Source organism: Vicia villosa, linkage group LG1, assembly GCF_029867415.1.
Source record: "Vicia villosa cultivar HV-30 ecotype Madison, WI linkage group LG1, Vvil1.0, whole genome shotgun sequence".
Lineage (NCBI taxonomy): Eukaryota > Viridiplantae > Streptophyta > Magnoliopsida > Fabales > Fabaceae > Vicia > Vicia villosa.
Genome location: NC_081180.1, coordinates 25096974 through 25349599, shown reverse-complemented (window position 1 = coordinate 25349599; position 252626 = coordinate 25096974). Strand labels below are relative to the sequence as shown.

At 32.7% G+C, this 252626-nt stretch overlaps 14 protein-coding genes, 2 long non-coding RNA genes and 1 pseudogene across 26 annotated transcripts; 4 read left to right on the top strand and 13 right to left on the bottom strand.

The window, feature by feature from the left end:
* The first annotated feature begins 17606 nt into the window (after positions 1 to 17606).
* On the top strand, positions 17607 to 20921 carry LOC131631763 (uncharacterized). The gene has a single exon (XM_058902528.1). It carries the CDS (start codon positions 17715 to 17717, stop codon positions 20793 to 20795), a length of 3081 nt encoding a protein of 1026 aa, XP_058758511.1. The 5' UTR covers positions 17607 to 17714; the 3' UTR covers positions 20796 to 20921.
* A 9734-nt stretch (positions 20922 to 30655) lies between these two features.
* LOC131631752 (protein ALWAYS EARLY 3) lies at positions 30656 to 50742 on the top strand. Its single transcript, XM_058902520.1, has 21 exons — positions 30656 to 30902; positions 32148 to 32256; positions 32343 to 32493; positions 32611 to 32709; positions 32972 to 33034; positions 34012 to 34089; positions 35034 to 35217; positions 37970 to 38220; positions 38306 to 38684; positions 39671 to 39748; positions 41286 to 41479; positions 41601 to 41651; positions 43983 to 44288; positions 44377 to 44555; positions 45517 to 45799; positions 46595 to 46804; positions 47753 to 47914; positions 48045 to 48188; positions 48299 to 48523; positions 49296 to 49589; positions 50202 to 50742. Exons 3-21 carry the CDS (start codon positions 32362 to 32364, stop codon positions 50364 to 50366), a joined length of 3477 nt encoding a protein of 1158 aa, XP_058758503.1. The 5' UTR covers positions 30656 to 30902; positions 32148 to 32256; positions 32343 to 32361; the 3' UTR covers positions 50367 to 50742.
* A 7331-nt stretch (positions 50743 to 58073) lies between these two features.
* On the bottom strand, positions 58074 to 64776 carry LOC131631742 (sucrose nonfermenting 4-like protein). Of its 2 annotated transcripts, XM_058902512.1 has the most exons (14): positions 64533 to 64773; positions 64114 to 64366; positions 63919 to 64006; positions 63455 to 63634; positions 63126 to 63260; positions 62955 to 63014; positions 62572 to 62661; positions 61959 to 62063; positions 60432 to 60576; positions 60182 to 60355; positions 59822 to 59885; positions 59626 to 59695; positions 58934 to 59048; positions 58074 to 58583 (listed from the first exon to the last, which is right to left on the bottom strand). In XM_058902512.1, the coding sequence occupies exons 2-14, from the start codon at positions 64239 to 64241 to the stop codon at positions 58492 to 58494; spliced, it is 1446 nt and encodes a 481-aa protein (XP_058758495.1). In that variant the 5' UTR covers positions 64242 to 64366; positions 64533 to 64773; the 3' UTR covers positions 58074 to 58491. The 2 variants fall into 2 exon arrangements, with proteins under 2 accessions (XP_058758495.1, XP_058758491.1); XM_058902508.1 differs by lacking the exon at positions 58074 to 58583 and having other exon boundaries at positions 58614 to 59048; positions 64533 to 64776.
* Positions 64777 to 67453: 2677 nt separating this feature from the next.
* Positions 67454 to 69628, bottom strand: LOC131595539 (uncharacterized). Its single transcript, XM_058867930.1, has 6 exons — positions 69415 to 69628; positions 69171 to 69297; positions 68874 to 69117; positions 68526 to 68731; positions 67932 to 68459; positions 67454 to 67808 (listed from the first exon to the last, which is right to left on the bottom strand). The coding sequence occupies exons 1-6, from the start codon at positions 69626 to 69628 to the stop codon at positions 67454 to 67456; spliced, it is 1674 nt and encodes a 557-aa protein (XP_058723913.1).
* Positions 69629 to 81698: 12070 nt separating this feature from the next.
* LOC131603108 (pentatricopeptide repeat-containing protein At4g15720) lies at positions 81699 to 84255 on the bottom strand. Its single transcript, XM_058875369.1, has one exon. It carries the CDS (start codon positions 84188 to 84190, stop codon positions 82361 to 82363), a length of 1830 nt encoding a protein of 609 aa, XP_058731352.1. The 5' UTR covers positions 84191 to 84255; the 3' UTR covers positions 81699 to 82360.
* A 1626-nt stretch (positions 84256 to 85881) lies between these two features.
* Positions 85882 to 90995, bottom strand: LOC131631722 (uncharacterized). Of its 6 annotated transcripts, none has more exons than XR_009292798.1 (10): positions 90778 to 90995; positions 90613 to 90700; positions 89755 to 90495; positions 89091 to 89132; positions 87499 to 87554; positions 87333 to 87409; positions 86977 to 87234; positions 86779 to 86875; positions 86346 to 86512; positions 85882 to 86233 (listed from the first exon to the last, which is right to left on the bottom strand). It is a non-coding gene; the product is annotated as an uncharacterized LOC131631722 (long non-coding RNA). The 6 variants fall into 6 exon arrangements; XR_009292799.1 differs by having other exon boundaries at positions 90613 to 90682; XR_009292801.1 differs by having other exon boundaries at positions 90613 to 90682; positions 90781 to 90995.
* A 6588-nt stretch (positions 90996 to 97583) lies between these two features.
* Positions 97584 to 105659, bottom strand: LOC131631710 (cullin-1-like). The gene is made up of 20 exons (XM_058902477.1): positions 105502 to 105659; positions 105165 to 105338; positions 104931 to 105030; positions 102844 to 103029; positions 102612 to 102659; positions 102330 to 102533; positions 102138 to 102215; positions 101863 to 101952; positions 101687 to 101767; positions 101489 to 101551; positions 101156 to 101191; positions 100991 to 101077; positions 100761 to 100910; positions 100571 to 100626; positions 99447 to 99567; positions 99181 to 99342; positions 98929 to 99072; positions 98572 to 98790; positions 98314 to 98481; positions 97584 to 98223 (listed from the first exon to the last, which is right to left on the bottom strand). Exons 2-20 carry the CDS (start codon positions 105302 to 105304, stop codon positions 98122 to 98124), a joined length of 2235 nt encoding a protein of 744 aa, XP_058758460.1. The 5' UTR covers positions 105305 to 105338; positions 105502 to 105659; the 3' UTR covers positions 97584 to 98121.
* Positions 105660 to 121278: 15619 nt separating this feature from the next.
* On the bottom strand, positions 121279 to 123128 carry LOC131603098 (cullin-1-like). The gene is made up of 5 exons (XM_058875357.1): positions 122823 to 123128; positions 122652 to 122754; positions 122385 to 122570; positions 122241 to 122288; positions 121279 to 122095 (listed from the first exon to the last, which is right to left on the bottom strand). Exons 1-5 carry the CDS (start codon positions 122957 to 122959, stop codon positions 121946 to 121948), a joined length of 624 nt encoding a protein of 207 aa, XP_058731340.1. The 5' UTR covers positions 122960 to 123128; the 3' UTR covers positions 121279 to 121945.
* Positions 123129 to 131313: 8185 nt separating this feature from the next.
* Positions 131314 to 132215, bottom strand: LOC131595460 (cullin-1-like). Its single transcript, XM_058867836.1, has 4 exons — positions 132079 to 132215; positions 131903 to 131990; positions 131586 to 131828; positions 131314 to 131484 (listed from the first exon to the last, which is right to left on the bottom strand). Exons 1-4 carry the CDS (start codon positions 132213 to 132215, stop codon positions 131314 to 131316), a joined length of 639 nt encoding a protein of 212 aa, XP_058723819.1.
* A 32101-nt stretch (positions 132216 to 164316) lies between these two features.
* LOC131603089 (nuclear transcription factor Y subunit B-5-like) lies at positions 164317 to 164974 on the top strand. The gene has a single exon (XM_058875346.1). The coding sequence runs from the start codon at positions 164406 to 164408 to the stop codon at positions 164793 to 164795; it is 390 nt and encodes a 129-aa protein (XP_058731329.1). The 5' UTR covers positions 164317 to 164405; the 3' UTR covers positions 164796 to 164974.
* A 10107-nt stretch (positions 164975 to 175081) lies between these two features.
* On the top strand, positions 175082 to 177853 carry LOC131595376 (cullin-1-like; annotated as a pseudogene).
* A 3560-nt stretch (positions 177854 to 181413) lies between these two features.
* LOC131595301 (uncharacterized) lies at positions 181414 to 182529 on the bottom strand. The gene has a single exon (XM_058867657.1). It carries the CDS (start codon positions 182527 to 182529, stop codon positions 181414 to 181416), a length of 1116 nt encoding a protein of 371 aa, XP_058723640.1.
* A 12129-nt stretch (positions 182530 to 194658) lies between these two features.
* Positions 194659 to 196920, bottom strand: LOC131603082 (uncharacterized). The gene has a single exon (XM_058875335.1). The coding sequence runs from the start codon at positions 196841 to 196843 to the stop codon at positions 195761 to 195763; it is 1083 nt and encodes a 360-aa protein (XP_058731318.1). The 5' UTR covers positions 196844 to 196920; the 3' UTR covers positions 194659 to 195760.
* Positions 196921 to 203448: 6528 nt separating this feature from the next.
* On the bottom strand, positions 203449 to 205909 carry LOC131631690 (transcription termination factor MTERF6, chloroplastic/mitochondrial-like). Of its 4 annotated transcripts, none has more exons than XR_009292787.1 (3): positions 204594 to 205909; positions 204169 to 204209; positions 203449 to 203777 (listed from the first exon to the last, which is right to left on the bottom strand). XR_009292787.1 is itself a non-coding variant. In XM_058902461.1 (2 exons), exon 1 carries the CDS (start codon positions 205762 to 205764, stop codon positions 204637 to 204639), a length of 1128 nt encoding a protein of 375 aa, XP_058758444.1. In that variant the 5' UTR covers positions 205765 to 205909; the 3' UTR covers positions 203449 to 203777; positions 204594 to 204636. The 4 variants fall into 4 exon arrangements, 2 of the variants coding, with proteins under 2 accessions (XP_058758444.1, XP_058758450.1); XR_009292788.1 differs by having other exon boundaries at positions 203449 to 203774; XM_058902461.1 differs by lacking the exon at positions 204169 to 204209.
* Positions 205910 to 207257: 1348 nt separating this feature from the next.
* LOC131631682 (uncharacterized) lies at positions 207258 to 210713 on the bottom strand. 2 transcript variants are annotated; one of them, XR_009292783.1, is made up of 6 exons: positions 210520 to 210713; positions 210024 to 210188; positions 208313 to 209368; positions 208121 to 208226; positions 207779 to 207858; positions 207258 to 207436 (listed from the first exon to the last, which is right to left on the bottom strand). It is a non-coding gene; the product is annotated as an uncharacterized LOC131631682 (long non-coding RNA). The 2 variants fall into 2 exon arrangements; XR_009292782.1 differs by having other exon boundaries at positions 210024 to 210713.
* LOC131595231 (uncharacterized) lies at positions 210713 to 211318 on the bottom strand. Its single transcript, XM_058867552.1, has one exon. The coding sequence runs from the start codon at positions 211316 to 211318 to the stop codon at positions 210713 to 210715; it is 606 nt and encodes a 201-aa protein (XP_058723535.1).
* Positions 211319 to 220149: 8831 nt separating this feature from the next.
* Positions 220150 to 221754, bottom strand: LOC131595152 (uncharacterized). The gene is made up of 2 exons (XM_058867470.1): positions 221125 to 221754; positions 220150 to 220889 (listed from the first exon to the last, which is right to left on the bottom strand). The coding sequence occupies exons 1-2, from the start codon at positions 221638 to 221640 to the stop codon at positions 220485 to 220487; spliced, it is 921 nt and encodes a 306-aa protein (XP_058723453.1). The 5' UTR covers positions 221641 to 221754; the 3' UTR covers positions 220150 to 220484.
* Between the last annotated feature and the right edge of the window lie 30872 nt (positions 221755 to 252626).

Below are 252626 nucleotides of genomic sequence, written 5' to 3'. Positions count from 1 at the left end.
AAACTTCTGTTTCGTATTTTAAATTTTTTTAAGTTTTTAATTTATTATTTTTAAATTTGTATAATTAAAAAATTAACTTTAATTTTGAATCATGAAATTTTCAAAAATTAAATTCAATTGCAAAAATTAAAATAAATGTTTATCATAAATATATATTAATTCAAACCATCTATACTATTATCATTACAAAATAGATTAATATGTAGTATATTTATAGGTGAAATATATTTTTGATCCTTTTAAATATATTAAATTTATTTTTAGTCTTCTAAAATAATTTTTTCAACGTTTGAGTCTCTAAATTTTTTGTTTACATTATTAATCTTTTTAGTTAACTTTTTGTTAGAGGTGGATGACGTGATAGGTCACATGATTTTTGTGTAGATATTTTGGTTAGCATAGGTTTAAAATTCAAATCTACGCCCTAAAAAAATAGAATTTATTAAAAAAAAAAGTGATAGGTCACATGATTTTTTTTAATAAGCAATTTGTATCTAGCAGGTTTCGAATCTGAACCCCTGAGAGCAGGGCCGGTTCTTTGAATTTGAGTGCCTTGGGCGAATCAAAAGAGTGGTGCCCCTATAATTTTTTAACAATAAATACATAAGGATAAAAGAAATAATTGGATAAAAAACACATTTTCATTTGACATTATGCAAAAATAATAGAAATATAGATCTTTGAATCAATGTTTATACTACATCAAAACATAAATCACTATAAAGAGACTTATTATTATTCTTCTTCTTGATCCCGTCTTTTTTTTTTCTATAAAAAAATTGACCAAACCTTTAAAATTATTTAAATATCATCCTCTTAGCATTTTTTCGTTGCAAAATCGTTAATAATTTATTCATAATCAAGGTTCTTCAAAATATTATTTTCAATTGAAATCAACGCAAGACTATTTAATCTATCTTGTGACATAGTAGACCTCAAATTAGATTTTAATAATTTTAATTTAGAAAAGTTTCTTTCAGCAGATGCAACACTGATAGAAATAGTCAATATTACTCTATAATTTATGCGTACATTAGGAAAACAATTAAAAGTATTTAAAGAACTTAATATCATATAGCTTGATTTGCATTCAACTGCTAAAACTTTTCTAATAACTTTCAATTCTTCAAACAAAATTTCACTATCAAGATCATGGTAATCGTCGTGCTTTAAACAAGTTTCAAGATGTTTACAACATGCTTTCAAGTTCCTATCAAATAATGATCTAAGCCTTTCTATACTAAACAAGAATTTAAGAATATTTTCATATGTGCTATACTGCTCAAATCTTCTATCAAGTGAGCCAATTGTTTGATCTACAATATATATGAAATAATGATTTCGAAAAGACTCTTTAGTAGACTCAAGATTCAGTTGGATGGGTTGAGATGAATTTTCATCATAGTGTTGTTTTCTACTAATTTGACGTTTTTGAATAAACACGCATTCAATTTCTATTTCATTCTCAATCTTTTCAGCACTAGCCTTAGCATTTACAAATCCAGATTCTCTATATTTTCTTAAATACTTGATCAAACCTTTTACTAGTTCTATAGCCACATCAATACAAATGTCTTCTTTTTTTTTTTTTTTTGCAAACTTTTTCTAATTTCATTAACTACAGTTAACAATTCAAGCCAAATAATCATAGCTACTAAAAATTCAAAGTTTCCAATTTCGTGAGTTGCTAAAGATTCGACTTCACTCTTACTTTGGGGATCATTATCTTATTCAGCTAGTTGAAGTAGTGCTTCACTCTTAATTTTGGGATCAATAATATAAAATATTTTCTATATCATTGTTTTAATTTTAGTGTCTCAATTAAACTATTTAGTTGCTAAAATTATGGTTATATTATTTAATTTTATTATAGAGAAATTAATTGATTGTATTCTACAATCTACACTATATTTTATTTATGAGAAATTACATTCTTTTATTAACTAATGCCCCTATAATTTTTTTAACTAGTATTTTTATATATATATATATATATATATATATATATATATATATATATATATATATATATATATATATATATATTAGCAAGTATTTTTGTAATAGAAAATTCTCTTTTAATATATATAGGAGTAAGAAAAAAAATTTGGTGCCCCTAATATTATGGGGCCCTGGGCTCCCGCCCCGCGAGCCCGTGCTCAGGGCCACCCCTGCCTGAGAGGAGCACACTCTCAAGACCCAAACGTTTCACCGCTAGACCACACACGCACATGATAGGTCACATGATTGAATTTTTGTGATAAATATTAAATTACATAGATAATGATATTGTGACAAAAATACTAATATGATGGGTTACATGGCAATTTAAATCAATTGTCCTTAATACTAATTTATAACATATATAGAAGATATATTAATTGTTAAATTCGTGCATAAGAAAATGAAAATGAAAATGAAAATGAAAATTTATAAATAAAAAATTCAAATTTTATCACTAAATTCATTGCGAAAGATCTTCCAAAAACTCAAAATATATTATCAAATTCATAACATATAATAAAAATAGTCAGCTGATTTAACACTACACTAGTACATTACACCTATTACTAAATGAAAAGAGTATAATTATATATTCATATGTATTATAAAATAAGTGTATTAATGACTTCCCAAAAAAAATAATAATAAGTGTATTAATGTACTTAAATAATATTTTTAATTACGAATCTTTTATTCAACTACCTAACTAAGAATAAAACATACCACCAAACACGCTAAATTACCCTTAATGAAAAAAATAATTACCCTTACAAAAGCCTTTTATTGTAATTTGCTAAATCAATATTTTATTTCCACCAATCACATTTCTCCATTCCTCCAAATGACACTCTCTTTTCATATTCCTTTTCATTAATATACCTATTAACCATTAGATTTTTCCCTCCAACCTTTCAAAATCCAATAACTTTTTCAAAAAAAAAAAATTCCATTTCCCATACTTCTCTTTCTCTCTCACAAAGGAGAGAACGTGCATATTGGGTTCTCTCCCATTCTTTCTTCTCTCACTCGCTTTCTCTCTTCCTTCAACTATTCAAACCCTAAATCCAATGGTCATTCCCTTTCTTCCTCATCTTCCCTTTCTTCCCAAAATTCCGCTTCTGGTTCTTGTGATTTCGATCTCATGGCTGTTTTATTTCTACTGAGACAATCTTTCTGGTTCTTCGATTCTTCTGGTTCTTGTGATTTCAATTTCGATTTTGATTTCCGCTCTTTATTATTGTTGATGAACCAATCTTTCATTATTAGAGGCGGAGAGGTAGTGTAAAGGTGAGATTGATAAAAGTTTCCGATAAAAAAATGATTCCTTCAACCATGATCGTGAACCGATTCGAATAATGATGCTATTGCTGTTGTGTGTTTGGTTTTGTTTGTCATGCCTATTTTTGTGTAAACATGTAATAGTGTCTTTGTCTTGTGTTTTTCTGGTAATGAAGCTGGTGAAAATCTTAAATGCTCTTCGTTTTTTGATAATGATGTTATTGTTGTTCTGTGTTGCAGATCTATGTCGCGGTTATGTTGCTATTATGTGTTGCCCTTAAGTTGTTGTTGTGTGTTGGGTTTATGGTGGGTCATATTTACCTCGAAGCACAGGTGAATTAACCATGTTTTTCAATCATTTTTGTACTACTATAGTATGCTAAATATATTCAGATGGATCATGTGTGAATTGCAGTCTTTACCATTCCTATTAAGCTAGAAAGTACCGATCTACAAAACTTTACTTTGTTTGAAATCATTTTGCAGAGAGTGTGGGGCTGAGTAGTGCAACCATAGAGTTTCTAAAAGATGTCTTTAAATTGTTAGATAAAGTAAAGTTTTGTAATAGTGTTTTTAACACTGTTAGATATAATATGCATATTGTAGAATGGATCTTAAATGCCCCTGCATCTAACGTTCTCCCGCTTTATTGCAGGTATGTTCTATGTTAGAGCTTATGCGTCGAAGTCGGTGTTAATGCAATTTGCGGTTGATTCACTGTTGTTGTTGTTTGATGTGGTTTAATCACAAAGATCAGATCACTGTTGTTGTTGTTGTTTGATGTGGTTTAATCAAATTAATCACAATTTACTTTAAATCTAAAAACACTGACCGATAAGGATTAATTAAACTTTGTATTGATGATTTGCAATCGTTTGTTGCTCAGAGGATTTATATGCCAATCATGATGTCATGCAAATAGTTGAGGTGTGAATGTTATCAAATCTATATTTTGATATGTAATTTTGTTTATGCTTTTAACAAATATTAGTAATTCCTCATACATTTATAGGTCTTGGACGAGTGTTTACGTGATAAGCACCTGCTTGCTTTACTAGAGAAGTACCACAAATATGACAAGTATGTCTTTACTAGATAAATAACAATATTGACCAGCATAGCCTAAGCAAAAAGAGTTGTGCACATCAAAATTAGAAAGGCTTGAGTTGAAGAGTTGCCAAAAGCTGCAATCATTGCCTAAGCTACCACCAAATGTACATTTTCTAAATGCAAGTGATTGTGGTTCAATGGAACTCTTATCAAATCCACAAGAGATATGGGATCACTTGGCATCATTTGCCTTTGATAAGGTACACTACACTATAACCATGCATCTCTTTCTTTTTATAACACAGTTTGTAGTTCACTTTTTAACATTCTGATTTCGCTGTAACAAAGGTTGCTTTTTCGGTCAGTGATTTGAATGCTATGAGTTTGTTAGTATTCTTGAGCTTCATTTTTTGACAGAATTATATATTTATTAGATCTATACTGGTGTTGGTTTTGGTTGTATTTTGTTTGGGTGACTTTTGTATGCTAAGTGGAAAAGTTTTTATATATGCAGGGTGATCAAATGAAAAACAGGGTGATCAAATGAAAAACATTGTTGTGGTGGATGCTGAGTACATATTTAGTATCCACATTAGGTGTGTTTATTTATGACACTGGTATCCCTTAAATTACTCATTAAAAATTTAGTGTCCATATTAGGTGTGTTCAACAATCTGCTATCCCCGATTTGATTCTAAGGTGCACTCACAGCCTTAGATTATGTTTCAATTAAAGGTATTTTTTCCCTGCATCATGTTATGATTGTGTTTAAAATATCGAAAAAAGCATTCACTTATTTTTGTAATGAATTCTTGCATACAAATAATGATTTTGATTGCAAACCTATGACGCACCTCAGAATCAAAAATGATGTTCCGAAGACGATGATGCAGATCATGAGTGTTGATGGGTTAACAAGAGAAAACATGGCGAGACACTTGTGTTATACCCCAAATTTGCCCCACCCTTCATAATTCCTAAGCATCATTTTTATTTCAAATAAACGCAATGACCTAGCGGGTAGTGAAGGTAGTGTAAGTATGAGAGGACTGAGTTCAAATCCCATGTACGTCAAAACCTTTAGTAAATTTGGGTTGGTGTAATTTGGTTTTGGGATTTGTTTCTACATATAGATCTAACACCCCCCATTTATATCTCACACTCCTTTGTTCTACTTAATTAGATTTAATCACTTATTTATTTTCATTGATTAGTTAATTATTAAATAATATATGTAAAAAACATAAAAACATGTTTATTATGTTATCAGTTTAGTTAACCAAAAAATATAAAAATAGGTTTTTAATTATTTAATTAAAAACAATAACAAATACATGTCTAATTTCTTTAATTAAGAAAGATTATCGATTTTTACATATTTGATTATTCAAATTGTTAGTTAATAAGTTACCACTTGTAAATAAATCATTAAATTACTAAAATCAAAAGAAAAAAAAAACATTTACTCAAATTCACATCTAAAATTAATAAATTAAAATGATAATTAGAAACATTATGAAAATTTTGTTACATATTAATAAATTCAACATTTTTATAAACACGAATTAGAAACGGGTGAATGTAAATTTCATTCGTTTGAATGATCAAAGACTTAGCGTACGCTATGTTAAAACGATCATTCTCTTCCGTGGATTAAATTAACTTCAACAATTTCATGAATAAAATGATGGGTGAAAATCTATTTTATCCCGTCTTCGAATCGGTCGACTCTCTATGTCTCACCGATCAAATATCCAACAAACTTAATTAATTCTCAAGATATAATTATACTAATCCAATTAAAATTCTTAATCAATTATCTAAATATAAAAATACAAAAATAGGGATTGTACACAAAATTGCTTTGTTATAAACTACCAACTACGATAACTGCGAACTACGAACCTATGCTAAAACATATTTCAACATACAAAATAATAATGTACAATCCCATAAAAAACACCAACAAATAACTACGAACTACGTTGACTCTGATCCTCCATTAAGGAGGTACGTAGGCATCTGAGCAACCAGAACGAGTCCCCTTTCTCTAAAATATAATTCGTCTGTAGGTTTAAGATTTTATTCTTTACCCTACTATTTAACCACAAACTATTTACCATAAACCTTACCCAACCCGAGAGACATAAAAAACCTTAAGGAAGGATTAAGGGTGCCTAACATCTTCCTTTAATCCTAATTTCTCGACTTACCTAGAATTTCTTTATTTAGGTTTTCTCCCGTGTTTCCCTTATCCTTATGATAGAATAAATATAGGTGGGGACTCTGTATTTTAGGTTATTAGACTTAAAATTTAAAGTCGGTCGTAACAACTTGCAGAAATATCGTCTTTATCTTAAACGCATTATATGCCTTTTGTTCCTGTACCTGTACCTGGCATTCACATATATTATATGTTTGGTATTCTATGATAATTACTTGGGTGTATATCTGGTGCAACATTTCAATGTCTGTTTCAAGGCAAATGCTAGACAAATGGAGTGTTGAAGAACTAATCCTTGCAACTGGCGCATAAGGAGTCACTCGACTTCAGCACCAACTCAAGCTCCGCAGTGCTTATAGCGGCATTCCTGTATGTTGTTTTGAATCTACCAATTGTATTTCTAAATTTAATCCAATTTCAATATAATAATTACATATTTACATTAATCTATTTTTGCAACTTTCTTTTTCTTATGCTTATGATAGTTAGTTCATCCTTGATATTTTGATATGGAAAACGCCTTGAAATTTTTTTATGGGATAATTCAAAATTTAGAATTGCTTCCAACTGTCATAATGGAAGAGACGATGTATCAGCGTTGCTAGAGTTTGGATCTTCCAGCTTTTCACAAAGTGATTTCTCATTTCACTTTGATACAGGAGTGAAGTCCATGTCAGGGAAGCAATCATCAATGAGTTATTCATTCCCATCTCTGAGCCTGCAAAGTTGTCTCAGAGTTGATCCACAACAATATTCCCAGTTTGATAATAATATTCAGAGAAGGTAAACTCTTATTTTGTTGCTGGTTTCGGGACATAATCTGTGACTGTACTTTAATAGGTTACCAAATCCTTTTGTTGTAAACTATGTTATCCTGCATTGTGCTATCTAACAGCTGTAGTATTATGCATGTATATCCAATGTTATTTTATGGTTCAAGGTAGTAAGTATTATCCACACCTAGATGTGAGTATGTGAAAGCATATGCTTCCGGCCATGCTTTCAAGAAATGACTATATCATATCATTTAAATTTTTTATTATTATTTGCATGGCTCCCAAAAAACATTAAATAATTTGAATTTTAATGTGTTTTAATAGTGTTTCTTCTAATTATTCGGTGTTTTTTTTGATGAAATTAATCGGTGTTTTTTGTAACAGTATAATGTGGCCATTTGATTAGGAGTGTGGGTGTTTATGACCTATTTCAAGACATGTTCTCGCGCTGCTCATTCTTTCATCATGATATCAAATTTCAAATTGCCTCTTGATAATTCAAAATGAACATTATGTTGCAACAAATCTGCAAAGTGTAAACTCTCCCTGTGAACATGCTAGGTAACAACCTGTTGCAAGGTTTAGAGAAAAGTCGGTGCATATCCAAAATAACTATATTTCAGAGATAATTATGTATCATTATCATTAATCTTTTATAATGTTTACTCAGTAATTACAGTACCTTTAGATAGGAACTAATAATTGTATTCTCCATAAGTTATTTCAATCATTTATCAATCTAGTGAGTTTCAGACTCCTATATACTCTGAATTGGTTATTTTCATTCCTTGATGTTTAATGTTAATATATTATATACATTTTGGTAAGAATTATATTGGCTGGTGCAGAGTCCTGATTTAGAATCATGTTTTTAGACATATTAACAAAGTTTCCGGTGACAAAACATACAAGTGCTTTGACACGGTGAGTGTGTAGCTAAGAAGGTAACCAAGTTCCATGTCACGTTACTCTGCAATTTTTTTCTATATCAACATGTTTCCAGTACTTACGGGTTATTTTTAATCCACTAGAGAGAGATACTCTCTCTTCTCTCTAGAATACCTCCTCCCAAACCTTTAGGGTTTGTTGGTGGCTGCCCCCCACCTTTATGGTGGCTCTCATCTACCACTTTTATGGTGGTCTCTCCTCCCTCTATGAAGGGTAATCCCTCTTTCACCCAACCCCACTCTCATACGTCCATCAAATCTACCCCCCTCATCGGATTTTCCCTCTTTCCACTGCAAACCACCACTCAACCATCCTCTTCTCTGTTGAACCGGCCACCTCCTGAGCCACCACCACTACTAGAAGATGAAAATATCCTCAAGGTTGGTCTTAGCATGTCAAAGCCTCCCCTCTCCTCGGTTTATGCTCTATTGGCTACGATTCGCGCACCCCCAAAGCCGTCGTGGTTTTACAACAGGTTGTATTATGTCCCTCTTTTAGATCTAGCTTTTTATGTCCTTGTGTTGTCTATTTTAGGCTTTGGTCATTTGGGTTTTAAGACTGCACTCATGGTGTTTGATAAAAAGCCTCAAAGGATTTTTGTGTTTTGGAGTAACACTATCTCTAGTCAACAACAAAGTTTTGAGCTTTCCATGAAAAGGGACAATTTTGAGAACAAAGGAAGTCGATATGCACATACACAAGTCAAAGAAATCATCCTTAATTGGATTTGGAAAAAGACAATAGATTCTCATTCTTATATTGTCACTAATGGTGCTCTTACAAGAGTTGGTGATTTGATGATATGTTGTTGTTTCTGGTTTGGTTGTATTCCTTTAGCTTTTGATAAATCTATGTGTAATGTCTTAGATACTTCTCAAATATGGATGGGGTTTGTCCTATACCATAAGTCTATTGGTGTTTGTAATGTCTCTTGGCTTTTCTCTTAATGAAATAGCTTTTCCCATAAAAAAAAAAACATGTTTCCAGTACTTATCCTCATGCTCCCATATGACTATGAACTGAATTGTTTGTGGACATTGATGATCGAGTCTATTTGAACTATTTAATTAGTTTTGCATAGGAGATCATTGTTTGACTGTTTTTCAATTCTTATGATTTTTTTTTTGTAGGATGAAAGATATGGCTCCCATATTATTATGCTATGTTCAAAGCCGTTAGAAACCCGTGGGATACGTGTGATGCCCATTTTTGTGTGATTTTGCTTATAGGGTTTGCTCTTATTAATATTGACATATTCTTTTTGGCCAATATTTGTCTGGTCTAAATAATAGGATAAACCCATTAATGTATCTAAACAAACTTGCACATGGTTGTGTTGCCCGAGTTTCCGCCATGTTGGAATTGATGGAGCCATGCTAGAGTGTAAGAGACAAGTAACTGATTTTTCATTGTTATAATTATTGATTCTGAATTTTTATTAATAATTTTGGTAAAATTGTGTTTAGCATGAAATTTTGTGGTTTAAAATATTCATGTTGTTTTCTATGTAGGTTGTTTCTGAGTGGTTGAGACCATGTGAAATTGCTAGGCAAAACCATCCAAGTTGTTGTCCTTGCTTATTTTCTGGACCTCCTAATCCTTTAGATGTTTTTTAGGTTTTGTGCTTTACATGTCTCTTTCTATAATTTGTCAACAAATAACTGTTCATTATGTATGTTTTGATAGGTTTAAATTTTTCCATTTCTCTTAATAATAATATGTATTGATTATGAACGGTTAGGTGATTGGTGGTTTTGAGTGATGATATTGTTCTAATAGAGAGTTCATGCATATCATAGGTGATCATAGTATATAATGAGGAGGGAATCTACACTATCCACTTTTGTGTTTAAGTAAAAGAAGGAAAAAGATTTGAATTCACATTAGTTTCTTATTTTTGATCTCTTTCCCATGCCACATCTGACAATGGTTTCCATTGGCTGGTTTTTATGATGTCTTTTGGAGTTTTAGACACTGATAAATGTCGGTTGGATTGAAATTTTTTAAAGTTTCTAAGTCTTCAAAATTGAGGACAAGTAAAAATTTATGCTTTATTAGACAAATAATGTATATTATAAATTCTCCTTTTAAAAGTAAATATCAACCATAAGATTTATACTTATTACTACAAAATTCATCCAATGTTTGTAGTAATCATGTTAAAATTACACGATTCAGTATTTGATTTGTAAAGTTTGTATCAAACAAAAAGTTTTGGTTTACTCACATAGATAAACTATATTGATCTGTTGAAAGATAAGTAACTATCTTCATTGTATTTTTTATTTTTTTTTATATTTCATTGCATCTCTTAGCAAGTATACTATTGTAGACATTGAGACTTATTATTTCTTTTTGGATATTCAAATAGGGAGTTTTCAAATGATATATATATATATATATATATATATATATATATATATATATATATATATATATATATATATATATATATATATATATATATATATATATATATATATATATATATATATCATCGATAATAATAAAGGTTCCCTAATACACCTATGCAATTGTAAATAGTGGATCGCTATATAATGATTTGGTGAGTTCATTTCTTCAATCTATATGAAGTCTGTTATTGTTTAAGGAAGAAAATCATGAATATGTTATCTATCATATTTAAGGAACAATTATCATGAAAACAAAAGTAGGTGAACTAAGGTATATAAACTATTTTCTTTTAATTTATAGAATGTAGCCGGTTTTGTTTCAATTTCCCTTGGTTAAGGCGTGAGTTTGTATGTTTCAAAACCTGGGTGCCGTAAGACTCACATAAAAATTAAAAATTTAGGAACTACAAGGCTAAAAATGTATGCATAATTATGTGGAAATTGGTTTAAAAACAACAAACAAAAACCCTCACAAATTGGTTTAAAAAACCCCGCAATTCAGACCCATTTTTGTAGTGTATATATGAACAAAAAATCAAATGTATATTTTACATGAATGAGAAACTAACTTAAAAAATAAATAAAATTGGCTTACCATTTCTGAAAATTTTATCACTGAAATTCATTATTTTCACGGGTCACTATCACTACAATATATTTTTTATCCTTTAATTCAATTAAGGATGCTAAAGTTTTAAGTTTTAAGTTATATAGCAAATCCTTAGGTACTAGAGTTAACGTATATGACAATGTTTATAGTTTTTATCATTGAAACTCACTATTTTTACGGGTCACTATCATCACAATACTTTTTTATATTTTAATCAACAAAATATTTATAAATTTATCACTTTGGTGATTTGATAAAATATTTCTATTTAAATATTTTTAGTTATTAATGATTTTATAATAACAATTGTATATTACCAACAACCTAGTCTTATTGAATTACCTAAGATACAAATGACTATTGCATTTCCATGTTCTTTTTTTACATAGCTACTATATATAGATTTGTTCCATCTATATTATGTTTTGTTAATCTTAAATTAAGATTACTTATTCAATTTTTAAACTTCTTTTTTTGCGTTTATAATACATTATTCATCTTAAAATTTAAATTACCCGTGCGGACGCACGAGTCTTCTACTAGTTAACACACAATAACAATAATAGTAACAATTTTTGTATGTTAAAACTGCTTTGGAATTTAAAAAAGAGAACTGACTCTTTGTAAATCAAATGGATTCATGAATACTATTTGAAAAATTCTGATATTATGCAGGTTCACATAAAGGATAGTTACTCGTGGATGATGAAGACCCTGCTCCATACAAGGCAATTGTATCAAGATCTGGATGTCAGTAGAGCTGTTAGTGGGAACAAGCTACAACTGAGAATTCTCTACATAGCTCTGCATGCCACAGATGTGAAGCCTAGATGGAGACACCTGATGTTTGGTAATTTTGCTCGGCCAAAATCAGTGTTCATTTTCTGGTTAGCATGTAATGGAAGATTGGCCACAAAAGAGAGGTTAAAGAGATGTGGGTTGATTCGAGATGATAGGTGTGTTTTCTGTATGCAGTAAGAAACCATAGCCCATTTATTTTTTTGCTGCAACAAACTGAAGACTATATGGGAGCATGTTCTAAGGTGGATTAACATCTCAAATGTGCCAATAGAATGGGATAGAGAGCTAGAGTGGATCACTCAAAATTGTAGAGGCAAAAGTTGGCGAGCGACTCTCCTAAAATATGCGGTTACTGAAACTGTCTATTCAATTTGGAAAACTAGGAATGATAATGTGTTTGAGCATAACAATTATATTGGAGACATTGAGAAAGAGATTATAGATACATTAATCTATAGACTTTGGAATGCTAAGAAATATAGGAAACATATAGCTGAACTTATGTTATAGGTGTTGATCCATAGTTGTTTTGTGTATAGGATTCGTTCTTGTGGATGGATCGTGAGCGATCGTCGTATATATATTATTTTTTGAATTAATCAAAGATCATTGATTCAAAAAAAATAAAAATAATAGTAACAATATAATAATAATAATAATAATAATAATAATAATAATAATAATAATAATAATAATTTGTACAAGCCTAATATTTATTTATTTGAATAATATAAACACCATACAAAGCACTAACCTTGAAAAACTATCTTTCTCTGTATGGTGTCCATCACATAAGTTTATACTATGACAATTTTTTTCTGCATGGAGATATTTTTAAAAAAATTTAAGATGTATTTTTGAATGTAATATAAATATTTTTGTCAAAATTTAATTTGAAAGTGTATTTTCATTATATTTTTTTAAGGTTTTAGCCACAGTATTTTCAAAATCTCTAATTTTTTTGAAATTTCATAAATTTATTTTGAAATTAAAAATTATAAATATATATTTTTAATAATTATATTCAATGAAAGGATTTGGTTAAAAAAATATTAGTTAAAAAATTTGATTACAATATTTTTGGTTTAAAAATTTATTTAAAATTTGTTAAATAGTTTAGGTAATGTTTAGGTGATTTTCTGTTTCATGTTTTAAAATTTTCAAAAATTAAAGTTAATTATTTTTAACTTTTAAAAATTGTTAAATTCAAAACTAGCTTCAATTTTTCCCTATTAAATATTTTCTTAAAAAAATCAAACTTAATTACAAAATAAAAATAAATAATTATCATAAACATTAAAATATCTTAATCCAAACAATTCATATATATTATAATGTTTACAAAATAGATACAAAAATATAGGGTGGCAAAACGAACCAGACGTACCGCAACAGCCCATTTGATCCATTATTTTTGGTAGTCAGACAATGGTTTTTGCCTCGGTACTTAATGTTGGTCCGCTCTGTCTAACCCGCTTAAAAAAGTGGGACGAAGTGGGACAGGGTTGAATTTGCCTGCGAACTTTTTATTAAAACTTTTATTTTTTTTATGAGAATTAAAACAACTTTAATTAAAAAACAACATTCTTCTATTAGAATTATGTTGATTGAATTGTCTTCTAAATTATTATACAAACAAATTCAATGATAAGTGCAAGATTTTTTTAGAACTTTTTAATACATGTGTTGGTTTGAACAACTTACAATAAAAGATCAATTATATGACATGAAAATTTATTAAGTTGTTAATATATTATTAGCTCACATATTTTTTTTAGAAACATATGTAAATTTTAAGAAAATGAAAAATTAAGGATTTAACTATTAAGGAATCCGTCAATATAAAAGTCTATATGATGTAAACAGCAAGAATGCAGGTGTTGATATTTTATGCATTTCAATTATTATCATTGTTTGTCCTTTGTAAATTCTTAATTGAGCTATTTTAGTAGTTAGTTTTTAAATAGGATTATGATGATATGTGTTGTTTATATATATTTATTTTGATACGTTTTTTTATTGTGCTCAAGTCTATATCGTTATGCTTTTCTTGTAATTGGTTTTTATTTTTTAAATTGTTTGAACTTAATGCATGTTGAAGTTCTATTATGAATTGTTAAAAATATATATTTTATCGACTTCTTAAATAATGATTTAAAATTTTGTAAATCGTGTAGTAAATCAAATTGTAAGAATAAAAAATAAAAATTGGTGAGTCACTCCGCTAATCCGCCAACTCGTTAGTAAACGGGGCGAACATGATTTTTGAGCTCAGACGTCTAAGTTGGTCCGTCCTACCTCGCCCCGCTTTTGAACGGGCTTTAACGGGGCAAGCGTAAATAAGACAGACCGCCCGCTTTGTCACCCCTACAAATATATGGTGTATGTATAGGTAATATGTTTTTTATTTTTTAAATATATCAAATTTCATTTTCAATTTTATAAACTTTGATCCTCTGAGAGCTCTCTAATGGTACAACCTCGTTTTTTGATTTCTTGTGGGACTTATTATGCAACGTCAATTTAAGAGCAACTCATTTAATTTTTACACTAATTGTACAACTTTACACAACTCATTTTGAAGCTCACAATTTTATCTTATTTATTAATATTTTATAATAATTAAATTAAAAATTAGTATTTTATAATAATAAATATAAAAATTAATACAGTAAAAATGCAAAAACCAAATAAATTTAATATGAAATTCTTGTTCGTTCGCAAGACAAATGTTAGACACAATATCTGAGACAATGTGTATAACATGCTTATAACAGATTGACAAATAACAGGAAATAAATCATAAAGCAATAGAGAACATACACAATTGTTAATCCACTTCGGCGCAACGTTACCTACGCTGTTAGAACAATATTTAGTTTTGCACTCAATCTTTAGTTTTGATGTTAATAACACATATATTTTATATGATATAATTTTGTACTATAATATTTTCTTGAGTATGCAGATAAATTATTTTGATTGACTATGAAATTCTATCTAAAAGATCATCAGAATCATAGCCGACATATCTCAGAAGAACTATTCATCCATTTTTGAAGTAACGTCATCAATTCTTAAGAATGTTGAATATTCATTAGAAAAGGATTTTCAAGTGTTTCTAAGATAAGCTACTCTTCCAGATCAGAAGTCAATATTTCAAAGCTCAGCTAAGCTTTTGCTTCCAGCTCAGAAATCAAGATGTGTCATTCAGAAAAGTTATTGTGTTCAACTGTGAAGACAAGGTTCTGACTCTGAAGACTCTACTGCTTTGGAAAACTTCACGTCACTTGATCTCTTATATATTCTCACTACTTCAGATCAGAAGTATATCTCTAAGAAGGAAATATCAGAAACTTGTGCTAGAAGAATAATGGTGCAAAAGTACATTACTTTATTTACTACTGCAAGGACGTATGTACGGCCCTAATTTTTGTGTGCTCTTTGTCTCTCACGATCACATTTGAGTCGTTATGTCAGCTAGCAAGGAAAGCGACGTCTTGTCCTTCGCAGTAATATACTTTTTGGGACTATATATAGAGGCACGCACCATTAAAGAAATATAGAGATTTGCTCAAGTATTGAAAAGCTTAAGTTGCTCAAACGATGTGTAGTTGTTGAACCACTGTTCAAACTACATACACAAAACTTCAACGTAAAAAAAAATCAAGAGAAAGAAATCAGAGAGATTATATTATTTTAAACACTTCATTGTGAGAAATATATTTCTAAGAGAATCTCTAGAGCACAAGATTTGTTGCTCATTATTTGTGTTAACATTTGTTCTTAAACTTTTGTTTCATTTGCTTATCTATAAGCATTATTTGTAAACACTTTCTATTGTAAATCTGTTGAGATTTGTTTTCCTCAAGTGACTAGGTTGTTAGTATGAATACTTAAGAGAGCTAAGGTGTCTTTCGAGACTCTTAGAGATTGTTTGTAATCTTTCAAGATTAATGTATTAAGTTATTTTCTAAAGTTTTTATAAAATTTTGAAATTCAGTTTTAGTCCTTACTATTTTTAAAATTTTTGAAAACTATTTAATTATTCTTAAATTTTAAATTTTTGAATATTATTTAATATATGTGTTTAGAATATTATAAAAGATTTCTTTACCAAATTATAAATTCTTTTATAATGAGAAGAATTTAATATGAATTTTTAAAATTTTAAAAGATAATGATAAAAGTAATGCAAATTTCGATTTTGAAATTAAATTTTGAGTTTTTTTTTCCGAAGAATTTTTAATAACATTCTAAACATATATGTAAAATAATCATTCAAAAATACACATCGATTTAACAGTGGAGACTAAAATGACGTGCATAATAATTTTATGGGACCAAAATATCTCATTTTTTTAATAGGGACTAAAAATGAAATTTGAGATAGACCAAAAACATACTTAACCCTTTTATTAATACATAAAATATAAGACAAATATTTGAATCACACAACCAAATTCTCTTTAGTTTTGCAAAATTAATCCCAATAACTTGATTAGTATATTTAAAACAGAATTACAATAATGATAGTTATTTAACTAATTATGTTCAAACTGCATAATAATGGTTATTTAATTAAACTATATTTTATGCTAGGTTTTTTTCTTCTTTTTTATACTTAGTTTAATTTATTTTATGCTGTAAATAAAAATATTATATTTATTTAACTAATTAATTTTATTATTTATTTATATTTGAGAAAAAACGAGTGATGCACTAACACTGTAAAATAATTTTAAACTGTCAACCAATCATAACCATGTATTCAATTACATCATCCTTTTATTCTAATTTTTTAGTAACATTGTAGACTGTTTTTTTATTTTATTGAATAATAATGTAAAACCATTTTATATGTGCATATCCATTAAACCCTTTATATTTTACAAATATTTAACCTAATAATTTATATATATATATATATATATATATATATATATATATATATATATATATATATATATATATATATATATATATATATAGATAAATCTTTATTATATCACTAGCTTTAATGAAATTTAAAATAATTTAAATGAAATTAATCTCACTACTATATCTTATCAATATAAAAAATTTTACACCATCAATCCATCACAATTATTTATAGATAATATTTTAAATATGATTAAAATAATCAAATATATATATTAAAATTTAATGATTATAATTAACTGATAATATAAAATATCTTTCAATTAAAATCAATTTAAATTTACTTTTATGATAATGTAAAATATCTTTCAATTTAAATTTACTTTTATGATTTTATGACATTATTCTTTTAGCAAGTAAACTATAATGCTAAAATCAATTCAAATTCTATTTGAAAAGAATAAATAGATTATGCTGCTAAAATCAAGTCAAATTTTGGATTCTAAGAAGATATATGTAACAATTTTTTTATTAATATACATTCTTAGAGCGCAAGTTAACGCAGTTATAATTAATATTTAATATTCTATTAAAAAAAACTAATTTTGAATATTGGAAAACGACGCCGTATAGAACCGACCTTCTTCTTCAACCTAAGAGGAATTAGGGTTTTTCATAGAAATTGCAGAAACCTTCGTTGTAGCAGTTCACATTACAGAACCAAAAAAATGGAGGAAGGAACTCTTGATAACGACCGGCACCAAATCCGCAACATATGCATCCTTGCACACGTAGACCACGGCAAGACAACGCTGGCGGACCAGCTTATCGCGACGGCGGGCAGTGGCATGGTCCATCCCAAGGTAGCAGGTAAAGTCCGGTTCATGGATTTCCTCGACGAAGAACAGCGTCGAGCCATAACAATGAAGAGTTCCTCTATTTCGCTTCACTACAATCAACACACCGTTAATCTGATCGATTCCCCTGGACACATCGATTTCTGCGGCGAAGTGTCCACCGCTGCGAGGCTCTCTGATGGTGCACTTCTTTTGGTTGATGCTGTTGAAGGTGTTCATATTCAGACTCATGCTGTTCTTCGTCAATGTTGGATCGAACGGCTTTCGCCTTGTCTTGTTCTTAATAAGATTGATAGGTTAATTACTGAGTTGAAGCTTACTCCTTTTGAAGCGTATACGCGTCTTTTGAAAATTGTTCATGAGGTTAATGGGATTGTGAGTGCTTATAATTCGCAGAAGTATTTATCTGATGTGGATTCTCTTCTTGCTGGCGGGACGGCTGCTGGAGGTGAGGTTATGGAGGATTATGATGATGTGGAAGATGTGTTTCAGCCTCAGAAAGGGAATGTTGTGTTTGCTTGTGCTTTGGATGGTTGGGGTTTTGGGATTCACGAGTTTGCTGAGATATATGCTTCAAAGCTTGGTGCTAGTGTGAGTGCTTTGCAGAAGGCTTTGTGGGGTCCGAGATATTTTAATGCGAAGACGAAGATGATTGTTGGGAAGAAAGGGATTGGTGGTGGTGGTAAGGCGAAGCCTATGTTTGTTCAGTTTGTGTTGGAGCCTTTATGGCAGGTTTATCAAGGAGCACTTGGAGGGGATAAAGGGTTGGTTGAGAAGGTTATTAAGTCTTTTAATTTGCAGATTCCGGCGCGAGAATTGCAGAATAGAGATTCTAAAGTTGTGCTTCAAGCTGTTATGAGTCGTTGGCTTCCTCTTTCGGATGCCATTCTGTCTATGGTGGTGAAGTGTATGCCGGATCCTGTGGCAGCACAGGGTTCTCGAATATCGCGACTCATTCCGCAGCGCGAGGTTGGTTTTGATAATGAGATCGATAGGAGGGTTGTGGAGGAGGCCGAGCTTGTGAGGAAGTCGGTGGAGGGGTGTGATTGGAGGGGTGAGGTTCCATGTGTTGCTTTTGTGGCGAAAATGTTTGCTCTTCCTATTAAAATGCTTCCTCCTCCTCAAGTGGGGGAGTTTGTGGGGAGTTATGGTGAGGAAGGTGAGGGTGATTCTGATGAGTGTTTTTTAGCATTTGCTAGGATATTTAGTGGTGTTTTGTCTGTTGGGCAGAGAGTTTTTGTGATTTCAGCATTGTATGATCCTTTGAAAGGGGAGTCAATGCAAAAACATATACAAGAGGCTGAATTGAAATCCATTTATCTGATGATGGGCCAAGGATTGAAAGTGGTCAAATCTGCAAAAGCAGGAGATGTTGTTGCGATCCGAGGACTTGGCCAGTATATTTTGAAAAGTGCTACACTTTCTTCTACTAGGAACTGTTGGCCTTTTTCAAGTATGGCGTTTCAAGTTGCCCCGATTTTGAGGGTTGCAATTGAGCCATCTGACCCTGCAGATATGGGTGCACTGCTCAAAGGCTTGAGGCTTTTGAATCGAGCAGATCCGTTTGTTGAGGTCACGGTTTCTGCTAGAGGAGAGCATGTGCTTGCCGCGGCTGGTGAAGTTCATTTGGAGAGATGCATAAAGGATTTGAAGGATAGGTTTGCAAAAGTAAGCTTGGAAGTCTCTCCGCCTCTTGTGTCCTACAAAGAGACAATTGAAGGGGAGGTATCCAACATGCTGGAAAATTTGAAAGTTCTCAGCAAGAACTTAGATTATGTTGAGAAAACGACACCCAATGGAAGATGTGTTGTACGCGTGCAGGTGATGAAACTTCTACCTTCTCTCACAAAGGTGCTTGATGAAAGCGCTGATTTACTAGGAGATATCCTTGGAATAAAGTCAGGGCAGACGGTTAAAAGTTTGGAAACTCAGAGAACAAATATTCTCGAAAATGAGAATCCAGCGGAAGTGATTAAAAAGCGTATGATGGAAGCAATTGAGAGTGACATTTTGAGTAGGATTGAGAATGATGAAGAGCATGCCGAGAAATGCAGATTGAAGTGGTTAAAGCTTTTGAGGAGGATATGGGCACTTGGACCGAGTTACACTGGCACTAACGTTCTCTTTACTCCTGATATTAAAGCAGAAAGTACTGATAGCTATGTTCTAATACGCGGTTCTTCTCAACTATCCGAAAGGTTGGGTTTTGTGGCTGATTCTGGTAACAGTAACTCGGTTTCAGAGACATCTTCAAATGAGAGCCAAGTGTTGTATATGGATGCTGAGCGTCTTGAGAGTAATGTTATAACCGGGTTCCAACTAGCAACTTCTGCTGGGCCGTTATGTGACGAACCTATGTGGGGTTTGGCATTTGTCATTGAGGCACGGATATCTTCATCTACAGGGCACCATGATGAATCCGAAACACACCAACAATCCGACCAGTATGGCATCTTTGCAGGACAGGTTATTGCAACTGTCAAAGATGCTTGTAGGACAGCTGTGCTAAAGAATAAGCCAAGGCTTGTGGAAGCAATGTACTTTTGTGAATTGAATACTCCTACTGAATATTTGGGTCCCATGTATGGTGTGCTTTCCCGAAGACGGGCTCGAATTTTGAAAGAAGAGATGCAGGAAGGTTCCCCTTTCTTCACTGTGCATGCATATATTCCTGTTTCTGAGAGCTTTGGCTTTACTGATGAGCTCAGAAGCAAAACTTCTGGCGCTGCGAGTGCACTTCTTGTCCTTAGCCATTGGGAAGCACTACTCGAGGATCCTTTCTTTGTACCTAAAACAGAAGAGGAAATCGAAGAGTTTGGAGATGGTTCCAGCGTTCTTCCAAATACAGCAAGAAAGTTGATTGACACGGTCAGACGGCGCAAGGGCCTTCCTGTGGAGGAAAAGGTAGTACAACATGGAACAAAGCAGAGGACACTCGCCCGTAAAGTTTGATATTCTAAATTACTGTATTGGTCGTTAACCGGGAGTGCGAGCGAACATGTAATTTTGGAATGTAACTTATATACTCCATACACAGTATCATTAGGGGAAAAAGAAAATCAGCTTGAATTTATTTTATTTATTATCAAATTATCAATGAAGTTTTGACACATAGAAAGAATCAAGTTTGTGATGATTATCCCGAATTACTTAAACATCCAGATAAATCTAGATTGATTGTTATTATTTTTAAAATGTATAACATCTTAGGTTAGTGCTTATTGTAACACCACTATAAGTTCAAGTAGTGTGATTTGAATATAGAGACAGTATTTTGAAATTAACTTCCCAAAATAGTTTGTTCATTTTTTTTTTACTGGAGCAGTCATTCATGGAGTCAATTTTTTGTTTTTTGTGTTGGTATTGGGAAAGAAGTTAATTACTGTTGTTAGTGTTTAAAGATATCCTTAAGAAGCTTGGTTCAGAGGAGTTACTTCTTGTGTGAGGTTAGTTTGTAGAGCCCTTTAAACATGATGAGCAGTGACTGTTACTCTGAACTTAATTTAATTCTTTTTTCATTACCTATGACGTTTGACGAAACCTTTATTTTAAGCAAACAGAAAAATTGGAGCCATTGTGCTAAGTATATTCAAAAATAAGTACCATCATGACAAATATATAACAGAAAAACTTATATCATTTGTTACTTTTTGTTGGCTGAGTGGTGGAATGCATATCACGGATGATCACACGACATGCACTAGATGGCTCTTACATTTCTGTATTCTTATCTGGGTATTAAATCTTAAGGGTCTGAACCTGAGAGGGTTGGTCCAGCGGAAGGGAGCTCAGGTCTCAAGGATTTGCTCCTTTTGGAGTCTCGAGTTCGATGGTGCCCGGGACTAGGATGAAAGTCCTCTATGTGGATTAGTCGATCTGACTGGTTGGATACCACATATAAAAAAAAACTTAAGGATTTGCATGATGCAATAGCTAGCTCATTTTTCTGAGAATGCATCAGTAAAAGAGTTGTTTTTGTCAATACACTTTGCACTCAGCCCAAAACAAAAAACAAATTATCTGGAGTAGCAGCATATGAGTTTGTTAAAGGTACATAACATATCAAAACCCTTCCAGAGAAATGAATTTTACTCCTTATACTACAAATTTGTTAAAGGTTAAAGTTTTTTTTTTAATACAAAACAGACGAGAATTTTCTTCACTGTCGGTCAAGTTGAGATGTTTTTGATGGAGAAAGATCAGGTATTTGTGATGTTCACTTCTTTTAGAGTGGAGAGTTAAAGACTTTTTTAATACAAAACAGACGAGAATTTTCTTGACTGCCAGCCAAGTTGAAATGTCTTTGATGGAGAAAGATCAGGTATTTGTGATGTTCGCTTCTTTTAGAGTGGAGAGCGATGTGGCTGCTAGAGATATGTCAGTGGTGTGTGAATTTTTTGATATGTTTCCTAAAGATTTCTGTGACTTTCCTCTGGAGTGTGAAGTTGAATTCACATATGTCGATGGGTCCCTACCATATGTCAGCATTAGAGTTGGGCGAGTTGAAGAAATAGTTGGAAGACCTGCTTGAAAAGAAGTTTTTCGACCTAGTGTTTTGTCGCGGGGGGCGCCAGTGTTGTCGGTGTAGAAGAAAGATGGTAGCATGAGGTTGTATGTTGATTATCGATAATCGAGTAAGGTAACTATCAAGAACAAGTATCATCTTCCGAGAATTGACGATCTTGTGGATAAGTTAGTGGGTGCTTGTGTGTTCGGTAAGATTGATTTGAGATCAAGTTATCATCATATTCGAGTGAAGGCTAGAGATAGTCCAAAGATTGCTTTTAGAACCCGATATGGTCACTATGAATATTCAATGATGATGTTCGGTGTGTCTAATGCGCCTGGTATGTTTGTGGAATACATGAATAGGATCTTCCATCCCTACTTGGATTAGTTTGCTGTGTTATTCATAGATGATATTCTTTATTCTAAATCAGATGAAGATCATACATAACACTTGAGAGTTGTGTTACAGAATTTGCAAAAGAAGAAGTTGTATGTCAAGCTATCCAAGTGTGAGTTCTGGTTGAAGGAGGTAAGTTTTCTTGGCCATGTGATTTCTAGTGGCGGTATATCAGTCGATCCGTCAAAGGTGGATACAGTGTTGCAGTGGGAGACTTCTAAGTCTGTCACTGAGATCTGGTTACTATCGCATGTTTATAGAAGGATTTTCTAGGTTAGCTTTGTAGTTGACTCAATTGACTCAAAAAGGTCAAGCATTTATGTGGAGTGTTTAGTGTGTAGAGAGCTTTCAAGAGTTGAAGAAGAGGTTGACGTCTGTTCAAGTTTTGGTTCTACCAGATGCTAGTGAATCTTTTGTGGTATATTGTGATGCTTCAAAGATGGGATTGGGTGGCATGCTTATGGAGAATAATAATGTGGTATCTTATGCTTTAAGATAATTAAGGTTCATGAAAGGAATTATCCTACCTGTGACTTAGGGTTGGCAGTTGTTTTGTTTGTGCTTAAGATTTGCAGGCACTATGTATATGGTGCGAGGTTCGAAGTGTTCAACAACCATAAGAGTTTGAATACTTGCTCAATCATAAAGAGAAGAACATGAGGCAAAGATGGTGGTTTGAGTTCTTGAAAGACTATGACTTCGAGTTGAGTTACCATCTGGGTAAATCCAATTTGGCGGCAAATGCTTTGAGTAGAGAGTCCTTGCATATGTCGACATTGATGGTTAGAGAGATGACTTTGATTTAGCAGTTCCGAGATCTGAGTTTGGTATGCAAAGTGACTCCGTTGAGTATTATGTTGGGTATATTGAATTTGTCTAACAGTATTCTGGACGAGATTAGAAAGGGTCGTAATTTGGGATTGATTGACCAGCTAGTGTTGATCAATCAAGGTAAATAGGAGGATTTTAGATTGGATGAAAATAGTATTATGAGGTACAAAGATATAGTTTGTGTACCAGATTTGTCAAAGTTTAAGAAGAAGATTCTTGAAGAAGGACATAAAAGTGGATTGAGTATTCATCTAGGTGCTACAAAGATGTATCAGGATCTTAAGAAGATGTTTTGGTGGCCAAAAATAAAGAAGGAGGTGGCTGATTTTGTTTATGCTTGCTTGACTTGTTAGAAGTCGAATATCGAGCATCAAAAGGCGTCGGGATTGATGAAACTATTGAGTATTTTCGAGTGGAAATGGGACATCATTTGTATGGACTTTTTGATAGGTGTGTCAAAGACAACGAAAGGAATCAGTTCTATATGGGTTATTGTTGATAGACTGACTAAATTGACTCATTTCATTCTAATAAAGATCAGTTATCCATTGCCGAAGCTAGTAGAGGGTTACATCAGTGAGATTGTGAAGCTGCATGGTATTCCTTTGAGCATTGTATCAAATAAAGATTTGAGGTTCACATCGAGGTTTTGACACAGTTTGCAGGAAGCTTTGGGAACTATGTTGAGGTTGAGTTTGATTTATATCGTCTGCAGATAAACGGTCAGACAGAGAGGACTATCCAATACTTGGAAGACTTGTTGAGAGCTTGTGTTCTATAACAAGGAGGTAATTAAGATATCTACTTGTCATTGATTGGGTTCACCTACAACAAAAATTTTTATTCTAGTATTAGAATGGCAGTATGGAAGGAGGTGTACGACTCATTTGTGTTGGTACGAATCTGGTGAGAGTGTTAGGCTTGGACCTTATATTATCCAACATACTACTGAGAAGATTAAGATGATTCAAGAGAATATGAGAGCTTCACATAGCAGACAAAAGGGTTACCATGACAAGCGAAGAAACGCACTTGAGTTCCAAGAGGGGGATCATGTGTTTTTGAATGTTACTGCGGTAACGGGTGTTCGTCGAGCATTGAAGTCGTGAAATCTTGTGCCTCGTTTCATTTGTCCTTATTAGATTTTGCAGAGAGTAGGAGTAGTGGCCTACAAAGTTGTCTTATCACTATTTCTTTCGAATCTTCACGATATCTTTTACGTATCTTAATTACTGAAACACATTCCTGATCTGTCTCATATGATTCACGTGGACGATGTGCAAGTTAGAGAAAACTTGATTTTTGAGGCATCTCCCTTGAGAGTGGAGGATTGGGAAGTGAAATACTTGAAAGGAAAAGATATTGTGTTGGGGAAGATGGTGTGGGGAGGACCTGCTGGTGGAAGCATGACGTGAGAGTTTGATAGCCATACGAGGGAGTCGTACCCAACTATGTTTCCTCCAGGTAACTTTCGAGGGAGAAAATTCTGTAAGTGGCAGAGAATTCTAACACCTCATTTCTCGTATTTCTATTTTAATCGAGTTAAAATTATTTTTATTAATTAAATAGGTGATTTAATTTTTTATTTTAGTTATAGTATGTGTTATGTGATCTATTGAAATTTATTATAATTTTATTTGAATTAATTAATAGAATAATAATAAAATAATAGAAAACATAAGAAAACTGAGATAGTGAGACTGAATTAAGGATTATTAGGGCAAAGAGGAAATTAACAATATCAGGGCAAAATAAATAGGAATAGAGAGATGAGTCATTCTACTGGTACGTAGGAACTTTTGGAGTTTGGAGAAAATGAGGCTAGTGACACAAATAGGAAGAACAAGATTTGGGAGAGAAAAACTCCATAGCTAGGGATTGAATAATTGCTAGAAATTCATGTAAGGGGGGATATTACTTTACTATGAGTGTATATTGAATGAAGGCTAGAAAGGAATCCTCACCATCTTCTAGGTTTTCTTTCTTCATTGTTGTGTTTGAAAAGTTTGGCTATTAAAGAAAGATAGGAAATTATGAAAGTGATTTGAAATGAAAAGAAATGAGTGGAAGATGAAAAGAAATTAAAAAACGGTTCAAATACACATGACCATTGATTTCATGATTCAAATCATGTTATAAGTGTGATTCAAATCATGGTTTGAAAATTTTCAAAATAATGAGATGTGATTCGAATCACGTTATACATGCAACTCAAATAAAATTTTTACAGTGCCAAATCGCAAAGTTTTCAAACTTTGTGACTCAAATCATGTTATACTGGTGATTCAAATCATGAATCAAATTTTAAAATTTTTTATAAATGAAAAATGACTTTAATTAAATGATTTTTTTAAAATTATCACTAGAATGGAAAATAACTTTGATCCAAACGCCAAAATTAATTTCAATGCAAGAACTAAGTAATGATGGATGAATGAATGAATGAATGAGTAATGCAAATATAAATACCATGAACAGACGAAATAAAATTAGGTCGGTGCATGAGATAATTGAATGGATAAAATATGTAATGCACAAATATAACACATACACATATTTCAAACAAACAATACACTTAGGCAAAAAAATAATTACAAACATGTATACAACAAAAGGAACAAAGAAGAGTTGAAACAATCATACCATTTAGATGATCTAGACTTAACTTGCTTGCACACGAAAACGATTAGTAATCAACAATAAGAATAACATAAGCTGGAATAAGATCAATCATAAACGGATTGGACACAACTCTTCTTGCATGTCTAAAAATCACTATCAGGCTCTCTTTTATAAGGCTTCAGATGAACTTGTACCATGGATGTTCTGACTAACTTTGATTGCATATCTTTGCAATCTCGAACAACTGATTCAACTCTTTGATAATTTTTAGCACTTTAAGAAACACATTTTTACCCTTGAATCTTTGGTAATTATTGAGAACTCAAAGAACATAGCCAAATGTCACAAGTTGACCTCATTATCTTTTTACGATAACCTTAGATGAGTAGGTCACTAAAAGATGCTTTTTCACTTCTTTATTTAATCTCGCAAAAACTTCATGTTGACTTATGATTACATGTACATCTTTAAGTAGGATTAATAAAAAAAAACTTCAAGACATAGTGTCAGGTTTCCGGTTACACTACACATGCCTCAAACTTTTGTCAGTTTAATTTTGGATGAATCAAAACTTGGAGAATATCTTAAATACTATTGATGATTAATGAATATACTAGTAAGGTTTTACTTTAAGTTAATCTAAGCAATGCATCCAATGAATGATCATACATTAGTAAATCAATGTAATGTTAATGGAATTCATTGAATTGTATAAGCTTCCAAAAAAATAAAAAAACTCGTTCAGGATTGAAAATGAATAATATCCTTAACTTTTGGAGTCGTAAGACTTTGATCAATAGCCCTGCTATGAAAAAAATTGTTGGATGAGAATATGGACGCAAACAGGTCTAGAAAGGGGGAGGTGAGTAGACCTATCCCTAAGTAGACAATTTCAAAAATATTTTAGGTCGTATAAAACAAAATCAGACATTTTAAAATATACGGAAGGAAAACACAATATTAAGAGAGCTTAAAAGCATCTCAATGAATTAAAACAACACAATCATTACAAGACATCACTAAACGCATGATTCTTTCTAATGCAAATCAATTATAAGATAACCAAAGCCACTTTGAACAAAGCGATTTAAAAACTCTTTGAGTAGAAATTCATTCAAGACATAATTGGATTCGTGATGATTAAATATGTTTGATGCATCACAGACCTAAGGTTACACATTAAATCGCTATAAGCAAGATTAAACCTAAATAACATACAAATAATGTAATAATGCTATAGCTATAGTAATAAATGCAGAAAATTAATGGAGATAAGGGAAGAATGAAAAGATACATAGAGATATATAGTGGTTCGATGTTTGTCATTGCTTTTCCTACTCCTCTCTTCAATGGTGTTAATACTATTAAGAAATAATCACGATCTTCCACTATTTGATAAGTTTGATACAAGCATTTTGATTACAACAAAATATCACATGATAATTTCCTCTACTGATGCAGACACTCGAACTCCTAACAAACACAAGATCCTCAATGATCTTGATCCAATAACCTTGATATCCACAATAACCCATTATAAATCTTCACATATGGCGATCCACCTTGATACCACCAATTTCTCGTCTGAACGATTGCCATTAGCTAAGTGTTCCATTGGAAAACTCTTAACTTTGAAAAATCTTTACACAACCTCACCAGAGTTAGACAACTCCCAACTTCGTTTTACGAACAGTCTGTATTAGACCTCGCCAAAGTCTTCAATGGATTATAGTGAAACTCTCCTCTTGATGAATAATATATAGTCCAAACCGCATTCAAGAAATGATCTCTGCACCTGTTACAAACAACAAACTTCACACAAGAACATTAGATACCCTAATGTACCACTAGTCTTTCTCAAACTCTCAATCTTTAGAGATGAAGTCCACAATAATGGATAAGGACTATGGTTGAAGATGGTGAACAATGTCAAAAGAATTACACACACACACTCTCTCTCTCTATCTAATTCAAAATAAATCACAAGGAATTAGATATAGGTGAATGAAAAATACACACAAAGGTTCTCTCAAGTTTCTGGATAAAATTGGTCTTGGATCTTGATGGTTATCTCGAGGTTGATCAAGCTTGAATCATTATAAGATTGATCAACTTTCTTTCTCTGGTTTCTCTCAAACAACAAATTACATACACACGATATTTCAAAAAGAAGATATAATCTAACATGGATTAACACTTAAGAAGTTGTTCTTGAAATAAGAGAAATAAATAAGGTGTTAGGAATAGACACACTAGAGAAGAAAAACAAATTAACATTTCTTTGTCTTAGGGTTTCACAAGAGCTTTCATCATGAAAAAGAATCATAATTAGAGTTACTTCTTCATTACTCAAGTCTCAATACACTTCTTTGGATAAAAAACAACTATTTAAATCTAAGGTAAAAAGTTGAATTTTTGAAGTTATGATTCAAGTCAAGTAGAAATCGTGTATCTTTAAAAAACATAATGCATTGTGATTCGAGTTAAATTTAATTTATGATTTAAATCAAATTAGGAAGAGCCTAATTCTAGCAATCATGGAGAGCTATGATTCGAGCCAAGTTCTTCTTATGATTCGAATCAAATCACACAGAGGCAAAATCTAATTTTCACAACTTTGCATGATTCGAGTCATACAATGCACATGATTCGAATCAAATAATTGATCACCTTAATTTAAGTGTTCTAAGTTATGATTGAAACAACACTTGACGAAACGACAAAAAATAATTTGTTAGGTTAAAAAAGAATCATGGACCAACATTCTAATTTATTGAATAATGAGGGTCTGTAGGGTGCAAGTTTAAGTGGTTAAAGTCTCACATTGCCTATGAATGAGCGAAATGTTCTATTTATAAGAGAGGGGACTCATTATCTAACACCTTAAGGTTTTGGGTTGAGATGTGGTGTCTCCTTCTCTTGTGGTCCTAGAGTATTGGTCTCATTGGTGCTCCTGACTCACCCGGACTCCCCAACCGTGGTGTCAGCGCTTGGTTCGGCTTGGTGGGGGAGAGGGAGCTTGATCTGGTGTTGGATCCTGTTGTAGGATGTGGGAGACTCACACTTGTGGGGGAGAATGTTGGGTGCACCTCTCTTGTGGTCTTGAAGCATTGATTCCGTTGGTGTTCCCAACTCTCCCGGACTCCTTAACAGTGGTACTAGAGCATGGTTCGGCTGGGTCAGTGAATAAAAACTAGATCCGATGTTAGATCCTGTTATAGGATATGGGAGATTGACACTTGGGGGGGGGGGGGGGCAATGATGGATTCAAGTTTGAGTGGTTAAAGTCTCACATTGCATATGAGTGAGTGAAATATTGAATTTATAAGAGAGAGGACCCATTTACCTAACACCTTAAGGTTTTGAGTTGAGATGTGGTGTCTCCCTCTCTTGTGGTCCTGGAGCATTGGTCCCGTTGATGCTCCCGACTCCCCCGGACTCCCTAACAAGATCTTAATGGTACAATGCCAAATAGCCGAAGTGAAAATAATACAACTCAAATGTGAGAGAATTACAAACACACAAATACTTAAATAACAAGCAAATTACAAGCACACGAATAGTTAATAACACATACATGCAAATTGACAAAAACATCAAAATAAAGAAAAATAATACCATATGATAACATGACTATAATTTCAAAATACGTTTGAGACATTTGAAATATTTAGTAACTAAATCTTCAACTTACAAAAATTGTCCAAAAGTTGATTCTTAAATTTGGGATTGATTTTCAAAATCGGAGTACATTTAAGAGACACCTTCCCAAAAGCTATTTTGCAATAGCATAAAAGAGATAAATTTCACTTATTTTTTAAGCCATAGCATATACTAATCATGTCATGATCATGAAATTTTCATCATCCCATGTATCATAGTCTACACCCACATTGTTTGTTTGTTTATTGTCTCCATGTATGCAGTTTTTCCTTTCCCTTTAAGATGTACATAGATAGACTGCGATTATCGAAAACAATTAGCACTGTTTTGTCGCATTGTTGTGATATGAGCATGGTAGTTTTTATGGTGTGTTTGGATTGATTGAGATATTTGAGTTTTGGGTGAGGAATATTTGGGTGATTGTTGACACTCAATATAAACAGAAAGTCAAACATCATATATATATATAATGTAACATAAACAACACGGAAACAAAAACCTTAGAAATTATTACGACTGATACAATATAATATAAGACATATACTCTTTATTCCATATATTTGTAAAACAACATTAATTTAAATTTTAAATTTTTTTATCAAATAATTTAGCACTAGAATTTCCTATTTAAAAATAAACAAGTGAAATATCGCAGGTTCGCGCTGTAAAATATATTTAAATTTTAATTCTAAATACATAAAACATGTAAACAACTTTATATTTTGATAAATAATTCCATACCAGTTCAAAAGTAAACACAAACACGAGCTTAATTAGAACCTCAGTCTAAAATTCACCCTAGAACTCATTTATGGTACTATTATTTTAAAGTTTCGCGGTTATGCCCTCAATTTCATTTCATTTCATTTACGCCAGCAAAAACAACAAGACAAGTACGAGTTCTTCTTCACCTTCACCTTCACCTTCCTTCACCATCATCAATCATTCTCTCCAATTCCTCTTCCTCCTCCACCTCTTCACTAGATCCCTACCTCACTCAATTCAACCTCGATTCACAGATTCCCCTTCATCGATCGGTAAGAGAACCTTCTTTCTCAACTCAATTATCTTCTTCACTTTTTTCAATTTTCAAATTCATCAATGGTAAGGGTTTTTCTTCATCTTAGATTCGTAATTTCGGTTCTGCGCTCATCAGATCAAAGGTTTGTTTCGATGAAATATTCCGATTATTTGATTGTTTTTGAATTTTATAACTCGGATAAAGTAAAACGCGTGCGTGTTGTTTTGTTTTGTTTCTTAGGGATAAACTAACTCGATCGTCTTTATGATAAGTTTGATGGATTTTGAGTGAGGTTTTTGAATTTCTTTACCTTACATGCAAGTGATTGTTTCTCAACTGTCAAATTATGCTGTAGCTGTGGTTTTAATTTATTTCCTTTTTTAATAATTGAATTGGAACTCAAGCTTCAGTGTTAGGTTTTCTATTTGTTGGCGGGAAAATCGAGGGATCAGTGAGTGAGAAATTTTAACTAGTTGAGTTTTCATGGGTTTGTATCTGTTTGATTGTATTTTGTTTATAGATGGTAAATTTATTGGAATTAGACACTGTCGAATTTAAGTGCCTTACTCTGTGATCGGGTCGCATTTATGGGTTTTGATTTTGTTGTTAATTAATTGATATGTATGTGATTGCATTTTTAAAATGGTAATTATTGAAATTAGAGAGTTTGATCCACCATCCTTTCGGGATGTTTGGACTGGCTATCCACTATTCAGGTTAAAGGCTGCACTGTTGGAGTTCTTCTGTGCATCTTATATATATTCTGGTTTAGATGGGAATTCGAACTTGGAAGAGTATTGAATAGTAGTTTGATGCAGTTTGGTCGGGCTAAGGCCTTTTGTTCATTGTTGATCATCACTGGTACATGCACTCCCTACACAGGGCAAGAGCAGCTGGTGTTAAGTGCTTGCTCATTGTCTCAAGTGTTGCTTTTGTCTAACTTAGTATTCAGACTCTAATTTCTGTTTCCGTTGTTTAACTGTTGTTTGAACTGCTTGGTGGAGAAAAGTTTCGTTGCTTTTGTTATTGTTGTTGATTGTTATTTAACTTGTAGTTTGTAGCTGTAAATTTTGCGTCACCTTGCCTAGTATTTACAGACAAATGAATAGTGCTCAAAGCCATGATCAAGTTGACATTAATAGCTCAAACGGTGGTGTTATGTTATTGTAGTTGAAACTGTAAAACATGCAATCAAATGCAGATGTATTCTATGTGAATACCCAGTACTTCATTGTAAATATGCTATATTTTTCATTGGCAGATTTGCATCTTCTGGGTTTTGAACCTGTGATTCCTCATTAACATTATTTTAAGAGGGAAAGGAGGCACAATTTCAGCTATTGATCATTTTGTACTTGTGTTTTTTATTGGTGAGTCATTTTGTACACGTGTTAGATTGTCACATCTAGAGTCTAGGACACAATTGAAATTCCTCTTCCTTTTTGGTGATTTTCAGACAATCAAAGAAATCAGTCATGGGCCCTACCAGGAAATCTAGAAGTGTAAATAAGAGGTTCTCTAATATTCGTGAGGCTGCCTCTAGTAAAGATAAAGATGCACCAAATACTGGCAAGAACAGGCAGAAGGCTAGTCCTGGTATTCAAAAGGTGAATTTGTTTCTTAGCTTGTTTGAAACAATTTATTTTTGTATTAATGTATTCAGAATATGGGAAAGAACATTTTCATTTTCCATTTGCTTTTATTCAAATTTCAATGCTATGCAGAAGAGAAAATTGGCCGACATGTTAGGACCACAATGGAGTAAGGAGGAGCTCAAACGTTTCTATGAAGCTTTCCGTGAACATGGGAAAGATTGGAAGAAGGTCAGTTATAGTTTTTTAGTAATAATAAGGTGTTTTTTATTGAATACGGGTTAAAAAACAAGTCTCACCTTCAATTTTTAGTATATATGATTATAATTGAGCCGTGTATCTAGTAAATACTGCTAGAATTTCTATGGAAAGTTGCAGGATCATGATTCTGTCTTGTTTTGTGAATCTACCATCTTTAATGCACTTCTATTTCCTAGTGCAACACTATTACCAAACATGCCATCCTTCAGGAACATTTTCACTATGTATACAGGTTGCTCTTGCAGTACGTAATAGAACCATGGAAATGGTAGAAGCCCTGTACACTATGACCAGGGTAAGTGCAGCACTTGCTTCAACATCTTGATTAATTTACTTATATTTCCAACATGCATACCACATGTGTTCATTGTTTTAACTCTTAAAAGGATTATAACACACATTGTGTTGTCAACTGCGGATCATGGAAAATAGCCATTTGTACAAATATCGCCGCTATTTCACAAATTTTTTAACAACAATGAATACACATATCTTAAACATTCATGTACTAAATAATTTGTACAATAGTTTTACCAACAATGAAAACACATATCTTATTATGAGTTGTCATTTTACTTTTTCCGGAGTTGTTTATTTTACCCTTTCCAGGTTTTATACCCTTCATACTCTCTGTTTTAAACACGTGAGTGCGTTGGTTATTTTTGCTTCTCGGCAAAGGGTTTGTTTCAACTTTCAAGTTTAGGAATCACATTCCCGAGAATTCGTGAGTGGGAAATGAGTATACCCATGTTTGGTACAATGTTGAGAACAAATTTATTTCCAAGTAGGAGAGTGGAAAAGTGGATTTCTTACAACTACCAATTTACCTAGAAATATTAAAATGTGTACGAAACACTTTTTTAAAAAAAATATACCTGGGAATAATATTCCCATCAATTATATTCCTAGGAAAGTTAGACCTGGATCCGGGAGTTATTTTTCATGTCTTGAAACAAATGCTTCCCTGGAGATTTATATGAACGACAACAAAAGGAAATAGAAAGGAGATAATGGAAGTCTAAAAAAATTGCTAAATAATTTTGTAAATTTCTGTTTTAAATATTTTAGCAATTAGTACGGGATTCTTCTCTTCTAGCTTTTGGACCAGAATGAATGACATCTGTGACCAATCATTTCTGTTGTCTAGCCCCCAAAAGAACTACATTTATGTTACATTTTACTAAATTATTAGTTGATGTCATTTGGTTAAGGGATAATCTCAATAGCGTGGTAGATTTTTGTAAAACATACTATTCTTGGTGTTATTTTTAGGCATACTTATCTCTTCCAGAGGGCACTGCTTCTGTTGTTGGACTGATAGCAATGGTGACTGATCATTATAGTATTCTGGTAAGAACAAATTTAAAGTTTTGGTAAGTTTTAGTGAACATTTACATCACTGTTCCTGTTTTAAAAACATTCTTGTGTCAAGTTGGTTTCATTTTTCAGATGCTATATTAAAGATTACCGTCTCCCCCCTCTTCAAATCCTTTTCACAAGTTATTTGGTGAAAATAAGTTGTATTTCAAAAGGAATTTTGCATAAAACTGATAATTTAAACGACATGCCACTTTTTTTACTGAGAGTTTTGCTATTCAGTTTAACTGGCAGGTACATTGTACTTCACTTTTATTTGGCTCAGTTATACTGAAAATCTAAAGAGTCTCTTTTCTATCAATACAAATACATCCACATACATGTCAATGAGTAGAAAGAAAACGACAGTCTTTTCAGTTTACCTGAACTGAAAAGGATAATATAGGTTGTTCCACTACAAAGAACAGTGAATAGCAGAATTTTCTGACCAATAGGTTGAGGGTTTATTTATTTTTATATATGCTTTTTGATTTCCAAAGAATTTATTTTATAAATAATGATATAAACATCAATATGTTATCTGTAGATTGTCAATTGCGACGGATATGGATGCTGGCACTAATTGTCTTTTGTCTGTCTAATTAAATCTGTATTTGGGAAGTAATAATTAGTTTATTGATCTAGATAATAGAACCTCTGCATTCCTACCCTACGCTGCCACTAGAAAATAAAACATTGAAAGAGAAGGCTCACTAGGACAACAATAACAACCAAACTTTTTTCCAATAGGTCGGTCTGCTAGGCTATAAAGAAAAGGCCCCTTTATAAGATAAATTTCACTCAAGTGTTAGAGATGTTAAATTGTATCTAGTTTAAATCAGCATTGATTAATATTTTTTGTATAACTTTCAATAGGGAACACTAGTTTCTGATAAATATTCATAAACAATTAAAGTCTGAGTAATTTTAATTGGTAGGGAGGAAGTGACAGTGGAAAAGAAAGCAACGGAGATGCAGAAATATACAAAAAGTCTAAAAAACGTCCACGGGGAAAGCAAAATGACAATAAAGAAGTAGAAGAACACTTTTCAGATCATTCTCAGCCACATTCTGTTGCATCAGATGATGGTTGCCTGTCATTGTTGAAGAAGAGGCATTCTGGTGAGTTAATATGTTCCATTTGTAGAGAATAATATTGTGATAGATTATTATGTATAAAAGAGCTCATTTTATGACAGAAAATACAATCAAATAACATAAACATAAAGTTAAAATAATAAGAAAAGGAAACAATATATCATATTTCAACACCCCCCTCAAGTAGGCGCATAAATATCAATCATGTCCAACTTGCTGATCAAATTTACAAATGTTGTCCTTGCCAACTTCTTGGTTAAAATATCAACTATCTGTTGATTGGAGGAACCAAACAGTAAGCAGAGAAGAATACTAGAAGGTATCTAATATCTATTGATTGGAGGTATGATCTGCTTGTCCTTGGGTATATCCTTGTTTCTTTTCTTCACTACATGAGTAAAATTTTCAAACCAAGCCCTTGGGAGACTATTTTAGCCCATACTAAAACTTCTTTAGTTTGCACACTTGTAACCCAAATTTTTCTTCGAAGCTTGGAGGAATGTCCATATCACTTCATCTAAATTACCATTAAAAAAGACAACACAAGCCATATCTCTAAGCAATGTGGGACTAAATCCACCCTTTCAAAGCCAACACAATGAAGGTGTTAGGGGCTGCAATGAAGGCAAGCCAAAGTGCCGCAATTAAGGCGACTAGGGGCGAACCGCAATTAAGGCGGAAATTCCAACACAATGCAATCTATTATTTACAACACACTCTCTCAAACTGATAAATGTATATCATTCATTCAAAGCTAGCAAGTAAGTTGGTTGAACCGTTCGGTTGGTCACCTTTTGTTAACACAGCTTATACCCAGAAGAAATGTTGGTGGTAGTTAACAATAAACTATCCAACTTTTCTTTAATGAAATGTAGATAAGAGCAATTCTTGCATGGACACGACCCTAAATCCTCATATTTAGGAACAACCAATAAGAAGTGAGAGAATTTAAATTTGTTTAAAATTTAATGTCGTTTTTAATTGCCAACATGGAGGGTGGTTGTGATAATGGAGGAGAGAGATAATTTTTATTTTATTATTTAATTAATAAAAAAATGTGATTGGTTGTGTGTAAATCCAGGTGGTATGGCTGTGTCCATCTAAGTATTTTCCTGTAGATAAATCTTAATGTGTTTTGTCTTGTCATGTTGAACAAGATTATTTGCAAAATGGCCAATCTGTTGTCACAAAGCAACTTCATAGGAACTTCACGATGTATCTTCAAAACTTTTCACACTTTTCATTCACAATAATTCACAAATTCCTAGTGCCATACCTCTAAACTCTTCTACAACGCTTGATTGAGCCACTGCACTTTGCTTCTTCAAGTAACAAGATTTTCACCCAAGAAAGTACAATAACTAAATGTAGATCTTCGACCACTTACTGAGCTGGCATAATCAACATCAATGTGTGCCTCCATATTTAGTGCGGAATAGTGATTGTTTATCACTAGATGAAAAACTGGTTACATAAGGAGTATAAATAGGACAAGGAATTTGATTTTGTACTATCAAATAATGCTGAAAATAGGAAAATGGATTCCCTATATATTGCCTTTGCAATGAGTTTAGTAAGTCAATTTTTGCATTCACCCCATGAAGAACATCTTAACTCACAATAAGACCCCAGGCAAAGGTCTTTTCTGAAAAAGGACCATACAATAGACCATTGAGGCCTACACAAACAGTGACTGGGCAGGATCTTTCATGGATAAAGGTCTATGTTAGTCATTGCAAGTTGTATGTAGTAGCTTAGTTATATGGAGAAGCCAAAAGTGGAACATCACATAAAGGATCAGAGCTGTAGTAGGATTTAGAGCTATGGATCATAGGACCTGTTGGATGTATGGCTAAAATACTTGAAAATTAGCTATGCCTATAAACATACCAATAAAGTTGGAATAAGTATTGTCCGAATTTCAGTAAATTGGCAAACATTTCATAAAAGGTTGCAATAAGTATTTGTATGACTTTTGTTTCAACTGTACAACAGGTAGCAACTATCTTAACTAAAGATTCCTACCTAATTTTGAACGTATTGTAAGTAAGCTAGGTGTGACAGATACCTATCAATCAGTATGAGGGGGGTGTTGAAGTTTGCTAGAAATTAATGATGAATTTTGTAGACTAGTTAGTTAGAATAAAATCTGAAATAAAAAAATTCAGATTGTGATAAGGAGGCTGCTTCTTATCCCTTATTTTTGTCACTTGGCTTTCAAATTTGTTGGAGATTGTTTATCTCATCTTAACCCATTCTAACTATGTTTCATCTTAACCCATTCTAACTATGTTTCCTGCTGTATATTGCACAGTAATGAATATTAGAATAATTCTTTTCTTATAAAATTTGCTCACACTTTTTGCTCTTACTTTATATGACTTTTAATCTTTGAAGAGTTTTTTTAATTTTTAAAAATAGGGTTAAATATACGTTACCCCTTGCCATATAGGCGAGATTTGGTTTACCCCCCTTTAAAATTTTTGTTTTGGATTACCCCTCTGAAATCTGAAAATTCTATGTTTTTTGCCCCTATGGACACAAATTACCCCCTGTAAAATTTTTTTTTTTTTATTTACCGCCCTGGTTTTTACACGCTTAGGGGTACTAAAAAGTTACAGGGGGGTAATCCAAAAACTCTTTTTATAAGGGGTAAACCGAATCTCGTCTATACGGCAGGGGGGTAACGTATATTTAACCCTTAAAAATATGAAAGAATTTCTCTTGCTTAAGTAAAATCTATTATCATTCTAACTGTTTTGTGATTCCATTTCAGGAATTAGACCTCATGCTGTTCGAAAAAGGACTCCCCGTGTCCCTATTTCGTATTCTATTGGCAAAGATAATGGGGGAAAGTTTTTTTCATCTGCTAGGCAGGACTCCAAACAAATGGCTGATACAAATGATGTCACTCATAAAATTGCATTAGCACTGGCAGAGGCTTCACAACGAGGTGGTTCATCAAAAAATATTGGATCGTCAAACAAGAAAAACATGCCATCACCCAATCTGAAAATTGGGAAGAAGGTAATAAGTTACATTTATAATCTCAATTATTCTTTATTTTATTTCATTAAAACTAGAGCTTATTCTAGGCTGTTATGATTTTCAGCATGTTAAATTAGAAATAGTTGGAGCCAAGTTTGGAAACTCTAACATGGATGAGAGTAGTTCTGAGTTGAGTTTAGGAAGCACAGAAGGTGATAATGTAGAATATTCTCGAAAATTAATTTTTCGGAGCAGTAGAGAAAATACTGGAAGAGAAAGGAATCAGGAAAAGGGAATAAAACACTACAGAAAGAATTTAAAACCCGAGGAAAATATGACCAAGCATTTGAATGACCTGAAGGAGGCCTCCAGTGGAACTGATGGTGGTAAAAACCAGAGTTCCTTCAAGTCCAATTTTGACATAGATTTTCCAAATGCAAAAAGTGCAAGGTCTTCTTACAAGGGTCCCAGAAAGAAAAGTAAAAAACTACTTTTTGAGAAAGGTATTTTGTAATTGCATTTGATTCCCTTCTTCATAAAGTTCATTTTCCTTTTAGCAACAAATTTGCCTCATTTTCCCTTTTATCTGGTGTTTTTGTCATGAAACAAAGCTTACTGTATTTCTCACTGAATGAAGGATCTTCGATTCCAAGACTATATTGCTCTTTTCCATTGATGAGTAATACTGTAAAAGTCGTAGTCTGTATGTTGGAGGGGGACTATCCTCTCTTATAGGCAATACTAGGGAAAGACTTCGTAACCTATTTTAATTAAAGTGAAAGAGAAGTTACAGAACTATGGAAGTGACATAAAAATCAACCTTCTTTGCCAAGGGACTAACGAAACTATCTGATACTAAACTAGATACTGCATGCAAAAGCTCCAACTCTGGCTCTGGCTGACATATGTTCTATTTAAACATGATGTTTTAGTTGTTTTTTCTATTGGTTTGTGGTTACATTTTTTCCGTTTATTTTTCTGCTATATTCTTTCAATCTCCTTTATGACTTTTATTTTGGGAATGCAAACTAAGTTTTGTTTTTCCTCTGTAACCTTACAAGCATTACAGTCCTTTTATCAGCCTAATATTTTATTGGAAAATTTTGCCATGAGTTGGCCAAGAGTTTTTCACTTTGGTGCATTTCAGTTGTTGCATGTTGCACTTGGTGTTGTCCAAGCAGGAAAGGAACACCAATTGGATAATAATTCATAATTGAGTGGGGTGCAATGCAAGATAGATGAATTGAACTATACTTTTGTTGATACAGTATCTAGCTCATTGCTCCGTTTTAGCCTAAATTTATTTGGACAAGAATAGGTTATAGTTTTGATTGAATCTTGTATAGTAGGTGGTAGTGCATCTTTTACTCTTTTCTCTCTACCGCTTTCCTAGGCTTTAAGATTGGGCTGTTGTTCCTTATTAAATTAAATTCTTATTATTGCATTCATCCCCAATTGCTTCTTGTTCTCAGTGTTTTTCTCTTTGTAGATGAAAGTTCGGCTTTCGATGCTCTGAAAACTTTGGCTGATCTATCTTTGTTGATGCCTACAACAAATCCAGACACTGGTAAGGAATTTATGTTTTTGACTTAATAATCTTTGATCAATTTCATTTAAACTAATGATTTTCCCTTTTTCCCATGGATCATTATTAATAAATAAGAAAATTGCAAGAACTACCATCTAACTTGAATGGTTATGTAATTATATGCACTAACCCCATTCATTGTTTGACATAAATGATCACACATCTGACCATTCGTCATCATTAACTCAATAATATCACAGTGGGAGTATATCCCATCATGAAATTTTCTGATTTTTGGGTTTAACGATTGCGCTTGGTATGCCTAAAAACTGTCTACATATTTACAGCTTGAATCTTCCATTTAAGAGACATTGAGCTCTAACTTTTGAAATTTGAAGTTCTAGACATGCATAATAATAATAATAATAATAATAATAATAATAATAATAATAATAATAATAATAATAATAATAATAATAAATAAATAAATAAAATAATAATAACAATAATTAATAATAATAATAATAATAATAATAATAATAATAATATGAATGCTTGGAGAGGAATGTATGTCCTTTTAAGTTTTAAGGATCTCTGTTACACTGTATATTGGTGATAGGATTGCGTTTACTTCTCGCTGTGGGTTCTTGTCATGATTACTTCTTCTACGGGGATGCACTATTCTAAGCATCAGCGTCAAACTATATTCTTAATGCTTAAGCAGGTTGAGGACCAATAATATAACTGACTCTAAATCATTTTCTTTTGTTTCTCATTTAACTTTTTGGTGCCTTTTGTTTCTCATTTAACTTTTTGGTGCCCGAGTTATAAAGGAGGAAATTGTGCTCTAATGTTTACATGTGCTGACTCAAACTCCTTCATAATTAGCTTTCAATAGCTTGGCAAGAAATCAATTCTAAGACCGTCTGGGTATAGGTTCTTTACCTTTTTTCATTCAATAAAGGTCTGTCTAACAGGTTCTTCCAACTTTAAGGTCTATCTCAGCAACTGATTTGCTTACCAAAAATGGAAGGCCAATCTGAGTATTAAAAGGACTTCTTTATACGATCTATAGAAATACTGATGATCTTATCTATCTCCAAAGAAAAATCTTAAATGACTTAATTTTTTGTTTCCTTTTACTTTTTAATGTAACTTGTCTTTATCATCTCATTCTCAATTATTTTACCATCACAATTCAACATAACAATTATCTTTAGCCCAGCCAATATCTTCCCTTTAGTGTGACCTTTCTTCTTTCTTTAATAATTCATCAACTGAGCTTACCTTTTAATTTTCTGGAAAATATTTAACTTCTTAACCTGGTATATTTTTTATTATCGTAATTCTAAATAACTTTTTATATGCTTCACTTAATTGATTGTTTCTTTTTCTTTTGTTCTGTTTTACCATATTATTTTCTTTCATGCATGCTTTTAGATATTCATAAATGGCAGAACATGTTACAAATTTGCTCTTTTTACCCTAAAGAAAATATCTATTTAGTGGACGACAATCCTTTTTCCTTATACTTTATGATTGTGTAATTTTTCATATACTGTCTTCTGTGTCTCAGAATCATCTGTGCAGTTCAATGAAGGAAAGCATAGTATGGTGGATGAGTCTAAAATGGAAACAGATAATGGGAACAGTTCCAGAAAATCCGGCAAGGTTTCTTCTGATAAAGGAGCTGCTGCTCCCAAAGCAGAGGGAGGGTACCAGCTTAATGCAGGAAGCAGAAAAAGAAAACAAAAATCAACTACCTTAAAAGTAAGAACTAGTTATTTTCCAGCATTCGATCGGAAAATTGATGGTTTTTCACTTTCACTACATTTTCTGTCTGGTATTTTGGCATATAGTGCGCGAGTAAAAAACATCTTGTTTGTTGCAGATTGATGAAACACATACTGGTTCTCGTATAAGTGGTTCCCAGAAAATCAAGGTATGAAATTATTTATTACTAGCAGATTAATAGTATATAATTTGACTCATCTTTTCTGAAGAGGTCCCTGCTTGTTCTCTCTCTCTTTTTCTTCCAACTGATTTTTTATTTTAAATAGAACTGGTAACATTGGATGGAAATGCCAGCCAATTTTACTGTTAATATTTGACGAAACTTCTGTCTGGAATTCGATGGTGTTATTAGAACTGGTATTCTAAGTCAATTGTATATACTGAATATGCTAGGATAATATTGATGAACAATAACGAATACACAAGTACTGCAGCAGTTCTGTCTGCCAAAAACTTTATAGGTAGTTTCTGACAGTGCATTTATAGCAGTTACAGAAAAATAAACAAATGGCAGGAAATTGATAGCCTGCCCTCTCCCTAACCAACCAGTTCCTGTTAATAAATTCCACGCCTAATTAAATTAACTACTTTTTATAATTACCCATTTTCTGTTCCACCTGGCCCAATTGTATTAATGGACTTTCTTCTAGGTCCTCACAATAGGAGATCTATTGCTAACATATGGTTGCAAACTTGCATTTAAGACTGAATAAAATACATGGATTTAAATGTCATAAATTCATAATTTAACTTTTATGTTATGAGGACATAAATTGAAATATAAGGATCTAATGTGTGTCATTGCCTTTTAAAATGCACTGTGCTCGTATGTGTTATCAACTTATGTTTGTGGTAAAATACACTAGCGAGTCTCAGTTGATTTGATGACTAGTTGTTTCCTCACTCTATCTTTGATAGTTAGTCAAAGTATGATAATGTTCACAACTATTTCATAAATAATTCTTCGTTAATTTTTTTTTGGTAAAGAACGGACATTTATGTTGTTTGACTTACAATGGTTTGTAGTGGCCTTACTATTCAAAAGACATCTAAGACTCAGTGTTTCAACTTGGTATTCATAAAATTTGTTTTTCTTTTGTTTTTATAGTGGTCGTAAGACATGCATTATGACATTGCTTTTCCTACCTTATGTTGTATATGCTATAAAATCTAAAGAGTGAGATTTATATACTTGTTTATTTTGTTTTGTTTGGGTCTTAGAGATGTAACAAAACCACTATTAAGCCTTCACCTAGCAGCTTAATTTTTTTGGCGAGTTTCACTTTTACACGGGGGCATGGTATATATAAATGGTTGTTTTTATCACATCTCTACTGTTGCTGCTCAAATTCCACAAGTTTAGTATTAAAGATTATTGCAGTATCGGCAGGATTAACAATTATTAAGATAACTAAGTTAATAAGATCCTACATTATTTAGACTGCCGAAAACAATGTTTGATTCAAAGTAACGATCACAACTATTAGGAATGGCAGTAATAACACAATTAAGGGAATTCAATAGAAAGGAGTTACAGAGTCATGATTTCACTTTGTAACTTCGATAACCCCCAATCATAGTTTTGTATGAGTACTTAATCATTTTCCCAATTATCACTCCCTCAACTAATTCTATAATGTTTGGTCACTAACCCCCAATCATAGTTTTGTATGAATATTTAATTATTTTCCCAGTTATGAATCCCTCAACTAATTCTATTAACAATGTTTGGTCACGCATTGAAAATACTCTTTTCCTCAATCAGTTCGTTGTTTGGTCTTTCAAAGAATATGAATTAGAGAAAGTATTAAATCCCAAAAGTTTAAATGATTAAAAGAATACAATCTAGGTTTGGTCTGCAAAATCCATAATTGGATAGCGGGATAACCACTATCTTTACCAGAGTTATCAATCTCAGATAGCGGAGCAGAGTGACCAATCCCAAAAATTGGATAGCGGATAGTGGGATAATTGCTATTTGACTATTATTTAGACTAATTATATGAATAATCTATACATATAAAAGAGGAAGAAGAGGAATAGAGTTATTAAATGATTATTACTTTTAAAAAACAGAGGTAATGAAAAACAGATATAAAAGCAAACCAGATTTAATTATTTTAAGGGTAAATCTGGATTTTCGCGTTCAAAACAGTTCAGACTCGCTCTGGTCAGGAAGCGCCCAGCTTCCATTACCCACTAAACATCAAATAGCGGAGGGCCACCGTTCCAGGCCGCTATCCCGGGATAGCGCTGCTATCGGCCATATCAGTAACTCTGATTTTTACATTATCTATTCTATATTAAATGGTACTGTAGTTGCTTATACACTTGGCTTTTGGAAAAAATTTCTGTGTATTTCACCTTCTATATGAAACTGCCTTGCTTTGCCATAAGGTATGTCTTGTACACTTTGCACTTGGCATTTTCTTGTATATGTTTGTATGCTGACTTAACTTATTCAATATATATATCGTAGGTTACTGATGAGGCGAAGAAGTCCTTGGTTAAAGGCAAACGATCATCTGTCAGTACAGCTCACTCCAGACAATTGAAAATGGTGACATCCCTAGGAAATATGTCTTCAAATATTATTGACAAAGCAGAAAGGGATGGCTCATCTTTTTCCCCTATAAAAGTTTTGCCTACTAACCAAGTCGGTCAAGTAAGCAGAGACCGACCTAGAAGAAAGATGGAAAAACCAAGACCAATGGTACAAAAAGATCACAGAGTGTCTGAAAAATCCATTGCTTCTTACTGGTGGAATAGTATTGAACGCCACAAGGTTATTTTTTTACCAGTTATGCACAGTGGCATATATTGAATTTTTAATCTTATATTAGCAATTATATGACTTTGTTTTGTTATCACAGGGAAAGCTTATTAATTGTCTGTCTTCATATCAAATGCGGCGATGGTGCACCTCTGAATGGTTTTATAGTGCTATTGATTACCCATGGTTTTCAAAGAGAGAGTTCGTAGAGTACTTAGACCATGTTGGACTGGGTCATGTTCCCAGATTGACTCGGATTGAGTGGGGAGTCATTAGAAGGTATTTGATTTTAAATGCTTATGTTACTTCTTCCTATACTACCATCACATTCTATATGAAATCTTTTAAAGATATAAAAGCATTCATGTACCTCCACTTGATGATGGTATAAGCTTTTTGGTTTGAATTTATTGTTGGCATATAGTACTAGAGCCTTTACTACTGAATGGTCATGATTTCAATTTTTGCTTATCCTTAAGATTGAGTGATGAATCAGTCATGTGTCTTCAGCTAACAAGTAACAACTTTGGACCCCTCTGTTTTTAATTTTGGAGTAATTAATTTTGAAAAAAATCATTTAATTTATTTTTATAACAGAGGTTTTAGTAATTAATTTGCATTGGGAATGATAAATTTAAAAGTTACTCGTCCTAAATTATAAGACGTTTTGGACATTTCACATGAATAAAGAAACTTAATTATTACTTTATGAGAAAGACAAATTATGTATAACTTTACATTAATGCCCCTCATAATTAGAAAGGAGAGAGAAACTAAAAGAGTTGAAAGAAAGAATAATAACAAATACTTGAGTGTGTATTAGGAAAAAAATATTAAATGTTGCATTGGAAATATAAAATGACTTATAATTTGGGACAAATTTTTTTTGCAAAGCATCTTATAATTCGGGACAGAGGGAATACTTTGCAAGAGCCATTTTTTTTATCGGTAGGATAGATAAGAGAGTTATTTTTGAAGGCAAGTGTAAATTTCTTCACTTAAAAAGAATTCTTCTGAATAGTAATTTAAAAAAATTTCAGTTCCTCAATGATTTCTACTTACTGCAAACCTACTTTCAATGAACATAAAATATCACTCAGATAACTTCAACTACAGCAAAACTTGATTTTGGTGAATGAAAAATGCCTTAAAACGTTTATTTGGGTGTTATCCAGATAGACACTTAAGCTTTTAAGATTAGTCCTTACCAAAAATAACACACCATACTTCATTTATGCAGTTCTCTTGGTAGACCACGGAGATTTTCAGAGCAATTTTTGATAGAAGAAAAACATAAACTTAATCAGTACCGGGAATCTGTCAGATCACATTATGCTGAAGTTCTTGCTGGTACCAAGGAAGGCCTACCTGCCGATTTGGCCCAGCCATTAATTGTTGGACAGCGAGTTATTGCTATTCATCCAAAGACAAGGGAGATTCATGATGGCAGTATACTGACTGTTGACCATTGTAGATACCGGGTTCAGTTTGCCCAGCATGAACTTGGAGTTGAGTTTGTAATGGTCAGTTTCCTTCTCTTTTGACAATGAGCGGAGCCTTGTGCAATGATCTGCCATTATTATTATTACTATTATTAAAATACCATCATATACCAAGGGGAGGTATTTTATGCATAAAATGGAGGTTATTTTTCCAATATGTGAAATTTGCTGCACACTATGAAGCAAGTTATATCATAATTATGAATCTGATAAGATTGTTGCTGAGATATTGTTTTTATTATTAGTATTCATTAGGGTCTTATTGTATCTAATCATTCCTTTCTTAGTTCATCTTCCCCCTAATTAGTGGGTATTTAATCATTCCTGACTTATACTTTTTGAATTTTTATGACAATTGAGATGGGATACATTGCAATTAGATAAACGATGGTATTTTAGTTTTGGTGAGTTTGCAATGACTAATGCTAACTTTTTGGCTCGTTGTAGTTATTAACGTTTTAATTTAAGACTTTAATGTTAATTTAATAAACTTCAATGCCTCAATAGGCATTGAAAGTTAATAGTGATATCATTTTAGTCCTATTTGTAACAGATCATAGGATATTACTCTTACATGCCATCCTAAGATCTGGTCCTGCTGTCCCTTAAACAATCTAAGCAGAATTTCCATTTTAAGTAGAAGTTATTTGCCGTTATTGGAGATTCAGAATACTGTTTATTTGGTAATTTGGTTTTGAATATCTGCATTGCTCTTCCATCCTACTTTCAATCATGTTTGCCTAACCTTAGATAGAGTGATCAATTGATTGTTTTCTCTAACTAATAGCATAATGTGACACATATTTAATATTGCAGGATATCGACTGCATGCCTTTGCATCCATCTGAAAATATGCCCGTGTCTCTGATAAGACACCATATGTCTCCTGCTAGAATAAATGAGAACCGTAGTGAGCTTACGCATAATGGAAAAATAAGTCACAGAAAGATCTCCGAGCATACAATATTGTTCCCAAGTGAGAACTCAGATGCCATAAAAGGTCGCTGTGTACCACCTGCATTACATGTAAGCAGTACTTTATTAAAGCTTGTGTGTATTTATTTTGATATTGGCATTAGATTCTATTCTGGTGATGATTAGGTTATTACAAATCCTGCTGTGTGTGTTTGGATGACAATTAAACATTTTTAAGGGATTGTAAAAAAAAACATAAATATTTATAGAATTTAAAGTTCTTATTTTAGTTGCTTCAATCAAACTCATTTTGTTTGAATAAAGTAATTGGATTTCTTTAATTATAGATGATTTTGATGACTTATCTATAATTGTATGTGCCATGATGAATAAAAATACTTATCCTGTATTTTTAAACACGGAATATATTCAGTAAAAAAACAATATATACAGTTAAACAAAACCAATAAATAATGATCTATGAAGCACTCCGACATGGACAGCTTACACAATACGGACATGTTGACACAGTTTATATGTAAAAACATAGGACATTGAAGCCGCCACATCTATATATTATATTTTTTTCATAATTAAAAAATATTGATATTCAGTATAGTGTTTTACATTTATATATCCATCTACTAACAGAAAAGATAAACATGTTAATCAAGTTTAATATTTTTAACTTGGCATTGATGATCATTGCTTCGACACATCTTTAATATTTGTAGATGTGTCTAACTAATGTCTAATGTGTATCGAAGTAAAATTAAATAAATTTTGAGACAAGTGTTTGAATTATCCGCCACGTTCATACATGTGTCATATGGGTGTCGGACATCGATCTTAGTAGCGTTGCAGCAAAGAAACAACATATTTTTATACTACTTGTATGAGGTGTCCAACACGTGTTGTATGAATGTGGGACACCGTGACACCTCTACCCGAGCTTCATAAATGTTCAACATTATTAAATAATGAGTACTAGTAGTTTTGCTATTAGGGGATAAATTCAAACTCCACCCATAATGAGTTTTTTCCCCCTTTCTTCCTTAGGGGTTTTCTTCAAGCTGCAAATCACAAGCAAAAGTTGCGGGCGGTGAGATTTGTAATGGCCAATCGGCATCAAGCTCTCAATCTTCCTTTCTTGAACGAGTCCATTCAAAAGAAGCTGATATATTAGCTATTTCAGAACTGACTCGTGCTCTAGAAAAGAAGGTACCGCCTAAAAACATCTTATTTTTTCCACTGTTCCTCTTTTGTTATAACTTATAATTAAAAGAAAATATCAACTGTTAAAACCCCATTTTTGAAGGTGAGTTTTAAACTGTTAATTTTGGACTTCTAGGAACTTGTGTTGTCTGAACTGAAGCACATGAATGACGGGGTATCAGAAAGCCAGAAATGCGGAGACAACTCGGTGAAAGATTCAGAACCTTTTAAAAGGAATTATGCTTCAGTGCTAAAGCAATTAACTGAAGCAAATGAACAGGCATGGATTTTGACCATTAAGCAGAATTTAATCCTTTGTTTTCTATTTTTACTCCTTCCTGTACCAATTCAAGTAATTTACAATTGTACGTGTTGATTTCGCTTCTGCAGGTTTCTTCTGGCTTGTTTTGCTTGAGGCAACGCAATGCATATCAAGCAAGTTCCTCAGTTTTGTCATTGAAGCCCATGGCAAATCTCGATGATCCTGGCGGTCAGGCTAGCTCTTCCAATTGTTCAGCTTGCCACAACCAAGAATCTATATCTCAAAGTCATATAGCTGAAATTGTTGAAAGTTCTAGAAGAAAAGCCCGGACCATGGTTGTTCAAGCTACTCAGGTATAGAATGACTGTTATATTTGTATTTAATTATTAAATGGAACATGTATTCATTACAAACTTAAAGAAAATAAAACCCTTAATTACTTAACATATGTTGTAATACTTGCTCTTCAAACCAAATATGTGAAACTTGTTCTCATCTTGTGGTATAACATGACTTGCATACAATCTCTAGGGGTAGGCCTGGTGGTGAAGGCTTGGGACCTAAGAGTACGCTTCTCTCAAGGTCTCAGGTTCAAATTCCACCGGTGCCAACAATTTTTGAGTTGGATCAGTCCATACAGAGCAAAACCTTGGCTTCAATTGGGCCCTCGCTAATGGACAGTCGGATTGGTTCCTTTGATTAATCTAACCTAGGGCCAGATACCGAGTTTCCAAAAAATGCCGCACTAGATAGTAACAGTTAGACTTAGACCCCATCTATTAAAGATCAAATGCCTCTCCTCTTAAGGAGGATTAATTTGGATTACTGAAAGAGAAGATGTTTAGAAGATGATAAATATATAACTAGAATACAGGGTAAATTTCTTGTTTGGATAAGAGAGATTTGATAGTTTTAAGCAAAAGTATTATGAAAAATAGTCTGCTGATGGACAGCCAGTAAAAGATTCACTTCTATAATTAGATTTTCTTCATGTCTTCCTTGATGACTCAACTAAAAGACATTAGTAGATTGACCTTTCTTCATGGTATTAATTTAAACTTTCTTGGTGATGAAGATATATGGTGATCTACATTTGACTATAATCTTTCATAAAAATCATTGCAGGCAATGTCAGTTTTTACGAAGACAGAAAGTAAGGTCGAAAGAATTGAGGATGCAATAAATTTTATTAATAACCGGCTTTCGGTTGATGACTCTACCGCTTCGGTCACAAGTTCTCTGCCCATAGATTCTATTACTTTGGCTTCTCGGGACCAATTGAATGCTAGCAGCGCATTAAACATTTTGGCAAGGTGTCATGTTCAAGATGATGAACTTAACAGTTCATCTGACCAAAATGAAGTGAAAATTCCCTCAGAACTCATATCTCATTGTCTAGCTACACTGCTCATGATTCAGGTAATTCATATGACCGCTGAATTTTCGGTCTACTGCATTGCTTTTCTATCAATCTCCACTCACTACTTTATGTTCGTAGTTGTTCGTATTCTATGTAGTTCTACTATACCTGATTCTGTGGTAACCTCTAACCATCTTTTACCATTGACACAGACAACGATATCCAGTTCTGTTTGCTTTCTTTTGTTTTCTTTTTTAAATATATGATGTCTTGTATCATGTTCTTTTGGTGATGTCCTTTAGTTTTTTTGCTTAAAATCTTCTACTGGGTATGTTAAATCTCAAACCTCTGTGTTCTCTAGTCTATTTAAATATTTTTCTTGCTACCTCTGTTAATTCACAAACTGTCTTTATTCTTTGAATTAGACAAAGAGAGCTTTATCTAAATTTTCACATACTACAAAAGAAATTCTGAATGTACAGTTAACAGGTTAATTAAATATTGAGAGGTTTGGTAGTTGGAAATACGTACTTCAGCTGAACTTCTCAATATTTAATTAACCTACTAAATTATTTGAACACCCCTTCTAAATCATTTGAAGTTCAATCAGTTTCCCTGTTTAAGAATCTTTTACCTGCATCATGATACATCTCTGTTAAATCAAAATGCAGAAGTGTACCGAACGACAATTTCCCCCAGCTGATGTTGCACAGGTATTAGATTCTGCAGTCTCCAGTTTGCAGCCATTTTGTTCAAAGAATCTTCCAGTATATAGTGAGATACAGAAATGTATGGGCATCATAAGAAATCAGATATTGGCACTCGTACCTACCTAGCTCGGACTCCTTCATCCTTTGTAAATTTCAAATATCTCAGAATGGCGTGAATTCTTAGGGATTCATAAAACATTGGTGGGGGGCTAGTTATAAACTGTATATTACAATTGTAGGCAGATGAAAAGGGAAGACTATACACCACATTGTAATCGCTTTTCAGATGTACATATATTGTATTATTGTTCAACATCATAGTAGGAAAGGGCAATTATGTAGCTTGCCCTATTCAGCAGCACCACCACTATTGTAAGATATAATCACATTAACGATTTAAGTGTTGATTCGAAACTTGTTAGGTGCAGTTGTGTTGTAACCCAATTATGCCAATAAAAGCATTTCAATACAGCTAAAAATCTGAAACTGTTATTTTTTCAAACAGTTGCATCTGTCCCTGAACCCTTTTTTTTTTGTAAGGGTTCGAGGCTTTTAACTCCATGAATTTTTTTTTTCAAGAGGATCAATCTCATCGTCTATTAGCGGGGGCTCCATTTAAAGGTAGAGCAGAGCTCTGTATGGACTGGTCCAACACAAGGATTGTTGGCACCTAGTAGGATTCGAATTCAGTAATTAAATTGTCAATCAATGAAAATCAGCTGCAGCTGAAAATGTTTACTGTATCAAATTGTTAATTGTGATTCATGGCTGCTTCGACATCTCTATTGTAGTTGTCATTGTCTTCCGCCCAAGTATCACACTGGTTCGGTCAAATTTAGTTGATGATTCTCATTGTCTCCATTTTATCGCTCAACAGTTTGGAAAAACTCAGTGAAAAGAATCTTCATTTATGGCGTCAACAAGTGGAACCATACATAAAAGCACTCAACCTCACTAGATTTGTAGATGATGAGTCTCTTCGTACCGGTTCAGTTAATCATGAGTTCCTTATGGCTTCAACGTGATTAAATGCTTGTGTCTTAGCTTCACTCAACTCCTTTTGGAGAGATTTTTTTAATGTTGTCATTGGTTATACATATGCGAATCAATTGTGAGACCGGTTATTCAATTATTTTCAAAAATAAACTTGTGCTAGAGCGCATCTTCTTAGGGTTAAGCATTAGGCAGTTACACTTGAAAACTGATAAATTCAAGGCCATATTCTCAAGGTTCACAAGACTGTTGATGCCCTAAGAACAAGGAACAACTAGGTTTAAGGAACAACTAGGTTTAAGGAACAACTTGTTGTTGGTTTGGCCACTCTAAACTCAACTCACATTACACCACCTCAGACTTCAAATTCTAATGAATGTTGGACTCAAATCACCATTGAACTTGCACCTAGCCAATCCAGAGCAAGATTATCATTCCTTTCTTTGGTAAACAAACTAATCGTGATGGTCGGAGAAGTAGAGGCAGAGGAAGACTACTTCCCAATTCAAATGTGCAGTACCAAGTAAGTTTCAAGTTTTGTCATACTGCCTTGAATTGCTAGCAAAAGTTTAATAAAAAATTTCAAGCACAATCTAACTCTGGCGGATCCTACAATCAACCTTCATTCTATGGCCACTCCAACAACTACGGTGGTTCTCCCAATAATGTGTGGATAAGGCCTCCACTACATTTAAGACACTTTCTAATGTTGGCTAATCCTCTAACATTTGCCTCATGGTTTTTAGATTTAGGGTCCTCCTTCATGTAATCAATGATGTTAGAAATCTACAACAACTTACTTCCTTTTGAAGGTCATGATCGAATTTATATAAAAAATGGACAAAGTTTGCATATTTTTTACCTCAACTTATGCATTCATACACACTCCGCCCACTTAATAGCCTTCTTCGTGGTCCTTCCACAACCAAAAATCTTATAAGTGTAAGATTGGATTCAAATTGAAGTCCAAGCTCATTATGCAAGTATCTACAAAAAGAAACTTTGAAAACTTTGTTTACCAAGCTTTCTTTCAAGGAAAACCGTTGGAGCAATAAGTGTGGTTGTTTTGAGAGTTCTTCAAGCTCTTCGTGTTTTTTTTTTTGTTTTTTTGTGTCACTCATGCATCTTCTGATACATTGAGGTGGATGTGTGTATTCACTTTTAAAGCTTTTAAGTAAGAGAGTTGAGTGTTGTTCTTGATCAAATCTTTTAAGCAAAATCAAGTATTGTTCTTAGTTAGGATGCTTAACTAAGTATTTTATTTATTAGAAATTGTAATCTTTCTACTTGGGTTCCCTTGGTCACGGGCTGTGTGAGTGTTTTTATCACTGCGGTGATTGGATGTTGTATGGAGATTTCTCAGGTCTAGATGTCGACTTCTAGGAAGAAGTAGCGTTGGGTAATGATTAAGCGATAAGTTGTAAACTAGGGTGTTTAGCTTTGAACTAATACTGTTGATAGTGGACTTCCTTCCTGGCTTGGTAGCCCCCATATTAGGTGTTGTTTCCACTGTACTAGGTTAACAATTATTGTGCTCTTTATCTTTCTGCATTAAGTTTTCATTTTGATAATTGGGTTCTAAGTCAACAGATGTTATAACATCTGTCTTGACTTTGTGTGTTATTAGGACATCTGTCTTGACATCTGTTGTAAGTGTTACAATTTCAACGGTCATGCGCTGGGGGAATTATAAATACCCTCTTATTTGATAGGGTTAGGTAACTCAAATATTATCCTCAAACACTCTTATGTATTCCCGCACTCTTACTGACTTTAGCATCAGAGTGCCCTGCAGGTACACCCCCTCCTCCTTGATTTCAGCATTGTAGACGAAGTCTCTGATCCACTTCAGGTTCTGATCAATGGGTAAGATAAAAAAGAAAGGCAATATTCTGGGTACTTCAACTCAATGTGTGATTTCAGTATAAAGTTGTGGATAATTTCATATGTAGGTATGAGTTTCTTGGTAAAACCGTATGAAGTTATGAAAGTTGGATGAAGATCGGGATAAAATTGTAAGAAGGTTGGATGAAGATATGGGTGAAATAAGATTGACAATATGAATTTTTGGGTAGAATTGTATGAAGGTATGAAGATTTTGATGAATTTATGGGTTTGGGACTATGAATATTCTTGGAGGTTTTGAGAGAAGCGGAAGAGCAAACAGAGGAAAGAGATAGAAAAAATGATGAAAAATGAGAAAATTACTGGTAGTTTTCTCTATCTTAAGGTGCATAAAGATAATGTGAAATCTTGATGAATCAATAATATGATCACACGGGTCTGTTGAAGAATGGACCAAAAAGACACTTCTTTAGAGACGGTCTACACGTTGGTTGATGAAAGAATATAGTGAGACACATGCATTGGTCCACTGTAAAATCGCGTTAAATCTCAATAGAAAACAGAAAAAATGGAATATTAAATGAAATTTATTGGATTTTCTCTAGATACTATATTAAAGTAAACTTCTTAACATAAAGAATAATGAATAAAAGAAAAAATTTATTAATATAAAATTAGGAGTTTACATTAAATAACGTGAAGTAAAAAAAAACTACCCCTCGATCCATGCCTCGAGAAGGGGGTGTCATCTAAAATCAATGGATTCATGATAAAACCCTCCATAATGATAATGTGTTTTTGATTTCTTGGAAAAATAAAACAAAAAGTAAACCCCTTAAGTCATATGGTGAAAAACACTTCTGAACCCCAAAATATTTTTCGGAAAAGCATATTCGAACTCACATTTTTTTCCACATTTTTAAGATGTTTCAGATATATTCATCCGAAATCACTTTTTTCAAACGTTTTTTATTTAAACATTGAATTTAAAATGTCAGAGGTATTTTCAGATATGCATATCCGAAAATATCCTTGCTATACATTGTTACGACAATCACTATTTCATTCATTTTCTTTCACTCCATAACCAAAATCCTCTAAAAAACTTCAACCATTTTCAATCCATTTTTCATATCCAAAACAAGTTTCAAGTGGTTGATCATAGCAAAGAGAGCATAAAAAGCTTTAATTTGAGGTAAAGTCTCCTCATTTCATCTCTCATTTCCTTGCATTAGTGTTGATTTGTGGAAGAAGAAAATTGCATCAATTCGGATATGCACTTCCGAAATCCACCAAACTTATTTCGGATGTGCATTCCCGAAAAAAAGTCTGTTACAGAACTGAGTAATATGTTCTAACAGAATTCATGTTTTTTGCACATGTTAGGTATGATGCACCCCGACAACATTCCCAAAGATGGTGTAAAGGTTCCGGAGAAGGTTAATGAAGATGCTAAGCCGAATGAGGTGAAAGACGATGTTAAAACAATTGTCGTTGCGATAGATGTTCAACAATAATTTACAACTGAAATGATTTTCACCTCTCGTCAATATTTGCTTGAATGGATCTGAATTGGAGCTAGAAAACTTGGGCGTTGAAGAAATGGTTGGGTGATAGCAAGGGATATCTTTGTAGGGGATGGGACATAGTGTACCAAATACTCCAAAATAAACATAATGAAATTCATACCATGTTTGGCCGGAGAAAGACTCTTGTAGAACACCGTTTTAAAGACAAAACTCTCTACTCGCATTTGATTTTCAACATATCTCGGGTGGGATTGATGTTTATTTTTCATGAAGCGAAGCGGGCGGATACGACGGGGCTAGTTAGTTAGAAGTGTGGGTGTACAATTAGAAAAACTTGCGGGATTCCATGTGCTCGTCTTATTTATAAAAAAGATGAAGTTGACTTCCCCATATGCATGGATGAAGTATACGTTCATTAGAAAAAAAACAATGATTTGATGACTACGGACTAGCAAAGGAGGGTACATCCAATGTAACCATCACAACTGAGTTGGAAGTGATCATGAATAAATTTTCTAAAGTGGATAACACCATGAAATTGCACATAGAAGAACAATTGAGAAAAATTTCTTTTTCCAGAAACAACCGATTTGAAACCTCCTTCACAACGGCTAAAAACCAAAGGTGCGTCTAAAAAGGTGAAAAGTACCCAAGACGACATGTCAATTAAGCGGACTCCTTACCATGAATTTGTTGATTCTTTATTTTAGAATTCACCTAAACCTAAATCCAAAAGTACTGCTAACAAGAGAGCTCGCATTCTCAAACTGCCTCGTACATTGATGAGATGCCTCAATTTATGCACAAACACATTAAAAATATGGTTGATATGGGGACTGATGGTAACTGTGGATATTGGGTCGTTGTCTGTTTACTCAATAAGGGAGAGGAGAATCACACTCTTGTTCGCCAACCACTTATTTTGAAGTTGACGGCGCATAGGGAACTTTACACCCAACTATGAGAATAAAGCCAACTTTGATAAAATTCACAATGCCCTTGTTCTATCTAATACCAGTAAGGCACCGTTTTCAAAATGGATATTACGGTGTGTGTCGATCTGACGAGATTTGGATTTTCAAAGACATTTTTCCCACTTCATAGTCGTCCACCTATATGGTGGAGTTCGAAGAAATGATAAAGCAAGAGAGAGAAATAAATGGGAGAAGTCGAAAAATTTATCGATTGTAGATTTAAGCGGTGAAAAGATGTTATCAAAATGTTGTGACGTCCTCAACTACTTGTTTATAACAATATGTAACATTAAATTTTTGTTGAACTATTGATGTAATTTCGATTAATTGTGATGAATCTATGCTTTGTTGCTTTGGTTTTAAGGATTTTGTTTCTGCTGTCCCATACATGTTTTCGGATATGCACATTCGAAGTCACCTTTTATTGAGAAAAAAATGTGTCTAAGGTTGAACACATGCGAAGTCACCTTTTTTTAAAAAAAAGTCTTCGGAAGTACACATGCGAAATCACTTTTTTTCCGATAAAAGATGCGTTCGGATGTGCACATCCGAAGTTTGGGGCATTTTAGTATTTTTGCTAGAGATTTTTAAGAAGACATATGGGCGTATAAATGATAAAAACACATTATATGTTAACATATTTGAAAATTATATATGTTTAGAGTGACCAATCTAAATGTGTAAAACGAATTTTAAAAATGAAAGCTCAAGTTAAATCAATGTCTAGATTGATCAATCTAAATGTTAAAATTCATAAAATGCCCTCACCCTTTATATAATCATGAGACCATTTTAAAACTTTCATTTATTTTTTAATATAAGATATTCTACACATTTTTAAGAGTATTAAAATTCTGGTGTTTTGATCACAAATGTCTTAAGAGATATCGAGACAATGATCTCTAAACAACACACAATGATAAGGTATACAAAAAAATAGTGCAGAAACTTAAATGAACATAAGAAATTGTTCACCCAGTTTAGTATATAACAATACCTACTTTATGGCTACCAAGCTAGGGGTGAGTCCACTATGATAGTATCAGTTCGAAGTACAATGCAAACAACCTCTGGTTCACACATAAATAACCTCCAGTTTACACCCCTCTCGCCTAATCACTATTTGTGCTATACTTCTACCTAAGACTCGCCTAGGTATGAGACCCTTCTCAATCCCCGTCAACCGTGATAATCAGTTTCAACAACTTAGAAGACACACTTCAAACACAGTCACTCAATGCTTAAAAGCTTATGAATGATCACAAAACTTACAACTCAATGAAAACGTTCAATTCCTCTATAAAAATGATATTAGAGAGGCTCACAATACACAAGACTGCACAAACCCTAACACAAACTACAATATAAGTTCTACGAAATAATTAGGTTTGTTGCTTGCTATTTAAACAATCTTCTAAACTGGACTTAGGCTTCAAAACCGCAGAAGGGTACTGCTGAAAATCTTCCAAAATTTTCTCCAAAAAGATAGAGCTTCAAATATTAGTTTTCCAAATATGCTCCATATTTAGAAACTAATCATATATCTTAAAAACATAAAAAAAATCCCACTCTAAATCAAGCTCCGCACATTATCTCCATGATAGAATAGTGGATCCAAGAAACCAATAAATTTCTAAAAGCGAGTAGCAAATTCATAGTCTCTCAAGCAATGTAGAGTCGTTTCAGATTCATAGTCTCTCAAGCAATGTAGAGTCGTTTCAGATTCATAGTCTCTCAAACAATGTAGAGTCATTTCAGCGTTTTAATTACATCTAAGATAGAGATTTATCTTAAACATACCACGATGTTCTAATTGCATCTAAGATAGAAATTCATCTAAAACATACCACGATGACACTTTTTCTTCCAGGATAAATTATGCCTTTTGATAAAAAATATACACTTTTTCTCCAGGATAAATTATGCCTTTTAATCAAAAATATTTAAATTAGCTTTTAAACTTGTACCTTTTAACTTGTCACTTTTTTTTTCCATTTTTCCATTTATACTCTTGTTATTTTAACAAAAATATACTTTAACCCTTCAAAGTGTACCACCTGGTATTAAAACGTCAATGCAGTTAGTCACTTTCTATATATCACCAACTTAAAACAAAAATTGCAATCATAATACTTAAAGGATCAACTTCAAATAAAATAAAAGTAAAATAAGAGCCAAAGCTGAAACTTAAATTTAAAGATCTCTAGATTTACTTTCACTTGGGAATATTTAGATTAGCTTTGATTGCATTTTCAATTCAGAATTCAGCTGTCCCATAAATGGTACAGAGTCAACATCGTTTTCTTTCATTTACGTCCATTTACAAGACTCATCTCATTTTTTAGTAAATTCCTAAAATTGCAAGTTTAGCATATGTACTACTTTTTTAGGAGAAAATATCAACAAAAGAGTGAAACATACAAGAAAATATCTACCAATCACCAATTCCACAATGCCAACCAGACACTTCTTAACTTAGAAAACACGTCAAAGGAAATAATAATGATGCTAATAAACAACAAAACAATACAATAGTATTTCAAATAATTGTCCTCCCATAAATTTCCCCCCTAAACTCTGTACCTTAAATAACAATATGTATCTGTATCAGGAGCACAACATATTTGAAGATAAATATGTATGAATGGGGGGAGACAAATAATTTGGGAAAATAAAAATAAAAAAACTCAAATTTACAGGCCCGCCTCTTTCTCTAGCCTAAAATCTTAAAACGAGGCGATGAAGCAAGAGGCCGATCCAATTGTATTTCAATGAAATAACGATCAAATCACCGTGCAGAAGCTCTGAAATCTCTACCCCCTTTAGCAATTGGGCCGATGATGGTTGCGTTATTTGCAGACGGTTGTGATCACTGCAGCACTAACTGACTTGTTCAGTCACCAATCCAAACTAACAAAGGAAATACTTAAATATGTCGGTCAGTGATATGATGCCTTCTACGCGCTTGCTGCCAGCTTCAACAATAACAAGCCGCCGGACACCTGAGTCCAAGTCAAGAGAGCATACAAATTTAAGCATTGCATTCGTGGAAACAATGAAAACAATTATTTTGGACTTTCATTGTTTCCGAAAATTGGACACAATTAATCACTTCACGAGTTTCAATTCTTATTAGTAAGTTAAAATGAAAATAGAAATAAACGATTAAGTAAGATGTTGCTTTCATTCAGCATTTGAAGATAAATGAATAATCAGGGTTACTGATTGCAGAAAATGACGAAATGAATAATAACAAAACCTAACCAAGAATAAATTGACCACCTAACACATAATTGATAATCACCCAAAGAAAACATAAAGCTACTACCATGAAAAAAAGGGAAAATAAAACCTGGTTTTGACAAACGTTCCATCACTTTATGCAAAGAATCAGTTCGCAAACACATCTGACATCTTTGACTTCTCGACTCATTCGGATTAAAAACATCCTGGCCCAACTGCAATGCCTGTACAAACAAAACAAGAGTATATAGCAAGAAACGAGTAAGCTTGGAAGAGGTATGTAAATCCTAATTAACAACAAAATGGGTGGCCCCACTACAAATTAGAGTATATACCAAAACAGTCTTCTTTTCACATGTAACAGAAACAATGCTGTAATCTTGTTTCGTGGTGCAGTCTACATAAGTAATAAAAAAATAATTGTATTTCCTAAACTACTCTTTCTTTTCATTTAGCAATGGGATAGAAACGTTTCAAGAATAAAGGACTTTGCATAACTTCAATAGGCAATGAAAACACTAAACTTAAGCATCATAGTTCTGGATAATACTAGTCTATGTAGCTGAGTAATTTTGTTACTTTTATCCAAGAAAATTTAGTAGGGGGCAGAAAAGCACTAATTCAATATATTAATTCGGTGGTCGTCTTCAAGTGATCAGTGTCATAGGCTGCACAAAACTACACAGCGGTAAAAGATAAACAAACATGTTCCCATTTTAGTTTTGTTTTCTCTAGTTTAATTTCAAAAACATAAATTGTCAATAGAAATGGAAAAAAATGAAAGAGAAAATCCAAACATACTTGATGAACAGTCATTTCCTCGAGATTAATGCGCGTATAAGCTCTGTCCTTTGCCAAAGCTGTTATATCACTACAAAGCAGGGAAAGGAGGAAAAATGAGAAACTTGATGAGCCACTCTAAAGAATGAATTTTGAAGACAATTTAATGTTTGAACTATAGTACTCCCTAAGTATATTGATGATGATAAAAACTAACCTACGGCAATATATATCCAGTAAAGAGTCACTATCATCAACTATCGGTATCGAACTTACTTGATCTGAAAAGAAAAATGTCAAAATGTTATGTCGACATATAATCATATCACGTATGCAAGACAATCTAACTAATATTTCAATGTTAAAATTTGAAACTAATGATTCTTATTCCTCATTTAGTCAACATATTCATCTTTTCTATGCAGTTTAATTGCACCCGAAAACAACACTTCTCAACTTGGGAGGACAACACCCGCTACCATCAGTCTTATAAATCAATCATAAAATAGAATAACCAGTTCTTTATTCTTTCTCTATGTTGATTTTATTTTATAGTAAACATAAAAAAGAATCAAACCTTGAACTAGTAAGTTTAGGGCAGAAGTCAGAGAAGCATTTGGTCTCAACATTGCTAGATGCCGGCGATTTGACTCCCCAATTTTGGGCACCCATGTACCCACAGGAATTGAACAAATAGGAAGTTGAAGTATAGGCAATGAACTAGAACAATTTCTAAAATACCTGCAAATGCCTGAAAATTCTATCTGGTGACCATCAAGCAGATCATAACAGAAAAAAGAAAGTTGTCAGAAAAATAAAACACTTACATCTAAGGATCCCTGAAAGTGAAGCAAGATGCAGTAATTGTGGAAATGAACCATCTTCAGAAGAGGAATCAATAACAGGAACGGTTGAAATTCCATTTTGCAGAATCTTCAGAGCAATATCTTTCAAATTATCATATGGCCCTGCCTGAATAATAAGTTAAATCAACGATCAATCATATAGCCCCTCCTGCTTTATATAATTATTACACTTATTTTACTGAACAGATGCACACCATACTGAGATACAGGGAACAGTGATTATTGGATAAATCTTCACAATCACACACGGCCCAAGCAACAGTAGTTTTGTCAACTTCAAATCCAAGTTCCAACATTAAAATAAGTTGGATGATTGCAAAGTTGTGAAAAAGAATGGTACTTTTGATTGAACAGTAACAACAGTCAAACAATTGGACTACTTTATAAATTAATTAATAAAAGACGAGTATGAAGAGGATTGCAAGAGAATTTAACGTTTTGAAAATTAGCATTGCGACACATGGTATAATGAATTTAACTTCAATAACCGTATTTTTCACATTTGTATGATAAGGAAAATGGCCTCGGTTAAGTAGACATGGAAAGCAGTTTCTTCTCATCGAAAAAGTAGCACATTTGAAGTTTGAAGTTCTAATACATTGAGCTATCAAATTCATGGGATCATATGAATAATTCGTAAATTTAAGGGAACAATAATGCTTGCATTTACATATGCCTGTATTCCCTAACATCTTAGCGAAAGATTACCCAAAGAACTTTTTTAAGAAAGTTCACATTATTTGGAAAAGATAGAATTATATGCATTTATTTTGTGCATACACACAAACCAAAACAATTTTTGCCTAACCAATGTCTCTCCATTTGCTTAAACTTAAAGCTTAATAAGAAAAATAAGGATTCAGTTTCTCTTTTATTTTGGCTTCAACTTTCAACAGCTTCAATGGCCATTATCTAGTTCAAATATCTGTTCTAAGTAAATTATAAAAATAAATTGTTAAGAGAAAAACTGAAGCAATATTTTGAGTGCGAAAGGTGTACATGAAGCTATGGTTAGATAAGTTTATCTCTAAATATTTAAATGTTTTTCCAATCATCATTCCCTTTATTTCAATCCATTACCATCTTCTCTATAGTTTCTCCTATTTCTGCTTTGTCCACTAATTGCATACATGTGCATTCCCAATTTTTTGTAGAAGACACAAGCAAGATCTATCTCAATGATGCAATATGGATTAAGCATCAAGATGATCCTCATAAGTAGACCTCTTCATGTGAATAGATAATATTTCTGCACTCTACTTTTAGCATAGACTCAATTCTATATCTAGCTGGTTTACCCAAAAACTGAAGTTGTCAAAAGATGGGCATCCCCGTTACTTCTGCAATCTATTTATTGTACATCACAAAAAGATGAGCATTCTTTCTCGTTCTTATTAATGTATGCTTTAAAAACAAAAAGATGCTAGTAGAATATATGAAGCATAATCACATGTCAGAGTTTCTCCGGACGCCATATATAATACTTACATGGATGAAACGTCTTGAAAATACAGTCCATTTTCCTTCCTTCCAAGCTGATATGGTATGTGTTTCAAGCTCTTCTTCTGTCAGATTGGACCCGTGATTCCCGAGCTGAGAAAAGAACAATAATAAATTTTATATAACCTTGCAAAAACAAGATGGATCATGTATGAATTATACAATTAGAATTTGCAGTTTATCATTATCGGAAAAATCTTGAAATTGATTCTCAACAACTAACTCCTGAAACCCAGCTCATATAATGCAGGAAAAGTTTTTTTAGGAAACTTGGAATATCAAGGAAGACAGCCAAGGAAATCAAGTTCTGTAGTGGTTATTTACAGATTTATCGGATTCATAATCAATGACAAATAACCATAAATGAAATGCTTATAATGATAAATTGATATTGTAACATCAAAAAACATGCAGTCTTTTTATTAAAAAAAATAAATTGAGTCAATTAGTTATTTGTTTATTCACTATCAGTCTTAGTCTACATCTTGTATTAGTTGTATATTACCTTTGAGCCACTTGGAACTACAAAAGCCATTATGACAAGAGTTTTGCTTTAAAAAACTTTCCAGCAGAAGAAGTAAACAGAAAAATACTTGCATACCTCTCTTAAAATTAAAATAAAATCTAAAACGCTGAGAACTCCAACAAACTGTCCCTTGCTGAAATCCCAAAGAGGAGCCATTGGAATTCCCTGTAAGTTATCCAATTAAAAAAAAATTACATAAGAAAGCAACAAATAAGCAGCCATTAAGCAAGCGAAACAATGCAAATCAAAATGCTGAAGTATCAAAGACATTAACATTGGCGCATAAACGCTTCTTAAAAACTGCCAAGTTCCGTAAAAGGATTCAAAATGCAAGAAATCATATATCCCTTATTTCTCAAGGTTATAAAAGGCAAGGAAATTACATGCAGTAATCGAACATATATTGAGCAGAGTTATTCAGTATTATATAAAAATCTATATGAGCAGAGCAAAGATACCTGCTCATGTAGTATGTGAAATGCTTGCTTCACTGGCAAATCAACATCCAAGGTAACAACCTGTGGCCAGATATCACCACATCAGTAAATTATGATATTCTAGATAGCAAGCAGGTTTGGCAATAGCAAAAGATGGTCCTCAACAAAGGTTCAATGGTAAAAGTTCCAAACCTTGCCTGACTCAGGAAGTAATTCATAAGCTGTTTGCATCGACAAATATGCAGCAATACGTTGGCGTGAGGTCTGTATATCAATCTCCGATATTCTCGGCATCAATTCACTCAATGTACCATCTGTCAATCGGACCTGGATGGTGAAATTTCATATGCAATTAATCAACTGCACAAATTTAGACATGAAAATACAGTAGCACAGTGCAAAGAACACAATTTGCTACATCACATTGTAAGTAACCAAGGTTATGATATATGCTCCAACACCCAAATAACCGATATGTCTGTAATAATAATTACAACAGTCAAGGTATGAATAACTCTTACCACGCGCCGAAAAGTCTCGCTGTCCACATCCATGTTAGACCCAGAAACTATGTCAGGAGGTAAAACAGGTATGAAATTAGGATCAGTAGCCAATAATACAGTGTTAACTATCCCATATTCTCCGGATATATAAGGTTGGTGCTCATCATGCCGCCATTCTCCATCAACAAAAAACTTGTACTGCATTTCAAAAAACCATATAGTAAGTAAATAGCCACCACGAATAAAGATCAAACATTTTCAATAATAAATATTGCTCCGAGTGTTTTAAAATCACTAGTGTGTCATAAACGAGCACTTCAATGTCAAACATAAGCAGTAATATATTACTTCGTGATTAATTTAACATTCAAAAGAATACATCTCAAAACAAAATCTTAAAAAGAATACAATCATACATATATAATAATATTGTTCTGATAGAGCATGAAACTACTACACAATCATAACCAAATATAACTGACCTGATGATAACCAGGGGCCAAGCTATGGATAACTTGAAACACAGTTGGACAACCTTCAACTGGTGACATTTGCAGAAGCTCAGACCACCTTGAGACAAAATTCAAATTTCTTATTAGAAAAAATTATAATAATAAATAACACAATAATAAAACAGAAAAAGTAGAGCTTTTCCACCAAAAAAAGAAAAAATATACCGTGTGAAAGAACCACTGAGATACACACTCCTTCCTCCATAAGGCCACACAAAACGCATGGGAACTAACACCGTCCCTGCCACAACACCACCCACACCCCTACCAGAATCCATACTCGGACTAAACATCCTATTCCAAAATTCAGAAAGCTCCACACAATTCCTTCCTTCCAAGAACTCAACTTTACAGCATCCTCCACCAAGTCCAATCCCCAGAAACCAAATTCAACCAAATGCAGCACCAATTCAATGCACTACAAAACCAAAAATAGAAATTCAAAATTCAAAATTCACCCCAAATCAAAAACAGTTAGTGCCCATTACACACTAACCCTAAATCGACACCACAAATTGCATGCAACAAAGCCAAGAACTAAAAGACACAAAAACCCTAACCCTAAATCGAGAAAAAAATCGTACCGAATCGAGAATCGTACGTCGAGGAATTTAAGAAATTCTGGGGGAAAAGTAGAAACCCTATGGAAAGAGGTTGAGAAAATCGAGGATGAGTGAGCTATGAAAGAATCCAAACATAAAGAAGAAAAAAAGACGAAACTTTGTAATAGATGCTTGAAATTTATTATCACTTGAGGAAAAAAATAAATAAAAATTGATATGAAGAAAAATTGGTAATAAAACAAACAATAAAAGGGTCAATGAATCACTTGAAGTTGTAATGTCAGATTGGTAAAGATGGTCATTTACTTTTGTTTTGGTGGTGATATTAATAATGTTTAGGCATTATTGTCTTTTTCTTAAACATGTTTTATTTATTTTTCTAGAGTGAGTTTTAAAAAATAAAAATTTTTTTTTATTCTTTTACATAACTTTAAAAAAAATTATAGTAGTGTTATTTTAAAATTATTATTGTATCTAAAATAAGTTATTCTAAGACTCTGTTTGGTAAGACATGTTTTCGAGTTTATAGTTTATGTCTTATGTCTTATAAGTTCATATGATAATTTAGACTCGTTTGGTAACGGTCTTTTCATCACGAACTTATAGCTTATTTTACTAATTTATAGCTTATTTTCAGATGTCATTTCAAATAGCTTATGTCTTATAGTTTATTATATTTTCTTCCTTTTTTATCCTTATTGTTTTAATTAAAATCCATTTTTAACCCTTATAACTTATTCTAATTTAAAATAAAATAATTATATATTAAATATCTTTTATGTCATTTTACATTTATAAGTTAATTGAATCATTAATTTTATCAAACACTTCAATGAGCTTATAAGCTATAGTCTCAACCATCCGCTATAAGCTATAAGTCATCAGTCATCAACCATCAGTCATAAGCTATAAGTTATCTGCTAGCTTATCAGTCAACTGGTATTTTTACAAAACAGACCCTAAGGCTCTATTTGGTAACACCAGAAAAAGGGCTTTTAATTTTTAGTTTTTCAGCTTATATTAACAAAAAAAAAAATTGTTTGGTAAATGTCATTTAGCTTTTAGTTTGTAACTTTTTTACTAACATTTAGCTTTTTTCTCAAAAGTTATTTAAGAATGTATAATTATAGCTTTTGCGTTGTATAATTATATTCGTGCCGATTAACAAAAAAATACAATATTTAATATTTTTTAACGATATTAAAATTACATGTCTTGTAATGAATTTAGAGATAGTTTTGCTAATTTTTAAATTTGTGAAACATTAAAAGATTATTACGAGAACGTAATAATATTAGAGTTTTACCGTAAAATAGACAATAAAATTATTTTTATTATTATTTTAGATTAATATAATTGAATTCAAAATCGTGATGAAGTTATTTTATATATCTCATTAAATTTATATATAAATTTTATTATATAAGTTCATTTAAAAATTTATATATAATTATTCGATATATTTCGCTATTATTTTTAATTTTAATATGTATTAATTTTTTTTGCATGCTTTGCTAATGTATTTTTTTTATTTTATAAAAATTAATTTAATTATATAATACAATAATATAACGAGACTATGAATTTCTTAATTAAGAAATTTCTTAATTAAGAATGTCCTTTTATGTTATTTTGTATTTATCAGCTAGTATAACAGCTAATTTATCAAACACTTAAATTAACTTATCAACTATCAGCTACAAGCTACAAGTTATCGGCTACCAGCTACCAGCTAGTTTTACCAAACAGAGCCTAATTCTAAAATCTTCATTTACATGAAATTTCGAAATTATATTTGTTGTTTCCCTATTGTATTACGACGGTATTTTTTTCTTCTACACCCTCCGGTCACTATTATAAGCAAAAAAAATGGTCTAATTCTTGGTCACTATTATAAGCAAAAATCAATTATTACTAAATCATTTAATGCTGTAATTCCTAAGATACCCCTATATTTCATTTTCCAATACTTCATTAAATTTAATAAAGAGGATATTATAGTAAATTTAATCAATGTTTTCTCCAAAATCTAAAAAGTTAACTACACTTAATTGAATTTCTTAATAATCGTGAAAACCATTTTTTTTGCTTATAAATGTGACCGGAGGGTGTATTTCATAAGAAAAAATGGGTGATGTATATAATTAAAAATATAATGATATGACAAATTGATGGTTTTATATTGGATGACAGTGTAAAACTATTTTACATTGTCGCTGCATATTTATTAAACCCAATTCATAAAGAAAATTGGTGATGCACTGACAGTGTAAAATAATTTTACACTGTCAACCAATCACAATCATGCATCCAATTAAATCACTCTTTTATTTTTTAAAAAATTTAATGACATGACAGATTGATGGTTTTTTATTGGATGACAATGCTGTCAGTGTATACCCATTAAACTCATTCCATAAAAGAAAATGGGTGAAGCACGTATGTATAAAATAATTGTATTGTACAACCATGTATACAATCAATCAATCACAATATATATCCAATAAAATCACTCTTTTATTTAATATTATATTGTACAAAAATCTTTTAATTGTTAAATGTTAGTCAAACAAATAGTATTTTAACTTGCGACATAATCTTTTAAAAACCTATATATGGGTTTTTTTTACAAGAACAAACTTAACTGATTTCATTCATCACACAATGCTCAATACAATGAGGTACAATATTAAAGAAACTACGTCTAGACCAAGAATTGGCTGCCTTAGCTAACGTATGGGCAATCGAATTCGCTTGGCGCTTAATGAACTTTACCTCAAAGTTCGGAAACAAATACAACAAATTATGAATAGACTTAATAATACAACTAAATTCCGAATTACCAACACGAGGCGCATGAATAGTCTTAGTAACATATTGACAATCACTTTCAAAAATAACATGGGTAAACTGGAGGGTGATGGCATTTTGGATTGCTTCCTTCAAAGCGATAGCTTCAGCTTCAATAACGGAAAGAAGACCCACATCCCAAGACACACTTGTGGAAATAAACTTTCAAAAATAATGTTTGTTGTACCACACACATTATTGAAACCTGCGTCAACATTACATTTCAAATGGTTAGCCGTAGGAGGAATCCAAACTGTTGATAAATTATTAGCCACACCCGATTTATGCTCATCTTTAGCTAAGAACCAATCGTACCAATTATGGTATGCTTGTAAACTAATCTTTATAGCATCATCCCGTGTATCTTGCCAAACCACATTACTCTTACTCCTCCAAAGAGTCTCGAGCAAAACAGCAAATCTACATGCATCCCTATGGTCCTCACGGCTACAAACATAAAAAATAAGAGACTTAACATCATAGAAAGTATGTAACTAAGGCTTTATAATAGAAGACAAACATGTTGCCCTCCAACTTTGAATGATGGAAACGCATCCGAAAAACACATGCCACTCATCCTCATCCTCTAAATCACACCACAGGCATTGGACATGCCGTTGTTGTACATTAACGCGCGTCGGAAGGCAGTCCCTACAAATCTGCCATAAAAGATGCTTAGCTCTTGATGGCGTGATAATATTCCAAAGATTTTTCCAGCTACCCTCAATGCTATAGGATCGAGTGCTACTTTGCGACCCTTTCCAAAGTTTATACCCCGATTTCACACTATATTCACCATTATGCTCCTCTTGCCAAATCAACTTATCTTCCACCACATCTTCTACTAAAGGAACTCTAAGGATAACTTCAGCCCCTTCGTTATCAAAAATTTGATTTATCTTGCCTACGTTCCATTGCTTAATGTAAGGAAGCAAAAAATCTTTAACATAGAGATCATACGTGCCTTGAACTTGCGGGCCATTAATAAACCACCTTCCTTTCTCTCGGAGCCATGGATCATACATAACCTTAATATTGCTACCGTCTCCAATACTCCACCTACTACCAAGTTTTAGAACATCTTTTGTCTTCCATAAACTACACCAAACAAAACTCAGATTATATCCAATCTTAGAATCAAGAAAGGAGGAACAAGGGAAGTACCTTGCTTTGAAGATTCTAGCCACTAGAGAGTTTGGTTTTGCCAAAATATTCCATCCTTGTTTTGCTACCATAGCCATATTGAAGGCTTTAAAATCCCGAAAACCCATACCTCCTTCACTTTTCGAGCTAGTCATCCTCTCCCAAGCCAACCACCTTATGCCTTTGTTATTGCGACCACCCCCACCAAAATGAATTAAGCATTTTTTCTATATCATTCACCACCCCATCCGGAATCAAGTAGACACTCATAATATAGGTCGGGATTGACTGAAGAACCGACTTAATTATAACCTCTTTCCCAATCTTAGACAAAGATCTACCACTCCAAGAATCGATTCATTTCCAAACCCTATCCTTAATAAAAGAGAACACCGCCTTCTTACTTCTACCAATCATGGAAGGTACCCCCAAATACTTTCCTGTACCCAAAACTCGCCTCACCCCCATCACATTGGCTAAATCATCCTGATCTGGACCACTGATATTGCGACTAAAGAAAACTTCTAATTTAGACAGGTTAATCTCTTGACCTGTCGTCGCTGCATAAATTTTAAGAATCTCCATGAGATTTGTCACCTTCATAAGGTTAGTCCTGCAAAATAAAAAACAATCGTCAGCAAAAAGCAAGTGGGACACACTAGGTGCCCTCCTGCATATCTGTGCTCCATGAATGTCTCCGCTGGCAACTGCGCCTCTAATAAGAGCAGAGAGACCTTCATAAACGAGGATGAAAGTAATGGCGATAAAGGATCTCCTTGTCTCAGTCCTTTTCCTAGAATAATTAGTCCAACTCTATATGAGTTTACAAGAATAGAGTAGTGCATCGAGGTCACTCACATCATAAGCCAATAAGTTCATTTCTCATCAAAGCCTAATCGAAGAAGAACACCCCGAAGAAACCCCCAATCAACTCTATCATAGACTTTACTAATATCAATCTTTAAGGCCAGATGGGCTTTGTTACCGCATGTCTTTCTTTTTAAAGCATGAATAATTTCCGTGGCCACCATAGCATTATCAAGAATGGACCTCCCTTCAACTAAAACCGACTGCTTCTCCAAAACACACTTATTTAAAACAAGTTTCAACCGATTAGCTAGCATTTTGGCAATCAGTTTGTAGACTACTTTACAAAGAAATATGGGTTTAGAAAACAATCTATTGTTACAAGATTTTTCTTTTAATATCCTAAATTAAATGATTTGTTAATTATTTTATTAATTTTTATTTTTATTTTGTTATGCACTCTTTAAATATATGTGTTTATCTTAACCTTATATCATATTTTGGGTTTGGCTAATGCAGTAGGTTGAATGTACTATTTTCGACTATAATGGTATAAGCTTTAATTTAACGGTAACATAAAACATATTTGGGTTTAAATTGTCGAGTAATTAAGTTTCCTTTTTTGTGTTTTTTTCATTAATGTCATTTATTTGATTTTAATTTTTTTAAATATTTTGTTATTTATTACCTTCAAAATAATCATATATAATTTAGGGTTAAATATGTTTTTTGTCCCTATAAATATATGAATTTTGGCTTTTAGTCCCTATAAAAAATATATTTACTTTTAGTCCTATAAAATTACTTTTGCACTCACTTTTGATCCATCTACAGGGACTAAAATTGAGTGCAAAAATAATTTTATATGGACTAAATGTCAACATTTTTTTATAGTGACTAAAAGCCATTTTGGGTAATTTTATAGGGACTAAAAACATATTTAACCCTATAATTTATTATCTACTTAATATAAATCCAAGGTTGTCATGATGACAACCTTGGACACAACCCTAACCCTAAATCCAATGTGTCATCATATTATAAACCTTAATCCAATGTGGCATTATATTAGAAATCTATTAAAATTTTGAGTTTTTATCACTTTTTATTCTTCACACCAAATCATTACATTTATCCAATCTAATACCCTAATTATATTATAATAAATAAATAATTTTTAATAAATTGTCTCACTACCAAAAAAAATTGATATTAAAATATTTGAAGTCAATACTTTAATATGTAAAATTTTATATTATTAGCTCTAAAAGCTTAGTTTATTTTAATAATATATAATATTTGATTTTATTTACTTATATTTGATTAAAAATAACCGATTGACCAATTAGGACTAATACGAGAAAAAAATTATTAGGACAAGATTTTATTAAAAATAATTAGTCAATATTTTTATTGATCATTATTATTCATTTTATAGATATTAACTTCTACATAAAAAAAATTCATAATTTTAGATTTTTTTACTTGGCTAAAATATATTCCATAAATATTTGTCATTTGCAATACTATGAAATTATTATAATAAAGATAAAAGTAAATATGTTTTAATTAGAATACAAAAATTTAATTACTATTAGTTAATAATAGATTTTAATTGGTAAAACGGTTCGTTACAAATTTTTTTGTAACATATGAGTTACAAAATAAGAGTTATTGTCTTTTTAATAATCATTCTTATGTATATAAATACATAACTGGTAAATGAGTTTTACATGTCTGTACTATATATTTTATACTATATATTTTGTTGTAGGTCTTCTCATTCTCTTCAAATAAGGTTGAGACAGTACTTCATTTTCTATTTTGTATTGATATTTTCCTTTCTTTTCATATGTTTTAGCTATTATTTGATTTATATGACAAGTATCTCAACTTATTCTATTGTAGTAATTATATAGACTTCAACTATTTTTTGCTGTTGTATATCTTCATCTTCTTCTACCCAAACAAAGACAAAGTACCTAATTTTTTTAATTTTGTATCGATATTCTTATTTCTTTTTCTTATTTTCGACTACGTGTTAACTATTCTTCAATTTATATGTTATACTTATGATTTAATTTACTCTATTATATCAATTATCTAAATATTATAACTATATGGTTTTGTAATAATTTTCTTATAGGATTTTGTGATGTAGTTTTCTCTACTATTTCTTGCGGACGTAAAGAAGAAAGAAGAATTATTTTGTTGCTACTTTTACAGTCTTATTACTTGAGAATCATGTGAAAAATCATATAAGTATCTGTCTCTAACCATAATATATTGAAGGTCTTCAATTATGTTACAAATGATTCTACCAATATTTAAATATATTATTTTGTTCTGCATTATTTGAATTTCATAGGTAACAGTAGTATTATTATTATTACAATAAATCATATTAATTTTTAATATAAGTAATATTTATATTTTAATTATGACTGTGATTTACTTGCAAGCATGTTGTTGCAATTTATTATCCTTTATTTTCAATACAGTAAATTATATTATTGTTTCAATTGTTGTAACTTCTCAAAATCGTCAAATTTATCTTTTATTATTTCAATTAATTAATTCGAAATTGTAATGTTTATATAATAATGATATTAATATTAACACTATATAATTATATATATATATATATATATATATATATATATATGCCATCTTTATTTTATTTAATATTTAATTAACACTATATTAATAAATAATAATAATAATTACTATTATAAAAATACTACTACTAATAAGAACATATTATTGAACGATCTCTACTAATAACAATATAATAATAATTTATACAAGTTTAAATTATACAAATTTATAGAAATAAATAAATTTAAATTTGATGCTAAGAATAAAATCAAGAATTATATTATACGTCATTGAAATAAATAATTAAGTTTGATTAAATTTTTTAACCTCTCAAATTATTAAAGTCAGTTTTAAAATATCAATCAATTAAAATCAGTTTTAAAATATCAATCAATTAAAATCGGTTAAAAAAGTATTTATACAAAGAATTTAATTTGGTTTCATTGAAACAAATATTTAATTTCGATTAAATTTTTTAACCCCTCAAGTTAATAAAATCGTTTTTAGAATATCAATCGATCAAAATCGGTTTACTTTAATCACCCATTTTTCTATGTATTTTTATATATAAATATATAAATTAAATATTTTTATTGAATTTTTATATTTGTCATCCGATACTAAATATTTTTAATGACAATAACATTTCAATACCTCAAAATTTGTAAAATTATGTACACCATTAATAATATATTTACTTTTATTTAAACTATTTATTTAAATAATGATCACGTCATTTTAAGAGATACTGAAAACATACGAGAAAGTATTGATTTTTAAGTTGCAATTTTAATTTGATAATAAATATTGTAGTGATAATAATAAGCCATTGAAACAAAACTATTGAAATAAAAAATAACAATAAAAAATAAAATAAAATGATAAAATAATAGTAATAGAAAATATCATGATATAGTAAATTAATTGTTATAAATTAACATTAATAATAATAATAATAATAATAATAATAATAATAATTATTATTATTATAATAACCCACTTAATATAATAATAATAATAAAATATTAAATTTTAATAAATATTATAGTTTTCAATTCTAAAATATCCGTGCATCGCACGGACCAACAATCTAGTTAAAGAAATAGATGAATCATGATATCTTACTACCATTATCATCAATGAAAAAGTTTAATAAGTTGAGCTACTGAAATCCCAAAATCCTAATCAAAATTAAAATCTAAAATCAAGACATAAAATCAATAAATAAAATTTTAATATTAATTGATTTCAGTATTATTAGCATTATTATTTTCTAGGTTATATAATCTATTATTTCGTCTTTCTTCTTTTTTTTTTCAAATCTAAAATTAAATGTTTTGTTAATCATTCAAATAATTATTATTTTTAATTTGTTATGTATTTTATAAATATTTCTTTTTAGAATAACCTTACATCATATTTTGTGTTTGATTTATGCAGTAAGTTGAATCCATTGGTTCCGGCTAGAATGTTGCAACCTTCAATCTAATACGCTCATTTGTTTTAGATGGTTTATTTTATATAGAAAATTAAATAGAATAGTTAAATAAAAATTATATAAAAAAATAAATATGAATATAGGAAAGAAGATTGATATGTATATTAGTTCCCAAAATATAATAAAAATAAAATGAAATTTTTTTAAAAGAGATGATAAATCGGTTTTTATAATTCTTTCAATATATAAAAATATTTGAATCAATAATATATATATATATATATATATATATATATATATATATATATATATATTATAAATATTATTTTCTTTTTGGAATTATTGTCAAAAATATTTAAATCAATAGTAAAGTTGTTGCATTATTATTTAATATTTTTATCAGTACCTTTATGTTCTCGTTATTATTTAATATTTTTATCAGTAATTTTATGTTCCACTTATTATTAAATATTCTGATTAGTAACTTCTTGTTCACGTTAATATTCAATATTTTGATCACTAACTTCATGTTTCCGTTAATATTCATTATTTTGGTCAATAATTTAATATTTCGATTAATATTAAATATTTTGATCAGTAATTTCATCTTCCTGTTAATATTCAATATTTTAGCTTCATGTTCCTGTTAATATTCAATAGTTTGAGCAATAACTTCATATTCCCGTTAATATTTAATATTTTTATCACTAACTTTATGTGAAACAATTGTACGGGTACCACTGTATTACGCGCAATTTTTAAAAATATTGGATTCATACATTATTTTAAATATATTTACTTTTATTTTCTTTAATGGTAAGAAATAAAATAATATGCGGGTTCGCACGAATTATGATATGATTACAAGTGCAATCAGACGGTACTGATGTGTTACTCGTGCGTTGGCACGGGTACTGGTGTGGTATACACACATTTGTTTTCAAAATGTTATCAAAATATAAATAAGGAAAGTATATACTCGTGTGTTTGTATGGGTATTGGTGCAGTATTGGTTTGTTACTCATCAGTTCACACGAATTTTGATATGGGTATTGATGCAGTATTGGTTTGCTACTCATCAATTCGCACAAATTTTGATATGAATACACGTGTGTTTGTACGGGTACTAGTGTGTTTATTATATCATTATTTGTGTTTAAGTTGATGTAATCAATTTAATTTATAATATTTTTGTTTTGGTGATCATAAAATAATTTTGAATTGTTTATATTATCATATAATTATAATGTTATTTAACTCATATATTACTTATGTATTTTTTCTAGTATTTTTTTACTTATAAATGTTTGTCTCATTGTTTTCTATATTACTAACATAAATAATGGTAAGAAATAACACATTTTCCCCGTGTTACATTTAGGTAAAAAAAATTTAACTTCAAAAGAATTGAAAAAACTCTTTGATAGTGGTAATATATATATATATATATATATATATATATATATATATATATATATATATATATATATATATATATATATATATATATATATATATATATATATATATATAAATAACGATCTCAATCTTTGGTAGTATAATATTTTGTGTATATTTTTTTTACATAATCTTGTAAGTTGTAACATACAATTTGAATACAAGTTAAAAATTAAAAATTACAATCACATTAAATAAAAAATTAAAAATTGCAATCCACCAATGATTCCTAAGGATAATTATGATATTTAATTTTTTTATATGAAAATGATTTATGTTGTTTCATTTCTAAACTCTTTTTTACCTAAAAAATATTGTTTGATTCTATTTTTTTATACATTTCAAAATTATGTACACATTTTTAATATTTTTTTAATTTTGTTCGACTTTACAGTAAATAAATATCAATAATTTTTTATAAAAATAATTTTATACATTTCACTTTAATATATATATATATATATATATATATATATATATATATATATATATGGATAAACTTAAATTCTTAATTTGACCTAACTATAATATTCCTCCTTAATTATGTGAATTAATATTTACATATTATAATATCTACATTTCAACAAAACTTGCGCAAGCATAAACCAGTAATTCCAAGCATATTCTCCATTGTATATTGACATCAGCCAACATAAATTCTACTTCTACTGTTCAAACTTTAAAGGCAACCAAAGAAGAATCTGACAATAAGTTTGACGCTAACAGAAGAAGGTGGTCGAAGAGAAACCGTCAAATATATGTTTATTTCAAACGAATCGTGTATAAACAATGCTTGCTAGAAAAAAATCCAAAACACAGAGATTAGAAAAGTGACGGAGGAATAAAAAATGACACTGCAAGAAAAGAATTAGGGACAATATTGAAAAGAATAATCAGAGACAATATTGAAATTGATACTAAAAGAATAGAAAATAAGGGTCTGTTTGGTTCAAATGAGGGGGAGGGGAGGCGAGGGATTTTAATGGAGGGAAGGGGAGGGGAGGGAAGGGGAAGAATTTTTATTAATTATATGTATGTTTGGTTCAAACGAGGGGAGGGGAGGGGAGGGGAGGGATTTTGCTTAAAAATATGTTTGGTTCACGAGGGGAGGGGAGGGGTTTTATTAATAGTTTACGTTTTTATCCTTATGATTTTATATAACTCATATGATATTCAAAGGTGAAAATTTCATAAATAATTTTTCGGAAATAATATTTGTAATATTGAGTGATTAAAAATTTATAACTTACGACATAAAGTTAAAAAAATTGAATACACTTGATACGTATTATAACTTTCGGCACAAAATTATCTATATGTTGATAACAACTTTTGAATACATAAAATAACTTTTATATATATATATATATATATATATATATATATATATAGATATATATATATATATATATATATATATATATATATATATATATATATAATAAACAAAATAAATGAATGGTTTAAAATTTTATATAATATACAAATACATAATAAAATTAGAAAAAAATTAATATAAATAATCATAAAAATTAAAAATTGTAGTGATTATAATTTTTATTAAATAAAATAATAATTTAAAGGTAAAAAATAATTATAATAAATTGACATAAGCAATAGAGAAAAAAAGAAAGAAGAAGCACACGAAAGAAAATAATAATTTTGAAATAATAAAATAAAATTGAGGGTATTTTAGTAAATATATTAATTTATTAGTTATCAACAGTCACATTCCCTCCCCTCCCCTCCGAATCCCCCCGATTCGGGGGACGCAAAAAGTGTGATTTGGAGGGATTTTGCTCCCCTCCCCTCCCCTCCTCTCCCCTCCTAAAAATTGAACCAAACACATTTTATTATAAACATTCCCTCCCCTCCCCTCCCCTCCCCTCCATTTACCTCGAACCAAACACACCCTAAGGATTAAAATAAAAAACCAATCATATCCTATGAGTGACACCAATCGGTACTTGAGAATGATACACTACAAATTCAAACAAATGTTAAACACCAAAACAATATAAAATTAATTAATAGGAGAGTGAAAATGTTTGACTTTTCTAATATGATAGATATATTTTGATTTCAATTGTCAAATAATGTGCTTTTCCATTTTTTATGTGTTTTTTAAATATATTAATATCATTTATTTGATTTATAAACTTTTCTATGTATTGTCATTTATTACCTTCAAAATTTGAAGTCATATATAATTTGTTATTATTAATGCAAAAGTTTAATAAGTATAGAAATCCCAAAATCCTAATCAAAATTAAAGTCTAAAATCAAGACATATTATTATTAATTGATAAAATTTATTATTAATTGATTTCAATATTATTAGCACTATTATTAAAAAGTTAAATAGTATTATTAATATTATTAATTTTTTTATTTAAACAAACAAAAAAAAAACCAAATTTACTATTTTTCTAGACTATATAATCATTTTATAAAACATTATTTTTTTATTTTTTTACAATATCAATATATCTCAATGTCAAAAGGACATATTATGTTAAACTTATTATTTAATTTATTATTTTTTTCAATATTAATATATTTCAATGTTAAAAAGACATATTATTTAAAATATATTATTCAATTTATTGTTATATCATTTGTTTTAAATTTTGATATATATATATATATATATATATATATATATATATATATATATATATATATATATATATATATATATATATATATATATATATATATATATATATATATATATATATATATATAATGCAATTTCAAATTGATTTTGATAATTAATAAAATTAAGATATGAAATCAATTAATGAAAATTTATTATTAATTAATTTTGATATTATTAACACTATTATTAACAAAAACTTGCTATATGATATATAGTTTTAAATTGATTTCGATAATTAATGAAATAAAGAAATGAAGACAATTCTAATAAATTTATTATTAATTGATTTTAGAATTATTATTATTATTAGGAAAATTAAATAGTGATATTATATATATATATTGAAAAATTAATTTATTATTAATTGATTTCGATATTATTATCATTATTATTAGTAAAATTAAATAACGATATTAATATTAGAAATATTTTGTGTTTAACCAAAAAAATATCCAATTTAATAATTTTCTGAGCTGCATAATCATTTTTATAAAACATACTTTTTCTTTTTTTAATATCAACATATTTCGATGCTAAAATGATAAATTAGTTAAAATAAATTATTATTATTATTATTATTGAAATAAAGCATATCTTATTATAACCAAAAAATAGATAGATACAAGTCGATCACACAGATCCAGACAAATCCATAAAACTAAGCTAGAAGAACATGAGTACCTAACAACTTATTCGAATTACATCTCTAAATCTCTAAATGATACTATCTTTAATCCTATCAACCAAATTTTACTCTATCTTCTTATGGATGAAAACTATTTCATTTCTCACTTTCCATATCTCATATATGGTTTCGGCACAAGCAATCTTCAAAACTTGTCTTCTCCACTCTTTTTTCCTAGTTTCTTTGATCAACCACTTTTTCTCCTTATTTTACTTAAAAGGGTTTCTATTAATTCCCAACCAATGCAACACATGTTTCTAAATATCATTGAACATATGGTATTCAAAAAAAAATATGATTCAAGCTTTCTACTTTCTCACAAACCCTACACTATAGATCCAACTTATTTATATATATACTGATGTTATAGTGCCATCAATATTTTAAGTCATATTATCACCTTTGTATGCATTCCACGTGATCATTCTCGTTGGATGAGACAAATGATGATTGAGAAAACATTTAGATAACAAATTAACATAATTCACTGTGATGAGTTTAAAAGTAAAGGAATATATCACTTTACTTGCAAGTTACAATTTGTTTCTAACGCTCCATAACCACCAGAATGCAGCGAAAAAGATAGAGTTGTAATTGATGTCATGTCTAATCCAGTCATATAAAATACCCTATTGGAATAATAGTGGGTCCAAGAAGCCAATAAATTTCCAAAAGTGAGTAGTAAATTCATAAATTATCAAGCAATATAGAATCGTCTTAGTATCCTAATTGCATCTAGGACAAAGATTCATCTAGAGCATACCACAATGACACAATATCGATATAGTAGGAATGGGCATATGTAAAATCGTCCAAAGGAAGAATTTCACCTTGTTAAGAGTAGGAATATGCCACACCCACTTCCACGATTTATTGTTTGTTATATTATGAATAAATTCAAGTCTTTTAGTGAGTTATAATCATCCTGAGGAGTATAGATACCATCTAAATTGCTTTTATAGATTAACCGATCAAGAACCCGAGAATTCAAGCAAATGGGAACCGCTTTCAGGCAGTCACAAATAACCAGCAAAATATTAGTATATAATGAATTGAAGTTCTAATTCTCATCCATGTAAACATCATTCACTCTCATTTATAGATCGTGGATATCCATATAGAGAACTTGTTCCGCTAATTTCCCTACCCCATACCAATTGGAAAACGAAAAGGAGAAGAACCTGCATCTAGGACAGATATTCCTCTGGAGGATACCACGATGACACAACATCGACCTCGTAGGAAAGAACTTGTGTAAAACCATCCAAAGGAATAATTCCACCTTCTCACGAGTAGGAATATGCCACACCCACTTCCAAGATTTATTTTTATTGTATTCTTAACAAATTCAACTCTTTTGAGTGAGTTATAACCATCCTGAGTAGTATATATACCATTTAAATTGCCTTTCTAAATTAACCAATCAGGCATCTGAGAATTCAAACAAATGGGAAGCGCTTTCAGGCGGTCACAAACAACTAGAAGAATATTAGTATATAATTAATTGAAGTTCCAATTCTCATCCAAGTAAACATTATTCACTTGCATTCCCGGATCATGGATATCCACATAAAGAACCTACTATGCTAATTTCCCTACTCCAAACCAATTGGAAAACAAGAAAGAGGATTTCTCATTCCTCAATCTAAATTCAAAGTCATCTTTAAGAGCGACAAAAGTTTTCATAATTGCATTTCAAGTAACTGGTCTTGTTTCTTGTTCATATTAAAGAAATTTTCCTCAATGATGTCAGTCGCCACAACTGTTGCTCTCTCTAATGTTGTTCTGATATGTTAAGATCGTCTTCTTTATGTTCAAGTTCTCTTTGTTAGTTTTAATATATTTTGTAACCTTTTTTGTTTCTTCTTCTTCAACAAAATTCCTTCTAGTCTCGGTATAAAAATATTTTTGATGTGTGAAACATGTTAATTTATTTATATTGAAATTTTTTTGTTGTTATTGTTGTGTTTGACAAAAAAACAGTTCAAACCGAACCGATTACATCCATAATAGACAATGGAAAAATGATGAGAAAGAGAATTGTGGGTTATCTTGAAAGAAACTAATTGGTTAGTTTGGAGGAGAACTAAAGGATCGAAAAAAATTAGCACAGAGACACCATAGGCTTGGGAGAAAACCAGACCTATTATTCTAAGAGAACAATTTGAGACCTAAATTCTCAAAAAATCTGAAGGGTAATTTGTCATAACGGATCCAAGGCTCAGTTAAAAAGAAAAAGTCATGCCTGTGAGCTAAGAGCATGGAATTGAGGGCTAATCTTGATGGGACCTTGGTCAGTCCCCTAACATTCTAGAAGAGGCACTTCGTGGAAAGGGCCTTTGAGAACCAACATTGGATTTAGTCACACACCCCTTTGAGGTGCTGGCCTTTTGGTTGTTTTTCTTCTTTTCAGATTTTGAAGGGATTTGATGATATTCAGATTCTAGATTCTATACTTCTTTTATAAAGTCCTATGAGGCTTCTTGATCAGCCAAAGTTGCCTAAGAGTTTGCAAGGAAATATTTGTTGTTCTTGTTGATGGTGTCTTTCTCAAGACCATCCATTTCTCTTCAAATGTGGCATCAACAAACTCAGATTCCTCTAAGCTATTGACTTTTGAATCCAATTTTAAAGGTATGTTTTCAACCTAGAAAGGAGAAGGCACCAATTCCCCCATCTCAATTTCCACTCTATCCACTAGTGCACCAGTTGCAACCCGGCCCTATGTTTTATTCAATTGTGGGAGGAGCTTAAAATTCCCCATCTTGCTGAATTCAGGAATCTCCAAAGATTGTTTTCATCTAGAGTTAGTAAAGCTTGAGGGATGTGCCTAGTTTCTATAGCTGGGTCCACAATTTTTTTCACTAAGACTTGTTGGTTTCCTTTTTTAGAGGTCACCTGGGGTGTTTTAATCAAGCTCTTTTCGTTAGAAAATTTACAAATATCTACAAAATAACCTATTTTGTTACAATAAACAAAAATGAGGCAGGTTCTCATATTTCAATTCAGTGAAGAAAGCATACCCCTGCTTTTCAACCATAAATTTTATCCTAATTTCCTTTGTTATATCAATGTCAACTAAGACTTTAACAAAGTGATCAAAAGACATATCAATCAAAGGCATGGTAGAGGCAGTGTCTGAGAAAATGGGGGTGTCAATGCTACTAGTTAGGACAAAAAGGATTCTAGGTCTCCAATATTCTTGAGTTAAACTGTAAAAAGAAACTCATATATTTGTTGTATTGTGCTGTTGCAAAGTAGGCGTGGAGTTCTTTATCCAAGAAAAGAGCTTGAGAAGCCTAGGTGAGAGATTCCACGCACACGAAGCTAACACTCTTCTGGCATCTTCTAAAGAGGAGAAAACAAATTCATAGAAGCCTTTCCAGTGAGATGATTCCCCATTTGACAAAATCCTTCCAAAGAGTTGAAAGCTTCAAATGAATATTAATCATAGAAAGGGGTTTGGTGCCTTTTGGCCATGGAATCTTGCCGTGAAGGTTGTACTTGAATATTCCACACCTGTTTGAAACTCGTCTTTTGGTATTGTGATGGAGATACGGTCCCCTTTGAAGATAGGTTGCGGAAGTTACGAAGTTGAAATATCACATACATCGTTGAGAGCTTCGACAAAACGATTTTTGGTGAGGTTTGATGGAGAGGTTTTGGGAGGTGGAGGGGCAAGACACACTCGAGGAATCAAAAAAGTTTCCATGAATGTTGGAAGGTGACTGACCAATTGGTCAAGGAGATCCATGGAAAGAGACGATGACCAATCCTAAGTGTTTTCTCCATCTTCATATCCTCCTTTTTCAAGTAAGTGGACTAAATCAAATAATGAAAAGAAGAAGTAATTTTATTGATATTTGGCTATAGAAGGAGGGAATTTTCTTTTAAAAAAATTAAGAATGAAAATTCAAATTAAAGAATGTTGAAACCTATGATTAAAAAATGGTGAAATAATAGTGTTTGGGTACACAAATATTTTTTTGTTTACTTGTTTTTTTATAGATTGTATCAAAAAAGTTAAAATTTATATATTTGATTCCTACTAGTAGTTCGACCCTAGTTTAATTATCTTCCCAATTAGAGTACAATCATATGAAAAGGACTTCATTTTTTATTTTCTTCTCTAATCACCAACTACTGCTCCAACTACTTATCTATTGGTTAGATTACTCTTGAATGAAATTTACATCTGAAGTAGATCTTTACCAAAAATCTCCACATGTGCATGATCCATTTTTGAAATGATGAAATCTGTTCACATCTCTCACAATAAATTCTCTCTCTACAATATCACTAATAAGCTTAAAGGCCTCATGACAATCCCTGCACATTCTCAAGTTCTTCATTATTCTGATAGTGATTCCTTTAGGTGTGTTTAATAATCCAAACGCCAATGCAAGTTTCTCACTGTGTAAACTCACAATTTCCTCTCCGGCTTCCTCTTCAATATCAACAAACACCAGCCCTGTAATCACTCCCACATGCCCCCTCTCTTTCATTCTCCCTTCCAATTCCCTTAGCAAGTTTAGTATCTCCTTCTTTTGACTACACTTAGATATGTCTCCAGCATGGAACAAATAAGTTGATTCCTTTATCTCAACCCAACTGCTTCCAGGCTCCTTGAAAACTCCGGTACGCTTCATTTTGGATCGGAGATTATGAGCATTTTCCCAATCTCCTGCTAATGCGTAAGTGTTGGACAATGTAACATATGCAGCTGCTACTTGTTGGTTGGATTTTATCACATGATTGCTTGCTTCAAGAGCGATGTCTACTCTACCAAGAAGCCTACTAGCTGAAAGAAGTGTCCCCCATAATAAAGCATCATCGTCCTCACTTCCAACTTTAACTGATTTTGCTAACCGATATGCTTCATCGATACGCCCCACTCGACCGAGCATATCTACAGCGCATGTATAATGCCTTGCATCTGGCATCACCCCATGTTTCTCATTCATGGAGTTAAAAAGCTCAAGTCCTTTATCTATAAGCCCTGAGTGGCTGCAAGCATGTAAGACTCCAACAAAAGTGATGTCATTTGGTTTTATTCTTTTATCAATCATTTCCTGAAACAGTCTCAAAGACAATGTTCCAAGTCCATACTTTGCAGCACCCACAATCATTGAAGTATAGGGAACCACGGAAGGATTTGAGATTCTCCTAAAGACTTTGTCACAATAACTAATGCATCCACATTTAGCATACATGTCCACAAGTGCACTAGCAACCACATCATTCGCGTCGTGCTCAAGACGGATGACAACCCCATGAGTAATCTTTCCCGAACCTAGCCTCCCCAAGCTCGCGCAGGCGCTAACCGCGCTGCATAACATGAAATGATTCGGTTTATCCAGTCTGAAATGATTGAATTCCCTGAACAGCTCTAGAGCAAGATGCCCTTGTGCATTCTGAGAATACGTGGTGATCATGGAAGTCCAAGAAACCACATTCCTCACACACATGAAGTCAAAAACCATCCGTGCCTCATCAACACAATTGCATTTCCCGTACATATCAATAAGGGAAGAACACACAACAAGATCAGAACAGTAACCGGAAACCTCAACAAGAGCGTGAATTCTTCTGCCAATCTCAAGGTTGGCAAGGATAGAACATGCATTGATGAGAGTGGAAAAGGTGAATTCGTTTGGCGCAACCAATGTTCCTAGCATTTGATGGAAGAGACATAGTGCAATATTGGGTTGACCCTGGTTGACATAACCAGCCATAAGAAGAGACCAAGAGACAACATTTGGGTGAGGCATTTCATCAAACAGGTTTTGTGCATGGTTGATTCTGAGGAGTTTGAGATAGGAGTTAATGAGATTGTTGGTGGTAAATGTGTCATATAACAAACCAGATTTGATGAAGTTGGAATGAGTAGGGGCTACAGTGGTTAAATGCTTAGAAAATTGGAGCTTTTCAACGTTGAGGCCATTGCCATTGGTACTGATATGGAAAGAGAGTTCGTGAAGGCGAGAAAGAGAAAAGCGAGAAGAAGAGGAGAGGGATTTTACCAAATTGGGCTTCATAAAATGGTTGCATGCGGTGGCTAGACAAGGCTTTGACTCTCCATCTTTATATAAACACAAACAAAAAAAACATCACCATGTTACATCTTGGTATAGTAATTCCGTTTTTAAATATAAGATTATTTTTCCAAAATTTATTTTATTTATTTTTTCAATCAACAATAAACATTATCATAAAATATATAAGTATATAAGAAAAAAAAAGGGTATGCACCGACCGTCTAAAATATTTTTATACTTTTAATCTATCACAGATGTGTATCTCGCTAAATTACATTTTTAATTTTAAAATATTTATATGATACAACTGAATGTTATAATTCTATTAAATGATGATATAAAATTAATTTATGCTAAAAATCACTATCTTTAATCTCAATATATAAATTAATTACTTTAAAAGAACATGTAAAAATAGATGACATTTAGACTGAACCACCATTTAAATGGTTCACCGTAGACCATTTAAATGGTTCACCATAGACCATACATAATAGATGACATCTAGGATGAACCACCATTTAATAAATGTCTTTCTAAAAGATTGATCCAAACGGTTTCCCTCAAAAAGAGTTTTGAGGCGGATGGAAGAGAATAGAAATAAAAAAGAAAAAAAGAAACTTGTGTGTGAAGTTTATTACTTCTATTATTTAGGGTGTCTTTGATTCGAGATAGAGCAAAGAGAGAGGAGAAAATATTTATAATTAATTGTGTTTGGTCCATATTTTAGGAGGGAAGAGGAAGAGGGCAAAATCTCTCCAAATAATAGTTTTTCTGTCCCCGAGAAATTCGGAAGGGAGAGGGGGAAAGTGAATTTTAATATTTAATAAATTAATATATTTATTAAAATATCTCATTCTTATTTTATTATTTTAAAATTATTATTTTCTTTTCTATTCTTTTTTTTCTTTTTTGGATATTTTCTCTAATGTTTCCATCAACTTATTGTAATTATTTTTCACTTTCACTTTTTTTTATTTTTTATTTAATAAAAATTATAATCACTGTAATTTTTTATTTTTTATTATAATTTATTTTATGTATTCAAAAATTATTATCAACGCACAGTTTATTTTGTATATAGAGTTATAATATGAATTAAGTGCATTCAATTTTTTAATGTTATGTGATAAGTTATGACTTTTTAATTAGTCAATTATAAAAATATTATTTTCAAAAAAATATTTATGAAATTTTCACATTCGAATATCGTATCACTTATATAAAATCACAAGATAAAAATGTAAATTATTATTAAAATTTCTTCTTTCCCTCACGAACCAAACATATTTTTAAACGAAATTCCTCCTCTCCTCTCGTTTGAACCAAACATATACTCCTATATAATTAAAAAAAATCTCTCCCCTCCCATTCCATTCCCTCCAGTAAAATACACTACAAGAAAATCGGTAATTAGCTAGGACCAAAACCGTAGCTAATTTGAAGCGAATCTATCAAATTGATTTAGTTGGAGATTAGTTGGGGATTAACTACTATATATGTCGTAGCTTGGATTGAGTGGCTAATTATCTACATAAGTTTTCCTAGCAAAATTCAAGTAAATATTTTACAATTCGCAGCTAAACCACAACTAAACTGTAGCAAATTATCGGTCTAATATTTATGTTTTCAAACTAAATAGCTACAATATCGCAACAAAATTTTCATAGTAAATCTCAAGCTAATTACGATTTTTAGTTTTTTAATCAAAACCAGATAATTATTAATTATTTACAAAAATTATTAATATCCTGCTAACCAACACCGGAAGCATTAAATCGGTTGCTAAGAATATTACTAGTATCGACCAATCCAATAACTCAAAGATAAACCTAAAAAAAACTCATAAGTTACTTCAGAAGCCGATATCGAGATACCTCCATTCTCTCACCCAGGAGTACAACGATGATTTGATTCCTGCGTTTCACCCGCTCTTTGGTAACAACAACGGGACTCAACAAGCCATTCACATTCTCTTCAATAATGACTTGATCTACTACTACATCTGCTTTCTTACTTTTTGGGAACCTCATCCTCTTTGCTCTGTATGATAAGTAAATAAATTCAATCAACTATCAGAAAATCAAGTTCAAGAAACTCAACATAACAATCTCAAAAAAAGAGGGGAAAATAACAATAAGGGAGAGCATCTTACAGTAACAACAATTGAAGGTGGAATTTCTACAAAGAATAGATAATTGTCTTGTCTCAGAGTTTGTTCCTGTGTGATGTTTGGTGGAATTTCTATGAAGAATAGATAGTTGTCTTGTCTCTGAGTTTGTTCCTGTGTGATGTTTGGTTTTAAGCCGTCGTTTTCAGTACCTGAGACAGAGAGAAAAAATATGAGAATGAGATCTTCGTACTCACACGAAATCAAAGCTTCAAATTCTATTTTTAACAAAATAATCTAAGTTCCTTTTTAGCATTACACTGGTCATTGCCAAGGCCCAAAGCAAAAACTAAATTAATACCAATTATATACAATCTACAGGGTAAAGCATTCTTTTGTTTATTATCTAAATTTTCTTACTGGATTATCTAATAACTTTAGATTTTTTCAGATAAAGTAATTAGTAGCTGACTCATACCTTTTCATGAAGTTAGATGGTTGTACCAATTTCACCAGCATTGACCTTGGCAACACTCGGATACTGCAGAATCATAGTACTCAGTTGCTGGAAAAATCTGAAACCTCAAAGATATCTTTGTTATAAGAAGTAAAATTAACACCTAAAAAAGAAGGTGCTAACTGAATTACAATTGAAGATCAGTTCATTTTCACTTACATGGAACATGTCGCAATCTAGTTGCAATAGGGAATTATATGCAATAGAAGAAATATGGATCGTGTGAGAAGCAGGATCACGCGGGTAATAATCATCGGAAGCTCTCACAATAGCAGTCTGCTTAGCACTGTAAAGTCCATCAGTGTTATGATACATACACGCTATGCATCCATTGTCGGAAAAGTTACGCGCATCCACTGCAGGACCTGGCACACTCCAGGGACTGCTTGATGTTGTGTTCTGCAGTGGATGATGTTGCTACAATTAAAAATGAAAATGTTCATATGTAAAGCAAACTAGAAAACATTGATTCAGGATCTAGAGCAAACTAGAAATCATTAATTCAATATCATTACCAAGAAGGCTGACTTTTTCCTGTGCACTGTATCCTCGAAAAATGATTGATGGATATCTCGTCTAATAACAAATCAACCTGCCATGGCCATGTCCACAAAACAAATTAGAAATATAACTTATAGCAGAAGAAATATTTTATATAGCCTATAACACAAGAAATCATACCTTTAAACTTTGAGAAAGCTCTGCACATCCGCCATGCGTGTAATAATTTATAGAACCTATAACACAAGTAATCAGACCTTTAAACTTTGAGCAATTTGAACAGAAAATCAAAACCATGATGGAATTAACATGAAACTTTTGTAAAGATAGCATACATAAGTATTACAAGATATCTACTTTGGATGTTTTTTATGCTAGTTTGTGACCCTTTATGGTGAAAAACCGAATCTGCCTGCCCAGTTTCACCATATAAAACGAATTCCCCACACTCACGGCAATGCTGAATGTTACACCATTTCTTTTCAAGAGGTTGAACCTACACCTGCAGTAGCTAGCTTTGATGACATACAATTGGAGTTATGTTCCTTGTTGACTAAATATTAACATGTTTTTGCGAATCCTTCTGGCTTACCTCTGCCTAGATTTTAAGATCACTCTATTCCCTTATTGCAGAACAGTAACCCCGTTAAGGTGAAGCCTTACAAATATTCCTCTAGTCAAAAGACACATATCGAAAAAATGGTGCAAGAGATGTTAGATGAAGGTACTATTCAGCCAAGTATCAGCCCCGTCTCCTCCCTGGTATTATTGATTCGAAAGAAAGATGGATCGTGGAATTTATGTACCAATTATAGGGACCCTAACGCCATAACCATTAAAGATAGTTTTCCCATTCCAATGGTGGACGAGTTACTAGACGAACTGTTTGGCGCTACTCATTTTCAAAGTTGGATTTATGTTTGGCGCTACTCACTTGGTGTGGGAAGTCTGGATATCATTTTTGATACTGGAAGTTCCTATACTTACTTCAACTCTCAGGCTTACCATGCATTAATTTTTTTGGTCAGTTAAAATCATTTTCACTAATACTTAGAAATACTGTATACAAGTAACTATGGTTTATATAGAAATTAGGATAATGTTAATAAAACATTGGCGGGTTACATTATATGATGACATTTAGTTCAATTTTCTAAATGCAGATGAATAAGGACTTGCATAACAACTATAACTTTTCTACATTTTCTATGTTTGTAGACTGCTTTAGTATAGAAAATAACAGGAACATTTCATGTGTGAATGCTAACATTTTGTTTCTGCCATAACAAGGGAAATGTTTGTCTAGGCATTCTAAACGGCTCTGAAGTAGGATTGGGTGAAGTGAACATAATTGGAGGTATGAGTTTGGTTTCACCGTTACTATATCATTCTGGATAATATTCTATGAAGCACGACACAACACTAATACTAACACATAAATATTTATAATAATTTTAATATTTAAAAATAGAGTAACAAGAAGTAAGGGTAAGAATTAACAATTATCAGTAACAAAATTGAAGTTCTTAATAGTGAATCTAATCCAAAGTGTGTTATAGTTATTTACCTATCACCATCTACTAATATTGTATGATAAGACACAATAATAGACCATCATTTTTTTTTCATTCTGTTAGTAAAATACCCCTGTATTTGTTTTTTCAATAATATTCTCCAATAACCAATGGACAGTCGCGATAAAATGCTTGCATAAAATTTGCTATAAATTTCTCAAGAACGTAGGCAGCATAATTCTCATATGAAGGACAAACCTGGAAGATCACAAAGTGCAGGACCCTTGACTCAATTGTCACCTATAAAATCATAAAATATGAAAGTAATGAATGAAAATAGGTCAATCCACTTGTTAATTCAAGAAATCACTTCTAGCATGCAATTTTCAAGTGTAGTCAATATGGTGCCCACATCTTTAGACTTCTTAATTTATATTTGTGCATGTTGAAAACCAGCTTTTCCTTTATCCACATGTGTGTATCCATAACTTATGAGTCTAAAAACAGTTGCATCAGTTATTTACTTATGTTATTTCAAAGAATTTGATACTTTATCTTCTAATTCTACAATTAGAGGATTAAGCATCCAAAAGTAGCTTTATGTTGCCATTCTGTAGTAAAATTGTAACACTACAGAACCTAACTAAAACACAAAAAACTAAAGCCTCTACAGGTTACCATAATAGAGAAACTTGAAATTGAAAATTTTCACTTTCTATGATACTCTATTTACTAGAAAAATATGATTACTGCAGAGTCAATACATGTAATAATATTTTTATTATTCATATATTTAATCAGATTTATATTGAACCAGATTTATATTTAATCTGTCAAAAGAACCATTTTTTCGGTAAAAGGCAGCAAAAATTACAAATAGAGAGAATATCGTTCAACAAATTGAGTTTAACCTGTGACCGACCTTTCCTCGTAGCCATATGAAGAGTTGTACTACCCTTCTTATCACACTCTTTCAATAAAGTTGGATCAGCTTGTAATATCTCTTCCACCACTGATGTACTCTGTCCTCTGATACCCATATGCATTGCAGTTTGACCTTTTTTTATCTTTGATAAAGACAGTTCTTGCATCACGAGTAGTAAGTGCTTCCACAATTTGATCGACGTCTTACCTAACAACATCGTGTAGTGCAGTTTTCCCATTTTTTCTAACTATAAACATGGAGATGACATCAACATCCAGAATAAAATTTACCAAATCCAAGTGCTCTTGACTTGCAACAGAATATAAAGGGCTGGTGTTTGATAGTCCACCACTGAATTATTAGATCTTCCTTTTACTAGGATGAAACCATCAAATAGTGGCCGCTGAACATCAAATAGCAGAGGGTCACCGCTCCGGACCGATATCCCAGAATAGTGCCGATAGCGGCCACTATCAATAACTCTTTTAAGTTACCAACCCTATACAATGTCCTAAGTCTTTAATACTTCCTAAGTCTATCATAGGAACTTCCTATGTACAAATCAATAATTAGACAGTTCTAGAGAACCATAAAGAAAAATCTTGGTATTTTCACTACACCAGCTCTAGAGGACAATACAAACCTCTCCACCAATGATTGTGAGATTACTTTTGAATTGTCAAAAAACTCTCGAGATTCTCTCACTTGCAATCTTCAAGTCAAATATTCTCTCAAATTCTACATTAAAAAATTACATATTCTATCAGTCAAATATCAAAGAACAGAAATCAAATTTGATCAATCTAACAAAAGAAAACGGACTGAGAAATATATAAATTGGAAATTTCACACCACCTTCATCGACAATGATTCTTCACTTGCTATCATGGAGTTTGCCTCGCGAGACATCGTTGAAACAGGAACCCTAAAAACCAATTACAAACTAGTGATAGAGTTAGGCACTGTTAATTCTTTAGAATAAGCAAAATGGAGAGTGATGATATAGATCGGAGAAAATACAACGATTAGGGAAGATCAGATAGATGTATTGCGAATCAGAGAACTAGAACGAGTGAGATTAAGCGCTTATGAGAAAAAGTGATTCACATAAAAATGGTTTTGGTCAGAAAACGAGAATGAAATTTAGATGTTTTGCGAAAGCTGCAACGATTCTTTAGGTTTTGAAACGGTGGTGCGATGAAGCGCAAGAGAAAAACGGTGGTTTCAGATCAAAACAAGAGGAGAGAGAAAAATAAATTAAAATAATTTTGTTCTTATAAATCATTTTATTTTTATTTCACAAAATTGATTTTGTTTTTAATTTTTTATTCAAAATTTCTTTTTCTTATAAACAAAACAACTGAGCGAATTATAAATTTGTTAAACTTATTCATTTATTTAATTTGCGTAATGTTATATTGAATTATAAAAATAGCAAAGTTGTTAAATTTAGCTATGAAATTATTTTTTGAAGTAGAATCATATGCAATCAGCTAGGAATTGCCTTGAATTAACAGCTCTAGCAAATATTTGGTACTCATTTTAACCAAACATACCCTTATTTTCAAAATCTCAATTCCATTCAGCAGGATATCACGGTATATTGTGTATATTGTTTATGGTTCTCGTTGAAGCTTGATTCATAGATTCAGACCCGACCCATAGGCTAGGCAAGTGAGGCCTTTGCCTAGGGCCTCAAAATATTTTTTTTTAACTTACCGTTGTTGCTCCGTTAATTACTACACTTATATCAATAGTAAGTTGCAAATAAGAAGCTAAAGAGCCACTTTGTATGTACATTGCACCTCAACTCTTGCACAAGCTTTTTAATACAATAATATTACTTATTAATAGTACCAATTTCTCTCTCTTATAATCAATTCACATTAAAAATAGATACAAAACAAATTTGCTGTACGTTCAAGCTCTTATCCTATTGTAATATTACCTTTGTTCATTCAATAATCAATGTATCTGGTATTGTATATTGACTAAATACATTAAATATTCAATGAACATAAAAAGTGAATTGTCTCTTATATAAAAGAAAAGAGGTAGTATTATCAAAAAGATTGTAAAGAAAGAGGAAAAAAAAGAACAACAAAGGCAAGATTAAAGAATATTGTTTAATTTTTATATTTAATAATTTTAGAATAGATGAATGTCAACTCTAAAATTTGCATCACGAAGTTTCAAAATTAACGAAAAAAATTGAATCTTTAGTTGAATCACAAAAAGAATTTTAGATAAATTTATCAAAACATAATATAAATAGTGATTTGTTAATAGAAGAATTTGATAGTATAGACACGGTTAAAAATATACGTGATCTAAGTCCGTGGACAAATAATAGTACTACTTTGAGAGATTTATTAATAGAAAAAGACCCTTAAAGTTATTGATATAAATTTTCCTAAATATAAATCGTTAAAAAATACTAAAAGAAATCAGATTACAATAAATTAATAAATAATTTTTCATCTCAAAAAATTTGTAAAATAAAATCTTAAATAAAAATTATTTTTAATTTAAAAAGTCTCATTTTAAAATCCGCCTCGGGCCTCAATATGTATTGGGCCGGCCCGGGATAGATTAACTCTTTTAATTTGAGAGCTTCCTTCTTGAGAGTACATATACATTATACACAACATAATCTTTTTGAACAGGAACCCTGTTACCACCACTCCACTTTATCACATCAGCATATTTTTCAGCATAAATATCATTTATAAAAATCTGAAAAACTCTATGTTCTTGATATAATAATCAAACTCACAAAAATGTAACCTTACCATATAAGTAAAGCATAATCAACTTCAAAATTCCATGTTACGTTATAATTATTCATTTCATAACTTCTTGCAGATAAGTAAACAGTTCCTGTTGCAGTATAATTTGGAATGGTATTATTTACTCTTGCGGAGCGAAAAAATATCCAAACGTATCGCACGCTCAGAGTACAATTGAGTTGACATCGATATTTATTTGTTTCAAAGGAACGGGAAAACGTCGAGTAAAACCCATTGGAAAAAGGAATGGTCATCGCAATCATATCGGTTTCGAGAATCAGTTATGCGAGAGGAAGGTATTAGCACAATTCCGTTGTACTCAACGATACCCATTTATTTAGTTTATTTGGTCTGATGAGATGTGAATCCCTGTCCTACGTATCCTCAGCTGCCATGAGGAACTCAAGACCACATAGCTCTCACTAGAAAAAACCACGTGTTGGTTGGTTTATTTTAGAGAATGATGTTTTAGATATTTCGAACGCTTGAACCTTTACTTGCTGCTCGTTCGTGGAGGCTGAAGTATTTATTTGTTTCGTGTCGAAATAGCTAAGACACATTCGTTTTTAAAAAAGTTTTCGAGGGGGTCGCACAAGGGAGAAAAATAGTTTAATTGGTTGAATTGATTTTATGCGGTGACAGGTATTCAGATAAGGAGCCCGACGGTAGTATCCAAATACCTGATAAGAGAATGAATTTAAATCCAAAGCACATTTCATCATTCAAAAATTTATTATGAAAAATGTGAGACGAATCAAGATTTAGATTTTATTAGGATGATGAATATCCAAACAGTGCGTCTTACAATGTTTGAAAATTCCGAAAGGAAGTGGTCTAAACCCCAAGCGTCTTATTTTTATTCCAGCTTATTAGAAAAATAACTGAAAAAAAATACGCATAACAATTTTAATTTACACAAGTATTTTAAGTTAAGCAGGAAAAAATGGCTACAATTTATCTCACAAGAACAAATATGTGTCACGGGGCAGTTCATTCTTATCAAATGGAATAATCTGATAATAGAAACGATAACAAAAGTTAATCACGCTAACAATAAATAAATAAAATAAGAATTATAACCCTCATCAAAAAGATAAACACTATCATTCAAAACAAATCATATATTTTAAAATTAATCGGTTAAGTTAATTAAAATTTATTTACAAAAACTAATCAAGGGAGAAGATAATAAAATTTAATTTATAAAAATAACTAAATTAGCCTGCAAAACTATCTATTGAAGAAATAAATTAAGGAAATTTCTCTTTCCACCTAGTGGTGGTCAAAATCACCCATGAAAATTTCAAAATATCATTTGAAGATGCATCTCTGAACGCCCCACAAAAAAGGTGTTTTCGGAGATGCACCTCCGAAAACATCCTTTAAGCATTAGAAAGGTGTTTCGGAGATGCATCTCCGAAATAACCACTGACAATGATTTTTTTTAGAAAATTATCAAAGTTAAATTTTGATACGGATAGTAAAAACGCGAATGGAAAAAAAATGTTAAACAACAATAACCACAAACGATAATAAGCAATATCAAACAATAAGCACAACGATAACAAACGATAATATGTTATTCTGAATATAGTAAAATATTATACATAAATTGTTCCAGAATAAAAAAAACATAGCCTACTGCGTATGCTTAATCCTCACCCTCTGACCTCTCATCTGCCTCCTGTATTCTACCGCAGTCGCTGCCTCGCCAGCCACCCTCTTCATGATGGCCACCGCCTCAAGTCCGCCCCTCTCAACGAAATCCAGAGCCTCCTGCCCAATCACCTGTATCCGATGACAGATCGATAAGACATCAGTGGCATGGTCATCATTGGCATGTCTAGATGGACGTCTAGGAGCATTCGGTGTCATGATAGGGTGTAACATTGTGTAGAACCATGTCATGTATCCCTCTACACAATGCCAACTGCAGGATGTCTCATCATCCGATAGTCATGTGGCACCAAATCATGCTCCCAATCACCAAAGATCTCATCGAGATCACGACAGACAATGGTATCGGGAAGAGCCTGAGATGGAGATCTGAGTATGATTTCGACATAGCTAAATTGTCGCATCCATCTCTCCGGAAAATACCTGACCATAGTGTCAGTCCCACATGCCAGCTACCCAGAGTACAAAGAGATGAAGTCAAATGGGATAACCTCTTTGTGATCCTCGGACGACGTCCATAGGATGTCATTATGATCAGTACGATCAAGATACACCCGAAACGACTACACATCCTGATTCCCTCTATTGGGGAGATACATGGCAACCCTCGACATAAGTTCCGTATAGGCAAGATCAAGAGCATATCCATGAATGCGGTGGAAGTGAGAAATGATCCATCCCTGAAAAATGAATAAGAGTCGTGTAAAAAAATTATTAATAGTAAAGTAAATTTAATAGTGGGAATGAAATGTACCGTCATCTGCGTGAAAGAACCTGGAAGTTTCCTCGTCCTCTAATTAGAGGCTTCATTCAGCTTTTGGTATAGGTATACCAAACAGTCGGTCCCCCAGTTCCACACACCCACTAATCCAAATCCATAAAGTACCAGAGATATGTTACATCCACGTAGTCGGCACTTTTGTCCACAAAAAGGGATGGGTCAAACATGTACATGAAGTAACACCTCAAAGCACACTAACGGTGATACTGAATAAAGAAGTCATCGCCCTCAGACTCTAAATCACCAAATGCAATAAGGTGGTCGTCATAAAGGTCCTTCAAGAACGAGAACTTCACATGTGCCCTATTAGTCGAGGAACACTGTTCGACTGCCATCTCCGGTTGAGCACCCAAATACTCAACCATCCACTTAATGGCAACATCACGAGTGATGCGAGACTAGTTAAGGAGCCTCCCTCGGATAGGAAGGTGTATCAAGCAGGCGACGTCATCTAGAGTGATCATCATCTCTCCAACTGAAAAGTGGAAAGACCACGTCTCCTTGTGCCATCTCTCTACGAATGCCCCTACATTTCGTGGCTAATGGTGTTGTAACCAAAACAACATAGTCATGAAAGTTTGGAGGCAATAATGACATCCTTGAACTAATTCGGAGCAGGATGATGTAGAGTAAATATTTTGTGAGTGTGGTTCACGAATTTTAGTACCGTCCACTCATGTAAAATAAAAATTAATATAAAGATGGAGGTATAATATAAAAGTGTAATCAAAAAGTAAAATTGTAATTAAAAAGTGTAATAAAAAAGTATACCTATCCACTGGAAACATGTCGGGCAACATGATTCGAGTAATATATCAACGGGGAGGTGTCAGAGGGTTCTCCTGGGTAAGCCGGGGTAACATGCACGGGTGTCGGCACACGAACCTCCTTAGGTGTAGGAACACAAACCTCCTCGTGTGTAAGAACATGTACCTCCTCCGGTGCCTCTTGGGATGAGGACGTACGGGATAGACGACTCTTGGGAGCAGAAGTGGATGGTCCCTCCACTTCCTCCAGCGGTACTCGACGGTGTTCGCAACCCTCGCAACCTGCTCAGCTCTCACGTCGAGCGGAAGCAGTTTGGGTTGACCTGCCGAGTCTCACTCTTTCTAGATTGTCAGACATTTTTCCTGGAAAAATAATAATAACAATAACAAGTCAGGTTCGAAAAATTAAAAAAAAAAACAATTCAGTGATTATTTTGGAGATGCATCTCCAAAACTCCTCAGAGGTGTTTTCGTAGATGCTTCTCCAAAACTACCCGCAACCTCCATTTTTGGAGCTTCAACCACAGTCACCCAAAAAAGGCATTTTACATAATTTAAACTTCAAAGAACCAACTTTATACAATACCTACTAATTTTTTAAATGATCATAAATAGTTTTTTATGCACATGCAAATCAAAATAGAATTTTTCAAAAACTTACTCAATGTGTAGAAATTTGTCGAATGGTGTTGCAATGGGTTGTTAGGAGTTGCAATGAATTGAGAAATATTTATGAAAATGGATGGAAACGAAGTTAGAGAGTGTATATTTGGGAGTTGCAATGAATGGAGTTTTTTGTTTGAGGTTTGAACAACACACAGAATAATGAGGGTGCTTCTACGTTAAGTTTGATTATATAGCCTAATTTAGAGATGCATCTCCAAAATACCCAAAATTAAAAAAAAAAATTGGTTTATTCGGAGATGCATCTCCGAAACATCATTGACTTTGAAAAAAAGTGAATTTGGAGACGCATCTTCGACACCTCTAAAATAACAAAATGTGGTGCGTTCGAAGATGGATCTCCGAATTTTAGGAGAAAAAAGGAATTGCGCTAGAGGCCTCTGCTCTGAAAATGTATAGGAATGGAATGAGAAATTCTCATAAACTAAAGTTAGTTAAAGAAAGCCTAATAAGGGGAGCTTGGACTGAAATCCTAGGGGTGCACGAAAGAGAAAAAAAACTGGTAACTGAAGAAAGCGCATAGGCCTTACGGGTTAAAGGCCCAAACCGGACCCATACATTAGAAAACCCCAGTCACACCTTTGGATAAAACCGGTCCCTCCCATAAATGCGTTTCTGGTTAATGGTACTTATGAAAATACATATCCGATATCTAAGAACCTTTAGGTATTTTTACATGGTGCACTAGAAAAGCATAGGGTGTGTTACAAAATCCCCCTTTTAAAATTATTTTAAAGCCCGACCCACGCTAAAATAGGGTTGAAAATTGGACCAAATTGATCAGGCCCATTTTAACAGCTATCGTTCGTAAGGTATTATTTTCCTAGTTTTTATGTAAATTGACTATGTATTCTTTTCCTAGTTTTTATGTAAATTGACTATGTATTGTTATGTACATGTTTTTAACAACATATTCTTACCTATCTTTTTAAAAAGTCTACTTGTGTATCATAGACCGAAAATCTTATGGAATGTCAGATTTATAACCGAGTTTGAATCAAGAATAAAACTGAAGCAAGCTTCAGTCAATTTTCAGATTATTTTTACATGGTTCAAGCAAGCATGCTCAAACACTGCAATGATAATTTCATGAATAATGTGACACATGCCAAAAATATGGATGAAAAATAAAGAATCCTGGATCCAGACAGTCATACCCTCAAATCATATAAAGCATTCACTGGTCAAACACAGTTTACAAATATCAGAAGACACTTGGAATGAAGCAGGTGTCAATGTGAAATATGATCACAGACAATTATGTAAAGCACCATACCTGTAGAATACAAATCCATTCACTTCACCTGATAATTTATAGGCTGATAATAAAAATCTAGTTTCACTGAAGCTACAAATAACACAATACTTTTTTTTTTGTTTGGGGGTGGGAGAGGGATTAACAGATGGTCATGAAATATGGTATGAGATGGAGTTGCAGCTATCAAAAGCAAAAAAAGCTGATGATGGTACCAATGAGCCGGAAAACTCAATGGAATTGATTACAGTACCCAACTTCAGCATACATCCACAACAGCAGTCTACATTTTCAGCTCCTCTAAGGAGAAAACTTCCGAAAAACTCTTTAGGGGGCTATAAAGATCAAGATTGATCATCTTGTTTAAGCTAGTTGCAACAACCACTTCATTTGCCGAATCATATGACTGCTTCAAGCTAAGTACTTGAACATATTTGGATTTTCTTTGTCTCTTTCCAAGTAGTCCCGAGAAATCAAATCTTCAATCCTCTTTTTAATTGCCTTGACATCAGGCTGGAAAAAAACATGCCATATAAAAAAAGTTTAGCATTTGAGTGGAAAAAACACACAAGATTGCATTATAAAAGTGATCGAGTATGAAACCTTAAACATGCGACCCAACTGCTCAACGCACTCCATAACTAAATTTTGGTATCCCAAAACTTTCCGACTCTTCATAATACGCACAATTGAAGCATCAATGGCATATCTTCTGTCTTTGTCAACATCCTCAATTACTTTTTTCTTCTCATCCACAGGAGGTAGAGGAATCTACAGGAATTTTTTTGCAACAGCTCCACTCAAAAATCGGGTAAAGAGAATAAAGAAAATATTAGAATGCTATTTAAAAATAAATTATACCTTGATCCTCCTCATTTTGTCAGTGAACTTTGAATTAAATTCAAAATAATCAGTGGGTGAAATTGTTTTTGTGTTTGGTTCCTTGAGAAGAATCTTATACTTTGCACATGATAAGGAGTGGAGCAGCCTAATGACATCTTCATCCAATAAGTTTAACTGAGTCATTATCTCAGAATAACTCAGTCTATCAGAGGAATTAAAAAGCAGCAATGCCGAAGCCTATTGAAAAATAAGACACCATTGAGTAAGTAGAAAGAAATCCAAACAAAAATTCCCGACATAACAAATTTATAAAATGATCAGGTGAGGGCATAACAAATACATTATCAAAGGGAAGCGGGCGGTAAGTGATATAACCTGGTAGGTTGTGACAACAAGCTCCACAGTTTTTGGGTCAAATTTCCCACTTATGTTGCAGGTGCCCAAGGAGTAAATCCATGTAAGTTTTCTGTGCTTTGTTTTAGTTTGATAAAATTCTTTGAAAACTTCAACACACTTAACCTGAGAGAAAGAGAGGGACGGGTATTAATTATACACAAAAATTTAGGTTTAGTATCCATCACTGAACATCAAATTCTAGATTGGTATATCAAGAGGGGTTCAGCTTACCATTTCTGCAGGAAGGTTGAGATCAAAAGATTTATAACTAGGCCAGAAGCCAGTAGTTAGGACTGTAACTGTCAAGTCTATTCCAGGGTCTGCATTAGGATTATTGTTCAAATACTCCTCAAAGCTAGTTTGATTCTCCTTTGCCAGCGTCAAATCTGTAACCTGGTGGGAGTGAAAAAATATTTTAAATTTTCTTTTCCAGCCAACCAAAAAAAAGCAAAATCTAGTATATTGGCATCCTTTAACAAATACTTGAAAAAACCTACCATTCCTTCCATCTTCGAGGTAAACTGTCCTCCACACTGTTGCTTCAATTTTGTCAAAATACTTCTCTCATGATCATCATTGGCACTCTTGTCAAAAAGAAGCCTTCGAGCAAGCTTCTTCCTGAAAGCAACCAAACAAGAGCCCTGTATTAATTTCTTTTTCGAAACATCTTGTTCTTACATGAATAAAAGGGCAATTTTGATTTTCAGACATAGCCACAGAAAATTGTTCGCCGCTTTCAGGTAAATATTACATAATAAATAGTATCAGGTAGTAATTGTGTAAGCATAAACTCTAATAAACATGTTATGAATCTTCACAAAACATCAGACATTCTAATTATAAATTGATATTTCTTAAATATCATGGTAAAATATTATGATACTGCTACATCTCAAAACTACATAGAATATTTAGGAAACTATATTTTTATCAAGTGGGGAAGACATTTCTCATCATCAGTCTATTATCCAAGGAATTCCAAAACAACACTTCATTAAAATGTCCATCAGATATTCTAATAACATTCTAGATTCATAAAAGTAAATATAATAGTTATGTCACGACATTATCTATTTCATTTATTTTAACTAACCACTCATCTCAGCTATGTCAAGAACCAAGCCCATCTAATAGTTTATGTCAATAGGTGAAGGCTCAAAGTTGGCTCTATATTTCTTAAAATGATAGCTTAAGCAAGTCTGTTTTGGCTTAAAATGTGGAAAGACACCAAGATTCAACTAAAAGAATATAAGTGACAAGAATTGACTCCAAATCAATTGGTCATAAAGGCTCTAAAATACTGTCCTGAACCACTTCTCCAAGAACCAAGTGATTAGGTGAAAGCACAAGGTAATGTGTCTAAAGTTAGGGGAAACAACTTTTGCATGAGACACAATTTAACTCTTAGGCTCTGTTTGGAGGGGAGGAGAAGGAATGGCTTCAAAGAGAGGGGATTTAAAGAAAAAATAGATTAAAATTTTTTTTTTGAGATGGTGTTTTTGTATAAGTGAATGTTTATCATTAATATAAGTACTAAAAATTGAAGATTGAAGACCAGTGAAATTTTCTTGTTTGTCTGGACAAAATATCACCCAAAATTTTGCTTTCTCATTTACATTACCTGTAGAACTCAGCAAACAAGTCTTTATCACTAATATAGGCGAGCAGCTTTACCACCTGCAGATAGAACAAAACAAATACCAGTCAAAACAGCATATATCCGGTTTATAGAAGTAGAAGTGTAAATGTTGTGTACTTGTCAAATCCACATGTGTCAAATTCATAAAACTAAAAGTACAAGTGTTGTGGACCTTTTCAAGAGTTTCTTCAATTGCTTCATCACTCAATTTTTCACTTCCTCCTTTCTTGAGAATGTTATCACAAAAAGTGGCAAGAAGTTCTGCACTAGAGTTTCCAGCAACACCTTTGTTGCAAAAGACCTCAAAAGCCTCTTTAAGAGCCTGTAGGATCAAATCTTTCAGATTTACATGCACATCAATCAAACATAACTGTAATATAAAAACCATTCTCAAGACAAAACCTTGTGGAAAAGAGTGTGATTCTGGAAACAGGAGTTCACATATGCCAGGTACTTGTCATGCAACTCAATCACCTTCCGAACAAAAACCTGAAGAGACAAATTTCAGTTTCCATAGATGAAAAAAATTGTAGTTAAATTAATAAAATGTGAAATTTCAAGAATCACCTGGTCCTGCGTACTAACAATATCCTTTTTATCTGCCTGTAGACATTATCAATTAAAAGGATAAAATAGAAAGGTCAGTAGCAAACATCAACTCACAACTTCAGCAGTACATGTAAGTGACTCAATTAATGCATCAATTTGTCATGAAAGCAATTCTAAAATCATTTCATGTTTACCATGCAATGAAATCTGAATAAAAAAGTCAATATGTACCCGAGTAAAAAAATTGAAAAATATGCATACACTAGTCTTTCCAAAATTATTGCATTTAGAAATTAAATTTTTTCAATCTGAAAAAAGCAAAATTGTAGAATTGCTAATTCAGGCACATACCTTTTTGTTACTAGCTGCATCTTCGGCGTGCTTCACCAATGCCATGCCTTCAGTAGTAACATGCTGGGAAGAGGGAAAAAAGATAAAGTTGTGCAAGCAAGTAAGAAGAAAGCAGAAACAGACATGAACCCGGAATTTTAAATATGTTTACATTATCAAAGGGAGGAAAAGAACAAAGATAAGTTCAATGCCACCAACCTGCTTAAATATGCTAGATACAGGATCCAAGCCACGGGGTATTTTAGAAAATAGCCTGAACATCCTTGACAAGTCTTCACACTAAACATTTGAAGGAAAACATGAGAACATCCCATTCACGGTTAAAATTTATCTTATTCATTACAATTAACAAGTAAAAAGAATTCCATGCATACCTTATCATCTCTAAGTAGAGCATGACATCCAGAGTGTTCTTTCTCAAGGAGCTGACTTGCATACACAGACAACAGCTCATTTTGAACTTTCTAAGAGAAAATTTTCCAGGAGAACAAAGGGAAACAAGGGAAAAGTTCAGAAACAATGAATGCAGTCAAAAGAAGTCCATTATAATATGTAATAGATTTTCAGTAAGTTGCCTAGCAATCTACTCAGCATAGCAGAAGACTGAATAGGTGGAATGTTATACAGTATCAAAAAGTCAAGAAGAAACCTCCAATAATTTTGGCTCACTACTAGAGTGCAAGTAATGAGCAACCCTATCTTTCTCTCGTCTTAAGCACTCCTCAGCCTGTTGTAGAAAACACAGGATCAAATAGAGGACAGAGATACAAATGAAGAAACCAAATTACAGTACGAATAAAAGAGAAACCAAATTACAGTAAGCACAGGTGAGAAACCATACCTTGAGCATATAATCAGGGCAAGAATCTTCTAGGATCCAATTTGAAGCCTTTCGAGAATAATAAGCAGAAGTGTCTTTTAGCATGTCAGCTTCAAAATCAGTTTCATACTGGTCCATTTTCCCCATTCCAATTTCAACAAATATATCTAATACATTCTTTAATAGAGCTCGATCAATTTGCTCTCCCTCACGTTCTTGATCAATCTTTGAATAAAAAAGGATTAGTTAATTGATATGAATTGGTACACAGATAACCTACCATACAAAGAAAGGCAAACATACAAGTGAAATAATTGCATCTCTCATTTTCCCATGTAGTTCCTTGTAAACCTGTAAATAATAAAACTCGTAAATTTATTTGGTAATAAAGCAGTATTAAATGCAACGACAATAATAGGAAAACATCAAGATTTGCAGTAATGCTACAAAGCTTGTCTAGATTTAGATATTATGAACAAAAGTAGCTAGTAAAAAGAATTAACATGACATCATGTAAAGTTCATTGTAACATTACCAAATCACGGAAGCAAGCCAACCCAACTTCATTAAGGGGTGGAAGTGACCTCCGGGCAATAAAGTAGCGGTCCAAATAGTGAAAGAAGCGCGAAAGCCACCTCACCATAATTTTATGGTTTGCCCATCTCTTTACAAGTTCTCGTAACATAAACTCATCATGTTTTTCTCTCAAAGAAGGTAACACCTGAACCCATAAGGGGAGAAAAATTAAATAAAAAGGAAAACAAAAGATGGCATTTATTAGCATAAGGATTCTGAATTAGAACATTTAAAGTGACAGACAGGTAGAGAGAGCTCAAACTGATGAAATGAATTTATCAAAATTCAAAACTTTTAAGAGCTACTAATTCATTAAATTTTTAATTGCATGAATCAGTACCATACACCACATTCGTCCCACTATTGACTAAGTCACATAAAAAACTTGGTACTAGTACTAAATTTGTTGAACAGTTACTATTTTTTTAAGTTTACCCTTCATAGTATCTATTGCTTACTTATTGGTCAAAGAAGAAATATGCAAAACAATTAGGGATATTTTAGTTAAGAAATAATTAATGTAGTTGAAAATTTGAAGGGGTCCTATATAAAGATATAAGGAAGTTTTTGAAAAGGGTCTTACATTCTGAGATAGAGGTATATGTTTAAGAAATGAAATTTGTAGTCTCTATTTGGATAAGGGTAAGATCATGTAAAGGTTTACAATTGTGACCCTTTAACTTCCTCTTCCTTGCCACATTGACCAATCAAACATGAGAACAGAAACTCTACCATTGTATCTGTTCTCTTTTTCCTTCCCACTCGATCCCATGTCTCTAAAGAAATAATTAATGCAGTTGAAAATTTGAAGGGGTACTATATAAAGATATAAGGAAGTTTTTTAAAAGAGTCTTACATTCTGAGATAGAGGTATATGTTTAAGAAATGAATTTTAACAGTGAATTTCTATCATCAAACCCATGTAAATTTGTAGTTTCTATTTGGATAAGGGTAAGATCATGTAAAGGTTTACAATTGTGACCCTTTAACTTCCTCTTCCTTGCCACATTGACCAATCAAACATGAGAACAGAAACTCTACCATTGTATTTGTTCTCTTTATCCTTCCCACTCGATCCCATGTCTCTAAAACTTCCCTAACATAGCATGGTTGTAGAAGGAATTCCTCTTAAACAAGTAATTTATGAATATTGTCAAAAACTCAAAATTAGGAAGTAATATCAGTTCTTTAATTCTGGTTTCATCCAGTGTCTTCTTCATGATGCTTTCATTCATTTCTCTAGGTCTAATGCAAATCATCTCATATTTTGCATAAGCCCGCTACAACACTGCCTCCACTACCTACCGATGAAGCACTAACATACATTAAGACATAACAGTAGCATTGACAATTTGACTCAGACACCAATAGTAATTTGATAAAATGGAATGGAATGGATGTAGCCATGCGTGTCAATGTTACGTTGTCCGAATGTCAAACACTCGGAGACACCTTCAACCCCAAAGAGCCATCGCCCTTGGCTACATACCATTTGTTCTCAAGAACAACATCTTGGCAAATGCCACCTGAATGGTATATTCTTGCCCTCTGCTTATTTCCCTATGCTGTTACTACTAAATATGATTTGTGTCGCGGCACATCCTTCACTTCCAAAATTTGGATGCATGGGAAGTATGTTCCCATAAAAGTATTTGTCACCCAAAAACGCTTTATTCATTACGTGTTTCCCATCCCCTTAACTCTAAACTATGATTAGCTGGTTGCACTTAGGATGAAACATTTCAAAACCAAAGTCCAAATCCAATTGTCGCAAGAGTACAATCAACAACAACAACAACAATAAAGCCTTATCCCACTAACTGGGGTCGGCTACACGGATCAACTTACGTCATAATGTTAATTGTCGCAAGAGCGTTGGACAAAATACAGCAAACGAAAGATGCAGGGTTATGCAAGCTAAGCTAATAACACCATTACAATACTAAAAGCGCAAGACCATATATTACACATCGTAAACAATTTCAAGTTGAATAAATCACTTAACACCCTACAAGAACACAATATCCAAATGACAGTGTTACTCACAGTTGACACGATGTACTCTTCAAAGGCCTCCTTGTACTTGTCATACAGATGTTGAGAATAATCATGGGGAGGCTTCTGAGTGCACATGTTATAGATGGTCCTGCAATACAATCCATACAATAACAAAAACAAACAGTCATCGAATGAAATATAGATAAAATTCGAATTCGAACAGATAAAAATGATAACAAAAACAAGCAAAAATCATATCAGAATCAAGGATAAAAAACATACGTATACAGCATCATGTAATCCTCAGGGCTGAACTGAGGTTCAGGCAAACCTTCAAGAATATTCTTAAGCTTCATGATACCCCTATGCATAAAATCCCATCCTTGTTCTAGGTCGATAGTTTTCCGTTCACTCAACGACATGATAACACGAATCAACAAAACAACAACCAAAAATCTGCAATCAAAGATTTCCGAATTCGATAAATATCAACATCAACGAAAATCAATCAAAACAAAATCTACTCGATTAGATAGAATTAAAACGAAATAGATTCACGAATAATAAATGCGAAAAACGAAAGCAGTAAAAGTTAGGGTTCGATGATTGAGAAGTTAACCTTGGATGAGATGAATCGGAGAGAGAACCCTAAGTTGGAGATGGAGATTGAGATGGAGAAAGAGTGAAAGGGGAAGAACGTTGAGAAGAAGGAGCAAGAAAAAACAACACGAGCATTGATCGGAAAAGAAAAGACAAATGAAAAGTTAACAATAAATATATACACAGTAATGTTGTAACACAGGATAAAAGAATAAGAATTAACTTCATTTACTTTTTCTATGTAATCAATAAAGTTGATATTTACTACCAGTAATTAAGAGGTTTGGAGTAAAAAAAAAAAACTCATTTAAAGGTAAAATTATATAAAATTAAGTTAAAAAAAGAAAATTAAATAAAATATGATAATATTATTATGATATTTTAGGACGAGAAAACTATATATATATATATATATATATATATATATATATATATATATATATATGTGTGTATAAAGTGACATAAATTACTTAATCTAGAATAAATTATGTAATAAAAGAATAAAAAACAAATCAAAATACACTTTTTGGTATAGTCAATAAAAAATAACATAAAAAGTATAAATATATAAAAACAAATATAGAAAAAAGAATGTATTCTTAATATGATAATTTATAAATATTATTTTATTAATAAAAATATAGCTTTATTTTTATGTGTTACATACAATGAATAATAAGTCTAAAAAATTATATTAATAGTTAAAAATACTAATCAAATATTGTGTGATTAATTAATTAATTTTAAATGAGTATTATTATTAAAATTTAATTTTTTGTTATATAATTCTTAATAAAAAAAGAATTTTGGTATAAGCAATAAAAGTATCAATATGTAAAAACAAATATAGAAAAAAGAATATATTCTAAATTTAATAATTTAAAATATTATTTTATTTAAAAAATTAGAGTTTTTTTTAAGTATTATAAATACTATGAACAATAAATTTAAAAAAATGATATCAACAAATAAATTAGAATAATATAAAATTATTTTACATTATTAGTGCATCTCCTATTTTTCTTACATAATATGGTTTGGCTTAAAAATTAAAATTTCATTTCATTGAATCAATTTAAATTTAAACTTTTTAATTAATTTTATTTATGAGATACAAAAAAAGAAATAAATTAGGACAGCATGAAAGTACTTTGCACCGTAAGAACATCTCCTATTTTTTTTTTTTATATAATATCATATTAAACAAAAGTAATAAAATATTATAAATTTAATTGATTCAATTAAATTAAATTTTAATATTTCAATAAACCATGTTAAATTTTAATATTTTAATAAATCATATTATTAATATGGTTTATTGAAATATTAAAATTTAAATTATTTTAATCAATTTAATTTTAAATTTTTTATCACTTTTGTTTATGTGACAGTACATAGGAAAAATAAATTATGACAATTTAATTTTCTACTGTTTCTTTACATTTCATTTGAATAATAAATAAAATCAAATAAAGTTTAAAAATTAAATAAAATATGATATGATAACATTATTTAATATTTTATGCCAGAAAACTATATATATTCATAAAGTGACATAAATTTACTTAAAGTAAAATAAATTACAATAAAAATAATAAAAAACAAATCAACATAAACGTTTTGGTATAGTCAATAAAAAATACCATATATATATATATATATATATATATATATATATATATATATATATATATATATATATTCACGAAATTAATTTCTCTATTTTAAATTTAAACAGTTTTGCTCCTCTAAGTCTTAAATTTAAACCGTTTGTATCTCTCTCATATTTTTTATTTTAAAATTAGTTATGTTTTTATTTTTTTAAATGATAAATTATGTGTGAAACATGACAAATCAAGATATATAAACTTATTGTGGAACTTCATAGATAAAATAAATAATTTAAGAACTAAAAAAATATCATTGATTTTTTATGAAAAAATGTGTAAGGACGAAAACTATTTGAATTTAAAATAAGAGAATTCAAACTATTTGAATTTAAAATATAGAAACTAATTTCATGAATTAGATAAAATCAGATAACTAAAACTATAATTTAACCTTAAAATTATTTTATTATAGTTTTTTTGTATGTATCACATACAATGTATAATTAATCTACAAAATGATACTAATAAATAAATTAGGACAATGTAAAGTTATTTTACAATGTCGGTACGTCTCCTATTTTCTCTATATAATGTGGTTCAATTTAAAAATTAAAATTTAATTTGATTGAAACAATTTAAATTTAAACCTTTTTTTATTAATTTTGTTCATGACATACATGGAAGCATAGTTTTAAAAATTGGACTGGACCGGCCGGTCGGATCGGTTGAACCGGAAACCGGATCAATTGTCGGTCTGATTCATTTGTTGGATCGTCCGTGTCTTTGGACTGGCGAAAACCGGTGTGAACCGTTTTGAACCGCTTAAACTCGAAAAACCAGCGGTTTCCAGAAAACCGCGGTTGGAATGCATTTTTTTTACTTTTAAATTGAAACGACGTCGTTTTAGTTTAAAGTTTTTTTTAAATTAAAATTAAAATACCAAAACCGACGTTAACATTTCAAAATATCAATCCATATTTGTTTTCTAATTTCTTCTTCCTTTCAAAATAGAAAAAACGCAGAAAGGAGAAAAGATAAAGACCTCGCTCTCTCGGTCTCTCTCAAACCATCTTCGTCGCACCACCTTGTATCTCCCGCTGCACTGTTGAAATTCTGAGTTTCTCTCCTTCGCATGTCGCGCTACCATCGTTTCTCTCCTCTGCGACATACCAAAAGCTCATCAGGTTAGGGTTTGTTCAATGTTTCAATAATGTCTAAATGTTAGTTTATGTTCTCTTCTCTCCCAATCCATCAAACTGACGTAACGTAGCCTAGAGATTTATTGCTGAGAGATACTGTTATTGGAAGTTGAAACCCTCTATTATGAATTTGTTGTCGCTACTGTTTTTGTTGTTCTTTCACTGATAAGTTTGTTCAATGTTATAATTAGATGAGTTTCAATGTTTGTTCAATGCTTTTATAAGATGAGTTTCAATATGCACTGCTTTTGTTGTTTCGCTACTGAACTTGTTGTCGGCTGTCACTACTGTTTTTGTTGTTCTGTCAATGTTAGCTTATGAGTTTCAATGTTTTGAACATATCACTTTCAAACCACACTGTATAATTAGTATTAAAATTATTTTGTATGTATTTCTAGAAATAGTTGATTGTGAAACTGTTAAATTCTCTTTGAATTCAATTTAGAAATTGAACTTTTTATGTTACTGCTATTTTATATTGCTAATATAATTAAGAGGTTGAATCAACTTAAATCTATATTATAAAACAAGGCGTGAATCTACATAGCCATTATAAATGTATAGAAAACTACATGTTTTTTTATTTTTTGAATTTGTGAACTTATATTAGCCAATGTGAACTTATATTTTAACTAGAATTCAAATATGAAACCAATTGGGATACTATTAGTATTAGTCACTATGAACTTATATTTTAATTCAAATATGAATTTGACATCTTTGTATTTTGTGCTATTAATGTTTCATCTCATATGTGAGACTCACATCTTTATATTTGGCAATTTGAATTTGAATTTGGCAATTTTGAACTATTTTATAGAAAAATGGCATCTTCATAAACATCATCATCACAACCACCATCACAAGAAGCCTCTTCAGCTCATAGTTTAGTTCAAACTAATGTTAGAGGAAAGATTGATATAGCTTGGGCACATTGTACTAAAACTCCTTATGGAAAATCTCTTATTTATATCTATTGTCACAAAGCTTTTGGTGGAGGTGGAATTCATAGGGTAAATCAACACTTGGCTGGAATAGTAGGAAACATTGAAATTTATGTCAGTGCCTGCTGAAATTCGTTTTCAAATGAAACAACATTTTAATGAGTGGAGCAAGAAAAGAAAAACTTCAGATGTGGCTGAAAGCGATTCATTTACTGAGGAGGGGGTGAATTCGCCGTATTTTCAACCTGCCGTTGATGCTCATTGTTGCATGGGTGTTGGATATAAAGTTCCTATCATGCATGCTCTTCATAGTAATTTGTTAAATAAGTGGGTTGATGACGTGAAGATACAGATAGAGCAATATCGTTCTATTTGGAAGGATGCAGGTTGTACTCTTATGGAAAATGGGTGGACTGATCGTTGTAGGAGAACTCTTATCAACTTTTTAGTTTACTTCCCCAAAGGAATTGTTTTCATAAAGTCTGTTGATGCCTCTGTTGCTTCTAAAATTACAGACACATTGTTTAAGCTTTTCAAGGAAGTAGTGTTGTATGTTGGACCGGAAAATATTGTTCAAATTTTTACAAATAATGCTGTGAATTATGTTGCTGCTGGAAAGGTGTTGGAAAAGGAGTTTCCTAAGTTGTTTTGGTCTCCTTGTGCAGCACACTGTATTAATTTGATGTTGCAAGACATGTGGAAATTGGAGGAAGTAAGTGAGGCAGTGTCACATACTTCAAAAACTACCAAATACATATATAATCATTGTTTTGCATTGTAGTTAATGAGATAACATACAAGTGGAAGAGAAATACTCCGTCCTGCTCCAACCCGCTTTGCTACTAATTTCATTGCATTGCAAAGTATTTTGTCTCATAAAGATGCACTAAGAGCCATGGTAACATTCAAAGAGTGGACAACCACGAATTATTCCAAATATGTCAAGGCAAAGCAATTTGTGGAACAAGTCTTAAACTCAAGCTTTTGGTCTAAATGTGCTGACATAGTGAAAATTACGTAACCTCTTTTACGTGTCTTGCGTATTGTTGATAGTGAAGATAAATCGGCTATGGGATATCTCTACCGAGCTATGTATAAAGCAAGAGAGGAGATTGAGAAGAGGCTTAGAAGAAATAAGTTGAAAGTAGAGTCTTATTTGAAGATCTTGGATAATCGTTGGGATGCACAACTTCGCAAAAATCTTCATGCGGCTGGTTATTGGTTAAATCCATCTTGTAGATTTAATCCAGAATATGAAAAAAAACAAGTCCACCACTCAAGGCCTTTTGGATGTTATTGAAAAGTATGCTTATGATAGCAAGGAATTGCGATCTAAATTAATTGTTGAGATGACTTTATTCAAAAATTGTGAAGGTAGTTTTGGAAGGACAACAACTGTAGAAAACCGAGATGAAGTTTTTCCAGGTAAAATTATATGATTAACTTTATGTATTTTTGTACAATGTCAATATGTATTTTAAAATGTTTTGTAATTTTTTCACATGCATTATTCTAGATCAATGGCAGGACACTAATGGAACCGAAGTGCCTAATTTGCAAAAGCTGACTATTCGAATTTTGAGTCAAACTTGTAGTGTATCTAGTTGTGAGCGAAATTTGAGTGTGTTTGAACACATTCATTCAAAAAAGAGAAATAGGTTGGAGCATCAAAAGCTTAATGACTATTATTAATGATCTTGTTTATGTTCGTTACAACTTACGGCTACAAAATAGTTTAACAAAAGCTTAATGAATATTGGTTTTATGGTTCTATGGTTAAGAATATATGATATTTTTTTGTTTTATTAAGATAATTATATGGTTTTATACTTAAGAATATGTGATATTTCTTTGTTTGTTAAGAATATATATTATTGTTTGATTCCTTAATGATTTATAGGATCAAGAATAAACAAAATTATGATCCTATCAACTTTGAAACACTTGGTGATCATTGTAATTGAGTGTTGGAGGATTCACCACCATTTTTGACCATTAAGGAGGTGGAAGCACCACGCAAATATCTTGCTAGTATGATAATCCAAGCTATTTCAAATGATATTGGTATGGTATTAGTTTTTGTGATTACAATTATGTTATTTTAATTTATTAAAATATGTCAATTTCTAAACTCTTTAAATTGATGTTGTTATAGATGAATTAAATTTGGATGAGCTTGACGTTGAAGGAGATGCACAACTTAATTCCGGAGAAAACAACCAAAGTAATGATATCATTGACGGGGAAGATGTGGCAAATGCGATTGATTTTGCCGCTAATGATTTTGATATTGAAGGAGATCCCAATATTGAAATAATTTTACCTCCTTTGAATTAAATTTGATAGATATTGGAGTATTTTTGTTCTAAAGTACTAAATTAGATTATGTTGCAATTATACTTTGTTTGCAATTAGACTTTGTAATTTGTACTATTTTGTTATGTGTAATACTTATGTTTGAATTTGTGATATGATATTTTCTAAAAATTTAAGTGCTAGTTATATTTTTTTAGAGATTGAATGATCCGATTCGACCGATTTTTTACCTATATAGTTTTATTATAATGACAGGTTTAATTCGATTTTATCCGGTTTAATCTGGTTTAGTCATGCGGTTCGATCAGTGACCCAGTGGTTCGACCGATGAACCGGTGACCCAGTACCCTCATCGGGTTGATGATGGGTCCGATTTTTAAAACATTACATGGAAGAAATAAATTAGGACAATTTTATTTTCTACTACTTCTTTACATTTTATTTGAATATTGAATAAAAGATATAACAAAAAATAAAAGAAAATAAAGTTAAAAATATTAAATAAAATATGAGAATATTATTTGATATTTAAGTACAGGAAAATAATATATATTTAAAAAGTGACATAACTTAAACTAGATTAAATTACAATAAAAAATAAAAAATAAATCAATTTTTTTTTGGTATAACCAAGAAAAAACTAAATATATAAAAAATGTAGAAAAATAATATATTCTCAATTTAATAATTTAACAATATTATTTTGTTAATAAAAGTTATAGTTTATTTTATGTACTACATACAATGAGTAATAAATCTAAAAAATATACCAATAAGTGCCTCTACTATTTTACTATATAATATGGTTTGGTTTACAAATTAAAATTTAATTTGATATAATAAGTTTAAATTTAAATTTTTTTTGTTAGTTTGTTCATGAGATATATTGAAGAAATAAATTAAGACAATTTAATTTTCTACTACTTCTTTACATTTTAATTGAATGTGAAGCAAGACTAAGTATTTTGTTGGAAGTATGATCTTCTTTTATCACTAGATTTTGATTGATTTTTTTATTGGAATTGTGACCTGTTTTAAAACAACTGTGATTGGGACTATTTGTTTATCACTACGGTGATTGGAGGTGGGATGACTATTTCCTAAGTCTAGATGTTGATTTCTAGGCAGAAGTTGCATTGGGTAGGTGTTCCTGTAGAACACTTTTGATTACCTCCTGGAAGAAGATTTCAGCGAGGCCACACAGGAGTTTGTAGTGTTTTACTTTAGGGATTTGAGCAGTACAAGTGATGCAAGCTCAAGATAAAATGCGTCTTGTTTATCCCTCGGCTGGGAGCCCTATTTATAACTGTTGGAGCAGTAACCACCCTCATAAATGAAGGGACCTTGGATTTCCTCCATCATTAGCGAGCTACAGTGACCTCCACCGCCTGGTCATTAATGAGTTGTAAATTCCGTAATGGCGAAATCCTTTTATGTGGATGACGGCTACGGGCGACTTGGGTAGAACGGTTTTGAACCTTGTTCGTGAAAATGTCCGCCGACCTGAAGATTCTATCTTAACCGGTTGGGGACTTTAATCGGGCTGAAAATCCACTTTGGGCTGTAAGCCCTTACCAAGCTGGTATTATTCGGGACTGATCATATCCCTCTACTTTGGTACCCGGCTTGCCTGATCGGCCCAAATATTCCAAATATGTACAGTAGGGATTAGAAGAGAAGTTGTAAATTGTGACTGTTTACACTTTGAACTAATACTACTAATAGTGGATTTTCTTCCTGGCTTTGTAGCCCTCAAATTAGGTGTTGTTACATTGAACTGGGTTAACAATTCCTCTGTTTTATTTACCATTCTGCAAGTGTTTTCTGCGTATATTTTTGTTTGGTAAATATGTGTTCTGTCAATAGATGATGTCAAGACATTTGTCCTGACATTGTTGTTTGAGATGAGACATAGATCTTAACCTGTGATTTGTGATGGTTGCCATTCGGTGGTTTATCTGTTACTAAAAGTTATAGATGAATGCTATTATTCTCTATCAGGAGCATATGCCATAACATTTTTCCTGATGTTGGAAAATCAGTATTAACACGTGTCTACCCTGTACCAGAGAAATTTCACCTTATATCATCAGTGAAAAATGGGAAAATAGTAATTCACAAAGAACATTTCGAAAAAAATCTTGAGTTACCCTTCCTAGAAACTTCTTACAAAACAGAGAAACCAACCAAAATTAAAAACTCCAAACGAAGTGTATCCCTAAACTCCATAGTAACAAATCCCATGGAAGAGAGAAAACTCCCCTTTAAAACAACTCTCATAAAACCAAAACTCTGAATCCTTCATTACGTCCTAACAAGAATACTGCTCCCAAGGAACATAAACAACAACCATGTCATCAAAAGTAACATTACTCCTCTTTGGCTTTTAACACAAAACTTACCAAAAAATTGAATACGTTTTATGTGGTTTAACTTTAACGCATATTTGATCTTTTTTATAACGGTTTGAGATAGATGACTGTCGATCCGAGATTGTTTCCGCTAGCCATAGTTAAAAAATTTCTAAAATAGATTTTTAAATAAGAAAATCTCATTAGTGATCTATTCACCTCGTAGTCTGTCGTCTAACACATCCTCGACTCGATTCGATCCGATTTTTGACTTCCTTGTTATTTTTTATTTTTCGGAAAAAAATTATTTGGGAATTTTCAGTTATCGGTCAAAACAACACAAATCAAACACAAAAAATTATACCAAGATCTAATTATTGAAATTTTGCCCAAAGGGCACAACCACGAAGTATTATATATCCACATCAAAACATTCAACAGGGATTCAAACAAAGGGCACAACCACAAATTATTATATATCCATATCAAAACATTCAACATGGATTCAAACAAAACAACTCAATAATATTAAAGACTTAAAATCAAAAGGGTTAAGGCAAACCCTTAGGCAACAAACATAGAAATAGAAGAAGAAAAAGATAGGAGGGTAAGGACCCCTCATTCTCTGATTGCCTAGCCACCCGTAAGCGGATAGTTTCCCCTTACCTCGAAGTTAAAGATAGGTGAATTCTCGGTCTTTCTAATCAGTCGTTCTCTTATTTCCTAAGCTATGCCTCTTTTTCTCAGTTTTGCATGTAGTGACAAAACTTCCACTCACTTTATTTATTTAACCTAAAAGTACCAATTACTTCTTTCAACCCCAAACTCTTCTCACACCCTCACTAATACTCTATTTTCCATTCGATTTCTATTATTCAAGTAATTAAAAATAATTATAAAATAATTATTTTATTTTAACTCAAATAATATTCTAATTAAATGATTATCTAGTTATTCTAATAAACTCAATTACCTCAATAATTGTATTATTTTACTAATTCTCACCACACCTTCAGCGATTACTCAAAATACATATTTCTCAATTATCTCTAATTATATAATTAATAATTAAATAACAACAATTCCAATAACACATATATCACTCAAGTAATTAAAATAAATTAATATAAATAAAATTAAAAATAAATAACTAAAGTTTGAGTGTTATAACTCTCTCCCACTTAAAAGGATTTTCTCCCTAAAAAATTACTTGAAGGGAAAAGCTCAGGGTAAGATCCATTCATCTCAGTCTCCAGCTCCCACGTCACACTACCTCCAACAGGTCCTCCCCACACAACCTTCGCCATAGAAATTTATTTACCTCTTAGATGCTTCACCTTTCGATTCTCAATCCGCAAGGGTGATACCTCAATAGTCAAGTTATTTCTAACTTGTACATCATCCATTTGAATTACATGAGACGAATCAAGAATATACTTTCGAAGCTAAGACACATGAAAAACATCATGAAGGTTCGAAAGAGACAATGGTAACACAACTCGATAAGCAACAACTCAAACTTTATGGATAATCTGATAAGGACCAATGAAACAAAGAGTAAGCTTCAGAGACTTCAGCGCACAACTAACACCAGTCACATGAGCGACTCCCAGAAACACATGGTCACCTTCTCATAACACAAAAGCCTTCCTCCGCTTATCATTGTAACTTTTTTGCCTGCTCTGCGATGCCTTCATCTTCTCTTGAATCATCTTAACTTTCTCGGTAGTCTGCTGACCAGTCTCTAGGCCAAACACAAAACTTTCTCCAGACTCATACCAACAAAAAAGTGTCCTACACCTCCTACCTTACAAATCCTCAAAAGGTATCATTCCAATTCTAGAATTGAATTTGTTATTATAAGTAAACTTAATCAACGACAAGTAATTGTCTTAAGCTCCTCCTTGCTCTAAGACACAAGATCTTAACAAGTCTTCCATATCATTAGAATTAGTTGATGATCTTAAAAAAACAAATTATTTTGATATTTCCATGTCAACCAAAATGTTGAATGCCTAATCATGATGAGGCTACCACAAGCAGTGCTCTCCTCTTAGCGAAGTAAATAACTTAGAAAAGACTTGTAATCCATAGAAATCACCAAATAACACCCACACCACTTAAAGATCTTATAACACACATATGCCACTATTGATAGTATATTTGAGTACTTTTTAATTATCATTTCCATAGAGATTGATGAGATATTACCGTCGTTCTACAGTTTATAGTGTCGTGAGCTAGAGTTACTTTGGGTTTGGTTGTCTCAAAGTTCATTCACAAGTTTTAGTAGCAAAGATTAAAATTAGAAAAGTTTAAAGTTTTTAAAGAAGTATCAAGACTTGATTTCATCAACCTAAATTGTATGTCTTCCTATAATCATGCATATGAACTCGTTAATAATCAATAATACCACGTATCATTCGTTTATACCGTCCGTGTCCGAAACGGTATAACAAGTTTTATCGTATTGTTCAACCAACAATTTCTCAACCGATTGAACAACACAAATAATATTTATAAACCGATACAAAGTGAATATCAACCACTAATTCCATGTCTAGACTTAATGTTTGATAGATGATAAAGTTAGGTCAAGATATAAATATTGTATTTCACAAACATTTAAACCATAGAAATCTAAGAATAAGCAAACTATATCATCTATATTGATACATAACTTGTTCATACACAATATTCATAAGAACAACATACACAATGAAAGGAAGATTACATCTTGTCTTGATACCAAGGTGATTTAGCAATCCATTGACATGGTAGCTTGCACAAGAAGGAAGAGATGAAGATGATCAAGCATCAACGATAATTTATCGACGATTGATGCTCCGGATCTTCGATTATATAATGCTACAGTAGGATATTGCTCTGTTTCTCTCTCAAAAGTGGATAACATCACAAAATATCTGATTTGTTCTATTTATAGAGCAGCAAAATATCATAGAGCGCGCGTCGTACCCTCTAGCGCGCTATGCGCGCCTTCGTTAAATGATCAAACCGCCCTAAAGCATGCTACACGCCCTCCTTTCCGCGCCAAGCGCGCTACACTCTGTCAAGAGGCTAAGAAAATGTCCTAGGCCGCGCTACGCGCGCTATAGTGCGCGACGCGCCCTTGAAGCTTTAATAAACTTTATCTTTGGTTCTTGAAATCCATCTCTTCTATCAAGCTCCAAATCCTCGAAAAGGAAAATCCTGAAATAAAATTACCTAAAAAGAAGATTAGAAGGTGTTCCGGGCTCGGGATATTTATAAGGACGAGACCTATAGCAAATAAAGGGCATTTGGCCGAGCACTGAACTCTACCCGGCAAGGTTTAAGTCAGCCGAGAACTGCGTGTAGGCAAAATTAGGTACTTAACCGGAAGCCGGGACGTTACCAGCCATTATGAACGGTTACAGACGTTACATGCCATTATGGGTGGTTACATACATTACAAGTAGGGGTGCTCGCGATGCGGTTTGAGCGGTTTTGACGAAAAAAATCATCCGAACCGCAAGAGAAAAAATAGTGCGGTTTGGTTTGGTTCGGTTGGATTTTAAAAAAAATCTGAACCAAACCAAACCAAACTAATGCGGTTTGGTTCGGTTCGGTTGGTTCGGTTTTTTACAAATATTTTATTGAGCCATACATACACATATAGATGATAACATAATTTTGTATTTATACATTCATACACTATCAAATAACAACAAAACTCGTCATATTTTGACAACAATTTTCCATTTAATATGTAAAAATTAAATTAGACAAAAGTGGAATATTAAACATAAAATAATAGCATAAAACAATATAAAAATTATTATAACGAAACAAAAAAATAGAAGAGACGAAAGATTAGTGAAAGTGAAAAAGAAAAAAAGTGTTGAGAGATTAGAGAAGAAGATATGCAATAAAAACGAAACTGAAATACGGAACATTTACATAAAAATGAGAAGGTGAAAAAGAAAGAATATAAGAGAGTAGAGATTATAGAAGAAGAGGGAAGATGTATGTGGCAAAGAAGGTGCGATAATGTTATTAGAGATTTTAGAAGATCGGGACTGAAATTATATGTGTAAGGATGAGAAAATTGTTCGTAATCATAATGCTAATGTATAATAAGTTTAAGTTTGGGTTGGATGTGAGTTAGTAAAATTTAGGTTGTAACATAGTGTGGTTTGATTCGGTTTGGTTCGGTTTACAAAATACAAACCGCAAACCGAACCGAACCGTGCGGTTTTGTAAAAACTGACCCGAACTAATCCAAACCAAATGCGGTTTTTTGCAGTTTCGGTTTGGTTTGGTTTGGTTTGCGATTTTCTATTGGGTTGTTTTGGTTTTGATCACCCCTAATTACAAGTGGTTAATTGTCGGTTACAAGACATTAAGATTCAGTTACAGATCTTAATGAAGCTTGACTGCACTATAAAAGGGGGACAGAGGCTAAAGGCATGGATCATCCCGATCACCCTCTCATCCTCTCAAGACCTCTCTCTGCTCCCACAAGAGGGATAAATAAGATACCTCTCTTGGAATAATACGTGATTCTAACGTACTTCCAAATCCCCAAAGATAGTCACCAAATCATCCTCCCCCTAAGTTTCTCTTACCTCTGAGGGCAAGCTCCTTAAATTTGGTTTTTTATGTAAGAACATTGACGCCGTCTATGAGAATCCGGTAAAACTTTCTCGGACCACACAATGATCCAAAAACAACTACTGTTTCTGTGTGAGATTTACATCGAATCTATGCCTTAAACATTCAATAACCATCCATAGATGTGGTGAACCACGGGGCTTCAAGCCCATATCGACCACTCTATCAATTTAAAAGAAAACAAGCTTTTCCTTGCGCCGAAATATACAATTCAAATGTCACTACCGACACACCTAAAGAGGGAAACCGCAGGAGAAGTATCACGTTGCAAATGTGGCAGCGTCTATATTTCCGAGTTCGCTTGGGTGATCTCGATTATCTTCCTTCTGTCCTTGTTGGTCCAAAAGGTCCAATATGGTGAAATCGGTCCCCGATTGTATATCGGGATCAAGAGAATTGCAATGCGACATCAGAGTGAAACTCCAGCTGCCCTCTGCAGGTCTCGGCAAGCAGGAATCGATAACAAAATATCCAACTTAGAGTCACGTCACTGTGCCGTCGTGGCCCTCGGATGATGAATTAATTGCATGTTCTATTGATCGAGCATGCCCGGATGATGTTTGTTTCTAACACCGACGGTTGTGATTAACATTTTCGATTGATGAGTTAATTGGTGCGATGATCATAGCTCTTCGGATTTCTAATGAGCACGTGAAATGTTTCGTTATCAGCTAAAGCAATATTGAAAAACGGTCTCCCACAATTATTACAATTGAAAGCACGGTTTCATCAAGCAAAGTCGCCTGCAAAGGTCAGATGGAAAACAATCTGTCATGCAGTGTCGGCGGAGTCAGCATTTAGAAGCATTGTCGGTTATAAACTATTATGTTGGATGAATAACGAGGAAACAATGACGGTTAAGTTCCGTGTGCCTTCTTAACGAAGGAACCAGCTCGATATTCACTCCGGCCGTTCGGGAACTCCATCCGCGCTACAAGTTTTCAATCTCTTGATAATCTATTTTGCCTTTCCTCCCATAAATTGTGTATACATTAGATAATATTCAGTGGAAATACACATAGACTTCTATAAGGATTGTTTTTGTGTTTCTACTGCTATGTTAATTTTCTTGTATTAGCCAACTGTTAAGGGCAATTTGCAACGGTAGTAAAAACACAGGGACGACAGTATCACACCTCTGCGCAATCACAGATTAAAGGCAGAACATTAGCAAGACGCGCAACAATCTTTGCAAGATAGAACCATTTCGTCAGACGGCCTCAATGAAAGTATCTTGTACTCAAAGGAAACGGCAGCATTTCGTCGGAAGGCGCCTATACTCTTGGTTTTAAGGGCAGCGAATGCTCTACGGGATAAGCTCGAAGACAGCAAATCCTCTGAGAATAACTCCATGCTATCGGCGACAACAAAGTCTCCGAATTGATATCGCAAATCATCGGGCAGTCGCTGCAAAATGGAAAGATAAGTAATCTCTACTAGTTTTACTAACTAATCACGGCAGACTGTTGTCATTTGATTAAACACATATTTGATGCTTGTTTTGATGCTATTATGTTATACTAAAAGAATGCATCATATTAATCTTATCTTTGCTCTTCGGAACTGACAGAGTTTAGTAGCGAATCCTGCACGACAAATATGTGACTAAGCTGGACGAATCACTGCAAAATGTTTGCTGTTGCGATGTATCAAGCATAGCGGGGGCTGTAAAAGGTCACCAGTCACTCTCAGCAGAAACTCTCAGAAGGGTCGTCAGAGGTTATGCCGTTACGAATTGGATACCACCTAAAGTATCCAAGTTTTGAAGGCTAAGCAATCAACATCCGTAGCAATAGATATAGTTTCGAGCCATTGTCTAACAAAAGTATACTGCAATAAGCTGCATCTTTTCTTAAATGTTATTACTACTATGTTATGCTATCTTTGGTCGCTGAAGTCGGGCTATCAATGACACCGGAGGAACCAATTTGTTTCTGGAATGAACCGACATATTGTCCTCGTGGACACCGACACCGGGAGTTCCGATTGAAAACTGACTTGCAAAACAATTCCCAGAATGGAGCTCGTATCGCACCGCGAACTTAGATAAGTATCCTCATTTTTGCTAATTTGTGTTGAAAGGTACTTATTTACATTAAAGTAATTTCATGGCCTTCTCGATAAAAGCTGGGATACTTATTTGCTGCTAAATTCCTTTCTAAAATTGAAAAGGAGTTCATATGCATAAGGTTATACTTCATATACATATGTGTAATCTGTTAAAAACAATATGTATATATGTTAAAGACACTAATATTGACCAAGTCCAATTCGGATAATTGGTTGCACTATGATCATGACATATACCGGCTTATCGGCCACCTCGTCACGACATAATTACTTGCACTGCGATCATGAAGCTTAAGTTGGGTAACAGTATTTACAAATACTTGTTATGCGTATATAATTACTTATTGACTCATCACCAACCAGGCCCAGAAAAATTGGGTCCACTTTAAGCCATATAAGACTAGTCTGAGCAAAAGTGACCCCAAAACCCGATGCAAGCTTAAAATTCCACAAGACGGCCTTAACACACCAAAGATTCCCAACTAAGGCATCCTCCAAGATAAGTTTGTCATTCACATAATGAAGATGAGAGGCCACCAAATTCAAGGAGCCCCCACCCTAAAACAAGAGAAAAGATCCAACTCAAAACCCCAAAAAATAACCCACTAAGGTCTTTCGCCACTTAGAGGAAAAGAAAAGGAGCCATAGAGTCGCATTGGTTCATCCCCATTTGGATGCTAATTTCTTGAGTCGGGTACCCATTAATCAAAATTCGAAGGTTTCTGGATACACACAGACCCGCATCCAAGCTTTCCACTTAACATTAATCCAAAATTTAATAAGTATATAATTCAGGAAACTTCAATTCACTGAATCATACGCTTTTTCAAAATCCCCAGTTAAAATGAGACATGTTTTCTTGAACTTTTTATTGCCAAATCTACAAAATCATTCACTATCATTACACCGTCAACTAATAACTTACCTTTAAGGAAAAATGATTCATTATAAAAAACATGTTTATCCATAACCATAGCTAGTCCTGACTCCAACACTTGAGCAACTAGCTTATAAAGAGAACCCACCAAGAGTGCACCCTTATCAGCTTTTCATTCCAAACAACAAACAACTTGAATTTGTGATTTCTCAAAACCACTTAAAAATATGTTTTTATAGATGTAGCAGCAATTTAGGAGATTAATTTACTATTGAAAAAGTATGTAAAAATATTTTCAATCAAACATAGTTACAATTTCTTTTATACTTTCAAATCGAAAGATTCAATTCTCCACTTAGTATCAAGCTATACAATTGAAAATAAAGTAGCAATCATATGTTATATACTTTCAATTTGATCTAATTTGAAGCTTCCACATGCATTTAGAATGTTGCATTGACTTTCATCCTCATTGTTTCTGCAAATTCTTTTGGTTCCTCTATATTTGTATTTTCTCCAATCTCTAAATAGACCGCCAATACATTATTGATCAATGTTTCATCAATTGTCTCTCCGACAAGTTTCAGATCAATCTAGTTACCAAGAAAAGAAAATAAAAAATTCATTACAGAGAAAATTCCAATTAATATTGGATTGTTTACAAGTACTTTTAGAAAAAATTTAGTATTCTTCTACAAATAAATAAGTAACTTAGGAATGGAAAACAGAAGAGAATACCATTGCTAATATTGCATCCATTACTTGTTGATTAATTCTCTCACATACCTGAGATAAATAAAATATAGTGAACACATAGTTAAAAAAAAGAAAGTAAAATAAAAATTAGGGTAACATTTGAAAGCTAGGAATATGATTACCAACCAAGTGATAGAAGGATAAGAAACCAGTTTCTTGAAGAGAAGGAACAACAAGTTTTGGGAGATAGTATTTCTCAAGATAGATAAAAAACTTTGAGAGCCGAATGGTCATAGTTTTATGATTTGACCATCTTCTAAGCAATTCTCTTAATAAGAGTTGGTCTTTCTTTCCTTCCAAAGATGGCATAACCTAGTGATAACAAAATCAAATTATTTTTAATCATGTCAATTGTTAATACTCACAGGTTGTTTAAGAGTAATATATACTCACAGTTGAGTTGATGTATTCAGGAAACACTTGCTTGTACTTTTCGTAAACTAGTTCGGAATATATATCGTCATAAGACTTTAGAGCGCATATATTGTAGACGGTTCTGCAGAAATATGGAATCAAAAGAATTGAACCTAAAACGAAAACATGCAAAAAGGAATTGAAACGTACGTGTATAGCATTATGTTATCCTCAGAAGTGAGGTGAGTATCAGGCAAGCCTTCTAGATTGTCCTGGAGTTTCTTGATGCGCTTCTGCATAAAACTCCATCGTTCTTCAAAGTCGAATACTTGCTCAAAGTTTGACATGTTGGTGAATTGAAGAAAAATACCTAAATCTGCATTCAAATGTGAAACCTATACCTAACTTTGGTTATCATTAGGGTTTTTATAGGAGATTATATCAAATTTATTTTACAGATAAATCCCTAAAACTTAGCATATAATCCAGGGTGTGGCCACTCAAAAAGATATAAAAGTCAGCTATTGGACTTTATACAAGCAAATCTATTTCATTCATTCCATTAAATATCAATAAATATCATATCTAATAAAAATAGAATATCTTTTATGACTTAATATCTTATTTGATTTTTTTTTAATAGTAGATTGGTAGAAACAAATTTGAAAAAAATTATAATTAGCGCTATTTAGAATTTTAATTTAAAAACTACAGTTACAAATAAAAGTTTTTTTATTTTGTTTTGAAAAGAACAAAATAAAATATATAATAACAACCAAAACCAATATTTTGAAATTCGGACCGGTCATTATTCCGGTCAAATTATTATCTCATTGGATACTCATGGGATTAGTGAAATTATTAGCTCATTGGATACTGATGGGATTAGTGAATCAGAAGTTGGATTGCATGACTTTTAATTTAGTTTATACAAATTAAAAAAAATTCAAGAAATAACTTTTTTTACATAAATTTCATTACTATAAAATTTGTCTAGAAGGCTACAAACACAACCTCCATGGAAGAATAATTTGGACCAAAGATTCCTCCACCCTCAATATTGCTTGTTTGCTCTCTAAGCTCAACTCTCTTTGGAGCTTCCTTGGAAAACGAGGCGTTACTTCATTGGCAAAAGTTTTTTTGAGTTTTTTTTCTAGCCTTAAAGATATCTATAGCGTAAGATGTCTGAGCTCCTGGAATCTAAACCCTGGTGTTCTTAAGCTATTCCCTTGGACTAGAGAATTTATACCTCCAATGTCCATCATATGTCAGCTGAAGTATAAGTCAAAATTCATGGTCTCTCCCATAAGTACTAGAGACCAAAGATAATCTTTGTTTTTGTAAGCAGCTTAGGCATTCCAATATGCATAGATTGTAAATCCAACAAACCAGTTTTTGACAGGGCCTTCGATCTTTATGTGAGAGTTTTTGTAGACATAGATTTGACAAAATAATTGAGTTTCAAAATCCTAATTGAGAGAATAAGTTTTTTTTCTTTCAATGGTATTAATAAACCTGATGCCAATTGCAAAAGAAAACCATCACCTTGAAAAAACAAAAACCAATATCAAAAGAGAACAAAGCGAAACCTCTGTTCCTATGGTGGAGAAATTGAAAAAACCTTTCCTAGAAGTTATTGATGTAAGTATAAGAGTGCGTCTAAGAGGGGGTGAATTAGGACTTTGAAGATTTATCTGGTTCTAGAAATATGTTGTTCTTATTTTTCTGGTTTGGTGCAAGAGTTTAGAAATGTATTACTTTTTTTTCTGGTTATGATTTGTGAAAGCGGTAAATGCGGAAAAATAAAGAACACAATGATGTATACTGGTTCCCCTCACAGTCCGAGAGTACTCCATTCCCCTTTCAACATGAAAGAGATTTTACTATAGTTTGTGACTTGTACAATACCCACACAAACACCAAGAACAATCCTCTTGGACCAAGAACAATCCTCTTGGATTTTTCACTAAGACCACTTATGAGAACAATCCTCTCAAAGTGCCTAACTTGTTTCCAACAATCCTGGACAACAAGATTTCAACCACCAAGAACAATCCTCTTGGATTTACTAACTTGATTATGAGAACAATCCTCTCACTAATAAAAAACCCTTGCTTCCAACAATCCTGAATAGCAAGTCAATAATAACCAAATATACTTGAGTAGTAATGTTGATGAACATATATCAATCTATAAGATTGATCTTCCCTTCCAAACAAGCAATTATCAATGATAGTATAATGCTCAATATTTATGACTTATGATATGAATTTTTCTGGACTTAGTATGAAACTCTAATGCAGAAAAACTCAATGTAAAAGTTTGAATATCAATGAGCACTTTGTATGAAAATTGAGAGAGTAAGTGTATATAATTGCAAAAGGAAGATGCGAGATTCAAATATGAAAACATAGTGTTTATATAGTGCCTTAACACCCTTTTGAAAGTGTGTAAAACAATGAAACAATGCAACAATTAAGAGATGTTAAAACAAATCCGTTCAGATTTTCCAACAGCTATTTTTACCTCTGCCAGGCGTGGAAACCGGTTTCTGAAAACAGGGAAACCAGTTACTGGTGAAACGTTGCAACTGATATTCAAAAACTGCGTTCAGGAAACTGGTTTCTGCAGGAAAAATTTGAATTTCTAGAAACATAATATAAACTGACATGAAGGGGAAACCAGTTTCTGGAAACCAGTTTCTGCTACTGAACACAGAATTTCCAGAAATGAAATTTTATGCAGGACCTTGATATGAATTATATTTTCTTAGCCTCTAAAGATTTCTAAACACGTGTAAACACATGAAAACTATATGGAATATGATATGCATAAGAGAATAGACTTTGAGCACTAACATTATCAATATAATTGCATACTTGTACCTCAATCCATCAATGATCCATGCTAGTCTTCAAAGTAAAAGTCTTGAATATTTTATTGCTAGCTTTCAATATGATGAGTCTTACACTTGAGGCTTTTTCCATACTTTTTGACATGATCTTTTGATTTGCACTTTGTCTTCATCAAAACACATCTAAAATAACGACACCTAATACACAAGAATACATAATAACAAAAATCATAGTCACCCACCCGTAAGCCTAATAATAAACCAAACAAAAAAAAAAGAACGTTGTGGTATCGCGATGGTTTATCTACAATTCCTTCATAAATAATTTCAATTCAATAGTCGTAAAAAGGAGTCCAATCACAATTTAAAAATAAAAAAAATCGATTTGAAATAAAATACTAAAAGAGGGATTAACATGGCTTGATTAAATTTTGTAAGGAATTAAATATAGACCTTTTTTTTCTTAGGGACTAGTTTGGACTATTCCTTTTATGTAAGAGATTTAATAGGAGTTTTTTCTTCTTCTCAGGGACTAATCTGACCTCTACAGTTTTTGTGAGGGACTAAAACGAAACTTCACTCTTATTATTATTATTATTATTATTATTATTATTATTATTATTATTATTATTATTATTATTAGTTTTGATTAATTAAAATACACTGTCAGTGTAAAACAACTTTACACCATCATCCAATTATAATTAATGATTTTGATACATAAGTATGGAATTAAAAATATAAATAAAAAATTATAATTAAATCATTTAAATAACTATTTTTCTATAATTCTCTCTTCCCATGCATGGATGGCAACATGTCGGGTGCGTGTTTCACACTACCCAAACATGCATTCGAAATCGACACCCGAACCCAAACCCAAATGTTATTTGGGTGGCAAATAACACCCACGCCCACACCCGTTGGGTTCGGGATTTTTCACCCAAACCTGAACCCGCAGCAAAATACATAACATACATTTTTCCTACAACTTTCCACAATATTATATATATATATATATATATATATATATATATATATATATATATATATATATATATATATATATATATATATATATATATATATATATATATAAATAAATATAAGCGAGTGTGATTTCGGGTTTCGGGGTGCGAATTTCACACTATCCAAACCCAAAATATCGGGTGACACTCGAACTCGAACCCCAACCCAGTCAACTCGGATTTTTATCCGTTGTTCGTGTGTCGGTCTACTTGCCATCCCTATTCTCATGTGTTAAAATGCTTCATTCTAATTGGATGATGGTGTAAAGTTGTTTTTATACTGACATTATATTCTAATTAATCTCTATTATTAATATTATTATTATTATTATTTAATTTGATATATTTTTTAATAATAAATAGTTAATAATAATTTTGACAAAATTATTAGTCAGATCATTTGTATCACATGAGCGAATTGTATTATTTAGAAAGACCCTCATTCTACTATCTAATTCTTTTTCAGATATCATTTACATAACTCTTCGAGCGCGTTTAATCTACTAAAAAATAAGGAGTTGTGCTGTATTTGATTTAAGATATTTATGGGACATGACAAAAATCAGGAATAGAGTCGAAACAAAAACTAAAATTAGACAACTTTTTGTCCATAGTACAAAATACATAAAATACAAAAATATATTTTTATCTTGAGAAATGCTATTTTAACATCGATTTACTATACCGTATCAAAATTACACCGTGCCCAGTGCAGGTGCAGTCTGTGCTACCGCACTGGCCCCCAAGTCTTGAAGGGCCCAATAATTTTTTTAATTATCAATTTAATATATTTTTTGCCTTTTTTTTTTTTGACAACAAGAAACTAAACCATTTCATTAATAATAATATTGTAAATACAAGTAGGTACATCGTTAAAAACATGAAAACTAGCAAGAGATGGAGCCGCCTTAGCGAAAGGATGAGCAACTTCATTAGCTTGTCTTCTAATGAACTTGCCTGCTTTTTTGAATAGATATAAAATTATAATTTGTTCTCAAAATCTATTTTACACTTGTACTTTAAAAACATAGGTAAAATCGTGATTTGTTTTCAGAATCTATGATTTAAACCGATTATTTTAAAAAAATTGATATAAATTGATATATTTTTAGGCCTATTTTTTAAATTTAAACAGGGCCCCAGATTGTTTGGGCCGACCCTGACCGTACCTATACAACTACGCTGCACTGCACACATATTTAAGTGAGAAAAAAAACAAAAAAATACGGATAAGTATGTATTTATTGTATTTTATACGGTGTACCTGTACAACTTAATGTCATAGGAGGATTTTTGTTTTATTTTCTATTAAAAATACCCTCTTTCTCTCCTGTTAATATATACAAAAATATCTTTTATTTTTTATTAAAAATATATTTTCTCTCATATTAATATTTGTGAAAATATTTTTTTTATTAAAAATATATTCTCCATCTCTCTCATATTTTATATTTATAAAAATATCCTTTTATTTTCTATTAACAAAAGGATTCCCTCTCTCATGTTAATATTTATGAAAATACTCTTTTATTTTTTATTAAAAATACTCTCTCTCTCTCATGTCAAAATTTATGAAAATACTCTTTTATTTTCTATTAAAAGTATATTCTCTCTCATATTAATATCTTTGAAAATACCTTTAATTTTCTATTTAATATATATTCTCTCTCATTAATATTTACAAAAATACTACTTTTTTATTTTCTATTAAATATATATTCTCACTCACTCTCATATTAATATTTAAAAAATACCCTTTTATTTTTTATAAAATTTATATTCTCGTAATATTTACGAAAATACATTTTTATTTTCTATTAAAAATATATTTTTTCTCTCATATTAATATTTACGACAATATCCTTTTAATTTTTATTAAAAAATATATTTTACCTCCCTCTTTTTTCCTCTCTCTCATAATAATATTTACAAAAATACCCTTTTATTTCTATTAAAAATATTCTCTCTCTCCTTCTCTATTATTAATATTTACATGTGAGCTACATCGTACTACATACTCTCACTAGACGATACCTACTCCAATTCATATATGACGCAAGATGATTAAAAAAATGATTTTCATCCAAATCTCCAAACCATATTTAACACAGTACGATCTTTTATCGAACCTTCAACATAACGAAACGTTGGCTCTTGTTAAACCTCCAACATAATCAAACCTTGGTTCTTATCGAACCTTTAACATAATGGAACATTGATTCTTGTTGACTCTCCAACATAATCAAACACCGGTCTTTATCGAACCTTCAACATAATTGCCACATTAGGCTTCAATTATTCTTTATCAACACGGGACTTACGTCCTAAGGGTATTCACACAATCATTTATAGTTCCAAGTAATCAAAAATCTCAAGTACTGTCTTTCTATTTAGGACATGATTAATGGTTTTTACACCGTTATTTACCGTTGATTTTAGTTATCATTTCTTTATTTTGTCGACCGTTTTACTTCATTCTTCTACATTTTATGCTTCAGTTGTGTATTTTACTGTTTGGAGGCTCAGAGGAATAAATCGAGACAAATCAGTGCAAAAAAGTACAAAACGCTGAGTTTTGAAGAAATTGAAAAATCATGCTACAGGAGGCCTGACACGGGCCGTGTCAGGATGAAGCTTGGCCAATAAAATGCAAAAGAGAGGAAAGTCAGGGGCTGACACCGTGGCCCGTGTCAGCAAGTATGAGATCTGGAAATTTTCAGCATGTTTTTCATCATGACGTGCGTGTAGTATTTTGATCATAACTTGAGCTTTGTAGCTCAAAATGATGTGGGATTGGCAGCAAAATTTCGCTAACGAAAAGGGCTATAACTTTGATGAAGACAACAAAGCCAGATTCTGAATTTAGGGGGTGACACGGGACTTACGTCCTAAGGATATTCACACAATCATTTATAGTTCCAAGTAATCAAAAATCTCAAGTGTCTTTCTATTTAGGACCGCCTCTTCTTAATTTTATCTTAGTGTCTTTCTATTTAAGATTCTCCCTAAATATGGGAACCCCTCTCAACTTTCCACAAATCACTAATCCCAAATAATCAGCATCAATAAACACACTGGTGAATGAATTACAACTCAAGTAAACAAACCAATTATTATGTCTTATGATATAAATGAAGCAATAGCATGGTGTATAAGAAACAATAAACAAAAGACTCAACAAAAACCCTAGGTTTATGCTTTCTTGGGAACTTTGTGCTTTCTCACCTTGACTCAAGAACCTTATCACACATATGAGTCAATAGAAGTTTGAGTGTCACCGACCTCCTTCTGGTGAATTCTTGTTCTTGCTGCTCTGTAAATATTGGTGTCGTTTTTCGCAGGTCTTTAGTTGGAGAGATCTAGCTTGTGCTCCTTCTTGTGCTCTAGCATTGGGTTTCTTGTTCTTTTGTCATTGTTGTATTGATGTTCCTGTTCTTGTTGTTTTGGTAAACTCTTCTTTTTGTCAATTGTTTCGGTTTTGTTTTTGTTTTGTTAGTCGTTTGATATCTCTTATGCCATCGACCAACCTTTAGTTCTGTACTCTTGGCCTATACACTACACCCTGATAAGCTTTTGATTCCAAATAAAAGCAAGTTGAACTTGTAATTTATCACTAACTAAATAATATGTTTTTAGGGTCGGCCCTGTGGGTGTGCAACAAGTGCCACCGCATAGGGCCTCACTTACTTTGGGGCCTCATAATGGGATCTGGGCTTATATAAATTATTGTAATTTATTAGTTTACATTCCTGTATGACAACAAAATTGATCATTGGTTCAGTGGAAGAATGTGAAATTAAAAGTGTAAAGGCACTTGACCAGTCTCAGATTCAACTCTCATGCCCTGCATTAGAATTTTTATTTTTGGCAATTTAAATATTTTTATTCTACAACAAAGTTAATCTTATAAATACTTCAAGCCTGATGCCATTTCAAAATTACAAATAACCTACATGTTTATAGATTCGTGATCCTATCATTTTTTAGAAATAAAATGTAGTTTATTTTAATTGTTTAAATATTATTTTATATTATTTTAAATTTTAAAATATCATTAAAATTTAATATTATTTTAAATAAAATTTTATAGAAATAATTACTTTTGAAATATATCATTTTAAAGAATATTTAATGATACGTATTTAAATAATTAGATGTTAAAATTATTCTTTTATTATAAAAAATAATTGAAAAAACTTCTAATTTTTTTAAAGAAATTATCATAAAATCATTTTTTTAAATCTATAACAAACATAGTCTTAGTCTAACTTTTTTTAAATAATTTTTTTGAATAATAACCTTTTAACAAATGATATTATAAATATTTTTAGATATTTCATATGGTCAACTCAATTTTTAAAATATAATGTAGTGATGTATTTGATTTAATCTATTATTTTTCATAAAAGAATATATTATTTTTAATATATATATATATATATATATATATATATATATATATATATATATATATATATATATATACAGATTTTTAATATGTTAAAAATTTAAAAATATATTATTATTTATATAAAAATATATATTTTTAAAATCAGAACAGGACCTCTAAAATGTTCGGGCCAGCCCTGTATGTTTTATATATGTTTAGTATATGTTCGTGTAGGGTAGAGTTAGTATCAATTTGTGAGATTAATTTTCTACTAAAAAAACATATGTAAATATATCCGGTAAAACAAAAATACAATTATTTTTATACTTTCAAATTAAAGGATTCAATTGTATAGTTAGTATCTAGTATAAAAAGTGAAAATAAAATAGGAATCATTTTATACTTTCAATTTGCATATAGCAAAACTTGTTATCTAATCTTAAGCTTCGACATATATGTTTCATTAGCTTTCATCATCATTGTTTCTGCAAATTGTTTCGGTTCTTCTTTATTTGCTCTTTCTCCAATCTCTAAATAGAATTCCAATATGTTCTTGACCAACGTTTCATCAATAGTCTCTCCAACAAGTTTCCGATCAATCTGAATACCAAGAAAAGAGAATAAAAAACTCATCACATGGAAAATCAAAACAAATAAATTGATTATAAATAACATATAGAATGAAAAACAGAAGAGAATACCATTGCTAATGTTGCTTCCATTACTTGTCTATTCAAAGGATTCTCATGACAAACCAAGTTATAGAAGGATAAGAAGCCAGTTTGTTGAAGAGAAGGAACATTACGACGACCTGAGAGATAAAATGATTCAAGAGACAGAAAAAACTTTGAGAGACGAATGGTCATAGTTTTATGGTTTGACCATCTTCTAAGCAATTCTCTTAACAACACTTCATCTTCCTTTTCTTGCAAAGACGGCAAAACCTAGTGATAACAAAATCATTACTACCTTGTGAATACACTCATACAAGATATGTTAATTTAGCAATGTTTCTCACCGTTGATGAGATGTACTCATGAATCACTTTCTTGTACTTTTCATACACGTGATAGCCACCCTTTGCCACGCACATATTGTAGATATTTCTGCATTACGATATAAGAAATATGGAATCAAAAGAATTAAACCTAAAACGAAAAACAAGCAAAAAAAAATAATGGAATTGAAACGTACGTGTATAGCATTATGTTATCCTCGGAAGTAAGGTGAGTATCATGCAAGCCTTCTAGATTATCCTGGAGCTTCTTGATGCGCTTCTGCACATAACTCCATCGTTCTTCAAAGTCGAATACTGGCTCAAAGTATGACATGTTGGTGAATCAAAGAAAAATACCTAAATCTGCATTCAAATGTTTATGGATACTAATAGAAAGATAGAACATGCAAGACTATGTGAAACCTATACCTAACTTTGGTTATCATTAGGGTTTTATAGGAGATTATATCTAATCTATTTTATAGATAAATCCCTAAAACTTAGCATATAAAATCTATTTCATTCATTCCTTTAAATATCCATAAATATCATATCTAATATAAATAGAATATCTTTAATGACTTATTATCTTATTTGATTTTTTTCATATATATAATAGATAGGTAGAAACAATTTTGACAAAATTATAATAATTAGGGCTACTTTGAATTTTAAAAACTACGGTTACGAATAAAAAGTTTTTTTATTTTTTTTTGAAAAGAACAAAATAAAATTTTAAATATATATAATAACAAACAAAACCAATGTTTTAAAACTCGGACCGATCAACAATCGGTCAAATTTATTCATGCAAATAAGTTGAATAGTAATTTTAAATACAATTCTAACTTTTAAATATAATAATTTAATGATGCTCATAAATTGATAAAAATTAAAAAAGTAATAAACTAATATAGAATTATAAACAAATACTATGCTATAAATAATTAAAAATAAAGGATAGATAGAAAAATAAAAATTGATAAATAAAGGTTAGTAAAAATAATGTGACTTTTACTTAAAAAATAATAATGAGATTTATACTAAAAATAATTTAAAAATATTATTTTATCTTCATTTGGTAACATAAACATTTTTTTTTTAAAAATAATGAGATTCATACTGAAAATAATGTGAAAATTTAATTCAATTTTTCTTTGTTAACTTGAATTTTTTTCAAAACTTTTGTTAATTCAATTATAGTATTATCATATTGTATATTATTATTATTATTATTATTATTATTATTATTATTATTATTATTATTATTATTATTATTATTATTATTATTATTATTATTATTATTATTATTATTATTATTATTATTATATTGTGTGATTAAAAATAAATAAATTTAATGAAAATGCATTAGAGAAAAATATTAATGTAATTATAAAATATACACTTCTTTTCTCTTTGACACAATTAAACATAAAAAAATTTATGGTGTAGTTGGTAAAACTTCAATTCTAATAGTCTTAAAAGATTATACGTTCGATTCTTCAAATTTGAGAAAATTTTATTTTTTGTAACTTTTAAAAAATAAATATAAAAAGATCAACCCGTGGATCAAGAAACTCATTGATTCATTGGTCTCACCAGTGAACCGGTCAGGTCACGCCCATTTTTATCGGGTCAATTGCAACTATGATCCAATGACTTTACTGGACCGCTCTACCAAAACAAGTTAGTCGAACACAAGATGTATCGGAGATGACATGTTAGAATACAAAATTACAACACAAAAAATTTAAAAATTAAAAAGCACAAAGGGGTCTACAAAACAGTTGATAAACAAATTAAAGGATTTAGTCTCCATAATTTGTAATCAAAATTGACAATAACATATTTTAACTGTTACCACCAAAAAAAATTGAAGCTATACCCTTTCAAATAACGCTTGTAAATACTCCGCTTTATTTGAAAAAAATAAATTCATGTTTCGCTCTTTTCAAATAACTCAAATCAAAGAGTCAAATAGTGTTAAGTGCCAACCAAATATTTTTTAAAACCCCCCTAGCCCACTAAAGTGTAAGAGCTAATCTAATAAATTTTCTTGAGATGTCGTTGAGAAACCTAATAAATTAAAAATAATAGGCCACCGTCTACCAAAAAAGTCACAGTTTACAAACAAATGATCTATGTCTTCATCCAAGCCACAATTTGCCACACATCTTTGTTCATTCATACCAAGAATCTGCAACTTAGCCACATTGTCCTTCGTCGAAATACAATTCAGTAACAACCTCTAAGCAAAAATTGAAATCTTAAGCAACACAATCTTCAACTATTATTTAGGAGTTATGCTTATTATTATTGTCGTCAACTTCAGACAAATTTTATAAGCATTGCTGACCGTGTAGCAAAAAGAGAGATGTAAATTCCATACCCAACAGTCATATGCGTCCACCTTCAAAACAACTAAGGTTAACTGCTCAAAAAACTCTCCCACTAACTCTTCCTCCCACTCAATACGCCACCTCCACACCTCACCATTCCCCCCACCAACTCGTTCATTTATACTATAATCACCATCTTATTCTCTTCTAAATCAAATGGCCTATTAAATCTTACCTTCAAAGAAATATCATCAAGCCAAGGATATTTCCAAAATAGAGTAGAAGACTCATCTCATATTTTCCGACCAATGTTATCAAGTAACCACCCTCCATCGACCAACCTGACACCCTCCTTTATGTTTTTCAAATTCCTCCACCAAACAGATCCACCACATCTCCAATACATAATCGCCCTCTTCATCACCATACCAAGCACACAATAACCTATACCATAGACTTCATGTCTCATCCAGTATTCTCCAACACCATTTACCAAGTAAGATTAAGTTAAATTCCTTCAACCTCCTAACCCTCAAGCCTCCATTTTATTTTTTCAAACAAATAATATCTCATTTAATCCAGTAAATTATTTTCACATCTTCACTCCCCCTTCTCAGAAAAATGCATTAAAAATATATTCAAGAAAAGATATGATACTCGACGACACCTTGAAGAAGAAATTACTTAATAAGAATCAAATGACCCCCCATAGAGAGAAAGCGAATCTTCCACCCTGAAAGCCTTCTTTTGATACGCTCGATCAGAGGATACAAAACTTAAGCTTCCTAGAATCACCACCAATAGGTAACCTGAATACAAAAAAGGTAAGTGATCGTGCTTATAGCTTATAACCAGCCCTGCCTCATATAACCAAGATTCAGCGGCATTACTCCAAACAACATACTTTATGAAAGTTAGCTTTTAATCCCTATATAGCTTCAAAAAGAATCAACAATGCCTTTATACCTCAGACATTAACCCAAATTTTAACCCCCACCAGTAAAGTATCATCAGCAAATTGTAATTGAGAAACATAGCAATACTCTGTGCCCCCACCCAATAACCTCTATACTCACCTTTTTCCACTAAAGCATTCATCAAAACATATAACCTTTCAGGTACTATCAAGAAAAGAAAAGAGGAAAACAGATCACCTTGAAAAAGACCTATTTCTAACTTAAACTCATTAGTTGGGCTACCATTTATAAGTACATAAGCAATTGTCGTAGAAATACATTCTAAAATCCATTTCTGCCATAGAGTCGGAAAATTATTTTACATATAACATCAACCAAATATAGTCAGTCCACCGAGTCATAGGCTTTTTAAAAATCAACCTTAAATAATAATAATAATTCTTTTTTCAAACTATGCACATCATTTTAATATTTGCTCCCTCCTTCGTAGTGGTTGATTTAAAAGAAAGCTCTTATATCCCAGATCGTTCAACCGCTATTGACTAAAAATGAGTATGACAATTATCAAAACAACATTCCTCACACCATTGACACCTTCTGCCTGAACACCATTTACAGAAACTGAGATGATAGCATTCGACCTTCTTCTTGAAGACATAATACCGTGAAAGAATGTTAAATTTGCATCTCCCTCCTCTAGCCAAAGTAATGTAGACTTTTGCCAATGGATACTTGAATGCAATTTGGATATAGAAAGTATTTCTACTAATAAATAATGCAATTATCCCAACTCGTCCTATTATAAATCTTGCTCATCTCTTTTAACACCCAAAAAAGAAATACGATATTTTACCGCTTTGAATTTCACCTTCTATAATCTGAATATGATATTGATGCCATAATTTCAAACTGCCCTTTGTCCACTTAAATTTCTCTTTTAGCATAAAACTACCCCATCCATCCACCTGAAAAGATAGCTATTGTTCCTTCACAAACTCCTTGTAGCTTGGTAAATCTGCCTAGTCTTGTAACATTTGCGCTGTCCTAGGACCCAAGTTCTCTTCATCAATATTCATCAGAACCGAGAAATGATTAAAAATAGTGCGAGGAAGAGCCACTTGAATTTAATTCATCCTTAAAGAAACCCAAGCACCCAATGATAAAAAAAAACTATTTAGTTGACTAATAGAAAGACAATCCCCAGATACCACATAAATCTTCTCCCACACGTTGGTAGATCAACCAATGAACTCATTAAAATGATTAAAATCCTCTACTCGGTCAATAATTACCCTATCCATTCTTTCATCAATTGATCGAATAACACTAAAAATTCCATTCACATACTAAGAATTTCCCTCATCATTATGAATCAGAACACCCAAACGATTTCATAAAGATAACTGACATCCGCTATCATATGGAGCATAAACATTGGAAATATCAAACTCATGAAATAACTTTATAAAGCACCCTTTGATAATAAAAAAATTATGAAACTCATTGAAACTTTTACATCTAACTCATTAGAATCCCATAACGTCAATAGTCCTCTAGAAGCCCATATAGAGGGCTGGAAGGAATAGCCTACCTCAGAGGACCCCTCATAGATACCTACAAACAAATTCGTTAATCACTTCCATTTTTGTTTCCTGAATGCATACAACCAATGGAAACATCTCTCTAACCAACCTTTGTACCTCTCTCCTTTTCTGCCACCCACCTAACCCTCTCACACTAAAAGAAAAAAACTTCATTATTACCACCAAACTTCCTCACCATAGCCACAAAACACCCTATATTAAATTCCATCTCCAACCCTAAGAACTATCCCCCTTCCCTCCCTCACCTTCACCCTCCTTAATCCTATCACCTCCCCCCTTGACAATGCACTGGAAATGTTTATCCAATCACCATCAATCATTAACCTGATAGATTTTCCAACCTCACAAACATCATCAAAAACCTCCTGAGGTTTACCATGTAATGCCATCTAGTTTCTCCAATCCACGTTAGAACTTGAAGCCTTTGAACCCAGTGACAAAGAAACCCCTCATTTTGCTTAGAAGAATATCTTGAAGAATTACTAGAAGTCCTACCTATCTTTAGTTGACAACCTTGCCACTCTTTTTAAATCAAGTACAAACGATACAAATTTCCCTTCTCTTGTTTACTGTGAATAGTTCCATATTTCTTACCATCAGAATTTACTTCCTACAATGCTTCTTTTATTTTAATAAATTCATAACTCCAAGGTCCTTACCATTCATTTGTATCTTTTAAATTAAAATCTTCCTTAGACTGATTATCATCATCCTTTCGCATTTCATTTTCACGTGATAACCATTCTGCACGGAGTTGATTCACAAGATTATCAACCAAGGACACGTCTTCGAACTCACGTCCTAATTCAGTACCACGAGTCCTAATTCAGTACCACGTGATAACCATTTTGTCTCATTTCAACGGTGCCACCATAAAATCGTGTAACCCAGAGTCTGAAATAGTTTGTTGAATAATCGAAATGCTAACACAATCCGAATCTTAGCCATCAGAACATTACAGGCCTAGTCAATGTCTTCAAGAACAACCTCATAACTTCTATCCACCATTACCACCTCTTCGCCCCTCTAACTTCTTACCTTTCCCCTCCCCTAACTCTGCATACGAAACCACCATACCATTCCCCTTTGAAATAAAGATCAGGTCCTCCTTCCTCCCCTTTTGCACCTTACTTACCACACCATCACTGGTCACCACTTTGTGTTTTTCCTTTTCCTCTTCACTCTTAACAACCTCCTCCTTCACCCTCTCTAACTCCTTCATCCTCCAAATCCCAAGCTCGACCTCCCTCCTCCCATTCTCCATCGAATATTTTCTTTCCTCATATCTCAACAATTTTTCTCCCTCACCCACTGTCATACCCCAAAATTTGCCCATCATATTCCAATATTCCCATGGCCTCTCATATGCTTCAAAGTAGCCTCATGCCAAGTTTCAAACTCTGACTCATAAGATTGCTCAGTCAACTTCTCAAAAGATCAACACTCGGCCAGTTTGACCTAAAAGTCAACCATGGTCAACATACAGTCAAAAGTCCTGATTTTTGGTCAACATAAATATTTTGAAGTCACATTCATCATTTGATCAAGGGTTGATCATGATTCATTAAGGAAAGCTTCAAATTCATCAAAAGACCAAGTTTCTAAAATAGGGTTTCTAGGAGAAAGTCAACCCAACTTTGACTGATCATATCTTTCTTATAATTTATCAGAAATTCCCCAACAAAAGCTCATTCTCAAAGAAATTCAATTCTCTACAACTTTGATGTTGGGCCCAAGGTCAAGAAATGCTTCCGCATAGGAGATATAAGCCAAAACATCATAGGTCTTTTTGAAAGTCAACAAAAAGTCATTTTTTCTCAAAGAGTGGTACATGAACATGGTAGAATCAATTGAGATGAATCCAAAAGGAGCTTTTAGAGGACTCTTTGAGCTTTCCAGAAAGTCTTAGAACACCTTCATATGACCATTATTGAGAGAGTTATGGATTGCTAAAGTTGGGCAATTTTGAGAGAATGCTTGAAAGGCAAAGTGGTGAATTTTGTTGTTTTGGACTCATGGGCCTAAAATTTGGTTTTGAATCATGACCCTAAGCATATTCACGACCTCCAAGACCAATCACATGTTCTCCTTTTATTTATTTTTATTATTTTTGGATTTAATTAGTTTAAATTCAATTTAAATTGAAATAAATATTGAAAAAAATCAATGATTTTGTGCTAAGCTTATTTTGTGATCAAATATTAAGAATATATGTAGGGTATTTAATTGAAAATTCGTGGCCAAATAATTGGAGCAAATTTTGGGCAAGATTTGCTTCAAATTTAGTAACTTTCAATCAAGCTCCAAATCAAAGATTCAATTGACAAATCAGAGATATTTGGATCAATTCTCTTGCCCTAATTTGTTTCACTATAAAGCCACAATAAAACCTGATCACGAGCAAGGATTGGCAGCCTCATGAGTTCGTGCCACACTTCAAATTTCCAAGAAAAAAATCAATTTCGATTTTGGGGTTAGGGATCAATCCAATGTGTTTTGGAGATTGAAACATGTTCCTGAAGCATCATTGATCGTCCCCCAATACTTATGCAAGCCTGAAGCATCATGAAACTCTGTCACTAAGTCACGATTTGCACTTATAATCTCAAGTTCGATTTCGTTCATTCTTACATTATAAATGAGATTTGAATATATATTCATGTTTGTGATGATGTTTGCAAAGTTTCTGGACGGTTTAATTTGAGTTTAAGCGCAGGAGCTATGATCCACCATTGTTAGGTCAAAGAAGCTTTGATTTGGGGCTTTAAAGTGCAGACAAAATTAGTCGAAATCAAGGATACTGTTGAGTTCAGGAGATGATTTATGATCGAATCGTGTCTTCGAATTCAATTTATTTGTCGTTTTTGTTGAGTTGAATTTTTGCAGGACACGGCTACAAAGCAAATCGTAGCAAAGTAGCAGGCAGTTCGTAGCAAAAGGAAAAGACTAGGTTCATAAGTGGAGAAGATGAATGTGTGGCAGCTTCCAATTGGCTGGTTTTAAATCATTGGCTATCGCCCGCGTTTTTTTGTCATTTAACCTTTTTTCTTATAAAACGTATTATGATTTCGTTAATTACCAAAAAGCGCAGGTTGCACAATTGGCCAGAAAGTAGAGCGCGTATCCTTCAGAACATGGGTTCGAACCCAGCGTGTGGCAAATATATTTTTGCTAATTGTTTATTTCAGTTGCCAACAGATCCCATGTGCCCAGTCAACATAGACTCGCCATACGTCTTCACACATCAACCAATAGATCCACAACGACCAGAATATGAAGGTCCAGGATGCGCCTCCCTACCATGCACCTCCAGGCTGCGCCACACTCAAGCGAAGCTATGTTTTTTTCTAATTTTTTTATATTTTTAATTACATAGCTTTTTATTTATTTGTTTTTTCTCTTTGTTTATTAAATATTTTTCTAAAAACTTTCTTAATATTTACTAAAATTATTATTTTTAATATTTTCTCTTTTGTTTACCAATAATTATTTAATTGTTCATATTTAATCGAACCTTCGATTTTCTTTAACCTTTAATGATTATTAAAATATTAAAATCATTTATCTGGCATATTTTGTTCAATTAGGGTTTGTAGATTTTCAGCCAATTAGGGTTTGTTGAACCATAATGCACTAACCTTTCTCTTCTTAATTTTTCAGGGTTATCAAGAATTCGATGAAGGCTCGAGGCATTGGCATTAATTTGCCTCTTATCTTTTTACCGTTATTCTTATTTTTCTGTTTTTTTTTTGTTTCCCCTTTCCCCGCAGGTGTTTATTGTAATAGCGTAGGACCTTTTAATTTCTGCCTTTAATTTCGTTTATATTAACTGTGTGGTTAGTAATCTTAGGGAGTGTAAGCCTTTAATGAACTTAGAACCACTAAACCTTAAAACATAATTATCTGAATTGAATCACGTGATTGTGCACCCACACACCTTTAGGGTAACCCCTCTCGTTGCCTTGTTGCCTGTTGCCTTACTAATTATGCCTTTAAAATAGTCAAGTCCCTCGATTCCGAGGATACCTAAAGCAAAGGTTGCCTAAATCATTTAAATCATCATATGAGATCTAGTCCCTCGAAGTTGCCTCGGTAAAACATGATGATTGTCCCAATTGCTAAGGTATCCTCGCATGTTGCCTTAAATGACTATTATATCCTTCCCTTAGACTACCTACCCTCTTTATGGTAGGCACAGTCTTGTAGCGAACGATAACTTCGATGACCCTTCAATATCCAATTGAAAGACTTCCTGCCCTCTCATGGTATGGATAGACCCTTTCGCCCGAAAGACTTAAAGAACAAAAAAGACGATCTTAGGGTAGGTAGTTCTTAATTGCTTGCTCCATTCAAATCAAAATCAAATGCTTTTCACACCTCCTTTTCAAATTACTTTCAAAAAGGCTACGCTTATTTTACAAGCTAAAGTCCTTATTCAAATCTTTTCTAAACACACACGACACTTCAAACTTTTCAAACAATTCAAACAAACAAGTGAGCTAAGCAATTAGGAGCCCATGGGTAACCATGGATACAAATGATGCCTTAAACCTTCCCTTTGTATAACCAACCCCCCGAACTCAAAGCCTTTTCAAATGTCTTTCCTGTTCTTTTTGCCTTTCCAATTGGATAAAATAAAAGTCGGTGGCGACTCTTGCTATCCGCAACATTTTAAAAAGTCAGTTCACCGTATTACACCCACCACTAAGTTTCTCCTATTAAACTTCTCAAACCTATCACAGGGAGCCACATTCGCAAAATTTCTATAATCTCCAAATTAAAAATTATTTAAAGCTTTGCTCAATTTTTTCATATATCTCGCATTAGCAAACCGAGCAAACCCAAACGATTTTCCCCTTGCATTTCTCTTTCGAGAAACAAAAAAAACTAGATAAAATTCCACATACCTCTAGTTCCCTTCGTAATTCGACATACTAAACATGATATGGAATATTGAAAAAATAGAAAGAAGCCATTGTTACCCGAGGTTGGATTTCAAAGATCGTAATGAAAAGCTTCTATCCATCCTATCTGCCAATATTGAAGATGGATCTCTGTATACTCTGTCATAGTTCTCTGACCCCTGATATCGGTGATTCATTTTCCCGAATCATTAGCATGGAAAGAAGAGAAGAGCGTAAAAGGATTTATTTTCCTCTATCATTTTTCTATTTCAGAGTATTCATGAGCTTTCTGACATTCCTCCCCTTTTCAATGATTGAAAGAGTATTGTTGACAAGTTGGTGATCATAAAATCTCAGATGCATAAAGCTTATGAATTCAAGATTAAGAAGCTTATAAAGATATTCCAGCCTAGGTTTTCTTCAGTTGTGGTTCTATAGGACCCTGAGATCAGCTTTCTCTTTCTTTTGATTAGGATTGTTGAAACTATTATAATCCTTCCATTATCAATAAAATGAGGTTTTTCAGCTGTGTTCAAAATGTGTTATTCATTGATGTTTGCAAATTGTTATAATTTCTTAAGTTCCTTGAGACTTGAAAAATAAAATAAAAAATCATTTGTATTGCATATCATGCATCATTCTGCATTAGTCTTGTTTTCTGAGAGTTTTTCTAGAGTCTTATTTCCTTTCTCCCGGTCTCATTCAGTACCACACTCGTGCTAAGAAGAGACAGGAAGTATTAAGCTAGAGATCTGTGAACTACACAAATAGGTGATTATTTTAAAGGCTGGTATCGAGCATCTGATTGCTCTGGTTGAGGCTTTAGTTCTCCAAGTCAATTCTCCTTTGAAGGAAGAAAGGATGCAAAAGGGTGCTCCTGGGCACAATTTGGAAGGTTGCTTTGCTTGGAAAGTTGAAGTTCACAAGTTGGTTAGAAACAGTGTCTTGTCATTGGAAGACGTTGGTCCTAATGTTCAAGCCATCTTTTGCCAAAGCATGAATGAAGCTCTATTGATGGTAGCCCTGAAGTTTGAAAGATGTTTCCTTCAACACAAGTCCAGATGGAGAGAGTCTTCTCAATTTTTAGTATTCTTACTGATTTGCATTTGTAATATTTCTTGTTTTTCAATGCACTATTTGCATGTAGAAACCCGGTTTTTTTTAATGCTAATGATAATACAATGAATATGTTTGTCTTGAAGAAATCCATTCGTTTCAATCATGTTTATTTGTTTTATGCATTGTGATACCAATTTCTTTTTCCAAACTCTCGCCTAGGTAGAGATTGGAGGGAGGATGATGACCTGAAAACGCAAAATTTCTGATTATATGATTTTGAATAAAACCCTGTTGATGATGTACAGGTATTGTTTCAAATTCCCAAACACAGAAGATATAAGGAAGTTAATCCCTTGTTAACCCCTTTGAGCCTTGAAGTAGGAGTTTCTTTTCTAAATTGAAAAAACCCTAATTTTTAACCTGGGGCAGGGTAGTCTTCAGTTAATTTGACCAAGTGTTCAGCTTTCAAAAAATGATTGTGCATCCAAGGGTCGAGCACGTCATATCCACATCAAAGGATGGATCATGTGAAACCACAATGGTTATTCCCCGCGTATCAAAAGGCATGAAAATGTGAAACCACAATGGTTATCCTTCATCCGCCAAGGAGTGAGGCAGTCACAATCCTCTCAACAATTCAAGACAAAGTTGATGTCACACGATTTGTTCAAATCAAAAGAAAAGAAAGAGAAAGAAAGAAAAGAAAGCTCACTAAGTCAAAAACTTGAAAACAAGTGACTTAGGCAAAATTTAGAGCATCCCGCTGGACGACCAGTTTAAAAGAATCAGTCCAGGCAAAAGTTAGGGAAAATAAAAGAAAAGTGAAAAATGAAAAGAAAGGACTACAAAACAAAAGTCCTCAACAAAGAACAAATCCGTGTGAATGCAAACACGATGACAAAGTGGTGACTGGTACTCCAAGAAAGCTTCATTGGATCCTTAATAACGCAAAATCCTTTTTGAGAGATGAAAACTCATGTTGAGTTGACTGAACATAGGACTGGAGAACGTCACGAAGTTTGGGTGGGCTAAATGAACTTTGAGCCAAAAAATCTTTTTTTCTGAAAACCATAAACCAGACCATGATACAACCCTTAAAAGTCCTAATTGAAGCATGATTTATTTTGAAAGCATACTTAAACAAGATAGCGTTTCTGACTCCCACTAGTTATGCTGAAAATTTGTGCTGGTATCATATGCATACAAAAATCAATGTCACACCCAACCAGTGATTCATTCACGAGGTTTTGTGACATCTTTTTAATTAAACTTCAAGACTTACATAATTGTTGCATTTTAATTATCCTTCTCAGAATAAACATTTTTCTGCTTGTAAACATTTGTTTGACATCCAGGAAGTTTACATCTGATCATCAGTAGAAAAATAAAACATTGCCAGGGGCATATTGTTCTCCCAGTATAATGCTTTTGCAAGTTTGATTACCATCATCGGGAAAAGTTTGAAGACTCTGTCGAGCAAAAGAATGTGCCAAGTTTAGTTAATTTGGGGCAGTTACGTCGAGATTCGAAAAATCTCTCCAAAAATCTGTTGATCTGAGGCAGATTATTCCAATTCTTTATGATGCCAAGGATCTCTATGAATCCTCTTGAAGCAAGTTCTTCTCATAGACTATGCAGTCTGGGGCAAGTTGTGAACCAAAAGTTACCTTGATCAGATCAGCAACTTGAAGTATAAAGGTCATGGCCTTGATCAGTCCTGAGTATGTCACTCTCTACTAAGAAGTTTTGAGATAGCAGTTGACTGTTGGGTTTTCTTTCTCACCTTGTGTTGAGTTTTGAACAAAAATCCCCCGCAGGTTAACTCTTTTGCTATGACAATAACTTCTTATTTCTCCTGCATGTTCAGAATGATGATTTTCTCCAAGGAAATTTTCTCTGATCCCCCATAATAGAGCTTGTAAGGATGTGTTGTTCCATCCATTTTGGTAGAAATTGATGATATGGTACCCCTCTCAGAGGTTAATAATTCCCAAAGAGTTTGCTTGGTGTGTATCTCCAACAAGTTTTTCATCTTCCCTCGGAGTGGAGTTCATGTTGTTATCCCTTCAGTGGATTTGTGGATGTTGAAGTTTGACTTTGGACCTCCTCCTCAGTCAATAGCTTTCTCTTGAACCCTGTAGCAGGACTTTTTTCCTCCAACGACCTTTGTTTATCTCCAATTGAATCCTCAACAATATTCCCAACATGGGTCTTTAGAAGGATTTCCTTTGATATCTCCAGTTTTTTGATATTCGTCGAGTGTCCGTTTATACCGTGATTTCTTGTCACCTTCCAATATTTTTGTGTTTGTTTTGTCAACATATGCATGACATTCATTTTTTTCCTCAGTAGAGAAGATGTTCATAATTGATGTTCCTATTAGATGATGAAGGATTTGCTTCTCATCAGTGTAGTTACTACACTCCCTTGGAATTTGTGCTTGAAAGCAAGGGCAAGTTCTGAATTTGAGCAATTTGTATTGTCCCCATCATGTTTTGGTTGACAATAAGTGGAAGCCTTTTTATTTGAGCAAGTTTGTGTGTCTCCAAATATCAATCTTATCTTCACAACAGATGGCATTCCCTTTAGCGGAGACAGTTTGCCTTCAGTTCCTTTTCTCAAACAGAAAACTTGATTAAAGAAGAAGCGGATCCCTATTCTTAGCGGAAGCTTGTTATTCTCAGCAGCTTACCGTCAACTATTGCGGCGGTAATTCAATTTTATTCTACCTTTAACCATTGAGTTGGTAGCTTATCGTCAACTATTGGGGCGGTAATTCAATTTTCTTCTACCTTCAACCATTAAGTTGGTAGCTTATCGTCAACTATTGAGGCGATAATTTAATTTTCTTCTACCTTCAATTTTTGAGTTGGTAGCTTATCATCAACTATTAAGGCGGTAATTCCTGCATCTTCAAGTGAAAAGTTGATGTTCAGATGAAGTTTTCCTGTACCTTCAAGTGAAAAGTTGGTATTCAGGATCTTATTATTTTGCTTCCTGCATCCTCAAGTGAAATGTTGATGTTTAGATGAATACATTTCTCTACCTTCAGTGAAAGTCGGTAGCTCACCTTCAGTGAAAGTTGGTGTATCTTTTGTTTTTCTACCTTCAGTGCAACGTGGGTAGCTCACCTTCAGTGAAACATTGGTGTATTTTTATATCTTCACCGTCAGTGGAACGTCGGTGTATCTCTTTTCTACCTTCAGTGGAACGTTGGTAACTCACTTTCAATGGAACGTTGGTGTATTTTGTTATATCTTCACCGTCAGTGGAACGTCAGTGTATCTCATTTCTACCTTCAGTGGAACGTTGGTAACTCACCTTCAGTGGAACGTTGGTGTATTCTGTTATATCTTCACCGTCAGTGGAACGTCGGTGTATCTCTTTTCTATCTTCAGTGGAACGTTGGTGTATTTTGTTATATCTTCACCGTCAGTAGAACGTCGGTGTATCTCTTTTCTACCTTCAGTGGAACGTTGGTAGCTCACCTTCAGTGGAACGTTGGTGTATTTTGTTATATCTTCACCGTCAGTGGAACGTCAATGTATCTCTTTTCTACCTTCAGTGAAACGCTGGTAGCTCACCTTCAGTGAAAGATGGTGTATTTTTTTCATCTCCAGTGAAAGATGTTGCTTTGACCTTTCTGGTGCGAAATATTTTACCCAGTGAAGTTTCTTTTCCCAGCAAAATCCCGTTCCCCCAGTGGAGTCTATCCTTTCTTCTCCCTAGTGTTGTCCTGTTTCCCTCTCGTGGAAATCATATGCATTCATAATCATAATCATTGCATGGCATCACAGGGTCAAAAATTGTGTGTTTTGTATTTAAGTCTCTTCAATCACGTCGAGACGAAGATTTCAATCTTCATATCTCCGGATAGAAGAAACTTAAATAAGGACATCTGTCATACCCCAATTTTTGACCCGCTTTTTACGTGTCCATTCGCATTTCATCTGATAAAATAAAAAAATATGTATGCGTTCATTTTGCGCTGTCATACCCCAAAATTTGCCCTATTGCTATTATATTTTATTAACAGGGACGTAGTACAAATTCTACAAGGGGTGTATATCAAACTAGTGGGCTTGACATCTTGATTGGCAAGCCCATTTCAAAAGAGTAACAATTCTCTAAATTGTCCAATTCAAAAGATAGGAGTATACATTAAGTAAAAGTGTGTATTTAATTGGGCTTATTATTCATAAGAATATGAGGCCCAATTTTAGAATTCAAAATTATTTTTAAAATTGGGTTTTATAAACTTCCTCGGTTTATCTACAATATTTTGGATTTTTGTAATTATTTGTTTCTATCAAAAGTATAATAGTTTACTCTTAAACTATTTATATTTTAATAAATAGAAAATATTTGTCTATGCTTCGAATTTTCTTTTTTGGGATTTTTAACCTAAATTTCCCATTTTAAATAGGACCTTTTTTCCCACTTTCACGTACATTTTGGGGACCTTTTTTCCCACTTTCACGTACATTTTTCTAAAACGCATTTTTTCAATTTTTTTCTACGTTTTTTTTACGAGGGTTTGTCTTAGGGTTGTCTGGAACAACCCTAACCCGCCGTTGTCGATTAACTGACAACGGCCGACAAATCCTTTCCTTTTTTTAAACTCAAATCCCTCAACTCAAACTCAAACCTTTTGGCCGATGATAACCTATGAGGCCTCCCTTTTTTGGAAACCTTTTTTTCAAAAAATTTGGCCACTTTTGGCCAATGATGATACCTGAGGCCTCCCTTTTTTTTTAAAATATTTTTTCTTAGTTTAATATATGTTTTAGCTAATGATTTTGCATGGCCAATGATTTCTATGAGGCCCCCTTTAAAAATGTTTTTTTGGTCAAGCCAATGATGAATATCTGAAGCATTTCTACTGAATTTTAATTCTTTATAGAAAAACACTTTACGATGTTTCTTTTAAAATCTCTTGGCCAATGATGATGCATTGAGGCCGTATTTTTGATATGCTTGGCCATTGGATTTTGGCCATTGTTGTCTCGATCTAACAATGACCCTATCTTATTTTTGCGACCATTATTGTCTCGATCTGACAATGGTCTATCTTTTTTGGCCTTTAGTCATGGTTGTCTCGATCCAACAATGACTATATTAAAACCTTTAGGGTTTTATCCTTTTGGCCACTTTTTTTATTTATTGTCAAATCTTTTTTGTTATAAAATCTAAACCTAAAGATTAAATGGATCCCTTGAATACAAGGGAGGAAAAGGGTGCCTAACACCTTCCCTTTCCCTAAATTACCTACTTACCCATATCTCTTATATTTTTGTAAGGGTTTCTCACTTGCCCAAATAAAGTGGGTGGCGACTCTCATTTAAACGTAAATTTTAAGTCAGGTTGCTACATGCGCGCTTTATTAGAGTTTCTGATTTAATAGTATTTTTCCATTGATTTTTATTAACACTTCTAGATTTATAATTTTAATTCTTAATTCATTTTAGATTTAATTTGAATTTTGAATTAAAATTAATAAATCATTTTTTAATCATATTATTTTGTTATTTGTTTTCTTTTTCTTTTATTTTAATAGGTGCAATATTAAAAGGGAGGTTCATTTTGGGTCCAATTAATTCAAGGTTGTAGGCCCATTAGTCCAATTGATACAAGTCTAAGCCATGTTTGATTATTATGTGATAATTGAGCCTTTTTTGTATAAGGCATGAGCATTATTGGAATACACACACGTGAAAGTAAGGAGTAATGTGCATCAATTCAAGATTGAGTCATGTTTTTCTCCTCCCTCCACCTCAGCTTCAAGTCACATTTTCCTCCTTCTCATTCCCAGCATGCGTTCACCACCCTTCTACACGCTTGAGCCCCATTTTCCGCATGTATCAGATTCAAAATTCGCCTATAAAACCGACGCCTTGCATCAGTATCGAAAAAAAGGGTATCGTTATGCTGCAGAAATGTAGTTTCATCTTCCTTCGATTTCTTCATGCTCCTTCAAGCTCAAGAGACGTTCAATTCATGAATCCTCTCTGAACTTTAATTGAAGCTAAAACAAACACATTTCTCAGATCACACTTGAAAGGAGGAGAAAAAATGTAATGAAACTCTGCTCAATTTTCTCAACTTCACCTTCAAATCATCATAACCAAACCACCATCAGCTTCAATAAAGCTCTTCAACTTACCTGCAATTTCTACACCACAAACTCTCCTCTGTTTTTCTTTAAACCTTCATCAAACCTTTAACCCACCATAAACCTTCAATCACACTATCACCGATTTCACTTCATCACTAAACCTTCAAATTTGCAGAGGTTACAAACAACACAACCTTCAAAACTCATACAAAATTCAACTAAAAAAAAGAATACACCAAAGCCTTCATCATCGCTTCCTTAAAACCACCAAAGGAATCACCGACACGATTTGGCAAAATCTCCTTCATAACCTTCACCACATCGCATTTCACCTTCTTCAAAAAACCTCTATCACCAATTCAATTCCGCTCGCAACATTCATACAACCTGCAAGCAAATCGCAAATAGCGAACCGGAAACCGAATCTGCGCAACAACATCAACACAAAGCTTCCTTCAATCGAAATCGCAACCGACACAACAAACATCTTCACACTTCAATCGGAACAACACCGAGCCATCACCGATTCAACCTTCTTCACTTCGAACCTGGCTTCCGCAATGTTAACGAACCGAAACACACACACAGAGAGTTGAAGAAGAGGAATACGGTCAATTCCTGGATGGAGAAAAGAGGACCGAGCAAAAATTTCAAACTTCGGAGATGCATATCTGATGTAAATTTTTTTAGATTTTCTAGATTTCGGAGATGCATTTCCGAAAAAAATCTCAAAAATTAGAATTTTAATTAATTCGGACATCTCAAAAAAATCCGCAAAAATATTTTTCTTCAAATATGCATATCCGAAAAAATCCTAAAAAATAAAAATTTTAAGATATTAATTAATTCACATATCATAAATTTGATATAATTTATCAGTTATAAATAATAATTATTATATATTTTTATTCTGATTCATATTTTAAAATTTAAAAATAATTTCAATTACAAAAAAATTAAAATAATTCTAATTATTAAAATGTAGTTATAAATAATTTCAATTCATGTTTCTACGGTTAATAATAATAATAATGAAATAGATCAAAGTAAGAATAATGATAATAATAATAATAATAATAATAATAATAATAATAATGATAAAAAAATCATTTTTCATAATTAATTATGATAAAAAATATCATTTTTCATTTAATTAAAAAAACTAAAAGAAGATTTTGTCTTAATTTTATTTAGTGAATAAATTTTATATTTAATTTTATATAATTCAAAATTTACTTATGAAATTAGAATGTTTTTAATTTATATAAGTTAGTAAATAATTTTTAACTTTAAAATTGTTTAGGAAATTTTGTTTATAAAATGATTTTTAATAACTATAAAATTGTTTTTGAAAATTAATTTATAAAATGATTTATCATAATAAAAATAAAAAATAAATATTTTTATTATTATTATTAATTTTTTATATATAAATAAAATGTTAATTTAAATATTTATTAGGTTAATATTATTATTACATCTTGATTATAATGATATATATTTAATACTAGTAATATATTTTAATTAATACAATTAATTATACTATTAATTGTATTGATTCACCTTGATTTTAATTTTTTAATAATTATTGAATTTTTTCGGAAATGCATATCCGAAACATTCCAAGACTAAAAATTGGAATATTTCGGATATGCATCTCCGAAGACACCCCCTTTCCAAAAAAAAAAGGTGATTTCGGAAATGCATCTCCAAAAACATTTTTTTTTTTGGTGTTTTCGGAAGTGTATTTCCGAAATCACTTTTTTTTTTTGGTGTTTTCGGAAGTGCACTTCCGAAATCAACTTTTTTTTCAGAAAAAAAAAGTGATTTCGGATATGCATTTCCGAAATATAGGGGCATTCTGGAAATTTCGCCGCGGGTGACCAAGAAGGTTAGGGGGTCAATAAAGAAATTCTTTTATTTTTAGGTTTTATCATTTTAAGTGATCTTGGGCCAAACTGAAGAGCCCATGTCTGGTTTTCTATGTACACCTGCTGTGATCCAATGCACCCCCTCTGGCTGTTTGTGATGGTAATTTGGACCTACACCTTTTGAATCCTTCAGCATCTTTTGATGTCGACTCTCACTCCCTTTTTATTTCTTTTGATTGATTTCTTTTTTTTTTTTTTTAATATTTGTCTTAACCCTTTTTTATATATTCAAACAAAAAGAAAAAATATATCAGTATTAGTTTTTTTTTTATTATTATGATACCAAAAATACTAAAAAATAGTTTTAATTTTCTTTTTGATTTAATACTTGATGATCCATTTGGTGAGAGTTTGTGATGATTTTTTTTCCAATATATCTCTCTTCTTCTACTCCATTCTTTTTTCTTGGAATCACAAGTTTAGAGGCCTAATTTCTCTCTAATGTCAATGGACTTAGGGCGTCGATAAGATGAGAATCCAAATCCGCAATATTAAGTGATTGAACTTAGAGATGGAAGGAGCTTTTGAACGTGGTTCCATATTTCACTTCTTTTTATTTTGGTCGATGAAAATCTTCAACATCATGTGAATTCTTTTGGATTCTTGATGAAGACGAGACCGCTACCTATTTTCTTTTCGTGTGGTATTGCTTTCGGAGAGTGATCTATATATCGCTTCTCTAGCATGCATTAGCACATAAATTGTTAACCGGCCTCGTTGTAGGGTGATTTCTACTTAAATCACTTGACGATCTGCTTAACATAGCGCAACATTTCGTGTCCCGAATAAAAAGATCAAATATGGAAGAGAATTGTATGTGGTTGGTTTAAGACTTATGGATGTTTATCGTGTAGTCGCTATGATTTTATCAAGCTTCTGATAGACTTTCATTAAATTTAAATATGAGATCACCATTCACTCATCATCGATCTTCATTACTAACTTTGATGATATACTTGACAAGTTTCAAGATGGTCATCTTTAACATTCAACAATTGACTTTAATTTCCGTATGCTATCCTATTGTTTCTTTATTTTTCGCTTTTATGCTTTATTTTATCATTCATCATGTTTATGTTTCCGCTATTTTCTCTTTGTCCATTTGGACGTTTTGTTTATGTTTCCGCTATTTTCTTTTTGTCCATTTGGACCATACTCTATTTTTGTGCTAAAACCTTAACAAACAACTCAAATCATACAAAACACCTAAGGTTATGGACTTCTTGGACTTAGTACCTCTGGACCCTATTATTTTGTTGTTATTTTGTCTGCTATTTTGTCTGGCATTGGATTGTTGTGTGTTGTTGTGTGCAGGTTTTCCCTCGAAAGTCCTTGATGGTTAATTCCAAGGCATCGTGATAAGGATTTCGCCCACATACAGTCGTTACTCTACCCAATTTTCGTCAAAATTTTAATGTGCTTAATGCAAAGTGGTGCTAAAGACAATAAGTTCATCTGGATCCCCAAGTGGTAATTCGTCGGTTTAGTGTTGGTATTCCAAAGGATGGGAAATCTACCTTGACTCTTAATGTCAAGTGTTGGCTTCTTTTTGGTTAGATTGTTCTTTCCTTAGCTTTTATTTTATGCTCTAGGATAGTCCCTTCATCTCTTTCCCCCCTTCTTAGATTTTCAAAATCTTCTCCTTTTTTAAAAAAATCTTCTTATGTTTGCAATCTCTTTAAAACCTTTTTATTTAAAAAATATCTTTTGCCCTTAGTGGCCTTTTCTAGCAAAGCTTAGACACGATTAATTGTTATAGTGAATTGCGATACCCCACGATTTTGAAATTGATTGATATAATGAGATCTTTTCCACGTGAGAGAGATAGAGGCATACTCGTTGATTTTCATCCGAGTTGGAGCCCTTCTTTCATTTGTGATGCAAAGAACTCATTTGTTCTCATGCTCAAGATCAATGGCTGAGTATTCTCTCCGACGATGATAAAGTGTTTATTCCTTTTAAAACATCTTCCCTTTTAAGCGGAACTACATTAGCTCTGACTTCTCCATTGCACTGAGGAGGTATGTAGGCACAAGATGTAATGTCTTGCCGAGCTTATTTTAAAAAATCAAACAAACCTTTCTTTCACACACAATATCTTTTAATAAACACAAATTTTTAAAAAGGTTCCTGTGGAGTACCACAGATATGAGGGGTGCTTAAAATCTTCCCCTTGTATAATCAACACCCGTACCTAAGATCTCTTTTTGTTTTAAAAACAAACTTTGGGTTTTTTTTCTCGTTCTTTTCCCTTTTCCTTTGGAAATAATAAAGCGCGGTGGTGACTTTCACTAAAATAACGAGTCAAGTCAATAAATGGGTCGATCTCAGATTTTTCCCTCTACACATACTCAAACTATATTAAAATTATGCATATAATTCTCAAACTTCACTTACCTAGTATACAATGATCACATAGTTTGTTTTGTTTTCTACTATCTAGAATTATTGTCTTGTATAAATTATTATCACTGAGTAGTTTTTTATACTCTATGAGTAATATAATGCAAAGGAATGAGTATTTTTTATATTCAATTTAATGTAAAAGAAAATCTCTCTCGTTATTTACCAAGACTATCCTTTCTGTTATTTAAAATGAAACATTTGCAACCGAAAACGCGAAAGTAAGAAATATTTGGCTTCTTACCTTTAAGTAACTCATAGAGTGTCTTCTCTAGTATTGGTCGAATGACCACCCTATTTAAGACATGGCATGCAGTAATAATCGCATCCTCCCAAAATTATTTAGGCAAGTTCATTTCGTTTATCATGGTTCGAGACAATTCTTCTAAAATATAGTTTTTTATGCTCAACAACACCATTTTGTTGTGGAGTTCTCGGATAAAAAAAGTTATGAGCAATCCCGTTTTTGTTACAAAAGTTCCGAAATTGACGGTTTTCAAATTCACCACCATGATCACTACGAAGTGAGATAACTTTCAAATAAAAAAGATTTTTGAAAAGCTTAGAAAAATTAACGAAAGCCTCAAAAGTTTCATCCTTATGGGTTAAAAATAATGTCCAAGTGAATCTAGAGTAGTTATCCACAATTAAAAACCAGTAATAGTTATATTGAAACAAGTCTAGATGGAGCAACTCAAGAGGTTTTTATGTTGAAACAACCTTTTTCGAGTTAAATGGCACTCTCATTTGGCAAGCATCGTATAGTTTGTATTTTGAAAATTTAATTTTTGGATGACCAATCACTAGATTCTTGAATGTTATTTTATTGATTAAGTTAAAATGCATGTGGCTTAAATGCCTATTTCATAAGCGAGAATCTTCACTCTTGGTAACTAAGCATTTAGCTCCATCGATACATCATCCAAATCAAGCATATAAATATTAGCAATCCTAAAATCTTTAGAGACAAGGTCCTTACTTGCCTTATGCTCAATTAAGCAACTTAAAGTATCAAAAACCATGGAGTGCCCTTTGTCTCATAATTTGCTAATGCTAAGTAAGTTATGTTTAATTTGCATGCCTTCTATGGTGATTGTGGATGGATTTTCCACAATCCATTCTCATAAAATTTCATCGCTTATGTTGTCACCATATGTGACGTGACCTCTTTATTTCTCATCGAACTTGATGAACATAGAATCTTCTCATGTCATATGTCTTCAATATTCACTATCTAGAATCCATAACCTTTTCACGGAGACAAGACTTTCTTGTAGAAAATCAAATAGGCAATTTAAGTATCCAACTAATGGGTCCTTTCGGGTTAGTTAAAAAGAACTTAGGTGTTCATGTCATTTTACCACTAAGAACTTGAACATTCCTAATATGAAAGAGGCCTAATGTGATCCTTATCACCACAATAATGGCGAATAGCTCTAAATGTAAAACTTTTTTTATTTATTCTCGTAATATGAGGATTTTTCTTAGAAATAGTCCCTTTATCACTTGAAGAATTAGAATTAGTAGAAGATAGTGAAATAGCATGAGTTTGTTGTCCTTTAAATTTTTCAATTTCACATTTTAAATTTGGACAGTAACACACTATACTTTTTCTACCTTTTCAACCAAAGTATTAGAAACATTAAAATGCTCATCAACTAGAGATGTAAGTGTTTCCTTTAAGGAAAAGTATTGTTAAGATCATTAATCCCCTTTCCAGGTTTCAAAATCATTTCCTTTTGGAGAGAAATTTTCTTAAAATCGTTTATCGAGTCCGCATACATCATTAAAAGCTTTCAACATTTCTCTATATGAAAATTAATCATCATGATTAGAATTATATACCAGTGAGCCTTCACCTTTCTTTCGTTCCATTAAACATAAGTTAGCACATTCATCATCTGAACTTGAGCAATAATCTAAGGAGAAACTCTCATCCTTTTTTTCTCACGCGATATAAGCTCTACGACCTTTAGCGCTTTTTCCTACTGTCTTGTAGAATTTCTTAGCCTTCTTTTAATGATGCTTATTGAGACTTGGACAAATAGTTCTATAATGTCCCGATAAAAAATTTGTGGATCCGCCTCTAAACACCTTATTAAATAGATGTGATATTTTAACATATTTCTTCACACCCATAACTGAATATTTGGAGAATAGTCTTACAAAACATGAAATTGCTTTGCTATAATACTCTCTCAAATTTTATTTATAAAAAAAAATTATTTAATAAATAATATATTTAAACGATATATAAACCACACACCACAGAGTAATATTTTTTTTAACATTTGAGTGAAAGTTAATTTAATCTTACAAATTAATTTGCAAATTAAGAACTATCCAATTATAAACAAATGTTGAGGTTATATATTATTTAATGAAAAACTCTTAATATAGTGGAAACAAATCTTTGTCTAGATTTTCTGTTTTTTTAACTTTGCCCTGTCTCTTGGTGGATTAAAGGAATGCATGGAGAGACACAAAATCAGTTGACTCCAAGTAAAGCAATGCCTTTTGACATTTAGCAATGCTCCAATATTAACCTTTGCTTTTTTGATGAATAACAAGAGCTATATCTCACAGCCAGTGAATTGAAAGTGCACATTGACATTTTTACAAACCAATCCTTAAATTAAACAAATTAATAATTTGCAAGTAGTTGTGTCTTAAGTGAACCACGTGTGACACATACAATTTCTTGTACCCTACATTGTTTTTCTTTGGTTGCATTAAAAAATTAAAAATGAGAGTGGAGAACACACTTGTTAGAATTGGAGTGATGACACATGTGTAAGCCATCTTTCTATGTATTTACTTGTTGGTTCAATTTAAAAAGTTTGCAAACTTCTAGGTTTACTTCCATTTTTAATATCATTTTGGGATTGGATATACTTTGATTAGTTGATTCCACTAAGATTCTTTGTCTTAATCATAAGCATGGCGGTAAAGTGAGAAGAAAACAATTATGGCATGGTTAATGCTGGCCAAATTTAGAATAATAATCAAATGTTAACCTAACCAAGAAATCTTGGTGTTTGTAAGTGATATTTGATCAAGTAGAGGTAGGAAGGGGTGTTCATTGGATAACTTCGACCATTCATAGTTATATAAAATTTGTTGAAAATAATTAAGCAATTATTAAAATAATTCAAACTCAGATTGAAATTAAAAATAATAATGCGTTCAAATTGGAGGTGAAAGTAGGCAATATATGATTTTTTAACTAGTGATTATTAAAAATAATAATGCAAATTTGAATTTTCACTATTGATTATTTATAATCGATGAGAAAAAAAAGTAAGTTGAAAATATTGAGAAAAATATGAGAAAGTCTCACATTTATTAGAGTTTGACTCATCCTTACAAAATCGGTTGATAAGGTGAGGAGTGTCACTCTATATAAATATATTTTTAACACACCCCCTCATGCCGAGTACTCTTTTGGGCTTGGTGCGTGGATATTAACGGTGGACAACCCAAGGTCCGATCGATAGACTCTGATATCATATTAGAGTTTGACCTAACCCATCCTTACAAAATTGGTTGGTCTGGTGAGGAGTATCACTCTATATAAACTATTTTCAAGCTCTATGTCTAGCCAATGTGGGACTTGGAATATTTCTAACAATATTGATTATTTTATATGTTAGAGAATCCATACACCTATCACGTTAAAGTTTTTTGGTGAATATGTGACGTGTTTATCACAAGGTGCTTTGCTCATAACGAAATGCCCCAATAAAAAAATTCTTTCATGTTGACCCCCAAATTGATGATCCAACAATGGTATTATGAGCCGTTGGTTCGAGTGAAGGAAAATCCTTCTACCCGTCCCATGTGGGAAGGATTTTCGATACAAGTGAGTCGGTCAATAGCGGTACAAGTGTATGTGAATGAAATAGTTTCCACTATTGAAGAAACACAAGGATTATAAAAGTGGAGATTGAACATTTTATAACTCGGAGAACTCACACGTCTATCACATAAATGTTTTAAGAGAATTTAAAATGATTGGATAAAATTTATTATTTGGATAAAAAATAAGGAGAAATGTTAAAATAATGTAAATTTCTGAAGTATTTTATTAAAATTAAATTTAAGAAATTTCAAATGACAACAAAAAGTAAAGAATTTGAATTTACTCGTTCTGAATGTTAAATTATTTATTAATTTTTTAAATTTTGTAAAATAATTACAAATAAATCTTTAATAAATTTTAAACTTTATCCATTTAAATTTTTAAAAACCGTAAATTAATCCTTTTTTTTTCCATATTTTAAATTAAACCTAACATTTTTAAAATTTCTAAAAATAACCAAATTGTTTTAAATAAATTTCTTATTAAAAATATCAACTAAGTCTAGTCTAACATAATGGAGTAAATATAATTTTATAAAAGAAAAAAATAGACAAACAAATTGTAGATTTTTTATTGGTCAAGCTATTCTCATTCATAGGCAAAACATATCACATTGAATATGTAATGTTACGAAACTGATTACATTAGTCTTTTAATGAAAAATGTCACACACGAAAAACAAATTATTTCTTGACATGTCAATTTATGTTTGCGTCTACTACCCATGCGTTAAAATTTTGGAAGGAAATGTGATGGGCTGATGGCTCACTCACATAAGGTTATGGAGCTTTTGTTTCTTTGTTATTTACGATTTTTTTCAAACTCTTAGATAAATAATATGAGATTCATAGTTTAGATCGGTGAGGGAGTGAGAATTGGATCCAATGTTGAATTTTACTATTATAAAATATGGGGCTCACACTTAAGAGCATCTCCAATGATGAACTCATTTTTGGGTTCTTTGTGGGACCTATTAAGCCACGTCAGCTTGAAGCAACTCAACTAATTTTTCGCTCCAATGGTGCAATTCTTAAGAACCCATATTGAGTCCCACAATTTTACTTTTCGTATTAATATTTTATTCATATTAAATTTTATAGTAATTAAAATAATAATTTTAATTATTTAAATTAAAATTGATATAAAATAAATAAAATTCAAATTAAACTTATAATTTAAAATGATAATTAATATTAATCTCAAATACATGACATATAATTAAAAATAATAAAAATAAATAACATTACATAATAAATTATACTTAAATTTCATCATCTACATGTCCAAAACGTTCCCAAATATACTCGACTAAATCTCCTTGAAGTTGACGATGAACTTGTTTTTCTCGAATACTTGCTCTTCTTTATAGTCTTGTTGCAAGATTCTGATGAGGACCGCTAAAACGATGAAATTGTGAGAGAAATTTGAAATTGAAGAGAAAATAAAAGTGTTGGTAAAATTTGTGTTAGTAATTTTTTTCAAAAAACTAAATTTATAACAAAAAAAATAACTTTAAAAAAAAAAATAGCCGTTGTTGAACGGCTCTTTTTAATATTATGACATTATAATATTAAAAGAACTGTTGCATTATTATAGCATGATGACCACGCTGGCAATGGTTTTGAATGGCTACAGTGGAAAAGCAAATGTCCACGCTGGCAAACCAAAGCGAAAATCCACCGCTGGAGGTGGTCTAAGATGAAAATTGTTGGATGCGAATATGAGTGATTAAGTCTCACATTACATATAAATGAGTGAAGCGTTTGATTTATAATAGAATTGGCAAAAAATATCAAGATTTATAATAGAATTGACAAAAAATATCAATACATATTTTCAGTGGAGATGTGACGTCTCTTTTTCTCATGGTCTTGAAGAATTGAGCTTATTGTTGCTTTTGTCTTCTACAAATTCTTCAACAAATAGTATCAAAGTCATGATTAGGTTCGATGGAACATTGGAAATGCAATTCTAGTATGCATAGATAAAGGTTATTGATATGAGTGACTCACTAGTGATGGAGCAGAAGTTTGATCTTGTGTTAGATCCCGCTATAGAATGTGAGAGACTCACTAGTGAGAAAAATTGTTGAGTGTAAACGTGAACGTTTAGATCTCAAATCGCCATAAATGAAAAAATGTTATTTGTTGAAAGAGATGATTCATATATTTAATATTTCAAAATTTAAGGTGGAGACAAATCGTGTCGGTCTATTATGATTTTGATATATCTTGTTAATCTTATTTGTTACTTCTGACTTAACATTTATGACATGTTACATATTTAACCGACCTAATTATTTTTATGATAATACTTTTTAAAATGCAAACATTGTAAAAAATGTTAAGAAAAATCAACTAAAAATATGAAATGGTCTATTTTTTACTTGAAATTATTAGAAGCTTTTGGGTTGATTTAAGATAACATTTTGCTTTTGGTGTTTAGTTGGAGGCAGCCGCTTGGAAATATATTTTGAGAATTGTTTGTCTCATTTTGTTAATGGCTCTCTTGCTATCCTTCTAGCCAATTAAATCAACATAATAAAATCCTCCACTATAATCACAATATTACTTCATATACATTCAAAATAACAAGACTTAATTGAATACTTTTCTGACTTACATTTTCAAACACATAACAATGCTACCTATACATTCCTTTTGCCTTTTTGTCTCTCTTATCCACTCATTCACACCTCCTCTATCTATTCTTTTAACTCCTTTCTTAATTACTTTTTAATTCATCTTTTTTCTTTCTTTCTATAAACACTTCTTTTTTTATTCACCATGCCCCTTATGCTAAATTTTTAGGTCTTTTCTTTTTAAACTTCCTTTATCTTTTATAGACCCAAATTTTTTTTCTTCTTTTCTTCAAGTTATACAAGTCTTATCTTTGATCAATTTCAATGAGTCAAATCCAGCAAGCGTGACTCATTAGGTAATCAAATTAGTGGGAGGACTATAGCTGTTAAAATGGCTAGTTCATATGGGTCGGCCCGTCAGATCCAAAAAATCATAGAGCTTGGGCCTTAAAATTAGAACTCATATTTTTCAAGGCCCTTTTAGCCTAATCCTGAAAAGCCCGCTACCCATTAGGGCTATCCCGCATGGACCGTGGGTAGCCCATTATTAAAAATATATTATTTATATTATCTTACTTCAAAATAGCATATTGATTTTTCTCACTTCACTAAATTTTATCTCTATTTTATTAAATCTTTCTCTTTTAAATATTATACATTAATATAAACAATATTTTTTCATCGTATTATATTAGTTTTTCTCTTATAATAAATATTCAAGTATTGTTTTATACAATTTAGACATATATTGTAGTTAGAAACACATTATAGTATTTATAAGAGATAATATTTTACTTAAAAATGTATTAGGTTAAAAATAACATAATTTTTAATTTTATTTATAATAAATATTATGGAGTTTTTATTTGAATTTTTTAAATAAAAAAGTCCATTTAAGGTCGGGTAGCCCGAAGCCCATCTAAGGCCGGGCTCGGATAGTAAATCTCGAGCCCATATTACACAGGACCTTTTTAGTCCAACCCTAAAAAGTCCAGAACCCGTCAGGACCGGCCTGTTTAGGGCCGGGTACTTCATATTGACAGCTCTAGGGAGGACCACCTTTCAATTATATTTTCAATTATACATGTTATAATAACACATTTTTGAAGAAGAGTAAGAAATATTTTTTAAGATTAAATTTTTTTTTTGACAAATACCACATAAGATTCATACATACAATTATAAGAACTCGAGTTCAAACACAAATGAAATGAAGGTGCACATTCTAATAATATTAACATTATTATTTGTATTGTTGTATAAAAAAAAACATTATTATTTGTATTAGATCTTACAAAATAAAAAAATTTAACTGTGATTGAACATATCACAACTAAAAGTTTGAATGTAGATTGCCTGCAGTCAGAAAAGCACGCATTTACGTGTAGTTGTACGTTTGATCAAGATCGGATGGTTCTGATTTAAAACTGAAAACTTTAGAGAAATTAAATCTGTTTTGTTTAAATCGTACGATCAAGATCAAACAGTCCAAAATATTTTGACGGTGTGAAAGCGACAAATTTTTAACTGCGGATCCTATTTCTAAAAGTTTATGTTTTTTACTTCAAAAAGGAGGAAGACTTAGCAGATTTTCTATTCCAATCTTCTGTTACTGCTAGTGTTTGGAGATCGGTAGAGGATTGGATTCATATAATTATGCCCAAGGGTCATGTGGGAGAGTAAGGATCCACTCCATTTCCTAAAAAGAAATGGAGGGTCCATTACTATAGTTTTGTGTACATAAAATTAAAGAAATAATAAATATATGTTACATGTCTTAAAAATACGAGTAATATATACATAAAACTATAGTAATGAAAAAGAAATAGAGAATAAGAAATGGAGTGGATTTTATTCGTATGTGGGATGGCATATCTTCTCACAATATAGAAAAATCTTGAAAGGAAAAGAAGAGTGTGTTATGGCTAGAAATATATTGGTGTATTTGGATAAAGAAGAACAACTTTATATTTAATGGTGAGTTTGGAGAGTGGAAAGAGTGTTGTTTAATATTAAATTAATAATACATTAATTGTGACATCTACACCGTATAATAATACGATTTTGTTTTTCTAAAATATTTGATTATTAAGTCTTAAATCAAATGTTTGTAGTAATTTTTACTAATGGTGTAAAGCTCCCTTAGATCGGCTTAAAAGAAGGCGTTCTTATGATGTAATGGGCAAGAGTATTCATTATACTCTATTAATTAAATTTTCTTATCAAAGAGAAAAAAAATATTTATATTTGTCCCAATTAGAGTAGGTGGTGGTGACCACGGCTATCATAATCTTATCTTAATATATATATATATATATATATATATATATATATATATATATATATATATATATATATATATATATTGTCATGATGACAACCTTAATTGTTGGGAACAACTTGAGGGGGTCAACCCCTTTTCTAATCAATGTGAGACTTCTTCCTCACATTTGATTCTTAACACTCTCCCTCAAGTGTGAGTTGTATCCGTTGACTTTCTTCAACTACAAGTCAGTCGGTCCCTTTCTCGAACCAAAGACTATGATACCATTGTTGGAAACAACTCGAGGAGGTCAACGAGAGAGAGCATTTTACGCTCGGGACACACTTTGTGAGAGACACACCACACACTCATCCAAAACCTTAAGGTTATAGGTGAGTGGGTTCTCTCACTTATAAAGTGTTCATTCTTCCCTTTTTTAATTAATGTGTGAATTCTTCCTCACACTTGTTCTCAACACTAATCACATGATCTTTTATAAATAATTTTTTTTAAAATTATGTATACATGTCATAATAAGAATGTTAAATATGTTTGTATTCTTTTTAAATATATCAAAATTCATTTTTAGTTCTTTGAAAATTTTATTTAAAACAATCATTATATTTTTCATCCACACTTTTAATTATTTTTATTAATGTCTGTTAATAGAAGCTGACGTCGCACACAACATAAAAGATTTTTTATAGCTAAACGTACAAATGAAATTTTTTTATGACTAGGCATACAAATGACAATGTCATGTAAGTGTGACAAATACACTAACACGCCATGTTGCATATCAATTTGTTACAACTTTATATTATTAATATTAATTAATTATATAGAGACAATGTTGTTAAATCTGTCGCTAAGGTAAAATCATCCATAAACGACTAAAAACAAATTTTAGTATATTTAGGGGCTTAAAACATATTTACGCCATAAAATTATATATTTGTATGATCTTTTAGTTAGGGAATTGTTAGACAGATCATAATTAAATTTTTGTTTATTTCTACAAATCATGTAGATTATATTAATGATGTCTTTTATAACAACCATTTTAATGATTTTATATTGCAGTAACCAAAATGTATTCAAATTTCACATAGAAAATTTCACAGAGAATGCACTTTGATTTATATCGAGTGGTCTAAAAATTTGAAAATTTTTTTTTTTAACGCCTTAAATTTTGAACCATTAAAAAACCATCAATAAATCTCAGTGACTTTTTTCTTCTTCTCATATTGTAATGATATTTGTTTTTCTAAATTGTAAAGTGTCCCTATGATAATAAGATACACTTATTGTAGACAAATATTACTTTAAACATGCTGGTGTAATGTTATTGGTGGTGTCACTTAGGTGGATGTTGATATATAATTCTAACTTTAACAACACGTACCATCATTTTAGTTACTTGCATCTTTAGACCTTTCCAAAGGATGTTGATCATATTTCTTATCCATACTCATTTCAACTGCCTCAAGAGCCATCTCAGCATCCATTACCATTCAAATTAATACAAATTAAGATTAGCTACTTAACAATGATTTTGTCTAAAATTTGCAACAAAATTAGTGACTCTATAATCCAATTAACTCAGACCCCACTTTTCCATAGCCGACCGGCTTTGGTTACCATCATTTACATGTCACATTGAATACGACACATACAACTCACTTCATTATAGTAATTTTACTATAATAATATTATTTTGTATAAAATTTATTTGATTTGAAGAAACCGCCGTTGTTCGATTCAGAATTAGAAATAATTGATAAAATAATGAATTGATATTTTGTTGCGATAGATTTATGTTTCTGATATGATAGAGAAGAGACTGACCTATAAAATTAACACTCTAATGCTGAAGTAAATAAAAAAAAATGATGAGTAAGATGAAAGTGAGAATATATTTAAATACATGAATAGAAGTGTTTTTCTCTTAATATAGAAAGAACGATTAAAATTGTCCGCCTAAGATGAAATACATTGTGCAGATAGTCGTTTGATCTAATCGGATGGGGTTCGGCATATCTGAAGAACAAAATTGCCTATTCTTAAAGGAAAAAGGGATTACATTAGGATCGTTTTTGAAAGTGTGCAAAGCGGTTGACATCACACGACCTCACACATTTTAATGATTAACCTATCGCAACGAGGTCTCCATACACTTATTTTACAATTAGTGTACGGTTAAATAGATTCATTGTGAAAAATTTACAACTCAACTAAAAGTAACTTCAACTTCTTAGGGAGTGTCTTTAAATTTTGATTTTGTTTTGGACCTTGCAAATTATTAGAAGTATATATATATATATATATATATATATATATATATATATATATATATATATATATATATATATATATATATATATATATATATATATATATATATATATATAAAAATATGTGACTAGGCGCACTTGTTGCACAGGTATATATATTGACACATCTATACATACATATATGAGGATTCTGTCTGACTTTGATGAATTGATTCTTCAATACTTTCAATCAAATTTATTCCAGAGAGTGAAATGGTGGACAACAACATCAACATTGGAGGAAGTTCTTTTGATAACGAAAACAGTGGCATTAAGGAACAAGATCGGTTGTTACCAATAGCAAATGTAGGGAGGATAATGAAGCAGATATTACCACAGAATGCAAAAATCTCAAAGGAATCAAAAGAAACAATGCAAGAGTGTGTTTCGGAGTTCATAAGCTTTGTGACAAGTGAAGCATCAGAGAAATGCAGGAAGGAAAGAAGAAAGACAGTGAATGGTGATGATATCTGTTGGGCTTTAGCTACACTTGGCTTTGATGATTATGCTGAACCAATGAGAAGGTATTTGCATAGATATAGAGAATTAGAGGTTGATAGAACACCAAATGCTAATAATATTGTTCAAGATAGAGGAAATTAATTCAACTGTGGTAGAAATTACTTGTTGTGATTCAAGAACTAAAAATTAGTTGTTTTGTTTGTTGTTAATTACTAGATCTTAATCTTAATTATATGTACTTTGGGTTTATGTAATCAACATGCTTGAGTTGATTTGTTAAATTTGAGATCCCTTAATGACTTTTTTTCTTCTTCTTATATATGAAATCAAAATGCTAAACCAGTTTGATTAGCTTCATCTTATTGATAAGCATCACGGAATACTATTTAATTGAGAAATTAACCTATTATCTCACACTTATTCATGACACCCTCCAAAAGTATATAAAAAGATCAAAATAACCTTGTTCAAAATTTTTATCAAAAAATTTGAAATCTCCTAGGTGATATCGGAAATTTCAAGCACCTATCAGAAATTTTTATCAAATAATGGGATTTTTGTCGAAAGATTTAAAATTTCTAAGAGATTTTACCTAAAATTTCCAGTAGATTTTACCAGAAATTTTTTAAAGATTTTAGCAGCAATTTCAAAATTTTCTAGATTTTATCAAAAATTTCAAAATTTAGAATATTTTATCATAAATTTTAAAATTTTCCGAAACTAATTGCGATTTATTGAAATTTTCAAATGAACTATAGAAAACTTCATTTGAAAAAAATTATTCTCATTTCACCAAGAACATTTCTAGGATAATAAAAAATGATAAATGTCAAGTTTAATTTAAAGGATGACAAATAAATTTCTCTAGTTAATCTGAATCGTCTTAATTTTTTTAAAAATTATGTATAGATTTGTGATAATTAACTCTGATAAAATAAATAAAAATTATGTTTAACTTCGATTTAACTATGACAAATTATAATATTATTAAACTAGAATTTAATTCTAACAAATTTTAGATTCTTTTCGGTAACTTGTCTTCAATGTTGACTCTGTAATTAAGTTAGAGATGAGAGCATATTTAAGCACATTAAGAACTATATTCATTCAAATATGTCTATTGTCAACGCATAACTCCAAAATAATGGAGCCAAAATAAATGAAGCTTACAATACAGGCTCTACAGATTCATTGTACTAACTAGATCATAAAGATTGAGTCATTCACTCACCAAATTGGATTATGAAAGCATGTAATATTATTATTTTTAGTGTGATGACATGGTTGATGACAAGAGCAATTGGTCTTGCCATGTGTCTGATAGCCAAGTGGTTGCCTTAGAATGCACGCAACAAATTTGGAGTAACACGTGTCAATGTGCCTGCGGAGTATACAATAAGTTAAGTCAACTAATACATGGATTAAGCACTAATCTTTCTTTTATTGGAATTCATTTAGCACTAATCTAGTCAATCAATATGTATTGCATTCCAATCAGGACCACAACACACCATGCGGATGCACAATCAACTTTGTGACCTCATCATAATTATAAAAGTTAAGATTGTCTATTAAAGCATATTTCTATAAAACTAGTAGAAGACCCGTGCATCCGCACAGGTAATTCAAATTTTAAGATGAATAATGTATTACAAACGAAAAAAAAAAGTTTAAAAATTCGAATAAAAAATATTAATTTAAGATTAACAAAACATAATACAGATGAAATAAATCTATATATAGTAGCTATGTTAAAAAAAGAACATGAAAATGCAATAGTCATTCATATCTTAGGTAATTCGATAAGGCTAGGTTGTTGGTGATATACAATTGTTATTATAAAATCACTAATAACTTGAAATATTTAAAAATAAATATTTATCGAATCACCAACAGAATAAATTTAATACGATTAATACGATTAATACAGAAATATGTTACGATCGAAAGTAGAATTATATTTGAATTATGATATTGGATTTTTAATACGGTGTTGCAAGTTTTCGATACTATGAAATACGGGAGTAGACTTAAAAGGTTAATACTCTAATGCCAAAGTTAACTAAGTCTAAAAAGAACTAGAATGAAACATGAAAAGTGTGTACCTTAAGTCATATACATATATATATATATATATATATATATATATATATATATATATATATATATATATATATATATATATATATATATATATATATATATATATATATATATATATATATATATATATATATATATTTGTGTTAAACAGCTATTAAATTTCTTTTAGAATAATAAGTAAACCTTTTTAAATGAACTTTTGGTTGAACCAGAACAGTTTTCCCTAAACTTTTCATGAAGTGTCGACCGATGACTAGTCTTTAAATTCGTGAAGGCCGCAAAGCATTGGGATGGCCACCAATAGCCGTGGAGAGCTCTAGATTTTGTCGCGAAGGGTGTAGGAGACAAGTGCATTAAATGATGGTTTTGTCATCCTGTCACTTAGTATGATCTGATACACGTGACTTCCCTTTTTACAGGCTAGGGTATATGAGTGCACTCAAGTGATATTTTCAATGCACAAGTCTGACTGTTGTTTTCCATCTACCCATCACCTTGTGATTTGGATCGTCGATTGGTTCGACTCACTTTCCTATATTAAAAGGCGACTTTGTTTCAAATGAACTTTTCATTCTCATGCCTCTTTAGAACTTATTGTTATCTTGTAACCTCGTTTCTCTTGCAAATGTCGACAACCTTCAGTCTTATCTCCCCATTGTAATTTTAGGGTTCATATCTTTGAGCCACTATGTCTTTCGAGTTTTCTTTGATATTTCTACGCTTTCGATTTTTCCCATCTTTCTTTAGGTGTGTTTCCTTATCCACATAATGTATCTTTCATTTCCTTGTAGTGACAAAAATGGGGATTGTTCCTGCAAATGCGTTGAATGACTCTAATGATGGAGATTCTTCTTCTTCGTCCTCTACACCTCGAATTAGCTTCTAACATCAACATCAAACTTGTAAGTCTTTCTCTTAGATTTATAATCCATATTAGAACATGTCAAACAACATTTCGTAGCTCTAGTAATGATCTGCACAGTGAGAAGGTATCAAAATACAACTTATTCCGAAAATAACCTACATAAATAAAATAAAAGCAAATTTAAACTTAGCTTTAAAAACACGCTAAATACAACGTAAATAATACGAGAAGTCATAAATTGTTGTAGCACAAAGTAAAAAAATGGTGTATTAAAATACACTGATCAAATTTCCCCATACTTGAACTTTTTCACCCGAGCAAAACTTTGAGGATCACATAGGGGTAAGCAAATATTCTCATTCTAAGCTTCAAGAAATATGGAGTTAATGAATAACTTCATGTGACAATCAAAGAAAATAAGAGAACGATTTACAAAATAATACATCATAAGTAGTGAGATCCTTACTGGATATAAATTCTCTCAACTGTCAAGTGTTTATGTTATTTGTTTACATTCAAAGCACTTCATGATAGTTAGCACTATCATAATAAGCTTGAAAGGATCCTAACATCCACACTTGCAGTACATGCACACGAAGATCAAAAGAACTTTATTCGGGTTAAAAAGTGGCCAAGGTAAGAATGAGATAAATTCTAAGGGGTGCTAGTATAAATCTATAGAAACAAAAGAGAATTGAAAGGAACTGCGTGATTTAAACAAATCATCGTTTTAATCACTTTCCAACAATTTCCTTGCAGCCAATTTCTCTTCATTTTTCTCAATTGTCTTTTCTTTTTTTTTACAAAAGGAATATGATAGTAATATGAATTTTCTTCCTTCTTATCTTTCTTTTTTTTATTTTTTTCTTTTCTTTTTTTTCTTTCAGTCAACTTTTAAAATATCACAAATACACTAATTCAACTCTACACAACTCTAAATAAGACTCCTTCATCCCCTTAAATAGCATCATAATATTGATTTCACTTTTAGGAGCTGTAATGAATTATAAATAAAAAATGGGATAAATAGACTCAAAGGGGGTTTCAAACAAAGAGTGATAATTTCAAGGTTGACTTTTTTGGCTAAGTGGCTAAAATTATAAATATAAATTGTATTTAGCATATTAGTGTGCACAAGTAAACAAATTTTTTCAACAAGAGTCAAATCAAATTCTAGAGTGACTAACAAACATGACCGAAGTCACACAAACATCCCTCCCCCACACTTAAAACACACATAGTCCTCAATGAAACAAACGAGTATAAAATAAGAGAGAGAGAGAGAGAGAGAGAGAGAGAGAGAGAGAGAGAGAGAGAGAGAGAGAGACAGAGAGACCGAGACAGAGACAGAGACAGAGACAGAGAAAGGAAAGAACATATCTGAGGAGTCAAGGCGGATGGATGACTAGGTAAGTAGTCTTTTTCAATGAGAGCTCTTCTATAGTTTCCTATTTCAATATGGGGCTCTCATGGAATAGCTTAAGGCGGTGTCCATTAACTTTGAAATTTTTATTAGTACCTTCACTCTTCATTCCTGGATCAAAGAACATTCTTCTATAGGTAAAAGTGTTGAATGGAAAAGTGAAAGTGGTATTCCTTTTGTCCTCAGGTACAATATAAATCTCAATTAAGAGGTTAACTAATTTTTTCCCCATTCTCATCCTCAATTAGTATATGATGCATACACATTGATGAGCTAATACATGGAATGTCATCCAAGGTCTATCTAATTTTATTCTTGTGTTTCCTCAATACTTGTAACAACTTTTGTTCCTGTTCAGATTCAAGTTTAGATGAAATTAGTATATACATGTAACTTTTCTTCCAATGCTACAGATGTATATTTTAGATTTGCATGGAGATAGTTAAATTTTAAAGTTGATGATTACTTAATGGATGGCAAAATTTTGGCAATAGGAACTACATTTATATCAGCAACATCAACTTTGTCAGTAGAAATATCAGAAGAAATATCAACCTGTAAAGCAACTTCAATTTTAGCTCAAGTTGAAAATAAGTGAGTATCACTACAAACATCACAAGTATAAGTGTCATCAAAATTAGACAAAGAAGTAAAATCAATAAAAAGTGAATCAGGTGCAACAAGTTTTCTTGAGGTTCTATTTTGATCAGCCATAATATGATTATTAAATTCAAAAAGAGAATCAAATCAATACAAAATAAAATAAAATCACTATCAAACATGACTAATAAAAACACTAATAAAATCTAAATATAAATCAAATCAACACATAATCAAATAAAATCACTATTAAATATAAATAATAAAATCACTAATAAAATCTAAAAATTATGAAAGTATGACTGAAAATCAAATAAAATTAAATAAATAATTTAGAAATTTTTTTGGTTTTGTTTTAAATACAGAAATTGAAAATAAATCAAATAAAATAGAGAAAAAAGGAATTTGCGATTTTTAGGGTCGAAATCTCTTAGAAGTCTTTTCTAAAAGAGTATTATTTTTAGATGTTTTTTTCATTTTTTGGAAAAAAAATCGGAGCAATTTAAAACAGTAGCTTACAAAATCATCTGACACTAGAATACTTACCACTATACTACAACCCTGAAAATCAACAAACAATTAAAAAGACAAAATAAAAAAAATAAGAAGACTTTAAACTTGGATTCTAAAATTAGTTAATATTATCAAATAGTCACCAGCAACGACGCCAATTTGATTCGCTGTCGCACACGGGTCAAAAATGAGTAAATAAAATGTAGTACAAGAAAGTGAAACTAGAGTACATCGCAAGGACTCTAAGTTAATTTAACCAAAGAAAAGTAACGAAATAGAGGGGTTAGGTTTTTCGGACAATTGAAAGTAAAGAAAACGATTACAATTAACGAATTAATCTACTAGTTTAATCATTTTCGACTTATCATCGATTATTATATCACAATCTCCCTAAAAGGATTCAATTCCTATTTGATTATAATCTCGATTAGACAAGCATAATCAATATTATGTGAATTATATTCCTATTTACCGCATTAAGCATGATAGGTGAATATCAGACGAAGATAACGAATAAGCTAAGTTAACACGCGAAGTTAAGGAACACACATAAATCAAATTTAATCAATCCTATCATATGAAATTCGAATTTAGCAAACAAGGTACATAAAACAGAATTTAAAGAATCGATTAAAAATTGGATAATATAATAACCTCAAAATCTTGATAAAATTCTGAAACATATATTAACTTTGGAGTTTAGTCAGCTATGTAATCCTAATGTTGTCTCTATTTTGTAAAAGAACTTTCCAACTTTCCCCAATGTTAAGTTTAGCTTAAATAATAAATAAAATTATGCTTTAAGAGAACCAGCTGGAAAAAAACATAAGTTGGCCCAAAACTAACAAATTCATTTTTATTAAGTCAGAAACGAAAAAATTGATAATTTGAATCATCCACACTCTGAATTGGCTTTTAACATCAACGTCAAACTTGTAGTTTTTCTCTTAGATTACCAATGCATGTTAGAACGCGCAAAACGACATCCTGTAGCTCAAGTTTTGATCTACAGAGTGAGAAGGTATCAAAATACAGCTTATTCCAAAAATAACCAACATAAATAAAATAAAAGCAAATTTAAACTTAACTTTAAAAACACACTAAAAGCAATGTAAATAATATGATAAGTCGTAAATTATTGTGGCACAAAGTAAAAGATGGTTTACTAAAATACGCTGATTAGGGACCTTGTGTATCCTATGTGGGGACCGGGTTGAGTCAGACTCTTATTTGTTTGTGACATATTGTAGTTTGATTTCTAGTGTCTGGTATATAGTTTTTAGGTGGTTAGAGGTACAATTGTTTCTTCCTTGGGACCTTAGGTTTGTTTTTGAATTTTTCCTTTCTTTAGGTCCTAAGGCTTATTGACTTTGTTTAGAGGTAAGTTTATTATGAGTTGGCATATTGTGTGTGGACTATTTGGTCTATTCGCAATAATAAGCTTTTTACCAGTTCATCAATAAATATGAAAGAGATGGAGGATAAGAGTATTTTTTTGGCATAGAGTTGGTTTCTTAACATATCCTCTTTGAACTCTTTTTCCTTTTTCGATTGGCTTCAGAACTTTATCTTGTACCTAAATCAATAGTGATAGTGGCGGAGGCAAAAAATTTAGGGAGCCTGGTCAAAAAATTCGCACCCTATTTCTACTAATTTTGCCCTTGGTTTTGTCTAAAAAAATTTGCCCTTGATTTTGTCCAAAAATTTGACACCCTATTTTTATTAATTTTGTCTTTAATTTTGTTTAAAAATTACTAATTTTGCCCCTGATGTTGTCTAAAAATCGACTATTAGGTGGGGAATATACAACGAAATGAGGGGTTGAGCCCGGGCGTGTGCCCGGGTTCGCTGGGCTGTAGCTCCTCCCATGATAGTGAATCGATATTTTTGACCGGATACCCAAGTCTCAGTGGCTCATTGGTGTTTCTTGAGGTTTTGGTATACTGCTAGTAAGTTTGGTGTCTGAGCTCTAACTTGGTCCTTGTTGAGTGTTGTCTCGTTGTGTGAGTAGTTGTTGGACTTCATTTTCCTTGTTATTAACTTTTGTTGATTAGTGGTAGTTTATAGTTGTTCCTTCTCTTTCTTGTTTTGGTTTCTCTAGTCCTCGGTTGACTATTGTTTTGTTAGCTTGACATTTTTTATACCTGTTGCCTCATTGTATACTCTTTTGTGAGCTTTCGCTATTTTTTATTAATATATTATTTCACCATTAAAAAAAATCTCTTTAAAACTCACTAATGTGACAAAAATTATTTCATTAATAAAAATTTTGTCAAAAAAGTGTCTAACTATTTATTATCAAAAAAGTATCGAATGAAATAATACATAATTAAAGATATCATAATTATAGGAAATAGATTTAATTGTATAAAGTCCACTTGCTTACTTTTAAATCTTTTCGATGTTAATTAATATGCTAATTTATTGGGATTTAGATGTAAAAGAGATTGATATACTCTCCAATAAAACCCTAACCATAACCAAATTTAGGTATCTTTTTATTCTATTACTATTTTTCAAGAGAGCCTTCTCTTCACAAAGGTTCTATTTCTATGATTCTCAATTCAATTTTACTGTGAATTTCTTTCGATCAATATCTATCTCATTTGAATGCAGATTGCAGATTTAGGTATTTTTCTTCAATACGCCAACATGCAAAACTTTCAGCCAGTCAACTTTGAAGAAGGATGGAGTTTTGTGCACAAGGGCATCAAGAAGCTCCAGGACAATCTAGAAGGCTTGCCTGATACTCACCTCACTTCTGAGGATTACATAATGCTATACACGTACGTTTCAATTCCTTTTTTATTGTTTTTGTATTAGGTTTAACTTTTGGATTCTATATTTCTTAAATTGTAATGCAGAAACATCTACAATATGCGCACGGCAAAGCCTGATGGCTATCACGAAGAACTGTAAGAAAAGTATAAGCAAGTGATTCATGAGTACATTGCATCAATAGTGAGAAACATTGCTAAATTAACATCTTGTATCAGTGTATTCTCAATAGGATTAAAACTAATAGGCAGTGTGATTTTGTTGTCACTAGGTTTTGCCGTCTTTGCAAGAAAAGAAAGATGAAGTGTTGTTAAGAGAATTGCTTAGAAGATGGTCAAATCATAAAACTAAGAACATTCGTCTCTCAAAAAAATTTATGTATCTTGAAACATTAGCGAAACATTTTGCAGCTCCGCTTAGCGGACAAGCAATTTTGCAGAAAAATGATAGCAAACACAGAACTGCGAAAACCATATCCCTCTAACCAAAATCACTTTCAGTCATCAATAAACAACAATTATAACCAGTATTTATCATCCTTTAACAACATTCATCATCAAAATCATGTTTAAACTCACAAATCCTTAGAAACTAGCATAAACCCTAACATTTCTAGATTTTCATGAAATTGAAAAATGAAGAAATTACATAACAAACACATTACCCAATCATGTAACCTATATTAACTTGAATTCTAACTCTTACCTCTTGATTCAATCCACCCTCTTGAAGAAATCTACAATTCTCTCCTTTTTGTTCTTCTCTTAGCCTCTTTTCTCCTCTTTCTATCTTTCTCTCTTTTCTTCTAATTAGGTTATTACCTCACAAACTCTCTACTAACTCTAATTGATATTGGGCTTAACCCACCAACTATTCTTTCTAACTTAATTAGGCTCATTTAGCTAATTCACTATTATTCTACCAATTCCTCAAATAGCTAAATTAACATAATAGCACATAATTAAATAAATTATCACACTAAATAATAATTAAATAAAACAAACAATTACTAAAACACCAAATAACCTTTATTTATAAATTTTTATTTTTTTATCTAAATTTTTAATTATTTATATTCTATATTAGTTTATGGTATTATTATATTATACAATTACTTATTATTTTTTTATTAAAGTATGAGCATCATTAAATTATTATATTTAGAAAAAAATTTAAATAACAAGGTTTAAAAAAAATTTACCAAAAAAACAAGTTTTTTAGAAAATTTACCAAAGTGTCTAGGTTTTGCAAGACCCCCTGGAGTATGCGCCAAATGAATTGGCGCATTAGTAATAAAAGTAGGTGTATGCGCCAAATGGTTTGGCGCCAATGTACAAGTTTCTCTCTCTTTTTTTTTTTTTTTACATTTTTCTAGCACTTATACGCCAAATGAATTGGCTAATTCAAAAAAATTTGTACTAATGCGCCAAATGGTTTGGCGCATACTCTAGGGAGTCCTGCAAAACCTAGACACTTTGGTAAATTTTTTAAAAAACTTGTTTTTTTGGTAATTTTTTTTTTAAACATTGTTATTTAAATTTTTCATTCTTATATTTAAAAGTTAAAATTTTAGTTAAGATTGCTATTCAACTTATTTGCATGAATAAATTTATAGAATTTTCTTTTGTAAATTTTATAGTAATGAAATTTATATAAAAAAAATTTATTTCTTAAATTTTTTTTAATTTGTATAAACTGAATTAGAAGTCATGTAATCCGATCAGTATCCAATGAACTAATAATTTGACCGGATTGATGACCGGTCCGAGTTTTAAAATATTGGTTTTGGTTGTTATTATATATTTTATTTTGTTCTTTTTAAAAAAATTTAAAAAACTTTTTATTTGTAACTGTAGTTTTTAAAATTCAAAGTAGCGCTAATTATAAGTTTTTTCAAAATTGTTTCTACCAATCTATTATACAAAAAAAATCAAATAAGATAATAAGTCCTTAAAGATATTCGATTTTTATTAGATGTAATATTTATCGATATTTAAAGGAATGAATGAAATAGATTTTATATGCTAAGTTTTAGGGATTTATCTGTAAAATAGATTTGTCCTATAAAACCCTAATGATAACCAAAGTTAGGTATAGGTTTCACATTTGAATGCAGATTTAGGTATTTTTCTTCAATTCACCAACATGTCATACTTTGAGCCAGTATTCGACTTTGAAGAAGGATGGAGTTTTGTGCAGAAGCGCATCAACAAGCTCCATGCTAATCTAGAAGGCTTGCATGATACTCACCTCACTTCTGAGGATAACATGATGCTATACACGTACGTTTCAATTTTTTTTTGCTTGTTTTTCGTTTTAGGTTTAATTCTCTTGATTCCATATTTCTTATATCGTAATGCAGAATCATCTTCAATATGAGCGCTCTAGAGCATCCTCAAGAACAAATGTATGAAAAGTACAAGCAAGTGCATTCATGAGTACATCGCATCGACGGTTTTGCCGTCTTTGGAAGGAAAGAAAGATGAAGTGTTGTTAAGAGAATTGCTTAGAAGATGGTCAAATCATAAAACTATGACCATTCGTCTCTCATGGATGTTTAGCTATCTTGATAAATACTGTATCCCAAGACTTAGTCTTCCTTCTCTCAAAGAAACTAGCTTCTTATTCTTCTATGACTTGGTTGGTCATGAGATCCTTGTTACACTAAAGCTTTTTTTTTTTCTTCTTCTTCTGAGTTTAATTTAGAGAATTTCTTCACCCACCTCCCAACCTTCTTGGCCACCTCCGGTGAATTTACCACAATACCCCTTGTTTCGAAAGTTCATTTCCGAAACTGTACTTTTTTTTTTGAAAAAGGTGTTTTCAGAAATGAACTTCCGAAAACGTGTTTTTTTTAATATAAAATATTGATTTCGGAGATGCATCTCCGAAATAAAGTCACTTTTCAGAAAATGTGGTGTTTCGGAAGTTCATCTCCGAGCGCACCCCCCTTGGAGGAATTCGGAAATGCACTTCCGAAAATAGGTCTGGACAGAAGAAAATGAACAATTCGCTTTATTTAATCGGGTGAAAATTACAACGATAATATTACATAAAATTAAAGTTACATATTGTTAAACACGGGTAGGTGGGGATGAGACAGTGGTGGGGAGAAAAAAAGGCTTCCAAATTTCAAAAGGTTTATTTATTATTTTAATAAAAATACGTACAACTGAAAGTAACAAATGACGGAGGAGGTGTAACCGGAGCCGAAACATATGACGGAGGAGGTGGATGTCCGGAGGAAGAAGACCCGGAGGTACGTCCACCGCGAGACAAAGGAGCCAATCAATGTAAGCTATAATTTATCATTATCATCCGGGGACGTCATTACAAAAAATTGGAAAAAAAATCTTATTATTTTTAATCTTGATTTTTTAGAAATGACCTCCCCAGATGATAATCATAAACTATAGCTTACATTGATTGGCTACTTTGTCTCGTGGTGGACGTATCTCCAGTTCTACTTCCTCCAGACATCCACCTCATCCGTCATATGTTCCGACCCCGGTTACCACTTCCAAAAACTAACATGATAAATCCAATACAAATACACTGTGCGATACAATCCGAAATCAGAACAAAACAAAAACATGTTATTCTGCCCGACGAGCGTTACAAAATACACATCAAACAAAAAAAAACACGTTATTCTTCCCGACGAGCGAACTCCTCCGAATGAAGATAATTATACCAATCCTCATCTCACTCAGTCTCAGAACCATCAGCGTTGATCACGACTCTCACGCCTGAAGACTGAGCTTGAGCATCCGGGCCCCCTGGGAACGAGAAGTAGAGCCGGTCGAAACCTTCTTCTTCTCCTTCACCTCCTTCACCTCCTTCACCTCTTTCACCTCTTTCTTTGAAGAATCCTTTCTTCCCTTTGCGCCCTCTCTAGAAGACATGTTCCTGTAAACAATTGAAATCGATTAATATGCGAGACAAAATAAAAAACAAAAAAATTTGAACTTCTGATATATTTCGGAAGTTCATTTCCGAAAACTGGGATGGAGGTGTTTTCGGAAATGAACTTCCGAAACACCCCTGCGATGCAATTTCCTGCAACTTCCATGGCAGACCCCTAAATCAACCTTCAAACCAAATCAAAATGCTTCTAAACAACCTAAATACTACTAACAACCTAGCCATATATCATTTATGCAATTAAAACCCTATATAACATGCATTTGAATAATAGATCTAAAAATTTCAAAACTTACAAAGTGTTAGGATTGAGGGCTTTTGAATGTTGTTTAGCAGTGTGATTGGAGCCTTGATGCAGCTTTGGAATTCTGTTTGCAAAAATTTTCGCCTCTGCCACTTTTTGTTTTGATTTAGGGTAAATGATTGGGGGAGGGGGAGTGTTTTGATAAATCTGCAGAAATCGCAGTATTTCGGAAGTGAACTTCCGAAATAATTGTTTCGGAAATGAACTTCCGAAGTAAGTCAATTTTTTTAAAAAAACACGCTTTCGGAAATGAACTTCCGAAGCAGGGGTAGTTTTGGTTTTTCGCAGGAGGTGACCACCCATAGGGAGGTGGGTAAAGAAATTTTCTTAATTTATTCTCTTTTTTCTCTTTTATTTATCTCAGGTATATGATCATTTGAATAATCAAGTAAAGGATGCAATATTAGCTATGGTATTCTCTCTTGTTTTCAATTTATATGTTAGTTATAATTTATTTATTTGTTTATAACCATAAAGCACTCATGTGGACATGGATAAATATTGACCTAATTTTTGGATCTTTATTTTTTGGTATCCAGATTGATCAGAAAATTTTGGGAGAGACGGTTGATGAAACATTGGTGAATAACACATTGAAGTTCTATTCGGAGATTGGAGAAATTAACGAAAAAATTGAACCAAAAGAATTTGTAGAAACAATGATGAAGAAAATAAGTGCAACATTCTAAATGTGAGGCATCAAATTGGATAACAAGTTTTGCTTAAGTGAGGAATTGAATCTTTTAACTTGAAAGTATAAAAATGATTGTTAGTTAGGCTTTGGCGGTTTGGAGGGGAGGGGGAGAATTTCGAAAACGAATTTTCAAAAAAATATAAAAAAAAATATTTGATATTTTTTAAAAAATGATTTTATATAGAATGATAAAAGAGTATATATCATTACTACATTTTTTTTTATTTTTCGAATACTATAACAATATAAAAGATATCATGATATCGCGCCTGATGAGCTGGAATATGAAGATTCAATATGTACTCAACAGATGCAGAATATTCTATGGAATATTATGCAATTCTATGTGGCGCAGGTTTAAAGGACAAGAGAATCAAGTCAGAATATTGAAAATTATGCAGTTTCTAATTATGGAGATAATTTAGAAAACTTATGATTGAAAACCTTTCTTTTAGCAGAAGTTTTCTGCTGATTTGTAACAGCAAATAAGGCTGTGATTGAAGGCCCAAGTCCAGTTGGGAATAAGTTATAAATAGGAAGCTTTGTAACCTAGTTTAGTAAGTAAGTCGGGTATTGGAAAGATGTAATCATTAGAGTTTGTCAAGGTAGATCACCCGGGATGTGGGATGGCTGCCATGTTCTTCTCAAAACCTGTAGGTAAGAGAAATATTGTTCTCACTCGAAACTTGTAGGTAAGAGTTGAGTGATTTGTTTCTTGATCGAAGCTTTTAAGCAAGATCAAGTTTTTGTCTTGAAGTGTGTCTTCAGTTTCTTAGTTGATGTTATCACTGGTTGTGATTGAAGGGATTTGAGGAGGGTCTCATACCTATGTGAGTCTTAGGTAAAAGTATAGCACGGGTAGTATTAAGTGATTAGATTGCAAACTGGTTGTTTGCTGAGGGTCTATGAATTGATTATATTTAGTGGACTTGTCCCTGGTTTGGTAGCCCCCATAGTAGGATTGTGAATCTGAACTAGGTAAATAATTCATTGTGTTATTTATTTTCTGCACTGGTTTATTAATTTGGTATAAGATGTCGTAACATTTGATACGACATCATGGATTACTTCCAAAGCTTGTGCGTTTATTGAACCACCCCATATCAAAATCTGTTTGTGATAATTGTGTTATCATTATGCATAAATGGTTCCAGTATTCTTATGATCTTTTAGCATACTAGTGTTAACCAAAATTGAAGATCATCCTATCCTACCATTGCAGCTTTTATAACAGACTAGATGTCTCGACATCATATACGACATCTGGGTTCTGTCATACCAGAATTTGAGTTTATATACAATTTTATCTTAGACAAACACAACAAACATATGGTTTACATGGTCATTAAAATATTACAACTTTCAAGTTCATCTTATTTTCCTAATGTCCATTTTTTTCCGTAAATCATAAGATTGTGTTAATGCATGTTCAGATGTTTATCGCATTTTATTTTATCTTTCAATTTTGATTCACATAAAATTTGCACCAAAATTTAGATTTTGTATCTTTTGATTACATCTAAAAATTGTAAGGTAAAATTAAACATTTGATTCTTTCAATTTTAGATACTTTAAAATTTTGAATTGTTTTTGTAGATTCTAGAATTATTTATTTAAAAAGTTATTAGTGTATACGTGAATATGTCATGACAATTTTATTTTGGTATACAAATAATTTAATATTCAGCATGATTATAGTTTTTGAGTTTATTGGCAAACATCATCAAAAATGAATATAACCTACATTTGTGGGTGTGTTTTGTATATTTAGTACAGAACAAGAGACAAATGTCAAACAATAACCAACATAATCAAGTTATTTCAATAATGGTGATATCATAACTCGATACTCAACTTCTATAGAAAAACAATAGACAATATCTTGTTTCTTATTCTTTCAAGAAATATGCAAAATCATGCGGTTGACTTACATTCAACTATGACAAACTCTTAAGAATTGATTTATTGGTGAAGGTTTGGGTCTTAAGAGTGTTCTCTTCTCAATGTCTCAAGTTTGAATCCTATTAGATGTTAACAATCTCAATAACAATCGTTTTATTGGATTACTTTAGACCTGTTTCAGCTTTTCATAAGTTTTAGACTTGTCATATAGCCTTTTAAAAAACCCAGCTTTTTGTACTCTTCATGCTTTAATCGAATGCTCAACACAATGTTTCAATGACAAACACAATCTGTTGTGAAAAACATACATCCATTGACTATTTGACATATTTTCTTTACCTTTGTACTCACTAAGATGAAAATCTCATTAAAATGATACTTTTAGATTTACAGACTACTGTTCTTAAAAACATATTTCAAATGTCTGGGAAAAATAAATATCATAAGAAATAATCTTAACTGAAAATTGGTTAGCAATAGCATGATAGTTTTTCAGAGTTTTGCCTGACATCAAAGGACTATAGTATTTCAAGAAAATAACACAACAATACACAAGTTAGTCAAGTCACAATAACACTCAAAGAAGGCTTCGTCAACTTTAACAAAAGAGATGAATCCTTCTTAAGCATTTCACAAACCTTTCCAATACAACAAATCAAAAGAGCAAACGCTGTCCTTAAGCCGGCGTCTTTTTTCCTCAGACCTTTCAATTCAAGAAACTGCAGAACCAAATTCCCTCATAATAAGCTTCTTTTCGCGACTTGGTAGAAAAATTCTTGGAGCACTGACAAGGTCTAAAGAATCAAAACCTAAGCAGTCAACCCAAAAACTCATGACTACGTTGATTTTATGAGTGAACGACGGACAGCATACAATAAGGCAGCTTCACAAATGCATAAATAATTTGATCATCAGACCTACCCCATTTCTTTAAGGTTTCAACATTCCCAGTCCACCTAGTTTTGTTCACACTTTTCTTGGCCATCAATGCAACTCCAAAAGTTGAAGTTGAAGAATTGAAACCCAAAACCCAATTGCTTCAGTTCCAGTGTTCAAGAAGTGGGAAGAGCAATATATCATAGGCCAAGTACAAAACAACAGAGTAATGGCTTTGTTCACAAGGATGGTCTCCTAGTAGGGTGTCTCAGTATCTTGGGAAAGCATAATTTTCACAATGGATAATCCAAATTAAACTTAATAGTACTGTTAAAAAGTTCTTACAAATATGATACGCACAACCATTTGAATTGTCTTAATGTAGACATGAGGACTAGCATTTCAAGAGAATGAGTAAATATGATACGAAAAAATGAGTCAGCAAAATTTGCTACATAATTGGTCAAAATCACACACAAGCGTTGTCCCTGTTATTTTTGCAAACGTAACGCTCATTTTTTTCACATCAAAACATTTCACAAACTTCTAGTTGAAGCTAGATTATCAATGTGAGAAGAGTCACCGGATCTACATATAGTATTCTTAAAACATATGTAAAAATTCAGCAGGAAAAAGGAAATCTCATAAGGAACAACGTTTGATGAAAACTAGCTAGCATGATTGTAAATAAAAAATTGTGAGGCATCATTGCAGGGCAAATATTTCAACAGAGTAATACCAGTTAGTTAAATCAAACCAAAACTTGATCGAGATGTTTCACACCAGCAGAAGGCTGTTCGTACCATCTGCAAGATTCAGTTTCTCCTCATAAAGCTTTATGAGATCAGAAGAATGCTCCTCGAAACCTTTCACAAACTTCTCCACAAACAACTTCTCAGATACAACAAACGGCGTATACACACCCGCATCCTTTCGTCGCAAGCCATTCGAGATAAGAAACTGCACAACAGAAGCTCTAGGAATAATCCTCTTCTCAAGACTGCATTGAAGAATCCCAGGAGCTCTAGCAAGTTCCAAAGAATCCAAACCTAAGCGATGAACCCAAAAATCCATAATCGCATTGATCTTGCGAGGCGATACCAGCATACAGAAAGGATGCTTCTTAAACGTTTCAATAATCAGTTCATCAGACCAACCCCATTTCTTAAAGGTTTCAACTTTCTCATCCCACTTCGCTTTCGTAACACTTCTCTTCGCAAGAAACGCCTTACTAAAAGCCGAAGTCGACCCATCGAAACCGAGTTCTTTCAGTTCTTCAACAGTGTTCAACAAATCAAAAGAGCAAATTATACTAGGCCACCAATGAAACAACCTAGCAATATTTGAGTGAGAAACTCCATTATCAAGCAAGACTTTAACATTTTCTGCCACACCACTTTGACAGAGAAAACAAAAACGCTTAACACAAGCAATGGTTTTTTTGTCAGATTGAAGAAACCCTTTTGCACATTCATAAGCAGGAACTATATGATTCTCTAAGCTTCTTCTAAGGAGTCTAGGGCTTGCATTAACGATACGAATGATATCAGAGGAAGAAGCGCCCTTGGAGAGTAAAAATTGAAACTTTGGTAAAAGTACCTTGTTGGGGTCGCATGAGAGTAGCCAGGGTTCACGTCTGATGATGTCGCGGAGTTGTGAGATGGAGAAGCCGTGGGTAGTGAAGAAGGCGAGAATTGAATCGGGTTTTTGGGAGTTGGTGAGAGTGAGAGTTTGGGAAGCTTTGGAGGCGGTTTCTGGGGAGAAGCCGCAGTTGTTGATGAGGTAGGAGACGGTGAAGGATTGTGGGTTTGTGGTGGAAGTGGAGAAGAATTTGAAAATGGTTTTTGATGAGGTAAGAGTAGTGGTGGTGGTGGTGAAGAATTTCAGCATCATAGATTAACTCAAGTTCAGAATGAAGAAGAGAGCGTTTTGGGAATTGAGCATGAGGGTTCTAGGGAAGAGGGGACGGAGGAGGGAAACAAACTCATTTGACACATCAACATGTGGTTTTTTTTTTTAATTTAAAATTATATTGGATTGAAATTTTAAAACAATGTTTTGATTAGGGGTGTTCGCGGTGCGGTTTGGTTCGGTTTTGAGCATAAAAGTTATCCTAACCGCGAGATAAAAATGCATGCGGTTCGGTTTGGTTCGGTTATTTTTTAAAAAGTCATCCAAACCAAACCAAACCAAACCAATGCGCTTAGGATCGGTTCGGTGGGCTGCGGTTTACACCATAAAATAAAAATGTACTGAAATAAAAAAAGGAAAATAATTCATTCTTCCATACATATATTACAGTACCATTAAAAAGAAGTTTTTCATACTAATTACACCAAAATAATTCATTCATCCATACATGTATTTTACACCAAAATTACTACCATATAAGTGTATCATGTATTTTGCAGTACCATACTATGTATTTTACATATACTACATACTAAATTACTAATATAACTTCAGTTTACATACTATATATACAAGTATCAGATAACTTCAATTCTAAATATTAATACAACATTACAACTTCATGACTAAATATTATCAGTACTACATATACACCAAATGTTTCTCTAGAATGAGTGAGAGAGAAATCAGAGAAGGAAGTTGACATGTTGAATAGGAAGGAAGAATGAAGGAATAGTGAGTCACATGACGTGAGTGTACAATATTGCAATTGGATTGGAAATATAATAAATTAATTATAGAAATTCAAAAGTTTAGTTAAATATGCGGTTCGGTTCGGTTTGGTTCGGTTTTGTGAAATGAAAACCGCAAACCGAACCGAACCATGCGGTTCGGCGCAAAAATCATCCAAAACTATCCAAACCAAATGCGGTTTTTGCGATTTTCGGTTTGGATTGGTTCGGTTTGCGGTTTTCCTTTTAGATTGGTTCGGATACGATCACCCCTAGTTTTGATAAAAATAATTTCAAAATTTTGAAGACTTTAATCTTGTATTCGGGATTCATTCATAACTTTAAAAAGAAAATTGGATCTCTCAACTTTTCATAATATTGTAACATTGAACTTTAATAATTGATTTAGTGACACAAAAACATGTAATGTTCGTTTTCTTCATAAACAAGGTGGAATCTGGATTTTATACCCACCATCACCTCTACCACCATTTTCATAAACTCGTGCAAGGTGCCCACCCACACCAACTTCACCCATCAAGATTGTTTTTAATTTGTTATTTTTAATGTTTGTTTGAATTCGGGATAGAGTTTAGAGAAAACGATTATTTCAATTTTTAAAAAAAATTGATTTCGATGAATTTTGCGAATTTTTTTTTTGAATAACCATTTTTTAAAAAAAAATTTCAGAAATAACCAAGATTTCAAAAAAATTACACAAATGTCACTTTTTTTTTAAAAAACACACGTTGTCGCCAGGGGGGGTGGCGACAACACCTGGCCCATAACGTCGTCGCCAGGCCCATTGGCGCCTACATGCAATGTTTAGGTGTTGTCGCCACCCCCCCTGGCGACAACACCCCCCCTTATTTTTTTTTTCTTTTTTTTTTTGTATTTTTTTTTCTTTAACACTAATTTCTCTTAATTTTTTTCAGTATTTTTTTTTAATATCTAACATTTTTTAATATTATTTTTTAGTTTTTTTTTGAGTTTTGTTTTAACAACAATTTTTCAATAATTTTTTTATGTTGTTTTTTTTATCCATGTTGTTAAAATTATTTTTGGAATATAAATGTTAATTAACTTATATCCATGTTGTTTTTTTTATCCATGTTGTGGAAGTAGTTAATGAATTAGAAGTAAAATAATTAATTAATAACTTATATTTTTGTGGTTAATATAGTTGTGAAGTTGGTTAGTAAAATAATGTTATATTTATATTATAAAATAAATTATAAGATTAACTATTTTTTTAAAAAAATAATATTATTTTTAAAAATATTAAATACATTAAAATATAAGCTGGACATTCGTTAAAATAATTATATATTAAGATACAATAACGTTACAAATACATTATAATTAAAAACATTACAAAATAATACATTCAAGATACAAAAAAAAATCTTATTGCGCGCCACGTGGACCATGGTACGATCCACATTGAGGTTGCCGAATGGGTCGTGTAGACGGGTCACGAGTTGGTAATGCCCCCCTATTCCCTCGACCACGCCCCCTTCTATTTGGTACGTCTTGTGCCATAGTCGACGGTCCCTGAATGAAACCTGTGTCTTCAACATCTTGACCCATAGAATTCCCTCCATATGATAGGCGGGTGCCTGCGGCGCTGTCGAAGCTGTGTCTAGGCGGGTTAAAATCTCTCCTAGTGGGTGCGGCCTGGAAGTTTTGGAAGTTGGTGGTGGATCCGGTTTGGTTAAAAAACAATGGTTGTGGCGGTGTGTTGAAGTCAAATTGTTGGCTGGGGTACTGTGATGTGTGTTGGTCGAATGTGGTGTATTGCGGGTATTCTTCTTCTATGCCCATGTCGGGGGTCATTGGTGGTGATCTTGAAGAGCCCACCGCATGGAATTCCTGGAAATGTGATCTAGAAGAGCTCCCTGCATGGAAATCTTGATTTTGTGGTTGAGTTTGGGATGAAAAAAACGGGTGGAGTTGTTGGGAATGTTGTTGGTAAAAAGGTGTTTGTGGTTGCATTGGTTGTTGGTGGTAACTTTGTTGTTGTTGTTGTTGGTGTTGTTGTGGGTAATGTTGTTGTTGGTAATTTGGTGGTGGTTGTTGTTGTTGTTGGTAATTTGGTGGCGGTGGGTGTTGTTGTTGTTGGTGGTAATTTGGTGGTGGTTGTTGTTGTCCTCCAAAATATGGAGGTTGTGCTCGCGGGTCAGCTAAATAGAAAGGGGCAGACACAATCATTTCAGGATTTGTGACGGTCCTGTACCAGTTTACATACTCAACAGTTGGCTTCATTTCTCCCGGCGCCACAGGAAATTCTAGAACCGTTTTTGATCGACGAGCCCATATTTTACGCTGCTCTATGGCAAAGGACTTGTAATTTTGTACGTACCACTGTTCGCTAACCTTCGCAAGATGCCAACGTCCCAAACAGTCAGGCTCAGGTGGGTCAGGGATACCTTGATGCATGCCGAATTGGAGCTTCACACGATCACTCGGGTGCATCTCCACAGTGGTGAACCGTATGATGGGTGATTTTGCTGTCCAAATAGCCGCCTCGTCAAGGTCGGGTACGTGGTCCAATTCCAAGTAAGGACGCCAAATAAACTGCAAAGCAAATAATATTAATTTCAGAATATAGAAGATAGTTATTTTTAAAAATATATTTAGAAAATGGACATTTTTAGAGGTATTACTTCTTGGGGTCCTAGTCGATCTAATAGCTGGCGGTAGAAAATGATTTTGGAATCAGGCGTTTTGGACCAATCCATTCCAAGTGCATTGAACCTAAACACATTAAAAGATATAAATCAATATAGTTACAAATAATAATAGAATAAAAAGCAATAATTAAAATAAGATCCAAACGTTACCTTGAAGCGTAAGGGAAGGCGTAACTGTTTGGATTTGCAGGGGCCAATATCGGCATCCTCCACCATGCCCATGCTTGTAGCAAGAATGCACATCCACTAAATGTACAACTATCCTTTTTTGCACATTTGCATAAGGAACTATATAGGTATGCCAACACAGCCGAACCCCAACTATATGTCTTTATTGCATCAATGTCCCCAAGTAAACACAAGTACATAAAATTAACACTATTTCCCGTGCCTTCGGGAAATAGAAACCTACCAAACAACAACATAATATACATCCTAGTTTTCCGCAGTATAGTTTCTTCGTCAGAAAACTGATCCAATTGAATCCCAACATAAGCTTCCTGAAGGCCAGCAAGCTTTATACCTTGGCCCCTACCCCTTTGTTGCCCCTCACCCTCTATTAAATCCACACCCAACAATTCGACGCATAGGGCGTTTGGTTGTTGGACATTTCCATACACTGTCTTTCCATTTGTTCTGAGACCCAACAACATGTACACGTCCTCTAGAGTGACGGTACATTCACCCATTGGAAGGTGAAAAGTATGAGTCTCAGGCCTCCAACGCTCACACAATGCTAATATAAACTTCATATCAACTGAGGTATGTGTTAAGTTCATTACCTCACCAAATCCTGCACGTTTAACGTAGTCCACAATCAAAGGGTCAGGAGCAATCATCTTACCAGCACGGGTCCTAAATCTCGTGACATCCTATAGAAAAAACACCTCCCATAAGTATTTGAAATTAGTAAATTTAAGTAAAAAAAATTAAGTGTTTACTAAAACTTACATAAGTGGCAATGTTTGCAATGGTGCCTCGATGCTCTTGACCCATAGTTAGGAGAGACATGTTTGTTGATGATGAAACACAAAGTTGCTCTGATGAAAGTATAAGAGGTGATGAAGAAAATGAACAAGTTTGGGAACATATTTATAGCCAAAATGCATAGGTTATTACGAGATTCCCTGCAGAGTCTTGTCAATTCATGTCTGTGGTGGGGACGAGATTCCCTGCAGAGTCTTGTCCCGTCATGTCTGTGGTGGGGACGAGATTCCCTGCAGAGCCTTGTCACTTCATGTCTGTGGTGGGGACGAGATTCCCTGCAGAGCCTTGTCACGTCATATACAGTGTCTTGTGCAGAATTATTGGTGGGGACGAGATTCCCTGCAGAGTCTTGTCCCGTCATGTCTGTGGTGGGGACGAGATTCCCTGCAGAGTCTTGTCAATTCATGTCTGTGGTGGGGACGAGATTCCCTGCAGAGTCTTGTCCCGTCATGTCTGTGGTGGGGACGAGATTCCCTGCAGAGCCTTGTCACTTCATGTCTGTGGTGGGGACGAGATTCCCTGCAGAGTCTTGTCACGTCATATACAGTGTCTTGTGCAGAATTATTGGTTCATTTCTTGCATGCATTAGCCTTGTGTAATAGGTGGGGACGAGGTTCTCTTATGGCGTGCATTAGTCTGGTCTCTTCATGTTTATGTTACATTTTGAAAATTTTATGTTATAATAGATTTTAATTCCATATCATAATTTGTGACATGCATTATCATTAGTGTGAATTCATTTAAAACATACAACTATAATAGCTTTTGAGACTTTTATATTAAAATAGCGCAGATATATATATGTTATGGAAAACATTAATTCATTCATTAATTAAAAAGGTACATTGACAATAACCAGCACAGAAACTAAAAACATCTAAGAAAATAACACATAACAACTTGTAGTACACGCTCGATCATTGCAACAAACACAACAACACTTAATCTAAACTACTCGAGTATCACTGCAAGAACAAGTGGATCTTCAACGCCTCGGTTAACCTCTCCACTATGTGTCCAAAACATTAGATCCACGTCCACATCGTCTTTCACGCGGTCCCAATAATACATGTAGGTGCCTTCTGGATTATTATCCGTCAACGTAATGTATGGACAACGGTAATCTATCTGTTTAACTTTTCTGGTCGGACCATCTAGTTGACGAAACCCGGTGTTGATGGCTCTAACAATTCTCTGGAAATTCCAATGGGGGTTAAGGCAGACACGCATGTGACTACCTTCCTCAAAAAAAACGACAGCCCAAACTGAGTTCATTTTCAGTGTTTGCAGTAAGAATGAAGAAAGAGTTGGTACTTCAACTCCACACACACACACACACCTTTATTTATAATGGGTGAAACACCTTTATTTTGCTAATTTTTAATAACTTAAATACTAATTGGAAACTTTGTAATCTTAAAAAAAATTTCATTAATATATGCTCAGAGCATTTAATTGGACGGTACAGAAGTAGCTGAAATAATAAAGAAACTGTAACGTCTAGGATATTACAACGGTTAGGACAATGTCTTCTCTGTCCTCCATCATTCGAGTGCATTGAATGTCGTCCTCCATTGTCTCCCACCAACGCTGTCTTTCAAGAAAAACACCTCCCCTTGTTCTAAGTCTCTTGATAGATCTGATTTGTTCGCCTGGACTCCACTCTCCCTCCAAAAACCTGAGAAGAGTTCTCTTAAGCTGATCCATGGATTGAATGTTCCAAAACATTACCTGCATGGGAGGTTTGACGGCAGAGAAAATAACGTAACCGTTCCTTCGGACAATGGGAGGTTGATAGTCCAAACGCCTTACAGGTGGCGGAGGATCAGTAGTCCGGTGCGTGCCATCTGGCCTTATTCGAGATCTCATTTTTTCGTGTGTGTACTGATGCACACAAGAAACCCTAATTTATAGAGGGACAATTAGGGTTTCATTTACAAGGGAAAAACATAAACAATAATTTTGTAGAATAAAATTCAGGGCCCCACATGGTCCCCATCTGTTTTCTGTCCTTCGCATGCGTCCGAAACGAGTTCCTGTACACTAGCATGCGCCTGTAATGCGCCTGTAATGATTCCTGAAACGATTCCTGATAGATTCCTGCAACGATTCCCCCTATCTTCATGCATGCAGCCCTATCTTTTGTGGCATGCATTAGTCATGTCAAAGTTACTATCTTGTGCAGAATTATTGCCTCATTCATTGCATGCATGACCCCTGTGTAAGAGGTGGGGACGAGAATCTCTTGTGGCATGCATTAGTCATGTCAAAGTTACTATCTTCTGCAGAATTATTGCATGCATTACCCTTGTGTAGGATTTCTTGCATGATATATAGGAACTACCTCACATACTATTTTTTACTACAAACACAAACTATCCCAACCATTTCTCACTTCTGCAACACAACACAATCCTATAGCAAAATTATGGCATCCACCTCGCAGTACAAAGTTCGTGTTCATATGAATGGTGAGACATACCACTGCGACACAAACGGTTATCTATTTAGAAACACAAACTCAACACGTTTTGCTCTAAATAGACAATCTGATTTCTCGTATCTAAAAAGGAAAATCGAATCCAAAATAAGAGAACATGTGTCTCAGATATATTACCGACAACCCCTTCTTCAACCTAACAACTCAGTCATATTTTGTCAATCACAAATATCAACTGACTTAGAGGTTCAAAACATGTTCCTCACCCATGAGCATTTTGGTTATGATTATCTGGAACTGTACATAGTGGTTGAACAAAATGTACCTTCCCAAAATATTCAGTCACAAGTTATTGATCCTGTTGTTGATGACGAACAACAACCCGAGCATGTCATTGACGAAGAAACTGATATAGAAGATGTTGTTGATGAGTTGGTGAATCGTGAATCCGAAGATGAAGGTGACGAACAAGTTCCAGTACCGGAACGAGTACCGGAAACACATGCATATTCACCTCCGGCACATTTCACAACGCTTAATTTAGGAGAGGACGAGCCATCGTCCGATATGTTCTACAATCCATATATGAGGTCAAGCGAGGAGTTAAAAGAAGGTGACACGTTTCGTTCGAAGGATGATTGTCTGCTGGCCATAAAAAATTGGCACTTAGCAAATTGTGTTGATTTTAAAGCCGATCGATCAAATCCAGAGAGAGTCACTATTGCATGCAAAAACCCGGAATGTGGATACAGGCTGAAGGCATCGTTCAGAAAGAAGTTTAACGCGTGGGTGATACGTTCGATATCTCAAGCCCATACATGCGTCACCACTAACATGGCGCAAGATCATCGAAAACTAAGTCATGACATGATCTGTCATACCATCATTCCTCTGGTCGAAACTGACCCATCCCTGAAGGTTAAGACAATTATTTCTCATTGCGTTTCTGTGTTCAAATACAGACCTTCTTACAGAAAGGCTTGGTTGGCGAAACAGAAAGCAATTGAAAAAGTCTACGGCAACTGGGAGGAATCGTACCAACAACTTCCTCGATACCTGGCTGCACTGCAATTGTATTCACCTGGGACTGTTAGTATATTGGAGACACTGCCGGCACAGTCCCAGGACGGAACCCCTCTCGAAGATAATGGAATCTTCCATAGGCTATTCTGGGCGTTTCGACCATGCATCGTCGGTTTTGGTTTTTGCAAGCCGATTATTCAAATTGATGGAACGTGGCTGTATGGGAAATACAAGGGAACTTTGTTGATGGCGGTCGCGCAGGATGGAAATAGCAACATTTTTCCAATAGCCTTTGCTTTGGTAGAAGGAGAAACAGCTGCTGCTTGGGGTTTCTTTCTGAAGAATCTCCGAGCTAGAGTCGCACCACAACCCAATCTTTGTTTGATTTCTGACAGGCACGCTTCTATTGAGAGCGCATACAACAATCCGACAAATGGTTGGCACAACACTCCGTCTAAGCATGTCTACTGTATTAGGCACATAGCACAGAATTTTATGAGAGAGATCAAGGATAAATTTTTGAAGAACCACTTGGTGAACGCGGGGTATGCCTTAAACCAACCTGGATTTCAATACTACCGCCGAGAAATAGCGTTGACAAATCCAGATGCAGGGATGTGGATTGACAGCATTGATAGAGCAAGATGGACTAGGTCATACGACGATGGGGCTAGGTGGGGCCACATGACAACAAATCTTGTGGAATCAATGAACGGGGTATTCAAAGGCATACGAAACCTACCTGTAACTGCCATTGTTAGTGCTACGTATTTTCGGATGGCAACTTTGTTCGCCACACGAGGTAAGAGGTGGAATTTAGTGTTACAAACACAACAGGTATATAGCGATGTCTGCATGAAATATATACAACAGGAATCTGCCAAGGCTAACACTCATCGAGTGACCGAGTTCGACCGTCATGGCCACACCTTTAGTGTCAAGGAAACAATTGACCATAACCAGGGGCTTCCACGACAAGAGTATCGCGTCAATATCCCAGATCGTTGGTGCGACTGTGGCCAATTTCAAGCATATCGCATGCCTTGCTCCCATGTCCTTGCAGCATGTTCACATACTCACTTTGATGCATTATCTTTGGTATCAGAAATTTACAAGGTATCAACGTTGCTCAGCGTATACGACAACTACTTTCCGGTGGTAGCAATGGAGGCATATTGGCCTGTGTACGAGGGGGAAACAGTTTGGCATAACGATTTAATGCGTCGGAATAAAAGCGGTCGACCAAACAGCAGGCGTATTAGAACCGAGATGGACGTAACTGAAAAAATGCAGAGGAAGTGTAGTATATGTCGTGAGGTAGGACATAATAGGACCAAATGTCCCAATCGTGGATCTAGTTCCACAACATAGTTATTAGTTTCGATGATGTTTGTAATTTACTCTTTCAATGAAATGAACTTTTTTATTATAAATTTTATGGGTTACAACACTAAATAAATTTTATGGGTCACAAAAAAAATTACTAAATAAAAAATAGTTCATGATACATATTAAAATAAATTACCAAATATTACCATGGAAAAAATATTTGGAACCACTAAAATTTACAAAGATTTAAGAAAAAATAGTACCGAAAACATTAATTTTGTCGGTAAAAAAATTACCGAAAACATTATACCATGGAAAAAAAAATTATTTATAAAATCCATTTTGAAATAATAATTGAAAAGCATAACATAAAAAAAATTAGGAGAAAATAATGTAAAAGAAATAAAAATTACAAAAAAAAAAAAGAAAAAAAAAATAAAGGGGGGTGTTGTCGCCAGGGGGGGTGGCGACAACACCTAAAATATACACATGGGCGCCAGGCCCACTGGCGACTGCATTGCAGGCCCAGTGTTGTCGCCACCCCCCCTGGCGACAACGTGTGTTTTTTAAAAAAAAGTGACATTTGTGTAATTTTTTTCAAATCTTGGTTATTTCTGAAATTTTTTTAAAAAAAATGGTTATTAAAAAAAAAAATTCGAATTTTGCGCTCTTTATCTTTTTTGCCCCACCAAAATTTATAATTTCGAGACAATAGCAGGTACATGTACGAAGTAAGAATGAGCTCATAATGTAGGTTGGTATTCTTATGCAACCGCTTTAATGCATGTACGAAGTAAGAATGAGCTCATAATGTAGGTTGGTATCCTTATGCAACCGCTTTAATAAGTGTGCATGAAAAGATATGCGTTGTATATTTTGAAGAGGATGGGTGAACATTTATAGTTGGTTGAGTATGAAGAACTTGGTGTTTATGGAGCTTTGACTCACTATAGTATAAACTTCTCACACAAGCACTTTAAGGGAAGATTAAGAAGAAGAATTTGAGTTTATGTTGCCTGGCTACAGTATGATCCATATGGAATATATGAAACATTTTATTGAATGGTAAGCTATGCATTTTAGATTATCTTGTTATGAGTATCAAAGGGTTGTCTTGGAAGTGACATGCTATTACCTAGATTACCTTGTTATGAGTATCAAAGGGTTGTCTTGGAAGTGACATGCTATTGGTAACAGAGGTAAAAGTTGCACCATAATGTATAACAGGATGCATTCTCCTTGATTTTCTAAACTTCAATTGAGTTTGTTTATGGGTTTGAGTACTCCTTGTACTCTCGTTAATAAACTTCGCTTATAAAAATAAACATTAATATTTTATTTTCCTACGTAGATGGAAAGGCCTAAATAGTTTTTAGTTCTATACCTAATTGAAATGTTAATTCGGTAGTAGAATTTATCCTTTTGTAACCCATTAAAAAAAAGAGATATTCCAAGCTTTCTTGTAGGTATCGATGATAGTTAAGAGACTCTTTGCTTCATTTTTTCCAGTCCTAATACAAGACTATCATCAACTAAAAAATGATGAGATGTTTCTAGAGAAATTTTTAGACATGGATATTCCATTTAATTTGTTAGAGGCCTGACTTAAAATAATAATATTAGAGAAAACATCAACACATTAGATAAAATATAGAGGGATAGGAGACCCGTCTTTCTCAACGAAAAATACTTTGGTTTGAGTTGTTAATAGAAGGGATAGTCTTCATGACTATTATGATTATCACATACTTTGGTGTGAGTTGTTAATAGAAGGGATAGTCTTCATGACTATTATGATTATCACATACCTAAAGCTATAGTTCTAAACTCATTAAGGTAGTTAAGATTCTTTATTTTAGGAATGAGGCAGATAAAAGTATGGCTAAGTTGGCTAGGGTCAACTACGCTACTTTAGCCAATGCACTTTGGCTCTTTGGTGCCACCAAAGTCCCCTCCTTTGCTTTGTTTCTCTTCAAAGATTAGTATTGAACTCTTTTGCTATGGGGGCGAAAATGAAATACTGAAAGAAGACTTGGTTTTGGATGAATTGGACTTGATTTGGAAAGTTGTTGTAATGCAGTCGAAGATAATGAGCCAACAAGAGTTACAGAACCAACCTAGACTTGCTACCGATGTGCCTAATGGAGATGAATTATTAATTGTTCCTTTACTTGAACACAGAAACTCATTGTGATGGGATATATAATCAAGGGTAGCAAGTCTAAGGGTGGTTTCCTAGATATAATTCTCTGCTTAAGAAACCAATCACATTCTTGAAGGAAAAATATACATACACCAGATAAGAGTGGAAAAATATCAGATACAATCTCAACTCTGGAATAATCCCCTAATTCAACAAACAACTAATTGTTTTCACTTCTTTATAACCAGTTACAAGGCCAAAAACAAAGGCCACAACAAAATAAACTCTAGCCAAGAAGCCGCCCTCTAAGAACTGCACCACAAAGAAAGAACAAACTAGATCTCAAGCCAATTGAACCACCAACACCGGATCAGAAACCACCAAGGGAATAACAAAGGACCACAATCACTATAAATCAGGTCAAAATCTCGATCTGCAATTAGTTAATCTAAAGAATAGGGTTCTGAAGCCAATCTGTGAAGGTGCAAGAGTTTCCTATTTATCTTCCCAAGAATCATTTTCAAGCCAAAAAAATGTTCTCTCCTCCACTTCTTTCACGTTTGTTATAGTACCTAAAAACACAATTTCATTTCTTGCCCTCCAAATAGTCCAGACCACATCATGTCAGATCATTGAAAAATCACCCTTAGACTTCATCCTACCTCCTAAGAAAAGAAAACTCTCAAAGAGAAGACTAGAATCCTTAGGAAGGACTGTCTGTAATCCCAACGAGTTGAAAATCATATACAAAACACTACTAACTAAGTCGCAAGTAATAAAAAAGTGAGAAGCCGACTCGACCAAATCACCACAAATAGGACAAGCGATAAGAGCAGGGTCAATAATCACCTTTCTCTTAAATAAATTCTCTCTAGAGGGAAACCTATTGAGGAGGACGAAAGATTTAAATAATTAGAAGTCAAAAGAGAATGGTAAGCGGAGGACACCGAGAATTTCCAAATCCACTTATCTTCGTCCAAGAAAAAAAAATATAACCTCGAATGACCGAAAGAAATTCATCAACAACAGATTCCTCATGAACAAAGAAAGACATCCTCATTACATCTAAGTAATAAACAATCCTAAATTTCGTTAATCTCTTTCACAGTGCTTCCACATGTTTTCTCCCCACAAAACCAAATCACCAAACACAACAGTCTACCATCTTTTCTACAATGAGAGCTACCTCAATTTTATGACTAATAATTATAATCATATTTCTAATCCTATCTTGTTCTATGCAACAACTCATCTATCCCAACATTCTTACTTTCGAGATTCTGAGTTTAATTTCTTGTTGGCTCTCCATTGCCCGGCATTCAGTACCATATAGAAACCTAATATTGGAAAGTATATGTGTGCGTGTATGTTCAACCCATGTAATTTACAGCAACAGATAGTTATTATTTAAAACACATGTTGTGTTATCCTGTTCTTCCATATAAGAGACAAACCAGTTGCCAGGTACAAAAAATAAACTTTCTTCAAATTCATAACAACATAATCAGTAACTTGAGATAAGGTTTATGAGAAACAATAAATGAACACAAAAAACTGTATACAACAAATGTTGAAAGCGAATAATTAAAAGGATGGATAAGCATCGAATCGCTTAAGTTTCCTTAAGAACATGTTTACATGAATCCATACACGTTTTTAAAACGCAAAACCAATAGTCATCTTGGATCAATTATTTATAAAATATAAAACTAATGATATAAGGGCAGATTGTGACTTAAACCCAAACAGGTTCCAAGTTCTAAATAAGCAAATTTCAAAAATACAATCAAACTCAATTCCTCCAACCAGAGAACCATTTTCTAGAATTTGACCTGTGATCTACATGTCAATACTGTAACTAGAAAACCTAATTTATCTTTAACAGCATAGATGTTTCCTTAAAACGTTTCACATACCTTCGCTGGAAATGCTCATCAGTCATATTAAATGGTGTAGCTAAACAAGCACCCTCATTTATCAAACCTTTGGATAGAAGATACTTAACAATCAAAGCCCGTGGAGTAAGCCTTTTCTCTATACTATAACCAAAAAGCGTCGGTGCAGCCAACAGCATAGAAGGATTCCAACCGAACTCCTCGACCCACAAACTCATAACCGCATTGAGTTTCTCCGGCGACCTAAGCATAAAGTTGGGTTGCCTCTTAAATGCACTAAAAATTGCATCTTCAGAGCAACCCCATTTCTTCAAGACATCAACTTTGGCATCCCATTGGGATTTAGTGATAGCCCTTTTGGCCAATAATGCCACACCAAAACTGACTTTAGCAGGGTCAAACCCTAATTCCTTAATTTCTTCCACAGCTTTTCTCAAATCATTAGAACATATAATAGAAGGTCTAGTCCTAAGGAAATGGTAAATACAAGAAGGGGTTACCCCAAAATCAATTAAAAATTGAACATTTGGTTTCATGCGACCGTCACTGATTGAAGTGGGACAAACAATGATTGAATCAATAGCTTTCTGATCAGAGGGACAGAAGCTTCTTACCAATTCAAAAGCAGGGATAATGTGTTTCTCAAGGCTTACACGAAGGAAACGAGGGCTTCTGATGACGGTAGCGACTATGTCAGAGGGGGAAACGCCTTTGGAGGATAAAAATTGGAACTTTGGCAAAAGGGATTTGATGGGGTTTGAGACTAGAAGCTCAGGATCCTTGAGGATGATGGTTTGAATGTGGGGAATGGAGAAACCGTGAGTTTTGAAGAAGGTGATGACGGAATCGGGTTTTTCGGGGGTGGTGAAATGGATGCGTTTTGATGCTTTGAGAGCGTCTTGTGGAGATAAACCGCAAGTGTTGGTGAGGTAGGATATGGTGAAGGATTGTGGAGTTGAATCTGAGGTTGTGGAGAAGGAATTGAGAGAGTGGAGAAGGTAGCATTTTGGGGTTTGGGAATGGAGAAGAGCTCTGAGGCGGGGATAGAGAAACATTGGTTTTCAAATTGTCTCCGAATTTTAACGGAATGTTTTTTGTTGATACACCATGTTCAACTTTGACTGTTAATTTTCTAGGCTTTTGCATAAGGGAGTTTTTTTTTCTTTGTTAAGTTTGTTCAATTAAAATAAACACTAGTCAACTTATTATCTTAATGGAGATAACCCCAGGGTTGGTTTAGCGGTGGACGTTTTGGTCTTGAGAGTGTGCTTTTCTCAAAGTCTTAAGTTCGAATCATGTTAGGTGCTATCAATTCTTGTGTTGGAATTAGTCGGTCGCAAGGCCAGATACACACCTCATTACTTTGTATAAATGACTTAAAATATATGGTTAATTAAAAAATATGTAAAATTATAACAAAATCATGGCCCAGGTGGTGTTAGGGTTTTGATCTTCCATGACAGCTTTAAAAAAGACATTGCAAACAATTTTATAGAAAACATTGCTGGAGAAACACTCAACACAAAATTACATACCTATTATAATCGCTTAATAAGTCTCTGCTTAAGTAAAATTGTGATAGAAATTAACACAAAAACATATTAACAAATAATATGCAACAAATATAACACTCTCAACTTGCACAACTTGCAAGAATCTTAGAAGAGCAACAATAAATATATGGAAGAAAATTTAACAATTGAAGATCAATTTTATAGATGTTGTTCTTTCTCTTGCCAATAAATAGGATTGACCCATCTTTCTGACTAACAGCTTTACAGGACTTTTGATTAAAGATTATGTCATAGTCGTTGTCACTTAATTAACTTATGGACAACAAGTTATGTGTTAATCCTTCTACTAATACAACATTAGTTATGGAGGGAGAATTATCGTTTCCAATTGTTCCAGAACCGATAATCTTTCCTTTTTGATTTCCTCCAAATCTAACGTCTCCACCAGATTTAAGCTCCAGGCTTTGGAACATAGACTTTCTTCCTGTCATGTGTCGCGAGCATCCAGAGTCCAGGTACCATGACTTGTGTTTCAACTGTGCTGCTAAGGATGTCTACAACATATATTATTTTCTCCTTAGGTACCCACATCTTTTTGGGTCCTTTGGTGTTAGTGTGCCTAAAGTTTTGTTTGAACTTATGTCTAGCATGAATTTTTTCAGAATAAGAAGTGTATTTAATGTCATGTGTGTGACCAAATTCAAATTGGGTGTGTAAAGGTTTATATGTAATAACCATATCATCAACAGGTTTAATTTGATATGGTTCTTTCCCTTTGGGTGTTTCATAACCAATTCCTTTTTTGTTATTTCTGCTAACACCATACATCATTGAAGCCATTTTGCTTCTGTCTATGCTTCTAGCAAGAAATTTTTGAAAACCAGAGTCATATTCTTTTAGAATATCTTTCGAACTTGAAGCAGTATCTGAATTAGAGATATTTTGAATTTTTAATTCCTCTATGAGTTTAAGATTACTTTCTTTAAGTTCAGAATTTTCTGCTTTAAGTTTCTTAGTTTCAACTACAAGACTATTTTTAAGTTTCTTGTATTTGATTATGAGTTTACTATGCTTTTCCAGAAGTTCTGATAAGCTTTCTACAAGCTCATCTCTAGTAAGTTCATAGAATACCTCATCAATTTCTGATTCAGAGCCAGAGTGATCTCCTAAGGTAGCCATTATGCTAAGTTAGCATGTTCATCTTCTAAGTCAGATTCAGCTTTAAAAGATTCTGAATCATCCCATGTGGCCATCAGAATTTTCTTCTTTTCAAATTTTTTCTTAGGCCTTTCTCTCTGCAGCTTGGGACAGTCATTCTTAAAGTGTCCTGGTTCTTTATATTCATAGCAGACAATGCTCTTTCTGCTAGGTTGCTTATGTCTAGAAGATTCTGCTTTATTTTCTGGTCAACTGTAGTTTCTGAATTTCCTTTGTTTATGCTTCCATAATTGATTGACTCTTCTGGAGAGAAGAGATAACTCATTCTCTTCTTCTGATGCAGAGTCACTAGAGCTTTCTTCTTCAGCCTGAAATTTTCTAATATATTAAAGGGCAACAGGCTTACCTTTCTTCTGAGGCTCATTTTCATCAAGTTCTATCTCATGGCTTCTTAATGCACTGATAAGTTCTTCAAGAGATACATTATCTAGATTCTTTGCATCTTTGAACGCAATAACCATTGGTCCCCATCTTCTAGGTAAACTTCTGATTATCTTCTTGACATGATCTTCTCTGATGTACCCTTTGTTCAAAACTCGCAAGCCAGTAGTTAGAGTTTGAAATCTTGAGAACATGGTTTCAATGGACTCATCTTCTTCCATTATAAATGCCTCGTACTTCTGAATGAGGGCCAGAGATTTTGTCTCTTTAACATGAGCATTTCCTTCATGGGTCATTTTGAGAAACTCTAAAATATCATGTGCAGTATCTCTGTTGGTGATTTTTTCATATTCTGCATGTGAGATAGCATTCAGTAAGATAGTTCTCGCCTTGTGATGTTTTTGAACACTTTCTTTTATTTGTCACTCATGTTTTTTCTATCAATATTTTTACTGGCAACTACAGGATGTGTGTAACCATTTAACACAATGTCCCATAGTTCAGCATCTTGTCCTAGAAAGAAACTTTCCAATCTATTTTTCCAGTACTCAAAATTTTCTCCATCAAACATAGGGGGTCTTGTAAAATCATTTTTGTTTAGCTCATTTTCCATAATGTTTTCCTTCTGGATCTTTTACTGACACTGTTAAGTGTTTGCACCCAAAATCAAGTGCTCTGATGCCAATTGAAGGGTATTAAAACACTTAAAAAGGGGGTTGAATAAGGGGTTTTCTTTTGGAAATAAAAATTCAATATATTTTTATCCTGGTTCGTTTGAACTCAAACTACTCCAGTCCACCCGTCAAGGTGATTTCGCCTCTCTTCGTCAAGGACTTAATCCACTAATCAAAACTTGATTACAATTGGTTCACGAAGGCAACTGCCAACGTCTTCTTGAGAATCTTAACCACTACTTGGTTACTCAAGGAACAATATACACCGTTTTCTTGAGAATCATAACCACAACTTTGTTACTCAAGAAACGTTACAACAATAACTTCTAACTAGTGAAGTTAATGTTTCTTAATCTAAGCTATATCACGACTTTGATTTTTTACTATATTTAAGTACAATGAATATGATTTTAGAATGATAACATGAGCAAAGTATTTTCTTTCAGCATATGATTTTTCGTGAGCAGCTCTTGCATAATCTTTTTCAAATTATCTTCTATTTATAGCCTTTGGAAATTTGTACGTTGCTTCCTCGTAAGTTGTTCTGCAATAAATATTGCGTGTCATCTTGGTTTTGTGCTTTGCATGCTTCTTAATATTTGTTCCTCATAAAGGCTCCAGTCGTCTTTTAATCATTATGTCTCTAACGGTATTTTATCTTGTATCAGAACTTTGCATTTTGTGTTTCCTTTTCTTCACAACTTTTGTCTTGACTTTGTGAGAATAACTTCTATCAGAATTTTTCTACAGCGATTGGTGCATTCAGAAGTTACTTCATGTATTAGAACTTCGTGAACTTCAGCGTGACTTTACATTCTTTGTTTGTTCAGCTTTACATAAAGTCTGTGTTCTTATGGTACTTGAGTTAGAACTTCTTCTGAAATAAGAAACATATAATTAGAGTACCACATTTACTTATACAAAATTTATTTAATTGTTATCATCAAAACTCTAAGATATAATTAGAACCAAACTATGTTCTAACATCTTCTAGAAGAACACAAAAGAATATGACGAAGAAAAACACGTTTTCTTTGAAGCCACCCATGAAGAAGATTATTTGTGAGGTAACAATCTAACGTATAATCAAATGTTTAAGTTAGTTGTTAAACTTAGTACAGAGAATGAAGAATTAGAAATAAGCATCGCAGAGTATAAAGATTATATTGATCTTCTAGAAAATAATAATAAAGAGCTTGAAAATGAAATAGATGAGATCAAAATACAATCAATTAAATGTGAAACACGTGTTTGGTTGAAAAGTGAAGTAAATAGCTATCATGAAACACTAGGTAAATTTACTAAGAGGAAAGGTATCATATTTATCAAATCAAAGAGCTTCCTATAGTAAAAATAACTTAGGTTATCAACCTTATAAATCATTTATCAATATTTTCCATGATAAAAAAGAAAACCTAGTGTCCTACTTATAAATGTAATTTTTGTCATAAGCTGCTTGATCATTTAGAAGCTTTATGTTATACTAAACCGCGTGATTTAAAATGGTCAAAGGGAAATACATTAAGGAATCTTGAAATCACTTACACACATCGATCCAAAACAATTAAGGTACCAAACGTGAAAACCTAACTTGTTTTGAAAGAATGCTTTGCAGCTTCGAGAGCTTAATTGTAAATTAAAAACGTTAGGGTTAAATATGTTTGTGATCCTTATAAATAACCCAAAATCTGGTTTTAGTCCCTCTAAAATTTTCCTTCAAAGAATGATCATTCTAAAGTTTTTCGTCCAAACTTTTGTCCCTGCCGTCTATTTAGTCTAATGTAAGATGACGTGTCACACCATGGTGCATGCCACGTCACTGAAAGTCAACACTGCAAAAAATTAAGTTTGATTGCAGGGGTTTCAAACCTCCATAAATTTGAGGATTCATTTTGTTACATTCCAATTTTTCTTTACCTACAAATGTCAATATCAATTAAATTCGTAAATCAGATGTTCTCCCTTCTTCTTCTTCATCTTCTTAACTGCATTGTCTTACTCAACTTTGTTTTTTTTTCACAAACTTATTTTCCATTAATTGTCAATAATCAACCACTACATCAAAATACAAAACCTATAATTTTTAAAGTTGAACTTGCACATGCCTAGATGCAAAACCCCTATAATTATGCAGGAACTTACTGTCAGATCAAGCACATTTAGTTCCTAAATAATGTTGGTCGCCATGAAATATTTGGGTGCCTAAACACCTAGAAATTTTCTCTCTAGGCATCTCCAGAATTTGGCTACCCATAACAAAGTTGAGTTAACAATTTACCACACTAAGACATGAGAACATACATGCACCTTTCAGTCATTTTTTTAAATAGGCAATTTGTGCCTAGCGGGATTTGAACCTGAGACCTTGAGAGGAGAACACCCTTAAGACCCAAACTTTCACCACAAAGCCACACACACATTTCAATCCTTGAAGAGAGCATAAATTTAGACGAGACATTAACATAAACATATGGGGTGCAAAAACAAAGGTGGAAAAGGATTCTTGAGAGTGATTATTGATTTGATTTCTTATTGTTTTTTAATAGTTTTATGGAGGTTTGTTACCCCCTCAATCTAAATAATTTTTTGTTGTTGACTTTAAGTGGCGTGGCGTGCAAACGTGTCATGCCACATCAACTTCCGTTAAACCAAATAGATGGCAAACTAGGAACGAAAAACTTTAGGAGGATCATTCTTTAAAGGATATTTTTATATAGACTAAAACAAGATTTTGAGTTATTTATAGAGATGAAAAATATATTTAACCCAAAAAATTATACAAAGCATTAGTTTGAAAGTTCTACCAAAAGATGATTTTGATGTTCTTGATGGATGAAAAACTCTGAAAAATTTTAGTGGTACTGTTTTATCACTCAAGGAAAAAAATGTTCCGAGTCAACTCTTGTATAAAGGGATTCATTAAAAATGACAAATTTTCGATGTGTGTTTTTGTTCTCTTCAATGGAGGAAAGTTTTATATAAAAAAAAGCCAAATATCATAAATTTCTTACATAATTTGTTGGGTATTTGTGAAAGAAAATGTATGCTCTAACAACACAATTGCTGCAAGGACTACTGCCACACTTTCCTGCAGACAATTTATAAAGGTCATGTTCAAGTGAAAGATAAAGAGCATATGAATACTCATGTGGTGCCATAGTAAAAAGTGTATTGAAAGGATGATAATGTGGTCCTATTTATAGACTCAATTGTCTAACTAATTGAGTAACTAACACTATATTTATTTACTTATTTATTTATTTATGATCTTCTTCTAACTACCATTATGACTACTACTCATCACTTTATTTATTTACTTATTTATTTATGATCTTCTTCTAACTACCATTATGATTACTACCACCAACGTCAATTGCAACTTCAACCACAATCGACCATCTCTATGATTATCGGATCACCACTTTATCCACTTAAAATCTCTGCTATTGCCATTGTAACCATCACTATCACTTAGACCAATGTTAACCACCACTGATCACCACAATTGACTACCGCTATAACCATCACTCTGAACACCTGAAGCAATCACCACAAAAGGGAAGGTTATTTCAACACCTACTTCACACAAACAACGATCTTAGACACTAACTCCTTTATCTCGAAGTCTATCTCTAGTTAAGATACACTTATGACAAACATGCCACAAAAAGTGTCACCATCCTAGGAAAGGGCTAATGTTTGGAAAAAGTACTTTAGAAAAATTGTTCAGACATAAGAAAAATTGTTATATCCACTTTCTATGCATTTAAATAATCTTTATAATTATAAACTCTCCATCTGTTCCAGCATGTTGCATAGTGCATATCAATGTTTAAAAAGCTGGTAAATGATCCATAATGATAAAGAAGTTCATTTAAAAGACAAATAATAGTCTAACAATGAATCATATATGGCGTACTAGTTACCAACATATCCATTCAAATCAAAGACAATTACTACATCACAAGTAGAAAAATATCCAATTCTAACAGCATATGAACAGAAACTGATATGTCGCAAAGAGTACGCAACAATAAGCTCACAAGTTTATTGCCCGACAACAACAACCACCAAGTCTTATGAAGTCAGCTATCACAAGTTCATTGTCCTGCTCTCATTATAATCATCAAGAACCCATTGATGTTATGTCGAATTCAACCCACACAAGTGTGCCAAATGGTCATCCAAGCTAGAGCGAGCTGCTAAAGAAAAGTAGAGCGCAATATTCGCTTATTCATAGATTTATGTGAAAAGCAAGAACACAAGATATAAACAGTGCACTGCCTATCAGATTGAAACCACTCTGCTATCTGTTTTTCTTGAAATAGATAATATAGGATTAAAAATTGTAATTTTATCAAGGCCTCATATATGTTTTTCATTTCAGACAACAAACAAATTCTTGAAGCAAAAATGACTTGTAACGGTTCAAGGAGAAAAAATGGCATGCACAGATATGCAAATAACACAATCCATAAGAAGTTATGGTATCAGCAACAAGGACCTGGACAGATCCTCAAGTTACAAAAAACAATCAATAATCTTAACTTCTTTATGAACGGTATTTACAACTTCACTTAAAGGGTGTGTTACCTCAAAGTATTTCGACATTTGTTCATCCCAATGCAGCAATGCTATAAAGTTGTAATAATTCATACATGAGTTGGCTACATGAGTTGATACTGAATCATAATTCATAATGTCCCTTCAAGAATTAAGTTTAGGATTCTGATAGATAGGACCCAAAATATGTAAAGGAAAACTGAACTGTATTGATACTGAATCACTGAACCAGAAAGATGAATCCTGTTACATGGTATATTAAAGAAACTGAAGTGGACATATAACAATCCACCTCTTAAAACATATATTGTAGTATGGAATAAAACAATCATATTTTCCAACCACAGAACCAATTATTCTCTAGTGTCATATACTTATTAGTTTTAAAATAAAACAAAACTAGAGAAATAAGTCATAACTGCAATGTACCAAAAGCTAAAAAGGTTCCAACTTACTGAGAAGAACACACATAATATGAACTCACAACTTATCCAAACACTATAAACTAGCATCCTTCCCCTGATATAGCCTTAATAGCTTAGAAGCTTCTTCCTCATAACAATTCACATACTTTTTCATGAACAACTCGTCCGAGAAATTAAACGGCGTATACAAACTAGCACTCTTCTTCACCAAACCTTTAGATAACAGATACCGGACAACAGAAGCCCTCGGAATAAGCCTTTTCTCTAGACTAAATCCAAATAGATCCGGCGCTGCCAAGAGCACTGCAGGATCCCAACCAAGCTGCTTGATCCAAAAACTCATGACCGCGTTGAGTTTCTCCGCAGACCGTAGCATAATCTTAGGGTTCTTTTTAAATGCATGCAAAATCTCATCTTGGGACCAACCCCATTTCTTCAAGACATCAACTTTGGCATCCCATTGGGATTTAGTAATACCCCTTTTGGCTAATAATGCCACACAAAAATTGTATTTTGAAGGATGAAACCCTAATCCCTTAATCTCCTCCGCAACCTCCCTCAAATCAGTAGAACAAATCACAGAAGGTCTAGTACTAAGCAAATGGTAAATACTAGAATGATTAACCCCAAAATTGAGTAAAAACTGAACATTAGGTTTCATGCGAATATCACTGATTGAAGCCGGACAAATGATGATTGAAGTAATAGCTTTTTTATCAGAGGGACAGAAACCTCGTACCAATTCAAAAGCGGGGATAATGTGTTTCTCGAGGCTTACACGGAGGAAACGAGAGCTTCTGGTGACGGCGGCGACTATGTCGGAGGGGGAAGCGCCTTTGGAGGCTAAAAATTGAAACTTTGGGAGAATGGTTTTGGTGGGGTTGGAGAGGATGAGCTCGGGGTTCTTGAGGATGATGGACTGGATGTGGTGGTTGGAGAAACCGTGGGCTTTGAAGAAGGCGATGACGGAGTTGGGTTTTTCGGGGGTGGTGAAAGTTAAACGGAGTCGTTTGGATGCTTTGAGAGCGTCTTGTGGGGATAAGCCGCAGTTGTTGGTGAGGTAGGATATGGTGAAAGATTTTTGGTCGGAATCTGAAGTGGTGGAGAAGGGAGTGAGAGAGTGAAGAAGGTAGTGAGATTTTGGAGATGAAGAGAGATGGTTGAGGTAGACAAGAGCTCTGAGACGGTGTGAATGAAACATGATATCGGAGGGAGATTCAACAGCCGGTGCGGACAGTGTTTTGGAGGCGTCTCTCTCCTACGATCACCGGATACAATCACATAGAATTGGAGTGAAAATTGATTCTCTAACAGTGGAGGAGCTGAATTGAATTGATGTCAAAATAGACAAAACTGAATAATGGTGGTAAAAAAAAAATTTGTTTTAAAATAAATTATTGTATAAAGGAATGGCTAATATAAATTGAGGGTATTTTTGATATTAATTATTTCATTTTTGCTTTTTATTTTTTATAAGATTCATTTTAATTTTTTTGGTTAAAGTCAAAAAACAGAATTAATTAATTTAATTATAATAATAATCTTCATTGATTTAAAATTAATTTATATTTATTAAACTACTAAAAGGTTAAATTAAGTTATTTGATAAAATGAATTTTTATTGAGTGTTTTTTAATTAGGGGCATTTTGGATCCATAGGCCACAGGTAAATTTTTGGTAATAGCAAGCATCATTTTTATTAGTTAAATTCTTTTTTTATTTTAATAGTTTTTACAAAAACTCAAAATATGAATTTTTTATAAATATTTATATAAAAGGTTAATGGAGATGCACTAATAAAAAAATTTACACAGTCGTCTAATAAAAAATATGTCAAAATAACTCAAATTATCCAAAAATTATTGGTGTTTTTGCAATGGTTTTAAAGTTATAATATCTGAGTTTCATAGATATAAATGGCACTTAAAGAATGTTTTTTTTTATAATATCTGAGTTTCATAGATATAAATGGCACTTAAAGAATGTTTTTTTTTTTAAGACCATTACTATGTACAACGTGGGATTCGATGGAATCTAATGTATATATTTTGATGAGTTGTATGGATATTTAAAAAATATAAGTAAGTTGTTTAAGAAATTGAAAAATATAAAATAATATAAAAATTTAGATAGGACCCATTTGAAGAAACTAAATGAGTCGGATGGATAATAATGCTCTAAGTTGTTTTAAAACATCACTGTCAAATTTTCTAAGTTGCTCGCTTTAAACACTAGTAATATAGGGGTGGACATCGGGTCGGGCCGGTTCGGGTTCGGGCCCAAAACCCCAATCCGGCCCAACCCTCGGGTGACAAATACAGGCCCAATTCCGACCAGAATATCAATCGGTTTTTTCGGGTTCGGGTTGAAACGGGTTCGGGTATCTATGTCGGTTTATTTCGGGTATTTCATTTGCATTTGCAGTTGGGCCAATTCAAAATCCAGCCCAAATAGTAAAATTCAATAGTTTTTTTATATTTTCTTTAAATTCTTAGTATACAGCTTGTATTTGGATCACTAAAATTTCAAAAACCCAATTTGAATTTTATTTTAATTTTATAAATAGAAAAATTAACTGGTTTTTTTATAAAAAAAACTATTGATTTTTTGGATAAACTTTCATGAAATTGGATATTAAATCATCCAAAAAAAACTGTATTAAATAACATTACAAATGAAACTAAATCATTACTGCATAAATCAAATTTAATAAAATAAATACAAAACTAAATCCAATACAAATTAGGAATTAACTAAAATATATTAGAATCTAACACCAGTCTTTGAATGAATAAGTAGTAGGTGCATGATAATTTCCTATTCAATGTTAGACAGGAACAAAAACAAGGCCTATTGAAACAATAACTCCATACCTGCACAAAAGAAAACTTATCAGGAGAATAAAAAAAGAACCTATAAGTTCATGTAATTTGTGAATTTTTTTAATCAAAATTAGTTTATAAAACTTAAGCCATAAAACTTCAGTTGTTGTGAAAATAAACTTATGCTCCCAAAGACCAAAGACCATTAGTCTCTTAAAATCTGAGGGCTTTTGTAGTCCAACCAAAGGGCTCATTTTTCTACATTAGAAAAACATATAATTTTTGCAATGAATTAATCTTGTATTAGAGAGGGGCTCATAAGACACAGTAATTTAACCTGTCCAATAACATAAGAAATTAACCTCTTAATTAAATTTAAGAGAAGAAATTAACCTCTTCTTTAACCTCTTTTTCCTTTCAAAAAGTTTCTCCTCTTCTGTGGATGGATTTGGGATCAGTGAATGAAACTTAATCTGTCACCCAGTAAATCCAAGTATCCAAGTAAAAAAAAAAAGAAAAGAAAACAACTCATCAAGAACAAGATTAATACTGCAGGGAAGGATACAAAAAATAATTCTCAGACTCTAAATAACCATAAAGGTGTCATGCAAAATAGATCTAGACCTAAAATTATCAAATACAACTTCAAGAATAATAACCAGTAAAGACCAAAGATCTAGACCTAAAATTATCAAATACAACTTCAAGAATAATAACCAGTAAAGACCAACTCACCTATAAACTAGAAAAAGTGATACCTCCCGCAACACCAGAAGGAATGCAAGAACATCAATATGAAAGAACAACAAGTATAAAGAAGATAGAAGCAACGATCTGCAACCTGGCAAGAGTAAAAGTAAAAATTATCAAAAAAATCAAAGAGAAATCATGACTATCATAAGGGAAAAGGTAAGATAAGTTATATACCTGAAGAAGATCACTTTGATAATCAGATAGAAGATTATAGAAACTCTCAAAACATCCGCTTGCAACCTCCTTTCAGTTCACAAATACAACCTTTAATATTGTGGTCTTTTTCTAAAATTTGGGTGTTAGGGTTTGATTTTTTTGAGAGACGAAGAGAGATTGAGCGGAAGATGAATGTGTTTATGATTGAACTAGAGAATATTGTGGTGGTAGTTATGTTTTTTCACAGATTCGAGCTGTAACAGAGGAAAGAAGAAGGGGGCGGCGAGCGGCTACACGGAAGAAGAAAAATGAGGGAGAGAAATTGGTGTTGGTCTCCTCAAACCCTAGCTAGTGTTAATAAATAATAATTATAATAATAAAATATAAATTGGACTCGGTCGGGTCCGGTCACCGATGGGCCTAATATTATCAACCGAACCGAACCGGAATAAACCACTAAAAACCGAGCCAGTCACCCGTATAACCCGTAGACCCGATATGAACCGAACCGAAAATTTTAATTACGCTCGGACCGGTCGGATACTCACGGTTCGGAAACTTTTGTCCACCCCTAACTAGTATGATTTGATGGAATACACGTTATTTATTGATTGCCTGTGTAAAATATCATTGGATCTCCTGTTTTCTCTTTACATAAATATCATTTAAAGAAATCGTTTAATAGTGCCTAGCCGCTGTATTTAGATTTTGACAATGGTTTGTTGCCCTTTGATTAATGATTTTATGTCTTTCAGCAATACTTCTTAGACTTCACATGATGTTGTTGTAAATGCTGCAAGTTTAAAGAATAATTGTTCCAAGTCCAAGGCCCTCTTTACTATTGATATCCCTAAAAATAGATTATGATATATATTCCATTTTCTCCATCAGCAACACTATTCCCTTATATAACTAACTTTGATCCCAAGCTTGCTGCCAGCTCACCCTTCAATTCACTGCATCTTTACCCGCTTCCTTTGATACACTCTCCATATTTTGGGTCTGTCCATACCCTCTTGATCATTCAGCCCAACTCCATTTCCATCACAATTGACTAAATTTGAGAAAATGTTACTGTAAAGAATCGGAAACCAATTAACAGTTTAAACAGTATTTTGAATCAAAAAATACTCAAAAATATAATACACAAAACTAAAGAGGTCATCATACTTAATAGTTAAAAAACCTAAGATAGATAGTTATAGAAAAGACAACAGTTTAAAAAACAACAGCAATTAGCAGCCACTGCTACAACCGATATTGCTGACAGTGGCTCGTGGTCCACTACGCTATTCCAGCTGTGCATACTATCCAACTCCCTCACCACTAGACCAATCTTAGAGGTTTGAGATCTAGCTAATTTGACTCTAAACAAGAAGAATCTCATTACTTTTATTCATGAAAAGGGGAAAATTTTGAGATGTGATAAGTCAAGGAAATCTCATTACAAACAATTACATGATAAGACTTTCAGGTAACTATGAGCCTAGAACTATGACTTGTTATAAGGGGCATTCAATTTTGTTCTAGCATTGTTAGAGTATGTAATCTTGTACTATAACACCAAACAACCATAAAATAATGAAACATTCTAACTTTGAAGATACATAATCCTAATTATGTAATTTACTTATACATACTATTGACGATATTCAAGATAAATGCTATATAAGTGAAATCCCAAAGCCTGGGAGATAGTATATTCCATAATCATCTCACGGAATCATACCTCAAAAAAGATTGCATTTGCCGAGCCATGCCATTCTATGCCAAATCACCCTCCAATTTCAAAACACACTGCATATTGTTAGGACCAATAAATTAAATTACTTCCTCAGAAATTTAAGAAAACTCTAGATTCTGATATGACCTCTGTTCTTGTTCTCAAGGCACTCTGCAGCAATATCATACATGTTCATCAGAGTTCTATAACACCGTGAATAGTTTAGACGTTTTGAGTTTTCATAGCATTTAAGCACAATCAAACAATGAGCATGTGTACAGGAAAAAACCATGTCAGCCCAAATGATTGTGCAAAAGTTTCTGAGAACATACTCTTGAAGCAAAAATGACACGCAACAGTTCAAGTTGGAAAAATGGTATGCACAGATATGCAAAATAACACAACTCAAAAGAGATTATAGCATCAATGGCCTAAAGGTATTTCACTATTTCGACATATTTGTCCATCTCAATGCTATAAATTTGTAATAATTCATACATACCTATATAGAAAATAAAACCTTTTTTCTACTAAATAGAGTCGGCTTCATGAATCAAACCAAATCATAATGTTGTGACCTCAATTAAGTTTAAGCATACTGATAGATAGGACCCATAATATGCAACGGAAAACTTAATTGTTTTGATAGAAAGATGAATTCTGTTACAAGGTAAATTAAAGAGACTGAAGTAAATTCACAACTTATCCGAGCATTGTATGCTAGTATCCTCCCCCTGATATAGCCTTAATAGCCTATATGCTTCATCCTCATAACAATCCACATACTTTTTCACGGACAACTCATCAGACAAACTAAACGGTGTATACAAGCTAGCACTCTTCTTAATCAAACCTTTGGATAAAAGATACCGGACGACTGAAGCCCTTGGAACAAGCCTTTTCTCTAGACTAAATCCGAATAGGTCAGGTGCTGCCAAGAGCGCTGAAGGATCCCATTCAAGCTCTTTGACCCAAAATTGCATCACCGCATTGAGCTTATCCGGTGACCGTAGCATAAAGTTATGCTGTCTTTTAAAGGCATCAAAAATGACATCTTCAGAACAACCCCAACTCTTCAAGGCATCAACTTTAGCATCCCATAGTGATTTAGAGATACCCCTCTTGGCAAGTAACGCCACACAAAAATTGTACTTTAAAGGATGAAACCCTAATTCGTTAATCTCCTCCACAGCCTTTCTCAAATCAGTAGAACAAATTACAGAAGGTCTAGAACTAAGCAAATGGTAAATGCTTGAACGAGTGACACCGGAATCGAGTAAAAATTGAAGATTTGGTTTCATTCACATATCACAAACGAAAGATGGATAGGCAATGATTGAAGTAATAGCTTTTTGATCAGAAGGACAGAAACTTCTTACCAATTCAAAAGTTTGAATAATGCGTTTCAGGCTTGAGCCGAGGAAATGGGGGCTTCTGGTGACGGTGGCGACTATGTCGGTGGGAGAAGCCCCTTTGGAGGCTAAAAATTGAAACTTTGGGAGAATGGTTTTGATGGGGTTGGAAAGGATGAGCTGAGGTTTCCTGCGAATGATGGATTGGATGTGGGGATTGGAGAAACCGTGGGTTTTGAAGAAGGCGATGACGGAATTGGGTTTTTTGGGGGTGTTGAAATTGATGCGTTTTGATGCTTTGAGAGCTTCTTGTGGAGATATACCACAATTGTCAGTGAGGTAGGATATGGTGAAAGATCGTTGATCTGAATCTGAAGTGGTTGTGGTGGTAGAGAAGAAGCTGAAAGAGTGGGATTTGAGAAGACGAAGGTAACATTTTGGGGTTGAAGAAGGTTTATTTATGGAAGAGCTCTGAGTTGATACATGAGTGAGATGATTCAGCAAAATTACAACAACTGCCGCAGTAATTTGGGGCCTCTCAGACCGCTTCTCCGTCCACTTTATCCACCTATATTCTTCCATATTTCCATTATAACCATTACTCTGAACACCGCCGATGATTACTAATATATTCACTATCAATCATCACTTAACAACCTACTTAACAACCTTCAAATGCCACTTATTTTAGAGGATTTCTTTATTGACCTCATGTGGGGTGACCCCAGTGAAATTCTCAACTTATCCCTGCTTCGGAAATGTTTCTCCGAAGTTTTTTTTTTTTAAGAATTTTTCAGATTTCGGAAATGCATCTCTGAAAACACCAAAAAATTGGTGTTTTCGAACATGTATTTCCGAAATGCATGAAATTTCAAAAAATACGTTGGTTTTAACAGTCAGGTATTATTTCGGAAGTACATTTTCGAAATAATGTGTTCATATACCATTTTCCCTCCTTCACTATTTCATCATTTTTCTCTAAAATAAACCCAAACCCTCTCCAAAACTTCCATCAATATCGATCCATTTTTCGTCTCAAAATCAAGTTTCAAACCGTTGATCACGTTAAAGGGAGCATAGAAAGCTACAATTTGAGGTAAACATCTCTCATTTCATCCCCTATTTCACTACATTGTTGCTGATTTCTGTGATGAAAACTCCGTCAGTTCGAAAATTCATTTCCGAAATAAGTCAAATTATTCAAGAATTATTGGTGTATTTCAATGTGGAATTCGATGGAATCTAATGTATAGATTTTGATGAGTTGTATAGATATTTAAAAAAGGTTAAATAAGTTTTTGGTCCTATAAATATTACAGTTTTCATTTTTAATTTCTCTCTGCCTTTAGGCAACGGATTTTAAAGAAAAAACGTTGCCAAAATCAGCTAAAACCAAATTGAAAGTATAAGATAATATAAAAATTTAAATAGGATCCATTTAAGAATCAGTTTGATGGATAACACTCTAAGTTGTTTTAAAACATCATTGTCAAATTTCCAGTTGCAGCCAAACTATCTAAGTTGCTTTAAACACTAGTATGATTCGATGAAATACGCGTCGTTTATTGGTTGACGGTGTAACATATCATTGCATCTCCTATTTCCTCTTTACATAAGTATAATTTTTTTAAAAAAAATCGAAAGAAATCGTTTAAAAAAAATTACTCCGACTATGATCTGAAAATTGAATTGAATGAAGCCTATATGTATAGACAACATAATTGTGGCCTAGCCGCTGCATTTTGTTTTGACAATGTTTTTATGTCTTTCAGCAATACTTCTTAGACTTCACATGATGTTGTAAATGCTATCGTGATGCTCCAAAAGTGCGTAGGAATCTTTCAAGTACGGTCAAAACAATTTTTTTAAAAGATCCCTAAAAATGCATAAGGTGAATTGAGAATCTCTCTTCTTTCTAAGGCTACACATGTGTTCAAGAGAAATTTCAATAAATTCAGGAATGCTGCAAGTTTAAAGATTAATTGTTTCAAGTCCAAGGCCCTCTTTACAATTGATATCCCTAAAAAATAGATTAATACATATTCTATTTTCTCCATCAGCAACACTATTCCCTTATATAACTAACTCTGATTCACTGCATCTTTACCTGTGATGGGTTTGTGTATAATTTTATGAAGCAGAAGATGGAAATTATGAATAGAACAGTGTAGAAAAACTGTAATTGTATTAATAAGGAAGAACAATTACAATTAATAAAGGAAAAGCAATTCTGTAACAAACTGGTAGTGGAGCTACCAATTCCGTAAAGCACGTAGTGCTCCCAAATCACTAAGAAAGTGACCCCACCAATACTAACTGAATTCTTAGCTAACCTTCTATCTCTCTCTGTTACTCCTTATAAAACATTCCTTCCATGCACTCTATGCACTACACAGCCACGTCATCAATCTTCACGCCTTTCCCCCTCTTCCTTGAGTAAACTCTCCATATTTTCGGTTTAGGCCCAAAATCAAAGCCCATTCCATGATCCACGTTTCTATCAATACTCTCCTCCTTAGAAATAGCCTTGTCCTCAAGGCTAAACTCTGGAAACTGCCCACGTAGAACATCATCATCTTCCCAAGTTACATCATCCAGAGACTTGTTCTGCCATTTGATCAAACTCTGATGCACAGCCACACCACCCTGCATAGTCACTCTAGACCCCATCACCCTATCTGGATACACATCAACAGCATCGGTTATCTCTAGCTCTTTAGGGAGCTCTCCTTGAACTTGATAATTCCCAATGGCCTTCTTAAGCAAGGAAACATGAAACACCGGATGAATCCTTGATTGCTCCGGCAATTGCAACCTGTAAGCCACTTCTCCCACTTTGGCTAACACCTTGAAAGGCCCATAAAAACGAGCAGCGAGCTTTTGGTTGATCCTCTTCACAACTGACTGCTGTCTATGCGGACGAAGTTTTAAGAAAACCCATTCACCTACTGTAAAACTCAAGTCCCTTCTCTTCTTGTTAGCATAGTTTGCCATCTGTTCTTGAGCTCTTTGAAGATGTAATTTGAGTTGTTTGAGAGCCTCATCTCTCTCACTCAACTCTAAAGCCACAGCAGCAACTTTAGTCTCATTGGTCAAGAACCTCACTAGACTAGGAGGTTGTCTCCCATAAACCACCTCAAAAGGAGTCTTTCCAATAGTCACATGGTATGTGGTGTTATACCAAAATTCACACCATGAGATCCAATATGACCAAGTTTTTGGTTGATCAGAAGCAAAACATCGTAAATAACTCTCCAAGCACCTATTAATCACTTCCGTCTGTCCATCCGTTTCAGGATGATATGCAGAACTCATCCGTAATTTGGTACCTTGCAACTTAAATAACTCCATCCAGAAATTACTCACAAATAAAGGATCCCTATCACTGATGAGGGACTTGGGAATTCCATGTAACCTTACTATCTCCTTGACAAATAACTCCGCAATTGACTTAGCAGTATAGGGATGCTTTAATAGTATAAAATGACTATATTTAGACAATCTGTCCACAACCACTAAAACAGCGTCATAACCCTTGGATTTCGGCAACCCCGTAATAAAATCTAATGATAAATCTTCCCAAACAGCATTGGGAATAGGGAGAGGTTGTAGCAAACCCCCTGGTGTAGTAGCCGCATATTTCTGTCTCTGACAAACATCACAGGCTCTAACAAAGTCCCTAACACTTTTCTGCATTCCGACCCAATATAAATTAGCTGCCAATCTTCTATAAGTTCTGTGAAATCCAGAATGTCCTCCAGTAGGAGTATTGTGGTATTCTGCCAATAGAGTAGGGATAGAAGGAGAGTTGGGAGAGATGACTAACCTTCCATGATAAAATAAAACCCCTTGTCTGACACAGAACCCAGGTTTAGCATCTGGGTGCACTTGTACTTCCCGAACCAGTTTCTGAATTTCTTGGTCACTAGTCACTTCGTCTAACAGCTTCTTGCTATCCACCCACGTAGGATAAGAAACCATGGTGCTCATTTCAACTTCATCATAACATCTGGACAGAGCATCTGCTGCCCTATTCTCCAAGCCTGGTTTGTATTTGACTTCAAATTGATAGCCAAGTAGTTTGGCTAACCAACACTGTTGATCCGGAGAAGTCACCCTCTGTTGCAAAAAATGTTTCAGACTTTTGTGATCAGTATAGACTGTGAATTGGTTACCCAATAGGTAGTGCCTCCAGTGCTGAATACATAAAACCAACGCCATTAATTCCTTTTCATATACTGATTTAGCAAGGTTGCCATCAGATAATGCTTTACTGAAAAACGCCACTGGTTGTCTCTGCTGCATCAGGACTGCCCCAATTCCCCTACCCGCTGCATCACATTCAACTTCAAATGGTAGGGAAAAATTAGGAAGGACCAGAACTGGTGGTGAGGTCATGATTTGCTTCATCTGCTTAAAAGCTGTTATAGCCTCTGCACCCCATACAAAGTTGTCTTTCTTTGTGAGTTCAGTCAGAGGTTTTGCCACTTTGCCGTAATCTCGAATGAACTTTCTATAGTATCCTGTGAGACCTAAAAATCCACGAACCCCCTTCACATTTTTAGGTTCAGGCCACTCTAATATACATCTGACTTTCTCTGGATCTACAGCAACTCCTTCTCCAGAAATGATATGGCCTAAGTAATCAATTTGTGTACAACCAAACTTGCATTTAGATTGATTAGCAACAAAACAATTTGCCAACAACACAGTTAAAACCTGCTTCAGATGGTCTTGATGTTCCCGGATATCTTTACTATAAATTAAGATATCATCAAAAAATACTAAGACAAACTTTCTTAGAAATGGCCTGAAAATATCATTCATAGTGGCTTGGAACGTAGCTGGGGCATTCATCAGCCCAAATGGCATCACAAGGTACTCATAGTGACCATTATGAGTTCTAAAAGCGGTTTTGTGAATATCATCCTCATGCACCCTAATTTGGTGGTAACCAGACTTAAGATCAATTTTTGAAAAAATAGTTGCTCCATAAAGCTCATCTAATAATTCATCTACTATGGGAATGGGATATTTATCTGGAATTGTGGCTTTGTTTAGAGCTCTATAGTCCACACACATCCTCCAACTCTTGTCTTTCTTTTTGACCAAAATCACAGGGCTTGAATAAGCACTCATGCTTGGTCTGATAACACCCGCCTTCAGCAATTCACTCACTTGCTTTTCAATCTCCTCCTTCTGGTGGTGTGGGTATCTGTAGGGCCTCACATTGATGGTTCCATGATCATGACATAACTTAATCTTATGCACTTGGGTTCTTTCTGGAGGTAACTGAATCTGATCTCTAAACACTTCATGAAATTGCTCTAGTATACCATTCAGGTCTGATGGGACCACCGTTGTACTTTCCTCTCTTTGAGACCACCACCAATCTGTTCCCAACCTCCTTTGTTTGTCTTCAAGGAATGTGTTCAAGTAGCTCTGTTTTTCTCGGCCTTGACCTTGCAATTTCACCAACTGATCCTCATACATGAATTGCATAGACAAGATTTTCCAATCCATCACCACCTTCCCTAAGGTACTCAACCATGACACTCCTAACACCATATCCAAACCCCCCAACTCCAACACCAGAGCATCCACCCTCACCACCATAGGTCCCAATTTGATGTTGACTCCTTTGCAAACTCCCTTAGATACAACTTTGTGACCATCTCCCAATTTAATGGTCTTCGCAGCTCCTGGAGTAATGGTGAGCCCTAATGCAGTAGTGACTTGGGGCGAAATAAAATTGTGGCTTGCCCCACTGTCGATTAACACCAACACATCAACATTTTCGATTTTCCCTTCAATCTTCATAGTATGGTGTTCTCCCATACTCCCCAGCACTCCCATGGATTTGCATTCTACTTCACCCTCCTCTTCACTCTCAGAATGCACAGCTTCCATCGTCACTATCTCTCCTTCATCATTCATAGTCTCTCCTTCTCCCAAAATCAACACTCTTAGGGTTCGTTCAGGGCACTTATGGAGAGTGGGATGAAACTTTCCTCCACATTTGAAGCATAAACCCTTTGCTCTCCTTTCCGCCATCTCATCGTTGTGCAAGCTTCGTACCCCTTTCCATTTTTCCGACGACCCAGAACGGTGGTCGTTCTCACTCTTGCGAGCTGTTGATGCGAATGACGAAGTGGGATTTGTGTTAGATCCGCTAGAACCCGTTTTCTGTCCCGGGTTTGACCCACCCGCGATGAAGGAACGGTTTAGGTCTTTGGAATTGGACCCGTTTCTATTTTTTAAGAACCCAGCCCAATCACTTCGGCCCAAGCGTTCATACCCTGCTTTCTTTCCACTACGACGCTCTTCATCTTCATCTTCATCCTTCAATTCTTCTTCCACGTCTTTCGCAATCCTCATCATCTGCATACGATTTTGAGGATTCAGGGTTCGAACTCTCCTCCTAATCTGCGGTTTCAGACCACTCATGAAATATCCCAGGTATTGTTCCTCCGGGAGCCTTCCCACCTGCGATGACAATAACTCGAATGCTTCAACAAACTCTTCCACACTTCCCTTCTGTCTAAGAGTAGACAATTCTTCAAAAGGATTCTCCAACCTTCTTCCTCCGTATCGTGCGATAAGCGCCCGTTTCAACTTCTCCCATGATAACTCATCTTCAGTTTCCATCAAAAGGTTGAACCAATGGATGGTTGCACCTTCCATGCTTAAACGCGCTAATTTCACACGCATATCATCCGATGTATTTTGCACATCGAAATAGATCTCAGCACGAGTGATCCACGCCACCGGGTCGTCACCTTCAAACAACGGAAGTTTCACCTTCTTCCCTGCAAGGCGAGACTCACTCTGTGATGAGTCACCCACAGAGTGCTCCTCCTGAGTCACTACCTTTTTCCCCACTTGTTTACTCAGCTCCGTCAGAATCAGGCTCTGTTGTTGCATTTGTTGAGCGTGTTGCTGCATTTGCAACGCCAGCTCTTGCAGCGTCGCCGTTACATTCCCTACCTGTGTCTCCAAAGCATCAATCCGATCACCCATCTTAGGCTTCCTTGGCATCTACAACCTTCGATGGTGGTGTGAAATTGATCCGGTAGGTCGGACCAATTGATGGGTTTGTGTATAATTTTATGAAGCAGAAGATGGAAATTATGAATAGAACAGTGTAGAAAAACTGTAATTGTATTAATAAGGAAGAACAATTACAATTACTAAAGGAAAAGCAATTCTGTAACAAACTGGTAGTGGAGCTACCAATTCCGTAAAGCACGTAGTGCTCCCAAATCACTAAGAAAGTGACCCCACCAATACTAACTGAATTCTTAGCTAACCTTCTATCTCTCTCTGTTACTCCTTATAAAACATTCCTTCCATGCACTCTATGCACTACACAGCCACGTCATCAATCTTCACGCCTTTCCCCCTCTTCCTTGAGTAAACTCTCCATATTTTCGGTTTAGGCCCAAAATCAAAGCCCATTCCATGATCCACGTTTCTATCAATCTGCTTCCTTTGATACACTCCATATTTTGGAGCTGTCAGTACCCTCCTCATTTGTTGCGACTCCTTGATCATTCAGCCCAACTCCATTTCTATCACAAATGTTAGTGTAAAGAATCGGAAACCAATTAACATTTTAAACGGTATTTTGAATCAAATAAACAGCCTAGTTTACTTTGGCGAACTAATGAGGGAAAAGAAACACCAGATCTCTAATAATTTGGCATATATCATGGAGGTAATGATGTCTAAGCCTAGGACCTATAATGTTAATCTCGGATAGAGCTGCGTAGAACCAACCCACTAAAATGCTAACTGTCATAGCGGTATACAAAGTAAACATAAAATACTCAAAAGGGTCACTGAATCCATTTCCCAAAAATAGAATACACAAAACTAAAGAGGTCATCTTACTTAATAGTTAAAGAACCTAAGATATATATAGTAATAAAAAAGACAACAGTTTAAAAAAACAGCAATTAGCGGCCACTAAAACGGCTGTAGCCTAGGACCTCCAACTGTGCATACTATCCAACTCCCTCACCATTAGACCAATCTTAGAGGTTTGAGATCTAGCTAGTTTGACTCAAAACAAGGAGAATCTCATTACTTTTATTCATGAAAAGGGGAAATTTTGAGATGTAATAAGTCAAGGAAATCTCATTACAAACAATTAGATGATAACACGGTTAGGTAACTATGAGCCTAGAACTATGACTTGTTATAAGGGGCATTCAATTTTGTACTAGTATTGTTAGAGTATGTAATTTTGTACTATAACACCAAACGACCATAAAATAATCAAACATTCTAACTTTGAAGATACATAATCCTAATTATGTAATATACTTATTCATACTATTGACAAGATTCAATATAAATGCTATATAAGCGAAATCCCAAAGCCTGGGAGATAGTATATTCCATAATCATCTCACGGAATCATACCTCAAAAAATATTGTATTTGCCGAGCCATGCCATTCTATGCCAAATCACCCTCCAATTTCAAAACACACTGCATATTGTTAGGACCAATAAATAAAATTACTTCCTCAGAAATTTAAGAAAACTCTAGATTCTGATATGACCTCTGTTCTTGTTCTCAAGGCACTCTGCAGCAATATCATACATGTTCAGCAGAGTTCTATAACACCGTGAATAGTTTAGACGTTTTGAGTTTTCATAGCATTTAAGCACAATCAAACAATAAGCATGTGTACAGGAAAAAACCATGTCAGCCCAAATGATTGTGCGAAAGTTTCTGAGAACATACTCTTGAAGCAAAAATGACACGCAACAGTTCAAGTTGGAAAAATGGTATGCACAGATATGCAAATAACACAACTCACAAGAGATTATAGCATCAATGGCCTAAAGGTATTTCACTATTTCGACATATTTGTCCATCTCAATGTTATAAATTTGTAATAATTCATACATACCTATATAGAAAATAAAACCTTTTTTCTACTAAATAGAGTCAGCTACATGAATCAAACCAAATCACAATGTTGTGACCTCAATTAAGTTTAAGCATACTGATAGATAGGACCCATAATATGCAACGGAAAACTTAATTGTTTTGATAGAAAGATGAATTCTGTTACAAGGTAAATTAAAGAGACTGAAGTAAATTCACAACTTATCCGAGCATTGTATGCTAGTATCCTCCCCCTGATATAGCCTTAATAGCCTAGATGCTTCATCCTCATAACAATCCACATACTTTTTCATGAACAACTCATCAGACAAACCAAACGGTGTACGCAAGCTAGCACTCTTCTTCATCAAACCTTTGGATAAAAGATACTGGACGACTAAAGCTCTTGGAATAAGCCTTTTCTCTAGACTAAATTCAAAAAGATTCAGTGCTGCCATGAGCGCTGAAGGGTCCCAACCAAGCTGTTTGATCCAAAAACTCATGACCGCGTTGAGTTTATCTGAAGACCGTAGCATAATCTTAGGGTTCCTTTTAAATGCATTGAAAATTTCATCTTCAGAGCAACCCCAGCACTTGAATGCATCAATTTTGGCATCCCATTGTGATTAAGTGACAGCCCTTTTGGCTAGTAATGCCAAACAGAAATTGTATTTGGAAGGGTGAAACCCTAATCCCTTAATCTCCTCCACAGCCTTTCTCAAATCGGTAGAACAAATTACAGAAGGTCTAGTACTAAGCAAACAGTAAATGCTTGAACGAGTGAAACCCAAATCTATTAAAATTGAAGATTTGGTTTCATGCGAATATCACTGATTGAAGAGGGACAAACAATTATTGAAGTAATAGCTTTTTGATCAGGGGACAGAAAGTTGTTACCAATTCAAAAGCAGGGATAATGTGTTGGTGAAGACTTGCACGAAGGAAACGAGAGCTTCTTGTGACGGTGGCGACTATGTCGGAAGGGGAAGCCCTTTTGGAGGCTAAAAATTGAAACTTTAAGAGAATGGTTTTGATGGGGCTGGAAACGATGAGCTGAGGATTCCTGCGAATAATGGATTGTATCTGGTCATCGGAGAAGCCTTGGGTTTTGAAGAAGGTGATGACGGAATTGGGTTTTTCGGGGGTTTCGAAAGTAAATCGTTTGGATACTTTGAGAGCATCTTGTGGAGACAAACCACAATTGTTAGTGAGGTAGGATATGGTGAAACATTTTTTATCTGAATCTGAAGTAGTGGCGGCGGCGGCGGAGAAGAAGTTGAAAGAGTGGGGTTTGAGTTTGAGAAGAAGAAAATGACATTTTGGGGTTGAAGGAAGTTTGTGGAGGTATGGAAAATCTCTGTGATGCAACATGAGATGAGGTGATTCAGCAGATAAGAAGGAATATGTTAAAATGAGAAATAAGAGAGTTTTGAAACTAAGACACTTTCTTATCCTATAATTGTTAACTCAGATCCAGAGAATTGGTTGTTTTATGTGAAAAAAATTGTGTTTTTATCTTTTTGGGGCCATGGGTTTCTTTTTCTTTCTTTCTTGTTGGATTTAATCAATATATATTTTATCTTTTTGGGGTCATGGGTTTCTTTTTCTTTCTTTCTTGTTGGATTTAATATATATATATATATATATATATATATATATATATATATATATATATATATATATATATATATATATATATATATATATATATATATATATATATATATATATATATATATATATATCGGGATATGATCAAATGACACCAAGGTGTCAAACTTTTTTATGACACCAAATCTCAACCGTTAAAAAAATTGATCCAACGATCATATAAGTTTTTAAGAATTTAATTTTTTTTTATGCAATTTTAGTTTTTTACATATAAAATTTGTTTCTTTCAAGTTTCAGCTTTCAAGAAGCTTGTTTTCACTAGTGTTTACACAGATAGACATAGGGGTGGCAAAACGGGCTGGGGCCCGCCGGGCCGCTCGCGCACCCGCCAAAAAATGGCGGGTTGGGTTGGGACTTTAGGCTCGCCGCTCGTCAAAGTCCGCCCCGTCAAAACCCGCCGCCCGCCATACCCGCCCCGTCAAAGCCCGCCGCTCGCCAAAGCCCGCTCCTCCTCCAAAATTCACTCTTTTTTTTAGTTAATTCTAGTAATTGCAATTCTTGATGGTTTATTTTATACATTTATTTATAAATACATGTAATATTTTTTAAGTAAATTTGTTAAAAAATTACTTTTATAAAAAATTGTTTTAAAAAATAAGTGAAAAGTTTAATTAAAAGGTAAAATAAGTTTATTAATCTATTAAAAAAAATATAAATAAAAATAGGCGGGTAAGCCCGCCGCCCGCCAACCCGCCATCTTGGCGGGGCGGGCATGAATTTTATGCCCATTTTACTTGGCGGGCATGCCCGCCCCGCTCGTTTTTTGGCGGGCATAAGGCGGGGCGGGCGGGGCGGGCGGCCCGTTTTGCCACCCCTAGATAGACATATGGGAATATAGTAGTAGTTTGAAAGGTGTAAGGTAGAGCTAGTTTTGGTTAAATTATTAAAAAATGGAAGTTCGGATGGATTGTTGTTTACAAGATCTGGATTTCGGTTTTGATGCGTTTTAACAAATCAACTAGTAAATGACCCGTGCCTTCGCATGGGTCGCGCAATGCCGATATAAATATTAAATAAATATTATATAATTATAATTAAAATATATATATATAAATACATATGAATTAAGAAAAAACATCTTAATGATGATTTTCATATAAATATTAATTTAATTTATCAGGTTGTAGTTATTGTTAGGATATACATATGAATTATGTTAAAGAATATATATGAGTATTTGGTATAATACACTTCACATAGAGACATAATTGTATTAACAATTGATTTTTTCTCATTCATAAAAGGTGCAATGCGTGTATGTCCTCCACACTCTACACTCATGGTTTTGTAGGGCGGAGGCAAGATTTTATAACCAGTGTGCAGGGGTGGCGAAATAGGTCATGGTCCGCTGGCCCTACCCGCGCACCTGTCAAAAATTGGCGGGTTAGGTTAGAATTTTGGACTCGCCGCCCACCAAAGTCCACCCCGCAAAAACCTGCCGCCCGCCAAAGCTTGTCCCGTCAAAGCCCGCCGCCCGTCAAAACCTGCCTCACCTATGTCCGTCTCGCCATAAGTTCGCCATTTTTTAGTTAATTATAGTAATTTCAATTCTTGATGGTTTTATTTTATACATTTATTTGTAAATATACTTAATATTTTTTAAGTAAAATTTGTTAAAAAGATGCTTTTATAAAAAGTTGTTTTAAAAAATAAATGAAAAATTTAATTGAAAAAATAAAATAAAGCATGTAATTTATTTAATAAAATGAAAAAATAGACGGGAAAATCCGCCGTTCATCATCTTGGCGGAGCGAGCATGATTTTTATGCCCATTTCACTTTGCGGGCTTGTCTGCCCGCTCGTTTTTTGGCAGGTTTAAGGCGGAGCAAACGGTCCGTTTTGTCACCCCTCCGTTTGTCCATTTATAAAAATATTTGTAACTTATTTTCGTTTATAAAAATAATTGTATCATCAGTTAACTTTTTCTCGTTTATAAAAATAATTGTAACTTAGTCTCGCTTATAAAAACAATTATATCAAGAGTTGATTTTTTCCGACTTAAAAAAAAATTTGTAACTTATTCTCGTTTAAAAAATTACTGTATCAACAGTAAACTTTTTCCGTTTATAAAAATAATTGTATCAACAGTTGACTTTTTCCCGTTTATAAAAATATTTGTAACTTATTCCCGTTTTATAAAAATAATTTTATCAACAGTTGACTTTTTCCCGTTTATAAAAATACTTATAATTTATTACCGTTTATAAAAATAATTGTATCAACAGTCAATTATTTTTTATTTATAAAAATATTTGTAACTTATTGTCGTGAAGAGAAATATTAATACGTAAAAATATTTGGCAAAATAAATAATATGAAAGACAAACAAAATAATGAAAGGTATAGAGATGATTTTAAATAAAATTTACAATGAACTAAAAAATAAGAATAAAATTGGATAAAATTAAAATAATATTAGAGATAATTAATTATTATTGTTGATTACAATTTTAACTCTGAAAAAATATAGTTCTTAATAGGATGAGCATGATTCAAATTGCAAATTTAAATTATCAAAATAAAAAATTGCAAAAAAAATTATAACATCTATATAAGTCAAGAAACAAAAAATAATGAAATGACATATTATAATTCAATGCAACACATTTAAATCTCATTATTTAACTTTAAATATATATTTAATTTGATTTACCAAAGAAAAATCTGTACAAAAGATGTATATTATTAATATTAATGTTACTTATCACATTCATATATGTCGTTAATTTCTCATATTTGTGTTAGCTACTCATACCGAATAAAAAATAATAATGCAATGAAATAAAAACAGCAAAAATATTTAATTCAAATTGCAAATCCAATAACAAAAATAGAAATTTATTAAATAAAAAATAACTTATAATTTTATTTATAATCTTGACAGAAAAAGATTTATATACCAACTCTTTCTTTATATTTGATATATTTAATGAAATGAATATAAATTAGAATTAATGTCAAATATTTTTTTTATAGATATTAAAGGAATGAATATAAATTAGAATTAATGTCAACTATTTTCAATGGGGAAGATACAATAATGCATATTGAACGGTGTTATATACATTTAATTTTTAATTTTTAATTCTATACAAAATCTTTTTTGTATGTTTATTTACAATTATTTTATACTGATTCCTCTATTTGAATTTGAATTATGTCAAGGTACTATATATTTGTTGATATTGTATGGAAGGTTGAGAGTTATATGAATTCCACCTTTTTTATGATTAATTAACCGTAATGATTACTTTTAGATATTGGAATTGACTGGAAAACTTGTAGCATGCAAAAAAATAATGATTGTTTTTAGATATTGTCAAATATTAAAGACATAAGGCATGCTAATATGAGTTGATGATGAAAAAAAGGCAATTGAAGGCATGAAAATCGGATTATAATATTTGTTTAAACTTGGACATGCAATTAATTTTGGTAGACATCGATTTTCTTATTATGATAGTAGTTATTATAATAGTAGATCAATTATTTCTTAAAAAATATTAATAATTGCAAATGTTAAAAAAGACTAATTATTATCACCTAAAACTACATATTCCCAATGACATTTTCTTCAAACTTCTAATTAAAAAAAACGATTAATTATTACCACCTACAACTAAAACCTACTACAACTAAAATCTACCTCTATTAGGTCCTTTACTTTTTCACCATATGGATGAACGTATATAAAATCAATCTATTTTTTTGTCTAACAGGTTCAGTTTAATCAATGACAAAGGATTGTGATAAAATAAAATAAAAATATTTAATATTTTATTAAATAAATTAGTAATTTTGTTAATAAGAATTACATTTATAAAGCAAAAAAACTTAACGACAACATTGATTATAATAAAAAATAATTAAATGATAAAATTGGACAATAAAACTTTTCTTATCAAATTGATAGAATTTCAGATTAATTGTTCCATGTATTATTAACGGTTTAATATTATTAAAATTTTCTACAAATTGTATTTAAAATGGTTAATAATTAGTATGTCACTTTTAAAATATGTCACATAAGATTATAACAAAGCATTCAATAAAAATTCTTCAAACTATATTGGTATCAATAGTTATTTCTCCAAAAAATTCTCCCATCCAAGGGTTACAGTAGACATAAAAATTCTTCAAACTATATAGGTATCAATAGTTATTTCTCCAAAAATTCTCTCATCCAAGGGTTACAGTAGACATAAAATAAACAATTTTATTAATTTTTTATTATGATAAAAATAAAAGAAACTAAATTTAATGCATTTATAATTATTTTTATGTAGTTTGTATTTTTATTTGCTATGGAAATATATGAACTGAAGAATCAAATTTGATTTATGATTCTTTAAGATAAAATAAAATAATTAAAATATAAAGATTAATTTTTATTTATTATATGATAAAATAACATAATTATTTCGAAAGATACATTTTAAAAATGTTTTATATAAAAATTTATTTAAAATATCTTTATATTCATACGTTTTTTATATTAATTTAAAACCTATAGCAAAAAGGTTAAAATATTTAAAAATATATTTTATAAAACATAATTTAAAAATATTTGTGTTTTAATTTATTTATAGAAGAAATTAATCTATTTTAAACACGTGGTGCCCAAAAAATTTGATCTTGTTACTATTTTCAAATATTAAAAAAATTAAATAGTAATTAAACATTTATGAAAAGAAATGATAATAAATATATTATTATATTTGGTTCATAATAATTTTCATTAATTTTTTATTTAATCTCATTTATTTTAAAGTCATGCAGAAACATAAATCAAAATTAAATTAAATCAATAAATAAAATAGAAAGACACCGAAATTTGATGTCTTGAATTTGAATTTCTTCTTAGAAAGGCAAAAAAAAATTCTCAATTAACAATTTTCAATACCACACTTTTTTTCATTTAATTTTCCAAAAAAACATAAAAAGAGGAAAATAATAATGTTCTTTCTCCGCCTATGTTTCTCTCTCCGACTATGTTTCTCTCTCATCAACGTTTTCATTGCTCTCTCATCTTTGTCTTTGATCTATCGTCCAAACTACATAGCAGAAAAATTAAGAAAACTGAAACCCTTTTAGCTCTCTTCTTTTTCTCTCGATCTATCATCCAAGCGGCGTAACAAAGTCCTAGCAATCACAAATTCAGAGGTAAACTGAAATCAGAATGATAAGCATCACACAAACAACCAAACAATAAAGGGATTAGCAAAAGCAAACAAATCAGAACCTTTTTCCCGACCATATCCCAATACCCGGATTTCACCAATTTGAAACTATTTACAAACTACAACCACAAACTGAATATACAATAAGGAAAATAAAGGCAAAAATCTAACGACGAAGGCTACTAATTGATTAAAGCTCCACCGATATCTGCTTTCGAGTAAGATCTTTTGTGCTTCCTCTGCTTTTAGGGCCTGTTGTGAGTTGTAGTTGAGTGTGAGATGAAAATTGTTGTGCATATCACTTGTGATTTGGATTTGCAGGTGTTGTTTGATATGTTTTACGTTTTTTCTGTTTGATTTGGATTTGTTCAATGTCGTAAGCGTCGGTGTTTCGATTCCGCCATTGTTGCGCGTGTGTTGATGTTGTAGGTTGATGGAAGTGTTGGTTCTATGGAGAAAGATATTGAAAATGCATTTGCTATTTACAGGCGATTCAACACAGAAAAAGGATGATAGCGATAAAGGATGAATGATTGTGTGACTACATACCTTGTCAGATTACAAACTCTCTGCAATACACTATGTTGTTTTGGAATGAAAAGATTTTATGGCTGTTACTATTTATTTAAAATTGTTGTTGCAGATGGTGGAAGATGGAACGAAAAGATGAAGAATGAGATCACTCATAACTTCAATTTGCTTAAATAATGGGAAAAATGGATGATTGAAGAGAAACTTAAAAGATTTGTTTTTCGCTTTCCAATAATTTATTCTTTGCATTTTAGAAGATATGTTGGAAGTAGAATAGATTTTAGAGATCACGTGATAGTTTCCAAGGCAAAAAAGTAAAAGAAAATTGTATATTCCAATAAAAGATTCTAATTAATTAGGTTGTTGGAATGTAATTATGATTAGTTGTGTAATTACTCTCAGGGGTATGTAAAACCATCTTAAATTGATTGTGATTAGGGTAATCAAGGAATTTTGGTGGTAATCGATTTTTATATATTAAAGTAGATGCTTTGGATGGTTGAGTTTGTTTTTTATTTAGATATGAAAAACCGTCTTGTAGAATTTACTTCCCGCGTTCTTGGAGTTCTTACGGTTGGAAAATCGAGTGGAAAATTGGTGAAAATATGACTAACTGTGTGATATTAGAAGGGCGGGATTGTGACTTTTTGTATTACTTAGACAAAGGTTGTGATGGAAGAAATGTCGGTTACACTATCGTTAAGAACAAGTCATTCAGTTTGTGATAATTCTTTGTGTGGAAAAAGACCCCAGATGGATATGCCGTTGCGATTGTACCTCAGATATTGGAAATTCCTATTCAAATTGCTAAATGGCTGGTAACAGGAAATATGATGGAAATAACAAGGATTTTAATCAGCAAACAATTCATTTCTTTGGAGCATATGATGGCCATGGCGACTCTCAGGTAAATTGTTTTTTTTAAGGTCTGTTTGGGTTGACGTATATGAGATTATCTAATGAAAATAACTTACGACATGTTCATAAGTCATTTTAAGCTTATCTAATGAAAGCTACTTAGAAGACTATTTTGAGGAAGTTATGAAAATAACTTAAGACATCTTCATAAGCTATTTTAAACTTATTTTTATAAACTCTTTATGATGTTCATAAGCTATTTTTAACTTATTTTTATAAACTCTTTATGATAGCTTAATGAAAATAATTCGACTTCATTTCTTTGTTGTTGCTATAAACACCTAATTAAACTATTTATGAAAACATGGCATAAATGTGAGTCTTGTCTCCACTTTTTAGCATTTTTCTATGTGTACATCTTCACGTTGAGCTTGCTTTCTTTTTTAGGTGGAAAATTATTATCGTGATCGTATGCATTTGGCTTTAACTAAGGAAGTAAAATTGCTCAAACAAGGTCTAATAATTGGAAGTCCCAAGGATGATTGTCAAGATTTGTGGAAAAAAGCTTTCACTAACTGTTTTTTAAGGTTGATAATAAAATTGGGGGGGTAAGTTAATTGTGAACATGTTGCACCATAAACTATTGGTTCCACTGCTGTTGTAGCCATTGTTTGTTCATCCTGTATTATAGTTTCAAAATGTGGTGATTCCATAGCGGTGTTGTGTCGTGGAAAAGAATCCTAGGCTTTATCTATGGATCATAAAGTAAGCTTACCTCCAATAATAGTTTTGCGGTTTTGGTGCAATGCTATTGTTCTCCGTGACAAAGATAAACAGATGAATAGTTGGAAATTAGAATCATTCAATTTCTATTTTAGATTGTCATGCTTGATTATGTTATTTTGCTCTTTGTTTGAATGAACTCATGCTATATTTCTATTTCATTGTGGTAATTTTTTATTAAGAGAATTCAGTCTGGAATCGTATTTCTACTCAACCCGTCGAATACTTAAAACTGAAGATCTTATCGCAACACACTCACAATACGCATCAAAATCACCAGGCATCATTCGAGACGCCACATCAGTGTCCATTACTGCAACACCGACGAAAGCTCAACCATACTATTCACATCAGCAATTTCTCAACCGACACAAACAACACAGAGGCATTAAACTCGATACCCATTACGATTATTAGCCCTAAATCCATGTCTGAAATTTAGAAACTAATAGATATCATTCCTAATCAAGATCTATGATGTCCATTTCTACAACAATACAAACCCGAAGCATTTAAGCAAAAAGATCAAGAACAACACCGATGATGATTTGTAAAGCAAATATATATATACGATTCCAAGATCGACAAATGTACATACGAGAGTGGAAAAATATACATGCAAAACCCACCACTAGAATGGGTCACAGGGAAGAAGAAGAACAAATGGAAACTTCTCGTGTTGTCGGCACAATCGAAGACCACCCGAGCTCTATCGACATGATGAGCGACCCAATGATGTTGCTTGAACCTCTAAACTACAAAGAATGGATCAGAGCTCAACTTTGTCAAAGAATAGATGATAAAACCTAACAAAATGTGATTTTACAACATATATACAATTCTGAACTCGCAAACCTCGCTAAGCGAGCTTTCGCTTATCTGAACACTATTCATAAATATTTTACACTAAACGACAAAAATGATCGCGCTAAGCGAGCTTACGAAGCTTCAGCTACTGCCAAGGGAAATAGAATCAGGCCATAGCGCGCTAGAATTTGCGCTTAGCGAGTTTGATAGAACTTTGGCACTTTATTTCTTCAAAATGTGTATCCTAAGCCGTATCTTCGACACTTTATTACTCAAGTCTCCAAATATGCAAGAATACCTACAAAAAGACATTAAAACTATCAAACGGTACACAAATACACTAAAATACAATTATTCGTAAAGTAAACGTATTTACAAACAAATCGACATTTATTCAAACGATATTGTCAAAAAGAATAGATAAGTGCAACAAAACTTATACACAAAAATAGATACAATTTGCACTTATCAAACTCTCCCCAACTTATTTCATTGTTTGTCCTCAAACAATGGTCACTCGAACAATGAAGAAATAAAACAAAAATCAAAGAATCTTGAATCAACAAGTTTTGAAAAACGAAAACAATTGCACAGATCAAAATTGAGAAACGTACAAGTCAAAGAATTTACTTACCACTATCCTACAAGGATAACATAATCACAAAAACAAAACTAAATACAAAAATTATGCCAAAGATTCTAAAACAACACAAGTTCACTCATGAATCACACCTAGAAAAACAATCATCGGTAAATGAAAAACACACAAAATAAGGTATTTTCACTTACACATAATCTTGTAAACAAAAGATAAAATTATGCATTCATCCAAAAACTCACATTGAAAATACAAAGGCAAGAATCACAAGGACTTAGAGGGTTGTAATGTGGCTTGGTCAACAAACAAGGGATAAGTCCTAAAGCTAATCGAAACAAAAACTTACCTAAACTTAAGGGAGAAATTACGTCCACAAACTTTCAAACAATGAAATTTCAATCAAACTTCTTCATCAACCCAAAATTTCTCAAACCAATCGCATACTTATTAACACAACATTATTTCATACTTCTTTTTGTTTCCTTTCTCAAGGATTTTCTTTTTCTATTTTTTTTCTTTTTCTATTTTTTTTCTTATTCTTTTTCTCAGCCTCAACCCCATAGCAATCAAACCGATAAGTGCACAACCATTCTCTCCCCAACTTGAATTCAACCACATCATAATATGACTACTCCCTACTTTCTAAGGCAAGGTAAAAATTCATACAACAACACAAAGTTGAGGGTTCAAGAAAAAAGAAATCAACATCCATACAAAAAGGAAAACCAAACACTCATATACAAGCATTAAGTTCAAAAATAACTTGGATGTTGACAAAAAGCTCAAAGGGTTTACTAATGTTCACACACTCACAAGGTGAAAAGACTATTTGGCCAAGGTAGTTGTGCTCAAAATGAAACAAAAATGCCTTGATCACTTTCATGCATTTATACAATCAACACAAACAAAAGATTAAACATAATAAAATCCAGTTAAAACAAGAATTGTGGTCTCCAACATATGTAAACAATAGAAAGGTACCTCACAAAAAAGGTGGGAACTAAAGTGATGCAAGTCATTACAAATTAGTACAAAATAATGAATGGCTTAAAGTTTGTAAAAAGCCTAAGTTTCCTGAACATGTCATAGTATATAAAGCGATAGTCTCATACCTTGACACCGCACAAAACTCATGTTGAAACACTCATCTCCAAAATTTCTCCATGCTTCCTCAACTCGAAGTAAACCCCGAAATAAACACAAACAACAGACAAACATATCAAACATATATAAAAGAATAAGTATAAAAGAATAGGAACAAAAGAATTGGGCAAGAATGGCTTGGAGAAAGAGGAAAGAATTCTGGTGCAAGCAACCGCGCTAAGCGGGCTCTGCAATCGCTTAGCGAGCTTAATGCAACAGAAATTCTTCCAGCGGGAAACAGATGCAATTCAAGCCTCCTTCGCCACTTATTGACCTATAAAACACAAAATCAGCAAGTAAAAACGTAGGGGGTGCCTCCCTCAAGCTTGTTTTACGTCGTTAGCTCGAAGCCTTTTATTGTTCCGCGAATGGCAAGTAACTTCCTCGCGACACGCCAATGCTTTCGCCTCAATGCAACCTAAAGAAAGTGTCCTGACCAAACACTTAACAAACGAATCAAAAGAAAAAATATATATACACATATGCGTAAACACAGAAATATTCATAAACACAATATTTACAAAATCCTTAATTGGCTAAACAAATTGAAAAGTGAAGATTTAGAATTTACGAACTATCCGAGTTCAATTTGTTTAACCAACTTCACTTTGCTAAATAGCAAAAGTAAAGAGGAACAAAATCAAACACATGAACATGTACAAGTATGAAAAAAGAAACATGTATCCATTATACAAAAAATACATAAGTATAAGAATAGGCACAAAATATACGATATGAGCATATTTACGAAACTTAAAACGCGGAACCATCGCAATGCGATTAATCTCAAAACCAATCCCCAGCAACCGTGCCATTTTGTTGAAGTGGTTAAGCGGCAAGCAAAAAGTAATAGGTTTATTATTATCGGGTGATATATGTTATATCATATCATAGTCCATAGAGATTGGTAGAAAAAAATTGTCGTTCAACTATCTCATGTTCTAAGTTTCATGATTGGGTTACGGAAAGTAAAATGCGATAAAAGTAAATAAAAGCAAATAAACAATCTATTGTAGCTTAAGAGAATTCAGTCTAGAATCGTATTTCTACTCAACCCGTCGAATACTTAAATATGAATATATTATCGCAACACACTCACAATACGCATCAAAATCACCAGGCATCATTCGAGACGCCACATCAGTGTCCATTACTACAACACCGACGAAAACTCAACCGTACTATTCACATCAACGATTTCTCAACCGACACAAACAACACAGAGGCATTAAACTCGATACCCATTACGATTATTATCCCTAAATCCATGTCTGAAATTTAGAAACTACTAGATATCATTCCTAATCAAGATCTATGATGTCCATTTCTGCAACAACATAAACCCGAAGCATTTAGGCAAAAAGATCAAGAACAACACCGATAATGATTTGTAAAGCATATATATATATATATATATATATGATCCCAAGATCGATAAATGTACATACGAGAGAGGAAAAATATACATACAAACCCCACCATTGGAATGGGTCACAGGGAAGAAGAAGAGCAAATGAAAACTTCTCGTGTTATCGGCATAATCGAAGACTACCCGAGCTCTATCGACATGATGAGCCACCCAATGATGTTGCTTGAACCTCTAAATTACAAAGAATGGATCAGAGCTCAAATTTTTCAAAGAAGAGATGACAAAACCTAACAAAATGTGATTTTACAACATATATACAATTCTGAACTCGCAAACCTCGCTAAGCGAGCTATGTCTCGATAAGCGAGCTTTCGCTTATCTGAACACTATTCATAAATATTTTACACTAAACGACAAAAATGATCGTGCTAAGAGAGCTTACGAAGCTTCAGCTACTGCCAAGGGAAAGAGAATCAGGCCATAGCGCGCTAGAATTTGCGCTTAGCGAGTTTGACAGAACTTTGACACTTTATTTCTTCAAAATGCGCATCCCGAGCCGTGTCTTCGACACTTTATTACTCAAGTCTCCAAAATTGCAATAATACCTACATAAAGACATTAAAAATATCAAACGGTACACAAATACACTAAAATACAATTATTCGTATAGTAAACGTATTTACAAGCAAATCGACGTGTATTCAAACGATATTGTCAAAAAGAATAGATAAGTGCAACAAAACTTATACACAAAAATAGATACAATTTGCACTTATCACTCTAAGCACCACTCTAAACATCATGAACAATCACTCTGACCATTATTGGTCATTCTAGAATATGAAATTCTTATTATTATGTGGAGAGAATACATATGTTTATATAGGTCTAAGCCTCCTAAACAATAAACTAAAACAGGAAAGATTTGATACAATAATATCCTAATTGATACTAATAATCTTATAATAAAATATTATCTCAACACCCCCTTAAGGTGGCGCATATAAATCATATGCATTCATCTTGTCACATATGTAAGTAATCTGAGGTTTCCGAAGAGATTTTGTAAAGAGGTCAATAAATTGATCCCTAGAATTGACAAAGGAGGTTTTGATGATCCCGGTGGTAATCTTCTCTCTAAGAAAATGACAATCAACTTCAATATGTTTTGTCCTCTCATGAAATACTGGATTGGAGGAGGTGTGCAAAGCTGTATGGTTATTACATACAAGTTCCATAGGACCGACTTCACAAAAATGAAGTTCATGTAGTAAATGCTTTAACCACAAGAGCTCACGTGTGGCATGAGCCATGGCTCGATACTCATCTTCTGTACTTGATCGAGCAACAACATTTTTCTTTTTGCTCTTCCATGAGATCAAATTTCCACCAATAAAAGCACAGTAACTTGATGTAGAGTGTCTATCACTTGCATCTCCTGCCCAATCAGCATCTAAATATCCAATGATATCGATGTTGCCTCTATCACAGAAAACAAGCCCTTTTCCAAGTGATTCTTTGATATACTTGAGTATTCGAATAACTGCATCCCAATGGTTGTCACAATAAGAGTTTAGGAATCGACTTACTATGCTGACGAGAAAAATTATATCGCGTCTAGTCAAGTTAAGATAATTAAATTTTCCTATAAGGCTTCGATATCTAACGGATCAGTATATGGCTCCCCCTGATTAGAAAAAAGCTTTACATTAATATCCATAGGAGGGAGTATCAACCGGTTTATTGTTACAAGACAGAAATGATAAGGTCTACAACATGGACGAGTGGATTGATAGTTTTTAGGCATGGAATTTGCGATGGGCCATGCCCCTCGATGCAGAGGAGATATTGCGAGTTGACGATCTCAAAAGATGAGTAAATTTTGTCATTGTTCAGATGCAGATGCATGACAGGTTATACTAGATATCAGACCAACTTCTAACATACTCTATGAGCAGCAAATGCACTAAGGTTTGTAAATTCAGACTGAGTTCGAAGCAAGACAGCAACTTCATCATTGTTCTAAGTAAAAAAAATTAATAAAAATTATACCAATTTCAGCCTAAAAATTGAATCGAATGTGGCCTATTCATATAGTCAACATAATTGTTGCCTAATCATTGTCTTTTGTTTTGACAATGGTGTTCTGCCTTTCAGCAACAGTTCTTAAACAAATATTATAGTTATATGCTACAAAACATGGTGCAATTAGGACGAACCCTTCCAAATAAGGTCAATGAAATTTTTAAGTCCCTACAAAATGTATAGGGAGTATTGACAATTTCTCTCTTCTTTCTAAGGCTACTTCTGTTCAGGAGAAATTTCAATAAATTCCGGATTGCTACACGTTTAAAGATTAATTGTTCCAAGTCTAAGGCCCTCTTTATGAATATCCCTAAAAAAGATTAGAATATATATTACATTTTCTCCATCAGTAACAATGATTCCTTATACATGTATTATGGTTCCCTAATGTTAGCTAGAAGAATTAAGGACTTAATTACAATATGGACAGGTTAAATGTTAGATTGGCTTTGCAGAAAAACAAGCCTCTCAACAACTCAGAGAGATTAACTTTGGCTTCTTTTTGCTTAAATTTACTCTTAAGTATTACATGTAAATGGGTTGGCTTTCATTAAGCATTTTCTCCAAAGATTGATCAAATGACAAAGAAGTTCTAAGAAATGGATTTTAAATAGTTCCCCCTCTGATTGTGTGATATGTTGTAAGCATGCTTTTGATAAAATGGAAACTCGGTATCCAACTCTTAACACCGTCCACCTGTCACCTGCATGAGAGTAATTCAAGGCAAAACACTGTAAAGCATAGTATGGCTCAACAAGCGAGCCCTTGAAAAGAGCGTACTCTTAATTCCCAAATCTTCACCAACACATGTCACCCCCGGGTTCATGGGCGGATCTACACTTAGGCTAACTGTGGCCATAGCCACACCAAAAAATTTTATTTTTTTCTTTTATATATATATATATATATATATATATATATATATATATATATATATATATATATATATATATATATATATATATATATATATATATATATATATATATATATATATATATATATATATATATATATATATATATATGGGGACGACTCAAGTGAGAACACTTGGTTAATGTGAGAAATGAGAACTATTAATCTTAACCATTAAATTTCGATTCATTAAAAATGATGAGCAAGATTGATTTCTCTTTCCATAGACTTCTTTATTAGTAATGTATATTATCTTCAAGAAAATTAATTCAAATTTATATTTTAAGAAACAAAATATTTAATTTATTGCTTTTTGGAAATAATGAAAATCGATAAAAAATAATTTTTTAAAGATGATACATTTTATTTAATAATTAACCTTTAAATACATATTATCATACTATCACAAATTTAAAAATAATAATAATATATTCATCCAACAAATTATTTACTGCTAACATAATCATAAATATATAAATTATTTATATTTTAAAAATAAAAATTAATATAATTATGAATGAATAAAAATAAAAATATTATCATATATTAATTTTCATATTCATAATATTGTTATATATTTATTATAATCCATAGTATATTTATATGAATTGTTTTTTATAGGAATACTAAATATTTTCAATCGGATATCATTATTTTAAATATACAACAATTTAAATATTTCATTTTTTAAAATATAACATATCTTAAATTATAGAAGTTATATAAATTATAAATATAAAAGACATTAGAATGAGAAATCAACAATTATGTTTTTTAATTTCTTAAAAAAATTATGATTTTTATTTAAAAATTACTAATAATATATGACAATTAAAATATTATATATTTAAATTTTATATAAAAAAATTAATATAATTATATATTAATCATTAACGTTAACATTTATTTATATAAACTTTTTAATTTTTAAAAATAATTAGAATATTTAACGTTAATGAGAATATGTAACATTAATTATTGAATAAAATGTATCATCTTTAAAAAATTATTTTCTATCAATTTTTATTATTTCCAAAAAGCAATAAATTAAATATTTTGTTTCTTAAAATATAAATGTGAATTAATTTTTTTGAAGATTATATACATTACTAATAAAGAGCACTCTGGAAAGAAAAATCAATCTTGTTCATTAATATCAATGAATCAAAATTTAATGGTTAAGATTAATTGGTCTCATTTCTCACATTAACCAAGTGTTCTCACTTGAGTCGTCCCCTATATGTATATATACACCAAACTCTTATTTTTATCCTAATATTTTAAAAATGAGAAGTCATTAAATCCAAGAGGGTGAGGCATTGGTTTGTTAGTTAATTTATTAAGTCATTGGTCAAACCACATGGCTAAACCATATCAAATTGAATAATTTCATTGAATAAACCGGATAACTCAATTGAATACTATCTTCGTTCTTTTTTATAAGAGACAACTCATTTTATAGGTTTATTGAATAATCAATGTATCTAGTCTATAAACCAACCCAATACATTGGTTATTCAATGAATCTAAAAAGTAACTTTTCTCTTATAAAAAGGAACAAAGGTAGTAGCATATTAGTTCATTGGTCAAATAATTAGGTCATTGGTCAAACTATTAGGACTCTCACTAGTTTAATAGCTTATTCAATCTAGCAGTCAAATGAGACTGACGACCCCAATAATTAGTTTAATAGCTAATCCTGTCCGATTTTTAATACTCTGTCACCATCTCTTAAATTTGTCTATCACTTTTATATTTGCTAATCATTCATATTTGGTAGATGATTTTCATTATAAATGTATTGTTGCTTTAAATATTATTATTTCTTACTTTTAATATAATTCAATCTATAATTGCTTTTATATTTAGCCACACCAATCTGTTATGTCTGAATCCACCCCTGCCTGGGTTCCCAATAGGTGCCTTTTTCGAACCATTATCCTTAATACTGACAGCGCAGCTGCTGCAATGCCTATTGCTACACGGCTCCATATTGTCCCTCTACACCAGATAATTTTATTACACCACAACCTGCAGGCTAGCGACACAAAATGGACCTGCTGCCAGAAAAATAGTGATGACGATGGTACACTAATATTGGCATGCCCGACACTATTCAAAAGTTAAATATCAAACAATTAACTGTCATAGATCTTCTGCTAACCAAACTTGCCTACTTTGCAGACATAACAAAATCAAAACCAACCAAAAAAACTTGTATATATGAATGCTTAGAAAATATCGTGAGTAAAAGCCAACAAAGTTAAAGAGCATGAAACAGTTGGCATTAAGAAAATATAAGGTACCTCTGTATCGATTAAAGAGAGTACTTTGTGCTTAATGGAAAATTCATACTCAACCTTCAAGTTCTCTGTATCGATTAAAGAGAGTACTTTGTGCTTGTGGCAAATTCAAGACTAGAACTGATCAACAAATGTTGCAGAAAGAAAAAAAAATTGATTTGTAGAAGTGTCTAACATGCCACATTTTTACGTGACTTACTTTGATCTATATTTCCATAATATGAATATCAGAAAATTAATTACCAAAGGAAAGGAAAACAAATAGTATGCTGTCAACACAAAATGACTAGTTGGTACGTGCTTGGCATTTTCAACCTCTTTATTCAAAATTACCATTAAAGAAAACATAAGACTAATTCAACGATACATGAGTAATTATTGAAATAGATGAACAAATTGACTTAATTGGATAAAATGTAACCGTAAAGAATCGGGAACAAATTAACATTTTAAACACTATTTTCAATCAAATAAATAGCTTAGTTTACTTTTATGGAATTTTTTATGGTCCTACCATCTTTTTAGAAAATAATACCCAATATACCATACTTTTCACACTTTTTCCCAATATGCCATCTTTTCAAAAAAAAAAAAACTGAATTATAGAGCATCCGCCCTTTGAATGGGCGGAGCTTCACCTTTTTTATTAAGAGCCGCCCTTTGATTGGGCGGAGGAGTGCTTTTTCGTTTTTTTTTTTTTTAAATTTTTAGTTAAATTAAAAACAAATTTAAATAATATAATAAATATTATAATTAATAATAAATCAATAATATATATTAAAAATATTATAATAAAATATAATATTAATTTCATTACTTGTTTATAATTTTTTTTATTATTTAATTAAATTATTTTATTATATATTAATCATATTATTATTAATTATAAATTTTAAATACTGGTATATCACTGCAATTATCAGTACCGCTACTGCAATGGGCGGAGTTTTTAAATATTTTATTATTTAATTTCAGATCCGCCACTGTAATGGGCGGAGCTTTTAAATATTTTATTTTTTAATTTCAGATCCGCCACTGTAATGGGCGGAGCTTTTAAATATTTTATTTTTTAATTTCAGATCCGCCACTGTAATGGGCGGAGCTTTTAAATATTTTATTTTTTAATTTCAGATCCGCCACTGCAATGGAAAAAAAATCCAAAGAACCAAGTTTAACCTCAGGTGGCGCCAATGCCCATTTTCCTTGAACCTATGCGCCACCCAGGGTGGACTCATAGTTCATTTTCTTCTTTCAAGCCACCTAGGGTGACGCCTATGTGGTATTCCTTTTTTTTTAGTTTTTTTTTTGTTATTTATTAATAAAATTGTCATTATTTTAAAGTATTGAAAAAATATATATATTAAATTGCAACAGATAAGATCAGTGAATCAGCTAACTCGAGCGTCCACGGAAAAGAGTAGTTCATTCATTAATTAAAAGGACCGCAAATGGACTAAAACCAACAGAAAAAGATAAAGGTACATAGAAAATAACCAACAGAAAAAGATAAACTAAAACATCTAAGAAATCACCACGGTTAAAACAATGTCATTAGGTCCATGCACCATTTGAATGGCATCAATGTCGTATGCCACGTTATCCCAGAAATTTATCGTTGCTCCAGTCACAGCATCGACCCTTGTTTTAAGCCTCTTGATGCTTCTTATCTGTTCGCCAACCTCGTACTCCCCCTCTAAAAATCTTAGGAGAGTCCTCTTGAGTTGCTCGACGGAAGAGATATTCCAAAACATTACCGGCATGGGAGGTTTGACGGCGGAGAATATGACATGTCCGGTCCTTCTGCGATACTCCGGTTCAGGTTCGGCACGCCATGTTGATCTCCGGGGCGGCAACTCTGTTGTCCGGTGACATCCATCTGGCCTAATGGTTGTCCGGCGAGGCATGGTTGTGTTTGTGTGATTGTTTGGTATTTGGAGTTTGTGTATCTGTGTGTAAACTCAACCATAGGAGCCCCTAATTTATAATAGTAGTGGATAGAAAAAAGTAATGATGTTGCGTACTGTTTACAAGCACGCCTAACATGTATGATAAATGCAGACACACTGATCAATGACTGACCTGATGGGACTAGACGAAAGCATGCGTATTTGACTGTCCAAAATAAAGAGTGGCAGTATAGGCCTTGAAGACAATTTCACAACGAGACAAAGATATAAGTAGTTGATTTAATAAAGGATAATACAAATACATAACCAATAGAAATACAAATACAAATACAAATACAAATACAAATACAAATCTGGCCCAACACTATGCATTACTGGTTCCAACATTTGGACAATTCGTTCGGTTGTGACCAGGAAGACGACACAACGCACATTTTCTCTCTAACTTATCATAGTTGTCCATTTCTGTTCTAATACGTGAGCTCACCGGACGACCTTTCTTGTTCCTCCGCATCAATGGGTTGTGACAAATTTGATCTCCTTCAAAGGAGGGCCAATACTCATCTAATGGTAGTACTTGAAAACTTGTGCTGTAAACACCGAATAAGTTTGAGACTCTGTAAACGTCGGACAGTAGAGCATAGGCGTCTTGACGCACCACAGAACATGCAGCAATAACGTGTGAACAAGGAACACGGTAAGCTTGATACTTTCCACAGTCACACCAAAGATCTCTTAGGTTTACCTTGTAATCTCCCATAGGCTTTCCTTCACCATGGTCCATTGTCTCCTTCACACTGAAAGTGTTATGGTTATAGTCAAATATTCTTACATGATGCGTGCTGGATTTTGCCGTTTCTTCTTTCATCACCTTCATGCAACTTTCTGTAAATGTTTGTCCAGAACTCAATACTGCACTCCACTTAGCACCCCTTTCAGCAAAAAGTGTTCCCATCCTATAGTATGTTGCACGCACCAATGCCGTAATAGGTAGATTACGTGTCCCTTTGAATACCGAGTTCATCGATTCGACCAGGTTTGTTGTCATGTGACCCCAACGCCGACCTCCATCAAATGCCCTCGTCCACTTTTCCAATGGAATGTTGTCTAGCCATCTCAAAGCATCACCATTAGCCATACCAATTTCATTTCTGTAGTAGTGGAATGTTGGTTGGTTCAAAGCGTACCCTGATAATTACAAAAAAATGAGTTACTACCATATACATATAATTTACCAAATATAATAATAGGAAATTTATACTTACCCATATTGATAACTTTTTTTCGGAGGTTACGGTCTTTGATCTCCCTCATGAAATTTTGTGCGATATGTCTGATACAATAGACATGTACAGATGGAGGCTCATGCCAACCATTCTCTGGATTATTGTAAGCACTTTCAATTGATGCATGCCTGTCTGAAATCAAACACAAGCCAGGCTGAGGGGCTACATGCATTCTCAAGTTCTTTAGAAAGAAACCCCAACCATCTGCGGTCTCCCCATCCACAAGGGCAAAAGCAACTGGAAAGATATTACTATTTCCATCTTGAGCTACCGCCATTAGTAGAGTACCTTTGTACTTACCATATAACCAGGTACCATCAACCTGAAGTATAGGTTTGCAATATGCAAACCCTCTAATGCTTGGTTGGAATGCCCAGAAAAGTCGATGAAAAATTTGTTTTCCATTGACAACAGTTCCGTCATCTGTATATACGGGAAGTGTTTGCATTTCTACCACTGTACCAGGAACAAATTTCTTGAGAGCTAACAAGTAGTGTGGCAGCTCATTGTATGAGTTCTCCCAGTTACCGTATACCTGTTCGATAGCCTTATTCCTTGCAATCCATGTTTTCTTGTACGACGGAGTAAATTTGAATTCAGACACAATCTCACTAATACATACGCTCACCTTAGTTGAAGGGTCCTTATCAACAAGGGGCATTAAATGTTGACACATTATCTGAGAGCTAAGTTGCCTATGATCCTGATTGAACATAGTTGTTGAACAACTATGTGATGGGTTCATAATGCCTATCTCCCATAGGTCGCTCCTCTTTCTAAAGGACGCCAAAAGTCGAAACTTGCATGCAGCGTTTCTACAACCTATTTCATATCTTTTTTTGTCAGAAAAATTCACCTTGAAATCAATACATTGTTTCATATGATATTTTGAGATGGCACGAACACAATCGGCTTTTGTTTTAAACTGGTTACCCACAGCTATGTCACCCTCCATCGGAAGACGGGGATTCCGTGGCCATGCAAACGAAGGTTGGTCTTCAGTTAGTTGCAACGTTGTAAGGTGGGGCGGTGGACAATACACATTTTCAACTGGAATTTGTTGCTCCTCTTCATTGATTGCATCTGTTTCGAACAGAGTGGTAAACAGATCATCAACTTGTGCTTCAGTTTCTTCATCATCGTCTTCTTCAACATTTTCATTAGGAATTATTGCTGCATTTTCTTGTTCAACTCTTTGAAATTTTATGTAGAGATCAATGTAATCAAAGCCAGTAATTTCATGATTCGCAAACATTGTTTCGACATCATCGTCGTCTCGGACCTTCAGAGGAACAAATTTCACATTATCATTACCGAAAAAAATTACATTTCGATAAATAATTTGTGAAATCGAACCAGCTTGCAGCTTTGATTCCAACCTACTCCGCAGGTAATTAAAATTAGGATTTCTGCTTATCTTCAAACAACAATTTTCTGTGTTTGCAAAAATAATCCCAACAGCATCAGATGACTGAATTTCTCCTTTGTAATGAGCATTCACAATATATTGTATAGACATAATTTTTTGAGCTTATGAAAATTTTTGTGATAAAACTCAATGCAAGAGTGTGGAGAATATAGATGCAAGAGTGTGGAGAATATAGATGCAATAGTGTGGAGAAATAATGGGTGAACAATTTTAATACAGCACTTTAAATTCGTTGGTCAATAAATGCAAATCCACAGGTCCGCCCATTTGACCAGCGGATGTCAGGAAAAAGACACTGCTCCGCCCAATGAAGCTGCGGAAGTCAACAACTATTTAATAGGGTCCGCCCATTACAGGTGCGGAATGCATTAAAGAGTCTGACCAATTTACACAGATCCGCCCATTTGACCTGCGGATGTCAGACAAAATTAAAGGCTTCCGCCCATTTGACCTGCGGACATGTTGAATTGGTAAACGAAAATTAAATATTTCTGTCACGAATTAAATTATCCAACACCAACTATTTTTAATTTTTACCCAATATTTCTCAATTCAAATTCATTTCTCATACAATTTCACTCCCACTATATTTCTTCTCATACAATTTCACTCTTACTATATTTCTTCTCATACAATTTCACCCTTACTATAATTCTATCCTACAATTTCTTACTCACATAACAAAAAATGTCTTTGTTAACACTCGGAGAAGAACATCGTGGCACACCGAACAACATTATTGCATATGTAAGTATCTTTATATTTTTTTTATACTTCATTTGTTATAATTTTTGTCATTACTTATTTGTTGTTATTATTGTATTTTAGGATATAAACAAATTTCGCCCTCGGTCACATAGTTTTGTTGAAGTCGACGATATGATCCGCCCGTATTTGCAACAAGCGGGATTTGGCCATGTCATAAACATTACCTCTTATGGCGTAGATAGAAAATTCCTCCTAGCCTTATGCGAAAGATGGCGACCAGAAACACACACTTTCCATCTACCAACCGGTGAATGCACCATTACGCTTGAAGATGTTCATATGTTGATGGGTTTACGTATCGATGGTTTCGCAGTAGCTGGATCTACATCTGTGTCTTATTCTATCGCTGAAGAACTACTGGGTGAACCATTAACAAACACAAGTAGAAAGGGCCAATTTATTAAAATGACTTGGCTCAAAGAAAAATATGAAAACCAAATGACATTAACCGATGCTTCCACCATCGAAGAAATTTTACAAAAAGCTAGAGTTTATATTTTGTTGCTTTTTGGTGGTCTATTATTTCCTGATACTAATGGTAACACTATACATCTGCAGTATTTACCATTATTATCTGATTTTAATAAAACAGGTCAGTATAGCTGGGGATCTGCAACTCTAGCACATCTGTACAGACACTTGTGTAGATGCGCCAAAAAAGAAGTGCATAATTTTGCAGGTTGTGGAGTCTTACTTCAAGCCTGGGGGTGGTCGAGAATGTCGAGACTGGCACCAGTGAATCGTAACCCATACATTTTTCCATATGCAACTAAGTACGTTTTAAATATTTTTACAATTATATCTTTATTTTTTTAGGTACTAATTATTTCTTTTTTTAGGTGGTCTGCACATGGGATGAATTATGAAAAAACACCCCATCATTGTGCTCCTGGATATCGAACGTTCATCGATCATTTCGAGCCGATTGATGTAATATATTTAACACTTAAATCAATTACTACTATTTCATTTAACTATTTTTTAACTAAATAATTGTATGTAACAGTTTACATGGAGGCCCTATCTCGAACTCGAAGATCTGGAACCAACTGATAGTGGCGTGTGGAGTTCAAAAACTTTTATCATAAGCTTCACTTATGTTGAAATGCATCATTCAGATAGGGTTAAGCTCCAATTTGGCATTAAACAGGGCATTCCGGATCCTCCAACTTGCATGGAAGAGTATCATAAAAGTCAATTATCCGATCAATGGCCATACGATGATTGGAAAGACCATTACAAGAATGAGCGTCGTCAATGGCATAATCGCCATAAAACTGTCTTGCAGGGGGAAATCATGCCTCAAGAATGTAAACCGAGCCCAGACTACATGTCATGGTATGCCACTGTGTCAAATTTGTATTTATCGCCAAATAGATATTTGTTTGACCCTCGTAGCCAACCCTCCACCTCAAACTTCCAACAATCCAGACCACCTATCCCTAACATGCAACAACATTTTCAAAACACCCAACAAAATTTCAATCCAACACAACCATCTTTTACCCCAAGCCAACAATATCATCACCAAAACCCATATACTTCATACACCCAACCACAAACACCATTCTCACAACCTACCCCTTTCCCAACCTACCAACACCACTACCAAACACCTCAATACACCCAAATGCAACATACCACTACCCAACATAACCCATCTACATCTTATAACCAACAACAATACCACAACTATCTAACCCCCCAACAACAAATGCCTTTTTCTCAATCACAACAATTTACCCCTAACACCACTCAAGAAAACTATGTCAACATGCAAACCTCAATGCATAACACCACTCAACAGGATTGGAATAACGAGGGGACCAGATTGAGTTATGGCAGTGCGACGGCGGCTGATTTTATCAATGAAGAAATGGTCGAAGAATTATATGATCGCGGATATGAGATAGGTCCTTCTACTCAACCTGCAAATGATGAAGGGCCTCGTCGAAGAAGTACGAGAGATGTACATCCTCCTTATTGTGGAACCAACCAACGGTTACGCCGACCAGGTCGAGGCGGCAATTAAATACCGTTTAATTTACTTTATTGTAATTTTATTTTTCTTAATTGCATTGTAACTTAATTTATCAATTAAAAGTATTTTATTTATGGATGCATGATTTAATATATTTTAATTCAATTTATATTAAAATTAAAAAAATTAATTGTATAATTTTTTATATTTAAAACAAAAAATATATAAAATATATTAATTCAATAATATGATTAATATATAATAAAATAATTTAATTAAATAATAAAAAAAATTATAAACAAGTAATGAAATTAATATTATATTTTATTATAATATTTTTAATATATATTATTGATTTATTATTAATTATAATATTTATTATATTATTTAAATTTGTTTTTAATTTAACTAAAAATTTCAAAAAAAAAAAACGAAAAAGCACTCCTCCGCCCGATCAAAGGGCGGCTCTTAATAAAAAAGGTGAAGCTCCGCCCATTCAAAGGGCGGATGCTCTATAATTCAGTTTTTTTTTTTTGAAAAGATGGCATATTGAGAAAAAGTGTGAAAAGTATGGTATATTGGGTATTATTTTCTAAAAAGATGGTAGGACCATAAAAAATTCACTTTTATGAACTAATGAGGGAAAAGAAACACTAAATATCTCTAATACTTTGGCATGTATGATGGAAGAAAGGATGTCTGAGCCTAGGACCTATGATGTTAATCTTAGATAGAGTTGCCTAGCATCGCCCTCATAAAATGCGATAGCGACATAACGGATGGCGGGATAGCCGCTTTTGTAAAGACTAAAAAACAGTATAAAAAGAAAACATAAACTACTAAAAAATAGACTAATTCACTAAATTAAAGAGATCATCATACTTAATAGTTAAAGAATCTACGGTATATGCTAATAAAACTTAAGCAGAGAAGAATAAAACAAAACTGAACTAAAAACAGGGATAGAACTTATATTATCAAAGAAATCATTATAACTACCTGAATCAGATTTAAACCATTCTATGTGCGGGATGATTATTTAAACATCTTGATTTCCTTCAATAGAATTAGAAATGGTACACACACAGATATGCAAATAACACAACTCACAAGAGATTATAGCACCAATGGCCTAAAGGTATTTCACTATTTCGACATATTTGTTCATCTCAATGCTATAAACCTATATAAAAAAAAGGCCTTACTTGTATACAAAAAGTAAAGACTTTTTTCTACCAACACAAGTAGAGTCGGCTACATGAACCAAACCACCAAACCAAACCACCAAACCAGACCATAATGTCATGTCCTCAGTTAAGTTTAAGCATAGTGATAGATATGACCCAAAAGGAAAACTGAATTGTATTGATAGAAAGATGAATTTTGTTACAAGGTAAATTAAAGAAAATGAAGTGAATTCAAAACTTATCCAAGCACTATATGCTAGCATCCTTCCCCTGGTATAGCCTTAATAGCCTAGACGCTTCTTCCTCTTCATAACAATTCACATACCTTTTCATGAACAACACATCAGACAATTTAAACGGTGTAGACAATCTAGCACTCTTAATCAAACCTTTGGCTAACAGATACCGGACGACTGAAGCCCTTGGAACAAGCCTTTTCTCTAGACTAAGTCCGAATAGTTCAGGTGCTGCCATGAGCACGGAAGGATCCCATTCAAGCTCTTTGACCCAAAATTGCATCACCGCATTGAGTTTATCCGGTGACCGAAGCATAAAGTAAGGCTGTCTTTTAAAGGCATAAGAAATGACATCTTTAGAAAAACCCCAACTCTTCAAGGCATCAACTTTAGCATCCCATCGGGATTTAGAGATACTCCTCTTGGCAATTAACGCCACACAAAAATTGCACTTTAAAGGATCAATTCCTAATTCCTTAATCTCCTCCACAGATTTTCTCAAATTAGTAGAACAAATTACAGAAGGTTTAATACTCAGCAAACGGTAAATGCCTGAAGGAGTGACACCGGAATCGAGTAAAAATTGAAGATTTGGTTTCATGCGGATATCACAAACGAAAGATGGACAGACAATGATTAAAGTAATAGCTTGTTGATCAGACGGACAGAAACATCTTACTAATTCAAAAGTTTGAATAATGCGTTTGAGGCTTGATCTTAGGAAATGGGGGCTTCGGGTGACGGTGGCGACTATGTCGAAGCTAAAAATTGAAGCTTTGGGAGAATGGTTTTGATGGGATTGGAAAGGATGAGCTTGGGAATCCTGCGAATAATGAATTGTATCTGGTCATCGGAGAAGCCTTGGGTTTTGAAGAAAGTGATAACGGAATTGGGTTTTTCGGGGGTTTCGAAATTGATGCGTTTTGATGCTTTGAGAGCACCTTGCGGAGATAAAGCACAATTGTTAGTGAGGTAGGATATGGTGAAACATTTTTTGTCTGAATCTGAACTAGTGGTGGAGGCGGCGGAGAAGAAGTTGAAAGAGTGGGGTTTGAGTTTGAGAAGAAGAAAATGAGATTTTGGGGTTGAAGGAAGTTCGTGGAAGTATGGAAAACCTCTGAGATGCAACATGATATGAAAAGAAGGAATATGTTAAAACGAGAGATAGCAGGGTTGGTTTTGATAGATGGACTAATTTATTTTGTTCACTTCTGCTCTGCTCCACTCCCTTCCACCTTATTCCATTCCGCTATAAGCTATTACTAGTAGTTGTACCCGTGCGATGCACGGAAATTATTTCACATAAAATATTAATATAAAATTAAAATATATAAAATAATAATAAATTATATGTTTAAAAATTTTAGATAAAATATAGTAGTATAGTAAAAATATAATAGTATAATAAAAAAATGGTTGTTATGTGCAATTTTTAAGTGGAATTGTTCATCATCATGTTTATGCAAGATCGGTTCAATATAAATTCCAAGGCAAATTTAAATAAAGTTGTTTAAAATAGTAAATTTTATATTTATTTTTAAATTTATTAATCTTTTTAAGGTGTAAATTATGTATTAAATATTAATTATTTATAAATAAAATACAATGTATAATATGAATTGGTTGATAATTGCTAAGCATATGTATTTCTTTTTATTATACTGCACGTTAAAATTAATGGGAGAGATTGTGATTAAAATCGTTTTTTTTGTTTGGATATCTAATCATTTAATGAACAATATTTTTTAATGGAGAAAGTTGAGCGGATTTTGTTATTGCTACTCCCAAGTTACTAATTGCTGTTGTTAATTATTCTGCTTAATAAATAACAAAATAAAAAATAGAATTGTTAGGAATTAATAAATTAAGTAATAAAAAATAATTTAAGATATATTTATAGAAATATTACTATTATCATATTAATTTTAATTTTATTACTTCAGTTACTAATTAATACTTTATTGCTTCAGTTTTTTTATTTTGCTGTTGTATTTTTTTCAACTGCCAGTTTCATATTTTAATTTTAGATGACAAATGGAAAACTTGGTAAAATACTCATCTTACTTTATTAAATTGTATGATAATTCATTTCTTAAAATTATTTTCTCTTATTCCAAGAAGATTCAATAGAAAATAATTATAAGAAAAGAAAATAAAAAACAACACAAAATAAATAAGACCTTGACTACGAATATTTGACAACCTTTATTTTTCTACAATATTCTATTGCCACCACTACGGATAATAAATATCGTGTTTCTCTATATAATCTTGCACTATGCACAAAAATATGAAACTGGCAGTTGAAAAAACACAATTGCAAAATAAAAAAACTGAAGCATTATTCAAAGACTAATAGAAACTATTATAACATAATCTTTCATATTGCTATAAACTCACTAATTATCATTCATTAAATGTGCAAACATATAAACTCTCTAGAAAGAACAAAAGCTAACACGAACACTCGAAACGACGCAGATATATAGACACCAATATTGATTTTTAAAAATGTACAAAATGGAATGTAACTTCATGTATCAGTGTCACCATCAGTGTCGCACGCAACTTCAATTAGAAGTTTTGATGCTACATAGCTTATAACAACAACACAACACAACACAAATACATGAAATTCCTTAATCATGCGTCAATTCAAATGCCACTATAGTAAAGCTAAAAGAAATAAAAAACCAGACTTTGTGTTGATGAATGTCAAGTGTGAACCCGCATCTATGTATCATCAACTTAACTATCACCAACTGCCAGTTTCATATTTTAATTTTAGATGACAAATGGAAAACTTGGTAAAATACTCATCTTACTTTATTAAATTGTATGATAATTCATTTCTTAAAATTATTTTCTCTTATTCCAAGAAGATTCAATAGAAAATAATTATAAGAAAAGAAAATAAAAAACAACACAAAATAAATAAGACCTTGACTACGAATATTTGACAACCTTTATTTTTCTACAATATTCTATTGCCACCACTACGGATAATAAATATCGTGTTTCTCTATATAATCTTGCACTATGCACAAAAATATGAAACTGGCAGTTGAAAAAACACAATTGCAAAATAAAAAAACTGAAGCATTATTCAAAGACTAATAGAAACTATTATAACATAATCTTTCATATTGCTATAAACTCACTAATTATCATTCATTAAATGTGCAAACATATAAACTCTCTAGAAAGAACAAAAGCTAACACGAACACTCGAAACGACGCAGATATATAGACACCAATATTGATTTTTAAAAATGTACAAAATGGAATGTAACTTCATGTATCAGTGTCACCATCAGTGTCGCACGCAACTTCAATTAGAAGTTTTGATGCTACATAGCTTATAACAACAACACAACACAACACAAATACATGAAATTCCTTAATCATGCGTCAATTCAAATGCCACTATAGTAAAGCTAAAAGAAATAAAAAACCAGACTTTGTGTTGATGAATGTCAAGTGTGAACCCGCATCTATGTATCATCAACTTAACTATCACCAACTGATTTTTGCCGCTTGGTTGAAAACTTCCAACCACCACCTGATAAAAACCATGAAAAATATAAGTGATCCTTCTTTTGAGAAAGAAACATGGACACCAAAATACGTGGTTAGAATAAATTATTATATTATTTCAAATCAATTGCCTCTTCTTCTGTAGTTGTATGAATTGATACATTGGCTTCATCAACTAAATGATGTATATTGAAACATTTAAAAATACAAAATCAGTATTGGAATTACTTGGAAAGGAGGGAGTTTCTATTTTGAACGATCATATGCAACCAATTCACAATCAATAACAAATGATGATACAACATTAGTTGTATATTGCAACATAAACATATATTGAATGCAGTATTATATAAATAAATTAAAATAACATGTCATACAACACATGTTCCTAACCAATAAATGAAAAATTAATTTCAATACAGACTCCTCAAAAATACCTTGTGACTCTGAACATCAGAAGTAAGCATCTAAAACACTGAAATTCAACAACAATTAGAGTTAGCTTGAACTTCAATGATCACTTTTTTTTACAGGTAGATCAAAACTCTGGTTTTCTCCCTGTGACAAGTATTAAAAATCAAATTGGGAATAACAACCACAAAATTTCCATAGAAGTAGCAAAAGAGACATTACTTTCTGCTGGCGATACTTGTAATGAGGTTAAGAAAAATAACTTCAGATTATAATGAATACCTTTTTTTTAAAAATTTAACTCAAGTCAACTAACCAAAATATACATAAGTTTCCATTGACATGATATCATCCTTATTTTTCTTATTTCAATTGCGTAACAATCAGGTTAACCTACATGAACATCAGAAGTAATGAGGTTAACCTACATGAACTCAACAATAAGAACAAAAGTGAGTTGTTCTTCCTCACCCCGAAGATCAACCATCACTTTTTTCAATAGTCTTCCAGCATCAATGGAGCCAAATCTTTTGTTGGGTACTGCTTCAAATCAAATATAAGTAAGTTAAAAGTTAAATTTAGCATCATAGATCTACAACCAAACACTTAACATAAAAGGGTCATGCTAACGAGTGCCCCAGGGGCACTCTTTAAGTATTCTAAATAAAGAAAATATTCTTTCAAAAGTTCAGCATTTCAATTTTCGATGCATTAATTACGCATATTTCCAAGAAAAACTTACTTTTTAAAGCTATTAAAGAGTGCCCATGGGGCACTTGTTAGCATTTCCCAACATAAAAATAGAAAAGCAACAAAATCACAATAGCATTTGAGGACTTTACAAAACGAAAAACATAAACTTCACTTCCCCTCTCCTCTTTCTCGACATTCACTCTTTCTCCAACCTTTTTCTTCTCATCAACTATTTTCATAAATCACCAAAACAAACATCCAAAACCCAACACATGAAATAGAAAAACAAAAGGAGGGAGCACACAATTACCGGGTGAAGGACGAAAGAGCAACATGGTGGTGCAAGGTGCTAAGGCGGAGATGGAAGGTGGCTTGGTCAGTTCCGCGCGGAGGTATGGTCACTACACTGAGGGAGTTGGAGCGTGAGGTTATTTATGGATGTCGGAGGACGCGGGTTCGCGGTGGTCCGATTCCGTCGATGTGGTGGTTCCCGGCGTGAGTCATATCGTTGTTGTTGTTGTTCTGCAAGCAATTTCCAGCGTGAATCGCGTCGGAGATTGACGTTGTTTCGATATGCCCTCTTTTTTCTTCATTTCTTTTTATGTTATTTTGAGAGAGGGAGAGAGAGAATAGGAAATGAAAATGATTTATGAGATAAAGAGAATAGGAAAGAAAAATT

Bases quoted from the DNA above. Each gene is read 5' to 3' on its own strand.
- LOC131631742 (XM_058902508.1), bottom strand. From the start codon at position 64,241: ATGTTTAGTCCGAGTATGGATTCTGGTAGGGGTGTGGGTGGTGTTGTG. The intron at 59,886-60,181 runs GTTTGATTCTTT...TTTTCTTTTCAG, and splicing joins CCTAAACTTACTAGTTCAAG to ATCAAGTAAGTTCGATACCG. The intron at 59,049-59,625 runs GTATGTTTGGAT...TTGTTTGTACAG, and splicing joins AGGAAATGACTGTTCATCAA to GCATTGCAGTTGGGCCAGGA.
- LOC131595301 (XM_058867657.1), bottom strand. From the start codon at position 182,529: ATGATGCTGAAATTCTTCACCACCACCACCACTACTCTTACCTCATCA.
- LOC131603098 (XM_058875357.1), bottom strand. From the start codon at position 122,959: ATGTCAAACTTTGAGCAAGTATTCGACTTTGAAGAACGATGGAGTTTT. The intron at 122,755-122,822 runs GTACGTTTCAAT...ATATTTCTGCAG, and splicing joins GATAACATAATGCTATACAC to AACCGTCTACAATATATGCG. The intron at 122,571-122,651 runs GTGAGTATATAT...TGTTATCACTAG, and splicing joins CTGAATACATCAACTCAACT to GTTATGCCATCTTTGGAAGG.
- LOC131631763 (XM_058902528.1), top strand. From the start codon at position 17,715: ATGGAGGAAGGAACTCTTGATAACGACCGGCACCAAATCCGCAACATA.
- LOC131603082 (XM_058875335.1), bottom strand. From the start codon at position 196,843: ATGTTTCTCTATCCCCGCCTCAGAGCTCTTCTCCATTCCCAAACCCCA.
- LOC131603089 (XM_058875346.1), top strand. From the start codon at position 164,406: ATGGTGGACAACAACATCAACATTGGAGGAAGTTCTTTTGATAACGAA.
- LOC131631752 (XM_058902520.1), top strand. From the start codon at position 32,362: ATGGGCCCTACCAGGAAATCTAGAAGTGTAAATAAGAGGTTCTCTAAT. The intron at 41,652-43,982 runs GTATGAAATTAT...TATATATCGTAG, and splicing joins GTGGTTCCCAGAAAATCAAG to GTTACTGATGAGGCGAAGAA. The intron at 49,590-50,201 runs GTAATTCATATG...ATCAAAATGCAG, and splicing joins CTACACTGCTCATGATTCAG to AAGTGTACCGAACGACAATT.
- LOC131631710 (XM_058902477.1), bottom strand. From the start codon at position 105,304: ATGTCGTTGAGTGAACGGAAAACTATCGACCTAGAACAAGGATGGGAT. The intron at 102,534-102,611 runs GTATGTTTGCCT...TTTTATTCAAAG, and splicing joins GAGATGCAATTATTTCACTT to ATTGATCAAGAACGTGAGGG. The intron at 98,482-98,571 runs GTATAATTTATT...AAATTCCTGTAG, and splicing joins ACAAAATGAGGAGGATCAAG to ATTCCTCTACCTCCTGTGGA.
- LOC131631690 (XM_058902461.1), bottom strand. From the start codon at position 205,764: ATGTTTCATTCACACCGTCTCAGAGCTCTTGTCTACCTCAACCATCTC.
- LOC131595539 (XM_058867930.1), bottom strand. From the start codon at position 69,628: ATGCTAGCTAATCGGTTGAAACTTGTTTTAAATAAGTGTGTTTTGGAG. The intron at 69,118-69,170 runs GCACCTAGTGTG...TTTATTTTGCAG, and splicing joins GAGCACAGATATGCAGGAGG to GACTAACCTTATGAAGGTGA. The intron at 67,809-67,931 runs GCATGTGTTTTT...TTATGTTTGTAG, and splicing joins TTAGAGGATGAGGATGAGTG to CCGTGAGGACCATAGGGATG.
- LOC131603108 (XM_058875369.1), bottom strand. From the start codon at position 84,190: ATGAAGCCCAATTTGGTAAAATCCCTCTCCTCTTCTTCTCGCTTTTCT.
- LOC131595460 (XM_058867836.1), bottom strand. From the start codon at position 132,215: ATGTCATACTTTGAGCCAGTATTCGACTTTGAAGAACGATGGAGTTAT. The intron at 131,829-131,902 runs GTGAGAAACATT...TGTTATCACTAG, and splicing joins ATGAGTACATCTCATCAACG to GTTTTGCCGTCTTTGCAAGA. The intron at 131,485-131,585 runs GTATTCTCTTCT...CTTGGTATTCAG, and splicing joins TGGAAGCAACATTAGCAATG to ATTGATCGGAAACTTGTTGG.
- LOC131595231 (XM_058867552.1), bottom strand. From the start codon at position 211,318: ATGAAACCAAATCTTCAATTTTTACTCGATTCCGGTGTCACTCGTTCA.
- LOC131595152 (XM_058867470.1), bottom strand. From the start codon at position 221,640: ATGTTGCATCACAGAGATTTTCCATACCTCCACAAACTTCCTTCAACC. The intron at 220,890-221,124 runs TAATTGTTTGTC...ACTTAATCACAA, and splicing joins TCAAAAAGCTATTACTTCAA to TGGGATGCCAAAATTGATGC.